Raw genomic sequence first — 253,726 nt, 5'->3', positions numbered from 1 at the left:
TAAACACATGAAAAGGTAATCAATATCATTAGCCACTAGGGAAATGCAAAGTAAAAACCACAGTAAGATATCACTACACACATATCAGAAGAACTAGAATAAAAAATGCTGACAACATGAAATGCTGCTGAGGATACAGAGATTCTGGATCACTCCTATATTCCTACATTGCCGGCAGGAAAGGACAATGGTAGAGCCACTCTGGAAAGCAGTTCACAGTAGCTTGTACTTGCCATACAACTCAGCAACTACACGCCTGGGCATTTATCACAGAAAAAAAAATATATAAATACCTATACATGAACATTCGTAATAGCTTTATTTGTAGCGGCCCCCAACTAGAAACAACCCAAATGTTCTTCCTTCAGCAGGTGAATGGTTAAATAAACTGTGGTATATCCAGGTGACAGAATCCCTAAACAGCCATAAAAAGGAAGAAACTATTGATACACACAACCACCTGGGTGGATCTCAAGGGAATGATGCAGAGTGAAAAAGAAACCAATCCCCAAAAGTTACGTATGATCTCATTTACATAACATTTACATAACATTCTTTTTTTTTTAATTTTATTTATTTGTTTGACAGAGAGAGAGAGATCACAAGTAGGCAGAGAGGCAGGCAGAGAGAGAGGAGGAAGCAGGCTCCCTGCTGAGCAGAGAGCCTGATGTGGGGCTCGATCTCAGGATCCTGAGATCATGACCTGAGCTGAAGGCAGAGGCTTAACCCACTGAGCCACCCAGGTGCCCCTACATAACATTCTTGAAATGACAGATGCCCAGGTGCCTCACAACGCCAGGGGTACAACACACATGGAAAACCTTTGATGTCGACAAACAATACAAAGACATACAGTATTATATGGCTGGCTTCCCCAAGAAGTGGATTTTCTCCTTCTGGAGGGGCAACGTGAGAAAAGTCACCATAGAGATCCCTGAGAGAGCCATTAACTTTGCCTTTAAGGTGAAGTTTAAGCAGGTGTTCTTGGGATGAGTGCACAAGCACATAGTTTTGGAGGTATTTTGCTGACAGTCTGGTGACCTGTGTTACACTTGGGCAGGGGGGGCACATCTTTCAGCTTTTTCTACTGCTTAGATTTTGCCAGAACCCACTCGGCAGCCAATACCGGGAAGTCTGTTGAGGAAAGAAAATTCATCTCTCTCCCTTTCTCCGCCGTCATGGTGCGTGTGGTTGACTCTGTTCCTCACCATATCTCCCTGGAAGACTCTCAAGGTCAAGCAATTCCTGACCAAGAAACAAAAGCAGAATCATCCCCTTCCACACTGGATTCCGATGAACACTCGTACTACACTCAGGTACGCCTTGAACAGGAGACATTGGCCAGGAACCCAGCTGGCGCTGTGATGAGGTGCACATGAGATGGAAACACTACCACTATCTGGACAGCAGCTGGTCATGTTTTATTGGGGAAGTGATCGTTCTCTTTGTTTCTATGCTTCTGCACTAGTAGGTTGTTTCAGTAATAACTAGTGAGAATTTTGTTTAAAAAAAAGAAAACTCAAAGGCCTAGAAGACTCTCTTATGAAAAGCACCAAATTGGATGGCCAGCGTGGTCTCCCCAGTCCAATACAGTGAGGTGGTCGGTGATGATGCAGTCTGGTCCCAAAGAACTGGCCTCACATATGACGGGCCTTCATGAATAATGGGTAGAAGATTTTCAGAGATGAATGTGGAAAAGCCTTTAGCAAGAGCATATGGCCCGGAGAGTCTGGCTGGCTCAGTCAGAAGAGCACCTGACTCTTGATCCCAAGGTTGAGCTTGGGCCCCACACTGAGTGTAGAGATTACTTTAAAAAAATCCCAAAACCAAAATACAAAAGAGCATATATGCTACAATCCTCCTTTTTTTATAAATACGTGCTTAGGGGCGCCTGGGTGACTCAGTGGGTTAAGCCTTTGCCTTCGGCTCAGGTCATGATCTCAGGGTCCTGGTAAGCCCTGTGTCCAGCTCTCTGCTCAGCAGGGAGTCTGCTTCCCCCCGCCCACCTGCTGCTCTGCCTGCTTGTGATCTCTGTCAAATAAATAAATAAAAATCTTTCATAAATAAATAAATGCTTAAATATGCCTAAAATTGAAGGTATAGGGGCACCGTGTGGCTCATTTGGTTAAGTGCCTGCCTTCTGCTCAGGTCAAGATCCCAGGGTCTCAGAATTAAGCCCAGCATCAGGCTCCTTGTTCTTCGGGGAGTCTGCTTCTCCCTCTCCCCCTCCCCACTTGTGTGAGTGCTGTCGCTCTCAAATAAATAAATAAAATCTTTTAAAGAAATTGAAGACTAGGGGCACCTGGGTGGCTCAGTGGGTTGGGCCTCTGCCTTCGGCTCAGGTCATGGTCTCAGGGTCCTGGGATCGAGCCCCGCATCGGGCTCTCTGCTCAGCAGGAAGCCTGCTTCCTCCCTCTCTCTCTGCCTGCCTCTCTGCCTGCTTGTGATCTCTGTCTGTCAAATAAATAAAATCTTTAAAAAAAAATTGAAGACTATATACCACAGCTACTATTGCTGAACACTCATATTTCTTCCTCTTCAGATAGTGTTCAATTAATCATACTCCTCAGTTTACCATGCATGTAATCCCACGTGGACACCCCTTATACTTTTCCTTCATTCACAAACTCCCCTCATAGACACCCACTCCAATGTGTGTGATAAATGTCATTAAATAACCATGGTCTCTTATAAAGTCTGTAATGTCCTTTACATAAATGATATCATGCCATAAATCTTGTTCTCTTTCTTATTTTTTTTTCACTTAACATAAGAGTCTTTAGCATCCGGCTTGCTTTGCTATCTTTTTTGCACCATGACAACTGCCACAGTTCTTGATAACTTCCATATCTACATGATCAGTCCAACACTGGCCTCCGACTGCCTTGACTTTCTCATTTCCAGTGATCTTGGGTTTCACTCTCCCCACCCGCTCATAAGCATATTTGAATTCATATTATTACCAAAAATGCACTGCCTCTAAAATCTCAAGTTCAAACATTCAGCACTCTAAATACAATCCTACAGCTTTCCAGATCATTTCTTCTAGTACCCCTATCCCACCTATCTTGTTATCTACTTGACTCAACACCCCTTTATGGTCCATCACTGCCCTCCTGTCTCCTTGTTTTTTTTAAAGATTTATTTATTTTGAGAGAGAGAGACACATGCCCATGCATGAGCTGGGGGAGGGGCAGGAGAGAATCTTTCAAGCAGACTCCCTGCTGAGCGATGAGCCTACCTCAGAGTTCCCTCCCACAACCCATGGGATCATTACCTAAACTGAAACCAAGAGCTGGATGCTTAACTGACTGAGCCACCCTGGTGCCCCAAATTATATCTCAATAAAGCTGTTGTATATTTTAGAAAGAAGGAAGAGGAGGTAAATTCAACCATCTCAGCCCCCCAAATAGCCGAGATTATTTTTAAAAATAAAAATAAAGAAGGGGGTGCCTGGGTGGCTCAGTGGGTTAAGACTCTGCCTTCAGCTCGGGTCGTGATCTCAGGGTCCTGGGATCGAGTCCCGAGTCAGGCCCTCTGCTCATCGGGGAGCCTGCTTCCCCCTCTCTGCCTACTTGTGATCTTTCTCTGTGTGTCAGATAAATAAATAAATTCTTTAAAAAAAAGAAAGAAAAAAAAATAAATAAATAAAAAAAAGAAAGAAAGAAGGGATTTTACCCACAAGATACGAGGACATACCATAAGGCTGCGTTAATAAATAAGTATGGTGTTGACTCAAGATGAGGTGAAAAGAAATCAGTAGAAAATAACAGAGAGCTGCCCAGAACCTAACTCGTGCCTATGTGGGAATTTGGTATATGACAGACAGTATTTTATATCAACAGGGAAAGACTGCCTCCTCAATAAATGATGCTGAGACCACTGGCTGTCTGTTTGGAAAAGAGGTTGATCACCAACTCACACCACAAACAAAAATCCATTTCAGAAGAGATGGATTCAATCCTTATGTGTATAAAACTCAACTAAGAAAAGAAGAAAATGTAAAAGGATAGGTTTTTGGCCTTGGGGTAAGGTATTCCCCCAAAGGATCTCTCCCCCACAAAAAAGAAACCCAAACCCTCAACACGGGCTTCCTTGATGCTGTGCCCCAGAATCAGGCGGACTCACCGGCGTGGCCCAGGCTGTTTGCCGGTCTCCCGGCCACCACACATGTCGTCCAGCTGCGGGCCACACTTAGGCTAACAGCTTACACCTGCGGCCTCTGCCTTAGCACCTGCTCTGGCTGTGGGGGGCGACCTTGCTTTATTACTGTTTGTTGCGGTGGGACCAAAACAGCTACAATTGTAGACTTGCTAACTTCTAGTTCTACGGGTCAGAAGTCCAACATAGATCTCACAGGGCTAAAATCAAGGTGTCAGGAGAGCTATGCTCCTTTCTAGAGACGAGTCTGGGGAGAATTCATTCCTTTGTCTTTTTGAGCCCTTGGAGGCCATCTGCTGCTATGGTCTGAGTGTCTGTGCCTGGCCCCTCCCCGAAGTTCGCCTACTGAAATCCTGACCCTCAGACAGGATGGTTGTAGGAGGCGGGGCCTTGGGATAGTGAGGAGGTCACGAGGGTGGAGCCCTCATAAATGGAATAAGTGTCTTATAAAAGAGACCCCTCCCCAGAGACGGGCACCTGGCTGGCTCAGGAGGTGGAGCATGTGAATATTATCTTGGGGTTGTAAGTTCAAGCCCCATGTTGGGTACAGACATTACTTAGAAATATAAAAATAGGGGCACCTGAGTGGCTCAGTGGGTTGGTTAAGCCTCTGCCTTCAGCTCAGGTCATGAACTCAGGGTCCTGGGATTGAGCCCCGAGTCTGGCTCTCTGCTCAGCAGGGAGACTGCTTCCCCCTCTCTCTCTGCCTGCCTCTCTGCCTACTTCTGATCTCTGTCAAATAAATAAATAAAATCTTAAAAAAAAAAAAAAAGAAAATAGGCCTCAGAGAGCTCTCTAATCCTTTTCACCAAGTGAGGACATAGTGTGAAAGCACTTAAAATCTTTAAAAAAAGGCAGTGGGCAGAAACCTGGGTGACTCAGTGGGTTAAGCATCTGCCTTGGGGTCAAGTCATGATGCCGGGGTCCTGGGATTGAGCCCCACATTGGGCTCCCTGCTTGGTGGGGAGTCTGCTTCTCCCTCTGCCTCTCCCTCTGCCTCCCATTTCTCCTGCTTGTGCACTCTCTATATATAAATAAATAAAATCTTAAAAAAAAAAAAGTAAGCACTGGCTCTGAACCAGGAGGAAAGACCTCACCCAACCATGCTGGCATCTTGATCTTGGACTTTCCAGCCTCCAGAACTGTGAGAAGTTGTTTAGAAACTACCCAATCTGGGGTATTTATTACAGCAGCCTGAATAGACTAAGACACCTGCTCTCCCCGGCTTTCCACTCCCTTTCTCCATCTTCAAAACTAGCAACAGCAGGCTGCGTCCTCATATCACAGCTCTGCCCCACTCTTCTGCCCCCCCTTCCATTTTTTTTTTTAAAGATTTTATTTATTTATTTGACAGAGAGAGATCACAAGTAGGCAGAGAGGCAGGCAGAGAGAGAGGAAGGGAAGCAGGCTCCCTGCTGAGCAGCGAGCCCGATGTGGGACTCGATCCCAGGACCCTGGGATCATGACCTGAGCCGAAGGCAGCGGCTTAACCCACTGAGTCACCCAGGCGCCCCCCCCCCCTTCCATTTTTAAGAACTCATGTGGTTAGACTGGAACCACCTGGACAATCAGGGATCATCTCCCCATCTCCCTTAATCCCATCTGCAAAATCCCTTTTGCCAATGTCAGGTAAAAATTCACAGGTCCCAGAGATTAGGACATGGACATCTTGGGGAGGGCTCATTATTTTGCTTAAGCTGGAGAAATACAATTTTTAAAAATATTTTATTTATTTGACAGAGATCACAAGTAGGCAGAGAAGCAGGCAGAGAGAGGAGGAAGCAGGCTCCCTGCTGAGCAGAGAGCCCGATGCGGGACTTGATCCAGGTCTCTGGGATCATGACCCGAGCCGAAGGCAGAGGCTTTAACCCACTGAGCCACCCAGGTGCCCCTGGAGAAATACAATTTAAAAAAATGAAATAGTCTCCAAACCCAGAAATCGTCCCCATAATGACAGTAGAGAAAGAGAAGACTTTTATTGAATAAGCATTAAACCAGAAAGTGATGTGCATCACAGGTGATCTACTAAGAGACTGCAAAGACAGAAAGAAATCTCACCCTTTGAAACATCCAGGCAGGGACGCCTGGGTAGCTCAGTGGGTTAAAGCCTCTGCCTTCGGCTCAGGTCATGATCCCAGGGATCCTGGGATCCAGCTCCACATCGGGCTTTCTGCTCAGCAGGGAGCCAGCTTCCCCTTTTCTTTCTCTGCCTGCCTCTCTGCCTGCTTGTGATCTCTGTCAAATAAATAAATAAAAATCTTAAAAGAAAAAAAAAAAAGAAACAGCCAGGCAGATACAACCTACTACATGCATATTCTGAGGATACATATATCTTAAGGAAGAGTGCCTGACAGTGCCATATGTCACACACAGCTAACCCTAACTTTACTTTGTAATCCACGTAAATATATGTTAGATAATTGGCTTTATCGAGATAAGAAATCAACTTCCCAGGCGTGCCTGGCTAGCTTATTGGGTGAGCATGTGACTCTTTATCTTGGGGTTGAGTTCAAGCCCACACTGGGTATAGAGATTATTTATAAAATAAAATCTTAAAAAAAAAAAAAACCAGGGACGCCTGAGTGGCTCAATCAGCTAAGCGTTGGGTTCTTAATTTCGGCTCAGGTCATGATCTCAGGGTTGTGGGGCAAGCCTTGTGTTGGGCTCCATGCTGGGCATGGAAACTGCTTAAGATTCTCTCTCCCCCTCTCCCTCCACCCCCCCCCAAAAAAACACAAAGAAAAACATAAAAACCAATAAACAAAAACCAAATTCTCATACCTTTATGGCAGGAAGTAGTTTTGCAACTCGGAGCAAGGTGCCCACCAAAGTTAGGCTCCTACCCTCCCACAGAAGCTGGGACATAGCCATCTCTAAATACTTTTTTTAAAGATTACTTATTTATTTATTTATTTGACAGAGACCACAAGTAGGCATAGAGGCAGGCTCCCCGCTGAGCAGAGAGCCCGATGTGGGGCTCGATCCCAGGCCCCTGAGATCATGACCTGAGCGGAAGGCAGAGGCTTAACCCACTGAGTCACCCAGGCGCCCCTCTAAATATTTTTTTAAAGATGCATTTATTTATTTGAGAGAGAGGGGAAGAGAAAGTGCGCTTGCTCACACAAGAGCAGGGGTGGGAGGGGCAGAGGGAGAGGGAGAGAAGCCAACTCCCAGCTGAGCACAGAGCCCATCCTGGGGTTTAATCTCATGACCCTGAGACCATGACTTGAGCAGAAACCAAGAGTCAGACGCTTAACTGACTAAGCCCCCCCAGGCACCCCAGGGATGCCATCACTCTAGAAGTTCACATCAAATAGATATTCCCAGGTCCTTGAGAAAGACACTCCTGAGTTCCAAAGCTGACAGAAGGTCTCCGTAGTCTTCAAAAAGATTTACATACATTTCAAAGAGATGAAGAAGTGCTTAAAATTACAAGTTTCTAAGGTAAATGCTTTGAGAAAAGAAAAGGGAGGGAGATATCATGACTTATTTTTAACAGGGAAAATTAAACCCCTTACTTTATTTTTTTAAAGATTTTATTTATTTATTTGACACAGAGATCACAAGTAGGCAGAGAGGCAGGCAGAGACAGAATGGGAACCAGGCTCCCCACTGAGCAGAGAGCCCAACGTGGGGCTCGATCCCAGGACCCTGAGATCATGACCTAAGCTGAAGGCAGACGCTTAACCCACTGAGCCACTCAGGTGCCCCTAAACCCTTTATTTTAACTGTTTATATGTCCTTATAATCTCTTCCCTGTGTTAATATAAAATAATCACGGTGAAAATGTTTTAATCATTGTCATTTTTTCCTTTCTCTGGAGAAGTTGAAACCATCTAAATCAAGCAAATGCATAGAAAAACACAAAGCAAAGCAATCCTCAAAAGTGTGACAGAAGGACACCTGGGTGGCTCAGTCGGTTAAGCGTCTACCTTCGGCTCAGATCAAGATGCCAGAGGCCTGGGATGGAGTCTGCATCAGGCTCCCTGCTTACTGAGGAGTTTGCTTTTCCCTCTCCCTCTGCCCCTCCCCCTGCTTGTGCTCCTGCTCCTGCTCTTTCAAAGAAATAAATACACTCTTTTAAAATTTTTTTTTCCTTTTAAGGCCAATAAATTTCCGCCGAGGTCCATCGATGACATAAGCAACATCATATTCACATAATTTAGGCCCTTCAGTAAATGTTCCATCTTTCCAAATAATTTTTTTCAGATTTGAAATACAAAGATTCCCATGCCCATCATCTAGTATCAAAGTCTTATTACTTTTTAAAAGATTTCTTTATTTTAGAGAGACACAGAGAGAGAGAGAAAGAGAGAGGGAGAGGTGGGGAGGGGCAGAGGGAGAGAATCTTCAAGCAGATCCCCTGCTGAGCGTGGAGTCTGATGTGGGACTGGATCCTACATCCTATAAGACCATGACCTGAGGAGAAACCACGAGTCAGATGCTTAACTGACTGAGCGCCCCTTGAGTCCTCTGATGAGGCAGCAGTTCAAGATATGGACGAAACCTCTGGTGTTTACTGTACGTGTGTTATGTCTTAAGTCTTGAGGATACACCGCTCCTACGGGTCATTTTTCACATGAGTCTTAATCAGTGCTTATATTCTTGTAACAGTCAACTGACCAGACATAGCAGGCGTTCATTTTGTTTATCCATCTATACTGGGACCAGAGAGAACTTACCTCCCAATGTTAATCTCGTGATATCAGATCTGACTTCCGCAGTTTCTATTTCTAGACACCGGTTTGTTAATTCATTGTTTTTGCTTTTTTATTTTCTACATCAACCTTCCAATCAAACCAGTCAACAAAAGATACCTGTGTTAAATTGAGAGATTGAGGACACAGAGGCACAGTAACGACTTCAAGTTCGTTATAGTCAAAAATTACTAATAAAGGGCGCCTGAGTGGCTCAGTGGGTTGAGCCGCTGCCTTTGGCTTGGGTCATGATCTCAGGGTCCTGGGGTCGGGTCCCGCATCGGGCTCTCTGCTCAGCAGGGAGCCTGCTTCCCTTCCTCTCTCTCTGCCTGCCTCTCTGCCTACTTGTGATCTGTCAAATAAATAAATAAATAAATAATCTTAAAAAAAATTACTAATAAAGATGGTCCCACCTGCACTGTGCCAATAATCAGAATGTTGGATTTGGAAACCCAGATCTTGCCCATACCAAGAGCCTGATATAGAGCTATCCAGAATACGTGGTTGTGGGAAACATTACTTGGAGTGCAGAAAGAAACAGTAGTGTAACAACGCTTGTCTTCTTAGTAATTGTGACCTTTTTTTTTTTTTTTAGTAATTGTGATTCTTTAAAGTAATGGTAATAACCACTTCTAGGAGTGGGACACCGATGTAGCCTATGAGAACAGTAATCAATTTTCTAGACTCTTTTCAGTAAAGTTCACTATCAATATCCATTATTCTAGAAAGGTCCTTTGTGGGAACCACAGTGCAGTCTTCCCTGGGTGCTGACTTCCCGTGGTGAAAGCTAAGTTTCTCCTTTACTTTGCTGACCATGTGGGTGATCAGCAGCACCTGACAGTGTACCTTTCAGCTAAGTGACAGCCTGTCTTTCTTCCGGAATACAGTTACATAGACGAAGCTTCCCAACTGTTAGAGGGGGTAGACTTCCCGAGGCAGGTCCTTCCAGGTCCTATGACCTTAAGTCTTCATGTTTCTAAGAAAGAGAGAAGCCCTTTAAAATACTGAACATGAAGGAGAGTCAAATCAAAACCACACTGAGATACCACCCTACACCAGTCGAAATGGCCAGAATTAGCAAGACAGGAAACAACATGTGTTGGAGAGGATGTGGAGAAAGGGGAACCCTCTTACACTATTGGTGGGAATGCAAGTTGGTGCAGCCACTTTGGAGAACAGTGTGGAGATTCCTCAAGAAATTAAAAATAGAGCTTCCCTATGACCCTGCAATTGTACTACTGGGTATTTACCCCAAAGATACAGATGTAGTGAAAAGAAGGGCCATCTGGACCCCAGTGTTTATAGCAGCAATGGCCACGGTCGCCAAACTGTGGAAAGAACCAAGATGCCCTTCAGCGGACGAATGGATAAGGAAGATGTGGTCCATATACACTATGGAGTATTATGCCTCCATCAGAAAGGATGAATACCCAACTTTTGTAGCAACATGGACAGGACTGGAAGAGATTATGCTGAGTGAAATAAGTCAAGCAGAGAGAGTCAATTATCATATGGTTTCACTTATTTGTGGAGCATAAGGAATAACATGGAGGACATGGGGAGATGGAGAGAAGGGAGTGGGGGGAAGTCAGTTGGGGAGACGAACCATGAGAGACTGTGGACTCTGAGAAACAAACTAAGGGTTTTGGAGGGGAGAAGGGTGGGAGGTTGGGTGATCATGGTGGTGGGTACTAAGGAGGGCACGTATTGCATGGAGCACTGGGTGTGGTGCATAAACAATGAATCTTGAAACACTGAAAGAAAAATTTTAAAAATAAAATACTGAACACGAATATGAGAAACTTCAGTTAAATCAGGCACAGGAGCTGGCCTCAGACCCAAATTCATAGAACTGCCAAACTAAGTTCAAAGGGAGAGAGTCCGTGCTTGCTTACAGTGGTCACTTTAAATTTTAATAAGCCTCTAGGTCACTTTAGCCTGGTAGACTGCTGAATCTTAGCCAAGTAGTTTGATTCATTTGCTCTGCATATCCAGAGGACCGAGGCTTACGGGAACCTGCCAACATTGGCATAATTCCTAGACCACAGAAGAAATAAAATGACTTCCTTTGTCCTAGTCAGTATGCTCCAGTATCCAAAAAGTGGGCACTGTGTGCATCGAACAAGCCTTACAGCACTGTCTGAACACCAGCTTTTGAAGTGGGAAAATTTTCAGGCCCTCTAAATGTCATATATATCATAACGAGACAAAATCTCTTACCTTCTGTAAGCATTAGCTAGTTTTATGAAATCCAACTACCTCCGGGCTCCTGGTAAAACTGGTTATAGGGAGATGCTCTGGGGCCCACCTTGGGAGTGGCCTGTAGAGAATTCTACTGATAAATAGTGCATCTCTTTAATATATTTTGAATAATTCCATCTTTTTGGTAGGCATAGTAAGAGTCAAGTGTCGGGGCACCTGGGCGGCTCAGTTGGTTAGGCGTCTGCCTTCGGCTCAGGTCATGATCCTTGGGGTGGGGAGTCCCCCCTCCCCCGCTGGGATCAAGTCCCACATCGGGCTCCCTGCTCAGTGGGGAGTCTGCTTCTCCCTCTGTCCCTCCCTCTTCTTGTGCTCTCTCTCCCTGGCTCTGTCTCTCTCAAATAAATAAATAAATAAAATCTTTTTTTAAAAAAAAGAGTCAAAAATACCTTTAAAATGTCCTATTCAGATGGTTTTGTTGATGAAACAACACTAACTGGGACATAAAAAATAGTGTCAGGTAATTCCCATAGCCCGGTCAAATTTGGCTTCTGTTTCAGTCCCTTGGCCCATTTCCTATGGTGAAGCACCTTATTTATTTATTTTCCACTTTTTTTCTTAACAACAAAAGTTTCTTTTTTTTTTTTTAAAGATTTTATTTATTTATTTGACAGAGAGATCACAAGTAGGCAGAGGCAGGCAGAGAGAGAGGAGGAAGCAGGCTCCCTGCTGAGCAGAGAGCCCGACGCGGGGCTCGATCCCAGGACCCTGAGATCATGACCTGAGCCGAAGGCAGCAGCTTAACCCACTGAGCCACCCAGGTGCCCCAACAACAAAAGTTTCTTACTGTAGGGAGAAAAGGGCATCTAAACTTGGAGTTTGCCATGTGTCCACAGCCCCACTGCAGCTGTAGTCGGCAGAACGAAGTCTAGGGGCTGAGCATTTCGCTGTAAAGCCCCTAATGAATCAGCTACCAGTTTTCCAGGAGATGTTCTGTCCATGAGCAATCTTTTTAGCTTAATAAAGGAAAAAATCCTCTAGTGTTTTCTAAGTTGTGCTGTTGCATAACCAGCACCGAAACAGAGATTAACTAGCAGTTGATTTTATTCTTTTTTTTTTTTTTTAATTTATTTGAGAGAGATCACAAGTAGGCAGAGAGGCAGGCAAAGAGAGAGGGGAGGCACCCTCCCTGCTGAGCAGAGAGCCCGATGCGGGGCTCGATCCCAGAACCCTGGGACCATGACCTGAGCCGAAGGCAGAGGCTTTAACCCACTGAGCCACCCAGGCGCCCCAGCAGTTGATTTTATATGCTGGTTTGAAGTCCAGAACTAAGAACTACAGCTGTAGGAACTAGTATTAACTCGTCTGTGTGCACGGGTTGAATTCCAGATAAAACGTGAGCCTCTGAGGTCGCACGGTAAGTTGTCATAGCACAGGAGGCCTGACGTTGGCCACGTCCAGGCAGAGCACATTAGCTATGCGTAAATATTATGACATCTGCATTTTGAACATCATATAAATGAGGTCAGAGTTTTCAATATTTGGACTCCCTAACATTGGGAGAGAGGGTATTGTCAATTTCTGTTGTCCAAAGCCTCCTCAGATTCTAGAAACCGAACCAGAAGGTGGGGAGGATTGTCATGCATTTGCTTCATCAGAGAAAACTGTCATTCCCTGTCTGCAATATTGCACTGGTCTCAAAACAAAACTGTCTTAAGCTTTTTTTTTTTTTTTTAAGATTTTATTTATTTATTTGACAGAGAGAAATCACAAGTAGGCAGAGAGGCAGGCAGAGAGAGAGGAGGAAGCAGGCTCCCCGCTGAGCAGAAAGCCCGATGTGGGGCTCGAACCCAGGACCTGGGATCATGACCTGAGCCGAAGGCAGCGGCTTAACCCACTGAGCCACCCAGGTGCCCCTGTCTTAAGCTTTTTTTAGTCGGTGGTTTCATCTCAAGTATGGGTTGACTCCCTACCTTGTCACTCTCTGTGGCCGCGACAACAGATGCCCTCAATCTTCTACCTCGGGTTAGCAATACTTGAGTTTGTCTAGTGAGGCCTTAAGCCCCTTGGAAAGCAAAAAACTATAACCAAGCCAACGCATCAATCAGTATTACACTGCTCTCCAGTTTCTGAGGCTGCCAGCAAACCATCTACATTTTGAAAATTACAGATCCCTCTAGTGGAACAAATTTCTCCAAGTTTTCCTGTAAATAATTAGAAAAAACAACAGGGGAGTCACAAAACCCTTGAGGAATTCTTTGTCATAAATACCAGATTCCCTCCTAAGCAATGGCAAAAAAGGTTTTGGATTCTTATGGTGCTGGAACAGTAAGAAGGAGGGAGGGAGGGAGGAAGGGAGGGAGGGAGGAAGGAAGGAAGGAAGGAAAGAAGGGAAGGAGGGAGGGAGGGACATGAGGGACATGAGGACGTGAGGCAGGGCTGGCGACATAAGATGCTATTATGGAACTGGGCTCCCTAGGAGCAGGTGCGGTGTTAGGACTCTGGAGTGGGGAGGCCAGGTAATAGTATGTAACTGTCAGAAGCAAGGTGGGCATAATTACCACAGAGGGCAAGAAAGTCAGATGTCACCAAGGCATGCCTGACCCACAGGTATCTAAGGAGATGACTCACAAAACATGGCGTCCTAGGGGCAAGATAGGAGCACAGACAACAAGGGTATTGCTTTATATATAATGAAGATTAGATAAGCAGACGTCTAAGGTGGCTATAGTTGGCTGTATCCCCCTCAAAATTTGTATGTTGAAACTTAATCCCCAATGAGAGGGAATTTGGAGGTGGCGTCTTAGGGAGGTGATGAGGTCATGAAGGAGGAGCCCTCATGACTGGGGTTAGTGCCCTTATAGAAGAAGCCCCAGAGAGCTCCCTCACCCCTTCTGTCATGTGAAGTTACAGTGAAGAGACGGCTTGGCTGTCTATGAACCAGGAAGCGGGTTCCCAACAGACACGGAATCTGCCATCACCTTGATCGTACACTTCCCGGCCTCCAGAACCATGAGGGATACATGTTTAGGTTATAAGCCCCCCAGTCTCTGATGTCTTCCTCCAGCAGCCCAAACAGACTAAGACAGCAGTCAACTGCCCCAATGGAAAAGTCACAACCCTTTTCCTACCGTAATAGGAAAGGCACTATGGAAGCCCCTGAAACCCTACCCCCTCGACAAAAAAATCCTCCAGTGACCAAGACAGTAAATAAAAAAGGTCACATCCCCTGGCAGGGGTGCCGGGGATGGCAAAAATTAGCGTCACCCTCAGAAAATTAGATGATGCAATAGTCACGGTCCCCCACCGTTTCCCCATTTAATTAGTCTGGCTGCTGCCCAGTAATAGTCCCAATTACATTTACTGTGCTGGATGTGGTATCTTTACTGGAGCAGATTAACACAGCCTCTGGCAGGTGGCAGGTGGCTACAGATTTTGGAAAATAAATTCTTTCATGCCCATCTGGAAGAAAAATCAAAAACACTTTCCATTCTCATGGAACAGACACCAATACAGATTCACAGTCTCACCCCAGGGCTATGTTTTTTCTCCTGTTCTCTCTCCTAATACAGCACCAAGGTACCTAAACCATCTGGCTATTTCATAGATCATCATATGGATCCATCATATTGATGGCATGTTAATCAGATCTGAGGAGTGAAAAGCAGAAGTACCCTGGGTGGTCCAGGACATATGTGCTCTAGAGAGGCCAAGATAAACCTTACGAACACACACTGATGAGCCCCACGAGTGAGGGCTTTAGTGATCTGGGGTCTGGGAAAGGCCAAGACATTTGCTCCAAAGTGATTTCGAACTTTGAAACAACTCCACCCTCGAAGGAAGGGTGTAAAAGTGGATCTCTTCAGGTCTGGAAGCAACATGTTCCCAGACTGGGAATACCGCACTGGTCCGTTTATTGGATGAACTAGAAGGCTACTAGTTCTGAATGAGGCCCAGTGCAAGAATGGGCTCTGTGGCCAGTTCAAGCTGTAGTAAATGCAAATCTGCCACTTGGGTCAGATGATCCAGAAAGTTCCATAATACTAGAGGTATCTATGGGTTTGTTTGCTTTTTTTTCATATATATAGTTTTGGTTTGGTTTGGGTTTTTATCATTTTGTTTTGTTTTTTTCTTGTAATCTCCACACCCAACATGGGACTCGAACTCCAAAGTCACATGCTCTTTCAACTGAGCCAGCCAGGCACCCCAAAATGTATCTGTGGTTAAATAAAAAAAAAAAAAGAAGTGCTGGGGCACCTGGGTAGCAGTCAGTTGGGCGACCAACTCTTGGTTTCAGCTTGGGTGGTGATCTCAGCTCAGGGTCATAGGATCCAGCCCCGGATCCGGCTCCACACTCAGCACAGAATCTGCCTGGGATTCCTTCTTCCTCTCCCTCTGCCTCTCCCTCTGCTTGCATGTGCTTGTTCACACCCTCTCCCTCTTTAAGAAATAAACAGAAAAAAAAAGTGCTGATAAGGGGTGCCTGGGTGGCTCAGCGGGTTAAGCCTCTGCCTTCAGCTCAAGTCATGATCCGGAGTCCTGGGATCGAGCCCCACACTGGGCTCTCTGCTCAGCAGGGAGCCTGCTTCCTCCTCTCTCTCTGCCTGCCTCTCTGCTTACTTGTGATCTCTGTCAAATAAATAAATATTTTTTTTAAAGTGTTAATAAGTCCAAAATGGAGCAGTACAGGGCAGACCCTTAGGGTTCTGGAGCAAGACCATGCCAGTTCTCTGGAAGCAGAGAACTATCATTTGAAAAGGAGCTCCTGACATGCTATGGGCCGTGGAAGAGATTTGAGCATTGACCTTGGGACATCAAGTGACATCACATTCCCAGAACTGGCCATCATGAGCTGGGTTCTGTCAGAGCTACCCAGTCATAAGGCTGCACAGGCCCAGCAGCAACCCATTACAAGATAAAGTGGTACCTGCAGCAGGATGAGGCCCTGGCGGGCCCAGGGGGCACAAGCAAGCTACAGGAACAGGCGTTCCAGACACACAAGCGGGTGACTTACCACCCCTGCTATGTCTCCTTCAACTCACAGCTATGGGCACACGGAAGGGTGAGCACCACTCATGACAACCTGCCATAAAAGGAAAGAGCTCCCACCTGGCTCGTGGATGGGTCGGCTGTGCTGCTGCTTCCCTCTGGCCACACTCAGGGATTTCTAGAAAAGACACGGGGAAAGCTTTTGGTGGTACACTTGGTCATCCTCTCTGTGTGGAAGAAGTGTCCTGCCGTTATGACACATACTGGTTCATGGCCACAGTGGATCTAGTTGGCTGGTCAGGGGTTTGGAACGGAAAGATGAGAAGACTGGGGTCAAGGACGTCTGAGAAAGAGGCACATGGGTGGACTTAGGGGAATGGCACAACACGAAGGGTGTTGTCTTTTCACGTTGACACCCACCAGAGAGCAGCAGCAGCTCTAAATGACCAAGAAGACAGGATGAACTGGCCGGCTGATGTGACAGAGGCTACACACGGGTCCGGCAGCATGGTCTTCCTCTTCCCAAGATGGACTGACATATTGCTGTGGTCAGATATCTGACCTTCCAGCAACAGAGACCGGAGATAAATCCCCAATATGACACCATCCCCTGAGGACAGCAACCACTGACTTGGCGTCAAAATGATTTTATCTTGACCTCTTCCCTTTGGAAAGGTCAGTGGTTCATTCTGGCAGAGGCTGACACATATGCCAAGTATGGATTTGCCTTAGCTGCCCACAAGGAAGACCTCAGCCAGCACCACTACCTACGGGTTCACAGAGTATCTGATTATCAATAGATATGAAATTCCTGGTCCCAAACTCACAATTCAGCATGCCACTCCTCCTCCCAGGGAGGAAAGTGAGTGAAGGACATAAAGAAGTGTTACTTTAGGGTGCCTGGGTGGCTCAGTGGGTTAAGCCGCTGCCTTCGGCTCAGGTCATGATCTCAGGGTCCTGGGATCGAGTCCCGCATCGGACTCTCTGCTCAGCAGGGAGCCTGCTTCCCTCTCTCTCTCTCTCTCTGCCTGCCTTTCTGTCTACTTGTGATCTCTGTCAAATAAATAAATAAAATCTTAAAAAAAAAAAAAAGAAGTGTTACTTTAATAAATGTCCCCCTACCCGAAAACTGGGGAATAAAGAATAAGTAACCCCCCTTGTCTCGGGGTGGGTTCTCCAGAAGCAAATGCTGAGATGAGAGTTCACGCACATGGGATTTTCTTGATTGATTGACTATTTCTTTTAGAGAGAAAGAGCACAGGGGAGAGGGCCAGAGAGAATCTCCAGCAGACTTCCCACTGAGCAGAACCCAACATGGGGCTCAATTTCACAACCCTGAGATCATGACCTGAGCCAAAGTGACACACTGACACAACTGAGCCACCCAGGCGCCCCCATACCCATGCAACTAACTTTTAAGAAGTGTTCCCAGGAGAACCTGACAAGAGAACGGAGGAAGCGTAACAGGAAACAGGAAGAAGCTAACCGAGTGCATAATTTCTGGCAAGATCCCTGTGGAGGATTGCTTCAGCACGATCCACGCGGGGGACTCGGAGCACAAATTTTGACTCAAGAGTTTGTCTCTACTTAAGCCAGAGGAAGCAACCTTTCATGCTCCCACATCGGTCAGTCATTGGGAAAAGACCACCCGTGGCTTGCAGGTGAGGAGGAACAGGCTTGTGTGAGGGGGAACGTCAACTTGAGCATCACCAGCTCTCTGCACGTGAGAGCAAAACAGCTCCATGAAATGCCCCCCCAGACATTCTGACAAATAATGTTAGATTATTTATCTGGGCATCCCTTCGCCCAGTCAAATGACACGTAAAATTTACCATCCCAGTACTTTGTGGTTTGGAGGAATTGGCACTTTTCTTCTAAGTTTTCAAATTTAGGAGTGCCAAGTTGTTCCTGATACTCCTCTTTAATCCTTTTGGCGTCTGCAGGATCTGTAGTCTGGTTCCTGATCCTGGTATTTACGTCTTCTCTTTTTATCTTTGTCAAACTTTCTAGAGCTTTATCAATTTTATTATTTCAGAAGAATCACTTTTTAAAAAAAGGTTTTATTTGAGAGGCAGAGAGAGAGAGAGCGTGAGAGGGGAGAAGGTCAGAGGGAGAAGCAGACTCCCCAGGAAGTTGGGAGCCCGATGCAGGACTCGATCCCGGGACTCCAGGATCATGACTTGAGCCAAAGGCAGTCATCTAACCAACTGAGCCACCCAGGCGCCCAGAAGAATCACTTATTGTTTCACTGATTTCTCTATTGTTTTCCTGTTTACAATTTCAGTGATTATTTTTTAAGAGAGAACAATGGGGGGGGGAGAATCTTTTTTTTTTTAAAGATTTTATTTATTCATTTGACAGACAGAGATCACAAGTAGGCAGAGAGGCAGGCAGAGAGAGAGAGAGAGGAGGAAGCAGGCTCCCTGCTGAGCAGAGAGCCCGATGCGGGGCTCGATCCCAGAAACCTGGGATCATGACCTGAGCCGAAGGCAGAGGCTTTAACCCACTGAGCCACCCAGGTGCCCCGGGGAGAGAGAATCTTAAGCAGGCTCCACACCCAGCACGGAACCCGCTGCAGGGCTTGATCTCACCACCAAAATCAAGAGTCAGATGCTTAATCAACTGAGCCACCCAGGCACCCCTCAATTTTGGTGATTTCTGCCCTTATTTTTATTATCTCCTTCCTTCTGCTTTGGTTTCATTTTGCTTTTTGTTTTCTAGTTGCTTAAAGAAAGAAACTTAAGTTATTAATTTGAGAACTTTCCTCTTTTCTAGTTTTAAAAATTTCTCTTTCATGGGATTGAAGAATGGTTTCATTTTGGAAAAGAATTTTGTTATTAACTCAAAATGGCAAAAATTAGTTACTATAGGACTCTGGGTGTATATACCCAGGAGAACTGGACACATATGGTTACAGAAGAACCTGCACAGGAACAGTCCCAGAACCCTTATTCATAACAACCAATAGAAATGTGAACTACTCCACTGTCCCTCAGTTGTTGAATGGGTAAACAAACAACACAGTATTCTTTGGTTAATAAAAGGAATGAAGTACTGGGACGCCTGGGTGGCTCAGACAGTTAAGCAGCTGCCCTTGGCTCAGGTCATGATCCCAGGGCCCTGGGATCAAGTCCCACATATGGCTCCTTGCTCAGTGGGGAGCCTGCTTCTCCCTCTGCCTACAGCTTCCCCCGCTTGTGTGCTCCGGCTCTCTGACAAATAAATAAGTAAAATCTTTGGTGGGGGGGTGCGGAAAAAGGAATGAAGTACTGATAGATGCCACAACATGGATGAACCTTGAAAACATGTTAAATGAAACAAGCCGGTCACAAAAAGCCACATATTGTAAGATTCCATTTACATGCGAGAAGAATAGGCAAATCCACAGAAACAGAAAGTAGATTAGTTATTTCTAGGACCGAGAGGCAGAGAGGAACATGGGGAATGGGAAGTAACTGCAAACAGTTACGGGGTTTCTTTTTGGGGTGATGAAAATAAATTCGTGGTAGTGGAGGCACAGCTCTGTGAAAGTACTAAAAACCACTGAGTTCCACACTTTAAAAGGGTAAATTACGTATCAACGAAGCTACTATACAAAAAAAAAAATTTCCCTTCCAGCACGGCCTTCAGTGAGTCCCACATTATGTTGTACTGTCATTCAATTCTATATATATATATATATATTTTTAAAGATTTTATTTATTTATTTGACAGAGAGAGATCACAAGTAGACGGAGAGGAAGGCAGAGAGAGAGAGAGAGAGAGGGAAGCAGGCTTCCCGCCGAGCAGAGAGCCCGATGTGGGACTCGATCCCAGGACCCCGAGATCATGACCCGAGCCGAAGGCAGCGGCCCAACCCACCGAGCCACCCAGGCGCCCCAATTCTATATATTTTTAAAATTTCCTTTGAGATTTTCTCTTTGATCCATGGATTACTTAACAGTGCTAAAGTTTTCTTTCCAAATGTTCATTGATTTCCCTGTTGCATTTCCATTACCGATTCCTAGTTTGGTTCCAGTTAGAGAGCACATCTGGGTGTGGTAGGCTGAATAATGGCTCCCCACAAAGATGTCCAAGTCTTGATCCTCAGAACCTGTGAATGTTATGTTACATGGAGAAGAAGAGCTAAGGCTGCAGAGGGAATTAAAGTTCCTAATCAGTTTACATAAGATAGGGAGATCATTCTGAATCACCCACATAGGCCCAGTCAAACCACACAAATCCTTAAATATAGAAGATGGGGGGGGGCGCCTGGGTGGCTCAGTGGGTTAAAGCCTCTGCCTTTGGCTCAGGTCATGATCTCAGGGTCCTGGGACCGAGCCCTGCATCGGGCTCTCTGCTCAGAGGGGAACCTACTTCCCCCTCTCTCTACCTGCCTCTCTGCCTGTGATCTCTGTCAAATAAATAAATAAAATATTAAAAAAATAGAAGACGGGAGCAGAAAAGGTCAGAGAGATAAAACATGACGAAGACTCAACCTGCCATTTCCGACTTTGAAGTTGGAGAAAAGGGGATAAAACAAAAAATCGGTAGCCTCTAGAAGCTGGGAACATCCCCCAATCTACAGCATGCAGGTGACATGGACATTAAATTCATAACCTACAAGGAAATGAAATCTACCAACAACCCAAATGAGAAAGGAAATGGATCCTCCTGGTTGTTTCATTAGTTTGTCCAGTTTTACAATTGTTTATGGTGGGAAGGCAGGTTTCATACCAATTACTCCATCACTGTCAGACGTGGAAGTTGCTTGGTTCACTCTTCTGTGCGCTATATTTTGATATTTTTCATGATTTTAAAAAGTTAAAGGAAGATTACTATCACACACGGGTAGAATCACCAAGGGCTTACCCCTCAGAAATAAAGGTTCAGGTCATACCACCAAGTAACTACCACCATTAACTGAGGTAAAAGGGAATATAAAATGGATCTTTTAGGAAGAACATTGTAAATACCAATATGGTCTTGTGACCAGTTACCAAAGCAAGTGTTGTGGATTCCACTTGAATTATGTCCCCTGCTCTATCATACTTGTTCCCTTCCAATAATATAGAGTATCTGGAGATGGGGCGCCTGGCTGGGGCAGTCACTGGAGCATAGATCTCGGGGTTGTGAGTTTGAGCTCCACGTTGGGTGTCGAGATTACTTAAAAATAAAATCTTAAAAAAAAAAAAAAAAAGATTGGGGACACCTGGGTGGCTCAGTCCGTTAAGCATCTGCCTTCAGCTCAGGTCATGGTCCCAGGGTCCTGGGATCTAGTCCCAAATTGGGCTCTCTGCTCAGAGGGAAGCCTGCTTCTCTCTCTTCCCTCTGCCCCTCCTGGCTGCTCATGCTCTCTCTCTCAAATAAATAAATAAAATCTTCAAAAAGTAATTTAAAAAAAAGAACGTTTGGAGATAAATTTAACATTTTTAGTCCATATATTGGAAAATATGAAGATAAGTTCCCAGAGACTTTGCCCTTGGGAGCTGAATTAATTATTCATGAAACTCTAGAATATCTTTCTTTGGGGAGGCCATGAAGCAATACATTTGGGGATACATAGGAAATAAAGTGTGTTAGGCAGACACATTTTTTGAAAGAATATGAGAAAAGTGTATTCATTCATTCTAAACGTATCTGTTGAACTACTGTGCCAGGCACTCACTTAGGCTTTTGGGATACAACAATAAACAAAACCGGCAAAGTTCCCTGATCTCATGGAGATTATACTCTAACAGAAGAAGACAGAAAATAAACAATGAATATGGTAAGAAGGTAAATTAGCCGGTATGTAAGAAAGTAATAAGCATTGTGGGGGTGGGGGACAAGAGCAGGGTAATGCGGCTCAGGCATGCTGGGAATGGGGTGAGATGGGATGGACAGATGCAGTATGAAAACAGGACAGTCAGGGTAGGTCTCACTGGGGCAGGCAAGCTACGAGCAAAGACTTATGAGAGGTGAGGGAGTGAGTTAAACGAGTATCTGCAGCAGGTAGTAGGTCAAGAGTCCAGTGTTCCCTGCTTTGGGGAACATGTCAGGCTAAACTCAAGCTGTTGGCCGGGCTGGACTGGGGAGATTCTCTGGACCCTCTGGGGAAGAATCGGCTTTTAAAGCTCTTTGGGGCTGATGGCGGAATTTAGTTCCCTTCTGGCCTTGGCCATCAGCCTAGGGCTGCTCTCAGCGTCTAGACGCTACCTTTATTCCTTGACAAGAAGCCCCACTTCCGTTTGCAAGCAAGCAAGCAAGAACACACGAAATCCTTCTCATGCTCTGACCTCTGACATCTCTCTTGCTACCAGTCAGCCAATCTGTACTTTCTTCCCCCACAATCACTTGTTTTTAAAGAGCTCTTGTGATTATACTGGGCCTACCTACACAATCTCCCTTTTGATTAACTCAAAGTCAACTGATTAATAACCTTAATTATATCTGCAAAATCCCTTTTACTTTTTAAGATTTTATTTGACAGAGATCACAAGTGGGGGGCGGCGCGGCGGGGAGAGCAGGCTCCCCCCGCTGAGCAGAAAGCCCAATGCGGGGGCTTGATCCCGGGATCCTGGGATCATGACCTGAGCTGGAGGCAGAGGCTTTAACCCACTGAGCCACCCAGGCAGCCCCCTTTTACTTTTTTTTACTTTAGTAATCTCTGTACCCAACTCACAACTCGAACTCACAACCCCAAGATCAAGAGTCACATGCTCTCCCGACTGAGCCAGCCAAGTACCCCTCCCTTTTACCTTGTAACATAACACAATCATGACTAGGACATATATTCGCAGCTCCAGGGACTAGAGAGAGAAATCTGGGGAGCCACTTTGGAATTCCGCTTATCAGAGACACAAAAAGAAGTAGGAAACTTGAATGGACCTATATCTACTCAAGAAATTAAACCTGAGGGGCGCCTGGGTGGCTCAGTGGGTTAAGGCCTCTGCCTTTGGCTCAGGTCATGGTCCCAGGGTCCTGGGATCGAGCCCAGTATGGGGCTCTCTGTTCAGCAGGGAGCCTGCTTTCCCCTTTCTCTCTGCCTCTCTGCCTACTTGTGATCTCCGTCTGTCAAATGAATAAATAAAATCTTTAAAAAAAAAAAAAGAAATTAAACCTGAGACAAAAAAGTTAATAAACAAAAAGCAAAGTCATACCTATAAACACAGAGAAGAAACTGATGTTTGCCAGAGGGGAGGAGGATGGGAGGCTGGGTAACATGGGTGAGTAGGCGCGGGAGAACAGGATTCCAGTCTGGAATGAATACGTCACAGGAATAAGAGGCACAGCATAAGGAATATAGTCAGTGACACTATAACAGGGCGCCTGGGTGGCTCAGTCCTTAAGCATCTGCCTTCAGCTCAGATCAGGATCCCAGAGTCCTGGGATCAGGTCCCGCATCCAGCTCCCTGCTGAGCAGGAAGACTGCTTTTCCCTCTCCCACTGCCCGTGTTACCTCTCTCGCTGTGTCTGTCAAAGAAATAGAAAAAAATCTTAAAAAAACCAAAACAGCTTCCCTTTAAAAACACCACATAGGGTAGCCTGGGTGGCTCAATGGGTTATGCCTCTGCCTTCAACTCAGGTCATGATCCCAGGGTTCTGGGATCAAGCCCCGCATCGCATCGCATCGGGCTCTCTGCTCAGCGGGGAGCCTGCTTCCCCCTCTCTCTCTGCCTGCTTCTCTGCCTACTTGTGATCTCTGTCAAATAAATAAATAAAATCTTTAAAAAACACCGCATAATGTATAAACTTGTCCAATCACTAAGTTGTACCCCTGAAACTAAAGTAACTGTGTGTCAACTATACTCAAACATAATTAAAACAAGTTAAAAAAAATTTGCAGGGGCGCCTGGGTGGCTCAGTGGGTTAAGCCTCTGTCTGCAGCTCAGGTCCTGATCCCAGGGTCCTGGAATCGAGCCCCGCATCTGGCTCTCTGCTCAGCGGGGAGCCTGCCTCCCCCTCTCTCTCTGCCTGCTTCTCGGCCTACTTGTGATCTCTGTCTGTCAAATAAATAAATAAAATCTTTTAAAAATAAATAAATAAATGAAATGAAAAAATTTTTTAAAATTTGCAATAACAAAAACAATCTTCCCATAGACAGAATTCCAGGCCCAGATTTCATTAGTGAATTCTATCAGACATTTAAAGACAATGCCAATCATAAACACATTTTGGAAAACAGAGAAGGAAACATTTTCTAATTCATTTTATAAGGCTAGCATTACCGTTCATACCAATTATCGCCCTACTGCTTCTCAGCTCCAAATTCACATCTTGCTTCTCTATGAAAATGAATCTGGGGCGCCTGGGTGGCTGTCAGTTAAGTGTCTGACTCTGGATTTCAGCTCAGGTCTGAGATCAAGCCCCAGGGCTTCAGGATTCTCTCTCCCTCTCCTGTTGTCCCTCTTCCTGCACTCTCTCTCTCTCTCTCAAACAAGGAAGTCTTTAAAAACTGAAAAGAAAGCTGAACCCTTTACACATTTTCCCTTTGCCAGCTGGTGTGTAACAGTATATAAAAGGAAAACTTGTTTCCTATCTATTACTACTTTCAATACCTCTGGCCACCAAAGGTGGGTCTTTTCCCCCCACATTGATGTATCCTCGGGCAACAGCTGGGTGGCCTGCAATTTAATTCCACCCACCTGGAGCTGACATCTACAAGGGCTCAGTCCCACAAGACCACCTCACGTAAGATGCCAATGACGAGTCTGGGCCTCCTCTACTTGTCTATAAACCAGAGATTCCAGACACCCCTTCCCTGGGCTTGATACTTTTCGAGAACAGGTCACAGAACTCAGGAAAAAAGCTGTACTCACGATTAACCATTTATCATACAGGACACAACTCAGGAACAGCCCCGTTGAAGAGATGCGTAGGGCAAGGTCTGGGGAAGGGATGGGGGTACCACCGCCCCAGCAGTGTGTTCGCCCACCAGGAGGCTCTCCAAAGCCCTTTGATAGGTGCTTTTGTGAAGGTTTTATTACGTAGACACGACTGATTCAATCACTGGCCACTGGTGCTCAGCTCACCCTTCACTCTTCTCCCTTCCCAGAGGTTGAGGAGGCGGGGCTGAAAGTTCTAATCCTCTACAGTTACAGTCACGTGGTCAGTTCCCAGGGCAACCAGCCCCCATCCTTAGGGACTTTCCCAAAGCAAATTTAATTAACATAAACCCGGGTGTGGCTGAAAGGGGCTAGTTAGGAACAAACAAAAGACATTCTTTTCACCTTTATCACTCTAGAGCTATTTCAGGAACTGAGGACAAAACCCAAACAGAACAAAAGATGCACCTTTAACCCTTATTCCTCCAGAGCTGTTTCAGGAGCTGGGGACAAAAACCGAAAGATGTATTTCCTAATCTACCACAATAGCACAGTAGGTTTTATCAATAAAGGGCATCAAAGAGACACTGCGGGGAGAAAAAGGGTTTTGCTTCCGGGTTCAGCTTCGCTGGTTTGGCAGGCTCTAACAGGATGTGCTTTTCTAGCTTGGTCAACTCCCACAGGCCTCCCTCCCGCAGTGAGGGTGGGTTCCTCCAGCCTCAGGCCCTTCCCGAGTTCTAGAGGTTGTCCAGGCCACCAGCCTCCCCAGGCCTCCCAGTCCCCTTTAAAGCCCAATACCTCTGGTGAGACCTCCCTCCCCAGAAACAACCCTCTCCGGTACCCTAGAAAATAGCCCTTGTTAAGTTCCGCGGGTAGGGGGAGGGGACCGCAACCACAGCCACAGCCACGCCTCTCCAACCATGCCTAGATTTCAGCCCTGGGCTGGTGGCAGGGCCCTTCCTTGAATCTATCAGTGCCCCAGGCAGGGGTGAGGGGGGGGCCTTCCTGAGTACATGTCGGCCTTCTTAGTGACTATTATATACATTATGTTATTTCTGTCATTCTAGTTCTCTTTACTGGGGTGCCTGGGTGGCTCAATCAGTTAAGCATCTGCCTTCAGCTCAAGTCATGACTCCTGGGGTCCTGGGATCGAGCCCTGTGTCAGGGAGCCCCGCTTCTCTCCCTCTGCCAGCTGCTCCCCCTGCTTGTGTCCTCTGTCCAATACAATCTTTGAAAAGTTTTCTTTACCTAGTAATCCCTACCTTCCCCCACGTATATTAAGTCTTTGTTATCAAACCTTCACTGTTCAAATGACTGGTTTCTTTTCCAACTGGACCCAAATACTGTATTGACCAAGAGACAGACCCTGGCGAGACAACTGGAGATGAACCCATAAAAGCAGCATCTAAGGATCGGTTTGTTCGTGCCTTTGGCCTTGAGTGCAGTGTTTCTTGTGAATGGGAGCGAGGATGGTAGTAATCCCCGGCATGTAGGAGCATCACAATGAATTAGGAAGAGCTCACAGAAGTGCATGCTTTAAGAGCCCCAAAGCTGGGATGCCTGGGTGGCTCAGTTGGTTAAGCAGCTGCCTTCGGCTCAGGTCATGATCCCAGCGTCCTGGGATCGAGTCCCACGTCGGGCTCCTTGCTTGGTGGGGAGCCTGCTTCTCCCTCTGCCTGCCATTCTGTCCGCCTGTGCTCGCTCTCTCTCCCTCTCTCTCTCTGACAAATAAATAAAATTTAAAAAAAAAGAGCCCCAAAGCTTGCTGCACTTGACCCTGTAGCAGTAAGGTGACCATAAGGACTAGTGTTAGGTGGTTTGAGTTCACCTGCTTACAAAGAAAAACACAGGCTCAAGTCCATTAACTGTGGGCTCCAATCACAGTCGAGACTCAAAGAGCTTCCATGACTTATCTCTTGCAGTCACAGGGCTGATAGTCCTGAACATCAATTATACAGGGCAACGAATAACCACCACAGTTGAATGCAGGCTCAAGGAGATTCTCCTATGAAAGGGCAGGGACTGATAAGGAATGAGACCCTGCTGGACACTTCTGGGTTTGGACCCAGATGAAACGCACAATCTTGAACCTCCAAGTCATTCTGAATCTCCCTGACCAGCTGAAGCAGATTGCCCGGCAATGCCTAGAAATAAGCCTTCCTCTGCTTAAAACCCTGAGATAGGGCACCTGGGTGGTTCAGTTGGTTGGACTGCCTTGACTCAGGTCATAATCCTGGAGTCCTGAGATCGAGTCCCACAACAGGCTCCCTGCTCATTGGGAGTCTGCTTCTCCCTCTGACCTTTCCCCTCTCCTGCTCTCTTTGAAATAAATAAACATAAAATCTTTAAAAAAAAAAACCCTCTGGAATAACCTCACGTGGGGCACACTCCTTGAAAGCGAGTGCTATTCTCCTTCGGGTCCACCAAAACCCCTCCATCTGCCACCAGAGTTCCATAACTGGGGTCAAATCTTGGCAAGCCCCAGACAGCCAGGTGTACACTACAACCCAGAAGAGCCGGCTTCCACACCAAACTGGAGCAGGAAGGCAAAGTATGGGAACGCAGCCCATTAAATACTATAATTAGAAACAATGGACTTGGAGCAACTGGGTGGCTCCGAGGGTTAAAACCTCTGCCTTTGGCTCAGGTAGTGATCTTGGGGTCCTGGGATCGAGCCCCACATCCGGCTCTCTCTCTGATCAGCAGGGAGCCTGCTTCCCTTCCTCTCTCTCTGCCTGCCTCTCTGCCTACTTGTGATCGGTCCATCAAATAAATACCTAAAATCTTTAAAAAAGAAAAAAAAAGAAACAATGGACTAGATATGTATTGGCAACATGGCTAAACCCTCAAAACACGATGAGAAGTTACAAGAAACAGGACGAGGTATTTAACACCATACAGCATTTCAGTAGCTTCAAAATACGTGCATATAAAACAATATACATTAAATGCGTTAGAATGGTTGCCACTGTGCAGGGGATGGGGGGGCCTGGGTGGCTCATTCGGTTGAGCGTCTGCCTTCTGCTGGGGTCATGATCTCGGGGTCCTGGGATTGAGTCCCATGTCAGGCTCTCTGCTCAGCAGGGAGCCTGCTTCTCCCTCTCTCCCCATCCTCCTGCTCTTTGGAAGAGAAGAAAATGGTAAATGGTAGTGAGTGAGAATTAAAAATGTGAAAATGAAATGAGAAGGGCCCTGTATGGATTCATCACCATAATGTACCAAAAAAACTGAGGACTATGACTCAAGGAAAAAAAAAGAAAAGGAAGAACCCTGGCTTATAATAGGGACTTCCAGTCCTTGACAAGATTCTAACATAAGGTGCTGGGCTCCATCCCCCAATTCCAGCCCTGAAGATGACACACGAGGAAAACAGACAGATGATGAAAATCTACTTCTGCAGCATTTACCGCGTGCCAGGCACTATTAACTCATTTAACCCTCCTGCTCTGAGACAGCCCACGCTAGGAGACAGATATTCTTCTCCCCCTTTAATACGGGAGGAAACAAGGAGAGGTTAAGTAAATCGCCTCAGGTCACACAACTGGAAATGCCGGAGGTTGAATCTGAACTCAAGATAGTCTAGATAAAACTGAGGAACACCTACAGTCTAGACAAGGCGAGTCCAGGGCAGGGATAGAGACCTTCAGGGCAGGGATGGAGGTCAGGAGAGCGCGGCCTAAAATGGAAGAGGGGTAAGCACCACAGACAGGAGAGAGGCCAGAGAAATGTCCAACTGTACCCCCTTTTTTCCCCTCCCCCAACATTACTCTGGAACAAGCCTTTTCCACCTCATCACCACGTTAGGACAAAAAACAGTGGTGCCAAGCCCGCCGGAAGGGGTTCCATTGAGGCAGCACGGAAGCCGCCGCAGTGCGGAGCACCGTGCGTGTGTGAGCGCGCAGGCCCATCAGCTCCCACCACACAGTGAAATCCCAACCTCACATCTTAAACCAGTGAGTACACCCCAGACCCTCAAAGGCAGGAATGTGGCCAAGATTTGCTTGAGGGATCTGATTAGCCCAAGAGGAGAAACAAAATCACCGGTTATCAGGGAAACAGCCTCGCAGCGGAGCTTACAAGTTCATCTATTGTAACCATGAGCACAAAACCAAAAATCTCCGCTTAAGAAAGCCTCTAAACATGGAAAATGGAATTTTAAGTAAAATAAAAACCCAGCAACAATAACTCTGAGGGAAAACAGTCCACGGGAAAAAAAAAATACCTTAAAAAAAATTAGTATTTCCTGGGGCACCTGGGAGGGTCAGTTGGTTGAGCATCTACCTTCCGCTCAGGTCGTGACCCCATGGACCCCAGGCTCCCTGCCGAGCCGTCTTGCTTCTTTCTCTTCTGCCTCTCCACCTCCCCCTACCTCAGGCTTGTGCACTGTCCCTGGCTCACTCTTTTAAATCTTTATAAATAAAAAAAAAATAGTGTCTTTAAACAGCTTACAGTATAGAGCTACAATAATCAAGATCAAACATGTTAATAAAAATGTACAGTAGCGGTTTCCACGAGGCAGTAATTCAACAAATAGCAGTGTTTTCAACACATACTAGAATGGAAATCCTTATTTAAAAAAAAAACTTCAACCCTTACCCAAAAAAATCAATTCAAAATGAATTACAGACCTAACAAAGTTAAAACTACCAGACTTGTAGTACTCATATACCAATGTTAATCTCTTAATTTTGACAAATACACCGTAATTAAGAGGTTAAAATTAGGGCAAACTGGGGGCGCCTGGGTGGCTCAGCGGGTTAAGCCGCTGCCTTCGGCTCGGGTCATGATCTCGGAGTCCTGGGATCGAGCCCCGCATGGGGCTCTCTGCTCAGCAGGGAGCCTGCTTCCTCCTCTCTCTCTGCCTGCCTCTCTGCCTGCTTGTGATCTGTCAAATAAATAAATAAAATCTTTAAAAAAAAAATTAGGGCAAACTGGGTGTAGGATATATGGGAGCTTTAAGCTATCTTTGCAACATTTCTGTAAATTTAAAACCATCCCAAAATAAAGTTCACTTTTTAAAAAAGTGCTCAGCATTAGTCATCAGGGAAATGCAAATTAAAATCTCAGTGTGATACCACCCCACCCCACCCCCCACTAAAATGGGTAAAATAAAACAGCCGCCAATGTTGGAAAGCAACCAGAACACTCAAATTGCTAGGAGGGGCATAAAATGGTACTCTTGGGACACTATTCAGCAGTTTAAAAATTAAACACATATAATCCACCCTATTACCTCATCAATTCCACTCCAAATTTTATCCAGAAGAAATGGAACTGCACGCCCAAGATTTGGACAACATTCATAGCAACGTTGTTTGTCAAGGCTGGAAGTCCAGATGTCCATCAAGACAGATGGACGATATACACTGTAAACTCTGCACTGGAATTCTCTACACCAAAAACGAACACTACATGGGTGCATCTCAAAAACATGCCAAACATAGCTAGACAGAGAAAAGTAGTGATGTAAGCTTCAACACCTATGAAATCCTAAAATAGCCACATCTACCCTGCAACAATAGAAACCAGGTCAGTGATGTTTCTCTGGGCCTGGGAGAAGGGACACTGACTGGTAAGGGGCACAAAGGAACTTTTCAGAGAGAAATAGCCTGCCTTTGATAAATGGGTATCAACTCTTTTCCAAGACTGATCAAACTGAACACAAGATCTGTGTCATTTCAGTTCAAGTAAAATTTTTTAAAAATAGAAATGCTACTCATTCATCAGAGATACACAGTTAAATGAGATACAAGGTACCCAACAGAATGGCTACATTTAAAACCACCAAATACTGGTGAGGGCACAGAATAACCTCTATTCCAAGTGGAAGGCAAGTAAAACATTACAACTTTGGAAAAACTGTGACTTCCTATGAAACTAAGTACCAACCATATGATCCAGCAATTCCAAAGTGTTTTTATCTCATTACACAGACTTCTGTATCAGAATATACACAGCAACTTTATTCAGAATAGCCAAGAGCTAGAAAAGGCCCAGGTCTCCAACAGGTAAACTGTACCATATGTTTATCCTTGACCACAAAAAGGAACTATGGATACACATGTGGCAGAATCTTAAAAAGCATTTTGCTTAAGAACAAAAAAAGCCTATGCCAGTCTCCACTTTTGATTCCATTTAGATGCTCCTGAATAGGCAGGTGTCTAAGAAGAGTCACAAAGTAACTTTTGAACATCTCAGTTTTTCATTTTCAAAATCTGTAAATACTCAGCTCACTGAGAGGGGCTTTTAGGGAAGCATACGGATGTGTGCCAATTTCATGGATAGGAAGGACTGGCTCTTCTAGAGTAACTGGTGTGGAGCTAAGAAACTTATCTACAGGGCAATACTTAGGGCTTTATTCTGCCAACCTGACGGACATCACTTTCCCATGTGATTTTTTTTCTCAACTGCCTACATAACCCAAATACACGTTTTAGGTGCAGATGAATTTCATGCATGTAATGGGGACCCTAAAATGGAGGCTGCCCCAGCAGTGCGGCCCAGGTCACAAATCTAAACCGGTCAGATGAGGAAACCTCACCACCAACCAGTCCACCTCAGCTTCACCCTCCACAGGACCGACCGCCTGGCCGAACCCTGCCTTTCCGCACCACCTCTTCTTCCAAAGCTCTGCAACGCATTCAGGCCCCAAAGTCCTCTGGAAGCAGAAGCTCCGCAAGGTGCCGCACTCCAGCGCACAGGTTATCTTCCTTTGATAAAGGACAAAGGTCACTGAACTTTTCAACAGTCCCCCAGGAGTCAGGGATAGAGAGCAGCAGACACAAGCAGAGAATGTGACCCATACAGAGGTCTGTTCATCAGACGCTGGGTTAACAGCATTGCTGAAGGCCCAAACTGGGATTCGCTACTGAACTGTGCTCTAAAATGGACCGGTTTTCCCTCAAGAGTTAAGCAGAAGCACCAAGAGTACATCTTTGGTCTTTCAACTTCTAGTTCTTTGATGTCACTGGTCCCATTCACCCATGTAGGGGTAAAGATGAAATGCAAACACCTCAATTACCTTGATACCTACACCTGAAGCTCATTCCCCTAATTAGGGGGCCCGAGTCACAGAACAGGCCATCTTGGTGACAATGTTCTGTGGCAACTGCTCAGAACTGCCAGAAGTACATGAGAAGTAGTTTGGGGGAGGAGGCATAGGGAGAGCATACTGAAAAGCCTGTAGTCCTTATTGTAAAAAATAAAAAGAACCCAGGGGCCACAAAAAATGCATGTTAAGTTTTATTAAGTTTCAAATACAAAACATTCCAAAAAGAGAAAAGTGATCTATAATATCTAAGTTCTATATTCAACTACTGTTAAACAAAACATTCTTTATCATTTTACAACCAGTATAAAGCCGGGAGAATCAAGACGGATTCTTTTTCCAATGGGGGAAAAAGTCTGCTGGGTCAGTAAACTATTTGCCAAACAGCTGAATGGTGATTTAGGTATGCTTAATTTGAATTTAGTATTCACATTTACTATGATTAATTTCTATGTTCTACCCTATTTTCAATTTACCTAAATAAAATCTCCAGAGCCAAGAAGTCATAAGAAACATAATCCCAGGTAGTTTACATTACAGGACTGAAAAGACAGCTATGTTAAGTGCAACAGCTACTTAAAATTGGTCAATCCCTCATCGCGGTCTAGGATTGGAAGAGCCTGTCCAATGAGGGTTACAATTTTTGGACTATTTCTCACAACTGCGAAGACTAAACATGACAGCACTGCTTTTACTATGCAAAGAAAAAAATCTCAAGTTTTTGTACTTAGTTCTTCTAACCCAACAACTGCAATCCAGTCCCTTTAAGAACATTAGCTTTACATACTATCGGCTTTAATCTCCAACATGACTGGTTTGTTTCCAAGACAGATGGTGGGGTAAAGCAGACTTACAAATAGTACACTTAAAAAAAGCCAAGTGGCCCAATTTGTTTCCAGTTTTTCAAGTGTGCTTTCAATGGTTTCAGCTACATTTCCAGTTACTTTAGTTTCCAGATGCTACTCCTTCGTTTTATGACTGAACTCCACTTCTGGATGAACTACACCAAATCAAATGTCCCCACTTGCTGAAAAATCAGTTTACTGGATAAAGAGTTACCACTCATGCCTTTCATTTTTCTACTTCAGCTTTCTGACAGCAATAATTAGAAGTTCTAAATTGCAGAGTTGTCCCCAGGACTTTAGCAAAATGAAAACCAAAGCTGTAAAATCCACATAAAGAATCACAAGAATTTACTACCTCCACTTACCAATTTCCTTAGCTGCTCCCCTTTATCTGGCCAATTACTTTTTTAAAGTAACTACCACTCCCTAGTTAAGTGCTAACCAACACTGATGCCTTCCTTCCTTCCTTCCTTAGATCCACAGGAACCCTCGAAGGCAAAGATCTACTGCCTGCACCAAACCAATTCTGATGAGTACTGCTTATGCAACTGTTGTGCCTTATCGACAATCAGCATTCTTCTGCTTCAACAACTCTGTAAAATGAAAAGCATGTGATCAGATCACAAGACACTCTTTTATACTGGAAATTACTCCCCGCTCTTACCCATTCTCTAAATATACTTTACTGCTTTAACTGGCACGAAACATGTGCTTTAAACTGCAAGTTCTAAAATGCAACCAAAAACACTCATTAATAATTCCTGTTATCACTTTGGTAATATTGAGTGCTATTAGGTCATCAATGCACCAGTGACACCGCCACTCTCCAAGTGGGAACTGAGAAGCAGTGGCATCTGTTCTCCCCTTAGTTGAGTTATACTGTGGCTGAGGAAGCACCAATAATAAAAAGGGTATCCTCTGGGTGCCTGGGTGGCTCAACCACTGGGCGTCTGCCTTCAGCCTGGGTCATGATCCCAGGGTACTGGGAAAGAGCCCTGAACCCTCCATCAGGTTCTCTGCTCGGCAGGAAGCCCGCTTCTCCCTCCCTGCTTGTGTTCCCTCTCTCGCTGCCAAATAAATAAATAAATAAAGTCTTTAAAAGGGGCGTATTCTCTTACAAAAATGCGTGGGAGCAAGTTTAAACCTCATGCATGTCAAGTTTGTTCATATACCGAAACACAAAGTGTACATCTCCAATCAACCACTGCTTATGGGGAACTACATTAACAAGCTTTATACATTCAAAAATAAGCTAATTATAAAGGAGCTTAAGAGGTACAAACTTCAGTTACAGGATAAGTAACTCCACTGGAAAATACAGAATATAGGAAAAAGCACTAGTGCATGACTGAGCCACTAATGGAAACACACCTGTTTAAACTCTGCCCTACATTCTAATGGGGAAATGAACGTACAAGGGGTTACACATTACAGCACTTTATCCTCCTAATCCACAAGTTAGGTTACAAGCCCCTTCATGAAGAAACTTAACAAATACCACAGGTATGCAAAGTGAAAAGCTATTACTTACACCTGTAAGGCCACGGCTTCTCAAACTTACCTTAGCATTTGATTTCTCTTGCGGCCAGCTTTATCTAGTGTGAATTAATCAGCACTCCAAGCATAATGACCAAAATCCTCAACCTGTAAAAATTAAATATATAACTAGTTATCGCTCTTAAAGGAAAATCTTCAAAACTTGCCTACAACTGCTCTTTTCCAGAAAGAAAAGGCAAGTTCAGACTTGCAGCTTAACGTTATTTCATGTTCTACTAATTCTCAAAGTGGTGGTAGGTTCACTGGCTTGGGATGGACTGGAATGGCTTAAAATGGTTAAGTCGCATGGCTTATGGATTCTCATTCTGTTCCAATGGTGCACTGCCATGTTAAATCCATAAGTTGAACGGACAAAACTTATTTGAAGGAATAAGTGCAGTGTAAGGATTTTAGTTGGAGGTCTTCAAGTTTACTATATTCAAGAGCATCTTTTTCAACTTCATGGCTGGACCTGGGTCATGCTGCCTCAGGTTTTGCTTTTTAAAGACCACTTGCAATAGATTTTCTCCATACAGTGTAGTTCCATAGAACTAAAAACAAGTCAGGCATCCAACTAAATGTCAAGTTTGCAATGGCTTACAGGGGCAGAGATCAGGACCCCAAACTTAAGCCATTTCCTATATTGACTAAAAGGCTATTTTGAAAAATGTTAAAACGTATGAAGCATGTTTAAAGGTCTTCATCAAAAAATACTTAAAAAAGAAAAAAGACACCCCCTCCCGAGCCCCGGATTGCCATTGGTATACAACAGCTGTATTATTAAGGCCTTTAACTGTCATACATGCTTTAAAAAAAAAAAAAGAAAAAGAAAAATCCATGTGTTGAATTTGGAGGACTTCTAATATGCTATCGAACACTTTGCTTTTCCAAAAGTTTTTTTTTTTTTAAATCTAGAAAGCATTTCCATTGCCATGAGGTACAGTATGTCTCACTGTACTATGAGGAAGGTAAGTGTTCAATCTCGACTTAGACGGAAAAACTAGTTTGCTTTGCTTACCATCTTTGCTGTTTCACAGGCATTTGATGCTTTAAATCTGATGTGGAATGCTGATAGATTCACTTTTTAGAAGTCATAAGCCTTTGAGAAGTTGGAGATAACTTCATTGCTTATCTATTTTCTCCTTTGCAATCAAGCTGTTCCTTAAAAGTGAGACACTACAGAGTTGCAAAAATTTGAAACAGTAAGAGCAAGCACCGTTTGCAGCTTCATGGTTGGTTTTGGCCAAACTTTTTATTTAGTATTCTGTAGTTGCTTAACACACACTTAAATGGTCTTATTGGGGGGAGGGGAAAGGGGAGGTTCTTGTAGATTCCCAAGGAAATGTCAGAAAGGCAAAATATGGCCAGCATTATCCATTTGGTTTTTTGGGTTTACTGGGTGAATAGCACTTTCCTTACATAAGCATCTGATCTCAGGTTTTTCATACTGAGAACATTGAGATTTCAGTTTGAAGACCCTCTGAAATCCTACGAGTAGCATACCCCGACCACCCTCTAACAGCTAGCTTGTTTGTATAGGCAGAAGGATTCACCTCTCCATTTTAGATGGCTAGATGTTTGTGGAAGGTCTTAGAATTGCTTTGCCTCACTTACTGGGAAAAATCGGATATAGGAAGTGGCCTTTAGGGACACTTTTAACTTGAAAAATTACAACACTAGTACACAAGTCAAGTCTTAACACATTTAACATTTGCTTATTGAAAGCAATGTCATAAAGTCAAATAAGATTAAACAGGTTTTACTTTTTTTCCCTCACAAGAACATAAAAATTATGGAAGGGGAACTTAAACAGGAAATTTAAAAAAAGGTAACAATTTTTCCTTTTAGTAGTCCTTGGGTAGTTATGACAGAAAAGGTTCCACTTTTTTGTTTCTTTGAACAGGGATTTTGGTCCAAAGTTTTGTTTGTTTTTAATATCTGCTTCTGCCTCCCCCTCTATCAGATCGGCTTCCTCCACGGCCACCACCTCTTGGTGCTCCGCGGCTTGAACTGCTGTAGGAATCACGTGGAGGAGGGTACCCCCTTTCCATAGAAGGGGGAAGCCCTCTTTCTTGTCTGCCAACCCGATCACGACCACTTGAGTAGAGATCACTTCGGCTGCTTGAGTAACTGTCTCGACTTCCACCATATCCGTCACGTGAGCTGCTGTAATCATCATAGCGACTGCTTCCACCATAAGATGGCGGGGGCCCTCGTGTAGGTGGAGCACTACGTGAGTTACCTGCAGGGTCAATGGTCAGGTAATATGGCAACACTATAAATTGTATATATACAACATTTAAATCTGAATTTACAGAATTCTTGTATTAAACGTTTACTTTCTTAAATGGGAGGTTTTAAACTCTGCCATTGCTGGCCATTAACAGGGATTTGCTCATCTGCTGAGATACGGAAATGGATGGGTTTTAATGTTTTGTTTGAAAAGACTGAAGACGGTGTGTATTTCAAGAGGATATTCCAGACAGCTTGTTATTTTATAGTAGGCACTCAGACACTTTCCAGTGATAAGTTGCAATTTTGAACTGTAGACTTTCCTTCATATTGCAATGGTAAACATTTGATCTTGTTAATAAAATTTTTAAACTGTATTTTCACTGTTGGGGGAAAACACATAAGGCTGCCAATTTAAGCAAGCAAAATCCCCTCCAAAGCAAGCAAACAGCCTCAAAAAGAAAAAAAAAAAACTTAGAAAAAACAAAAGCCCCTCACAAAACTAGGAAAAGCCCAGCTGATAAAGTTACCCCTTAAAAGCAAGCAAATATCCCTTAAAAAGCAAGCACCACACAGCCTAATAAAGTGGCTCATGAACCTAAAAACTCAAGCTGGTGATATTCAAAGACCCTCAACCAGTATCTTACCATAACTCTCATATGAATCTCTGTAGGAGCCTCCACTTGGATGATCTGAATAGTCACGATCACGACCATAGCCATCTCTATCACTGCAGTTACAAAGAAGAAAACTTGTTAGGGCACAGGGCATCCATTTCAGAGCAACTTCGTTTTTCCCAGCAAGCTGCGGCTGGCAGCAGCCGGTACCCTACCTATAGCCTCTTGACGGGTAGTCATCACGTGAACTGGAATGACCATAATCACGGTAAGTATAATCTCTCGGCGGTGGTGCATAATCTCTTGTATCACGAGAACTTGGGTAATCTCTGCTTGAATAGCTGAAAAGACAAAAATTTAAGTCGGTTCACACTTTTCCAAAGTTCTCCCTTCAACCTCAGTTATTAAAAGAAGACGAACTAACTACGCTCATCAGTTACCTGTCTTTAGTGGAGTATCCATCATCTCTCGGGGACAAATAAACATCTCTACGGGAGGGTAGGGGTTCCCTTCGAGGCGGGCCTCCATAACTATCTCTTCCGCGTGACACAGGAGCTTAAGGAAAAAAAAATTTTTTTCAATATAACCAAAATGTGCATGTACATTCAGACAATGAAAAGCAGGGACTTAAATAAGACACTGTGGAACTCAATAAAGAAGAGTCTTTAAAAATTTCCTTCGCACAAACCAATTCTTTTCAGTACTTCTAACTTTATGCACACCTAGGTTCACCTCTAGTCCATGAGACAGTTTCATTAAGCATCATTTTTAACATTTAAGGCTTTAAAAAATTTTTTTTTGAATATTTTATTTGAGCAAGTGAGCAAGCAAGAAAAAGCACAAGCAGCAGAGGGGAAGAAGCAGCACGCTCCCCCCAGGCTGAGCAGGGAGACCCATGTGGGGCAAGGAAGACACTTAACAGACGGTGCCACCCAGGCACCCCTACGTTTATTTTATAAACCATCATTTTTGAAATTCACTTATCAATCCTTTGTTATAGTGGTAGAACAGAATGTTCTAGAAATCCAGCATTTACCTCTTCCTCCCATTCCACTGCTGCTGCGAACTGGTCCTGAAGGGGCTGATCTTTTAGGAGGAGGACCACCACTTCGTGGTGGTGGTCCTCTTTTTACTGGAAGTGGTCCCCTGGAAGAACTCATGTTAAAATTCATGGAATAGCCACCATCATCTACATTGAAATAGAAAAGAAAAACATGTTAATGCCAGCATCGATAAAAGTTATTTAAGTTTTCTTTGCTGTTATCAATGACCATTTTCTGTTTAGTTGGGGAATCTTTCACTTGCCTAAGACTACCAACTGTAAGGGAGTCTACATAGACTAACAAAATAATAAAACTGAAGTGTACTCAAATTGTTTCAAAGAAAAATACAAACTGTTTCATTTTTATACACCAAAGTACAGGTCATCAAAAATTTTCTGCAAATTCTGGACAATTTTGTTGTCCATGCTTTTATTGTTTTGGTATTTAAGTAATGTCTACATCCAATGTGAGACTCACTCATTACCTGTCACCAAGAGTTATTAGCTAGGCTCCCATCTATTGCTTTTTTAAATATTAACTTAGGATGCCTTCTAGGTTTCTCTTAAGTCATGACTTTGATAAATGAGGTTTTCTCAGTATCAAAAGCTGGAGAGTTTACTACAGGACTTAACCAGTGCACAGACTGGTATGGGGTTTACAGTTCCTAATTCTACAACAAGCCTAAGGTAGAAGTCATTACCCATGTGCCCTCCACGTGAGGGAGGTCCCCTGGTTCCTCCACTTCCTCCTCTTCCGCCTCTAAGACCTCTTGGAGGGCCTCTGCTTCTTGGAGGTGGCGGTGGTCCACGTCTACCACTTTCAAATGATGGTTTAGTGGCCTGTTCTACTTTGATGGCTTTTCCATCTAAGGACTAAAAAATATCGAAACAGTTAACGGCATCAATATTTAAAAAGTCCTTGCACATCCATTCACTATGCATTCATGACACCAATGTGCCCTCCAAAATGAAGTTTTAACATAAATTTAGCTCACCAATTAATCTGAGAAAAGCGGTAAAATATAGGGTCATTTTCCATCCTAAGTTTTTTAGAATGATACTAATCAGTTCAACTCCAACATAAGGTGAATCCATCACACTGCTGGTCAGTAACATTTAAAAAGCCAGACAGTCACCTTGTTATTAAATGTGATAACAGCGGAGGAAAGCCAAGATATCAAGGCATTCTATGGATTCCAGATAACACACGGTCATATAATTTTCTCAACTGAAACAATTTAAGAGTATAATCCACAACTCTGCAAAACGTGAAATTACAAAGGGCGGAAGATTAGAGGGTTCTGGAAAGGTATGCATTCAAACACAAATCAAGAACTTTTCTAGACCAGACTTCAGTAACACTCTTTATGAATTAGGAAACATTACCATTGTGCAATCTCACCTTTCCATTCATGTCTCTGGCTGCATCCTTAGCATCTGCTGGGCTCTCAAAGGTGACAAAAGCAAATCCTCTTGATTTGTTGGTTTCACGATCTTTCATCAACAGAACTGAAAAAGCAGTTGGGGGGGGGTGTTACTCTAGTTCGAATTAAATAACAAAAGTGCACCTACAAAATGTAAGCTCAGAACTTCTTAGAGGACAAAACAATGTATCATTTCAAACGATCAACGTAATCAAATACATCACAGCTTACATTTTTTTACTTTAACAGCTCCCTATATCCTTTCAAATAACTCACCTTCCACTATTCGTCCATATTTGCCAAATACTGCTTCAAGGGCTTTTTCATTTGTTTCTGTATTGAGGCCACCAATGAAAAGCTTTCCTGGGCGATCTGCTTCAACCATTTTTTCCCCCTGGTGAGAGTCTGTTGAAAAAGAACAGTATTACCTCCCCATAAAAAGTTCAAGTTTATGGGGCACATGTATATTTACTAGTGCATATTTCTTGTTTCACTAAGATTATCATTCCTTAAAAACTGCAGACACCAAAAAGCCTACTTTCCTAAGCCTCAGCAGGAAACCAATTCAAATAGTTTAGTGATGCTGCAGTTTACCTTAAACTAGTTAGAGGACCAACTTAATACCTTCATCTTTAATCCACCTCGATAATTTTAATAAGGTAACAACTACTCAGCGTCTGAAAAAGCAATTCTAGTTTTAATCCTAGATGTGTTCCCTTTTAAAGATTCAATTATCACCTTCTAATTCCCCTAATGTTTTTTTTTAAAGCGTATCGCCTCATTCAAGGTCACAGGCCAGACGCAGGTCCTCTTCCAAGAACTTTGCCTTTCCTCATTAGGATTCTCTAGTCAATCTAAATAAAAATTGCAAGTTTGAGCCAAGTTATACCTCCTCTTCTAAACCAACCCCTAAACCCGCCGAAAAGGTTCTTTTAGAACAAGAAAAAAAAAAAGGTTTCAGTATCGTTTCATAATAACGGAAGGTGGAAGCGCGCATCGTATCACTCAACGCTCCATGACTGCAGCAGAATCCAATTAAAATCCGTCATTAAAAACCGCGTGGAAAACACAAAATGGCGACACTTGGATTCAACCCAGAAAAACCTACACTGGTCAGGGGAGTAACTTTTGCTATCAGCAGTGGCTGCGAAAAGTCAAAGGGCCTCCTCTCCAAGGCTGCCAATGAACAAGGACCCGCGTAAAAGTGCACGTGCCCATCCGTAGCGCCAGCGCCATCCCAATGCAGGTACCGCGGTGGCGCGCTCTGCCCTCGTCCCGTTCCAGCCCCGACCTCCGGCACCACCCCCGCAGGCGACAACCAAACTTTCCCGAGAGGCACCCAGCGGGACGGAGCCCCCACGTCTGTTTTCCTCGGACACGCGCCGCTTTATCGAAATAGGTCGGCACCTTTCGGTTCTTAAAATGGCGCCCGCCACCCCCATCTCCAGGGAGATAATCCCAAGTTCTAACGTGGCAAGAAGGCACGCGAAACGGCAGAAGGAAAGGCTAACACGTACCGGAGGGGTGACAACGGTTCCAAGCTCCTACGAGCTCGCCGGCAGGGGCTTCGTAGCAGCTCAGCACGAGGGAGTGCCGCCGGACCCGAGAACGGAAGAGGGAAGCCGCTAGCAATACTGCGCAACGAGGGCGAACAAAGGAGACAGCAAACTTTATACTGCCCGGGAACGAGGCTGAAGGACCCGGATGGAAACCGAGCTTAGAATTTGAAACGCAAAGGGAGGGGGAGCCGTTCCCAGTCTCCCCATTGGCTTTCTTCTCTGTCACTCACTCCTTGCCCCACCTCTTACCCCAGGCCCTCGGCGTTCTAGCCGGCGCCCGCTTGTAACCGTTTTCCCAGCCCCCACCCGTGCTCCCCAGACCCGCGTTTTTGCTTTCCGCTAAAATGCTTCAAGGGCAGCGTTTAATACCGAATTGAAATGTATTACATATTCCGGGGGCCGGACACGGTGCTAAACTTTATACCCGTTAACTCATTTAATTCTCAAAGCAATGTGATGAAGGTTGATCCTAACTGCTAATTTTGCGTCAAGGGGAAACAAAGAAGTTTAGATAATCAAATACATCTTCCCAAAATATCTTCAACGGGAACTTTTAGTGGGTGGGGAAAATTCTGACAATTGAACGTTACTTAGGGGAGGAAAGAGTACGAAACAGCAGACAGATAGTCACTTCATAGAGAACAATTACTGAACACCTACTAATCAAAGGCAGGCTCTGGGCTTGGCTGCGGGGTTACAACTCAACAGGCGGAGACAAGGGCAAGAAAGCACTTACGTCGAAGGTAGAACTACCAAATTTGGCAAATAAAAATAAAGGACGCCCAGTTAAGTTTGAATTTCAGATAAATTTTTAAAGCATGTATGTCCCCAGACCATGTACAGAAAACTTAATGGTTAACTCAAATTTAAGTGGGCATTATGTCTTTTTTTATGTCAATCCACTCGTGTTGGGGGGGATTACAAAAAGTTAAACATTTTCTAATTTATTTAAAACCCAACGGAAAAAATGGCAATACAAATAACAAAACAATTACGTGTTGTTGATTAGTGCCAGGAAGCAAACTAGGTGCTCTGGTGGGCAATATACAGGAGACCAAATTTGATTTTTAGAACCCACATCCGAACTGAATGCAGAAAAGAAACTAGCCATGGGAGTGCCTTTCAAGAAGAGAGAGCCCTAAGCAGAAAGTGGAGGGAAAGACCCTGCACGGATCAGGAGACAGAAAGAGATCCAGGGTGTCAGGAATTAAAGGGGTATCAAGAGAAGGAACCGAGGAGGTAGGCAGAATTTTGGAACCCATTAAAAGATTGCAGAGGGTTAAGTGTGAAACCAGGAGTACCTCTGGGACTGTGTGAACAGACCTGGAGAGAGCGGACCGGGCCTTGAATTAGGGGCGTGGCCGTGAGGATGGGGAGGAAGGAACAATCAATCCTTAGGTGTATGGGACAGGAAGGGTGCACTGAATTTGCTAATGAATCAGATGGGAAAGGGCTGGGGTGGAATTGAGGCAACAGAGGTCGGTGTGGATTACTAAACTGTCTGGCATAAATGGGGGCACTTAACAAAATGGTTGCAGAGAAGTAAGTTTGGGATGGAGACGTGGACAACTTGATGCTCAGAGTGGAGATCAGAGCTAAATTGTTGCTTACAAATGATAATACAAGAATGAGCCCACCAAAAAAGAGAACACGATGGGAGAAGATGGCGCGAGATCACACATTATTAACTTGAAAATCCGTGTATGGAGAGAAACGACTGGAAGGAAATATGCTGAATTGTTACCAGTTGATCTTGGTGGGGGTAGGATTTATGAACAATTGTTACTTTGCTTCTTCACAGTTACAATAACCCAGCCCAGGGACGCCTAGGTGTTTCAACTGCTGATGCGCCTGCCTTTGGCTCAGGTCTTGATCCCGAAGTCCTGGGATCAGTGGAGCTCCTTGCTCAGCAGGGAGTTGGCTTCTCCCTCTGCCTGCCTCTGCCCTGCCCCAACCCTGCGCCTGCCGGTTCCCCCCTGCTTGTGCACTCGTGTGCGTGCTCTCTCTCTCTCTCCCTCCCTCCCTGGCAAATAAATAAATAGAACCTTAAAAAAAAAAAAACACAATTACTCTGCCCATGGTGTATTAGGGTATATGCCAGGCAGGTAGTAGTAAATGATGTTCAGGTCATGGGTAAAAACCCCAAGGAGCCTTGGAACCAGCTCTGAATTATTAACATTACGGGAGGGACTAATACTCAGTAGTAATCAGTATGATGAGCATATTGGTTCCTTTATTTCCTAGCCAAATAATGACAAATAAAGCAAAAGTCCTGTCCATTTGCCTTCGGGACGAGTTATTTAAATTGCAGGCTGTGCCAATAGTTGGGAATCGGCCAGGTTGGCAAAAACCACTTAAATGTCAGGCTCAGCAAGCAGTCTGCAGCCCCAGGAGGAATCAGAAGAAATCCTTCCCCCCGATTTGGCAGGCGCTGTCTTTCTCTGTCTCAAATCCAGACAGAGCACTACCGGACCTTGGCCCAGGCTCTGAGACTCAGCCAGGCCTCCCCCAGTCTAGAGCAGAACAGGGCCAACTCTACCATAAATGTCCCTGTCCTCCTGTCAAGAGGGAAATGTGGATCTATGAGGACCAGAGAGGTCTGGTCTTTGCAATTAGTGCCCAGGAGTGTGGGGGGTGGGGTGGGGACAGGACTTCCAAGGGCAAGAAGCCAGAATGCAAGTCAGGACAGAGGGGACAAAAGAAGCTGGAGAGGGAGGGCCTACTGACTAGATCCAGGTAGCAATGAAGAGGGAAGCCTTTTGAAGGGGTGGCACGTGGTAATCAGACTCCATCTTAAAGAGACCACCGTGGCTGCTGTCTGGAGACTGTATTGGGGGAGGGAGGAGCTGGAAGCAGGGTATTGTTGACGTAATCCTGGAGAGGGGACTTGGGCCAGCCCAGTGGGAAGGGATCTGGCCAGTGGACAGTGCGAGAAGCAGGACTCACACTGCCCAAAAGTAAGCTCTGAAACCCATCCCTCCCCTTCATGGATCCTCTCCATTTTTCCCTTAGCTGCTTTCTTTCAACTTACTCCTTTGGATTATCATTAAGTATAGTTACACGTTGTTCTCTTTACTATAAATTTTCCCTCGGTCTGGTTCTTTCTCTCCAGATGCCATCTCGATGATTGACTGATAGACGGAGTCAAGCAATATTACTTCACTGCTCTCTATCCTTGGAGTATAATCAGGGCCAAATAAATGTTGGCTGAATGACTTGCAAGCTCTTTTTATTCTCCATGGTACTCCGTATGAGATGGGGGCATAGTGAGTATTTAATGAATACTGTAGCCTTGTCTTAAATCTCAATTTACCCGCAAAGAGCTCACTTTTTTTTAATACTAGAACAAACGACAACAAAAAGCACTCTATAGTTTTAAAGGCAATTAAATGATTAAGAAATACCTTTCGCTTAATTAAAAAAAAACCTTCAAAAAAAAAAGAAAGAAACTACGATCATCAAATTAGGGCTCACTGCAAGATGAGCAAATCGAAGCTCTCTGGGCAGGCTTGCGTTTTCCCACGAAGGGCGGATGTAAGGTCGCTAGCTCTGCATCTAGTTAAGCCTGTTCTCCAAACGCCAGAAAGATATCCTGCCACGCGTTCTAGAAACATCTGTTATCTGGTTTTGAGCTAGAAGGAAGGGAGGGAAGAATTTCATAAGATTAATGATTGGGAGACTTTCCAAACCACTTAGAGCGGCCACTGTCCAGAAGATAGCCAATTTTGCTACAATAGGCAAGAAATAAAAACTTTGTAAACCAAAGTGTGGCTCTGGTATCACTATGGAAACTGGTTGAAGAGATGAAGATCTAATTCTGCGGGACCTTTCGCCACAATGAAGGAGGTAGTGAGTTTTAACCGAACTTAATACTTGATTAAAAGGAACTGAAGTATGTTTTCAGAAACATTTCAAATGAAGCGGTGGCGAACGATGGATTTTGCAATAAATTGTGTCAATTAGGCATTTGAAGGGGGGAAAATCTGGATTCATACCACACTTTTGACCCCGGAATAAATTCCAGTTCAAAGACTTACATGGAAAGGGTAGAACCACTGAAGTACTAGAGGAAAAATGGGTAGGTGTTTTTATCATCCGGGCATGAAGACTTCCATCCATTCCTTTATTCACTTAGCAAATCCTTATTCAAACACAGTGTCTGTTCTGTGCTGGCACAGAAGTAAGTGCTGGCAATACCTCCATGAACGAAAAGAGAAGAGCACTTGCCGACCCGGAGCTAACATTTGGGGGTGGGGGGAGACAGTAAACAATCCAAATCAATCAATCAGTATGTTTGAAATTGAAAAGTGGTGTGCAAGAAATAAAGGAGGGGGGTGTCTGGAGTATGGAAAGGAAGGGGGCAACATTGAAAGGGTAGATAAGAATTGGCTTCACTAAGGTAACATTTTTTAAAGATTTTATCTGTTTATTTATTTGATAGAGAGACGGAGAGCGAGAACAAGCAGGGGGAGTGGCAGGCAGAGGGAGAGAGAGAGAAACAGGCTCCCCAGGGAGCGGGGAGCCCAATGCAGGACTCGATCCCAAGACCATGATTCGAGCTGAAGGCGGATGCCCAACCGCCTGAGTCACCCAGGCGGGCCACTAAGGTGACATTTGAAGCAGAGATAAGAGAGGGAGTAAACTGTGTGGATATCTGGGAGGAAAGTTCGCCAGAAAGACGAAGCCTACCCGTCTTGTTCTAAGAACAGCAAGGAGGCTAGTATTGCTGAAACCGATTCAAGGAGCATGAGAGGATTCTAAGTAGCAGAGGGGCCAGAGCCTGTGGATGTTTGTAGACAGTGGTGAAGTCTTTACCTTTGTTAGGAAAAGTAATTTTCCTTCTAGCCTTCTAAATTCTCAGCTGGGGATATACTCCCTCACCCCATAAAAAAAAAGACAGATGAACTGGAGAAAAACAAGTTTAATAGCATGTGTCCCTCCTACCTGCATGGGATAGACCCAGGAAATCTGAGTCTCTCTCTGAAATGGCCCTAGCCATCATCTTAATTAGCATCTTCAGCTAACAACAAAAGAAAAACCTTGTGGATGGGGGTGTCCCTTATGGGAGGGGAGCAGACAATGAACAAGAAACAAGGGGAAGGTTGTTATGCAAGTTTAAGTCATTACCTTCTCCATTGATAAGAGTTTCTAGAGGTTTAGAATTTAGGTTTAGTTTAGTCTCTTCCTGGTCCACAAAGGGAGACACCCTAAGGAATGGAGATTCCCTTGTAAATGTTAATGTGTCTTCTGAAAAGGCAACTTCTACTTGGGTTTTTAGGGCTTCTCCTGAGTTTGCAGTTCTTAAAAAATAATCCCCTGCAAATAACCCTTTTGCCAAAGAGGCTTATTTGCAGGTGGCAAATTCTGCCCCCTCCCCTTGTACTGGGATTGAAATCGAAAGCCACTGGCGAGCGGGGAGCAGAGGAGTGACTTACCTGTCTTACCTCCTAACAGTCTCACATTGGCTGCTCTTTCCAGGATGCACTGTAGGGAGCGAGGGTGAAAGCAGGGAGACCCATGAAAAGACTATCTTAATAGGGTCTGGGATGGAGGAAACGACAGTGGAGGTGGTGAAAAGTTATTATGTTCTGGATATATTTTGAAGGCTGAAGCCAAAGGACTTTCTGACACAAAATCCAGATGGCATGAGTGAAAAGACTGATTCATCCGACTGTAAGAGCATTCATTCATCCTCAAACGTCTTTGAAGGGCTCCTTCTTTACAAGAGGTCTTTAAATATTGGAGTTTCTTAAGACTTGTTGCTAGACCCTCTCGCCTTTTCATTCTGGTCTCACTTCTTAGGTAATCGAATACATTACCAGAGTGTCCACTGCAATAAATACCCTTATGTTTCCCCGGATTTATATTTCCACGCCAGATCTCTTCCTTGAGTTCCTCGACCTGCATATCCAACTTCCTGTCACACATTACCCCTCAGCCGCCTCAAGTTCATTAATTCATTCCCTGACTGGATATTAATCAGATACCCACTACTGGGCATTAGTCACCAAGATTGGGACCTGTACTGTTGGGGAGGAAAAATTTCCTCTGTTCTTCAAGGTTTTTCAGGCTGGTCCAAGAATTAAATTGACATGAGACAGATTAACAGGAGAAAATCGAGTTTAATTATGTACCTACAGGGAATCCACACACGCACGCGCGCGCGCACACACACACACACACACACACACACACACCCCACATGAGAGATTCCAAAGACAGTCAGGAAAAGTGAAGTAGGTATGTCATTCTAGACTAAGGAGAAAGCAGTAGTGGTCTGGGGCTCCAAAGGGAAGGCAGGCAGTTCACAGGAAGATGAGAAAAAGCAAATATTTGGTAAACAAATGTTTGCCTGGTTATTCAGAAACAGTGAGACAGAGAATTCTAACAGACTTCACTAAGTTCTTCCCGGTCTACACCTAGTTTCTATTAAACTACAGTTTCCTATGCTGATACCTCCTTGCCTGGAGCAGGTCCTTGATCTAGATTCTTTTAGGCAATTAAGAGGCAAAAAGAAAAACTTCCTGAGTCCTCTGTTTTTTTCAAAAATAATCAGCCTGGGTGGCCTAGCCGGCTCAGTTGTCAGAGCATGCAACTCTTGATCTCAGAGTCGTGAGCTCAAGCCCCACATGAGGCATATTTTTTTACTTAAAAAAAAAATTAAAATCACCAGCCTAAAGTAACCCACATGCCAGAGAGACACATTTTGGGGTGGCATGTTTTGCTCCCCTGCAGTATACAATGGTGAATAAAATGGACTTTGTCTCTGCCCTCATGAAACTTGGGTTTTAGTTGGGGTGTGTGTGTGGGAAAGAGAGAGAGAGAGAGAGAGAGAGAGAGAAAGAGCGAGCACACGAGAGAGAGAAAACAGATGAGAAAATAAAAAAGTGAAAATCGCTATGAATAACACAAGTTGCAGAGATACAGAACTTTCTTTTAAAGTATGTGTGTGCAAGGGGAGGAAACCTACTTACAATAGCCAGGGAAGATCTCTCTGAGGAAGTGACACGGAAGCTCAGAGTTCTCAATGACGGGAAGCAACCACCCATAGGAAGAGCATTCTAGATAGTAGCCACAGCACGTGCAAAGGCCCTGCTGAGGAAAAGAATTTGATGTGTTTGAAGAACTTACATGAAGCCACTTTTACTGGCACATGGGGAGTAAAGAAAACAGTGGCAAGTGGTGTCATTGGAAGATTGGGGAAGTGTCAGAGCATCCAGAACCTTCCAAGTCCTGCCTGAGATTTGGGGGGTTTCTGCTAAGAGCAATAGGAAGCTTTTATCCAGGAGAAAAACTTGAGCTGGTTTGTATTTTTGAAAGATCACTCTAGCAGCTGAGAAGAGAATGAGTGATAAAGGGGGCAGGCACAGAAGCCAGAAAACCACTTACGAGTTTAAGGCAGTATTCAGAGCAGGAGAGGATGCCCCTTACGCTAGGGTAGTGGTTGTGGAGATATAGAAACATGGGTAGATCAGAAAGCTGGTTATGAAGTTGAAACAATGCAGAATAGTGTGGAGGCCGAGAAAAATTAAGGCCATCCCACCTCAGGTTTAGCCTTAGCATAAGTACAGCCATCTTAGCTCTGGCAGCCATCTCAGACCCCTGTGCCCAAGGGCTGAACTTTCCCCTACTTTATTTTAGTTCTAAGGACCCCCACCCTGCTTTAGTAACAGAAAGCCCCACCCTGCTTTGGTTCCAGAAACCCCCACCCTGTTTTAGTAACAGGAATCCCCCACCCTGCTTTAGTAACAGGAACCCATAAATACCCCTGCCTTAACTAAGCTCGGGGTCCAAGTCCTTACTCTGCTGTGTCAGGTATACTTGGGCCCAAGCTTAAGCTTGTTGAATAAACCCTCGTGTGATTGCATTGGTGTTGGCTCCTTGGTGGTCTCTCAGACGTGAAAACTCGAGTACAACAACAGCCTGCCTAAAGACTAGACCCTGGTGCTGAGATGCCCGGTTTGAAGCCAGGCTTTGCCACTTCCCAGCTGTATGAATTAGAGCAAATTACTAATTTCTCTGCATTTTGGTGTCCTCATTTACAAAATGAAGATAATAATAATACTTATAGGAAGGGTCAGTAGTAAATGAATTTAATACATACAACACATTTATAACATTGCCTAGAGAAGAGTAAGCTCTATACCAAGTGTTAACTATTGACCTTGCGACACATTGGCTATGGGGAGGGAGGGAGGAATCCCCAGTGAGGCCAGGTTTCTGGCATGAGCTACTGGATGTCTTTTTGAGACACTAGGGTGACAAAAACCTCACTCTTGGGTGAAACCCGAAATTTAATTTCTCCATATCTACTGGAAAAATTGACACAATCGGGCAGATGAGGAATTTTACTACATATCTTTAGTCAATTAACCGTCCTACCTACTGCAATCATTTTGTAGAAATCTCTCCACTCTTTTCTAACCTTCTACCCCAGCAACACTTCCCTCCCGCCCCCCAACTTAACAATATTTGACCTCAATTCTTTTTTTCAATATTTTATTTATTTATTTGTCAGAGAGAGGGAGAGCGAGCGAGCACACAAGCAGGGGGAGTGGCAGGCCGAGGGAGAGGGAGAAGCAGACTGCTCGCTGAACAAGGAGCCCGATGCGGGACTTGATCCTAGGACCCTGGGATCATGACCTGAGCCAAAGGCAGACACTTAACCAACTGAGCCACCCAGGCGTCCCCTCAATTCTTTTTTTAAAAATTTATTTTGGGGGCACCTGGGTGGCTCAGTGGGTTAAGCCTCTGCCTTCGGCTCAGGTCATGATCCCAGGGTCCTGGGATCGAGCCCCGCATCGGGCTCTCTGCTCAGCGGGGAGCCTGCTTCCTCCTCTCTCTCTGTCTGCCTCTCTGCCTACTTGTGAACTCTGTCTGCCAAATAAATAAAAAATTTAAAATAAATAAATAAATAAATAAATAAAATAAAAATTTATTTTGAAGTTGTATTTATTTGAGAGCGAGAGAGCTCACGAGTGGGGGGAGGGGCAGAGGGAGAGAATCCCAAGGAGACTCCCTGCTCAAGCATGAAGCCTTGTGGGGCTTCACCCCACAACATGAGATCATGACTGAGAGAGGGTCGCTCAACCGACTGAGCCATCCAGGTGCCCCAATATTTTCTTTTTAAACATTTCATTTATTTTTTTTATTTGACAGAGACCACAAGTAGGCAGAGAGGCAAGTGCAGAGAGAGAGGGGGAAGCAGGCTCCCCGCTGAGCAGAGATCTGATGCGGGGCTTGATCCCAGGACCCTGAGATCATGACCTGAGCCAAAGGCAGAGGCTTTAACCCACTGAGTCACCCAGGCGCCCCCAGGCGCCCCAATATTTGACTTCAACTCTTATTTCATACACAAAATAGAAGGCCGTAGATGAGTAATCTCTCATCTTCTGGTTACCAAACATGCGTATCTCCACATCATTACCCACCCTATCTTCCTCTCCTCCTGCTGGTAGGACAGTGGCTCCCCCAGTGTAGTTAGCCTCCATCCCCAAACAGCCCCATGGACCGGGCCTGGGAACTTGTTAGAAATGCACATTTGCAGACTCTGCCTTTAGACCCCTACAGAATCCCAAACTCTGGTGGAAGTAGGGACAGCAATCTGTGTTTTGAAAAGCTCTCCAGGGAACTCTGCTGCAAAACCAAGTTAGGGAACCAGTGTAATGGAAAATTAATGGCTCTTCTCATTTAAGGCCAGTTCTTCTACCTGTGTTTTGGACAGTGTCCTCCCCTGCTTTCTTGGGAATTTTATGTCATTAATTCTTCTTTTCTTGTATATATTCATCCACTGCTCAACTGAAACTTTCTCCAGCACATCAAAACATGCACAAGCCTTCCTCATGTAGAAAACCCCCTGCAGCGGCATCTGGATGGCTCAGTTGGTTAAGCCTCTGCCTTTGGCTCAGGTCATGATCTCGGGGTCCTGGGATCAAGTCCCTCATCGGGCTCCCTGCTCAGCGGGGAATCTGCTTCTCCCTCTCCCTCTGTGATTTCTCTCACTCCCCCTCTCTCTCAATTAAGTACATAAAATCTTTAAAAAGAGAGAAAGAAAACCACCTCTGGGGTGCCTGCCTGGCTCAGTCATGGGAGAATTTGACTCCTGATCTCAGGGTTGTGAGTTCAAAGACCCACGTCGCGTGTAGAGCTTACTTACAAAAATAAATAAATAAATAAATTTTTAAAAAAAGAAAGAAAGAAAGAAAAGAAAAGAAAAAAAGAAAAAAGAAAAGAACCTCTCCCCAACTCAGTCTTTTTTTTTTAAGATTTTATTTATTTGTCAGAGAGAGAGAGAGAGAGAGAGCACAGGCAGACAGAATGGCAGGCAGAGGCAGAGGGAGAAGCAGGCCCCCCGCCGAGCAAGGAGCCCGATGTGGGACTCGATCCCAGGACGCTGGGATCATGACCTGAGCCGAAGGTAGCTGCTCAACCAACTGAGCCACCCAGGCGTCCCCCAACTCAGTCTTTTACCCCCTTCTGGCTACCGCTTTCTAGTTTTCCTCCCCTCCACAGCCAAACATCTCAAGAGTTGAGTAAAGTGTGGGACAGTGGGTCATTAGTACTTTCTGTGAGACTCCCACTGCCGGTGGGAAGAAAACTTGGAACAGCCATCTGGGAGGGCAGTTTGGTAGTATCTGTGAAAATATCAGAAGGACAAGTGGTGTCTATTAAAACTTCAGTGAGCCCTACCCTTCTTGTCGCCTTCCCCGCCTAGGCCAGCGTGTGTATAAAGCAGATTTTTTGTGTGTGTGCAGAATTGTTAGCGACTAGGGACAAAAGTGGAAACAGCTTCAATGACTATCAGTAGAGGAATGTTGAATAAATACTGATGTTCTCCTAGTATGTGACATCCGTAGCACATCTGTTAAAACACTAAAGTACATTACTTTATACATAATGTTATACTATATGGAAAATAGGTATATGTAAAATATGCCTAAGTATATGCATATGTGTGTATGTATGTACATATGTAAAATTATACTATAGACAACACTACATGTTAGTACATGGAAAAGGCCAGAAAGGGCACACCAAACAAATAATAATGGTTACCTCCAGAAAGTGAGAACACCACGATTGATGGCAGTTGTCAGAGGATTTTAGTCTTCTCTGTAATGCTCTTTTTTTTTTAATAAAGGACAATTTAAGGAAAGGAGATTTAATATTCTTTTTTTAAAAAGGGTTCGTTTATTTATTTGAGAGAGAGAGAGAGAGAGAGAGAGCAAGCTACAGAGAACACAAGCCAGGGGAGAGGGAGAAGCAAACTCCCCGCTGAGCAGGGAGCCTGATGCAGGACTGGATCCCAGGACCCTGAGATCATGACCAGAGCCAAAGGCAGACACTTAATCAACTGAGTCACCCAGGCGCCCCTGAACGTTCTAATTTTTATAAAGGAGAAACATATTTCTGTATTACTTATGCAATTAAAAGTTAATCAAATAAAATAAAGTTGTCTATACCAACTACCTTCATTTCTTTTGTTTAAAATATTTTATTTCTTTACTTGACAGAGATCACAAGTAGGCAGAGAGGCAGGCAGAGAGCAGGGGGAGCAGGCTCCCTGCGGACCATGACCCAAACTGAAGGCAGAGGCTTTAACCCACTGGGCCACCCAAGTGCCCCCAACTACCTTCATTTCATCACCTGTTACTCAATGCTCAATCTGTTCCAATCTGGTTTTTCTCCTGATAATTTTCCCTCAGATAGCTCTCTCTCATGTCACCAACGACATCTGTGTCACCAAATCAGATAGATTAGATGTTGTCTGCTATTTTACTTTTTTTTGTTTGTTTGTTTTGTTTTTTGGTTTTTGGTTCTTGAGCACTTTCTCCTTGAAGGGCTGTCTTCCTTTGGCTTCCAAGCCCTTTTAGACTGAACATCACATAGTTCTGGTTTTCCATCTACCTCTCCACCTGCTTCTTCTCTAGCAACTCCGTAGTTTATCGCTTTCTACTAGACTACAAACTGTTGACATTTTTCAAAGATTGGCCCTAGACCCTCCTCTGCTCTCTTCCTGTACTCATCTTGTATGTGATTTCTTCTATCATAAGCCATCAATTCCCAAATTTATGTCTCCATTCCAGAGCTATATATTCATGCTTGAAATCTCCATTTGTGAAATCTTGCCATTTGCAACAACAAGGGTGGAACTAGAGGGGATTATGCTGAGGGAAATAAGTCAATCAGAGAAAGACAGTTATCATATGATCTCACTGATAGGTGGAATTTAAGAAACAAAACAGACGGACATGAGGAAGGAAAGGAAAAATAAAGTAAGATAAAAACAGAGAAGGAGGCAAACCATAGGAGACTTTTAAGTCTAGAGAATAGACAGGGATGCTGGAGGGGTGGGGGTGGGGGAAGGGGTCACTGAGGGATGGGCATAAGGAGGACACGTGATGTGATGAGCTGGGTATTATAGGCAACTGACGACTCACTAAATTCTACCCCTGAAACGAGTAATACAATATATGTTGACTAAATTGAATTTAAATGAAAAAAATAAATCTCCGTCTGTAACTCTCAGGGTCTCCTCAGGTTTAACAGTTCTAAAAAACCCTCCTGATCTCTCTCTCTCTCTGTCACCCTAAACCTGGTCCTCTCCCAATGCCATGACTTCACCACCCAGCCACTTGTGCAAATCAGCAGCCTGTGAATCAGCATGACCCTTCCCTCTACCTCAGCCTGCAGTATCATCCATCAATCACCAAATCCTATCAGTTTTAACTCCTAAATATCTCATTATGTCCACGGTTAACACTATGTTAATGCTCTAGTCAAGAGGTCTCAAAGTTTGGTTCGAGAACTCTGGAAGGATCCAGAGACACATCCAGTGCGTTCACAAGATGAAAAATTGCATAATAATTCCAAATATGCGGTAGTCCTGAGGCTGTGTGACATGTGATATCACCACAAATTGAATGCAGAAGCAAGTAGGAGAATCTGGCTATCTTCTATGAAGCCAGACATTAAGGAGATTGGCAAAAATGAAAAACAATACCACCCTTCTCACTGCTCCCTTCTGTTTTAGAGAACATAGGGTTTTTTCTAGAACCATCTGACAATAGAACAAACAATCCTAATATTTGTATGAAACCATTAGAGACCCAGAATAGCAATCTTTTTTTTTTAAACATATCCTGCCTGCAGAATAATTTTTTTTAAAGATTTTATTTGTTTGAGAGAGAGCACAAGCAGGGGGAGCTGCAGAGAGAGAGGGAGACAGAGGCTCCCTGCTAAGCAGGGGCTCCATCCCAGGACCTGAGATGGTTACCTGAGCTGAAGGCAGATGCTTAATCAACTGAGCCACCCAGGTGCCCCCATAGCCAAAGCAATCTTGAGAAAGAACAAAGCTTGCGGCCTCATGCTCCCTGATTTCAAACTATACTACAGAGCTGCAGTAATCAAAACAGTATAGTAGTGGCATAAAAAACAGACACTTAGATCAACGGAATAAAATAGCCCAGAAATGAGCCCAAATATATGTGGTCAATTAATTTGTGACAAGGGAGCCAAGAACATAGAATGAGAAAAAGACAGTGTTTTCAGTAAATGGTGTTGGGAAAACTGAACAGCCACATACAAAAGAATAAAAGTGGATCACTAGTTTACATCATGCATAAAAATAAACTCAAAATGGATCTGAGTGCAAGATCTGAAACCATGAAACTCCTAGAAGAAAACACAGGTGTTAAGCTTCTTGGTGTTAGTCTTGGTAATGATTTTTTGGATCTGACATGAGAAATGTGGAGGCCCAGAAAAATTAAGGCCATCCCACCTCAGGTTTAGCCTTAGCATAAGTACAGCCATCTTAGCTCCGCCAGCCATCTCAGACCCCTGTGCCCAAGGGCTGAACTTTTCCCTACTTTACTTTAGTTCTAAGGACCCCCACCCTGCTTTAGTAACAAGAACCCCCACCCTGCTTTGGTTCCAGAGACCCCCACCCTGCTTTAGTAACAGGAAGCCCCACCCTGCTTTGGTTCCAGAAACCCCCACCCTGTTTTAGTAACAGGAATCCCCCCCTGCTTTAGTAACAGGAACCCATAAATACCCCTGCCTTAACTAAGCTCGGGGTCCAAGTCCCTACTCTGCTGTGTCAGGTATACTTGGGCCCAAGCTTAAGCTTGTTGAATAAACCCACATGTGATTGCATCGGTGTTGGCTCCTTGGTCGTCTCTCGGACACGAAAACTTGGGTATAACAAGAAACAAAGGCAACAAAAGCAAAAATAAATAAATGGGACTCAGTCAAACTAAAATGTTTCTGCACAGCAAACAAAACAAACAAACAAACAAACAAAAAACCCACCAACAAAATGAAAAGGAAACCTACTGAATGAGAGAAAATATTTGCAAATCATATATCTGATAAGGGGCTAATATTCAAAATATATAAAGAACCCAAGCAACTTAATAACAAACAAAATCACACAAAAAATAATCTGATTAAAAATGGGCAGAGGAGGGACACCTGGGTGGCTCAGTCAGCTAAGTGTCTGCCTTCAGCTCAGGTCATGACTCGAGGGTCCCCTCGGGATTGAGCCCAGCATCTGGGCTCCCTGCTCAGTGGAGAATCTTCTTTTCCTCTCCCTCTGCTTCCCCCACCCCCCTGTGTGTGCATTCTCTCCCAAATAAATAAATAAATCAGTCTTTAAAAAAATAAAAATAAAAATGGGCAGAGGACTTGAACAGATATTTTCCAAAGAAGATACACAAACAGACAGCAGACACATGAAAAGATGTTCAGTATCACTCATCATCAGGGAAATGCAAATCAAAACCAAATGAGATACCATCTTACACCTGTTAGAATGGCTACTATCAAAAAGACAAAAAATAATAAGTGTGGGCAAGAATATGGAGAAAAGGGAACCCTTCTGTACTGTTGGTGGGGTTGTAAATTGGTGCAGCCATGGAAAACAGTGCAGAGGCCCCTCAAAAAATTAAAAATAGAACGACCATATGATCTAGCAATTCCATTTCTAGGTGTTTATCCAAAGGAAACGAAAACACTAATTTGAAAAGATATAACCCCTCTCTGATGTTCACTGAAGTGTTATTTACAATAGCCAAGATACGAAAGCAACCCAAATATCCATCAATGGACGAATGGATAAAGAAAATGTAGTATAATATATAAAACAGAATATTATTTAGCCTTAATAAAGAAGGAATTCTTGCCATTTATAACATGGATAGATCTTGAGTGCATGACGCTAAGTGAAGTAAGTCAGACAGGAAAGACAACCATCTCACTTACATGTGGAATGCAAAACAAAACAAAACAAAACACACACAAAAAAAACCACCAAAAAATATGCAATGACAAAAAGCCAAGTTCATGAATACAGAGGGCATATTAACTATAGTTCATACTGTATTGTATACTTGAAAGTTGCTAAGAGAGTAAATCTTAAAAGTTTTCATCTTAAATTTTTTTTTTTTTTTTTGCGAGGGGCCTTGTGGGCTCTTGATCTCGGGTTTGTGAGTTTGAGCCCCATGTTGGATGTGGAGATTACTTAAAAATAAAATCTTTTAAAAAATAAAGAAAAAGGGGCACCTGGGTGGCTCAGTGGGTTAAGCCGCTGCCTTTGGCTCGGGTCATGATCTCAGAGTCCTGGGATCGAGCCCCGCATTGGGCTCTCTGCTCGGCAGGGGGCCTGCTTCCTCCTCTCTCTCTCTGCCTGCCTCTCTGCCTGCTTGTGATCTCTCTGTCAAATAAATAAATAAAATCTTTAAAAAAAAATAAAGAAAAAGAAAGAAGAAAGAAAAGGGAAAAAAGATAACTATGTTTGTTGATGGGTGTTAACTAGATTTACTGTGGTCATCATTTTGCAATGATTTCTGTAATACAGGGATCTACGTATCCTTTGGTAACAAGTTGATATTGGTGCAAAAATATGATTGTCAGCCAGAAACTCTATAGTACAGAGGGAAAAACTAAAACTCTTCCTGTTCATCCTATCAGAGTATATGAATTACAAGAATCATTACTCAAATGGGAAGCTTAACCTTCAAAGTGTTAAACCCGTGAGGTCAATCTACTGTAATGGCCTTTTGCTATACCAGGAAAGTGGTAGGTGTGGATAGAAGGGGAAGATTCAGAGTTCACAATCGACCCCGGGGGTGGGGGGGCAGGAGGGCGGACAGGACTGCAAAACAGTGTGAAAGTGACAAATCAGAAGTAATACATAGAGAACAGCAGAAATACATTCAAGGGACACTTGATCCAACTCTGTGTGTGGGTGTGATGTGTATGGGCGGGATATGTGTAGCGTGGGGGTTTGTCAGGGAACGTACGCTGGGAAAAGCAGCTTCCAGATTATGAGCTGAAATACAGGATCAAGATTTCAGCCAAGCCAGAGATGGGAGAGTGGGTGAGCGTCAGCAGAGCGTACTCGACCCAGGAATAGCAAGGATCCATTTGTTCAGAGGCTAGAGAGAATGGGCTCTTCACGTAACTAAAAGTCATTCTCTAGAGCAAGATCAGAGTGACTGTGGGAGCGGACCCCCATCCCCACCGGAAGGCTGATGCTGGAGAGGTGTGTGTTGAGGGCTGGGGGTTAGGTGGAGCAATCTTGCTAAGCAAAATTTGAACTTAACCCTTTGGGCGATGGAGAGCCAGTAGGAGAGTTTTTCAATTTTTTACTTTAGATAATTTTAGATTTACAGAAGTGTTGCCAAAATAGTACACAGAGGTCTCATATACCCTTCTCTGAGCTTCACTTAATGTGAATATCTTACGTAACTGTGGTACAATGATCAAAGGAAGAAATAAACATCAGTTCAATGGTATTAAGCAAACTAAGACTCTATTTGGCTTTCATCAATTTTCTCACTAGTGTCCTTTTTCTGTGCCAGGATCCAGTCTAGTCCCCACACATTACACTGATTTGTGCAGTAAAGAATTATTTTTAAAATTTATTTTAAAGATTTTATTTATTTACTTGAGAGAGAGCGAGAGAGCAAGAGAGCATGGGAGTGGGAGGGAGAAGGAGAACCAGGCTCCCTGCCAAGCAGGGAGCCCAATGCTGGGTTCCATCCCAGAACCCTGGGATCGCGACTTGAGCCAAAGGCAGACACTTCACCAAATGAGCCACCCTGGTGCCCTAGCAAAGGATTTTTAATTTTAATTTTTCTGGAGGTAATCTCTACAGTCAGTGTGGGGCTTGAACTCATGACCCTGAGACCAACAGTGGGATGCTCTACCAACTGAGCTGGCCAGTCCCCCCTGTGCAGAAAAGGATTTTAAGGGAGGGTATGAGATGATGAGATTTACACTACCAGTTTGAAAGAAACCTATTTAGGTTTGGGGGGAACTGGGAAGGAAAAGTGAGTCAAGACAGGAGGCCCCAGGGATAAGCTAGACCAGCCCTGTCAGCACACTATGAAAGGTATGATCTGGCCTCTGGAGTTGGCACCCTTGCCTACCATGGCACATTAGTTCTTTTTTTTTTTTTTTTTTTTGATGTCCCAATATGCTGATTTAGAAACATGGCTTAAATAGAGCATGATTTCACTGGACCACAGTATTCCCTTGTTCCACTCCTGAATTTGGGTATATATATGCCAGAGAGACCTGGGAAGAGGATGGGAACTGTCACATGGATATCTTTAACTCGAAATAGTTAGAATCCAGAGAAAAAAGGAACTATTAAAGAGGAACCATTAAAGACCTAGTCACTATATTCGTCCATTTTACGCGTTGTCTTTAATGCAGGCCGAAGTACCCACTTTTTTTTTTTAGATTTATTTATTTGACAGAGAGAGAGAGAGAGAGAGATATCACAAGAGAGACAGACGGGGGGGGGGGCGAGCAGGCTGCCAGCTAAGGGGAGATCCCAATGTGGGACTCGATTCCAGGACCCTGAGATCATGACCTGAGTGGAAGGCAGAGGCTTAACCCACTGAGCCACCCAGGCGCCCCCGAAGTACCCACTTCTGTGAAGTGCCATTCTTTGTGTTTCTCTCCTTTCCCAAAGTTGTCTGAGTGATGTTGTGTATCACAAATGTCATGGTTGAATCTGTCTGTGCGCCCCTGCCCAAGAGAGCTCCCAACTTCAGGTTCACATGCTTCACTCAAGCTTTTACTTGTGTGTTTCATAGCTAATGTAGCTGTCGAATTTCCAGCTCCATAAAATGAGTTTATTTCTTTTTTATTACCACTTGGCCCTTCCTTTTATTGTTTTTTATAAGATGTTGTGTATTTATTTGAGAGAGACAGAAAGACAGAGAGAGCACCAGCAGGGGTGGGGGGTAGGGGAAGAGGGAGAAGCAGACTCCCCACTGAGCAGGGGCTTGATTTCCAGACTGTGAGATCATGACCTGAGCCAAAGGCAGAAGCTTAACCATCTGAGCCACCCAGGCGCCCCTGGCACTTCCTTTTAATTCCATTATATTTCAGAACTAAATTAGATATCAGGGGATCTGCTTCCTTCCTTTGACTTGGTCCTCTATTACAGTGTGAACTTGGACAAGCAAACTAGCTACACTTGGCCTCAGTTATCTCACATAAAATGACTACCCTGTCTACCTGGGGGGATAATGTCAAAGATGGATGGGCAGGAGCTATGCAGACACGACTGCTGTAAAAAAAAAGGGGGGGGATTATCCTGGTTATCTACACTTACTCCCATTGATTGCATCCTCTTTTGACTTCTAAATGAAGTAAAATATATACAAATTCCCAGAGACAGTGTAAGTTACATGGTATTCATTCTTCCATCTTTTCATTTATTCTGAATCAATGCATTGTGCTTGTTGGTGGCAAAATTTGACACCCCCAAATGTGTCTCTTGGGCATATGGATTATTTTAGTCTGATTCTTTTTTTTCTTTTCTAAAGTTTTTCTTAAGTTTTATTTATTTTAATAATCTCTGTGCTCAACACGGGGCTTGAACTCACTGAGCCTGAGATCAAGAGTCCGAATGAGCCAGCCAGGCCTCCCTAGGCTGATTATTATTTTTTTCCCCTAGGCTGATTATTAAAAAATGGAAGACTAGGGAAATGTTTCTTTCTTTTTTTTTTTCAGTTTATTTTATTTATGTAATCTCTACACCAAATGTGGAGCTTGAACTCAGGACCCTGAGATCAAGAGTTGCAGACTCCTCCATCTGAGGCAGCCAGGAGCCCCAGGAAGTTTTTCTTCTTTTATCGTCCCCCTAAGTGCCTAAGAGAATCTTGGGGTGCCTAGATGGCTCAGTCAGTTAAGCATCTGACTCTTTTTTTTTAAGATTTTATTTATTTATTTATTTTTATTATTATTTTTTTTTAGAATCCATTTATTTATGTGACAGAGAGAGCACAAGCAGGCAGAGAGGCAGGCAGAGAGAGAGGAGGAAGCAGGCTCCCCGCTGAGCAGAGAGCCCGACGTGGGGCTCGATCCCAGGACTCCGAGATCATGACCTGAGCCGAAGGCAGCGGCCCAACCCACTGAGCCACCCAGGCACCCCTTACTTATTTATTTTAATTTAAATTTTATTTTATTTTATTTTTTATTATTATTTTTTTTAGATTTTATTTATTTATTTGACAGAGATCACAAGCAGGCAGAGAAGCAGACAGAGAGAGAGGGGGAAGCAGGCTCCCCGCTGAGCAGAGAGCCCGATGCGGGGCTCAATCCCAGGACCCTGGGACCATGACCTGAGCCGAAGGCAGAGGCTTTAACCCACTGAGCCACCCAGGTGCCCCTATTTTTTATTTTTTTATAAACATATAATGTATTTTTATCCCCAGGGGTATAGGTCTGTGAATCACCAGGTTTACACACTTCACAGCACTCACCATAGCACATACCCTCCCCAATGTCCATAACCCCACCACCCTCTTCCGACCCCCATCTCTACCTACCCCCATCTCCCCGGCCACCCTCAGTTTGTTTTGTGAGATTAAGAGTCACTTATAGTTTGTCTCCCTCCCGATCCCATCTTGTTTCATTTATTCTTTTCCTAAGATTTTATTTATTTATTTGACAGAGATCACAAGTAGGCAGAGAGGCAGGCAGAGAGGCTGAGCAGAGAGCCCGCTGTGGGGCTCAATCCCAGGACCTTGAGAGGTCTGTCTGAGCCAAAGGCAGAGGCCTAACGCACTGAGCCATCCAGGCGCCCCAAGCATCTAACTCTTGATTTTGGCTCAGGTCATGGTCTCAGGAGCCTGAGATAGAGCCCTGGGGGTTGGGCTCTGCAATTAGGCATGGAGCCTGCTTAAGATTCTTTCTCCCTCTCCCTGTGCACACCCCCCACCCCCAAAGAATCCAGACAGAGGTCCTGTTCTAGAAAGGGAGCTATAGTGACAGACAACTATAGTATAACATAATTTAGGTGTGGCAGACAGACGGGAACTTAGCAAAGTCTGTTAAAATTCTTTTCTGTGTCCCATTGTTTCTGTACAGCCTGGCAAACATATGTTTACAAAATATTTGCTCTTTTCCAATTCCTTGTGAATTGTCTGCCTTCCTTTTGAAGCCCCAGACCCCTACTCCCTCTCCTTAGTCCAGAATAACACAAACGTCATTTTCTCCTGTTTTTGAAATCTCTCATTTTTTTGTGGATTCCCCATATGTACATAATTAAATTAGATTTTTCTCCTGTTAATCTGTCTTATGTCTGTGTAATTCATAGACCAGTCAAAAGAACCTTGAAGGGTAGAGAAAAAGTTTTCTTCTTCCATGTGCTCTTACCAAGTGCCTGGGTCTGTGCTAGGAACATGAAGACAAAAAAAGGATCCTGTGCTTAAGGAGCTTACTTTCAGTAGAGCGCGAGAGAAAAGTAAGCAAATAAAATGAATATTCTTCACTTTCCACTAAAATACTCCTAATGGCACAGAAGGGAAAACCCATGTCTCCCTGGAGTTTGGCATAGCCTACATTAAGAAATTAATTTCTTTGAATTTTATCTTTTTTTAAAGTTTTAATTTTAATTCCAATTAGTTAACAGAGTGTAATATGAGTTGCAGGTGTACAATATAGTGATTCAACACTTCCATACACCACCAGGTGCTCATCACAAGTGCCCTCCTTAAACCTTAGCACCTGTTTCCCCCCAACCACGACTTACCTTCTTATAACCATCAGCTTGTTCTCTATAGTTAAGTCTCTGTCTCTTGGTTTGCCTCTCTCTCTTGAATTTTATCTTTTATCTTTTAATTTTTTAAAAAGATTTTATTTAATTATTTGACTAAGATCACAAGTAGGCAGAGGGGCAGGCAGAGAGAGAAGGAAGCAGGCTCCCTGCTGAGCAGAGAGCCTGCACAGCTCGATCCCAGGACCCTGGGATCATGACCCAACCTGAAGGCAGAGGCTTTAACCCACTGAGCCACCCAGGTGCCCCTATCTTTTAATTTTTTTTTAAAAGATTTTACTTATTTACTTGAGAGAGAGAGTGCAGGAGAGAGCACAAGCAGGGGGAGCAGCAGTGGGAGAGCAAGAAGCAGACTCCCCAGCAATCAGGGAGCCCAATGTGGGGTTCTATCTCATGACCCTCAGATCATCACTTGAGCTGAAGGCAGCTGCCCAACCAACTGAGCCATCCAGGTGCCCCTTGAATTTTATCTTTTAAAAGCCTTGCAAATTTTGCATTCTATACCAAAACATAGCCCTATTTGTTTTGTTGTTGCCTTTTTTTTTTTTTTTTTTTTTTTTTTTTACATATCATCCAACCAAGTGGGGTTTATTCTGGAAATACATTACTGATTCAACATTTAAATGTCAATGTAATGCATCATATTAATAGTCTTACTAAGAAACACTGCCAAAAAATTGAATAAAATTCAGTATTGCATCATGATAAAAACTTTCAACAAACTAGGAAGAGAAAAGAACTTCCTTAACTTGATAAAGGACAAGTATAAAACACCTATAGCTGGGAGGGGGGTACCTGTGTGGCTCAGTCCGTTAAGCATCTGTCATCTGTTCAGGTCATGATCCAAGAGTCCTGGGATTGAGCCCCTTTGCAGGCTCCTTGCTCAGTGGGGAGCCTGCTTCTCCCTCTCTCTCTGCCTGCCACTCCCCCTGCTTGTATGCTTGTGCTCTCTGTCAAATCAATAAATAAAATCTTAAAAAAAAAAGCCTATAGCTGTATCATACTGCTTTCCCCTTGGGATGGAGAACAGGTAAGGATGTCTGCTCGCACTTCTATTCAATATCCTATTGGAAATCCTATTTAGTGGACAAGGCAAGAACAAGAAATGAGAGGCATAGGAACTGGAAAGGAATAAATAAAGCTGTCCCTAGTTACAGGTGGCCGTAAGGCCTCACTCTGGAAGAGGTCTTCAAATTGGCGCATGGGGGAAGGGGAGCCTTGGAGCCGAGCACAGCCAGGCCTGCCTAGTGAATGGCTTCCTGGAGCACAGGCAGCACAGATAATCCACCAGAACGAGCCCCCCCTCCCCCCGCCCCTGCTTTCAGGTGGATGGAACTGGTGACAATCACACAGTGGGGACACCGGGAGGGCTGTGTCTTATTGCTGAGAATGGGGACGTAGCCCTCGGTGATGCTTTACTTCTTGAGTTTAACAGACACCTCACAGCAGCTTTTATGGAAGACGTCAAAGCCGCAGTTTGAACGGTAGATGAGGATAGGGACGGGGCCAAAAGGCTCACAAACAGGCTGACGGCTGCTCTTTCCAGCTTATCGGTCTCCGTAGAGGCTGGGCGACTTGGGTGACACACCAGCCCCGGGGAGCCCAGCCGAGCACATTCCCCGCACTCGCCCGGGCTCGGTCCGTAGGACGCCCTGTCCCCGCTGCAGTCCCGGCCCGCAGGGCCCTAGCTCAGCTGCTAGACGTCCTGGCCCAGGCCTCCAAGGCTGGCTGAGCATCCCGTTTATTTTAACACGTACAATTTTTCACCCAAAGACTGACCAGAGAGGGGTGGTAACAGAGTGGCAAAACGCAAGAGTTTTATTCAAGCTCTGATTCCTGACGCCTCTACTGCTCTTTCCTGTTCCTCCTCACAAAAGTGGTGCCCCTTCTGATCCCCTTATCCCCTTCTCCAAATCTTTACAAGGGCCTCTCCAGTCCGCGTGGTCAAGTTCGTTCTCCCCGCCCTTGCAACACCCGGAATTCTGATCATTGGTACATTTTCTCCTGCCACTTTTCCTGCGTCTCTGATCCAGGAGTTAAGTCACTAAATTCTACAGGCCTCTGCTAACCGCCGGTTCGCTGCCTTTGTTCGGCCTGGAATCGCAGGCTGCCAATCAACAGAGGACGCAGACCTCTCCCAGCGAGGGAACTTGGACAGAATGGCGAGGCGCACTGGTCTCAGCATACACAAGTGACCTCTTGTTCTCCAAAGCTCTTGACAGACAAGAAGGAAAAATGATCAGCTCTTCTGCTGTCTTTGTTGTATGATGCCTACACTACTGTCTAGGTCCAAATACAAGCACTTTGCATTATAGGACAGCACGAGGAGCAGAAGGGTGGGTGACAAGGATTCCTGCAGAGGTCGAAAAATAAGATCCCTAGAGCTAAGAGAGGAAAAACTTTCTTTCAAAACCTGAGAGCAATCCTTCCCTCTCCCTCCCTCTTCTTTCGTCTTTGCCCCTTCCACCCTCCTCCCCCAGACATGAGCTGTCCAACAGAAATGGAATGCCAGTGAACTTGTGGAATCACTATGTTGTATACCTGAAATTGATGTGATATTGTGTGTTGACAACACGTCAAAGAACATATTTAGGATAAGTTCACCTGACAGTATCTAGGATATGATTATTATGGTTTTCTTTTCTTTCTTTTTGTGCTTTTTTGGTGATTTTAAAGGTTTTTCAGATTACCATTGAATCACAATATAATAAACGTATTCTACTTAAGTCATCAATGTCAAATAAAAGTTGTCTCTCCTGGGTAGGAATGATGCCAGAACTTCTTACACAGTGAGCAATCCACGTATCATCACAGACAACATAAAAATATCGAGTAGCTGAACTGGTTAATTTGTACCAGTGCATGGCTTTGTTTTGCTGTATTATTTCTGCAGAATTTATTTATATTAAAAGTGCTTTAATGAATAAAAAAAGAAATATGACATGAGCCACATGTCATTTTAAATGTTTTAGCAGGGCGCCTGGGTGGCTCAGTGGGTTAAGCCGCTGCCTTCGGCTCAGGTCATGATCTCGGAGTCCTGGGATCGAGCCCCGCATCGGGCTCTCTGCTCAGCAGGGAGCCTGCTTCCTCCTCTCTCTCTGCCTGCCTCTCTGCCTGCTTGTGATCTCTCTGTCAAATAAATAAATAAAATCTTAAAAAAAATAAATGTTTTAGCAGCCACAATTTATTTTTTTAAATATTTATTTTAAAGTAGGCTCCGTGCCCAACATGGGATTTGAACTCATGACTCTGAGATCAAGAGGCCCATTCTCTATGGACTGAGCCAGCCAGGTGCCCCTAGCATCATACTTTAAAAAGAAACAGGTGGGGGATGCCTGGGTGGCTCAGTGGGTTAAGCCTTTACCTTCAGCTCAGGTCATGATCTCAGGGTCATGGGATTGAGCCCCACTTTGGGATCTCTGCTCAGCAGGCAACCTGATCCCCCCTCTCTCTGTCTGCCTGTCTCTCTACCTACTTGTGATCTTTGTCTGTCAAAAACAAAACAAAACACAGGTGAAATTAATTTTAATAATGTTTTATTCAATGCAACTGACCCAAAATATTATTGTTTCGACATGCAATCAATATAAAAACGCAGAGGTTTGCATCCCTTTTTCCAAGCAGTCCCTGATACTGGGTGTGCACTTGGCCCTATGGAACATCAATTTTGCACTGGCTGCATTTCAAGCGCCTAACACCCACCATACTGGACAGCTTGGCCCCGGAATTTCCCCTCTTCCCCACTCTTGTCCCACCACCCCGCCGGAAAAAGTGAAAATGGGGGGGGGGGTAACACTGCTACTTTGGGACTGAGGCAAACTCGGGGAGGACACAACACCCTGTTTAGTTGTGATGTTGCATGCTGAGACCTCTCAGCCAGCCTCCCTTGCCCCCCTTCCCTGCTCCCCGAGGCACCTCGAACCGCGGGAAAGTGCCGGGCTGTGGGTGGGGGATGGGGGGAGTGGGGAAGGTGGGGTGTGTGTGGAAGACTTAGCGGGGACACGCACGCATGCGTACTACGTGTGCTCATATGGGCAGCCTGGCGCCCTAGCAACGGGTTCCAAGCCACTGTTTCGTTGGAATAAGTGGCTTTCCCTGGAGTTCTAGTCCCACCAGCCGAGTTATATCCGTTTCTCCCGTTCACTGGCTAGATCTCGCCTGTAGTGCGCCCCCGAGCCCTGAGCCGGCTCCTCAAATGAGTAGTGGTTTCCGCGTGGGAACCAACCCTTGCCGCCTCAGGCTCGCCCTCCCCGGGCTGAGGTGGCTGCTGGGGCTGTGGCTGTTCCTGGGGCTTCAGGCCACCCCCAGCGCGGCCTTCTACCTCCCCGGGTTGGCTCCAGTTAACTTCTGCGAGGCGGCCCGAGAGACTGCAACCTGCAAGGTGAGGACCCATGGGAGGCAGTGAGATGAGGGGAAGGCTTCCGGCCGGGGTAGGGGGCACGCCGCGGGGAGACCACGGTCGCGAGCTCTTTCGCCTCTGACCCAGAACGCCACAGCCCTTTCTGTGGGTGTGTCTCAGCGGCTCTATCTCTCTGAGCCTCGCACGTGGAGCATCTGGACCTCTCTTTTTCCCAGATTCTCTTTCCTTCCCTTTCGGCCCCTCCCCTTACTGTCCTTTCGCCCAACTCCCGCTCAGCTCTTCCTCAGCCCTCATAGCTCCTCCCTTTCCCCCATTTCTCTTGGCTCCCTCCCTTTCATCTCAGCGTTTCCTCTTCTCCTCCCTCCCCGCCCCGCCCCGCCCCTCCCTTGCTCTTCTACCTTCGCAGTCCCTCCCCACCCCTCCCTCTAGGCCCCGCCCCGGTGCCTGGGCCCCTCCCTTCCCCACTTCCCTCGTAGCCCCTCCCTCCCCAGTAGCCCCGCCCACCCTTTCACCTAGCCCCGCCCTCCCTTCCATTTAGCCCTACCCCTTCCCTCCAATCTCCCCCCTGGGTCCCGCCCTTTTTGCCTGGCTCCACCCCTCCCTCTTTCTTTTCCCTCTGGGCCCGCCCCCTTGCTTCCTCCCCTTTTTTTTTTGAAGATTTTTTTTTTTTTTAAAGATTTTATTTATTATTTGACAGAGAGATCACAAGTAGGCAGAGGGGCAGGCGGTGGCGGGGGGAGGGGAGCAGGCTCCCCGCTGAGCAGAGAGCCCCATGCAGGGCTCGATTCCAGGACTCGGGGATCATGACCCCAGCTGCAGGCAAATGCCTAACGGCTAAGCCACCCAGGCAGCCCTTGCTTCCTCCTTTCCGCAGTGCTTCTCCACCGCCCTTCTTAGCTCCTTCTGTTCCTCCTTCCTCTGAGCTCCTCCCTCCCTATTGGCTGCTCCTCCACTTAGCTCCTCCTCTTCTGTCGCAGCTCCTTTCCTTCCGCCGCCTGGGCTCTTTCCTCCCGTCGCCTGGGCTCTTTCCTCTTGCTCTCTTCTTCCGTTTCCTGTTGTCTCCCTTGTACTCTCTGCCACACACTCACCATGGTCTTTTTTAAAAAAAATTGCTTTAAATTCCAGTGAGTTCACATGCAGTGTTATATTAGCTTCAGGTGTAGAATTTAGTGATTCAACACTTCCATACAAAGACCAGGAGCTCGTCACAAGTACAATGCTTAGTTCCCATCAGCTATTTCACCCATCCCCCCATCCGCCTCACTGTGGTCTTAGACGCAACCCCACCATGTTTCCTTTTGTGTCATTCTTCACTCCTCCAGCAGCCTTCGTGTCCTCCCTAATTCTTGTTAATGTACTTTTGTATCCCCTAGGCCCTTTGCCTGTAAACATCAAGGTATTATTTACCTCTCAGACTTGAGAGGATAAAATGAGACAATGTATGAAAAGCACTGACAACTATACCTGGCGCTTAGTAGGCTTAGTGAGCTTTCCATAAATGGTAACTATTATCATTATTTGTTTTCTTTAGGCAGAGATTTTTTAATTTAAAGTCTATTTAAGTCATCTCTACACCCAACTGGGGCTTGAACTCAAGACCTCAAAATCAAGAGTTGCATGCTCCTCCCACTGAGGCCAAGGTGTCTGTCCTCTTGAAGTTCTCCAATAATTTCCTGACTCATTTCTTCAGCAGCCTGGTTTCTGTAACTAAGCTGAGTCCAAAAAAGGTTGTGTGTTGTACTTTTTTGTGGGGGGGCAAGTAATCACTTCAAAAGATACTAATGAATAAGACTTATTTTTCTGACTCCTAGTTGCCTAATTTAGTGAATGGGGTAGTGTTCTGTCATAGGGCACCACAAAAGCACTGGGAAGTTGAGAACAGTGCTGGGTGTGGTTTAACTATAGACTTAACCAACTTGAAAGTTCCAGGGTGTTTTGTTTTGTTTTTAAAATTTTATTTATCAGAGAGGGCACAAGCAGGGGGAGCTGCAGGCAGGGGGAGAAGCAGGCTCCCTGATGAGCAAGGAGGCAGATGTGGGACTTGATCCCATGACACTGGGATCATGACCTGAGCCAAAGGCAGCTACTTAACCGACTGAGCCACCCACGTGTCCCATATTCCAGTGTTTTTTAAAGGTCAGTTTTGGGGCAGCAAGTTTACCCTTAAAACCTGGAACTTAGGGGCGCCTGGGTGGCTCAGTGGGTTAAAGCCTCTGCTTTCAGCTCAGGTCATGATCCCAGGGTCCTGGGATCGAGCCCCGCATCAGGCTCTCTGCTCAGCAGGGAGCCTGCTTCCTCTCCCTCTCCCTCCGTCTGCCTCTCTGCCTACTCGTGATCTCTGTCAAATAAATAAATAAAATCTTAAAAAAAAAAAACCTGGAACTTGCCTTTTCCTGTGTGAAGTTTTGATGGTAACGTTTTGAGCCAACATCTTGCCAAACACGTGTAATGTAGGAAATGGCATTTACAAAATATTTTTATGTCTGCCTTTTCTCTGGTAGTTCCTCATCCTGAATCTCTGTTCTTTATTTCATCAGGCTTCCTAGCAAGGAAACATGATCTTTTTTTTTTTTTAAAGATTTTATTTATTTATTTGACAGAGAGAGATCACAAGTAGACAAAGAAGCAGGCAGAGAGGGAGAGAGGGAAGCAGGCTCCCTGCCGAGCAAAGAGCCCGATGCAGGACTCGATCCCAGGATCCTGAGATCATGACCTGAGCCGAAGGCAGCGGCTTAACCCACTGAGCCACCCAGGCGCCCCGGAAACATGATCTTTAACCATAACAAGTATCTGGAATTTTTCCATAAGCTCTTTTCTTTTGGGGTTGTTACTTGCATCCCTACATGTTTGTACTTTATATTCTGAGTTTTTGCCTTCTTCTTTTGGTGAATCTCTCATTTTTAGGTTTAACACTCTAAACTTACTTCATTTGGTAGCATCCAGCCCCTTGTGTGTTTTGTTTTTTTTTTTAGTTTTGAAACTTTTGCTATTACAAAAGCAGTAGCATGCATGATAGATGACTAGAAAATGCAGATAGGCAAAAATAAGAAAAACATTTCTAATAACTAGAGAATTACTGCTATTACTATCTTACCATATGTTCTAGATTTTTTTTTACACATACTCATACCCACATGTGTATTTTTTAAAAGATTTTATTTATTTATTTGAGAGAGAGAATGAGAGAGAGAGAGAGGGTATGAGACGGGAGAGGGTCAGAGGGGGAAGTGGATTCCCAAGTGAGCAAGGAACCTGATGCGGGTCTTGATCCTGGGACTCCAGGATCATGACCTGGGCTGAAGGCATTTGCTTAACCAACTGAGCCACCCAGGTACCTCACATGTGTATTTTTAATAGAGTTTTTAAATTTTTTAGAGCAGCTTTAGGTTTACAGCAAAATCGAGCAGAAAGTGGAGTTCCCCTGCCCCCACGCATGCCTAGCCTTCATCAACAGCCCCTACCAGAGTGTTACATTCCTTATAGTTGATGAACCTGGGCTGACACATCATTGCCACCCAAAGCCCATAGTTTACATTACAGTTCACCCTTGGTGAAGTTTGGAGGAATGTGTAATGACATGTATCCATCATTATAATATCATATAGAGTAATTTCACTGCCTTATACATTCTCTATGCTCTCTGCTATTATATGTCCCTCTCTTAATCCCTGGCAACCACTGATCTATCTACTGTCTTCATAATTTTGCCTTTTCCAGAATGTCTTATAGTTGGAATCATACAGTACGTAGACTTTTCAGACTTGCTTCTTTTACTTAGTAATATGCATTTAGGGTTCCTCTGTGTCTTTTCATGACTTAATGGTTCATTGCTTTTCAGTTTTGAATATTCCGTTATCTGGATGTACCACAATTCATTCATATATTTATCTACTAAAGACATCTTGGTTGCTTCCAAGTTTTCACATTGATGAACAAAGCTGCTATCGACATTGTGCCGGTTTTTGGGTAGATTTATGTTTTCAACTCCTCTGGGCATATACCAGGGTGTATCACTGCTAGATTGTATATTAAGAGTATATTTAGGGGGCGCCTGGGTGGCTCAGTGGGTTAAAGCCTCTGCTTTCGGCTTGGGTCATGATCCCAGGGTCCTGGGATCGAGCCCCATGTCAGGCTTTCTGCTCAGCGGGGAGCCTGCTTCCCCCTCTCTCTCTCTGCCTGCCTCTCTGCCTACTTGTGATCTCTCTCTGTCAAAAAAAAAAAAGAGTATATTTAGTTTTTTTTCTTCTTTTTTTCCTTTTTTCTAAAAAAAGATTTTATTTATTTATTTGACACAGAGAGAAATCACAAGTAGGCAGAGAGGAGGCAGGCAGAGAGAGAGGGGGAAGCAGGCTCCCCACTGAGCAGAGATCTGATGCAGGGCTTGATCCCAGGACCCTGAGATCATGACCTGAGCCGAAGGCAGAGGCTTAATCCACTGAGCCACCCAGGCGCCCCTATATTTAGTTTTTTTAAAGAAATTGCCAAGCTGTCTTCTAAAGTGGCTGTACCATTTTGTATTCCCACTAGCAATGAATGGAAGTCCATATGCATTTTTTACCTACATAAAATCATGGTATCCATGTTTTTTTGTAACCTGCACTTTTCTTTCTTTCTTTTTTAATCAATGCCTTGTTTCTCTCCTTTTTTTTTTTTTTTAAGATTTTTGAAATTTATTTGTCAGAGAGAGAGTGAGCCAAAGCAGGAGGAGTGGCAGGCAGAGGGAGAAGCAGGCTCCCTGCTGAGCAAGGAGCCCCATGTGGGACTGGATCCCAGGACCCTGGAATCATGATCTGAGCCTGAGCCAAAGGCAGACGCTTAACCATCCCATAACCTGCACTTTTCTATTAACAACTCTATCTTTCCACATCGACAGATTTTTTTCCACATGAATACATTTTTATCTCATGTATTACCAAGTTGATAGATTTCCTTAGCTATCCCTGAAATAACCCAATCAGAATCCAATCTAGGACCACAAATTGCATCTCTTTATTATAGTCTATGATTCTTTTAATTAAGCACAGTCCCTGCTTTTTCTTTTCATAACATTAAGTTATAAAAGGGATCATTCTGTTTTTCCTGTACAATACCCCTCCACCTGGACTTGTCTCTTTGCTGCCTTGTGATGGCATTCAGATTGGTTTAATAGTTAGACTTGAACCCTTTGGAAAGCAATTTGAAATATGCATCAAAGTCTTTGAAACTGTTCATCCCCTTGATTGTAATGATCTCACTTAGAATAATATAGAAGGATATAGGCAGACAAGAAGTTTTTCCCTGTGAAGGTCTCATCTACCTGGGTCTTTTAGTCACATAGTATCCCTCCCTGAAGAGCACCAATATCGTCAGTTTCTCATATCCTGCTAGGGATTTCTTGATTACATGAACAAGTATGTGTTTATATAATTTTTTCCTCCTTTTTTTTTTTTTTTACACAAATGGGAGCATACTGTTCTCCCCTTCAGGTGCCTTTATCATTTAATGATATAGCTTAGAGATCACTTTATATCATTATATAAAGAACACCCTTGTTCTTTTTTTAATGGTATATCATTCTATTATAAGGATGTTATATATTGGATTTACATAGTCCCTTATGTATGTATTTAGCTTGTTTCTATACTCTTGATCTTACCAAACATTGTTGCATATGAGAATATCCATAGAATAAATTCCTAGGAATGCAATTGCTGGGTCAAAGAATAGATGCACTTAGCAATTTTGATATCCTCAAACTGCTGTCCATGGACGTTGCATTAATTTACACTTCCGCAGACAGTGTGTGAGAGTGCCTGCTTCTCTACAGCTTGACAAAGTGTTGTCAAACTTTTAGATCTTTGACAATTTTATGGGTGAAAAATTGTGTCTTATGGTTTTAATTTATATTGCTGTTATCAGGAGTCTTTTTTTAAAATTGAGCATCATTTCATATAAATAAAAACAACTTGTATTTTCTTATAGTGAACTATCTATATATTCTTTGTTCATTTTTCTATAAAGTTGGACATTTAAAAAATTGATTTGTGGGGGCGCCTGGGTGGCTCAGTGGGTTAAGCCGCTGCCTTCGGCTCAGGTCATGATCCCAGGTCCTGGGTTCGAGCCCCACATCGGGCTCTCTGCTCAGCAGGGAGCCTGCTTCCTCCTCTCTCTCTGCCTGCCTCTCTGCCTGCTTGTGATTTCTCTCTGTTAAATAAATAAATAAAATCTTAAAAAAAAAAAAAAACAAAAAAAAATTGATTTGTGGACACTTTTTTTTGGTTCTGTGGACACTCTTAAATCAGGAAACTAGTCCTTTATCTGTGACATTCTTTTCCCAAGTTTGTCAGTTGTCTTTTGGTTTTGTTTATTGTATTTTGTTTTTGGTTTTTTTTTTTTTTTTGCCATTTAGAAAAATTGGCTTTTATTCTAATATATCAAAAAATTTTTTTTGTTTGTTTTCTGACTTTTGTGCCCTGTTTTGAAAGGTCTTAACCAAGCCAGCCAAGATTATAAAATTATTCTCCCATGGCTTCTTCTATTACTTTTATGGTTTAAATTTTAATAATAATATTGATATTTCCTGGTATATGTATTAGGTAAGTATCCAGCTTAACTTCCCCCGCCCCCAGATCATTGACTTGTTACCTTAACACCATTATTGAATAATTTCTCTTTTCTTCACTTGACTTGTGAAACCATTAAGGTTCTTTTAAATATAGTAAGCTCCAGATATGCATTTTATTTTATTTTATTTTATTATTTTTTTAAGATTTTATTTATTTGACAGAGAGAGAGAGAGATCACAAGTAGGCAGAGAGGCAGGCAGAGAGAGAGAGGGAAGCAGGCTCCCGGCCGAGCAGAGAGCCCGACGTGGGGCTCGATCCCAGGACCCTGAGACCACGACCTGAGCTGAAGGCAGAGGCTTTAACCCACTGAGCCACCCAGGCGCCCCCAGATATGCATTTTAAAGACTTTATTTATTTATTTGACAGAGATCACAAGTAGGCAGAGAGGCAGGCAGAGAGAGAGAGGAGGAAGCCGGCTCCCCGCGGAGCAGAGAGCCTGATGTGGAGCTCGATCCCAGGACCCTGGGATCATGACCTGAGCTGAAAGCAGAGGCTTTAACCCACTGAGCCACCCAGGCGCCCCAGATATGCATTTTAAAATATGAATCTTATGTATGTTGTGTTTTGGGATTCTAGATGAGAACTATTATCCTTAATTATCTGTTGTCCTTCGCTTTTCCCTATTCACCTTTATAAAACTCTTTAACTGATATATGTTGCTGTTGCTGAATTTCTGACAAGGTTTCATTAAGTACAGATACAATACTCTTTTTATTTATTTATTTATTTTATTTTTATTTATTTATTTGACAGAGAGAAATCACAAGTAGGCAGAGAGGCAGGCAGAGAGAGAGGAGGAAGCAGGCTCCCTGCTGAGCAGAGAGCCCGATGTGGGGCTCGATCCCAGGACTCTGGATCATGACCTGAGCCGAAGGCAGCGGCTTAACCCACTGAGCCACCCAGGCGCCCCTGGATACAATACTCTTACAGAGTTACAGTAACGCTGTTTATATTTGTCCCAAACTTGATGATTTTCTACATCCTCTTAAAAGAAAAATCTAACCTGGGACGCCTGGGTGGCTCAGTTGGTTGGGCAGCTGCCTTCGGCTCAGGTCGTGGTCCCAGCGTCCCGGGATCGAGTCCTGCATCGGGCTCCTTGCTTGGCGGGGAGCCTGCTTCTCCCTCTGCCTCTGCCTGCCACTCTGTCTGCCTGTGCTTGCTCTCTCTCTCTCTCTCTGACAAATAAATAAACAAAATCTTTAAAAAAAAAAATCTAACCTTATGGTAAAGATGATAGCAGATGTTCAGTTAGAAAAAAAAAAGCAGTTTATGGATTTTCGAACAAGAATAATGTTCACTAAAGTTCTGCTGTTTTAGTCTTTTAAAAAATCCTATCTTGGGGCACCTGGGTGGCTCAGTGGGTTAAAGCCTCTGCCTTCGGCTCAGGTCATGATCCCAGGGTCCTTGGGATGGAGCCCCACGTCGGGATATCTGCTCCGCAGGGAGCCTGCTTCCGCCCCCCCCCCCTCTGCCTGCCTCTCTGCCTACTTGTGATCTCTCTCTCTCTGTGAAATAAATAAAATCTTAAAAAAAAAAAAATCCTATCTTGGGGGCACCTGGGAGGCTCAGTCAGGTGTCTGACCCTTGATCTCAGCTCAGGTCTTGATCTCAGGGTCATGAGTTCAAGCCCCACATAGTGCTCCATGCTGGGCATGGAGCCTACTTAAAACAAAACAAAACAAAACAAAACAAAACAAAAACCAACCCTATCATGTAGATTATCAAGAACCCAGCTGAGATCCAGGGAAGTAAATGGAAGTATTCTGTGAAAAGCCAGAATAGATACCCTAATGCTCATGCACTAACCCTCATGCTCTCAGTCTTTTTGATTTAGTTTTAACAAATCTGTGATTTATTCTACAAGTTGAGGGCTTGCTCTCTAGCAGATCGAGGGTGGGAGAAGAAGGGAGAAGAAGGGAGAAGAGGCGTCACGACAACTGACAGCTGAAAAGAAAGACGTAAAATCTATACAAAGAAGTTGAAGCTCTTTGGTAGGGGTGAGGGGTGTGGGTACCATCTATCGCAGTGTAGTTTTGGGGCAAATAGTGTTCACTTAGTTTGATCCTGAGGATGTCACAGAGTCAAAGCTGGTACAAGGATAGATGTTCAAAATGACCCTGAGCCATCAAGGAAGGTTGAATTGTGATCACCATGTTCTGTTTAAGATAGGAAAGAATGAAGGTATTTTAGGATGATTCTTATAAAAATGGTTAAAATTATACAAGGAGAGCTCTTACGCAGGTAGCTTTAATTATCTCAAGTTCTTAACCTGAATTCCGTGGACTCCAGAGGCCCTATGAAGCCTCTGAAACCTGAACAGAGACTTTGGTGAGTATGTGTGCTTTTTGGGGGAGAGGGCCCATAGCTTTCATCACATTCTCAAAGGGTTCTATAATTTAAAAAGGTTAAGAATGGCTGAGATGTCTGAAAAATTGATGTTTTCAGAGACTCCGATGATGCCACCTAAATGAAACACAGCTGTACTGTGTTAAAAATTTATAACCATATTGTTATACATGTATAACACTGTGCTAAGTTATAAATTTATAATTGCACAGTCATACACTGATGGGAGCAATAGACCCAATTACTTTTCACTTTGTTATGTATTTTGCAAGTGCTACCTTTTTTATTTTGTATTATTAATTAGTGTTTTCTTTCTTTTGTAGTCGTCAATAGCACTATTTGTAAATAGATTGGACTCAACAGAATCTGTCCTGCCTTATGAATATAATACGTAAGTTATAAGTATTGTCATTGTATCTGATATAACTGATATTACTGCAGTTACAGTGTAATTATAATATTATTGTGTTAAAGGTGTTTTAAATTTTTAAAGACAGTGAATGAAAGCCCTGGATATATTAAGCAATATGGTGGCAATTTTGTAATAAAAGTAACAGGAACAAAATTAAAACAGAGTGCTTTCAGTGTGAGGCAAATGCTTAAAAATTTAGGAAGTTGCCATACTTGATTTTTGTAAGGAAAACAAATTATAAGTCTACTATATTTTGAACTTCAAAAAAATCATTGCAGAAGTGTAGTTTATTTTTAAAACATGGGATAGGGAAGTTTCTACTAAGGCTTTTATTTATTTATTTTTAAAAGATTTTGTTTATTTATTTGACAGACAGAAATCACAAGGAGGCAGAGAGGCAGGCAGAGAGAGAGGAGGAAGCAGGCTCCCTGCTAAGCAGAGAGCCCAATACAGGGCTTGATCCCAGAACCCTGGGATCATGACCCGAGCCAAAGGCAGAGGCTTTAACCCACTGAGCCGCCCAGGTGCCCCCCTACTAAGGCTTTTAATGGATGCAAGTGCTTAGTTTAGTATTGGGCCAGTATCATATAATCAAGATTAAGATCAGTCATTTGAGAATAGCAACAAATGCTACACTTCTTAGAAAAATGATTGTAGCTCTCTCTGGTATTACTTTATTTCCACTAATTAAACAGAAATAAAACCAGGTCTAATTTTCCTTAAAATACCACATTTAGACATAGGGTGTTAGCCCGAGCATTTAAAATATTACATGTGCCTACCATTGATTTTCTCTCTTACCATTTTATATTTAATTTTATATATTCACATTTGCTTAGAGGCAGTTGTAATTCTTTCCATGTGGTAACCATTTGATTTGTGAGTCTATGGGCCTGTACTTGAAAAGGGATTTTGTTGTTTAAGTTCCCCTTTGATCAGAACTGATAACAGCAGTTTTTCTAAATGTCTTAGGTTAGAATTAGTACAGATTTTAAACTATTCTTTGCTTTTTAAAAAATGTAATTTGAAGTTTAACCCTGAAGATACTGTGAGTTTTATTAAGATTGTGATTACCTACATTATAAAAGTCAAGAGCAGTACCATAAGCATTTTAAATAATGAATTCATAGTTATAAGAGGTTAAACAGTTTAAAATACTGAGGTCTATAAATCATAATTAGACACCTTCTGGGTCATGTTTTTAGAAGTATCTACCATTAACAGTGGAGAGGCTTGACATATTACAAAGATTAATTTCTTTGCTGATTTTTTTTAACCTTCCTTGAACTTTCCCTCTAGCTTTGACTTCTGTCAAGCCTCTGGGAAGAAAAACCCTTCTGAAAATCTCGGACAAGTACTATTCGGAGAACGAATAACATCATCTCCCTATAAGGTTATTCAGTGGATCTTATATAATATTGTTGTAAATGGAATTTTTTCAGAACTGGCTACTTAAAATTGTAGCAGAGTCTGTTATATTTTTATTTTATTTTTCAATTAGCAATAATCGCGCCTCGGATAAACCTCATTGGCTACGATACTGCCACTGCGCAAAGCTTATTTTATTTTTAAAGATTTTATTTAGTTGACAGAGAGAGACACAAGAGAGGGAACACAAGCAGGGGAGTGGGGGAGGGGGAAGCAGGTTTCCTGCCAAGCAGGGAGCCTGATGCAGGACTTGATCCCAGGACCCTGGGATCATGACCCGAGCCTAACCGACTGAGCCACCCTGGCGCCCCACAAAGAGTCTGTTTTAGAAGGAGGCAGAGAAAAAGGAAAGGAGATAGGTTGTGGTATTGTCGGAAGAATGCCTGAATATGCGCTCTTTGAACTATCTGCAGTAGGGAGTGGTTCCACAAGAACATTTTGCCTTTCAAATTTTTTTTTTTTTTTTGCTTTGTAAAGAAAAACAGTTTCCTTTATTGTCCCTACATATTTTGGGTAAGGTGGTATACGCAGATGTCATTGGACTGTCATTGTGTATTGATTTTGCCTTCAGTACCTTAATAGATACGGGGATAGAGTAGGGATGTTTTCATAAGCAGTTATGATTATGAAGGCATTAACTTTTTTCTTCTTTTTTTCCAAATTCATTGAAGTCTACTTGAAGTACAATACACTGCACATATTGAAAGTGTATTGTTTGGGGGCAACTGGCTAGCTCAGTCAGAGATGCATGCAACTCTTGGTCTCAGGGCTGTGAGTTTGAGCCCTGCATGGGGTATGGAGATTACTTAAATAAAACCTTTTTAAAGAAGTATGTAGTTTGCTCAATATTAATTTATGTATACTCTTGTGAAACCATTGGACATTAGCTTCTTTTAAACTTTTTTTAAAGGATTTTTATTCACTCATTTAATTTATTTTTTTTTATTTTTAAAAGATTTTATTTATTTATTTGACAGACAGAGATCACAAGTAGGCAGAGAGGCAGGCAGAGAGAGAGGAGGAAGCAGGCTCCCCGCTGAGCAGAGAGCCTGACGCGGGGCTCGATCCCAGGACCCTGAGATCATGACCCGAGCCGAAGGCAGAGGCTTTAACCCACTGAGCCACCCAGGCGCCCCTTAATTTATTTTTTAAAAGATTTTATTTATTCATTTGGGAGAGAGAGAGAGACAGAGGGAACACAAGCAGGGGGAGAGGAAGAGGGAGAGAGACAAGCAGACTCCCCTCTGAGCAGGGAGCCTGATGTGGGGGGCTTGATCCCAGGACCCCGGAATCATGACCTGAGCTGAAGGCAGATGCTTAACCGACTGAGCCACCCAGGCCCCCTGTCTCCTCTTTGACCCATTTTATATTTGGATTGTTTGTACCTTTACTATTGAGTTTTCAGAATTCCTTATATATTCTAGGTGTGATTCCTTTGTTAGGGCAGTAGTTTACAAATAGTTTTTTCCCAGTCTGTAGCTTTTGTTTCCATCATCTTTTTTTAAGATTTTATTTCATTTTATTTATTTTTTTAAAGATTTTTATTTATTTATTTGACAGAGAGAGATCACAAGTAGACAGAGAGGCAGGCAGAGAGAGAGAGAGGGAAGCAGGCTCCCTGCTGAGCAGAGAGCCCGATGTGGGACTCGATCCCAGGACCCTGAGATCATGACCTGAGCCGAAGGCAGCGGATTAACCCACTGAGCCACCCAGGCGCCCCAAGATTTTATTTTTAAATAATCTCTATACTCAACTTAAGGCTCAAACTCATGACTCTGAGATCAAGAATAGTGTGCTCTACAAACTGGGCCAGCCAGGCACCCCTGTGTCTTCATCTTTTTTTTTTTTGTAGATTTTATTTATTTATTTGACAGAGACACAGCAAGAGAGGGAACACAGGCAGGGGGAGTGGAAGAGGGAGAAGCAGTTTTTCCGGGTCTTGATCCCAGGATCCTGGGACTGCCAAAGGTAGATACTTACTTAACCTCTGAGCCACCCAGGTGCCCTGTGTTTTCATCTTCTTAACAGAGTATTCCACAGAGCAAACATTAATTTTTATGAGGTCCAGTAATCAAATTTCCTTTTTATGGATTGTGTTTTTGGTGTCTAGTCTAAGGACACATGACATAAGCCTTTAGGTCTTGAAGATTTTCTTTTATGTTTCCTTCTGAAACTTTTATAATTTATATATTTAAGTCTGTGATCATTTTTGAATTATTTTGTATCAGGTATGAGGTTTGGATTGAAATTACAGAATTTTTTTGGTTTTGCTTTTTAGGTTTTTTTTTGGCATGTAGAAGTCAAGTTGCTTCAACACTATCTGTTCAAAAGACTGTCGTTCCTTCTCTGATTTGCTTTTGCATGTTTGTCAAAAAAATCACACAGGCATAGTTGTAGAGTTCTATTTCTGGGTTCTCTGTTGATCTGTTTCTTTGGTCTGTGTGTCAGGCATTAGCTTTTTAAAAAAAATTTTTTTTAAGATTTTATTTATTTATTTGGCAGACAGAGATCACAAGTAAGCAGGGAGGCAGGCAGAGAGAGAGAGAAGGAAGCAGGCTCCCTGCTGAGCAGAGAGCCCGATGTGGGGCTCGATTCCAGGACCCTGGGATCATGACCTGAGCTGAAGGCAGAGGCTTTAACCCACTGAGCCACCCAGGGGCCCCAGGCATTAGCTTTTTGATAATTAAAGTTGCACAAAATACCTCCGTGAGGTACCATTGTCCTAACAAAAAAGGGAACTTTTTCAAGGGGTGCTGTCCCTTGAAATGAAGAACATGACAGTACTAGAAAGAGAGAAAGAAAGAAAGATAGGAAGAAAGAAAGATGACAGTGTTCTTCTCAGCTGCCAATAGGGAACTTTTTGGTTAATATTTGTATGATTTCAGGGTATGAGGTCCTTACTATAACTCTTTTTCATAGTTTATTCTTGCTCATTATTTCCTGATTAGTAACACCGGTACTTCGTCCTGATAATCCTTGATAGCTAGACTTTGTAAAAAAGAGGTTTCATATTAAAAGTATGAAATATTTTATTATCACTTTTTTATTAACAGCTCTATTGAGAAATATTCACATACCAAAAAATTCACCCACTTGAAGTGGCCATGTTTTTTTTTTTTTTTTTTTTTTTTTTTTTTTTTAGTATATGTGCTGCTGAAGCGAGCACGAAGTGGCCATTTATTTAAAGTAAGCTCTACACCCAAGGTGGGGCTTGAATTCACAGCCTAGAGATCAAGAGTTGCATGCTGTATTGACTGAGTCAGCCAGGCACCCCTTGAAGTATCTGATTTAACGTTTATTTTTTATTTTCTGTTTGTTAAAGATTTTATTTATTTGAGAGAGGGTATAAGCCGGGGGTGGGGAGTGGGAGAGGGAGAAGCAGACTCCCCGCTGAGCAAGGAGCTTGATGCGGGACTCGATCCCAGGACCCTGGGATCATGGACTGAGCCAAAGGCAGACGCTTAACTGACTGAGCCACCCAGGTGCCTCTTTGACTTAATTTTTTTTAGTATATTCAGAGCATTGTGTGACCATCACTAAAATCAATTTTGTTACCACTTTTAAGTGAAGGGTTCCATATCAGGGTGGTCTTAGGAAGTTACAGTGGATATTATATCCCACCTTATGTGTTATTGAAGAAGGCAAATTCTTCTGCTTAGTGGTGAAAGCATATTGTGTATGTGTGTGCGCGTGTGTGCGTGTGTGTGTAGTGTAATCATTTCAGGTATGAATTGAAACTCAAAGGAGAGAGTGTTGAGGCTGATGGCATACTGAAATCTCTGAGAACAAGTTTTATCTGTAAGGTAAAGTGCTTATTTTGGGACACTTGTTTTCTAAAATGTAGTCAAATCTTTTATTATTTTAAATCTTTCTTAACAGTTTTCTTTTAACAAGACAGAAACGTGTAAAAAAGTCTGTGTAAAATCCTACGATAAAGGAAATGACGACCCCAAGAAAAAGCTGGCTTTTTTGAAGAAAGGGATACAACTAAATTATCAACATCACTGGTAGGTTTGCGATAACACTAAGATAACATGACTTAATTTTTTAAGTCCTTTCAGAAGTAGTTTTTTATAAAAAAAAGTAGTTTTAGTACTTGAAATTGTACACTATTTTTGTGACTTTGATTAAAAATTTTAAGTCCTTTCAGTAGTTTTTTTAAAAAAAAAGTAGTTTTAATTGATACTTGAAATTATAGACAATTTTTTGTGACTTTGAATACAAATTTGAACTAAATATATGCAAGATGATGTTGGTATTGCTTGGTGTGGCATGCATGCTTGTTAAATCTTTTATTTTTAAAATATTTATATTTAGGATTATTGATAATATGCCAGTAATATGGTGTCACGTTACTGAGGATGGAAAGTACTGCACAACAGGATTTCCGATAGGATGTTTTATTACCAATGATGGCGCAGCAAAAGATGCTTGCGCTAGCCGCGTAAGTGTTGAGAACTTACTATAGGATATAAGTTGCTTATCATTTGCTTTCTGTTATAGTCACTTAGCAAACATTAATGGGACACCTACCATCTTCTAGGTTTTGGGTTAGGTGTTGGGAATACAAACTCAAGTAGGTATGGTCTCTGTCCTCTCGAAGTTCCCAGTCCTGAGTAAGGAGGTGGCCCTGTAGAAAAGGGACAAGGAGGATATAATGGAGGGAATGAAAAAGTATTTGCAAAATAAATGGGTGGGTGAGCATTTCTAGGAGGGAGATCAATGTGATCTAGAGCTTGGAAGTTGGGGCACCTGGGTGGCTCAGTGGGTTAAGCCTCTGCCTTCGGCTCAGGTTGTGATCCCAGGGTCCTGGGATCGAGCCCCGCATAGGGCTCTGTGCTCTTTGAGAAGCCTGCTTCCCCCTCTCTGCTTGCCTCTCTGCCTACTTGTGATCTCTCTCTCTGTGTCAAATAAATAAATAAAAAAAAAAGAGCTTGAAAGTCTGAATCAGGATGATGTGATTGGGGGACTGTGAGGAGTCGAGCATGTCTATCAGCATAAGTTTTGGGGTTTGGAAATTACAGCTAGAGATGAAGCTAAAATGGGGGGTAGGCAGAAGCCAGGTCATGGAGGGGGGTCCTGTGTGCAATGGTAAGGAGAATCGTATTGAAAGCCTCTTACGGGCCAGGAGCGATATTATATTGCTTTAGACAGTGATTGATTTCATCCTGAGAATGGCCTTGTTGCTGGGATCCACTGCTGCCATTTTACAGAACGTGAGACTCAGTCTCCGAGAGGCTGTGGCATGACTAGAGGCGTACGGCTAGTTACATAGCAGAAGTGGCCTCCAGCTCTGATCTTTCTAGCTTGGGTGTCCCAATCACACTGTTCTGCCTTGCAGTTCTCAGGCAGTCTCCTACCAGGCCACAGACTAGCAGGAGTGTCTTGGGCTGCCATGGAGCATGACTAAGGGGCCGAACGGACGTGAAAGGGCTCCACCAGGACAGCACTGCTTTTGATCTGTTTTCTGTATGGTGACTTGATGTGGGTCAGTGACGGGGACAAAAGGGACAGGAGAAGGAAGAGTGTAGGGTGGCTGCCCAGTTTCTGCCTTAGTTGTCTAACTGATGGTGCACTTAACTGTTTCTTTCCAGAGAAAAGTGCAGTACTTCTGAAATTTCAATCATTTATGCACCATCTTGGTGATTTTGGTCAAATTTGAGGGACTTATTATTTATCTATTAAACTTTTTTAGTTTATTTAGCCTTAGTCATTTCTACACCTATCCTGGGGCTGGAACTCAGGACCCCAAGATCAAGCGTCACATGTTCTTCTGACTGAGCCAGTCAGGCACCCCTAAATGTTTTTTTGAAGATTTTTAGATTAAAAAAAAAATTAAAGATTTTATTTATTTGTTTGTTTATTTGACACAGAGAGACCACAAGCATGGGGAGCAGCAGGCAGAGAGAAAGGGAGAAGCAGGCTCCCCACTAAGCAGGGAGCCTGATGTGGGGCTCGATCCAAGGACCCTGAGATCTTGACCTGAGCTGAAGACAGATGCTTAACCCACTGAGCCACCCAGGCGCCCCTCATATATCTTTTTAAAATCTTTTATTATGAGCAATTTCAAACACATAGAAAAGCTTAATTCAATATGTAGTGGACACTCATATATGCAGTACCTAGATTCTTTTTTTTATAAGATTTTATTTATTTATTTGATGGAGATAGAGATCACAAGCGGCAGAGAGAGAGAGAGAGAGACAGGAGGAAGCAGGCTCCCCACTGAGCAGAGAGCCCAATGTAGGGCTTGATTCTAGGACCCTGAGATCATGACCTGAGCTGAAGGCAGAAGCTTAACCCACTGAGCCATGCAGGTACCCCAGTACCTATATTCTATCATGAGCGTTTTAATTTTTTTTACAGTTCTATTTAAGTAATCTGTACACCCAACAGGGGCTCGAACTCATGACTCCAAGATCAAGAGTTGCATGCTCTTCCAACTGAGCCAGCAACATGCCCCAAATTAGCATTTTAAAATATTTGATTTATCCCATGTCTATCCTTTTGTCTATCCCTGTATCATTCATCCAAACAAGGCTGCATGTTCTCTGTCTTTTAGTTCTTACAAATTGGCAGATGGATCCACTGGCTTGATCAGATTCAAGTTTGATCTCTTGATGAGATAAGATAGTGATGTGCTCTCTCAAGAGGCAAATGACGTCTCCTTTTTAACAAATGAATTTATTATTATTATTTTTAAGATTTTATTTACTTGAGAAAGAGAAAAGGGGGGAAGTTTGGGGGGGATAGAGGGAGAGGGACAAGCTGATTCTGTGCTGTGTGTGGAGCCTGACTTGGGGCTAGATCCCATGACCCTGAGACCATGACCCTGAAACCAAGAGTCAGACAGTTAACCAACTGTGCCACCCAGGCTCCCCCCCAACCCCCCCCCCCCAAAATAGATTTATTATTTAGATGTTTTAGGTTCAGAGAAAAATTGAGAGGCAGGTACAGAGATTTTCCCATGGACCCCTTGCCCTCCCCGACGTGCATAGCCTCCCTCATGATCAGTATCACTCACCAGAGTGTGGTGCATTTGTTACAACTGATAAACCTACATTGACACAGCATTATCGCCCAGAGAGCACAGTTTTCAGTAGGGTTCACTCTTGGTGTTGTACATTTTATGGGTTTGGACAAATGTATAATGACACATACCTACTGTAAGGGTATCCTACTGAGTAGTCTTACAGCCCTACAAATCCGTGTTCTTCCTTCTGCCTATTCATCCCTCCCTCCCACCCCAACCCTGATGTCTTTTTGTCTCTCTTTTTGTTGAGACACATGGATCCATTAATTCTTTAGAGGTTGTGTTCACTGGAGAAACTGGAGCAGGAGCCTGGAGCCAGAGCTCCCCTCAACCAGAAAACCAAACTCTTCTCCCTGGTAATGTCTGTCCAGCGCCCTCTACTGGCAACACTTCATTCAACGCCTTCTTGCAAAGGAAAACAATTTTTTATTTTTTTAAAAATTTTTTAAGATTTTATTTATTTATTTGACAGACAGAGACCACAAGTAGGCAAAGAGGCAGGCAGAGAGAGAGGGGGAAACAGGATCTCTGCTAAGCAGAGAGCCTGATGTGGGAATTGATTCTAGGACCCTGGGATCATGACCAGAGCCTAAGGCAGAGGCTTTAACCCACTGAGCCACCCAAGTGCCCTGGAAAACAATTTTTTAAAAAAGATTTTATTTATTTGAGAGAGGGAGCAGATGCATGCACAAACAGGGGGAGCAGCAGGCAGAGGGAGAGGGAGAAGCAAGCTCTCTGCTGAGCAGGGAGCCCGACGTGGTCCTTGATCTGAGGACCCTGGGATCACGACCTGAGCCAACTGAGCCACCCAGTCACCTGCAAAAGAAAACAAATTAAAGGGCCTGGGTAATTTTCACAGAGGCCAAAAGGAATGAATTTGGAGATGTGAGGCAAGAAGTCAATGACTGGCACACTTTATATGCATTTACCGATGAAATCTCTATGCAGCTCTCTTCTCTCTGGTATTCTGCCCCATACCATGTAGCCCCTGGGCAACCCTGGACTGTGAACCTTGTCTCCTCAATTCTGGGAGACTGCAGGGCTCTGATTGGATACCCTTTCCTTACACCAGATCCTGAAAATTCTCCCTGGAAAGTAAGCTTGAAGCAATAGGTGGGCTCACCTTATTTGTTGCCTTTCTCTTAATGATTAGTCTCTCTCTCTATTTTTTAAAGATTTATTTATTCATTTGGGGGGGAAGGGAAAAGGGAGAGAGAGAATCCCAAGTAGACTCCCCACTGACTGAGGAGCCCAATGCGGGGCTTGATCCCAGGACCCCCAAGATCATGACCTGAGCTGAAACCAAGAGTCAGTTGCTCAACCAACTGAGCCACCCAGGTGCCCCAGTGATCAGTTTCTTAATGCTCTTTGTTGTCTGAGGTCTAAAAAATGTTGTCTTTATATATTTTACCCAATTTTTTTAGTTGTTTAAAGTGAAGGGATAAATCTGGTCTTGCATTATTCCATCATGTCAGAAGAAGGGAGTCCAAGTCCCTTGCTTTCTTCTTGCCTACATTCCCTTGGTGTAACTTTGCCCATCCCTTTTTAGCTTTCCAGAACCTCTTTGTTTTATTTATTTTTTTAAAGATTTTGTTTATTTATTTGACAGAGAGAGATCACAAGTAGATGGAGAGGTAGGCAGAGAGAGAGAGAGGGAAGCAGGCTCCCTGCTGAGCAGAGAGCCTGATGCAGGACTCGATCCCAGGACCCTGAGATCATGACCTGAGCCGTAGGCAGTGGCTTAACCCACTGAGCCACCCAGGCGCCCCAGAACCTCTTTGTTTTAGATGTGTCTCTTGTAAACATGTTGTTGAGTTTTGCTTTGTGGTATCTTCCGAAAGTCCTTTTCCTCTTACTAGGTGAGTTAAGCCTATTTACATATACTGATGTGATGTTTGGTCTCACTTCTGTTATACTAGTTTATGCTTTTGTTCATTATTTTTATATTCTATATTTTATTGATTCTAAAACTCATCTTTTCCCATATTTTAACATTTATGAAATCAGAATGTGTCTCTTTTAGTTGATGGCTTGGCAAAGTTTAATTAGCAATGTTTTTTCTTAGCAGCACATAAAATAATGTCTTTCTAAAAGATTTATTTATTTAAGAAAGAAAGTGGAGGTGGGGGAAGGGAGGGACAGAGGGAGAGAGATCTCCAAGCAGACTCTACTCTGATCATGGAGCCCAACACAGGGCTCGATCCTACAACCCTGAGACCACGACTCGAGCCGAAACCAAGAGTCAGATGCTTAACTAACTGTGCCACCCAGGCACCCCTAAAATAATGTTTTATAGTTGGTGGCATTTTAGATTCCGTGAAATGGAATTATTAGTCACCTCTTTCTTTAAAGGGTCTCATGCAGTTTCATAATTAGGCATCTAGTTATAGATTTTTGTTTTGCTTTGTTTTTAATCTTCTTTGTAATTTTTTTGAGTTTCCTGGATTGGTGTGTCTTATCAGTTCTGGAATTCTCAGCATTGTCAGATACTTTCTTCTTTCCTTTTCAGACTCCAATTAAAGCTGTGTGAAATGTTTTTATTTTCTCCTCCATGCCTCTTAATCTCTCTTGTGTATTTTCCATTTTTTTCTGTGCTGTGTTCTGGCCTATCTTCTAGTCTAAATTTTCTTCTCATTTGTTTCTTCTCTTATGAACATTGGAATCGAGGGCACATGTGATGAGCACCAGGTGTTGTATGTAAATGATGAATCACTAGATTCTACTCCTGAAATCAATATTGCACTGTGTGTTAACTTACTAGAATTTAAATAAGAACTTGGAAAAAAAGAAATGTGTTATTACAATAACATTGATATCAAACATATTGAGATTTTTGTTCTCACATTTTCAAGCTCTTTGCCTTGGCATCTGATAATTTATAAGTTAATTCATACATAAACAAACCTCAAAAATCCTAAAAAAAAAACCCTCATAGGCACTGAATTTTTAATTTCAACAATTAGCTTTCTCATTTCTGCAAGTTTTGTTTTGTTCTTTTGCAAATTTGCTACATCATTATTTTGTACTTTTCTATTTCATGCACATGCTGTCATGCTTGTATTTTACTTCTTTGAAGTATAGTAAATGTAGTTAATTTTAAATCTGCTTCTGATGGGGCACCTGGGTGGCTCAGTCAGTCTGATTCTTGATTTCAGCTCAGGTCATGGTCTCAGGTCGTGAGTTCAAGCCCTGTGTCTGGCTCTGCACTGGGCATGGAGCCTGCTTGAGATTCTCCCTCTCCCTCTGCCCCCCAATGCCGCTCACTCACTCTCTCAATCTCTAAAAGAAAGTTGTTTGCGGAGTTTCTTTGAGTCCTAGGGTCAAACTGGTTTCCTCCAGAGAAGATTTTCATTTACTTCTGCAAAGCATCTTTGGAAAATACCAGCCTGGGACTGCCTTAAAACAAATTCACAACTTGAATTTCCTGGGGCCACTTAGGTAATGGGAATCCACACTGCAAAACTACGTTAGGACTGGCCTGTGGCCACAACTGCTCAAGGACAGTTCCCCCACTCCCTTTTTGTGTTTAGCATCAAGGCCATCTTCCTTATAGTCCATTGGGGGGTGTGGAGAAGGCTTACTTCTGGCTCATCTTTACCTTTGAGGGTATTGGTTTTGCAAGGGGTCAGTGGTCTCAGATTAATGGGCAGAGGGTCTCATTTTAGCCTTCTCAGCTGGGAGGGCCCTCCCTGAGTGCTCTCCTCCCTATCCCATGGCTACCCAAACTTAAGTTCAAGTTTACCCAGATCAGCAGGTGTCCTCAGGGCAATAGCCACGTCAGTGCTCCCTCACCCAGCTTAACTCTCTGGCTTCCAGCTTTCCCTTAGAATTTGGCATGGCAATTCCTCACTTTCTCCACAGCTCATGTTTTGTTTTTGTTTCAAATTTAAAAGACTTCATTTTTTTTTTCTTTTTTCTTTTTTTTTCTTTTTTTTTTTTTTAGAAAGAAAGAACAGGCAGGGGGCAGAGAGAAAGGGAGAGAGAATCTTTTTTTTTTTTAATTTGATAGACAGAGATCACAAGTAGTCAGAGAGGCAGGCAGGAGGGAGAGGAGGAAGCAGGTTCCCCGCTAAGCAGAGAGCCCGATACGGGGCTCGATCCCAGGACCCTGGGATCATGACCTGAGCCGAAGGCAGAGGCTCTAACCCACTGAGCCACTCAGGCACCCCTAAAAGACTTTATTTTTTAGAGCAGGATTAGGTTCACAGCAAAATTAAGAGGAAATGTACAGAGAGTTCTCATATACTCCCTACCCCGATATATACATAACCTCCCCCACTATTAACCTCCCCCACCTGAGTAGTATATTTCATTTTGTTTTTAAAAATTAAAAAAAATTAAGATTTTACTTATTTATTTGAGAGGGAGAAATCAAGAGCTCAGGGAGGAGCAGAGGAAGAAGGACAAGCAGACTCTGCGCTGAGCCAGAGCTCAGTCTGGGTCCTGATCTCATGACCCTGGGCTCATGATCTGAGCTGAAACTGAGTCTGACACTTAACCGGCTGACTCACCCAGGCACCCCTAAAAAGATTTTATTTTTATGTCATCTCTACAACAACGTGGGGCTTGAACTTACAACCTGGAGATTGAAGGTCGCGTGTTCTACCAATTGAGCCAGCCGCCCACCCCAGAGTGGTACATTTTACACAATTGATGAAAAATTACACCCAATGTCCGTACTTTACATTAGGGTTGACTTTTGCCGTTGTACATTCTATGTTCATGTTGCTTTTATGAAGATATTTGTTATGTTATATTTATCATTTGTAGTTTTCAGCAGGAGATTTAGCCCAAAGTGGATTGGAATTGGAAATCTAGTTGAAGATTCAAAACACAATTTTAACATCAGTAGGAAGGAAACTAACATTTAATGATCTCCTTGTTCTGTGCCAGGTGCTGGGCTAGTTCTTTCCCTATAATTTCTCACTTAATCCACTTAATGATTTTATGAAGTAAGTGATGGTGTCCCCATTTTAAGAAAACTACGGCCAGGGGCTCCTGGGTAGCTCAGTGGGTTAAAGCCTCTGCCTTCAGCTCGGGTCAGGATCCCAGGATCCTGGGATCGAGCCCTGCATCGGGCTCTCTGCTCAGCAGGGAGCCTGTTTCCCTCTCTCTCTGCCTGCCTCTCTGCCTATCTCTGTCTGTGAAATAAATAAATTTATAAAAAAAGAAAAAGAAAAAGAAAACTAAGGCCAAGAAAGACTGACGTACAAAAGAGTGTATGTGGCAAAATCTGAATTGCGTCCCAGTGTTTTTTGGTCCAAATTCCGTTCTCTCTGCAACCTAGGAAACTACCTCTTGTATTATTTGAACCCTTGTAGGATATTAGCCCTTAGGGCATAGTTAAGATGTGCCTGGCGTATAACAGATGTTCAAAAATATTTGCTGAATGAATGAATGAATGAATGAAGCAACGTTCCTAGTCTTGTGATCACACAGGCTAGTACATCTCATACCTGAGCTTTCAACCTAGGCAGTTGGACTGTGGAGACCACGTCCTTAACTGCTTCCGTTTGTATTTATTGAGGACATCCGCTACCAATACGTTGTATTCTCCATACTAGGATGTGCAAATCTGCTAGCTGCAGTTTATTTCTCTATAGGATCACACCATGTTTCATTTAACTGAGTGGATAGACAGTGGTTTCTTGGTGGTTTTTAGTCCTTTGCAATTACGGACAGCCCTGCAGGGAGCAGTACTCACTCTCCACCCTAAGCTGGCTGTGATACTCCACCACAGGATCACTCTTACCCTCTTCTCTATTATCATTGTACTAAAGGATCGCTAAAATTCCTTCAGGCCATCACCCTCAATTCTGGGATTTCCAGAGCCATAATTCTCAATCTAGGTGTCCTGCATGTTGTAGATTACTGAATGTGGTAATTGACATGGTTCATTTGGATTCATTTTCTTTCTTTTTTTTTTTTGGATTCATTTTCTGAAGATTGAAGGGCTTGGGTAATGTAAGAGCTAATATTTGTTGAAGGCTTCCTATGCCAAGCACTGTACTGAATACATACATTATTCTATTGAATCCTCAACCATTCAATGAGCAATCCTATTATAGTGCCCATTTTTTTTAGTTAAATCTATTTTTTTAAGATTTTTATTTATTTATTTGACAAACAGAGATCACAAGTAGGCAGAGAGGCAGGCAGAGAGAGAGGAGGAAGCAGTTTCCCCACCAAGCAGAGAGCCCGATGCGGGGCTCAATCCCAGGACCCTGAGATCATGACCTGAGCCAAAGGCAGAGGCTTTAACCCACTGAGCCACCCAGGTGTCCCTAGTTAAATCTATTTTTAAAATATTTTAATTTTTATTTGTCAGAGTGAGAGAGAGAGAGAGAGAGAGAGGCAGACAGAGAGGCAGGCTCCCTGCTGAGGAAGGAGCCCAGCGTGGGACTTGATCCCAGGACCCTGGGATCACAACCGGAGCTGAAGGCAGATGCTTAACCAACCGAGCCACCCAGGCATCCCAGTTAAAGATATTTTTATAAGTAATCTCGACATCCAAGGTGGAGCTCAAACTCATGACCCTGAGATCAGGAATCACATGCTGTACCAACTGGGCCAGCCAGACTCCCCGATTGTTCCCATTTTTTTTTTTTAAAGATTTTATTTATTTATTTGACAGAGAGAGATCACAAGTAGACAGAAAGGCAGGCAGAGAGAGAGAGAGAGAGAGGGAAGCAGGCTCCCTGCTGAGCAGAGAGCCCGATGCGGGACTCAATCCCAGGACCCTGAGATCATGACCTGAGCCGAAGGCAGCGGCTTAACCCACTGAGCCACCCAGGCGCCCCTGTTCCCATTTTTAAAAAGAGGAAACTGAGGCTCAAAGAGGTTAAATGACTTGTCTGTGTTCATATAGCTTGTAGGTGTTGTCTGATTTCAAAGCTCATATTACAAAGCCCTTTGTTTGCTAGGGCTTCACTAAAAATACACTGTAAAATGGGTAGCTTAGGGGCACCTGGGTGGCTCAGTGGGATAAAGCCTCTGCCTTCAGCTCGGGTCATGATCTCAGGGTCCTGGGATCGAGCCCCGCATTGGGCTCTCTGCTCAGCAAGGAGCCTGCTTCCCTTCCTCTCGGCCTGCCTCTCTGCCTACTTGTGATTTCTGTCTGTCAAATAAATAAATAAAATCTTAAAAAAAAAAACAAAATGGGTAGCTTAAAACAATAAAAGTTTGGGGTGCTTGAGTGGCTTAGTTGGTGAAGCATCTGACTTTGGCTCAGGTCATGATCTCAGGGTCCTGGGATGGAGCCCTGCGCGTCAGGCTCCCTGCTCAGTAGGAGTCTGCTTGAGATTCTCTCTCTCCCTTTGCCTCCGTGCCATGATCGTGCTCTCTCTCTCTCAAATAAATAAATAAATCTTTAAAAAAAACCAGCAAAAATTTATTGTCTCCTAGTTCTGGAGTCTAGAAGTCCAAGATCAAGGTGTAGGCAGCGTTGTTTCCTTCTGAAGGTTCTGAGGTTGCCAGAGGGGAGGGGATGGGGGATGGGCAAAATAGGTGAAGGGGATTAAGAAGTACAAACTGCCAGTTATAAAATAAGTAAGTTATGAAGATAAAAAGCATAGGGAATCTAGCCAGTAATATTTTTTTAAAGATTTTATTAATTTATTTGACAGACAAAGATTACAAGTAGGCAGAGAGACAGGCAGAGAGAGAGGAAGGGAAACAGGCTCCCTGCCGAGCAGAGAGCCCGATGTGGGACTCTATCCCAGGACCCTGGGGTCATGACCTGAGCTGAAGGCAGAGGCTTTAACCCACTGAGCCACCCAGGTGCCCCCTGGCCAGAATATTATAATGGATCTCATTTTTAATCAATGGTCAGATTATATATTTTTTAGATTCTGGGAAAAGTTCAAGCTTCTTTAAAATTTCCATGTCTTTTTGCAGCCTGAATTCAACAAAAGTAATACTTTCTATCTCTTCAACCACGTTGATATTATTATCACATATCACAAAGAAAGTGAAAGAAATTGGAGTACTGCAAGATTGGTTGCTGCTAGACTAGACCCCCAAAGGTAATTATAGATTATCTTTTTAATTAGCCTCTTTAATTTAAAAATTAATTCAGAATGTAGGAGTTCTCAATTAGAATTTTCGTTTTTAAGATACATTTGTGATGTAACCTTAGACATACGGTTTGAAAAATCAAACAGGCCATTTATTCCCTAGTGTTTGCCTATCATGTAATGTGAGGAAGAATTGACAGATCTGGAAGGGAATAGACTTATTGAGGGCATCCTAACACTCTTCTTTGCTGGCTGCCATAGGACAAAGAGCTGGGATTTAGATCTGGGTTTTTTCGGAGGACAGGTCTATTACTGGAGTCTGTCGGGCAGGTATCAGCTGAAAATAAGGAAGAATCTACTAACAATGGATGGCACAGCTGTTAGAGAGTTCATAACTAGGCATCCAGTGTAGTGTCTGGTCCCCAGTAAATGCTCAACGGATTGTAAAGGACAATCAGCACTATGTAAGAGACTAGACAGGTGACCTTGAATGTTGCAACTAGGATCCTTCAAAACTATAGGATAAATGAGAACTCTTCAATTAAGACAGAGAGGGGAGTATAGCACACAACGTGTAAAGTCATGGTCCATTATGGGCAAAATATTATAAAACCTGAAATACTAAGATGGGGGAAAGAATGTGAGTATATTAAAGGAGTATATTAAAGGAGGCCCTTGTGATAGAGTTTTCCAAGACAGAATGAGGAATTAGGAAATTTGGATTTTAGTCTCATCTCTCCTGGATCCATTTTGTAAGTCAACCCTAGTTTGTAGAAATGGATCAGACTTTATTGTTTTTAAGGTTACTGCCCTATTTGATGTCAGCCAAAGCTGTTCTGTCTGGCACAGATGATTGATTCCCAGAGGGAAAGAAGAGTTAGAAACTGTATCGTGCCAAACTTTTGACCTTTGGGTTGGTTAACTTGATCTGCCATAGGCTTAATTTCCTCATCTGTGAAAGGAGAGGACTGAATTGGGAGTTTTTAATATGGTCCCTGATATATCAAACTCTGGAAATTTTTTAAAAAGATTTTATTTATTTATTCGACAGATGAATAGGCGGAGAGGCAGGCAGAGAGAGAGGAGGAAGCAGGCTCCCTGCTGAGCAGGGAGCCCGATGTGGGGCTCGATCCCAGGACCCCGGGATCATGACCTGAGCTGAAGGCAGAGGCTTTAACCCACTGAGCCACCCAGGCGCCCCCAGACTCTGGAAATTTTTATTGATGTGTATTTTTCTGGGTAAAAAGGGCCTATAGATTTCATTAAATGGACCCCAAGTGGTGAGGAACTCTGGTACTTTCCAACTTTGGTTTATCTTAGTAAAAGGATATCCTTAAAAAAAATTTTTTTTTTGTTGTTTAGAGTTTTTTTTTTTTTTTTAAAGACTTTATTTATTTGAGAGAGAGAGAGAGAGAAAGAGAGAGTTTGAGAGGGGAGAAGGTCAGAGCGAGGAGCAGACTCCCCATGGAGCTGGTAGCCAGATGTGGGACTGGAGCCTGATGTGGGACTCAATCCCGGGACTCCGGGATCATGACCTGAGCTGAAGGCAGTTGCTCAACCAATTGAGCCACCAGACACCCAAAAGGATATTCTTTTGAAATTCTTTTTAAATTAACAGGAAATACTAATCATTGTTGGGGCAATCACCGATGCTTTTTTTGGTGTATGTCACTTCAACAGAATGTTAGGAGGATGGACTGTGAGGTCTAACTCAGGATGGCTGCTCATATTTGAAACCATTAGATAGTAAACAAAGTCATTAGGTAGTAAACATACAGTCATTAGGTAGTAAACACAAACATAGGTAGGGCTCACCCAGGAAGCTAATCACATCAGCTGTATGAAAATCAAGCTTAATGCTTTACAGTTATATCTCATATTGTCAGACTCAGAGTAAAAAAGCCAAGAAAATATTTTTTAGACATATTTATTCAACACTGCACATAGTAGCAGTTTATGTATGCATGCAATGAAACTTTTATCTAATCTTTGTAAAGGTCATTTATGTGGGCCCCTTGAGAACAAGGACTGTGCTGTAAATTATTTTTTTTATGATTAGGCAGTCTGCTCAAGGTCATACGAAGTGAGTTAGGCCTCACGGTATTCTAGGCCTACAATCTTGTGTTTTTTATTAGGGATTGTACCCAGCTAATTTCCCTGATGGTTACCATAGTTGATCATTTCTTTTTATTAAAATTACTGACTTCATTTGGCTTTTGAATGACCATACTTCACTGATTTTCTCCTGTCTCACTGGTTGTGTATCAGTCTTCTCATTTCTCCAACATCTTCATATTGGAGGGCCCCAGGACTGAGTCTTTGAACTTTTTTCTTCTTTATATATACTTCCACATTGGTAATCTTATCCTATCTCATGGTATTAAATCCAACAATGACCCTTAGATCTGTAAACTTGTATATCTAGTTGTCTACTTGACATGACCATAGATGTCTAGTAAGTATTTGAATTTTTTTTAAGAAGATTTATTTTTTTTAAAGATTTTATTTATTTATTTGACAGAGAGATATCACAAGTAGACGGAGAGGAAGGCAGAGAGAGAGAGAGAGAGGGAAGCAGGCTTCTTCCTGAGCAGAGAGCCCAATGTGGGACTCGATCCCAGGACCCTGAGATCATGACCTGAGCCGAAGGCAGCGGCTTAACCCACTGAGCCACCCAGGCGCCCAAGAAGATTTATTTATTTAAGAAAGAGAGAGAGAGAGCACAAGTGGTGGAGGGAGGGGAAGGGCGAGAGGAGAAGTGGGCTTCCCTGCCCAGGGCTAGATCCCAAGACCCTGAGATCATGACCTGAGCCAAAGTCAGATGCTGAACTCACTGAGCCACCCAGGTGCCCTGGCAAGTTTAACGTGATCAAACATGAATTTGTAATCTTGCCTCCAACCTGTTTTTCCTGTTGTCTTGTCCATCTCAGCAAATGGCAACTACATCCTTCCGGTTGCTCAGGCCCCCACACCATTGGCAGCCTCCTTGACTCCTCTTTACAATTTTTCACTCCTACCCTGTATCTATCCTTTGGTAGACCATGGCACTGTATTTTTAAAATATATTCAGGACATCCTTTCTCATCACCTCCACCTCTATCACCTGGTCCAAGACATCATTTCATCTCACCTGACTGGTGGCAACACTCTCGCCGGTCTCCCTGGTGCCATCCTTGTCGCCAAGCAGTCTGTTCCCCATACAGCGGGCAGCATTCTATACAGAGCATTCAGATCATGTCAGTCCTCCGCTCAGAATCTTCCAGTGGCTTCCCATCTCACTTAAAGGCCCAAGTTTTCAAAAGACCTAGAAGGCCTTATGCAACTCGTATGTAAGGCCAGTGGTTTAAAATAGGCCTTTTACATTGGTTGGAGATCTTAATACACTTTTTGGTGCATGATCTCTCTCACATGAAATTCAGGTATTTCCTATGCTGGGTTCAAGGCCCACACTTAAACAGTAAACCTTGATATGTGTTGTCATTCGGTGATGGAATGTTTTCCTGTAGATGTGAAGTTTTTTTCGGTAGCCTTAACAGTGATCATTTCTTTAATTCATAGCTGTTTTATTTTACTTTTAATTTTTAAATTTTTAAAAAGTAGGCTCTGGGCCGAGTGTGGAGCCCAATGCAGGGCTTGAACTCACGACTCTGAGATCAAGATCTGAGCCAAGATCAAGAGTCAGACACTTAACCGACTGAGCCACCTGGGCACCCTAATTCATAGCTTTTAAAAGTACATTTTGGCTTTATTTATTTTTTTAAAGATAATTTATTTATTTGACAGAGAGAGGCACAGTGAGAGAGGGAACATAAGCAGGCGGAGTGGGAGAGGGAGAAGCAGGCTTCCTGCTGAGCGGCAAGCCCGATGCGGAGCTCCATCCCAGAACCCTGAGATCATGACCCGAGCCGAAGGCAGCTGCTTAATTGACTAAGCCACACAGGCACCCCTACATTTTGGCTTTAAATAGAATTCAGCCTACGAACACTTAGTAAGGGCATATCATCTGCCAGACATTAGGGTTATAAAAAAGATAGGATGAGGGCCATGTCAGTAACTCCTGCAATTGTGAGTGAATGTTTTTATTGAGCATATACATGTAGAAATAACCATCCCATAAGGGTTGCATATTCTCCTTTACATGGAAGCCAAGGGATAAGTTGTATGTTGAGTAAATAATTCAAAAGGGAAGCACCACTGTTTCTTCTTTCAATTTTTCTCTCTCCCCTTTATTCCACTTTTATTTTTCAAGTAATATTACAGTCTCTTTGTTCCTGACTAGGCGCTGGTCAGCTTCGTCAGTCCTGTTCAGTGCATCAGTCCTGTTTGCATAGATTATGTCCTTCCTACCTTTCATCACTAATCGTAGCATTTTATACACAGTAGGCCCTCAGATCCCTGGCTGCTTATAAATATGATTTCTGTTTGGTTTTCTAAGCCTATAGCTAAGATTACAAGCTAGGTTGTTTAACATATTGGGAGGGATAAAGTGAGAGATGAGAAATAAAGCCATTTGCTAATAGAAGGACTTTAAAAAAAAAATCTATGTACAGCCAAAGAGAAGATTCCTTTTTTTTTTTTTTTTGAGATTTTATTTTTAAGTAATCTCTACATCCAACATGGGGCTTGAGCTTACAGTTCTGAGATCAAGAGTTGCACGCTCTACCGACTGAGCCAGCCAGGCTCATGAGAAGAACCATGAGAAGGTTCTTAGGGATATGTTTTCCCCTGCTGTCTGAAGTAGAGCATTCCTCTGAAAGTATTTGGAAGCTGAAATGCCAAAGCGAAGAAGGAATTGCCATTAATTTATATGGAAAAATTTGTGAGCATTCCCAGACTCCCCAGATCACCTCTCATAGGCTTTTCTAATGCCTTAAGACACAGCTTGCTAATGGATACACAAAGTAAAGCAAGGTCAAGCGCAGATGCTCACAGACACAGTTCAGAGCATTGACAGCTTCAGGTCAACATGCTGTGTAGTTCCCAGGGAAGGCGCTGGGCGGCGCCATTCTCGCTGTGGGACTGCTAGCTGCGTTTAGGATGGCTTCCTGCAAAAGTGATGCTGAATCCTCTTTTCGATTTCTTGTAAAAGTGAAAATCTTCTTCGCATTTCTTCCCGTTCATGAAAACAAAGTGGAATAAAGTGAGCTTCGAAAAAGCGGGGGTACCTGTATTGCATTTTGGGCAGGGTATTGACTCTCATGTGAGTGTTAGGGACATTTAGAAACAGAAGTATTTTAAGCCATAAAGAGTGTTAAATATGAAATATAATGGAAGGCGTATTTCTTCTGTCTGCTATTCTTACATGCCTGAATAACCATGACTCGGAAATTTACAGCAACAGTTTTCCCTTCTTCCCCTCCCCCTTTTCTTAGCTATAAGCATTCAGATGAAAACCACCTGACTTGCAGTGGACCCCCTATGGAAATTCCTGGAGAAGATACAGATAAGATGAATGTAACCTACACTTACTCCGTGAGATTTGAAGTAAGTGTTCCATGCCATCATCTTACTTTTGTTCCAAATCAAATATATAAATAACATATACTTCATTAATAGTAAAGCCTTAATTTGCATCATCAAAGTTTTTTATAACACAGCTAAGAGCCCAGGAAAGCAGGTAAGTTCTTTTTATTTATTTATTTATTTATTTATTTATTTATTTATTAATTTTTTATTTTTTCAGCATAACAGTATTCATTATTTTTGCACCACACCCAGTGCTCCATGCAATCCGTGCCTTCTACAATACCCACCACCTGGTGCCCCCAACCTCCCACCCCCCACCCCTTCAAAATTCTCAGATCGTTTTTCAGAGTCCATAGTCTCTCATGGTTCACCTCCCCTTCCAATTTCCCTCAACTCCCTTCTCTCCATCTCCCCTTGTCCTCCATGCTATTTGTTATGCTCCACAAATAAGTGAAACCATATGATAATTGACTCTCTCTGCTTGACTTATTTCACTCAGCATCGTCTCTTCCAGTCCCGTCCATGTTGCTACAAAACTTGGGTATTCATCCTTTCTTTTTTCTTTTTCTTTTTTTTTTTTTACAGCTTTATAAACATATATTTTTATCCCCAGGGGTACAGGTCTGCGAATCGCCAGGTTTACACACTTCACAGCACTCACCATAGCACATACCCTCCCCAATATCCATAACCCCACCCCCTCTCCCAACCCCCTCCTCCCATCAACCCTCAGTTTGTTTTGAGAGATTAAGAGTCACTTGCAGGTAAGTTCTTTATATTAAAACTAGTCAGAGGACAATCGTGAAAGGAATTCTGTATTAAATCTCCCTTTCAGGTACTGTGTCAGATAACTTACTTTCTCTTATTTTATGTGGAGGTTTGAAAGAAGTACTTGGAAAATCAGAGGAGTCTCACTTGGGGTCAGCAGGCTGTCAGGCTGCTCCAGTGGAACCTTAAAGGACAGAGTATCATGTAGTGAAAAGAGAATCCTTTAAATTTTTTTTTTTTTTATATATTTGAGAGAAAGAAAGAGGGGCCAGGGCAAAGGGAGAGAGAATGTCAAGCAGACTCCCATGCAAAGCCCAGAGCCTGGTGCAGGGCTCAGTCCCACCACCCTGAGATCATGACCGGAGCCAAAATGAGAGTCAGATGCTTAACCGACTGAGCCACCCAGACACCCTGAAAAGCACATCCTTATTGGGCTCAGACTGACCTGGGGTTCAAGTTGAGGCTTGGCCGGTTGCTAGTGGTGTGAGCTTAGGTAAGTCATTTGACTTCAGGCTCAATTTTTTTCCTCATGTTATTTCATCCTCATTTTCAGAATATATAAAGACCTTAGCATGACACAGTAGGTCCCCAACATATGGCACTCATTATTGTTTCACATCTGTCATTTGTCTTTTGTAAGTGGCTGTTTTTATGAAGTGGTCTGTATTTGGGGAGGGTGGATAGACATACAGACTGACTATTAACCTTCTAGTGAATAATTTATCAGCACCGTGATGCCCATGTTTCCCAAAGATTTTCCTGGAAACTCGTTGCTTCATATTTTATTTCTTTTTGCTTTGTATTTTCAAAAGCGTTATGTGAAAAAAGGGATTCTATGACGAGGTTACTTCAGATAATGCTGAGTTAAACGATGTTAAAACAATGGCATCGAGAGTAGTCATTATGTTAGAAAGCACTGTGATTTTTCAGAAGATGATTATGATATGTGGCATTTCATAGACAATGGCAGAACTCATGGGATTATAATGTTCTGTAACATATTCAAGGGAAAAACTGCATGTGGTACCAAAAAAATATGCGACTTTGTACATACGAGATACTACACATGCTATTTTCACTCCATGTGTTTATCATGGACATCTTTCCATGTCAATAAATATAGAGTCACAGCCTTCTTTTTATTTACTGCCTGGCACATTTATTTAAAATTTTTTAAGATTTCATTTACTTATTTGTCAGAGAAAGAGCACAAGCAGGCAGAGGCAGAGAGAGAAGCAGGCTCCCCACTGAGCAGAGAGCCTGATGCGGGGCTCAATCCCAGATCCCTGGGATCATGATCTGAGCCAAAGGCAGCTGCTCAATGGATCGAGCCACCCAGACGTCCCTATTTTTAAAATTTTTAAAAAGATTTTATTTATTTATTTGAGAGAAAGTGAGTGAGGAAGCACGAGAAGGGGCAGAGGCAGAGGGAGGAACAGACCCCCTGCTAAGCAGGGAGCCCGACTCAGGGCTCGATCCCAGGACACTGAGATCACAGCCTTAGCCAAAGGTAGACGCTTAACCAACTGAGCCACCCAGGCACTCCATTTTTTAAAAAAGATTTTATTTATTTATTTGATAGACAGAGATTACAAGCAGGCAGAGAGGCAGGCAGAGAGAGAGGAGGAAGCAGGCTTCCCGCTGAGCAGAGAGCCCAATGTGGGGCTCGATCCCAGGACCCTGGAATCATGACCTGAGCTGAAGGGAGAGGCTTTAACCCACTGAGGCACCCAGATGCCCCTGGGTACTCCATTTTTAAAAGTTTTTTAGATTTATTTTTATTTTAGAGAGGGGAGGGTGGGGAGGGGTAGAGAGAGAAGGAGAAAGAGTGTCAAGCAGACTCTATGCTGAGCACAGAGCCCCATGTGGGGCTTGGTCCCATGACCCTGAAATCGTGACCTGAGCCGAAATCAAGAGTTGAACGCTTAACTGACTGGGCTGCCAAGACACCCCCTATTACATACACATAATGTGTAGGACATCGTTGATTTCCTTAGTGTACTATTGATAAAAATGACTCAAATGTCTAATTTTTAATTACTACAAACAATACTTTAATGAACATTCTTACTTGTTTTCTTGTATAATTACCTCCTAAAGTTAAATTCCTAGCACTAGGCTTATTTAGGTAAAAGGACATACGTATTTTGATAACACATTGCCAAATTTTTGTCCAGACAAGTTGCTGGGCCTGAGGATCTGCTGTTTCCTCACATACACAGCAGTATTAGGTTTTTGTCAATTTAAAAAAATCTTTCTTCAGAATTTTAATTCTGTGAGTATGTCAAAAGAAGATTGATTCATACTAACCAAACTCCTAAGGGTCCAATGTATAAATCAGAAAACCAACTTATTAATTTACATGGAGAAATAGAAGGGCCTAGCAGACCACACCATTCATGTGAGCTGGTTAGCTCATCTGCCTGTTATAACGATATGTGAAAAAGCAAATAGAAACAGAATAGAATGAATAGAAAGTTTCATGGTGAGCATAGAACCCCAGAGCAAAGGGAAATGGGTATTGAAAGATGATATTCATGGCACTCTAGTGCTCTGCTTGCCCATGGACCAAATGTTCATATTCATGAGTTAGGGACTCAGCCCTGGGCAGTATTAGAGGTGCTTCACCAAAAGATTAACTTTGGGGCTCTCCTTTTATAGGGAAAACCTTTTATGACTATAACAGATCCATGTATTTCTGTTTTTAGTTTTGTTTTAAAGACTATATCTTATATATGTTTTTTATTATATTTTTTATTAACATGTAATGTATTAGCCACAGGGGTACAGGTCTGTGAATCGCCAGATTTACACACTTCACAGCACTCACCATAGCACACACCCTCCCCAATGTCTATAACCCAACCACCCTCTCCACCCCGCCCCCCCCCCCCCCCCCCCCCCCCCCCCCGCCAACAACCCTCACTTTGTTTTGTGAGACTGAGAGTCTCTTATGGTTTGTCTCCCTACCGAGCCCATCTTGTTTCATTTATTCCTTTCCTACCCTCCAAACCTCCATGTTGCCTCTCAACTTCCTCATATCAGGGAGATCATATGTATATCTCATATTTTTTTAAAAAGATTTTATTTATTTATTTGACAGACAGAGATCACAAGTAGGCAGAGAGGCAGTCAGAGACAGAGGAGGAAGCAGGCTCCCTGCTGAGCAGAGAGCCCGATGCAGGACTCGATCCCAGGACCCTGAGATCATGACCTGAGCCAAAGGCAGGGGCTTTAACCCTCTGAGCCACCCAGGTGCCCTATATCTCATATTTTTGATTCTGCTTTGATTGTACTTGATTTTGTATAAAAGGCTTATTTCTTAAAGCTTTTGATGTGCTTTCTTGAGACCAAACCCTAACCATATTATTTGGGATTAAGTCTCAAATTTTTTCAAATATTTACAAATTGTGCTCAGTTTGTATCATTTCCAAAGATGCCTGACAGCCATCAGAACATGATTTTTCCTAATTCCATTCTGAAAGCAATTCCAGGTTGGGGATGGCTTGCTTTTGTCCCTCTGGACCTATGTGGTTATATCCATTTTTTAAATGAGGATACTGATGCCCAGCGAGGTGAAGTAATTTTCTCAGGATCATAGCTGGCAGGAGGTGGAAGTGATATTCAAACTCAGATCTGCCTGGCCTCCAGAGTCATAACTTTTCTACTCTACCATTCTGACCTTCAACATTAAAGGTCAGTTATGTTTTCTGTCCACAGAGTTACTGCAAAGAAAATGAGAAACTTTTGCATTAGAAATGTGTGTGTGTGTGTGTGTGCACACCTGCATGTGTGTGTACTTTAAATCATCCAGCTAGAGGTCAAAATTACTTGATCCCACATCCTGCAGTTCACCCAAAGTATAATTGGTAAAAAAAAAAAACCAGGCGGGGCACCTGGGTGGCTCAGTGGTTAAGCCTCTGCCTTCAGCTCAGGTCATGATCTCAGGGTCCTGGGATCGAGTCCCGCATCGGGCTCTCTGCTCTGCAGGGAGCCTGCCAGAGAGCCTGCTTCCTCCTCTCTCTCTCTCTGCTTGCCTCTCTGCCCACTTGTGATCTCTCTCTGTCAAATAAATAAAATCTTAAAAAAAAAAAAAACCAGGCAATTTACTAGTCCGATAAGTATAGTCCAGTCAGCTGCCTGGTCTTGGGATGAAATGCAGAAGTGTAATCTGGGGGAAGGGATGAAATACACTCAAGAAGTTAAAATAAACTTTCCCCAGTGATCAAGAATATTACTAAGAGTCTAAGCTACTGTCAGAAATTGATCAAAGAACGGAAGCCCTTCTACATATTTATCTCTTATTCATCAGCTGTTAAAAATTTAAATGTAGAAGGGAGGCGTCTGGTTGGCTCACTCAGTAGAGCAGGTGACTCTTAATCTCAGGGTCATGAGTTCAAGCACCATGTTGGGCATAGAGCCTACTTTTAAAAAATAAATGTAGGAAGCTTTATGTTTACAGTAAAAGCCAAGGGAGAATGCTTCTAAATTGAAGTCCAGATTCATATCAGAAGCCTACATGGTATGGTGCTAGTGGACTGTCTGGCCGTCAGGAAGTAACCGTGGCTATCCAAAGCTGAAGTACAAGTTCAGATGTAATCAAATGGGGGGGAGTATAGGGAAATCGCCTTATTTGGGGTTAGGGTTCAACCCCTTGTTTCTTTTTTTTTTTCATTTTTAAATTTTTTTTTAAAGATTTTTTTTATTTATTATTTATTTGACAGAGAGAGATCACAAGTAGAGAGGCAGGCAGAGAGAGAGAGAGAGAGGGAAGCAGGCTCCCTGCTGAGCAGAGAGCCCGATGCGGGACTCGATCCCAGGACCCTGAGATCATGACCTGAGCCGAAGGCAGCAGCTTAACCCACTGAGCCACCCAGGCGCCCCCATTTTTAAATTTTTTAAATAAACATATAATGTATTATTAACCCCAGGGGTACAGGTCTGTGAATCGCCAGGTTTACACACTTCACAGCACTCACCATAGCACATACCCTCCCCAATGTCCATAACCCCACCACCCTCTTCCGACCCCCCTCCCCCTAGCAACTCTCAGTTTGTTTTGTGACATTAAGAGTCTCTTATGGTTTGTCTCCCTCCCGATCCCATCTTGTTTCATTTATTCTTTTCCTACCCCCCAAACCCCCCATGTTGCATCTCCACTTCCTCATATCAGGGAGATCATATGTTAGTTGTCTTTCTCTGATTGACTTATTTTGCTCAGCGTAATACCCTCTAGTTCCATCCACGTCGTTGCAAATGGCAAGATTTCATTTCTTTTGATGGCTGCATAGTATTCCATTGTGTATATATACCACATCTTCTTTATCCATTCGTCTGTTGATGGACATCTACGTTCTTTCCATAGTTTGGCTATTGTGGACATTGCTGCTATAAACATTCTCAACCCCTTGTTTCTTATTAGGCCTCCATTCTGGAAGCCCAGCCCTTCCAGGGAATTCTCTCCCTCTCTTGTTGAAGCTCATTTAGGGTGCTTAGAAGGCCCTTGGCTTCAAGAAGTGGCACAATGGAAAGAACCAGACATGTCTGAGTTTGAATTCTGGCTCTGACATTTACTAGCTGTGTGAACTTGGGCGGGGTACTTTGTGCCTATTTTTCCTAATCTGTAAAATGGGCATAAAATCATCATCTCCGGTGATTACTATCCAAGATATGTGAGCTCACATAAAACGTTTAGCATAGGGCCTAGCCGTAGTAGACATGCAATGATTCCTCTTCCTTCTTGAGGATACAGGAGCCCGTGATTCATAAGTGTCTCACACGACAATGGCTCATGCGTGCAGAGAGCACATGGAGCCACCATATTCTTGGTCGGAACACCAGAACGTTGCTGTTGTAGGTGGGGGAGGGTGTCAAGAGGAGTGGTGTTATATAGCTCTGCTGCCGTTCATTTTATTGTCTTTAGTTGAAAAATGATTTTTTTAAAAAATCCAGTGACAGTGATATACATCAGCATTTTCCAAAGTACATTCCCTGGAACACTAGTCAAACAAGTTTGGAAAACGCTGCTCTCTAGCTTCACAAAGCCCATCAGTAAAATATTTAAAAGTCTCCTAGGGTGCCTGGGTGGCTCTGTCAGCTAAGCGTCTGTCTTTGGCTCAGGTCATGATCTCAGGGTCCCGGGATGGAGTCCTGCATCGGGTTCCCTGCTCAGCGGGGAGCCTGCATCTTCCTCTCACTCTGCACCGCACCCCTAACCCCGCTTGCTCTCTCACACTCTCTCTCTCTTTTTAAAAAGATTTTATTTATTTATTTATTTATCAGATAGAGATCACAAGTAGGCAGAGAGGCAGGCAGTGAGAGAGGGGGAAGCAGGCTCCCTGCTGAGCAGAGGGCCTGATGCGGAGCTCGATCCCAGGACCCTGAGATCATGACCTGAGCCGAAGGCAGAGGCTTAACCCACTGAGCCACCCAGGCGCCCCTTCTCTTAAATAAATAAAATCTTTATTAAAAAAAAGTCTCCTAGTAAAGTGACCTTTTGACTGAGTCTAACCCAGCATTTTACATCTACACTTGGCTCTGGAGTGCTCTTCTGGAGTATGATTTTTTTTTTTTTTAAAGATTTTATTTATTTATTTGACAGACAGAGATCACAAGCAGGCAGAGAGGCAGGCAGAGAGACAGGAGGAAGCAGGCTCCCTGCTGAGCAGAGAGCCTGATGCGGGAAACGATCCCAGGACTCCGAGATCATGACCTGAGCCGAAGGCAGCGGCTTAACCCACTGAGCCACCCAGGCGCCCCTGGAGTATGATTTTTAAAAAAGATTTTATTTATTTATTTGATAGAGAGAGACACAGCGAGAGAGGAAACACAAACAGGGGGAGTGGGAGAGGGAGAAGCAGGCTCTCTGCCAAGCAGGGAGCCAGACGTGGGGCTCCATCCCAGCAGCCTGCGATCATGACCTGAGCCCTGAGCCGAAGGCAGATGCTCAATGGCTGAGCTCCCCCAGGCGCCCTCTTCTGGAACACAATTTATGTTGCATAGTGAATGTCACTTCGGTTGTCCCAAGTGTACGTGGCTGTTGCATCATGGAGTAGCTCACAAAATCTTATTGAACTCCTAACAGAGCTTGAACTTTCAGTGGACAAATAAGCAAAGCTTCCCACGCTGGTGACTGTAATATAAAAGTGCACTATGGCTTGTGCAGGATTTTGTCAACTCGCTGGGCTGACATCATCATTTTTTGAAATGCTTCGGTGGTCATGACTATTTGAAGTGGAAATTGAATTTGAATTCAAAAACCATTATTTTTCACCCTCCAGTCAAATAATCGATTCAGGTCAATGTTATCAGTGGGTGTTAAAATTGGAGGTGAATGAGTACTGGGGAACTGGTCACTCTCACAGTAGCAAAGTATGATGACCACAGATGACTTGCTAATTGCAAATGGGAAAAGAGAAAAATAAGTGAGTGGATAAGGAAATAAGCGAACATGAGCTCATACCAGTAACTCAGACTTAATCTAGTACTGTGGGGTTCTGGCTAGCCCTTTCCCCTTGCTCATTGGTCATTCTCTGACACTGAGAAACCTGGCCCCTATCGTCTACCCTGTGTTGACTTATTTGTTCAACCCTAGCATACATGTAGTGTCTGTAACCTATACCCCTGTGAGAGACACAGTTATTAACTAGAATGCCATATTTGTTTAGCACTTGTTTTGGTAAAGCAATACCTCGTGTTCTTTTATCTTGTACCAAGTCTTTGAAATCCAGTGTATATGTTACACTTAAAGCTCATCTCCCTTCGGACCAGCCAGATTTCAGGTGCTCGATAGCCACAGGTGACTAGTTGCTATCATCTTGGCAAAGATCTAACCCTCCACATTTCCTGGAAGTTTCCCCTTTGGTCTGTGCTTCTGCATGTTTTCCCTCTTTTTGCTGCTTCTCACTCCCAGTACAGAAGATCCCACCAGGTCCTGTGACATGGATTGATTCCAGGCCCTTGGTTGGGCAAACCACACCATCTCATTCTCGTACAGACTGTGGAAGCCTTCCATGTACCTCTGGCACACAGAGTCCTTCTCAGGGTCAGCGGGGGAGGGGCACACACAATCCCGACACAGAAGTGGGGCCGGGGGACATGGACAGGAAGCCAAACTTCATGCATATGTCAAGCCATGCAGCAGCTGGGGCTCCTCGGCCACCTAGCTTGTGACCTCCCTCCTCCTGGCCTCCCTCTATCGCCTTAGACCTCCTTGTACCTCCTGTACAGCACCTGCAAGCTGTTGTTTGGAAGCAGAGCCCATGGTCATTGGCTGAGACTGCGGGCCTGAGCCCCTGCTCAGGCAGCTACTGGCTACAGAAAGGTCCAGAGACAATACAATTTTTAGTTAAAAAATTCTGTGTTTTTGGTTATTTAGTTAAACATCTTGTGTACTTTATGTTTTCGGAAAATGACTCACGTTCCCAAAGGGGTATAAGGTTGGGAGTTTATATAACAAATTTGTTCAGAAGTTATTGAAGGATGGGTCATAAAGATTAACATCAGAGCGAAGACCTTTCATTCATCCATTTAGATGACAAATATTTATCAAGTGCCTGTTGTATGCCTGGCATGGGGATTTTTTGAAGTACTTAGTCTAACTTCATTTCTCACAATAGTCCTCTGAAAGCAGGTACTATTTTAAATCTCCATTTTATAGAAAATAAAACTGAGACTCATAAAGGGAAAGTCACTTGCCCAAGGTTATGGCTGTAAAGGATTATAAACCAAGATTAGTTTGACTAGAGAGTCCACGCTGTTAACACAGCCTCTCAACTACATGGTGTGACCTTAAAATGGCAAAGAATTATGGTGGGTGAATTGTCCAAGAGGACACTATAAGAGAGGGGCCTTGAGCTGGACTTCAAAGGACGCTGCATGTGATTTGGATGGAAGGGACAGAGGTGTGCGAGGCATTGTGGGAAGGCCAATGGACTGAGTTAAGAGACCCAGATTTTAGGAATTTGGAGAGGAGGTGGGGTAAGGCTTTTTGGGTAAGATTGTGCATGGTGTATGTGGAGAACAGCAAACAAACATCCAATTGAAACAAAGTGTTGCTTATCCGTTCATCAAAGGACATTAAGTGCATTTAGGTGCTGGTTTGTAAAGGCCAAAAAGATTCAGTCTAACACTCTAGACTTTAAGTGTTTATATAGTATTGGTAGAAAGGTCAGAAAGATAGACATGGGTCAGATTTTGAATGGCTTTGAGTGCCAGGCTAAGGTGTTTTTATTCCCAGTACTTTTATTTCAGAAACTTACTGGTTTTTTTTTTAAGATTTTATTTATTTATTTGACAGACAGAGATCACAAGTAGACAGAGAGGCAGGCAGAGAGAGAGAGGGAAGCAGGCTCCCTGCTGAGCAGAGAGCCCAATGTGGGACTCGATCCCAGGACCCTGAGATCATGACCTGAGCCAAAGGCAGCGGCTTAACCCACTGAGCCACCCAGGCACCCAGAAACTTACTGTTTTTATACCACCAATCAAATGTTTTTTGGTTTCATTCTAATCCCAGTACTTTTAGCTATTTATGTGAATTATATAAGCTTTATTTGTGGGCTAACCTGGGGCCCTGGCCACATTTATAGCATTTTTTTTCTTTTTCTTTCCTTTTTTTTTTGGTTTAAGTCATTCATTAATTTACTTATTAGCTTTGCTTTTTTTCCTCCAAAATATATTCCTAAGCGACACTGCCACCCAGGCATCCCCTCCAAAATATATTCCTGATTTGTAGGCAGCATGGGCCACTAACTGAATTGAGAAGTAGAATATTTTGGTATTTTGGCATTCTCTTGCCTCAAACTCATCCTGGGACTTTGAGCAAGTTTATTTGCCTGTCTGGACTCTAATTTCCCCATAATAAAAGCGAGGCTTGACAACGCATCAGTAGTTCTCAACCCTATCACATTGATGTCCTCTTTTATTTATTTAAAATATTTTATTTATTTGAGAGAGACAGCACTTGTATGCATGATGGGTTGGGAAAGGGGCAAACAGACCCTGTGCTGAGCTTGGAGATCCATGTGGGGGCTCAGTCCCTCAGCTCTGAGATCATGACCCAACCTGACACCAAGAGTCGGACATGCTCAACTGACTGAGCCACGTAGGTGCCCCTGATGTCCTCTTTTAATATCAAATGTTTTTGTGGTCTCCTTTTACTACTGTGAATTCATATTTGTAGATACTAAATGATTGAACCTGTCTATACACGTAGTTTCAATAAACATCAGTATAACAGCCTACCTATAATATCAAATAAACAAAAAGAAAATAACTTCTAATAAAATAACATGTAGTTCAGTACATATATCAGCCTGTCAGATGCATGTGCCAAAGTGTATAATCACTATAAATGTGATTGCCGTGGAGGCAGATGAAGATGAGAATACTGTGCATTGGTAGCTCATATTTCCACAAGATGACATGAGTCTCTGAAATGCTGATCAATTTCCGTGAAGTCGCAAACCAGGGATGCCTGGCCGGCTGGGTCGGTAGCGCATGCTATTCTCAGTCTTGGCCTTGTGAGCTTGAGCCCCACATCGGGCTGAGAGATTACCTAGAAAAAAAAAATACCATTAAAAAAAATGTTTTAATGGGCACCTGGGTGGCTTTGTCGGTTTCACGGCTGCTTTCGGCTCAGGTCATGATCCCGGGGTCCTGGGATCAAGCCCCTCATCCTGCTCCCTGCTCAGCGGGAAGCCTGCTTATCCCTCTCCTTCTGCCTGCTGCTCCCCCTGCTTGTGCTCTCTTTCTGTCAAATAAAAAGTTTCAAACCGAACATAATACAGTTTTCCCTCAACTACATGGTAGTTGCACTCCCCCCAAAAGTCAGTGTATATTAAAAATGCATAAAGGTACTTTATCTGTAAAATGGAACTTGATTCTAGGCACAGATCATAATCCTTTAAAAAATAATAAAAATTTTTAAAGATTTTATTTATTTGAGATAGAGCACGATCAGGAGGAGGGGTGAAGGCAGAAGGAGAAGCGGGCTCCCCACTGAGCAGAGACCCTGATGGGGAACTTGATCCCAGGACCCTGAGATCATGACCTGAGCCGAAGGCAGACACTTTTTTTTTTTAAGATTTTATTTGGGACGCCTGGGTGGCTCAGTTGGTTGGACGACTGCCTTCGGCTCAGGTCATGATCCCGGAATCCCGGGATCGAGTCCCACATCGGGCTCCCAGCTCCACAGGGAGTCTGCTTCTCTCTCTGACCTTCTCCTCACTCGTGCTCTCTCTCACTGTCTCTCAAATAAATAAATAAAAATATTTAAAAAAAAAGATTTTATTTATTTATTTGACAGACAGAGATCACTAGTAGGCAGAGAGGCAGGCAGAGAGAGAGGAGGAAGCAGGCTCCCTGCCGAGCAGAGAGCCCGATGCGGGGCTCTATCCCAGGACCTCGATCCCAGGACCCTGGGATCATGACCTGAGCCGAAGGCAGAGGCTTTAACCCACTGAGCCACCCAGGTGCCCCCAAAGGCAGACACTTAACCGACTGAACCACCTCAGCTTTCCGCAGATCATAATCATAAGCAGTCTTTCCCTCAAACCGTATTGGGTGGCGCTTTGGAAGTTTTTCTCAATTTGTTGCTGTGTTGGTCTCCCAGTGCCCTGTAGGAAGTTCTCTGCTGCAGAACACTGGATATATCCGTACACATTTTCATTTGTCCTCCTAGGGGGTGCTGCTCCCCATGTTGAAAACATCTGGACTAGAAGAAGTCCTAGTTGTCTGCCCATTTGATTCTTGGAGCCCCTGCCTGATGATTATTTATTGAGTGAGATCCATCATGGGACACTGTGTCAGGACTCTAGAAGTCCTGTGTGTGTGTTTCCAACTTGGCTTATGTGTCTCCAGTATAGACAACATTAAGGTCTTGTTTTAGGGGAATTTGCTATGTCTTAGAGAACATGAATGTTTTCTTTGAAACTCTGGCATGGAAAGAAGCAGAATAACTCATTAGTTTTCCGTGGATTAAGGAAATAGGTTTCACCACTTAGTTATCTGTCTGCTTTTGTCATTTTGTTCTCAAATGTGCTGTAGGATTTTTAAATGGTTTCTTATTCTCTTAGGAAGAGTAATATGTGTTATGGTCTGTTATTTCCAGCAGATGGCAGTGTTGGGTGCAAAACTATTAGGTTTAACAAATGCAGATTTTTCCAAGCTCTCTTTGTATTTAAAATCCAAACTTCCTGGCGCATATTTTAAATATTTGTCCGTTTTTGAAAGACTTGATATGAGTTAACATGCTCAAGGCAATAGACTGGTGAAGAAGATGACTGTAATTCAAATTTTTACAAGTTAAGTCACATTTTACTGTAGAAACAATATTTTAATAGAATGGCTAAGATACATGCTTTCATGCAATGAATATTTAACCCTTTATTTGTCTATGAATTCTGACTTCCTTATAGGTTTTTTAATTTTAATTTTTATTTTCTTAAAGATTTTATTTATTCATTTGAAAGAGAGAAAGCACAAGAGGAGCAGTAGGCAGAGGAAGAGGGAGAAGCAGGCCCCCCGCAGAACAGGGAGCCTGATGCCAGGCTCGATCCTAGGACCCTAAAAATCATGACCCGAGCCAAAGGCGGACGCTTAACTGACTGAGCCACCCAGGCACCCCTCCTTATAAGTTTTATTTATTTATTAAAAAGATTTTATTTATTTATTTGACAGAGCACGCACAAGCAGGGGGAGCAGCAGGCAGAGGGAGAAGGGGAAGCAGGATTCCCGCTGAGCAGGGAGCCTGATGCAGGACTCGATCCCAGGACCCTGAGATCATGACCTGAGCCAAAGGCAGATGTTTAACTGACTGAGCCACCCAGGCACCCCTCCTTATAGGTTTTAAATAATGATTTATCTTGAAACAGTTTCAGCCTATGAAAAGATTGTCAGAACAATGCAAAGAACTCCTGTAGTCCCTTTAATCAGATGTCCCAATCGTTACCATTTTACTCATTTTGCTGCATTCTTCACCCTTGTGTGTCCATTAGCCTTAGTCTTTCTCTGAATCTTTGGAGAGCTAGGTGTTCCAACACCCCCAAACACTCCAGAGTCTTTCTCCCAAACAAGATCACTTTCCTACTAGCATAGCATACCACTAGCATAGTGATTCCAAATCAGGAATCTGCATCGGTATCTCATTCCCATCTGGTCCACATCCATCCATTCAAATGTCACCAGTTGGCCAAAAATGTCACTTTTTCCCTTTGTGGTTTGAGATCCTATCCAGGAGTGTGTGTTGTTTAGTTTGTGATCTCCAATCCAGACTGGTTCTTTCTCTGTCTTCCACTGTCTTCCACATCCTTGAAATTTTTATAGAGTCAGGACTTGGCAACCTGCAGGATGATCATTAATCTGTCTGACGGTTCTTTATGGACAGGCTCAGGCCACATTCTGGGCAGAGATTACATGGCAGAAGTGATATCGCACATTAGGTCGCATGTGATGTTAACCTGCCTTGTCACTGGTTAATCACAATCTCCTAGTCATCAGCTTTTAACTAAAATCCACCATTGAACCAAACCCCAATTAAAATCTATCATTTGGATTTTAAAAAATTTTTATTTTTTTAAGTAGTCTCCACACCCAGTTTGGGGCTTGAACTCACAACCCTGAGATCAGGAGTTGCATGCATGTTCTACCAACTAAACCAGTTAGGTGCCCCTTGGTTTTTTTTTTTTTTTAAGCAAGGCATCTTAGGGGCACCTGGCTGTCTCAGTCAGTAGAGTATGTAGTTCTTGATCTCAAGGTTGAGTTCAAGCCCCATGTTGGGCTTGGAGCCTACTTGTGAAAAAAAAAAAAAAAAAAAAGCAATGCACATTGAGTTTCTCCATACTCCCAACTCTAAACTTCAGAAAAAAACACCTAACAAAAACCCATTTTTATTTTATTTATTTTAAAGGTTTTATTTATTTATTTGACAGAGAGAGAGACAGAGATAGAGAGCGGGAACACAAGCAGGGGGAATGGGAGAGGAAGAAGCAGGCTTCCCATCCAGCAAGGAGCCGGATGTGGGGCTTGATCCCCGGACCCTGGAATCATGACCTGAGCTGAAGGCAGCTGCTTAACAACTGAGCCACCCAGGCACCTGTATTTTATTTTTTTTTAACTTAAATTCAAGTAAATAATATATAATGTACTACTAGTTTCAGAGGTAGAGGTCAGTGATTCATCAGTCTTCTATAACCCCCAGTGCTCATTATATCGCGTGTCCTCCTTAATGCCCGTCACCCGGTTACCCCATTCCCACACCCCTCTCCCCTCCATGAACCCTCAGTTTGTTTCCTAGAGTTGAGTCTTTTTTTTTTTTAAAGATTTTTATTTATTTATTTGACAGAGAGAGATCACAAGTAGATGGAGAGGCAGGCCGAGAGAGAGAGGGAAGCAGGCTCCCTGCTGAGCAGAGAGCCAGATGCGGGACTCGATCCCAGGACCCTGAGATCATGACCTGAGCCGAAGGCAGCGGCTCAACCCACTGAGCCACCCAGGCGCCCCTGGAGTTGAATCTTTTATGGTTTCTGTCCCTCTCTGATTTTGCCTTACAAATACCCAATTTTAAATAAGTAATTTCAGACATTACTTGATCAATTTGTACCAGCATTTTCCTTTTGCTGAGAGCATGTTATTGATTTGAGGGGTGATTACTCTGTATTAATGGTGTAAGCATTTATTGGGGTTACCAGTTAAGATCTTCATCTACTGGGGATATTTTGTAAGAAAGCTACTGACTGTTTGAGTTTGATCACACATCAGCAGAAACAGCTTGATTGGTAATTGTATTTTCTTGTGGTTTATTCAGTGTTGAAAATTACAATATTTGAAAACAAAACATCTTTTTATAAACTTGTTGCCATTACATCTCAAAATACTCAATGTATAAAAATGTAGGGATGAAAAAAAAATGTAGGGATGCCTGGTTGGCTCAGTTGGAAGAGCGTGGGACTCTTGATCTCAGGGTTGTGAGTTCGAGCCCCACATTGAATGTACAGATGACCTTAAGTTAATGAATAGTCTGTTTTATTTTTGTTTAATTTTTATTTATTTGAGAGAGAGAGAACGTGCTCAAGTAGGGGGAGGGGCAGAGGGACAAGCAAGACTCCCTGCTGAGTGGGAAGCACAACTCAGGGCTCGGTCCCAGAACCCTGAGATCATGACCTGAGGTGAAGGCAGACGCATAATCTACTGAGCCATCCAGGAGCCCTTAGACAGTCTGTTTTTTTTTTTTTTAAAGTTTGCGACTTCTGGGGAATAGCAGTGAGCTAAAATTACTTTCTTCCTAGTCTCTTCCCGAAATGAAGAGGAATATCAGTTAATAAAAATAAGATAAAAATGCCAGGTTACGTCTCATTATTCCATGAACTTAGTGATAAAGAAATGGAGAAAGTACATGCAGAATAACTTTCTGCCTGTTTTAGGATTATAACCAGGAAAAAGGTCAGTGACAGTTTGGTCATGTAATTATATATTTTTGTTTTTTAGGAAAACAGAAGTATCAGGTGGGCATCTAGATGGGATTATATTTTGGAGTCCATGCCTCATACCAACATTCAGTGGTTTAGGTAAGTTCTTTATTTTTATTTTTATTTATTTTTATTTTTTTTTAAAGATTTTATTTTTATTTTTATTTTTTAATTAATTAATTTATTTTTGGTAATCTCTACTCCCAATGTGGGGCTTGAACTCATGACCCTGAGATCAAATCTCATGCTGCTCCAGCTGAGCCAGCCAGGTGCCCCTATGTAAGTAGTTTATGACACAAAGAATACATAGTTTAAGGGAGGGAGATGTAAGTATTTATTTGTATTATATATACATATAAAAGATTTTATTTTAGAGAGCATGAGCAAGGGGAGGGGCAAAGGGAGAGGGAGAGAGAGAACGTCAGGCAGACTCCCCACTGAGCATGGGGCCTGATGCAGGGCTCAGTCCCAGGACCCCAAGATCATGACCTGAGCCCAGATCAAGAGTCAGAGGCTTAACTGACTGAGCCACCCAGCGCCCCTATACATACATATATATATATATATATATATTGATACATTTTTTTTTAAGGGTGAGGGAGCAGAGGGAAAGAGAGTCCCAAAGAATCTCCATGCCCAGCGCAGAGCCCGACGCTGGGCTCGATCCCACAACCCTGAGATCATGACCTGAGTTGAAATAAGAGTCGGTTGCTTAACCAACCGAGCCACTCAGGCAGCCCTATTTTTTAAAATTATTTTGTTACCAGAGATGATCTTGAGTGACGTTTTTTCTTCTCTATGGCTAGTTTCTCCACTCCTTCCTCTCTCCCACCCCTCTGCATACACAGAGAAAAAGTAAGAAAGGAAGATGTGTCTTAAATACACGAATGTTTCTGCTGAAGGGAAAGAGCAGCTTTATTATTTATTATTTTATTATCGGCAGGGCAGATATTGGAGAGGACTGTGTGAGGAAAAGTGAGCGAAGGGCCACTCATTCCACTGGAGTTCTTCCTCGTTTATCTTAGGCGGCCGGGCACTCTGCTGGGCTCTGAGACAGTATGAGTGAGGCACGCAGGCTTCTGCTCCCATGAAGCTTACCACGTTCTAGTGGATTCTGGGGAAAGTGCTTGATTCCTCAGGAATCTTCAACAGGGCCAAGCCACAGAGTTAGAATTTCAACCTGAGACAGAGGGATAGACCAGCTGAGAACGTGATGATCGGGCATGACTGTGGCAAAGTCCTGAGGGAGGGGTAGGGTGTTAGCTCAATTTGGGGTGGAAGAAGACTATAAAGGTAAAAATGAAAGTGAGGAAAGGTGTGATTCTGAGTATGGTCTTTTGAGGTGATGATTTTCCTAATATTGACATTGCCTTTGAAGTGACAATAGCGGGGCACCTGGGTGGTGTGGTTGGTAAGTGTCTGACTCTTGGTTTTAGCTCAGGTCATGATCTCAGGGTGGTGAGATCGAGCCCCACATTGGGCTCCATATTCAGTGGGAGTCTGCTGGAGATTCTCTCTCTCCTTCTCCCTCTGCCCCTACCCCCTGCATGCATTCTCTCTCTCTCTCTTTCTAAATAAATAAATCTTAAAAAAAGTGAGAACAGCATCCCCCACTCCTATTTTTCTAGATTTGTTCCTTCTTCTCTTCCCGCTGTCCCTCCTCCTTTTCTTCTTCATTATTATGATCATATCATAGCTTTTCCACTGAGTCTTTTCTTTGGGCAACTGTCCAGGTCCCATTTTCTTATACCCCCAGAAGTCTCTTCAGATAAAATTTAGGTGAATGGTTTCTCCAAAGGGACTGTGAAAGCAAAGGGCCTCCGGATACACTGTGGGGGCTAATCTCTAGTAGTAGTGATCTTTATAGCGTAATGAGGGAATGTACTTCAGTTTCTGTCATGAGCTAATTTACTTTCGACATTTAACAGACATTTTAGAAGTCAGTCATCTTTTTAAAACTTTTTAATTGAAGTATAGCTGCCGGACGATATTATTAGTTTTCAGGTGTACAACGTGGCGATTTGACGATCATGTACATTGCGAAATGCTTACCGTGATAGGTGTACTTACCATCTGTCACCACATACAGTTATTACAATATTATTGACTATATTCCCTGTGCTGTACCTTTCATCCTCAGGGCTGGCTGGCTGGCTGGCTTATTTATTTATTTATATCCAAAAGTCTAGTTGACACACAATGTTATATGAGTTTCAGGTGTAAGACATCGTGATTGGACAAGTCTACACGTTCTGCCATGTTCCCTATACAATCTGTCCCCATACAGTGCCATTTCGATACCATTCAGGACATTCGCTAGGCTGCACCTTCTATCCCTGTGACTTACTCATTCCATGAACTGGAAACCTGCCCCACCCGCCCTCCTTCACCTGTGTTGCCCATCCCTCCACCACCCCCTCTTAGGCAGTCGTAGATATCCATCATCTTATTGGCATCTTTCTAAAACAGTGCTGGTCTTTTCATAGATTCTGGTGGAATCTGTTGATGTGTCTGGGTTTGGCTGGGTGGTGGGATGGCAGACGTACTGGTTGTGATTTGGGGATAATTTTCAAGTCTTAGTTTTAGTAACAGTAAGAGCTGGCAGGTCAGTCATCCATGGGGTCATTACCCTGAAGCTCATAGAATGACAAAAAGACTACAACCTTGGTTTATCAGCGAAGAAGTCGGTCCGCCATTAGTTCAACCTTGATTCCTGAACTTTCGTTCTCAGTTCCATGCTCAGGAACTGAGTTCCTGTTATTGATCTTATTTACTTCTCCTTGCTTCTTTTTGGGAATGTACTCTTTTTTTATTTTTTTATTTTTTTAAAAAGACTTTATTTATTTATTTGTTAGAAAGAGAGAGAGAGAGAGGGAGCGAGCATGAGCACAGGCAGACAGAGTGGTAGGCAGAGGCAGAGGGAGAAGCAGGTTCCCCGCCGAGCAAGGAGCCCGATGTGGGACTCGATCCCAGGATGCTGGGATCATGACCTGAGCCGAAGGCAGCCGCTTAACCAACTGAGCCACCCAGGCGTCCCTGTACTCTTTTTTTTAAAGATTTTATTTATTTATTTGACAGACAGGGATCACGAGTAGGCAGAGAGGCAGGCAGAGGGGGAGGGGGAAGCAGGCTCCCTGCTGAGCAGAGAGCCCGATGCGGGGCTCCATCCCAGGACCCTGGGATCATGACCTGAACTGAAGGCAGAGGCTTAACCCACTGAGCCACCCAGGTGCCCCTGGGAGTGTACTCTTAAAAAATTTCTAAAATCACCTGAAGAATAGTGTTGCTTCTATTGCTTTATTTGTAATGCCCTTTTATGCTAGAGCTTGAAGTTCATTTAATATGTTGATGCATTCAGCATTTGATCTAAGTTTAACCTTGGAAAGCTGATCACTGTAACGATAATTTGCATGTCTTTCTTTTATACGTACACACATTTTCTCTTCACTGTTTAAGGACCTTGAGACCTAACTTCTCTCTTTTTCTTCCTTAAATTTTCTAGTATTATGAATTCCTTCGTTATTGCTCTCTTCTTGTCTGGGATGGTGGCTATGATTCTATTAAGAACGCTCCATAGAGATATTATCAGATATAATCAGATGAATTCTGTGAGTAAAAATGCACATACTTGATTCAGCACATATCTAAATGCCCAGTAGTCAATGTTATATTTGTACTTAGAGTATATAATACCTTGAATACAGCACATTTTCGATGTCTAGTCATTTTGCCTATTAGACCAAATCAGAAATTATGGGGTTGTGTAGATTTTTAAAAAGCACAAGTAAGCTAATTAGAGAAATATTTGTTATCAACTCTGGTTCCATTCCTTTTTGTATGTTTCTGAACTTGCAGAATATTATTATTTAAGGTTTTCATAAATTTGGAGCAAGAGATAAATGTACCAAACATTGCAAAATGCTATCATTTAGGTTAAATTTAGTTTTCATCTCCTTTATGCTGTTTTGACTCTTATCATCTTTTGTGTATGGTGAATTTTCAATGTCTATAAAATTGGTTAAATTCCTTTTGTGTGTTAAATGATTTTGCTTTCTTCATGAAATGAAGCCAGGTGTGTGCCCTTATATGGTGAACAATGCCCCCCCCCCCCAGTGCAAACCTTAGAGTAAGGGAGCAACTTACTTGTATGGCAGGATCACTTACCTTCCAGAGACCTCACTGTATCCAAAATGAGCTACCGGTTTCCATTAATCTGTCTTTAGAGGAAAATTCATTTTCATGTAACTTTCAGATTTTCGGTAACTTTCGGTCACAGTGTGCATTTACCAAAGACTTTCTCACATGCAGGAAGGCATCCAGGAGGACTTCGGTTGGAAGCTGGTTCATGGGGATGTATTCAGACCTCCAAGGAACAGAATGCTGCTGTCAGCTTTCCTGGGGCAAGGAACACAAGTTTTGATTATGATGTTTATTACCTTATGTGAGTAGACTCAGATCAGTTGGTGTCACCTGAAACATTCTTAGTCAACTGCTGACGTATGTTAAATTTTGATCCACGTGCACAAAAGGATTTTGAAGATACCCTGAAGTTTTAAGAAAATGTGTGTTTTATGGTACTTATATTTCCATCTTTGCAAATTAAGGATAGGACTCTGAATACGTTCCTTTGTCAAGGACCTTTCGTGGCTTTCTTCAGTTCTGAATAATTTATTGTACTATCCAATACCCATATTCCTTGCTTTGAGAAATAAATGCTTTCTTGAAAATCAGCATGTATTGGAGGCCTCGGTGGCTCCGTTGGTTGGGCGACTGCCTTTGGCTCAGGTCATGATCCTGGAATCCTGGGGTTGAGTCCTGCATCGGGCTCTCTGCTCAGCGGAGAGTCTGCTTCTCCCTCTGACCCTCCCCCCTTCTCATGCTCTCTTTCCCCTTCATTCTCTCTCTCAAATTAAAGAGAAAGAAAGAAAGAAAATCGGCATGTGGGCAGAAGCATATTTAACATGGACTAAGGGAATTCATAATTAATGACTAGCATTTTTAAAAAATATTTTATTTGTTTATTTGACAGAAATCATAAGTAGGCAGAGAGGCAGGAGGAAGCAGGCTCCCTGCTGAGCAGAGAGCCTGATGTGGGGCTTGATCCCAGGACCCTGAGACCAGGACAGGAGCTGAAGGCAGAGGCTTAACCCACTGAGCCACCCAGCTGCCTCTAACGACTAGCATTTTGAAATGCTATGGGAAGCCTAGGCACTGGTCTTTAAATGTATAAAGGCAAAAAAAAAAAAAAAAAGTATAAACGCAATGGCTTCTTGAGTAGTCTTACAATAGCTGACAAACCCTGGCTGCCTTCATTTATAAAGTGAATATGGAGCTTGTCAGGTTTTGATAGCCAGAGTGGTGATTTTTGTAAACAAAGCTGCTGTTAAAAAGAAAAAAAGAGGGGCGCCTGGGTGGCTCAGCGGGTTAAAGCCTCTGCCTTCGGCTCAGGTCATGATCCCAGGGTCCTGGGATCAAGCCCTACATCGGGCTCTCTGCTCAGCGGGGAGCCTGCTTCCTCCCTCTCTCTCTCTCTCTCTCTCTCTCTGCCTGCCTCTCTGCCTACTTGTAATCTCTGTCAAGTAAATAAATAAAATCTTAAAAAAAAAAAGAAAAAAAAGGCTTATTAAGTGTTTCACATGTCAATGATAATTTCAAAATTCAGCTCCTAAGGTTATATTTTCTTTTCTTTTTTTTTTTTTAAAGATTTTATTTATTTATTTGACAGAGAGAGATCACAAGTAGACCGAGAGGCAGGCAGAGAGAGAGAGAGAGGGAAGCAGGCTTCCTGCTGAGCAGAGAGCCCGATGCGGGACTCGATCCCAGGACCCTGAGATCATGACCTGAGCCGAAGGCAGTGGCTTAACCCACTGAGCCACCCAGGTGCCCCTAAGGTTATATTTTCTTGAGACTGAGTCTCACCTTGATTTTTTTGTTTTTATCCCTCATCTTGAATAAAAGGAAGTAGAAGGAAATTTTTGTGGGGAAAAATGATTTGTCGTTAAGGTTGTGATCCTGGAGTAGGGAACGGGGCGTTAGTTTGTTTAATTTTGATTTCAACAGTGAGATTAAAGACTAGACCCCACTTGGAAGCGGACTTCATTTGCCCGGTATTGAAAAACCACACCTTTTCGTTCAGAAAAAAATTGTCATCAGCGAAGTAAATAACAGTCGTTCCCACTGTCATTTAAGTACTCACACCACAGAATTTCCTTGTGTGCTGTTACACATAATGGGTCTTAATGAGCAGATCTTAAGTTTATTACAAAATCTTGTGTGGCTCTGAGACTGTCACCGTCACTGCTTTGATATTTCTTTTTTGTACCTTTAGTTCTAGCCTGCTTTGGTTTTCTGTCCCCTGCCAATCGAGGGGCCTTAATGACCTGTGCTGTCGTGTTATGGGTCCTCCTGGGAACCCCTGCCGGATATGTGTCTGCCAGAATGTATAAAAGTAAGCATCGTAACTGTTATCATTCCGGTTAGTTGGTGTGTTAAATGTAGAAATTAAAAGGCCATAAAAGAAAACATTTAAACATTGCATGGGGCATTTTAACCGGCCTACCAAAATGTAATTGGGCACTGGGTATAAAGTAGTTGTAATTGGGCTAAATAAGTTGTCTTTTCCTTCCTCAGCACTTAAAGGTGTTAACTGGAAGACAAATTTTCTGCTGACGGCACTCTTATGTCCTGGGTTAGTATTGCTCGTTCTCTTTTCTCTACACAATTACACTCTTTCTTGGATTCCATCTTGGAAAAAAATCACTGTATGTGGTAATGAGGAGTAGACAGGAGATGAGAGACCCCTGTGTTCTCTGTAGCGCCGGCATTCTCTCTGTGGTATCTGCATTCCTTTCATCTTTTTGTACATCGTACCCTCTAGGACAGAGGGACGGCTTTGGTGCCGCTGTGTTCGAGTTTGAGATTTGGTCTGGAAGCAGAGTTCATAAATGCGCATCTCGGTATATAGCTCGCGTTACATACCACCTTTTGTTGCTCCCCTTGTCACTGGCTTCCCTGGTCCTTTCTTCCTGTCTCACCTGGTTCTTGCAGTATCAGTAGTGACTGCTGCTCTCAGGTAGGGTCCTTGTCCCAGGGGGAGTGGGCGCAGCTGCTCGGGGTGGGTGCTAGTAGCTCCCTCCGCCCCCTGATTATAGAGACGGGAGACTGGTGGCCAAGCTGGGGAGCAGGTGTTCGAGGTCACACGGGAAGTCAGTGACAGAGCCCAGGCTGTACATAACTGAGAGTCCTCCTGGCATCCTGTCCAGGGCTCTTCCCACAGAACCTCACTGATGAAGTGCTGACCCACTTTGGGTTTCTTCCTTCCTTCCTCTTTCTTTCTTTCTCCCTTCCTTCCTTCCTCCTTCCCTCTCTTTCTTTCTTTCACATTTTGTTGAATTCTTTTTAAAAAAATATCTTATTTATTTATTTGAGAGAGAGAGAGAGAATGAGTGGGAGGAGGGGGGAGAAGCAGACTACCCGATGAGCAGAGAACCCCACCCGGGACTCAATCTCAGGACCCTGGGATCATGGCCTGAGCTGAAGGCAGACACTTCATCAGCTGAGCCAGCCCCCCCCCCCCCCCCCCGGGTGACCGGCACTTTCATTTCCTTTCATTCCTTTCCTTTTATTTCCTGCGTTTCATTTCCTTAGTTAGTCTGGGCTACCATAACAAAATACCATAGACGGGGGTTGCGGGGTGCTTAGACAATAGAAATTTGATTTCTCAGTTCTGGAGGCACGGATGTCAGAGATCAGGGCACCAACAGGGTTGGGTCCTGGTGAGGGCTGTCTTCCTGGCTTGTAGATGACTGCCTTCTCAGTGTTTCCTCACATGGCAGGCAGAGACGGTGAACTCTGGTGTCTCTTCTCATAAAGGCACCGATCTCATCATGAAGACCCTACTGTCATGACCTCATCTAAGCTTCATCACCTCCCAAAGGCCTCACCTCCAAATACCATTACATTATGGATTAGGGTTTCAACAAATGAATGGGGGCGGGGAACACAATGCAGTCTATAGCACGTTTCACTTCTAATATTCTTTCCTTGATTTGTTAGGAAGGATAGCTTTTTTTAAGGAGAAAGTAGTGGATTATTATATTTTAATTGTCACGTGGTACGTTAATTTCTACTTGTTACGAAGTCTCCACATCCGCGATGCTGAGAGGATGTCGCAATAGCAGAAGACGTCCAATAGTGAAAGTTACACATAGTGGATTCGGTTACGTTATATTCTGAATAGTGACAAAGTGAGAGCAAATGCTTCAATAATGGTCTGTGACTGCGTGTCACACAATAAGGCATGCAATACAGTGATGAGTTCTGTAGCCCCGTAATCATTCATCTCCATGTGGCTGGTTTCTCTCAAAACTCCAGGGAAAAAGATTAGATCATTGAAAGGCTTGAATGTTACAAGTTTGCACATCAAATACGGGAACCTCAGAATTTTTAACTGGTTTTAAATACAGACAGTGCCCTCCCCTCCCCTCCCCCACCTTGAATAGAGCCATCTGCTTTTCCTATAACTCTTTTCAAGGGAACAAGAATGGGTGGTCTTTTCTGAGGTGAATGCTTTATTACATTTCTGTAAGAAAGTGATGTCCTTGACAATACTTCAGATATCTGTTGCTTCCAGTTTGAGCCTCAAATGAATCCAAAACTGAATAAATTTGGCAACGAAGTGCCATTGTGCAGAAGTCATTATACTGGATATTACATGCTAGAGCCAGTCAGTAAGCCATTCACTGTTCTCTGCATTATTTAGTTACTCATTCAACATACTTACTGCGGTCTTCTTTGTTTTGTTTTTGTTTTTATTATATTTAAGGCATTATGCTAGGCACTATAGAGGAAATAAATACAAATTGCCCCTAAATCTCTGGCTTCGTGGCTCAAGATGAATAATAATGGCCCATTTTTCATCACACAGATGTCCCATCTTACTGCAAAAAGAAGTTACATCATTGAAATAGATGTAAAAGAATTAGAATATACCGTATCACTAAGCTTCATTAGCCAAATTAAACAATTAATGTCTGAAAAGCATTAGCATTTGCAACGCACTATGAGCTGTTTTCATCATGTTTTCTATGGGAGCAAATTGGGATTCAAAACATTTTGAAGAATGTCTTACAGAGAAAAATTCAAAAATTTGAGCAGAAATCCATAATCATGGGGCTCAGGTTTATAGCCATAGTTTTGTAAAAGTAAAAAAAAAAATTAAAAATTGAAAAACAAATTTAAATAATGGTGGTTGTGTCCTGGGTGGGTTTTTGGGTGGCTGGGGGACAGGAGTGTAAAGGAGACTATTTGTATCAGATTTACTTTTCACTCTTTTTTAAAAAAAGTTTTGCATCGTATACCATATGCATTTGTTACCTATTTCTATTTTTATTTTGTTACTTTTATTATTTTTATTTTAAGTAGGCTCCATGCCCTAAGATCAAGACCTGAGTTGATATCAAGACTCAGATGCTTGGGGAGCCTGGGTGGCTCAGTTGTTAAGTGTCTGCCTTTGGCTCAGGTCATGATCCCAGAGTCTTGGGGTCGAGCCCCACATCGGGCTCCCGGCTCAGTGGGGAGTCTTCTTCTCCCTCTCACACTCCCCCTGCTTGTATTCCCTCTCTCGCTGTCTCTCTCTGTCAAATAAATAAAATCTTAAAATAAAAAAAAAGAGAGATGCTTAACTGACTGACACACCCAGGTGCCCCACCTTTTAGAGAAATTTTTAAATAATTTCATTATAATTTAAAAAAATCATTTCATTATTTTAAAGAAATTTTTATTTTAATTTTTAGATAATTTTAAAATAATTTCATTATAAACAACAATAACAACAACTCATAACTGTATATTAAAGGGGAGAGGTACTGATAGAAGCTACAAGCACAGGCTTTAGAGTCAGACACACAGACACAGACACAGACACACATACACGCACATACCCGAGCACGTGCATGCACACCCGCAGGCACTCTCCCATGCACACCAAGCCTACACTCTACACACACACAGCAGTTCATTTCCCAGTTCTGCCTCCTTCTAGTTACCAGGCCCTGCGCACGTTGTGAATATTGCTGAATGAACATAGGGGTTCGGGCCTTTCTTTGAGATCTTGGCCTTCTATTGCGTTAAATAGATATTTTTCTTTTTTTTTTTTTTTTTTTTTAAAGATTTTATTTATTTATTTGACAGAGAGAGATCACAAGTAGACAGAGAGGCAAGCAGAGAGAGAGAGAGGAAAGCAGGCTTCCTGCTGAGCAGAGAGCCCGATGCGGGACTTGATCCCAGGACCCTGAGATCATGACCTGAGCCGAAGGCAGCGGCTTAACCCACTGAGCCACCCAGGTGCCCAAAATAGATATTTTTCTACTGTACTATTTTTATTCTCTTGTCATTTCTTACTATTTTTTTTGAATGATTTTCTTAGTGGTTACCTTACAGATTACAATTAATGCCTCAATTTACCCAGTCTGGTTTGGATTAATTTAATTTCAATATTATACGGAAACTTTGCTCCTATGTAGCACCTTTCCCTCCTTCCTTCCTTGTGCTGTTATTGCCAGACAGATGACATCTTAATACTGTGCATGCTCGTCAACACAGATTTATAATGATCACATTATGCTGTTGTCTTTTAAATTGGACAAAAAAGAGCCTCAACTAATATTTGCTAATCATGGGTTGTTGGGCAAGTGGTTTTACCTCTCTAATCCTGGCTTTCCTCATCTGGAGTATGCAGATCATGGTGTTATCTACCTCAGGGTTGCTGTGAGGATTAAGTGGGATGATGTGTGATGGATTTGAAAGAGTGCCTAGCAGATACTGAGTACTCAACAAATGGTAGCCGTGGTTGTTAGCTACTCTTGACTTTTGCCGTCATGCCTTTGCTCATGCTGTTCCCTCTTTTTGTAATCACTTCTTTTCAATCCTCCAATGCCAGATTCCTGTTTTTTTTTTTTAAGATTTTACTTATTTATTTGACAGAGAGAGAGATCACAAGTAGGCAGAGAGGCAGGCAGAGAGAGAGGGGAGGAAGCAGGCTCCCCGCAGAGCAGAGAGCCCGATGCGGGGCTCGATCCCAGGACCCTGGGACCACGACCCGAGCCAAAGGCAGAGGCTTCAACCCACTGAGCCACCCAGGCACTCCTCTTTTTTTTTTTAAGATATTTATTTATTTATTTGACAGAGAGAGATCACAAGTAGGCAGAGAGGCAGGCAGAGAGAGGGGAGGAAGCAGGCTCCCTGCCAAGCAGAGAGCCCGATGTGGAGCTTGATCCCAGGACCCTGGGATCATGATCCGAGCCAAAGGGAGAGGCTTAACCCCCTGAGCCACCCAGGTGCCCCTCCTGTTCTTTTTTTATGTCCCCGCTGATATGCCACCACTTCCATGTTCTGGAATTATATCGCGTCTACTATCATTATTATAACACTTGTCACAGTGTTCCTTAGATTGGACTTATTTGTGATATGCCTTATCTCATTGTGCATTCTAAAACTCACCAGGGTGATTACTATGTCTTAATCATTTCTGTATCTTTCACAGCATGTAATCAAGTGCCTTATATGGAGTAAGTGTTCAGTAAATACCTACTGTATGATCGAATCAAATGAATAATTTAAAAATGCAAAACAGATTCGGTTTCCTTGTTCTGTTGGTAGAACTGAATGCAATTTTAAAACAATAAACCAGGCATGATACAAAGGACATATTTCCCTCAAGTGGTTCGAGGGCTTTCTTAAGTATGTGAGAGCGAGAGAATCGTTAAGGTGCTGGTGTTCTCATTTCGTAGACTGTAGTAGTTTGAAAGAAGTTCAGTGCCTCGCAATGGATCAGTGTGCGAGTAGCTCATATGGCACCTTAAATGGGCACCATAAAAACGGCTTTAATGTTTTTTAAAGATTTTATTTATTTATTTGACAGACAGAGATCACAAGTAGGCAGAAGGCAGGCAGAGAGAGAGAGGAAGGGAAGCAGGCTCCCTGCTGAGCAGAGAGCCCAATGCGGGGCTCGATCCCAGGACCCCGGGATCATGACCTGAGCCGAAGGCAGAGGCTTTAACCCACTGAGCCACCCAGGTGCCCCCAAAACGGCTTTAATTTAAAAGGAGAAGCATTCAGGCTAATGAACGTAGATATTCCCTAAAAGAAATTGAAGAAAGGGGGCACCTGGGTGGCTCAGTGGGTTAAAGCCTCTGCCTTCAGCTCGGGTCATGATCCCAGGGTCCTGGGTTCGAGCCCCACATCGGGCTCTCTGCTCAGCAGGGAGCCTGCTTCCCTTCCTCTCTCTCTGTGTGTGCCTCTCTGCCTACTTGTGATCTCTATCAAATAAATAAATAAAATCTTTTAAAAAAAAAGAAATTGAAGAAAGTAAGATTCTTCAACCATATAATTTTCCTTCATGTAACCCCAAAAGTGGTAGGTAGGAAAAGGAAAAGGTAGCCTACTTCGATGGTCATGTACCCAAACTTTACAATTAGAAAGAAGCAAGCCTGAATTCCAGCACTTACGATCAGGCCCTCGGTATTAGGTAAATGACTTTGGGAGAAGTCCTACAACCTTCCTGATTGTCTGTTTCCTTGCTTGGTAATGCCTGTGTCACAGAGTTGTTTAGAGAAGTAAATGAACTAATGGATTGTGAAATTGTTTTGTGAGCTATAAAGTATTTTTGGTCACTCTTTTCTTCTGTGTTCCTACTGCTCTGTCTTTGTCATTTGCTATAGTATATCCCATGTTGTATTGTAATTTATTTATCTCTCTCTCCCACCAGACTAAGCTTTTCAGAGCAAGGGTTTTTATTTACCTCTGAATGCCAGGGGCTAACACATATGTACTCAATAAATGTTCGATGAGCATGTGAATAAATGTTTCAGGTAGGAGATGACCCCAGATGACATCTTAAGTTTCCTTTTAGTTTTGCTGTTTAAGATTCCATGAAAAGGTCTAGAAATAGAGATCAACAAAGGAAGAGCTATTTAGAATATAAAAACTTGAAACTGAAGGGCAGTTACAGAATTGTTAAACACATATTAACATTCTAGAGTGTACTTTCAAAAGGGAAATTGTTGAGACGGGTTAATTGAGTTTATGTATAAGAAGGGAGGTTATGATTTGTCAAGTGAGAAGTAATTTTTCTGGCCATGGAATGATAACAGCTGAAATGAATCTCTCAAAGGCTGGGAAATTTGGCAGAGGAATATTGTGGCTGAACAAATTCATTAGAGCAGAAAGGTATTAAGAAACATTTGAAGAAGAATGGTTAAATCATAGGAAACCAGAATTCCTTATTAAGATGCCAGAAAGTGATGAGACCTAAGGTTTGTTGTCATTTGAAAGGGCTCCAAATGACATGCATCTCTGGCAGGAGCACACGTGAGCCTCTCAAAAGCACAGTAGAGTTATCTACCGATGTAGATTTAGTCGGCGGAAGAGATCATACACACAGTGGGGAGGATGAAGCAGAAATAGTGACATGAAGGAAGAAATGGCTGAAGTTGGTTTATCATGAGAGATGAGAAACATAAAAAGAACATGATCCTGATTAAGAAATTGGAGAAAGATGGCAAATAGGAAGGCAGCATTAAATCCTAGAATTGGAATGGACCTTGAGAGAATTTCCAAGTAAAGAATTAACCAGAGATTCCCTAAACAGGAGACCTCGGAGCCTTAGCTGGTGCTTTGACAAAAAGTCTGGGGGAAGATAGACCTGGTTGGCGGGGTGGGTTCCCACCATTGAGGCCTTGGCAGAACACCATGGCATGGAAATGGCTTGCTGGTAAAGAATCACACCCACCTGAGTTAGAATCCCAGCTCTCTCTCTTATCAGCGGTCTGACATTGACAAAGTACTTAATATCCCTAAAAGACATGAAGAACTCTGTCTATTCAGGTGACTCCTATTTCTCATGTGCCTGGGTTGTTCATCTAATTTTTCTTTCTTTTTGACCTATTTGGTTTTTTTCTTTTTTTCTCCCCTGTTATTGAGAAGTAATTGACATCCATCACTGTATATGTTCAAGGTGTACAGTGTGATAGTTCAACTTACATATACTGTGTAATGATGACCACAATGGGTTCGGTTCACACCCATCATCTCATAGAGCTACAAGAAAAGGCAAATAAAGAAGAAAAAAGGAAAAAAAACTCTCCTTATCTCCTTATGATAATCTTAGGATTTACACTCTTAACAACTTCCCTATCTCTCTATCTCTCTATCACACAGTGGTGTTAGTGGAAGCCATCATGTTGTACATTACGTCCCTTGAAGGTGTTTATCATTGGAAGTTTGTACCTTTTGACCACCTTCCTCCCTCCACCCTGGCCCCAGTTAGCCACAAGTCTGATTTCTTTTTCTATGAGTTTGGTTTGCTTTTTTTTTTTTTTTAATATTTATTTATTTGAGAGAGAAAGAGAGCGAGCAGGGTATGGGTAGAGGGAGAGGGAGAGAATCCCAAGCAGACCTCCTGCTGAGTGCACAGCCCGACATGGTGCTCCATCTCATGACTCTGAGATCAGGACCTCAGCTGAAACCAAGAGTTAGACGCTAAACCAACTGAGCCACCCAGGAGCCCTGAGTTTGGTTTGCCTTTGTTTTTGTTTTAGATTTTAATATAAATGAGATCATACAGTATTTATCTTTCTCTGAATTATTTCAGTTAGCATAATGTTTTCAGAGTCCATCCATGTTGTCACAAATGGTAGGATTTCCTTGAGTTTTAGGCTGAATAATGTCTCTATCTCTATCATCTATCTATACCACAACTTCTTTATCCACTCATGTTTCTTTCTTTTTTTTTTGTAAATATTTTATTTATTTGTCAGACAGAGATCACAAGTAGTCTGAGAGGTAGGCAGAGAGAGAGGAGGAAGCAGGCTCCCCGCCGAGCAGAGAGCCCGATGTGGGGCTCAATCCCAGGACCGTGGGACCATGAACCGAGCCAAAGGCAGCGGCTTAACCCACTGAGCCACCCAGGTGCCCCCCACTATAAGATTTTCTTAGTCCATGCATTGGTATCTGGATATAGAAGCATAAAAATATGTTTGGAATAATAAATTTCTACTTGCCAAGATCAGTTCTTTTGTGCAGTGGGATTTGGAGAGGGTTTTTTTGTTTTTGTTTTTGCTAGAAAATAAAAGCATATGTGCTTTTCATTCTTTTTTTTTAAGATTTTATTTATTTATTTGACAGACAGAGATCACAAGTAGGCAGAGAGGCAGGCAGAGAGAGAGGAGGAAGCAGGCTCCCCGCCGAGCAGAGAGCCCGATGTGGGGCTCGATCCCAGGACCGTGGGACCATGACCCGAGCCGAAGGCAGAGGCTTTAACCCATTGAGCCACCCAGGCGCCCCTCCACTCATGTTTCAATGGGCACTTAAGGTGTTTTCATTTCTTCTCCCCCTCCTCCTCCTCTTCCTCTTCCTTCTAATGCTGCCTTCTAAGACATTATCATTAGCTTTATGTTCTAACCCTTTGACTCAGGTTTTCATCCCCCCTGTCATATTTCTAATTCTAAAGAGCTCTTTTATTTCTCACCAGTCCTTAACGTGTCATCTTGCTTCTCAGTTGCAGTGGCCCTTCCAATCTCTTTGTGGATGTCAATCATAGGTTTTCCTTTCTAAAGTTTTCTTCTGAGCTGCAGGGTTCTCCTCTAGGAGGCTTGACCCTCCAGTCTTCTGCTGGGGTCGGGAAGAAGGTCTTCGGCTCTGAGGCACGGGGAAGGGAATCTGCAGGTCTGTGAGTATCTTAGGCTGACTTTCAACCAGTCCTGGTTTTAGCCACTCCTTCCCTCCCACTAACTCAGTTACTACTAGTCCATCTGCTGTCTGCTTTCCAAAATTTGTTGCTAATGTCTTTTCTCCTGTATCCCCCATCCTTGTGTATTCATGCTCTTTTAAAGTTCTTTTACTATCATTTATTGGAGTTTTGAGGAGGGGCAGAGCTAAATGTGTGATTTCAATCTGTCATCTTTAACCAAAAGTCTCAGTGCTTGATGACTTTTTTATAACTCATTTACATTTTAACCATCACCACGTTATACAGATTCTTACTGTTTTGTATCTGGTCTCCTTGTCTGTAGTTCTCTTCTCTTAGGTCTGACCTTCACCAGGCTGCAGACTTATCTACCTGGAAGGCTGTGCTATGTACCCCAGAGCTTTGAATGTAAAGCCCCTTCCGCTGTCTCCTGGTCCTGCCAGGAGAAAGTCTACGTTCCTTACCCCGGCGTTCAAAGCCTTCCACAATCTAGCCTCTGTCCACGTCTTCACCCTCATCTTTTAAGCTTTCAGAAACACCCACATCCATACCCAGACTCACCTGCAGCTTTGGCCAAGTTGGCTGGAACCCACAGGGAGACAATTGCTCGCCTGGTGATTTACCCAGTAGATTCACAGCTGACCCCTTGATTTTGAGTGACTGATTGAAAAGCTCTTGTGTTAAGTCAACGCTTGTTGGACTTGAGGCTCACAGCCCATTTCCTTTGGGATTCTAAAATCTGTTTCTAGTATATCCATGTTCTTTGTTTTCACTATACCACACATCGAGTTTTTCCATGGTATGGCTGGGTTTCCACAGTGAGGCATAATATTCTTCCAGGGTTTTGCCTTGTCATTTATTCTATCCTTCCCACCAAAAGAATTTCCCGACATTCACATCAAGTATAATTTATAACATTTTCCTGAAAGCATATTGTTTCCTGATTTTTTTTTCTCCCTAGTGTCATCTTCATCGACCTGTTCTTTATGAACCTGATTCTTTGGGTGGAAAGGTCATCGGCTGCCATCTCCTTTGGTACCCTGATAGGTATCCTTGCGCTGTGGTTTGGAATTTCTGTACCATTAACATTTTTGGGTGCATACTTCGGAAGCAAGATAAAGGTAAATTTGTAAAATCCTGCTTTTGGCCATTGACTAATGTCTGCAATAATACCTCAAAGCGTATATTACTATACATGGAAAGCGAAATGTACCATTGGTGAAAACTACAAGGAATAATCATTTTGGAATAAAAAATTTAAAAAAATTTAAAAAATGAAATACAGTAATGCTTCAAAAGACACTAATGTACTTTCCATTTTATAGGTTGTTTATATTTCTATCTCTGTTAGATGAAATTAAAGGGACATATTGTTGGAAGGCTGACTTTAACAAAGTCAGAAAAGTAATAAGATTATGGAGTGGGGGAAGAAAGCAAAGATACAGTCTGAAAAATGGAGCTATTCAGTTTATAGATCTGAAGTTAGCCTATTCTATGCATAGGGTAAAGGAGCAGGATATAAAAAAAACTAAATGAGGCCAGCCTGCAAAAGGATTGTACAAAGATATGGTGTGCATTTGCAGGAGAGAAATCAGATAAGACAAAACATGAGCTGGTTCCACACAGAGCAGAAAAAAGAAAGATGCCTGAAAAACACTGACACATTTTAAGAGAAATTCTCTTTTTTTTTTCCTCCAAAATTTTATTTAAATTCTGGTTACTTACCATATAGTTTAATATTGGTTTCAGAAGTAGGATTTATGGATTCATCCCTTACGAAGAACACCCAGTGCTCAACACAGCAAGTGCCCTCCTTGATCCCCATCTGGTCCATGCATCACCCGCCTCCTTCCAACAACCCTCAGTTTGCTCTCATTAAGAGCCTCACTGTCCGCTTCCCTCTCTCTTTTTCTTCCCTTCGCCTATGCTCATCTCTTTTGTTTCTTAAATTCCACATATGAGTGAGATAATATGGTATTTGTCTTTCTCTGAGTGACTTATTTTGCTTAGTGTAATACCCTTTAGCTCCAACCTCATGGTTGCATGTGACAAGATTTCATTCTTTTTGATGGCTGTGCAATAGTCCATGCTTAGTGTGTGTGTGTGTGTGTTTCTATACTACATCTCTCTATATGTGTGTATATATACATATCACATCTATCTATCTATCTACTATAGTTATATATATGTATATGTATATATACCTATGACATCTTCTTTATCCATTCATCTGTCAATGGACATCTGGGCTCTTTACATAGTTTGGCTATTGTGGACTTTGCTGCTATAAACATCAGGGTGCATGTGCCCCTTTGAATCTGTATTTTTGCATCCTTTGGGTAAATACCTAGTAGTACAATTGCTGGGGTGTAGGGTGGTTCCATTTTTAACTTTTTTGGGAACCCTCCGTACGGTTTTCCAGAGTGGCTGTATCAGCTTGCATTCCCACCAACAGTGCAAGAGGGTTCCCCTTTCTCTGCATCTTTGCCAGCATCTGTTGTTTCCTGTCTTGTTCATTTTAGTCGTTCTGACCAGTGTGAGGTGGTATCTCACTGTGGTTTTGATTTGTATTTCTCTGATGATGAGTGATGTGGAGCACTTTTTCATGTGTCTGTTGGCCATCTGGATGTCTTTGGAAAAATGTCTGTTCATGTCTTCTGCCCATTTCTTAATTGGATTTTTGTTTTTCGGATAAGTTTGATGAACTCTATAGATTTTGGATACCTGCCCTTTATTAGCTATGCCATTTGCAAATATCTTCTGCCATTCTGCAGGCTGCCTTTTAGTTTTGCTTCCTTTGCTGCACAGAAGCTTTTCATCTGGATGAGTCTTGATAGTTCATTTTTGCTTTTGTTTCCCTTGCCTCCAGCAACATGCCTGGTAAGAAGTTGCTATGGCTGAGCAAAGAGTTTGCTGCCTGTGTTCTCTTCTAGGGTCTGATGGTTGCCTGTCTCACATGTAGATCTTTCATCCATTTGGAATCTATTTTTGTGTATGGTGTCAGAAAGCAGTCCAGGTTCATTCTTCTGCAGGTTGCTGTCCAGTCTTCCCAACACCATTTGTTGAAGAGACTGTCTTTTTCTCCATTGGACATTCTTTCTTGCTTTGTCGAGGATTAGTTGACCATGGAGTTGACGGTCCATTTCTGGGTTCTCTATTCTGTTCCATTGATCTGTGTGTCTGTATGCCAGCACCATACTGTCTCAATGACTACAGCTTTGTAATGTAACTTGGAAGTCCGGAATCGTGATGCCTCCAGCTTTGCTTTTCTTTTTCAGGATTGCTTTGGTTATTTGGGTCTTTTGTGGTTCCATACAAATTTTAGGATTGTTTTTTCCAGCTCTGTGAGAAATGCTGTTGGTATTTTTAAAAAAGATTTTATTTATTTATTTGACATAGAGAGAGAGAGATCACACGTAGGCAGAGAGGCAGGCAGAGAGAGGGGAGAAGCAGGCTCCCTGCTGAGCAGAGAGCCCGATGCAGGGCTCGATCCCAGGACCCTGAGATCATGACCTGAGCCGAAGGCAGAGGCTTAACCCACTGAGCCACCCGGGCGCCCCTGCCATTGATATTTTGATAGGGATTGCATTTTTGATTCGGGATTGCATTTGATAATGTAGACTGCTTTGGGTAGTATTGACAATTAACAGTGTTCTTCTACGCCATGAGCATGGAACGTTTTTCCATTTCTTTGTGTCCTCTTCAGTTTCTTTCATAAGTATTCTGTAGTTTTCAGAGTAGAGATCTTTTACCTCTTTGGTTAAGTTTATTCCTAGGTATCTCATTGTTTTTGGTGCAATTGTAAATGGGACTGATTCCTTGATTTCTTTTTCTGCTGCTCATTATGGGTCTATAGAAATGCAACTGATTTCCGTACATTGATTTTATATCCTGCAACTTTGCCGAATTCATGTAGTAGTTCTAGCAATTTTTTGATGGAGTCTTTCAGGTTTTTCTATACATTCTGAGAGGACTTTTTGTTATCAAATACTTCATATTAGAATAATCACCACTAAATCTTGTCTAATTTCTTCCTTGAAACTGATAAGAAAGGATAAAAGTCCTTATTATCTAGCTGCGTGCTCTCTAGTATGGTGGTCACCAGCCCTACATGACTTTTTTTTTTAAAGATTTTATTTATTTATTTGACAGACAGAGATTACAAGTAGGCAGAGAGGCAGGCAGAAAGAGAGAGGGGGAAGGAGAAGAGAGCCTGATGCGGGGGTCGATCCCAGGACCCTAAGATCATGACCTGAGCCAAAGGCAGAGGCTTAACCCACTGAGCCACCCAGGCGCCCCCCACCCCATATGACTTTTGAGTGCTTGAAATATGGCAAGTTCCAAACTGGTAAGTGTTGTAAGGAAGTATAAAATACACAGCAAGGGCGCCTTGGTGGCTCAGTTGGTTAAGCAACTGCCTTTAGCTCAGGTCATAATCCCGGAGTCCTGGGATTGAGTCCCACATCGGGCTCTCAGCTCCACGGGGAGTCTGCTTCTCCCTCTGATCTTCTCCCCCTCATGCTCTCTCTCACTATCTCTCTCTCAAATAAATAAGTAAAATCTTAAAAAAAATACACAATGAATTTCAAACAGAATAGCAACAAAATAAAAAACATCAAGTTAGTACTTTTTATATTGATGACAAGTTTAACTGATAATATTTGACTATGTTAGATCATGTGAAATGTATTCATAAATTGATTCTGCCTATTTCTTTTTTTAATTTTTTAAAAATTTATTTTTTTGAGAGAGTGAGAGAGAGCACAAGGGAGGGGAAGGGCAGAGGAAGAGGGGGAAGCAGGCTCTCCACTGAGCAGGGAGCCCAATGCGCGGCTTGATCCCAGGACCCTGAGATCATGACCTGAGCCAAAGGCAGAGGCTTAACTGACTGAGCCACCTAGGCACGATGATGTTGCCTATTTCTTTCCACTTTTAAAAATGCAGCTTCTAGGGGCACCTGGGTGGTTCAGTGGGTTAAAGCCTCTGCCTTCGGCTCAGGTCATGATCTCAGGGTCCTGGGATCGAGCCCTGCGTCGGGCTCTCTGCTCGGTGGGGAGCCTGCTTCCTCCCTCTGTCTCTGCCTGCCTCTCTGCCCACTTATGATCTCTGTCTGTCAAGTAAATAAAAAAAAATAAATAAAATAAAATGCAGCTTCTAAATGCTTTAAGACTGCATATATGGCTTGCATTATGTTTCTCTCGCACAGAGTTGGTCTAGCCTCTGCCACATGACTGCTCTTGCAAGTGTTTCTTGTCCTGTTCCAATTTAGGATTCAGTATGTGATTATAAGTATATAAATTCACTTCAGTTTCATGTCATTCTGATTTTCACTTGAATTTCTTTTCGAGCAGTTTAGGTGTCCAGTTCACACAAACCAGATTCCTCGTCATATTCCTCAGCAGAATTTCTTTACTAAACCGATTTTTGGCATCATAATCGGTGGCATTTTACCTTTTGGCTGTATTTTTATTCAACTCTTTTTCATTCTAAACAGTATGTGGTGAGTATTATATCTTCATAATCTCAAAAAATCTTAATTGTTGATCAGTTAATTTTCCTGTATTTCAAGGAGGTTTAATTCTGGTATGGTAAAACTTCATTTGTCCCCCCTCCCACCTTTTTGTATCCAGGAAATGGCGATCTGACCCCAGGGGAGTTCCCTAGGGAATTAAGACTTAATTCACAAGTTTTTTTTTTAAAGATTTTATTTATTTATTTGACATACAGAGATCACAAGTAGGCAGAGAGGCAGGCAGAGAGAGAGGGAGAAGCAGGGTCCCCGCCAAGCGGAGAGCCCGATGCGGGGCTCGATCCCAGGACCCCGGGACCATGATCCGAGCCGAAGGCAGAGGCTTTAACCCACTGAGCCACCCAGGCGCCCCTTAATTCACAAGTTTTTAAAGACACTTTTTGATGGAAATTTCTATGCGGGTTTCCTTTTTTTTTAAAAAAAAGTAATAACCTCTTTTTAAGCCTTTCCAGATGACTTAGAAAGTTGGCTCCCACCATACTTCTCTGAGCCTTTGCAGGAGGTGGGGCGGGGGTGTCCCTTGGAAGGAGGCATCTGAACATGGGAAGAGGTGGCCCCCATGTGTCTCTTTTTTCCGTACTGACCTTCCATGCAAGATTTCAGAGTTCCTCCGCTAAAAATACCTTGAAGACCACTGACTCTGGGTCTTCATCTGTACTGAGCTGTATGTGAGTAATATTTTTCTGCTTTCCTGTCTGTCAGCTGTTAATTCTGATGTTGGGACGCTTGTTCCTTACAGCGTTCCCCTTTCTCTTGGCTACTTTGAATCTGTCGTGATTTAAGAATCCTGATATGTTAAGTAAGAATCCGAGCTCTCTGATGCAAGTGCGACAGCTTCAGCTTCTCCAAGTCCCTTTATTTTCCTTAATTCCTGATTTTTGACTGCATTCTGGTTTCAGGAGCTGGTCAGTGGGGTGGCACTCTGGAGGGAGTTTTAGAGATGGGGCAAACGCACGATCAAATCAAATGCAGTAGCCAGCTGTGTGTTTTAAGAATGCTTTTGTCCCAAAGCCACCTTCCAGACACAGTTTTCAAGTCCTCAAAAGTTAGGCTTAATCATGCACATTAATTGCTTACCTTTTAAGCAGCATTGTGCCAAATTTGTTTAAAAGATAAGCAATAAAGTCTGTTACCTTGTCAGCAACTAAATATTTAACCTGCTGCAAAATCGATTATAGTAACAGCATTTTCCAGATGTTTTTGATGGGAAAATAATTTTCAAGTGAAAACTAGAAGAGTCTTCAGACAAGTTTTATTTCAGTGAAACAGAGGGTGCTTGCCGTATACAACTGTGTATATGTTCATTATCGAAATGATTCTCCCAGGGTGCCTGGGTGGCTCAGTGGGTTAAAGCCTCTGCCTTCAGCTCAGGTCATGGTCCCGGGGTCCTGGGATTGAGCCCCGCATCGGGCTCTCTGCTCAGCGGGGAGCCTGCTTCTCCATCTCTCTCTGCCTGCCTCTCTGCCTACTTGTGATCTCTCTGTCAAATAAATAAATAAAATCTTAAAAAAAAAAATGATTCTCCCCAAGCCCTGTCCCTCGCCCTTGTGCCCGGGGAATGCATTCTGCAGGAGAGTGTAAAATGGGGTATCGATTGGTTCCTCAGTTTCTTTTCTTCAGGAGGCTCTTAAAAATTGCTCATCCCAATTTAGTTAGCTCAGCTCTGTCATAATGAAAGAAATGACTTTGTTCCTGCAAAGTCTAGCAGAAATGGAGTCCACACACAGAGCTTTAAGAGGATGCATGTGTGAAAGTATATTTAATAGAATTATTTGCGCTGTGCTGGCAAGACCCATCGGGAGAGGCTGCCTATCAATAGAGCTTCAAAGGCAAAGCGTATTTGATTCTGTGGTTTTCTGTTATATAACGTTGTTGGTGATCTTTATGGCACTTACAACCTTCTGTTGCTAAAAAGAAAGTGTGGTTTAACGTGTGCATAAAGAAAATGACAGAGATACTGATGGTTCTCAACTACGTGAGCAGGGAATTATGGGTTAGTAGCCAGACGGGGTCACCCTGGACAGGATCGGGGGGGAACTCAGAAGCCGCACAGGTCAGGAAGTCTCTTTTGGATACTGGATGGATAGATCAAGGTTTGGAATGAATGGCTAAGGTTCGAGAAGTGTGGCCATCTCTCGTATGGATTTGGATTGGCTTTCTGTGTACTCGAAGTTAATTTTAAAGCTGTCATTTTTATTTTCAGGTCTCATCAGATGTACTTCATGTTTGGCTTCCTTTTCTTGGTCTTTATAATTCTCCTGATTACCTGTTCAGAAGCTACAGTTTTGCTGTGTTATTTCCATTTGTGCGCTGAGGTAAAGACCTAAGAAATGAATGTATTTTCTGCTTCCTAAGCTCGTGTTATTGGAATGAGGAGCTTGTGTTGAGAAAGGAATTGAAGCAACTGTTAACCGCATGGTTTCAAGAATGTGGCATCAGTTTTATATTGTTTTCCTGATGACACATTTTGATTTTGATGTAGCTATCAAGTTAATGCAACTTTGATGGAAAATTTAAACAGAATGCAATTTCTCTCTGGCTAGTTACTGTAATTGCTATGTAATATTCAGTTAACATAGAAAAATATAGGGAACTGATTTGATATTTAGACCTATAAAAGATCTGCTTCAATAGTGTTTTTTTAATAACAATTAAAATTTTTGCCACTTAGGCCAGCATTGTGTTTTATGGGTTTGAGGTTGCTGCTAAAGGCCTTTTCTCTTATTTTCATTTCATTGCCTTTTGGTTACTATGGACATAAATAGTTCTGCTAACCCCACTCCACCCCCATTTTTTTTTCTGATGTTATTCTGGATAATTAAAGTGGTAGTGAAGATTATTTTCATAAATGCCCTACATCCTTCTTGTTTTGGTAGTTACATGTGACTTTCTAAAGGTGACAATAGAGAGTTTAGGGAATGACAATCGTGTACCTGATGTCTGAGAGCATTTTCATAGACATATGATGTGTCTATTTCTATTTCTTAGATGGGGTGCCAGGTGGCTCAGTCAGTTAAGCGTCCAGCTCTTGATCTCAGCTCCAGGGTCATGAGTTCAAACCCCGCATTGGGCTCCACGCTGAGTTTGGAGCCTACTTAAGAAAAAAAAATGTTTTGGTGGCGCCCAAGACCACCCACATATTGGACAGTTCAGTGGAAGGACTCATGGGGCTCAGGGTATAGATGTACACATGGCTATGGCCCATTGTAGCTGAAGGATACACAACAGGATCGGCAAGGGGAAAAGACACAGGTAGAGCCTGGAGAAATCCACATTCAGTCTTCCCATGCTTTCTCTTTTCCACAAGAGAATACATCAATTGTGCTTCTTTCTCCAGCAGTAAAAAATATAGTAATAGATATGCAGTGTTTGTGCTCAGGGAAGCCCATTGGAGACTCCGCATCCAAGGTCTTCATTAGGAGCTAATCACACAGGCAACCTCTGCCTGGCAAGTACAAAAATTCCAGACTCCCAAAAGGAAAGCAAGTGCTCATCATCAATCACATTGTTTGTACAGTCTCGGTATAGCAAACCAGTCTTATCAATCAGGGAATGATTAAATGCCAAATTCCCAGATGTAAGCTAAGCGCCAAATTTGCGAGTGGGCCCTTCTCAAGATAGTAACTTCAGACCTGCTATGTTAACTCTTTTCTGCACTGTAGATCCCCTTAGCCCCTGACCACAGTGACTTTCCAGTAAAATTCTTTCCTTTGTTTTTTTTTTTTTTAAAGTAGGCTCCACACCCAATGTGGGGCTTGAACTCAACCTTGAGATCAAGAGTCTGCAGGCTCTACCCACCCCTTAGAGTAAAATTAGCATCAGCAGGAACCCGCAGAATACGCAGAACCTGTGTATTGACCTCCATCATGCCTCCATGGATCCCAGCTTCAGTAGGGTAAAACAAATTGCATTCGCTGTAAAGCTCAATCTGAAGTTTCTATACTAATAGTTTCCTACCTAGCCCGAGGCAGCTCTGGCCAGTAAATTGAAGCTGACCGGAAAAGCCTTCCAAGGCTGAGGCAGCATCCTGATAGAAAAGACGTGTGCATTACGAGTGCAGACCCTGAAGGCACATGTGGTCTCCCTGGAAACAAGGAGTTTATACAAGTTAAGGCACCCCAAGCAGAACTACATTAGTCAGATAGTGTATACCACATTGAATTTCTTTTTTTAAAAAAGAATTTAAAAAATTAGTTTATTTGAGACAGAGAGCACAAGCAGAGGGAGCAGCAGGCAGAGGGAGAGGGGAAAAGCAGGCTCCCTGCTGAGCAGAGAGCCAGTTCTCCATCCCAGGACCCCAGGATCATGACCTCAGCTGAAGGCAGTCTCTTAACTGACTGAGCCACCCAGCACCCCCCACGTTGAACTTCTTATGAAAGTTTCCCTTTTATTTCTCTTACTCTGTAATCTAATGGAGCCTATTTTATGACAATAATTGCTAACTCATTTATAGTTAGATTTCACCTAAAAAGTTATTTTTTTCTATTTCTTTTTGCAGGATTATCATTGGTGGTGGAGAGCCTTTTTTACCAGCAGTTTTACAGCTGTTTACCTTTTCATATATGCAGTTCATTACTTCTTTGCCAAACTTCAAATCACAGGCTTTGCAAGCAGCATTTTATACTTTGGGTACACAATGGTCATTGTCCTGATCTTCTTCCTTTTTACAGGTAACCACAGAACTACTTCATGCATTTCAGACTCTCTGAAGAGACCTGGAGGTAGCCATAATGTAATAAGCATCAATTAACAATTAATGGAAGGAATAGGGAACAAAGTCATCATGTTTGTTTTTATGCTTTGGGGATAAAAGATTGCAAAGCCTGGGGAACTGGAGGGACCTTATGTACTCAGCTTCAAGGTTGTCCCTGGTGAATGTTTTAAGCAGTAGGGATGTGTTCCAAAGTACAGAAAGGGTTATGTGTAATCACCTTTGAATGGCCTCTGAGCATAAACATTAACTGGCTTGAATAACTTTTAAATTAGCAAAAATAGATTAAATGAATGTGTAGTCATTTGAGCAATTAGATACGAGGGACAAGATGTATACTTCTCAGGATTACTCATTTGGGGTTGTTATTTGAGTCCAAGACGTGATGGCAACTCTTGTTTAGATTAATGCTTGATGTAGGTGGCAAAATGGAGTGGTTTATAAAATGATCCATTTAGAGAAATAATGAAGTTGAGAGCTTGGAGACCCTTTCATGATGAGTGAGGCAGTGTTCCATTCCATCTGCCTCACTTTTTTTTTTTTTAAGATTTTACTTTTAAGTCATTTTCATACCTGACATGGAGCTTGAAATCACAACCCTGAGATCAAGAGTCGCAAGCTCCTCCAACTGAGCCAGGCAGGCACCCTTCTACCTGCCTCACTTTTAAGTTCTGTTTCTTCTCTCAAGTTGTATGACTTATGTAGGTCACTTGGACAAATTTCAAGTATTGTCTCTAACTGTCAGGTTCAACAGATACGTAAACTATGGAAATGTGTCAGAAATCAAAGCCTTAAGACAAGTCTGTTATCTGAGAAACCAAGGCATCTTGGTGGTGGCTCCCTGTTTAATACTGTATTACCTATGACCTGCCAGCCTCATCTCCTCAGGTCAAAGAAGACTGTGCAGGATTCCTCTCATCTCTCAGCCACCAGACATTCTAGATAAAACTGAGGGCCTGACGACATCTCACCATCCTGGTCTAACCAGGATCCTCATGTGTTTTGCAGTTTTTCTAACTTCGTATTTGAAATATGCATACAGAGAAGTGCGTGCAACATGCACGCACAGCTCAATGAGTTATTGCCAAGTAAACGCACTTTTGAAACTGGCACTGGTGTCAGTGAATGGTACACAATCAGTGCCCCAGGAGCCACTTCTCTCTACTCGCCTTCCCCAAAGGCAGCCGCTCCCCTAACTCCTAGCATCATGGATTAATTTGGCCCGTTTGTGAATTGTGCATAAATAGAATCCTACAGGATGTACTCTTTTATGTCTGCTCTCTTTTCCTCAGTATTGTTGGTGAAGTTCCCCCATGATGCTGTGTGTAGACATTGTCTCTACCCCTTGTGTCTTTTGTTTTGGATTTCTCCCTCAGTGACTGACTGGCTTTTTTTTTTTTTTAATATTTTATTTATTTATTTGACAGAGATCACAAGTAGGCAGAGAGGCAGGCAGAGAGAGAGGGGAGGAAGCAGGCTCCCTGCGGAGCAGAGAGCCCAATGCGGGGCTTAATCCCAGGACCCTGGGATCATGACCTGAGCCGAAGGCAGAGGCTTTAACCCACTGAGCCACCCAGGCGCCCCCTGACTGGCTTTTATATTTGGGTCTCACACAGTAATTTCAGGCTTCTGTTTTCTTCAATACCTAGCACTTTGACTCAGGTTGCTTTTTTTCTGGGAGTCTTGTATGACAACAGCTTCCTTCAGAAGGTAGATGGAATGCTGAATGATCACGTTGCTGACAGAAATCTCCCATTGGTTGGCTCCACCACTTGTCGTCTCTTTGGTCACACTCCACTGAATACTGACTTTTTTTTTTTTTTAAATACTAAGATTTTTTTTTTTTTTTTTTAGACAGAGAGATCACAAGTAGGCAGAGAGGCAGGCAGAGAGGTAGGCAGAGAGAGAGAGGGGAAAGCAGGCTCCCGGCTGAGCAGCGAGCCCGATGTGGGGCTCGATCCCAGGACCCTGAGATCATGACCTGAGCCGAAGGCAGAGGCTTTAACCCACTGAGCCACCCAGGCGCCCCCTGACTGGCTTTTATATTTGGGTCTCACACAGTAATTTCAGGCTTCTGTTTTCTTCAATACCTAGCACTTTGACTCAGGTTGCTTTTTTTTCTGGGAGTCTTGTATGACAACAGCTTCCTTCAGAAGGTAGATGGAATGCTGAATGATCACGTTGCTGACAGAAATCTCCCATTGGTTGGCTCCACCACTTGTCGTCTCTTTGGTCACACTCCACTGAATACTGACTTTTTTTTTTTTTTTAAATACTAAGTTTTTTTTTTTTTTTTTTTTTTTTAGACAGAGAGATCACAAGTAGGCAGAGAGGCAGGCAGAGAGGTAGGCAGAGAGAGAGAGGGGAAAGCAGGCTCCCGGCTGAGCAGCGAGCCCGATGTGGGGCTCGATCCCAGGACCCTGAGATCATGACCTGAGCCGAAGGCAGAGGCTTTAACCCACTGAGCCACCCAGGCGCCCCCTGACTGGCTTTTATATTTGGGTCTCACACAGTAATTTCAGGCTTCTGTTTTCTTCAATACCTAGCACTTTGACTCAGGTTGCTTTTTTTCTGGGAGTCTTGTATGACAACAGCTTCTTTCAGAAGGTAGATGGAATGCTGAATGATCACGTTGCTGACAGAAATCTCCCATTGGTTGGCTCCACCACTTGTCGTCTCTTTGGTCACACTCCACTGAATACTGACTCTTTTTTTTTTTTTTAATACTAAGATTTAAAAAAAAGATTTTATTTATTTATTTATTTATTTATTTGAGACGGAGTGAGAGGGCACAAGCAGTGGAGGTGCATCAGAGGGAGAGGGAGAAGCAGGCCCCCCTGAGCATGATCCCGATTCGGGGCTTAATCCTAGGACCACAGGATCATGACCTGAGCCAAAGGCAGACACTTAACCGACTGAACTGCCCGGGTGCACCTGAATACTGACTCTTGAAGGTTCCCAATGATCCCTTGCCAGATCTAATGGCCTTTCCCTAGCCTTCACCCTCATTAGTTTCTGCAGCTAACTAATCAGCACCTATTCTGTGAAACTCAGTGTGATTTGTATCATTCTCCTTGTACTGCTCTGGACCTTCTTTTGCCTTCCTCTTCCTGTCACCTACCTCTAGCCTCTATGCAGGGTTCAGTCTTCAGCATTCCAGTCCCCTCTTTGTATCCTCTTCCTTTCAGAGCTCATTCAGTCCCATGGCTTCGTCTAGGTCCCCAGTGCTGACAGCTCCTAAGTCTGTATCCCAAGCTGTAACTTCTAGGCAGTTAGATTCTGAGCATTTGCACGTCACACTGGCACTACCTACTCAACACGCCAACTCCAGTGACTATAGTGCTTCCTTTCCCCAAGACTGACTCATTTTAATTTCTTTCCATCTTGATGGATTTATTTATTTTAGAGAGACCGAGCATGGTGGGGAGGGGTGGGGGTGGGTGGGATGGAGAACTGAACTCCCCGCTGTGTGCAGAGCCCAATGGTATGGGGTGGGGGGACTCGATCCCACAACCCTGAGATCATGACCTGAGCCAAAATCAAGAGTTGGACATTCAGCTGACTGAGCTACCCAGGCGTCCCATGATGTGTGTTTTTGGCATCTATTTTCTAGAACTCTTCTTTAAGAAGCCTTGTCTGCTTATAGACCCTTAAATGGCATCTCTTTACATTTCATCATTATATATATTTTTTCTGTTGAGTTCCTTTTATTTTGTCATCATTATATTTTGAGGTTCGCCGCAGGAAGTAAGGCTTATTGCTTATGTTCATGTTATTTCACTTTTGAGGAAGACATCCTTAATTAAATCATTAGTTTTGAGAATATGGATGTACACAAAAGTACAGTTAATAATTGCTGATTACTCTTTCTTGCTGTAGACAAATGCTCCTGAGAGGGTTTTTTTTTAAATGGCAACTGGAAAATTAGCAATATCCACTCATGTTTAAAATGCCAAGGAGTTTCACACTCATTTAGAATAATTATGCATTCATCCAAAGCTCTTCCTTGTGGTCACCACATTGTCTTTGCTATTTGGATTCTTCTGTGTTGTTGCAGCAGAGAGATAAGACTTCACAGCTGTCATCTTTCAATACTGAGTATTGTGACTGTAGAGAAGATTATTTATATACTAATTATATTTCCATGTTGCTACAAATCTTTTATTTTTATTTATTTAAAAAATTTATTTAAGGAATCTCTACACCCAACATGGGGCTTGACCTTGCAACCCCAAGATCAAGAGTCCCGCACCCTTCTGACTGAGCCACCCCGGTGCCCCAACTATGGAATATGAATATGAATTCATATTCAAATATGAATCCTTTATATTTATCTTTTGTGAGGCTGCTTAAGCTAGTGAGCAGATTACCTGTTTCTTGCCCATTGAACTTGTTTTTTTCTGTTTTGACTTATTTCCTTAAGGTAGTCTGTGAAATGGGATAGCAGGGTCAAAAAGCATGAATATGTTTATGATTCTTTACACTTTTCTGTCATTAACATAGTGTATTGGTTCCTCCACAACCTTGGCTGGCATTGAGTATAAATTTTGAAAAAACAAAACAAAACTCCAGCAGTGGTTTTCCTTTTTGTTAACACGATATGTCTAAAATGGCATCCCATTGTTTTCTTCCACTCATTATTTTTTAAGATTTTATTTATTCATTTGATGGAGAGAGAGAGACATCACAAGCAGGCAGAGAGACAGGCAAAGAGAGGGGGAAGCAGGCTCCCCACTGAGCAGAGAGCCCGATGTGGGGCTCGATCCCAGGACCCTGAGATCATGACCTGAGCCGAAGTCAGAGACTTAACACACTGAGCCACCCAGATGCCCCTCCCTCACTCATTTTTTGAGGCAAAGGAAGTGATGTGCATTGTGGCTGATGTTCCTCTACCCAGTTTTCAGTTGGTGGCACACTTACAGATGTGTAAACAACATGTCGAAGTAGGATTCAAGGGACAGCGAGAGGGAAGATAAGCCACAATATATCAACAATATCATCCAAGGGTACCAGGATGGAAACCTTGTATTGTGTAGACTGAGATAATAAATTTCAGTTATGTGTGGGTGACTTGCCCCAAATCCTGTTTTTTTTTTTAAGATTTTATTTATTTATTTGACAGAGATCACAAGTAGGCAGAGAGGCAGGCAGTGGGGGGGGGGAAGCAGTCTCCCTGCTGAGCAGAGAGCCCGATGCAGGGCTCCATCCCAGGATGCTGGGATCATGACCTGAGCTGAAGGCAGAGGCTTTGACCCACTGAGCCACCCAGGCGCCCCAGCCTAACTGGTTTTTAAAGACGAGTCTATCACCTGGTTAAGCTAGTTAAAAAGGAAGCTAAGTCTGTGCATTACAGATGTGTAGACTTTGCTCTCTTCTAATTCGATTGTTTGCCTCTGATTTCTAATGGATGCTCATTGCTGGTTCACTTACGGATACTTAGTTTTGATTGAAGGATAGTTAGTGATTTTTTATTTGCATCAAGTTTTGTTTTAGATATCAAATGGGTTAAAGTCTTTTTTTTTTAAAGATTTTTATTTATTTGACACACAGAGAAATCACAGGTAGGCAGAGAGGCAGGCAGAGAGAGAGGAGGAAGCAGGCTCCCCACTGAGCAGAGAGCCCAATTCGGGGCTCCATCCCAGGACCCTGGGACTATGACCTGAGCTGAAGGCAGAGGCTTAACCCACTGAGCCACCCAGGCGCCCGAGTTAAAGTCTTTTTAAAAAATTTTTATTTTTAAATAATCTCTACTTGAACTTACTTGATCTAGAGTCACATGCTGACTGAAGTAGCCAGGTACCCCAAGTGAGTTAAAGTCTTAAGAAAATGAATTGAGGGGCGCCTGGGTGGCTCAGTGGGTTAAGCTGCTGCCTTCTGCTCGGGTCATGATCCCAGGTCCTGGGTTCGAGCCCCACATCGGGCTTTCTGCTCAGCGGGGAGCCTGCTTCCTCCTCTCTCTCTGCCTGCCTCTCTGCTTACTTGTGATTTCTCTCTGTCAAATAAATAAATAAAATCTTTAAAAAAAAAAGAAAATTGAAATAGTGTAGTTTTATTTTGAAAGGAAGGACATAAACTCACAATAACCAATTAAACTCTAACACTTAGGATTCCTTCTCTAAAAGTCTAAAGTACTATCTTCTATTATAATACTGACATTTCTAGCCTAATATAAACCTTGGCATTGCTGTTGGGTAATGAATGACATCTTTTACATGATGATGTATATTTTAGGCAAGCCATGAAAAATGTCTGTATGTAGCCAAGGTCCATTATTCAGCCACAATCTATTATTCTAGAGCAGTGTTTCTCAACCCAGGGGTGAATTTGCTCCCTAGGGAACATTTAACAGTATGTGGAACCATTTTTAATTGTCATGACTGGAAGAGTGCTAGAGACATCTAGTGGGTAGAGGCTAGGAGTTCTGCTGACCATTCTACTACACGCAGAACAGCCCTCTACAACAAAGAATTATCTGGCCCCAAACGTCAGTGGTGCCACTGTTAAGAAACCCTGGTCTAGACTGAGCTATTTTTGAACCTCACTTTTACTCCGGAGTTAGTGCTATTTTCAAAATACAGTTTTGATTGTCTCAAGAATCAAGATATTGTTTAGAATCGGAGACTCTAAATCACCAATCACTGTGCAAGGACTGAAGCCAGTTTGTTACCAGGAGTTTTTAAGACCCAGAAGAAGTATTAGGCAAGGGCATAGTGCTTTTCTGGTGGCTCTCTCACTCAGGGTCTGTGCTTTGAATATATTTTTATTCATTAAAAGAACCTAATGAAGCTCACTATGTTTTGAGAATGTCTACTATGTAATATTTTATCACTAAATTAAAGTGAAGAATCCATGTTCTCACACAGTGTAGGATGGGATACACTGAAGGAAAAGTCCAATTACCTCAACATACAAGTATTAGCCATAGTGGGCCTTTTGTGTTTTACTATACTGACTTGTCCCTGCCTTATTAAAAATTTCAGTTCTGGGGCACCTGGGTGGCTCGATGAGTTAAGCGTCTGCCTCGGCTCAGGTCATGATCCCAGGGTGCTGGGATCAAGCCCTGCCTAGGGCTCCCTACTCAGCAGGGAGCCTGCTTCTCTCTCCCGCTCTGCCCACTGCTCCCCCTGCTTGTGCATGTGCTCTCTCTGTCAAATAAATAAATTTTTAAAAATCTAAAAAAAAATTTCAGTTCTAAAGGCCAAAAGATCAAAAAGGGATAAAATGTATTAATGCTAACTTAACCAACCAACAAATAGTTATTAAGCTTCCATGGACTTGGCAATGTGTTCATGGGGAATACGGAATCCTAGATCTAATACCACTTGTTTTCTGTTGAGTTGACTTATGTGCCAACTATTTGCATGTATTTATCTCGCTTGATTTTCACCTAATTGTGTAGCTATCATGAGCTGTTAGGTCATATTACTCCCATTGTACAGATGAGGAAACTGAGGCCAGAGAGATTAAGTGACTTGCTTGAAGTCACTCTGTTAGTAAGTGTTGGCTCTCTGACTCAGTCCAACCCAGCCTGGTCTGACTCCAAAGCTCATTCTCTTAACTACAACTCTCCATGTCCTCCTCACTAGAAAGGCGCTTTCCTTGAGCTGAGGCCAAGCCAACAGCCAGAGAAGGCCTGTGGAATCTTCTCTGTGGTCCTCTGTTTGATCAGGGGGACTTCTCTAATTGGGGGAGCTAAGATTGGTGCATCTAAGATGACACAATATTGCCCTGGAGAATAAGATGATGGAAACAGAATTATCTCAAGTCTTTCCCATACCCTTTTGACCCTTCTTTCAAAAAATAGAGGCACAGTCTTCCAGTTTTTCCTGGGGAATAACTTCATACTTCTTCAAGCCCAGCTCATTTTGGTCTCGATTTACATTTATGGATCCACACACCAGGTGCTGTAGGAATGAGCGGGACGGTGTCCTCTCTGTTCTTGAGGATACGGAAAACCTGGGGCTCCTGCTGTTTTTACCAGTGCAGGTAGTTACACACCTACTCTAACTCTGGGCCCTCTGCGAGCCAGTATTCTTCTAGTCCTGAGTGTCATGCTGAAATATTGGGCAATGTAGCCTTCCTTTCCCCAGTGGTAAGCAGATTCTGCGTTCTCTGGCGTTCTTGTGTGGTGTAGCTTACATTCTCTGGCGTCTCATACCTGAGTTGATTTCTACTCCCTGCACCCCAAACTTTTCCTGTCCAACGGATGCTCATTCTCTGAGGTCTTTCTGCACAAAGCAGTTCGTGTTCACCTCTGCCCATATTGATCTCCCTATCTTAGAGCAATTGGACAGACTTGGCTTTGAGTCCCGGCTGTAATGCTCATTGGCTGGGTTTTGTAAGGCAAGTCCACAGACTCTCTGAGCCTGTGTTTCCTTGTAGAATGGGGGAAAATCCTAGTACTTACCTCAGAGACTTCGACTCAATCTGATCCCATGTGTAAGCACTTAAGCCAGAGCTAGGCATATAAGAAGTTAGTAAACAATGGGTATCAACCTCATCGTTGTTACCATCGTTGTTGTCATTGACATGAAATAGAAATTTGGTCATCTTCTTCTCTGGCTTATGTATCTTCACTGGCTCCCAGCTGCCTGCCTAATCAAATCCCAGCTTCTTAGGATTCACTCTCTGGCTCTTACCTACTTTTGCGGTCTTTTCTACTATATGCTTTCTTTGCTCTTCCCTTAATTCTAATTTTTCCTTTGAATATTATCTTTTTTTAAAAAAGATTTTATTTATTTATTTGACAGACAGAGATCACAAGTAGGCAGAGATGCAGGCAGAGCGAGATGGGGAAGCAGGCTCCCCACTGAGCAGAGAGGACCCAGGACCCTGGGATCATGACCTGAGCTGAAGGCAGAGGCTTTAACCCACTGAGCCTCCCAGGCGCCCCTTGATTTCTCAATGTTTATCATGTATCTGTTCCCTTTAGGCTTTGTACTTCTGTATTTTGTGATTATTTGAATTTTGTCAATTTTACTTTTTTAAAAGATTTTATTTATTTATTTGACAGAGATCACAAGTAGGTGGAGAGGCAGGCAGAGAGAGGGGGGGGAGCAGGCTCCCTGCTGAGCAGGGAGCCCGACACAGGGCTCCATCCCAGGATCCTGGGACCACAACCTGAGCCGAAGGCAGAGGCTTTAACCCACTGAGCCACCCAGGAGCCTCTCCTCTGAATATTTTCAAGAGTATTCTCAGTTTATTTTTTTTATTGTTAAGTCATCTCTACACCCAATGTGGGCCTTGAACCCATGACCCTGAGATCAATAGTCATGTGCTCTTCGGACAGAGCCAGCCAGACACATCCCAGTGCTCACTTCGGTCTTTGATCATACACCCTTAACGTCCCAGTCCTTCTGCTGGGGTTCTCACTGTTCCTTACAACTGTTGAGGTTTAATTGTTCCAGGCCTTTATGGATACTTCTCGCTCTGTCTGGGATACCTGTCTCTCATCCTCAGATGCCTCTGAGTCCAATTTGGACAGTGTTGTCCTCTCCAAATTCTCACCATTCATTCAAGCATGTATTGAATACCTACTGTGTGTCAGGCACCAGGCCTGGAAGTCAGGGCTTTAGCAGTGAACAAAACTTCGTGTAAAGGGGGAGAGATTTCTATCTTTGGGAGCTTACGTTGCTATGCTGTTCATCCAAACAGTTCTGTATGATTGTTAGGTGCCTATAGTGTGCCCAGCCCTGGGCTAAGCACTGGGGTTACAGCACCGAGTAAACCTCACAGCTATAGTCTGGAGAAGGAAGGCCTCTAAACAGATAGTTACCAACAGAGTAGATTTATGTCACTCTTCTGAGAAGGAGCTTTGAAGGGTGTGGTGGGCCATGATGGTATATTGGATGGGAAGTTACTCTGAGCTTGGAAACTGGCAAAGAAAAAGGAAGCAAACCCTGCCTAAAGCTTTCTGTGATTAACGTGTTTCCCTAGATGATTGAATTGTCTTCAGGGGCCCCATTAGATTGTAGGATCTGGAAAAGAAAGCTCCTATTAGAGTTTTCTTTGAGTCGTTGAACCTTAATATCGTCTGAGAATTGTTTTTAGAACATGAACCTCAATGAAATCCTATGTCAAACAACAGAACTGTATCACCCAACATATGAAGGTCTCTTCTTTGGTCCATGCTCTGCTCTGTCTAGTCCATGGGTTTAAGTGTACATAGGGTTCACGCTGGTGAGTTATGATCTGACTTACCTAACACCGTGTTATAAAGACTGCTCCATGCTCCTATATAGTCTTTAAATTTGTCATTTTTTTTAAAATTTGTCATTTTTGATGACTGTCTTGTTTCATTGAGGACTTAGTCCATCATTTAGCTAAGTCACCTATTGGGCATTTGGTTTGTTTGTAATTTTTTAATATTATAAATCAGAGTATTATGAACACCATTTTTGCATGTAATTTTTTTCTTCTATGGGGTCATTTCTTTTTTTAAGATTTTATTTATTTATTTGAGAGAAAGAGAGAGCACAAGCTGGGGGAGGGTGTACAGAGGGAGACAGAGAAGAAGGCTTCCCACTGAGCAGGAAGCCCAACGCAGGATTCTGTCCCAGGACTGAGACCATGACCTGAGCCGAAGGTAGATGCTTAACCCACTGAGCCACCCAGGCGCCGTATGGGGTCATTTCTTTTCTTTCTTTTTTTTCTTTTTTCTTTTCTTTTTTTTTGAGATTGGTTTTATTTATTTATTTATTTTTAAATTTTTATTTTTTTAAAATTTCTTTTCAGTGTTCCAGAATTGATTGTTTATGCACCATACCAAGTGCTCCATGCAATCCGTGCTCTCCATAATACCCACCACCAGGCTCACCCAACCTCCATCCCCCACCCCTCCAAAACCCTCAGATTGTTTCTCAGAGTCCACAGTCTCTCATGGTTCATCTCCCCCTCCAATTTCCCCCAACTCCCTTCTCCTCTCCATCTCCCTGGGGTCATTTCTTTAAGATAAATCCCCAGAAGTGGGATATTTCTGAAATTTAATAAGACAAAACTTTGATTTATAAAACTTATTTATGTACTGAGTATGCAGGAAAGTAAATAGATTATTGCCATTTTTATTACATCAAGTGATAACCGTTATTTACATTTTCTAAATTGATGCAAGTTATACGAAGCTTATTATATTAGAAACTAGCCTTGGACCTCTTCGTATCCTTTTTGAAATAGAGAACTTAAGCTACTCTTTTTTTTTTTTTTTTTTTTTGCTTTGACTTGAGACCTGCAGCGTTCAATCAAATGGATTCTCACACCCTGTTGCAGGTGGCTGCCTCCAGCCCTGCTGCTCATACTCTTGGCTCAGCAAGGGAGCCTGGTGATTTTTTATTTGATAATGTATGAGTCTTGAGATTTAGAGAATCAGTAGTTCACCTCCAAACTGACATGCTTTGCATTTTTGAGAAAACTGCTTTGATTTGTAGAGTGTCTGGTAAACAAGGATCTTTTTCATTTTGTTTCAGGGACAGTTGGATTTTTTTCTTGTTTCTGGTTTATTACTAAAATCTACAGTGTGGTGAAAGTGGATTAAAGAATGTCCCTCAACGTCCTTCAGGTTCATCAGCGTCGCTTTTGAATATATCCATCTGTACCCGTATGAACATCTATAGAGATGTACATGCATGCTTCCTACTACACATTTTAAATATATATCACTTAAAAATCTCATTGTCTGGCCTCATTTTATATGACACAAAATACTGATTATGTGGAAAAAACAGGTTGGTTTGGAAACAGGTTTATTCTAAGTCAGACTGTCCTGAAAAGATACCATAAAAAGGTTTAATTGAAAGCAATCAGAGCAAAGGGAGGCACATTTCTTTACAAAATGAAAGCTGAGCACACAGGCTTTTCAGATGAAAATTTTTTTTTCCTTTTCTTCATTTCGTTTATAGGATCAGAACTATTGTCAAATAAATCTTAGGTAAAATGTGAATTTTTCTAACTTAAGTGGATTGTACAGACTATTCGACCCTTGTATTTGGATAACAGTTTTATTTTATATATGTATTTATTTATTTTTATTTATTTTATTTTATTTATTTTAATTTATTTTTTATTTTATTTATTTATTTATTTATTTTTATTTTTATTTATTATATATTTATTATATATTATATATTTATTATATATTATTATTTATTTATATTTTATTTACTTATTTATTTATTTTTTATATAAATTTATATATTTATTTTATTTTTTATTTTATTTATTTTATTTATTTTATTTATTATTTATTTTATTTATATTTATATATGTATTTATTTATTTTAGAGAAAGAGAGAGAGCAGGGAAGCGGGAAAGGGAGAGGGAGAGGGAATCTTAAGCAGACTCCCCACTGGGCATGGAGCATGACGTGGGGCTTGATTCCAGGACCCTGAGCTGAAACCAAGAGTCCATGCTTAAATGAAACCAAGATTCCATGCCCCTATTTTGTTTACTTTTTAAAGGAAGCTCTAGGTCCAACATGGGGTTTGAACTCACAACTCTGAGATCAAGAGTCACTTGCTCTCCTGACTGAGCCAACCAGGTGCCCCTGGATGACCATTTTATCAAAGCACATCTGTTTTTTGTTTTGTTTTTGTTTCTTAAGCTTTTATTTATTTGAGAGAGCAAGAGAGCATGAATGGGGGTGGGAGGGAGAGGGAGAAGCAGACTCCCCGCTGAACAGGGAGCCTGAGGCTGTGCTCCATCCCAGGACCCTGGGATCACGACCTGAGCTGAAAGCAGATGCTTACCCAGCTGAGCCACGCAGGCGCTCCCTGAACATTGGTTTAATATATCGAGTTTATGAAATACCAGGTACTGCTCTCTTATTCCTAAATTAAATCTGCACATTGCTGGTTATTGGTTGTCTTTTTCTGTTTGCTGTCATTTGGAGGTTGACAATGTTCAAGTTTGACTTAACTGTGTGTAGATAAAAAATATTTGGAGCCAATTTTCTGGGATTTATTTGCTTTGAGTAGAATAGTCAGGTATCTTAACTCCCCAAATGCCAGGAATTCATATGACAAAATATTCTCTGAGTTCTCAATTTTGGGAAAGCAATCATGAAAATCGTGTATTTTCTGCAATGCGTTGTGTTGATAAGTATGGCCTTGTGGAGGAAAATGTTTGAAAACTATATATGCACAAGCTTCAATTCATGAACATGCTTAAAGCCTTCCTTAAGCTGAGGAGCACTTGTCTGTGTGTGTGTGTGGCTCAAAGAAGCCATGTTGTTCCTGAAGGGGAGATTGGGATGGGGAGGGATGGGGTTTAGAGAGTTGCATTTTGAAGGAGGGGGGAGGTGATAGAAGTTGACTAGTTGCCTCAAGGAGGAAGGTAATTCCCCAGCCAGTAGGATGCCTTTGTCTGTATTGAAAGTTGAAGGCTCAGACCCCAGGCAAATAGGCCTGGGGGGCCTGGAGCTGACTGGTGAGAGAGGGAGTGGTTATAGGAGGTCAAAGGTGTCTCTTGACTAGAATTTTCAGATCCTCTCCACCTTTGAACTCCACCATGGAGTTCAAACCCCATGTTGGACCTAGAGCTTCCTTTAAAAAGTAAACAAAATAGGGGCATGGAATCTTGTCAGAATCAGGCCGACCCCTAGGCCCTGCCTGAGGGGAGTAACTGCTGTTCTGAGATTCGTTGGAACCAATTCCATTCTCCCCTGAATGCTTTGAACTAAGCAGTGTTATAGTGAGCTTCGGGGACTCTTCCCATTGGGTTGGCTGCTGGGGAATTTTATCCAAGCTCACAAGCCCTCCTACTTGCATTGATGGTAGTAGTTTGCTTGAAAGGCAACTTTGTTAAAAGAATGAGCTCTTGGAGCACCTGGGTGGCTCAGTGGGTTAAGCCTCTGCCTTGGGCTCAGGTCATGATCTCAGGGTCCTGGGATCGAGCCCCGCATAGGGCTCTCTGCTCAGGCTCTCTGCTCAGCAGGGAGTCTACTTCCTCCCACCCTCTCTACCTCCCTCTCTGCCTCCTTGTGCTCTCTGTCAAATAAATAAATAAAATCTTAAAAAAAAAGAATGAACTCTTGCCATTTGTGACACATGGCTGGACCTTGAGGGTTTTATGCTAAGTGAACTAGACAGAGAAAGACACGTATCATATGATTTCACTCATGTAGAATTTAAAAAAAACCAAAAGGAACAAATGGAAACGGATTCATAGGTACAGAAGACAGACGGGCTGTGGCCAGTTGGGAGGGGGTGGGGGTGGATGGGCGAAATAGGTGAAGGGGATTAAGAAGTACAAAGTGCCAGTGATAAAATAAGTAAGTGATGGAGAGGAAAGTGCAGCATAGAGAATGCGGTCATATTGTAATAATGTATGGTGACCGGTGGTGACCGTACCCATCGCGGTGAGCAGTGAGTTAACCTACAGAATTGTTGAATCGCTGTGTCGTCCACCTGAAACTCATGTATCGTTGTAGTGATCTATACTTCAATAATAAGTATTAAAAAGAAATAGAAGGGCAAATTTATTTCTGCAGCTGCATGCAGGTCTCATGGCAGCCATCTTTGAACATCTTGAAATACAATGTGTAAGTCAGAATTTAGCTTGATTTTGGAGTGAAAACTGGGGAAGAGCCCTTGACTTTGATTGAAACGGAGATGAACAGCTCCCCGAACCTCTGAGTGTGGGCCGTAAATGCCACTCGGGAAGCACAAGGTGTGCAGTTCCTTGAACTGCTGGTGATGAGAGGACAGGGGAGCTACGAGTAGGTCAAGCATGTCAGCCGCAGAGGAACTGTTGGGCTTTTAAGTTTTAGACATATTGGACTATCTTGTCTGTGTCCTGTGTGTTCATATGTCACAGTAGGTGTTCAAGGTATAACTTTTTCACTCCGGGGCTTGAGGGAACGTGCATCCGCCCCACTGTTCCGTAAACCCTGGTGAGTTGGGGCTGAGGTGAGGTGGCTGGGACGGGATTGTGCCAAGGGAGGTGTCCTGGTCCTCAGTAGTGGGACAGCAAGGGCAGGAGCCCAGTGGGGGGTGACCTGGGTGCTGGGCAGTATTGTTTCCTAAAAATGAAGGCTATTCCTTACCCTCTCCCCTGGTCAAACCTCCCTGCCTTGGGAATGAAGGCTGGCATTTGGGAACCCCACAAACCACCTGGCCCTTTTTCTGCTCTGCCCACCCTACTGTCGTTTTGAAATCCCTTTTATTCATAGACAACTGAGGCCTAAGCCCCTATTCCAGCAAGCCCATCAGGATGGCTCCCCCAACCTGTTGCATGTTTCTTGTATTGGGCCAGCACAATGTGAAATCTGGGGCCCATATGTCCCATCCTACCATGTAATACAGTTAGCTTATCCTGTCTCTTCTCTTCCAGCAAGAGGGAAGGCATGGAGACCTCATGGTGTGTCCTTCTTGCTGTTTTCCCACCAATCTCAGCATAATAACCAGATACGCACATTAAAATTAGACTTTATTTAGCATATTTAAGAAGAATACCAAGGACAGATTCACAGCACCTATTTAAGAAACACAAACACTACTTAATAATATTTAATTAAGCCACAGACATCAATCTCTCTGCCTTCCCCAAGCAGGAGTCCATTATTCCTTTTCAGCAAAAAATGCATTGTAACCATTTTAGAAAGGATCCAATTAACGCCAACCAATATGTGAAACCTTGTCCTTGGGCAGAATGTCTGAGACTACTGGCCCCTTATAATAGTATTGGTTTATGAATTTGATTGGGGTGTGAAGGGGTTTCTCTTCTTCCTGGGGCAGGAGGATAAAGCCCACCCCTCTTGTGCACCGGGAGGTAAGTTGTGCCAATGGGAACTTGGCCTCAGGATCATAATGTGGCAGTCCTTTGAAAAGGCACTTTTAAATTACAAATGCTTTTTTTTTTTCAAAGGAAAAGGAAAATCTTAAATTCACAATTGAATATATTAAAGAGAACTCTTCTCTATGAATGCATCTTTCTATGGTTTTCAGTCTCAAAGCAGCACATAAAATTTGGTTTAGGCAGGTTTAGAAATTACTCAATGAGGATATACATATATACATGGTCTTCTGTTTTCATATTTTTATTCTTAAAATATAATAAACTCATACTTCTCTCTTTTTTGTCTGATGCATATGCTGTTGATACGTGATTGTAATATTCTCAAACACCTTAGCTGCGACCCCCCCGGAGGAGTCCCACTCCTTGATTTGCCCATCCGGTTCTAGCTCATCTCTCAGGTAGCTAGCTGATCAAAGGAAAAATCCAGAATAGCATTTTTCTGTGTTTGGGTGATGTTCTAAGAGGGGAGGGATGGGCACAATATAGATCTGCTAAATGCATGTCCTGTCAGCTACTGGTTGGGTCTTGAGAGCATGGTATTTTTTTTTAAATCCTGCCAACAGGACTCCAATAGCCTCTCCTGGGGTCTGCGCTCTTTGTACATTCGCCTAATGGACAACAGGTAAACCAGTGCCAAGCATGTGGTGGAGAACTGCCAGCGAGGGCTTCAGCCAAGATGATTAATTCACACTAATGATCAGTTGTCCCAGAATAAGTTCTTCCCTGTCAGAGATCACCAAGGATTTACGGAATGAAAGGCACCTGTACCTGCCACCCCCACCTTGGAGCCATCTTTTACAGCCTGTAGTATACACTTTAAAAATGAAATTTGAAAAACGAATGTACTATGTTCTACTTCAGAAGCTGACCAAGATGTGGGTCACACATAAAATTCGGCATGCATTTTATTAACTACATGTACGAACTACCCATTGTTGAGGATGACACTATCTACAAACACATACACTCTAATATCTAGCACCGTATCTCCAAGAACACTGGTGTTTTATATACAGGTACAGCTTACATTTAGAACTACCACAGAAAGGAATACACCACTGAAATAGACCAAAATATCAATTTTTTTTAACATTAAAGTTGGAACAGATGAAGCGGGGGTGTGGGGGGAATCCACTCAACCTTAAAGCACCAAACTAAAACCAATCTTGTTTTCGTCTGCTGGTTGGAACAAGGGAGATCCAGTAATGAGTCCTCAAACATCGTAAGCCTCTCATGAGTGTAGAAATTACGTGGTTTCCTCTTGTTATGTGTACTTTGAGATCTAAGAGCAATGATGGGAAAATTTGACTCCTACTGGCAACCTTCATTTACCTTGAGGATTCTCATTCTACTTACCAAAGAGCCGTGAACTTGCCAGTGAAGTGGCAATCAGTGGTCAAGTTCTGTGGATTGTAGCTTTCCTACTTCTTCCTCCAGCCTATCTTGTTGCTTTTAGCAGAAGACTGCTGTGAGCAAGCTGGGCATTTGCCACAGAGGAAGAGACCGTTTGTAAGTAACTGGAAAGAATTTATGGGCTACTTTTCTTTTTGAGTTTTAGGCTATGGTCTGTGGTCTGCAGCTCGCTGCTTCCGTCTCCTCCTGCCTGAGCTGGGAGGGGCTCCGAGGGGGGGTGTCAAGAGCACCTGTCCAGCTGGTAGAAGACAAGAAGGACAGAACTAAAGAGGGAGAGGGTTAAAAGCCATGACTGACCAGATTTTCTCTCCTTATCTTGGTAACTGGCTGGCAGCCAACTGTTCGTTTAATCTTTTGTCTGCTCTAGAAGGAAAAGACATTTTGCTTAGAGAAGCCTCTCCTGACAGCATGGGGTTTGTCTTAAAGAGAAACACAGCAAAAAAACATTATCAGGGGCAAACACTTTTTTTTTTTCTTTTCCTCAGAACATGGGGGAGGGCAGTTGTGAGAGAAAGAAGTCCAGTAGGTTAAATTGTTATTCTCTGTGTTTCATCCCAACAACCTCTGAGGGTTTTATTTTGGAAAGTTCCAATTACCAGATGATGCATAATTCTTCCCTTCCAAATGGTGTATTTCAGACATTTTTAAGAGCATTTTGGCAAAGTCTGAGAAAGAACGCCTAATTTAATTTTGTAAATTATTCTTCAAGATAGTATGAAAAAAATCTTGTGAAGTAACTATCTAGCTTAATTGGCTAATTACGTATAAAATAAGGGGGGCGCCTGGGTGGCTCAGAGGGTTAAAGCCTCTGCCTTCGGCTCAGGTCATGATCCCAGGGTCCTGGAATCGAGCCCCACATCGGGCTCTTTCCTTGGTGGGGAGCCTGCTTCCTCCTCTCTCTCTCTGCCTGCCAATCTGCCTACTTGTGATCTCTCTCTGTCCAATAAATAAATAAAATCTTTAAAAAAAATAAGGCAATGTTAGGCACCTTATAATTTTATAGGTAAAAGATTTTTTTAGTGTTTTTTTTTTTTTTGCTGCAATCAGTGGACAGTATCGATAAGATTGAATATGTCCCCAAAGATGGGTTGTATTGGGTGCTTTTTGGATAAGAAATTTGAAGTTGATATCCCGTCATCTCTAAATTGAATTGGAATTGGGGAGGAGACAGAAAAATACCTTTCTGTCACTCCTACCTTTCACTTCTCTCCTTCCCTGCTTCCATGGGCCCCCAGGTTCCTTCGGATCTGTCAGCTCTGGGTGTGGGAGGGGGCGGGGAGGGGACAGGGGAAGGACCAGTGGGACAAGGGGAGGGGTTTTGAGACAGGTGGAGGCAGGGGCCTGATGGCAAGAGGTAGGCAGGGAGCTGCTGTTTGTGGTGTCTTCGAGAAGATGGACCCTCAAATCACAGAAGCCATAGAAGCCCAAGGCTTGCTCCTTATTACTGACTTCCAAGCTTTTTGAAATTGTGTGTCAGTGAAAGCACCTGCGACTCCTTGGCAAACTAGATGCTTTATTATTTTTAAATAAGGAAATCATTAAATTGGAAATCACATCATTTCAAAGTCTGGTTTGTCTGGCCCCTGGATTTTAATGGGATTTTTACTGCACATATGAAGTGGCCTTGGCAAAAAACATTTAGGGAAAGCTATTGCACATGAGGCTCCATGCGGCTAATGATGACTTTTTTGTGTGCTTTCAGATTTTTAAATGACAAAACAGTATGTGCAGTAAAACCTCATTAAGTTGATAGTGTTTTATTCAAAATAGCACAAAATTTGAAGCACTTGCTATCTCGAGCTAACTAGAGGCCCTATTGTTCATTAAGCAGAAAATGTCAGCAAAGCAGACTGCTCTTAATTCAAAGGTCCTCTTTCCCAGTCTCCTATTTTCAAAAGGTTTTCACCTTTGAAAAATCCAATTTGCTGTAAGAACAGACAATGACTAAAACGGGGAAAAGAGGAAATTTTTATAAAGGAAATTGGTGAGTCGTGGTACCCCGGAGAATGTTGTGTGCTGTTAGGTGAACTTACCACACTCAGGTTCTGGTTCCATTTTGATTTGGGATTTTGGCAAACAATTTTCTCTGATACACTCTGAAGGGGTTGAGCTTTAAAAAATAAAACAAGAAGTTCAGTTTCAACAAAATATTTGGAGACATGTGTTTGAAATCCTGTTTCCTACCCAGGTAAGCATTTCTACTCAAAGTACAGGATCTTGCCACTTTGAACTGTTATGACCATGACAGACCTTCAAGGTGATACCCCTTCCCCCATAAGAGGCCTGGACACATGGGCCATTTCTCCACCCAGGTGTCCTTTGAGGACAGGTCACTACAAGAGTTTGGCAATAAATTGGTATAATAAATTTATGACTATTAATTCGCTTTATACACTTTAGTAGAAAAATAAATGACAGTGCAAGGGGAAACTGCAGCCCACATGTCTTGTCTGAATTACCACACATTGTAGGGAGGGGGGAATTGACACGACTTTCACGGACATACTGAGTCAACAGGCCAGCTCAGTACCGTCTGCATCTATACCCATCTCCTTCCCTAAATTCTGAACGTGGCGATCCCAAGTTTCCACGCAGACTCATTCATAGCCCCCACACACTGCTGTTTACCTCTCCCCCTTGAGAAGCTCATGACCCAAAATGATTTCAGGGTTTGAGATGTGAAAGAACCTTCCTCTGTGTTAACCCTGGGGATAATTTAGGCTTCGTAAAGTCTTTCCCAAAGCAATGTATTTCGGTAGCAATACTTAGGATATGTGTGACCTGAACACTTTCGTTTAGGATTGTTTGAAATAGGTCAGATGCTTGCCCGGCATTGTGAAACCACCGTCTCTATTTCTGACTCTCCTGTATTTCTCTTCCACATCTGTAGGGAGCTTAAAGGCTTTAGGGAGAGCCACAGGTGGAAAAGACACATGGGTGAGCCTGCAGGAAGGAAAATGTTTAGCCTGCCTTACTCGCTCCCCGCGTGGAGGTCATGGGTCTTGTCTATGATCCTGTGGACACAAAAGAGATTTCTAATGGGCACATCACTCTTGATTGGCAGTGTGAGTTTTGTAAACTTTTGGCCACTCCCGCTCACCTTTCTTTTTTTTTTCTGGAAATACTGTTTGACCAAAAAGACCTATTTGGAGGATTCTTATGAGCATCCCAATTCAATCACAAAGGGAAAATTGTAAAATGGTGGCATGCTTTCTGTCTCACTATTATTCGAATAGGAGACAGAAAATAGTTTTAGTGTCAACTGACAATTTTCCATTTGCATGGAATGACCTGGTCCCAGCCCCAGCCTCATGGATGTGTGTTATTTCTCGAACTTTTCCCTTGGACTACCTTCCCATTCCAAACATGCCCTAATATCCTCTTCTGCTTTTCTGGATCCCTTTCAAGGATCTAGAAACCCTCTTGGTATTTTAACTACATGATGCCCTTTGCCTTAGTTTCCATAATAGTCTCTTTTTTTTTTTTTTTCCATAATAGTCTTTACACCAGACTGTGGTCTCTTCAGTTTAGAACTTGACTCATTGGTCAGTCAGTCGGGTTCTGCTTCTTGGGCTCCGTGAATGATTTGGTCCGCTGCTTTTCTTTCGGTTGAACACTGGCTGTAGCCCTTACCCATAATCTCTTGACCTGAGGGCCTAAAAGTCCTTAAGTTCACAGGCATCATCTTCCTTTTTCCTCAGAGCAAAAGCCAACAACGCTGTAGCTCTGGGGAGACAGACACAGGTCCAAAGTGGATAGCCCTTGTTGCTTTAAGAAATTTAGAGCCTAATAATTTCAGGGGGGGGGGCAATTTCAGTCAGAATCCTCGAGTCCATGCGTTGCGGGCACATTTCTAAGGGAAAACTCCAGTTCCTACCTCTTCCATCAGTTTATCTTGTGGTGAGAAGGAGGTGTGCAAGGCCTTTGCCTGAAATGGCGTGGGTTGGCATTACCGGGATGGGGGGGGGCGGTCCACGAAAAACAAAGCTGCTCCTGTCTCTGCACAGCGCAGGGTTCAGGCTTTGCCTTCGAGCTAGCTTCAAGGTAAAATGGCAGAATCACGAGAAGGGACAGTCTTGCCTTCGGTTCCACCCTCTGTGCCGGCTTCTGTTCCCGGCAGGTCTGGGTGGCTGTCTTCCTTTGGGGGCTTTTCCTTGCGGAAGACCTTCTTCAGCATATCCTGGATCTCCTTCTTGATGGTCTTGTGCATGTAGCCATAGATGTAGGGGTGGATGCAGCACTGCAGGAAGAAAAGCCAGATTATTATGGTGATCACCCACTGGGGCACCTTGGTTTGGACATCCACCCACACGGCCAGGACTGCTAGGAAGCAGTAGGGCCCCAGAGACAGCACGTAGGAGAAAATGATGAGGAAGATCACTTTCGCTGCTTTGCACTGGTAGCACCTGGGCAGAGGAGGGTCGTTGGCGCTGTTTCGACGACTGGGTGGGAGACTCTCTGGGATGTTCACAGCCTCGATGTCATCCTCGCTGAAATTGATGTCCTCCTCGCCAAACTCCATGTCATCTTCACCCAGGTCAATGTTGCACTGGCCTTCTTCGATGTGGCCCTTGTCTGCCATCACGCCGCCGGCGGCTGTGCCATCTTCCTCGCCCTCCATGCTGCCTTCCCCCGCCACCCAGCTGCTTTCTCCGACCTCCTTGCTGCCCTTGGCCGCCGCACCACCTGCGCTGCTCTCCACGCTCCCTTCCTTGGCTTCCGCGCCGCCCTCCTGGACATTGACCTCACCTCCGTGCTGGCCCGAGGACGCATCCTTCCTCTCTCCCTCTTCATCCTCATTCTCCACACGGTCCTTGGCTCGCACCTCCAGGCTGCGGCTCTTGGCGTTGTACAGCAGAGCGTGCTGCCGCCGGGCCGCGCCGAACACCACGGAGTAGCAGGCGATCATGACAGCCAGTGGGATGATGATGAAGGACACCACGCTGAGAATGGTGTAGCTGGGGCTGGCCCCCCAGATCATGGAGCAGAGGGCGTTGCGCTGGTCAAAGGCAGCCTGGCCCCAACCGTAGAGAGGGGGTGTGCTCTGCAGGATGGCCACGATCCAGGTGCCATAGAGGAGCATGTAACCCCGGCGTGGGGTCATCTTGGAGGGGTAGGAGAGAGGGTGGATGATGGACAGGTAGCGATCCACTGACACCACCACGATGGTGTTGACACTGGCAAAGGCGAACAGGTGAGTGAGGCTCACGAGGGCGGTGCAGAAGTGGCTGTTGAGGGGCCAGAAGAGGGGCACGGAGGTGGCCACCACCCAGGGGGCCACGAGCGAAATCTGCAGCAGGTCAGTGACGAGGAGGTTAAAGATGAAGCGGTTGGTGACCTGCAGCAGCTGCGGCTTGCGCTGCAGCACCAGCGCCAGGACGATGTTGCCCACGAAGGAGGCGGTGAGGAAGATGAGCAGCACGCTCGAGCGGATGATGCCGTGAGCCAGGCTGATGGGCATTTTGGAAAGGGGCACGCACGTGTGGCTGCTGTTGCTCTCGCGTGTGCTGTTGGGGCAGGTGGACGTCATAGTGACGGAGGGTGGGCGGCCGCAGGGGCGCTCCTCGGACCACGCACCGCACCGCAGTCAGTGCCTGTGCTGGGGACGAAAGAAACACCGGGGCCGGGTCAGTCACCCCGCCGTGGCGGGGGAGAGGGCCGCTTTGGGGAGGGGGGGCGGGGGACCTCCTCCCCTGGACACCGGCCCCCACCGCGCCCTCCACAGCCACTTCTGCCCACGGGAAGGGCAGTTTCTCTGCAGCTCCTCTTCCTTTCCCGGTCCCTCCGCCCCGCTCTTTCAGGGTCTCCGGGTCCCCCCACCCGCCGTTCCCGCGGGCTTGCGCGCGCCGCGTCTCTCCCACAAGGTCTCTGCGTCTCTCCAGCGATCTCTGGCGCCGGCGCATGCGCGCGCGCGGTCTCTACCTGTTTACGTGTCGCGCGCGCTCTCCTCAGTGTCCCGCACTAACGCACTTGTCCTGTGTCTCTTGGGGGTCTGTGGCGGCGTCTCACCGGTTTTCTCCGACTCTCCGCGTCTCTCACTCTGGCTTCTGTCTCTCCTTCCCAGCGTCTCGCTAGCACGTGCGCGCAGTCGTTCTCCGTCACTCTGTCGTTCTCGTTCCAGCCTGTCTCTGTGTCACTCCCGTCTGTCCCTCCAGGTCTCAGCCAATTTCTCGGACTCAGTACCCCCTCACACGACCCCCGCCCCGTTACTCTTTCGCCGGCTCACTTTCTCTGCAGCTGTGTGCGCACGTCTCTCTCCGTCTCTCTCCGCCTGTCTCCCCGTCTCTCCCTCCGTCTCTTGCTGATGCGCTCCCGTCTCCGTGTCTCTGCCTGTCACGGTCTGTGTCGCTCGCTAGTGCGTGCGCTCCCCCGTCTTCTCCCCACGCGGCGTCGTCTCTCCCGGTCTCTCTCAGCCTAGCTCCCTGACAATCTCTGGGGTCCCCAGTGCACCTGTCCAGTATCCCAAGCCGCCTGAGTGTCCCTGTCGGTCCCCGTGTCCCCCGAGGCTCTCGCTGCCGCGTCTCCCTGTGTCCCCCGCGCGTCTCCCCGCGGGTTCTGTCTCTCCGCGCTAAGTTCCCTCTTGACCGCGGTCTGCCTGTCTCTCGCCATTGCCTCGGAAGGCCTACAGCTGTCTCTCCTGGTTGTCCCTGTCTCTCGTGGCTCAGGCTATCTCGCCGGCGCGTGCACTTTGACAGTTGGGTTCTCTGTCTCTCCCTCTGTCCCTGGGACTCTCGCGGAACACTTCCTTCGTATGTTTTTAGTGCGTATGCATCTCAGTGTCCCCCGGTTTGTCCCCGACGAGCCCTCACCTCGGTTTTTCTCTGCCCGGATCTCGATCTCCGATCTCTGTCTCTGGGCTGCATATTTCGCCAGGCAAACCGGCTGCCGCCCCGGCTCCCTCGGGCTCCGGCGGATCAATCCCCTAGTTTCTCAGGGGCGCAGCCGCCGCTGGGTGCAGGGAGGATGCCTCCTGCGACCCCCTCCCCGTAGCCTCCAGCCCGCCCGCTATCTCTCTATCTCTCTCGGCCGCGCGGCTGGGGAGGGAGAGCTCGGGGAGAGCAGGACACGAGGCAGAGGTGCCGGGCTGGTGGGAGAGTCTGAGAGAGGCAGAGCGGGAGACACCGGGAGGCAGACAGAGAAAGAGAATGAGAGAGACAGAGAGAAGAAAAAAAGAGTCCCGGAGAGACAGAAAGAGAAGGAGAGACAGAGACAGGATGAGAGCCGCCCGGAGGGGCAGAGAAAATGATAGGGAGACGAGTGGAGACCACGAATGAGAGACAGCAAGCGAACGAGAGGCAGGGAGAGACGGAGACAGGAGAATCGAAGAGAGACTAAGACAGAGAGGATGGGGAGCAGAGGGGAGAGCGGGGGACCGCGCGGGATAAGCGCGAGGCCACCGGCGAGGGCTGCAGCCAGGCGAGCGGGGCGCACTGGGGCTCGGCGCCGGCCGGAGCCGCTGCCGTCGGGCCGCGGCGGACCGGGCGTCCGGGGCGCTCGAGCGCGGGGCCAGGTGGGCGCCGGGGCCGCGGCGCCGGGAGCCGAGCCGGGCCGCTTACCTGTTGCTGGCGGAGGTGTCGCGCCGCGGGAGCTGCGTGCCGCTCCTTCGGGGACTCGCCGCGCTCGTCCGGGCTGCCTCCCGAGGCGCCGGCGGCGGGGAGCTCGCGGGGCGCGGGGCGCGGTGGGAGCGGGGCGCCTGAGCCCGCACGTCCGGCCCGCGCGCCGCGCTGCAAGCTCTGAGCCGCGGCGGGGGCGCGCGGCGTCTTAAGGCGGCGCGGGGCCCTCACCTTGCAGCGTCCCCCTCCCCTCGGCCCCCGCCCGCGCCGGTGACGCACGAGGCCGCGGGTGCCGGGAAGAGCGGGGCCCGCGGGTGCGGGGTGCGGGGTGCGGTGGCGGGGGGGGGCGCTGCCGCGGACCCCGCTCTGGTCTTCTCAGCCCGGGGCCCCGACTGGGGCGGCCTGAACTCGCCCGCACCTCACAGAATGGGGGATTGTCACCAGGACAGATTTTCCTGCAAACCTGTGCCTTCCTGGCCCCTGGATTTCGGCCAGGCCCCGGCCACATACCTGCACAGTTCTTCCAAAGAGGAGCAGAAACCTGGGTCCGAGCGTCGGGCCACGACCTTTGAAGAACCCTCGCCCCCTCACGTCCACTCCCCTAAAGTAAGAACCACCCCGGGCCCCAGAGAGGAATCGTGACTTTGAGGTCCCCAATTTTGCAGTTTTCTCTAGCTCCCAGCAAGGGCTAAACAGTAGTTCCTTTCCTGTGGGTTTTGGGATCATTTGGTCAAAGAGAAGCTGCTTAATTGTCCACTATATTATTTGACGGAAGTCTGTCTATAAGTCCGCCCCCCCCACCCCACCAGGTACTGTGGTACTGGGTTAAGCTGTTAAGTCTCGTTTTATAGAGACAGAAGCCAAAGCTAAGAGAGTACCCAACTTGCCCAAGTTCAAGTAAATGCTGCACCAGCTTTATTAACCAAGACTTTCTGGTGTATCCCAAACATACCGAGTGTTTGCTCTGTATCATTGCCTGGGCAGCACCAGGACATAGGCTGTCCCCTCCTCCCCCCAAATAAAAAAGGAGGGCCAGGCTTGGGAAGGTATCCCATATCAGTAGTCATTTGCATCTGGTTTCCAAGGGCTGAGGAAATGTTTTTAGGTAGGAACGAAGGGAAAACATGTTCTGCAAGAAGGAGGCACTGGCAGAGATCTGACTGCGGGAGAGAGCCAGGTGCCAAGAGAGGCTGCTGCATGGTGTCAGGAGGTGAGCTGGAAAAATGGGGCAGGGGCAGGGGCAGGTCCTGAGGGACCTTGAATGCCAGCCTGGGGACTTTGGAATGTAGCCTGAGATCCTTGGAGGCATGGTGAGGATTTGTGTTATTATGAACAATTTCAAACTTACACAAGTGTCATGAGAATCATAAGATAAACCCCATGTTCCCACCATTCAGCCTTAGCAATGATAAATATTTTGCCATTATTGTTCATTGATGGTTTCTGTGCAGGGCGATGTGATGAGATTTCTGTTTTTCCAGGGTCTTCTAAGAAACAGGGCAGAGGTGGGGGAGAATGAGACATTGAATGGACAAAGAGCAGAAAGGAGGCTGTGGCAGGGGCCAAGTTGGGTCTTGATAGGTCACACAGAGGGAGCTGAACAGAGAAACCCATAGAAAGGCAAAGTTGGCAGAGCTGAGGGATAAGGGCAGGAGATGTTGGAGAGGGTCTAGAATGAGCACAAGATTATGAGTCCATTGATGGGCTAGAGAGAGATCCCCCTACTATTGTATCCCATGCCTCCCGGACAAGGAGATGAGGCAGGTGTCTGATCAGGCTCCAGGACGCTCTTTGGATTTTAAGTCCTACATTTGCTGTAGATCATTTGTCTTTTTTTTTTTTTTCCTGCTAGGCCTGATTTTATCTTCCCAAGGTTGGATGGTGTAAACCTGGTCGTTTTTCCTGGAGACAGTTTCCATGATAATCGCTCACAGTTATTAATTTCTAGCTTCATGCTGGCCATGGTGCAGAATCCGGGGTGGAACGCACTGTCAAGTGACAGTTCTCCCAGACTCCGGTCTTTTAGAATTACTTGGGAGGCAGTCAAGCTGTGACAAGTGGCTGGAGACCAAGGCCAGTTCAGTTCATCCTGCCCTTTCCTCCTTTCCACTGTGGTCCCAAGAGTTCCCTGGACTATCAGAACTCATCAGGGACAGGGCACAGACCTCAAGGTACATATTAAAGGTGGGTGCCTCGGAATGGCAGGCACGTGGAGCCTGCGGCTGCACCCTGGGTGGTAAGCAGGATGAGGGGCGAGGAGGAGCCCTAGTGGAGGCCAGTCTGCCTGCAGGGGACAGCAAGAAAGCCAAGGAAGCTCTGGGAAAGAAATGAAAGTCACTTTTGTGTGTGTGTGTGCAGGGAGATATTGAAGGGTTATAAATCCTCAGGTGCCGGTTTCTCTTATTTCTTCCAGGCATGAACAGAGTTGGTGTCCTTGAATTTCAAAGGCATTCGAGTATCAGCATCCCAACTGGAGGTATGTGGGGGGCCTTGGAGAATGTGGATTTGGCTTCAGGCCCTGTAGGCTCTGATTCTGATGGCCTTGGAAGAGCCCTTCAACTAACAAGCTTCCTAGATTCTGGAGAGGTTCTTTGGGATGAGACAGGGAGAGTTTGGGGGTGATGGCGTAAGAAGTCACCTAGTCCTTTTCCCTACCTTCATGCTTCTGTGGCAGCAGAAGTAAGCTTGGGATAATGCTATTAATGAGGCAGGGCTAGGGAGCAAGAAGCTACTAGAAGAAAGGGCTCTAGGGCCTGGTGACAGTGATGCACAGCAACAGTGGCCAGCAGCATGCCAGCCTGGTCTTCCCAGACTTGGTCACCTCATTGGACTGCCCTGATGGATGTACCAGCTGCTGCATGAGGGAAATCACAAGCCCACGACCCAACCCAGGTATTGGTTCTGCTAACCAGGGAGGTGCAAGGGTCCTTGAGGGCCTATCATGCACCAAGCCCATGTTTGTTTCATCCTCTTTAATCCTTGAGGAAACTCTGCAAGTTAGAGGTTAATACAGTATTTTTAGAATCCAAGTTATCATATATCATTAAGGGGGAGAATAGTTGCAAATGTAATTGTCACATCCCTCGTAGCAATAAACCTCTTGATTTTGAAGATGCTAAAATGTGAAAAAAAAAAAATTAAAAAAAGTACTTTAGAGTCAATGTATGATAGTACCATCCCTGTCCTTACAGAGAGGTTAAATAACTTACCCAAGGCCACACAGCAAGTACGTGTTGGTACTGGGAGGTAAAATCCTCTTCTACCTAACTCCCACATAGGGACATTTCCTAGATTGCTTCTTGGAAGGCTCAAGAGGCAAAACAGAATGACTCCCAGGGATCCAGCTCAGAAAAACATCTGGAATCCAGGTGAATTGCCAGAATTGCGGGAAGACCAATGCAGGTGCGGTGATAATGGCTTCTCTTAGTGGGATACATGGCTCCCATAGGTGGTGAAATGACTAAATTAGTTAATCTAAATTCTAAGACACACTCCTTCTTGCTTTGCGAGTTCATAACAAGTCAGTGGGGAATAATATATGGTTTTGTTCTGGAGTGCCTTGGGGGCACCCCATGGGGGTGTTTTAAGTTTTCCCGTATTAGGAGCTGCTTCGGGATTCACTTTAGGCCAACCCTAGGGGTTGTGTTTGCAAAATCCAAAGGAAATTAAGTACCATCTGGGTGTGAGCTAATATTGTCCACTCTGCAGGCTTGGGCAGGACAGAAGGTCTGGATTTTAAAGCTATGTCTATCCAAATCAAATGGTTTGAAAGAGAATATTGGCAGAAAATAATTGGATGGGTTAGAAATGAAGAGCAGGAGACCTGATTTCTAGTCCTAGTTCTGTAGCTAACTTGCTGTGTGACTATGAGAAGATCCCCTCTTCTCTCTGTTCTCAGTTTTATTAATCCACCAAATGAGGGGAGGGGAGTGTTAGATAATCTCTAAGGATCTTGTCAGTTTCTGACTTTTGATTCCAGCTACTTTCTATCAGGGTGTTATTAAAAAATCCCTCAAACCAGTCCAACTTAAATATTTAAAAACTGAAATCTGGACTTTTGCTTCTGGCCATGAAGGAATAACAAGGACTAGATTTACCCTTCCAACTCAAACAACTAAAAAAGTGGACAAAATCTATGAAATAATGATTGTCATACACTGGGAAACAGGAGGTACAGACGGTAATCCTCAGGAAAAGAAAAATGAATGAGGTGAGCCCAGTTCACTACATAGAAGGGGTTTCCAGACAGGGAACCCAGGCTGAACCTGAAAATCTGCCTATAGTTTAGAATTCAGGGAAGTGAGGGTGGCTAGATTTTACCAGGTGATATACTAGAGAGGACCTTCTGAGAGAGAGAGAGAACGAGAGAGAGAGAGAGAGAGAGAGAGCAAGCATGTACTCCAGGGATCTGTAAAAGGCACCTCTCAAATTTTTGACCAAATACTGATCAGCACATGTGAGAAAACTACCTGTGGCTGGGGAAAGAATGACTCAAAAGGAATAAGTGGAGTGATTTCTAGAGCTCACACATGCACATGTCTGGGTATAGTCCAGTTTCCCAGAAGAGAGAGGACACTTCATAATGTACAAAGGCATCAGACTGAGTACTCAGAAGATTTCCTTAGTGGTGCAGCTAAATTAACCTTAGTCCAAAGTTGGTTCTGATCCACACAGCAAAGCTTAAAATCAAGCTTTGAAAGGATTGAACACTTCCCAACTATCTTTACCACAACTCAGAGCAAGGTCCAAAAATATTTAAAGGAGTACAAAAATTATCTAACACCCAACAAGATATTTGCAAAGTCTAAAATCCAATAAAACATTATGAGGTAGGTAAAACAGGAAGCTATGACCCCTAATGAGAAGAAAACTCCTTAAATAGAAACAGACACAGAACATAGGATTGGTAGACAAAGACATTAAAATGATTAAAAAAATATATTTCATATGTTCAAGAAGGTAGAGGAGAGCATAGACATGTTAAGGAGAGACACAGAAGAGAGAAAACAGACTCAAATCTTACTTCTAAAGATAAAGAATGTTAATGTTTGGGATAAGAAATACACTGGGTGACATTATTCATGTGTAAGATGCTGCAGAAGAAAACTTTAGTGAACTTGAAGACATAGCAATAGAAACTGTCCAAAATGAAACTGAGAGAAAAAAGAGAGAAATGAGCAAAGCAGCAGTGAGCTGTGGGACAACTTGGGGTATAACTGAAGTCCCCAAAGGAGTTAGGGAGACAGAAATATTATTTGAAGACATAATGGCCAAAACTGCAAAAGGTAATAAAATGATAAACCCTCAGATCCAAGAACCTCAACAAAATTCAAGCAGAAGGGACATGAAGGAAACCGTATCACAGCAAATTATAATGCTTGCTTCTCCATATAGTTGGTGAGGATTTGGAGAAACTGTAACTTTCATGCACTGCTTTTGGAATGTAAAAGTGGTTTGGTTAAAAAAAATGCTAAACATACACCTACCATATGACCCAGCATTTCCACTCCTAAAAGAAATTAGAACATTTGCCTAGCAATGATGTACATGAATGTTTATAGCTCCTTTATTTGCAATAGACTAAAAACTGGAAACAGTTCTAATGTCTACCAACAGGCAAACGGTATCTTCACACATTGGAATACCATTCAGTGAAAAGAGAACAAATTGTTGAAATAGATACGAGAACATGGATGAATGTCAAAATAATTATGCTGAGTGAAAGAAACCACACATAGAAAAGTACATCCTGCATGATTCCATTGACATCATGTTTCAGAAATGCAAACTAATAGAAAGTGACATAAAGCCAGTCAGGGATTGCTTTGGGATGGGGGAAGGAAGGAAAAGGGAATGAATTACAAAAGGGGTAGGAAGAGTATTTTGGAGGTGAGGCAAATATTCATTATCCTCATGGTGGCGATGGTTGATGGTTTTATGGGTACATATCTATGTCAGAACTCATCAGGTGGTACTCTTTGGATATGTGTGGTTTAAGCTACTTCTATTACACCTGAATAAAACTGTAAATACAAAAGAGCTCCTGGGAAAGAAAACCCCAAGGCCAGTGGTTTGTGTCCCCAGGATCCCACCTCCAGCATTAGTGAGGGCTTCCAATGTGTACCTAGCACTTCCCCTTTCCGAGCTCATCTAATGAGCTCTGGGACACAGGTGCTGCCATCAGCTCCATTTAATACGTGGGGAACCAAAGCCTTAGAAAGGAGCCATGACTTCCTCAGAGTCGCTCAGGAACAGGCAAGGCTAAAATTTGATTTAGGACAGAGTCTGACTTTACAGTGTGGATGCTTGGCCACTACAAGATTTTGCTTCCTTATTCTTTTTTTAATAAAATATTTATTTATTTGAGAGAGAGAATGAGAGAGAGAGAGCATGAGATGGGGGAGGGTCAGTGGGAGAAGCAGACTCCCTGCTGAGCAGGGAGCCTGATGCAGGACTCGATCCCTGGACTCTAGGATCATGACCTGAGCCGAAGACAGTGGCCTAACCAACTGAGCCACCCAGACGCCCCTTGCTTCCTTATTCCAAGCAATTTTTAAAACATATCACTGATGTGCAAGGAACTTTATACACCTTATCTCATCTAATTTCCTAATAGTCTTATAAGATGGGTGTTGCCAATATTCCTTATCTTATAGATGAGAAGACTGAGGTTCAGAGAAGCTAAATAATTTGCTGAAAGTCATGCCAGTAGCATGTGGAAAAGGTCAGAGCTCACTCCCTAGTGGCTGCTTTGCTCACTGTCCCTCCCAGAGCAGGAAACCCTCTGGTCTTTGGAACCACGCTAAGTCAACTTGTCCAAAGGCTCAGGAAGTTTCACAATGTGACCTTGGTCCAGTTTCCAGGGCCAGGATCCCTGGGCAGTCCTATCCCATTCAACAACATGTATTCCTTAAGTGGGAGGCTTGGGTGTTAGAACTGACCCATTGCTAATTAGTAGTGAATATTCAGAGCACCAAATACTTCAAGCCTCCTGACTCTGCATTCAATGTCAGGGTTTGCGGAGTTTTCAGAGGTTGGTTTAGAGTTTGTTTCTCACTGAGTTAAGACATTTGGAAGTTTGACTTCATCAAACAGTACAAACACGGAGCTCAATGACAGTTAAGAATCAGAGGAGAGCTCGGGAGTCAGTGGGTTGACCGGAGAAAGTCAGTCCTCGTGTTCTCAGATGCCTTCCTTGAACAGTTCATGTTGCCTGTGGGTTGTAGCGATGTGGCCAAAATGCCTCAAAATGGAGGCTACAGAAACTAGGATTATGTTTCCGCATTTGTGAAAATATAGCTGCCATGCTCAGGTATCAGCCTTGGAGGGGGAAAAAATCAACCTCTTCAAGCCAAATTGTAATGGCCATATATGTTTTTGAGTTTTTGCCCATATGAAGGAAAAAGGTGACACTTTTCTAGAAGATGCTTCTGTGAAATTCTTCATAAGGAGTCTCTAGTGGTTACAGTGAAGTACCTGGAGACAGTCCGTACCAGTGTGTAAGAGCTGACTGTTAAGTTTTCAGGAATTTTGCAAGTGCTCATGAAAAGTGAAATTAAATAAACCTCCCGTTAAATGAACTACATTCAAACGCAAGTAATAAATACTCAAAACACATCACTTCCTAATTATTTTATCACCTTTTACTATGACCTGTGATCCCAAGGTTATTTACGTACACTATATGTGTATGGCGCCAATTTGTTATCATGGTGTGCTTTCTACACATCTCATCCCAGCCCTGCACCCACTGATACCACATTGGTCACTCAAAACGGGCCAAGGGAATATTTTCCCCATGGAAATCATCAAACACTGCAAACTAGGACATTTTTCTCTGAGATCCAGAATTTTTTTTTAAAGATTTTATTTATTTATTTATTTGACAGAGATGACAAGTAGGCAGAGAGGCAGGCAGAGAGAGAGAGGAAGAAGCAGGCTCCCTGCTGAGCAGAGAGCCCAACACGGGGCTCGATCCCAGAACTCTGGGACCATGACCTGAGCCGAAGGCAGAGGCTTTAACCCACTGAGCCACCCAGGTGCCCCTCTGAGATCCAGATTTAACATTAAGCCTTGACCAACACATCACTGTGTGTAGAAAGCATTCAATTTTTTAATATAGCTTTATTGAGTTATAATCCCCATGACATACAGCCATTTAAAGTGTACAATTCAACGGATTTTAGTATGCTCACAGATACGTGCAGCCATCACCACAGTCCATTTCTGAATATTTTTATGACCTCAGAAAGAAACCGCACACCCTTCAGCTAATAGCCCCTGATCTCCCCACTCACACCTCTCACCCTTAACCAAACACTCATCTCCTTTTTGTCTCTATAGGTGTATCTATTTTGGACATTTCATGTAAATGGGATTATATAGTATGTAGTCTTTTGTGACTGGCTTCTTTCACTCAACATAGTGTTTTCAAGACTCATCCATGTCGCGATATGTATCAGCCCTTCATTCCTTTTTTATGACCAAATAATATTTCATGTTGTGGATAGATCACCATTGCTCATCTGTTCATTAGTTGATGGACACTCGCACTGTTTCAACCTTTGGGCTCTTGTGAATAGTGCTTCTGTGAACATTCACCTACAAGTTTTTGTCTGAACACTGTCCTGTTCTCTTGGGTATATGCCATGGAGTGGAATCGGTGGGTCACATGGTGATGCTGTCTAGCCCTGGATCTGCCAGATTGTTTTCCATGAGAGCCGCACCATTTTCCATGCCCACCTGCAGTGTATTGGGGCTGTGATTTCTGCATGTCCTCACCAACACTTGTTAATTCCCATTTTTTGATTCAAGCCATCCTAGTGGATGGGAAGTGGTATCTCATCACGGTTTTGATTTGCATTTCCCTAATGATCTTTTCATGTGCGTGCTGCCATTGATATATCTTTCCTAGAGAAATGCCTATTCAGATCCTTTTGGAGAGCACTTTTAAAATGTCTCTGATCCTCATAATAACCTTGCATGATTCCCATCTTCCAGCCGAGGTAACCGAGACTCCGAAAGATTGAGGGACTTGTTTAATTTGTCTTGACTTGTTTAATTTGCCCACCTAGAAATGGAGCTGGGATCTGATTCCATGTGGCTCAGAAACCCATGTTCTTCCATTACGCCACATTGTTTCCATGATCTGGATCTGTTACCTGATGCTTAAAGACTAAATACTCTTGTCCAGTGGATGTGCTTCTGGTTTTTGTCCTGGCTGTGTTACTGGGCCTCCACATTCTCATTCCTCAAAGGAAGAGTTTAAGTAGATGACCTCTATGTCACTCCATTGGTCTAATAGCAAAATTGGACCTTTCATTTTGTATGCAGATGTCCCCAGGATTTGTACAAAGGAGGCTTGATTGCTCCGTGTGTTATTTTGAGTGGTTAATGGGATTCTTTTTCTCAGTGCATTATGTCGCACTTGCCTACACTGACGCTCACCTGCTACTTTCCAGCCCACTCACACAGCCTCTCAGCATCTTCCTGCAGTTTAATCTAAAGAGCTTAACATGTTACTACCCAGAAGGGTTGGGTGTTGCCTGGAAACCTGAAGTTTTTACTAGGCTGACTTTCTTCCACATGATTTTTGAGTAAATCAAATAAGTCACATCTTCCCCAGTCTTTGGGGGAAGGCCATAGTGCCCTCCCTAGAGAAAGTCGGGTTTATCCCTGTTTCCTGTCCCTGTGCCCATTGCTTACCCATGATGCAAACATGTTCTCAGTCCCTGGGAGATTTGGCACTGTATCTAAAAGCTTCGGTTTTCACATGCCCTTTTTAGTCATGCTTTTTACTGCTTAAAAATTTCTGATCGACGGGTCAGGCATGACTTTCTCTTGTGTAAACTGTTGTCCACCTGGCCATTGAGCTCATTCTTTGTTATAAAAATTATGTATTTCCCAGCCCGTGCCCTGGGATCTCTTTAGGACCCTACCTTAGCAATGGAACTCATGTTGTCAACGTGCCAGCCTTTGTCATGGGGGCCCTCGGGGAGGCCAAGTTGTCCCTTCTGGCCTAGTTTCATGGGGACACTTTCCCACTGACTTCTAGTGAAGGCTGCACTTCTAGCCCACTCTGTAGGCCTTGGACACCCACAGCATTTGCCACTATCTAGTCTAGGAACTTGGACACTTCCAGTGAGAGCTAGGGAGCGGACGTCCCAGTGATATCCTTATGGTATTATCTGTTTACTTCTTGGCTTCTCAAGCATGGCTCTTATCTTACCTGTCAGTTGTCCTCACTGATGATCTTGCTGGCTTTCTTCCTAGCCCATGCCTCAAGGGGCTCTTGGCTTTGGTTTTCAGGTACTTTGCCGGGTTTCTGTCCAGTTCCCTTGGTCCCTCCTGATTTTTAGTTTGCCTCTATCCTGCCACTCTTAGAGAGTGTCTTTGTTCCCTTTGCTTGAGCCACCTTCGGAGAAGGTGCTCTTTTCACACTGCCCATCTCTCTAGTACATGGCTACTTATTGCTAGAAAATAACTCTTTCCAAGTTTCTGGTATCTTATTTCATTTATTTTTTTTAAAAAGATTTTATTTATTTGTGTGTGAGAGAGAGAGAGAGAGAGAGAGAGAGAGATTGAATGCACAAGCAGGGGGAGCAGCAGGCAGAGGGAGAAGCAGGCTCCCTGCTGAGCAAGAAGCCCGATAACAGACCCCATCCCAGGAACCTGGGATCATGACCTGAGCTGAAGGCAGATGCTTAACTGAATGAGGTTTGTTTTTTTGTTTGTTTGTTTTTGCCACATATTACCCTGGTGTTTCAGTTAGATGTTTTCTAATTCATCTATAGCCTTTTGAGGTTCTTGACTTACTTAACTTCTTCAAATCCTGTCCTAACTAATGCTCACATTTGGTGAGGGATCCCTTTGCTAGAATGAAGTAAAGAAGTGTGTGGATTTCTTTGGCTCTCCATGTCCCACCAGGATGCTGGCCTTGGTTTTTCTGGGATCAGCATTTCCAAAGGTTTCACTCGCAATGACCTGATCAGTACCTGTTACTAATTATAGGCCTCCATCTTCCATAGTGGCCCAGGGTGCAAGAGGAGGACAGATGAAACCAATGGGTGCTCCATGCCAATCTGTGGTGTCAGAGAATCTGGCTTCTGGCCTGTCTCAGCCACAGTTTCCCTGTATGATAGTTAGAAGGCCATTTCCCTTCTCTGGGCTCACTTTCCTCCTTTTCCTGAGGGGACAACCCACAGGAAGGACAGGAATCTATAACAGTTTGCATTACCACCTTTTTAATGTGCACCCTTGTCTGTGAGTAAGCAGTTAGACTGAGCCTTGGGCAAGAGTTTTGGATCCTTCCAGTATCTGAACCTTGGAGTCAGCATTTCCATCTGGATTGCTGGCTATGGTTGGGCTGTCTGGCTCTGGAGGAAAAAGGGTCCTAAAATACCATTCTCAGTTCTACCAGGCCCTGCCCTAGACTCTGGCCTTCCAGTCTTTTCCACAACGGTCTGAGGAACACTGCTGACCAAGCCTACTATTTCTCTGAGAACAGTGGTTCTTAACTTTTTTTGTTGGATCAGGGGCCCCTTTGAAAAGCTGATAAGAGCAGGGCCCTATCCACCAAAAAATGCATGTACCCAAATCTATACCCACACATTACACACACCAGTCTGAACCCAACTGTAGAGGGTTCATGATCTTTGAAGGCATTCCACTGAGTCTGGAGTCTAGGGAGCCTTGGTTAACCCCTGCTCTAGAAAATGGCTCCTGAACTTGGGATCCTCCCTTGCAGCTTACTTGTGCTCAGACTTTATGACCAGTGTGGGTGATCAGCAAACCACCAGAATTGATCCAGAGCCTTGTCTGTATCTGGAAGGAGCCATTTCCCCTCAGACAGTAATTCTGAGGCTGAGAAGTTGTGCTAAGCTCTGCCAATAATAATGAGAGGAAATGAGGGCCAAGTGGGCCCATTCTCACAGCACCTCAGGTCAAGGGGCTTCTCTTGTGGGAGGCTTGCTGGCGGGTGTGAAATGGCTGGGAAGTGCTTCTGTGGTTGGCAAATGAGGAGAAGAATCCATGCTTTCTATTATACCTGTCAAAATCTGTGAAAAAAATGGCCAAGTAAAGAGTAAGGTGAAGAGGGAAGTATGTTCAGATGCAACGTGGTTGTTCCAAGGAGGGTGAAGGACTAATGGGTGAAATGAGGAGACTTAGAAAGCCAGTGACCTAAAAAAGAAGTGAGCCTAAGGACAAGGAAATGGAGGAGGAGAGGGAAAGTTTTTCCGTAGAACCTCTCTCACACGGATATTTTATTTCTTGATGGAGAGGGCATGATTTCTTTTTTTTTTTTTTTTAAAGATTTTTTTTTTTTTATTTATTTGACAGACAGATCACAAGTAGGCAGAGAGGCAGGCAGAGAGAGACAGGAGGAGGAGGCAGGCTTCCTGCTGAGCAGAGAGCCCGATGCAGGACTCAATCCCAGGACCCTGAGATCATGACCTGAGCTGAAGGCAGAGGCTTTAACCACTGAGCCACCCAGGCGCCCCGAGAGGGCATGATTTCTTTTGGGAGCGCGCGCTCATCTGTGCCATGGTGCTGTGGAGAAAGTTCGGGGGGATGCCGGGATCCAGAGAAGGTGCTGGGCAAAGGGCACTCGTGGTGTCAGGTGTATGCACATCCAGCCTTAACGTACCAGCGTTCGGTCCATTGCGAAGCACACTGTCCATGCTGGAGGCCAGGCCGTCCGCACTTTCCGTGGTGAACGTTTATGGAGAAGAACTACCCGAGATAGGGAGCCTGAGAGAGAGCTTGGGCTAGACTAGCACCATCAGAGAAAAGCTCCTTTGGAACCAACAGGCCAAAGAAAAAGGGGCCAGCTAATTGGAATTAATTGTGTCAGTCTTGGGTATCTGCTTGGCATCCGGAATTTACCCTTGGCATTGGCCCAGCCGAAGAGCTGGAGTGGCGGCTGGAGTGTAACTGTGGCAGGACGAGAGTCCTACTTTTCCTGTGGTGTATTCAAGTGGGACAAGCCAATGGGCCTTGGAGGCTCAATAGCTTTTTTTTTTTTCCCCCTGCTCATGGGGTAATAACCGCTTCAGAGGTGGCAGGGGCAAACCGCTGCTAATGAACCACACACCATCCCTTCCTTGCCCCACCGCAAGTGGGCAGAGAGAGTTTTAGCTGCCCAGAAGTTTTTTTTTTTTTTTCCTCTTTCTTCTTGGACCTCTCTTATCATCTTTATGGTCAAGGACTTTCAGGACAGAACCTGGAGAGCTGGGCAGCGGAGTGAAGGAGCGGAGGACGGGTGCCAGGCCTGCACAGCTGGAGAACCGGCCAGGTTGTTGGGAGTTCTTCGAGTGTATTCGGTCTGCATTTAGGTCCACAGGCCCTTCAGAAGACTTTGACTTGTCCTGTAGCTTTGCTCTCCGGTGCCAGACCGGGTACCTGCCATCGCTTTTGCTCAGTCTTGTTGCAGGCCATGCTCTGAGTCTCAGACTCGACTGCCAGAGCCACATCCAGAAAGGCAACAGCTCGCGTTCTGTTCTATATGCAGTAGGAATGGGAGCCATACGGAGCATGCTAGTGTCTGCTGTGCTGAATTTCTGCTTCTAGCCCAAACAGCCTATTCCATGGCCCCCCCTTCTCTGGGAACCAGGCTCATATCATTGCGTGTTTTGTTTTAGTTTAGTTTGTTTGTTTTGGTATGGGCTGTTTGGACCAGGAAGGGACACCTGACTCAAGAGTGGTCCCCATCTAGGCGGGCACCAAGGGCTTGGGCTCAGAGTGGCCTTGGCAGTCAGCCAGGCCATGCAAAAAAATGCCTTCTGGGATTTGGACTAGAGAATGTCAAGAGGCTTGGTCGGCTGGTTGTTAGAGGGGCGTGGGCAGGAGAGCAGAGACACCAGGAGAGAGAACGTGAAATGGTGGGGATAGCAGGTCCCCAGAGAAGCTTTAGCTCCTGATGACTTTCAACTTCCAAGTTTCTCCTCTCACTTTTTAATTATTTTTATTGTGGGAATTCTCAAACATATGCAAAATTAAAGACAATAGCTTAATAAGCCCCATAGACCCATCACCCAGCTTAAGCAATTATCATAGCCAGTCTCGTTTCATTTAATTCCCACCCGCTCCCTTCTCCCATCCCCTGGAGCACTGAAAGCAAAACAGCTTTATTGAGGCGTAATTTACAAACTATAAAATTTACCCATTTTAAGCGTAAAATACACTCAATGGCTTTTAGCACATTTGCAGAGTCGTACTGTTATCACCGCATGCAGCTGGAGAACATTTTTATCATCCCAAAGAGGTTCCTTGTGCTCGTTTCCCTGCACTCTCCTTCCCACCCTGAGCCCCTGCAACCGCTCATCTGCTTTCTGTATGAATCTGCCTTTTCTGGACATTTTATATCAATGGAGTCATACGATATGCAGATTTGGCAGCTAGTTTCTTCGTATGTATCAGTAGTTTGTACACTTTTTTGTGTGGGATAATAGTCCATTCTACATGCATAGACCACAGTTTGTTTATCCTTTTACGAGCTGATGGACATCTGGGTTCTTTCCACTTTTCGGCTATTATCAATAACACTATTATATGTATATTCACTCCCAGAACATTTTGAAGCAAACCTCTGATATCATTTCATCTGTGAATAGATCAGTATGTATCTCTGAAGTAAGCCCAGGAACCTCTCAAAAACAACCAACCAACCAAACAACAACAAACCAACCATAGACACAGTGCCATTACCACTTGTGAAATAATCAACAATAATTCTTTAATATCACAGGCGATCCACTGAGTACTAACATTTCCAGTTATCTCTTAGATGCCATAGGATTTTTCAAGTTACCCAGTTTGTTGGAATCAGGAGCGAAATAAGGTCTTCAACTGTGACCGCTTGATATGGATGTGTATTTAAGCCTTTTTTTTTTTAAGATTTTATTTGTTTATTTGAGAGAGAGACAGTGAGAGAGAGCATGAGCGAGGAGAAGGTCAGAGAGAGAGAAGCAGACTCCCTGTGGAGCTGGGAGCCCGATGAGGGACTCGATCCCTGGACTCCAGGATCATGACCTGAGCTGAGGGCAGTCGTCCAACCAACTGAGCCACCCAGGCGTCCCTAAGCCTTTTTTATCTATAGGTTTCCCCATAGCCTCTCTGTCCAGTGGGTCTGTTAAAGAAATGAGATCATTTGTTCTGTAGAGTTTCGCAGAGTCTGGATCTTACCTTTGCATCACTGTGATGTCTTTTAATATGTTCCTCTGTCCTTTGTGTTTTCCTGTAAATTGCTAGTGGGATTGACACTTCATGGTGTTGTTTCCATCAGGAGATGCATGGTGTCTGCTCGTCTCTCTATTTGTGATGTTAACAGCCATTGGGGATCATTAACTGGATTCAGTTATTCATGAAGTGGACCATTTTCTGAATGGATCATGAGTGGGACTCTGTCCTTTTCAGCCAAAGCACCTTAGCTAGCTTGAGGAGCTCATGTTCAGACTGAGGCAGCAGCTCAGCGCAGTGGGGTGGGTCTGGAAACTCTGGAGTTTCCGTAGGTGTGTGTCCTTTGGATGGAGCCACTTGGGTGGCATACTGTGGTCTAGCAAGTCTCAACTCTTTAGGCCTTCCTCTGTGTCTCAGTTTGGGCTGCTAGAACAGAAGAGACATTAAACAGTAGACATGCATTTCTCATAGTTCTGATGGCAGGGAAATCCAAGATCAAGGCAGATTTGGTGGCTGGAGAGAACCCATTTCGTGGTTCATAAACCACTGTCTTCTCATTGTGTCCCCACAGGGCAAGAAGGGCGAGGGAGCTCTCCGGAGTCTCTTTTATAAGGGCATTTACCTCATTTGAGAGGGCATCACCCTCATGACCTAATCCCCTCCCAAAGGCCCTGCTTCCCAATAGCATCACATTGGGGGTTAGGATTGCAACATATGGATTTGGGGGAGACACAAGCATTACGACCACAGTACTCCTTCTCTTCAGTTATCAGGCTTTGTAATATCCATAGTGCCTTGATGCTTTTCCAATTTCCAATATCCCCTCTAGTGTTCTGCCTTTTTCATCATGTTCCTTCATCAATCCTTGCTTCCTCCCCCTCACTGCTCATCTTTCCATTTCTTACCAGTAACAGCCAGTTTGGGTTCCACATTATGGGGAAAAGGGAGAGATATCCAGCCCAGCACATCTGATTGCTACAGGACACTCTAAACACATTCTAGCCAATGGTGGAGAAGATGGGAATTTGCTGGACAGCAGTGTTTCCTATTAATATTAATTTGTATTTGGCTTTCTATAGAATAGATGTCTACCTGTTATCAATTTCAGGTTCAAAAGAGGGTGGGGGGCAAACCAAGAAACAGACTCTTTACTATGGAGAACCAAGTGATGGCTCCCAGAAGGCAGGTGTGGGGGGGCTGGGGACTCAGGTGATAGGGATTAAGGAAGGCACTTGTGATGAGCACAGCTGATGTGTTGAATCACTACACCGCACACCTGAAACGATTACATTGTATGCTAACTAACTGGAATTTAAACAAAAACTTGAAGAGGAGAGAACAGGGGCTCAAAGGAGATGGCGCCGTGAATGTCGTATGGTGCAAAGGAGATGATTCACATTTTCACAATTACGGTTTTCTTTTTATAAACTATACCTGTCAGCGGCCTCACTGTTTCCAATAAACAAATGTAAAACCAGAAGAAAAAGCAAACAGGGCCACCTTGTTTAATTGGTGGGAAGTGATAGATGTTGTGAGCAGAGATGCAGTCGTAATTCGGTTTCACAACTCTCCGAGAGCTGTGATGTGCCCGGTGCGAACACGGCCTCTGCTCTCGTGGCTGTCACCAGCTCACCAGGGAGATGTGCACATCTGGGAGAATCAGAGGCCAGGAAGTGGACAATAAGCAAGGTGCTACAGGAGGACTCCTACAGTAAGTGCTTCGGGGAGGTCAGAGGCAGGCGGAGCTAACGGAGGTGAAGGAGCGGGCACAGGCTTCTGGAAGGAGGTAAGACCCGGGCATCAGCAGCTCATACCAGCTGGATGCTTTCTTGCAAATGCTGCCAAGAGCCCATGCCCGAGAGTCTGCAAGAAAAGCCTCGAGGTGTCTGGGGACCACTGTGGCCCCTGCTGGGTGTGATTACTTCCTAACTCAAGTTGGGAAGTTTCCTTCCACCTGTCTGAGATACAGCATTGAAAGGGCACCAGAGGAAGGTCTGGATCTTTTTCTTTCTAAGTGAAAAGAGCCCGAGTTATTTTTTTAGGAATTCATATGCATACTTTTAGCTCTGATATTTCCTGCTGGCTTGAAGAAGTGTGGAAGCAGCCATTTGGACAGCTGTGTTCCCCATCAGGGAGGCCTCGACTGCAGCGAAAAGAACCTGGTTTCTGTGTGAACTTGGACAGGTTCCTACCACCCTGTGAGCGGCAGTTTCCCCATCCGTGAAGTGGGGCTAAGAATGCCTTGTGGGATTCTTTTGGGGATCGAGTAAGAGGATCGATGTGAGAGCACTCAGCAGCCAAGGCAAGTGGCAGGTGTCATTTCGATGACTGTGCGGCCGTTCTGTGGCGTCCCACACAGGGAGGCCTCTTGGCGTGGGGGTGCCGTTGCACCTCTGAGGCGGGGCGTCCTTCAGGACAAAGCCAGGCCCGAGGGGTTGTGCGGTGCGGCGGGATGGGGTCTGACGGCAAGGACTCCTGCTTAGCACTTTAAAATGACATTTGGTTGAGCTCCCGTAGGTGGTATGGATGCTTCCCCCTCCTTCATTTGCGTTTTGCTGGGTTGTCAGCAGAGAGTATCTCATCTGCGGTTCCGGAGAAGCGCAGGACTGCACGGGGCGGTGCAGGCGACGAGCGGCGGGTTTGGGCGGGCCAGGGAAGTCGCGCTCCCGTCCCCACCCTCCCGCGGGCCCCCGACTCCCCGACCTTGCCCGGCTCGCGGCGCAGGCCCGCCGTGCGCTCGGCGCCCTCTGGTGCCCGGCGCTGCTAGTGCGCCGGTGCTCGCGCCCCGAGCCCGCCAGACCCACAGAGGGTGATCGCCAAGACCTCGGCACCGCCCGGTGCCGCCTCCACTGACCCCTCCATTCCCGGGTATCCTGGGATCCCCAGGGCGCCCAGAACGCGGATCCGGGGGGCGCTTCAAGGCTTTGATTTCTTTAACAAAACTGTGCCTTTGACGGGGCGCTCCCCGGGCGCGGGGCTCGGCCGCGGCTGCCCCCGAGGGCGCCGTCTCCTGCCACTGGCAGGGGCTGCAACACAGCACGGCCGACGTGACCGCCGCGCCCTGACCCCAGCGGCGCCGCGGGTCCCTTCAGGCGGCGTCCCTGCCAGCCCCCCATCTGGTGGCAACCCCAGCGGCTGTCATCTGCCACCCCCACCGCCATATGCGTTTGGAGAAAGGGGGGCTTATTTCTCCGCAGCCTGTTCAGAACTCAAACGTCATCTGCAGCCCCAGGCACAGCCCCATCTCTTCGGAAGCCCGGAAGATACCCGCGTGTCCGTAGAGCGTGGGCGCTGCTGGTTAGAAAGGCCGGTATTTGATCAGAAGTAGAAATTGATTTCCACCCCCACGCAGCTTCTGCCGATTGCATAGCAAACTATTAAAGTAAACTGGATTTAACAAAGGAAAAATAAATTTGCAAGGGCCTACTGTGCCGAAATGCGCGTTGCTATCGGCACTGGCGCTTAATGAGGATTGAATTATTGTTAATACGTGGACGAAATTTATAGTGCATCATTAATACTTTTGAAAGGCAACATTCCAGGCGTTGTTACTTCTTCCTTCTGCAAATGTGGATGAGATTCAAAACGTGTGCCTGCATCGCCTGTGCGTTGTGATCGGCAATCTAATCATCATTCACTTCTGAATTTGGCCACGGGGCTTGTAACACTGCCGTCATTTCCCCCCTTGCTCCGTGTTCTTAATGCCACTGAGATCTCTCTTTGCTCCCTCCTAAGAAGTTATGTTACTGAATAGCAGAGAGTGAGAGGATGTGTATTCATCCCTTCAAATGTGAAAATGTTTTTAACAGCAAAAGTAAGAAGAAGAATTATTATTGTCTCAATTATGGCATTATCTTCTCTTACATTTTTTCCCACCCTCCCCATCCTTTTATATAAACTCAGCAGGACAGGTTTATCACAAGTAGAGTGTTCCAGTTTAGTACCCATCGCCAAAGGTGTTTTCTGTGAAAGGCAGATCTGTTAGACATTGGAGAGAGAAAATGGTAAGAGAAATACAGTTGCAAGAAACAATTGCATATCACATTTAAGAAGATGCAAAGCTTACAGAAGCACTTGCATGGTGTGGATCTTCTTAAATGTGTTTCTTCTTTTTCTTTTTTCCTTACATGGCCCCTATATTTTTAATTTTATTGTTGCACATGTGCAAAGTTCAGAGTTCAAACTTAATTTCTTCTGCGGGTGCTCAAATATTTGCTTCCCTTTGTAACTGTGTAACCTCCTTGTAATGGGGGGCAACTAGGAGGGAATACCAGCCTATATATAGTGAAGAAGATTCCCACTGCTCAGGCATACAGACCTCATACAGCAGAGGTCTGTATGCCTTCAGATTAGAGGGAAGTGGGCAGGACCCCTGACAGAAGTAGGAAGAGAGCCCTGGGCTAGAACTCTGCTTTGTTTGTTCTGATTACTTGGTCATTTGGAAGATTGGGTGGGTCGGTAAACCTCAGGCAGGACTCTCTCGGAAAAGGCCGCTGACTCTTTTCATGGTGTTATTAGGACTTTTCAAGGTGGAAGGGATGAAGGGAGTGGCCTGGCTGCCTTGTGTTCCTGTTCTTGATCTCCAGGCCTGATGGTGGGGAGCTGGGCCAGCATGAGGTCACTGGGATACTCTGGGCACCTAGGAATTAAAGCTTGGAATCTCAGTTCTGCCAAGTACTGGTACTGCACGTACTTCTCTGATTCTTTTTTTTTTTAAAGATTTTATTTATTTATTTGACAGAGAGAGAAATCACAAGTAGGTAGAGAGGAGGCAGGCAGAGAGAGGGGAGAAGCAGGCTCCCCGCTGAGCAGAGAGCCTGATGTGGGGCTTGATCCCAGGACCCTGAGATCATGATCTGAGCCGAAGGCAGAGGCTTAACCCACTGAGCCACCCAGGTGCCCCTTCTTCTCTGATTCTGAGCTTAAGTTTCCTCACGCAGAAAAGGAGTACAACAACCTGTAGAGCTGAGTGGGGATCAGAGGGCTTCATCAAATTAACAGCTCGTAGGGAGAGTTCAAGTTATTTTTGTTCTTTCTGCTTTGTTCAGATTGTGAATCCTGAGAAGTTGTGCATGTGTGCATGTGTGTATGTGTGTGTGTGTGTGTGTGTGCAGGAGGGGAGGGGAAAGAGGGAAAAAGATGTCTTCCATTAGAGGGAAGACATACCATGCTCATGGATTGGAAGAACTAATATTGTTAAAATATCCATACTACTCAAAGCAGCCTACAGATTCAATGCAATCCCTATCAAAATACCAATAACATTTTCCACAGAATCAGAACAAAGAATCCCCAAACTTGTATGAAACCACAAAAAACCCTGAAAGGCCAAAGCAATCTTAAGAAAGAACAAAGCTGGAGACATCACAATCCCAGATAGCAAACTACACTACAAAGTTATAGTAATCAAAACAGTATGGTACTGGTACCAAAACAGATGCATTGATCAATAGAACAGAATAGGGAGTACAGAGATAAACCCACAACTGTATGGTAAATTAATCTAAAACAAAGGAGACAGGAATTTACAACAGAGAAAAGACAGTCTCTTCAACAAATGGTGCTGGGAAAACTGGATGTTTTCCATCAAACTAAAAAAAGTTTTGCACAGCAAAGGACACTATCAACAGAATGACAAGGCAACGTATTGAATGGGAGAAGATATTTGCAAATGGCATATCTTATAAGGGGTTAATATCCAAAATATATGAAGAACTCCTACAACTCAACACCAAAACACAATCCAATGAATAAATGGGTGGAGAACCTGAATAGGCATTTTTCTAAAGAAGACATCCAGATGGCCAACGGACCCATGAAAAGATGCTCAACATCACTCATCATCAGGGAAATGCAAATCAAAAGCACAATGAGATACTGCCTCACATCAGTCAGAATGGCCAGTATCAAAAAGACAAGAAATAACACGTGTTATTGAGGATGTAGAGAAAAGGGAACTCTTGTGCACTGCTGGTGGGACAGTAAATTTGTGCAGCCACTGTGGAAGACAGTATGGTGTTTCCTCAAACAGTTAAAAAGAGAACTACCCTATGATCCAGCAATCCCACTTCTGGATATTTATCTGAAGAAAACAAAAGAAAACAAAAACATTAATTTGAAAAGATAAGTGCACCTCCTGTGCTCTTTGCAGCATTATTTACAAGAGCCATTATACAGAAGCAACCTAAGTGTCCCTCCACGGATGAATGGATAAAGAAGGTGTAGTACACACACACACACACACCACACGCACATGCACACGCATGCACGCGCACAGTGAAATACAACTCAGCCATAAAAAAGAATGAAACTTTGCCATTTGCGACAACACGGATAGACCAAGAGGGTATTACATGAAATAGGTCAGTCAGAGAAAGACACATACCATGTGATTTCACTCACATGTGGAATCTGAGAAGCGAAACAAATGAACAAACCAACCAGCAAAAACAGGTTCATCGATACAGAGAACAAACTGGTGGTTGCCAGAGGGGAGGGAGGTTAGGGGATGGCAAAATGGTGAAGAGGATTAAGAGGTACAAACTTTTAGTTATAAAATAAATAGAGGATGAAAAGTGTAGCTTAGGGAATAGAGTCAATAATATTGCAATAACTTTTTATTTATTTATATGAGAGAGAAAGAGTGAGAGAGAGAGAGTACGAGAGAGGAGAGGGTCAGAGGGAGAAGCAGACTCCCCACTGAGCAGAGAGCCTGACGTGGGACTTGATCCCGGGACTCCAGGATCATGACCCGAGCCAAATGCAGTTGCCCAACCAAGTGAGCCACCCAGGCGCCCACAATAACTTTTTAGGGTGACAGATGGTAAACTGGACTTATTGTGGTGAGCATTTTGTAATGTATATAAATGTTGAACCACTATGCTGTGCACCTGAAACTAATATGATATTATACATCAAGTGTACCTCAACAACAAAAAAAGGAATCTTCCGTTAGAATTCCTTTCAGGTAGGAAGAATGAAGTGCAGTTATTCCTAAGAGAGAGAGAAGAGCATTTGTGTCCAGTGGGGACTAATGCCAGGGTGAGCACTGTCATAGAATGGAGGAAATATTTCTGACTTTATCAACCCATGGACAGGGCTGGATTAGATTACTGAGGACTTTTCCTGAAGCTGACAGGATGCTGAACCATCATTAAGTCTACCAGTAAGGCATAAGGAAAACAATCTCCAAAACAAGGAGAAGCACTGAAACCAGGGCAGGAAGAATAGAAGTTAGACCCAGGAATAATTCTGTGAGTAAGGGCTGTGATCGGCACTTGGCAAAGGAAGAAAACGAAATACTATTCTGTGGAAATACAGTATTTCTGAAGAGCCCCACCTAGGAGCACAACCCTGTTGATGGGTAGGTGATGCAGCAGATGTCTCTGGAAGAGCCTTTTCACTTCATGTTCTCACATAGGTACAGAATCCTCCTTTCTGTTGTCACTGAAAGCTGAAATTGTTATCTTTCATGTAGGATTCGACGGAAAAAGAGAGACTTCCAGAATCAAAGTTCCCTCTTTCTTGAACATTAGCAGCCGTGGAACGGATTTTATTCTGAGGGAAGCTTTTTTTAAAAAAGATTTTATTCATTTATTTGAGAGAGAGAGAGAGAGAGAGAGCGCGCGAGCACAAGCTGGGGGAGGGGCAAAGGGAGAGGGAGAACCAGGCTTCCTGCTCATCAGGGAGCCTGAGGCAGGGCTCGATCCTAGGACCCTGGGATCACTGAACCGGAGGCAGACTCTTCACTGACAGAGCCACCCAGGCGCCCCTGAGGGAAGCTTTTTAATCATATGTTCACTTACAGACACATGCCAAATGCCTGATCATCAGGAAGATTTTAATCTTCACAAGGTGACAAGCAGTTTTGGTTGCTATGGCATTTGTCAATACCATTTCCAGTCTCCAAGTTTCTTACAGAACCTTAATTTCTATAAAACCTACTCAGAGTTTCAATCCTATTGCTGCTACTTTTTTGTTATTGGTGGTCAGATATGTGACGATTATGGTATTAACAGAGCTTTCCTGGGCAACACCAACTCCCTTTCTCTAGGATTAACAATACCAGGGTAGCTGTGACATTGCAGCTCTTTAAAACTCTTTATCAGGATTTCTGTACATATGATGGCTTTGAAGGTTGCATTCTTCTCTGCCAGACTAGAAAAGTAAGCTTTTGAAAATATATTTAAGGGGAAATTGATTTGTAACTAAGTGGGAGTGGGGGTGGTATGTGATATGTTATATAAGCTTCTGAAATGTCTTATTCCTTCATGGATACAATTGTGAAAAATCCCTTTTTGTGACTAAAGATTGATTTCTTCCAGAGGCAGGGTTAGTCTTCATTAGAAATGTGATGGTGTGTCTTATATTAGTTATTAATTGATAGAATCTCTGTTTTGTGGTTGCCTCAAGGAGCTGGGATCCACTCTTTGTCACAAATTGGTTTTGAAGTTGAGGCTGAGATACCACACATGCACCAAGGTTGTGTGAAAAAGCTATTATTTACATCATGAGGCTTTCTGGGGAGAGCAGGACAGGCTCCCAAACTGGTCCACTTAACTTGAACAAAGGAAAGGGCTAGTGGCTTTGGTTTTATCATGGTTAGGGTATGAGGTAGAGGTGAGGGTTCCCATGCATGGGCTAAGATTTTGATGGTTTGATCTTCCCTGTCAGCACAAAGAGAGGCATCATCTAGGCTCCTTACGGGCTTGCTCAAATGTGGGACAAAAGGCAAAGGGAGAGTGGGGCTTGAGAGGTGTCAGCAATCAAACATACAAAATGGAGTTAGACTATTACAATTCACCTCTGATGTTTCAAAGATGACTGAATTGTGCCCTATTTTGTTTCTTTGCATTTGAACTTGTTTAAGTAAGCCATTATGGTGCTCTATGAGGATTGCAGCCTGCAACCAGTAAGGGAAGTGAATGTTCCATTGGATACCTTGTTCAAGAGCCCAGCATTCTATAGTCTAAGAAGTGACATGAATGCCTCGCTCACTATCAGTGATGTCTGGAACTCTGAAGAAGATAAGGAATGCCTTGCTGAGACCTTGTATGGTGTTATTAAATACATGCAGAGATACGTGTGACCTTGATTTATATTTTGGGTATCTGCGAGGCAATAAATTCCCAGCATTCCTTATCCCAAAGGGGGCAACCTTGGATAAGGAATTATTGTCACTGGTCAGACCAGATGGCCAGACCTTTGGAAATAGCCCAGGAATATGTAAAAATGTGCATATGGGACCGATGGTTGGCCAGGTATCGTCTACTGCTAGGACGATTGCCTGAAGTTTGGCTAATTTTTCTGACAGTGGAGTCCTGTCTTTGATTACGGACATCTAGGTTAGATGATGGATGGCAGCTCTCCAGCAGCATTGTTGAATGTAAAGGGTACGAACTCCCTTGTCTGATTGCTCAATTGATCCCAAGGAGTATAAGACAGGGATAATCTTTTTCAACACCAAAACAGGTATTTTTTTGCACAGACAACTTTTGGACATCATGGGTGGTCCAGAGACTCCAGAAGGCATGAGAGGAGGTTGCTAAAACCTCTACAGTGAAGAGATCTCTGGAGGACGCTAATGGGAGTACCTGTTGTTTTGTAGAGCCTTTTGTTGGATGGAGCCCCATTCAAGATGAGCTGATTTGTAAGCAACAGCATCAAGTGGGCTTAAATGAAATTTTTAAATAAGGAATGTATTGCCTCCAGAATCCCAACATGTCCGAAAGATGTTTGGCTTGTTTTCATGGTGTGGGAGCTGAGAAGGTCAATGGTTGTTTCCTGACAGTGTCAGTGATAGAGTGGTCTTTGGCTGACCAAATGATTCCCAGTAATTTGACTGATGGGCAGATTCTTGTACTCTGTGTGGGGCAATGGCTTATCTTTTGTGAGCTCCTTTGTGATTATTTGAGTGTCCCGAATGAGTGTGGCAAATGAATTTCTTTGGAGAAGATGTCATCAGTGTGATATCATACCTCTGCTCTGAGGGAAAGTTGGATGCCTGCAAAGATGGTGTACAATGTCATGGCTGTTGAGATGCTGCCTGTGTAGCTGGGTAAAGGTTTACCATGTCTCTTTGAAGCTGAGGGCAAACTTCAGCTGAAAGGCTATTGAAAAGGGCACTGAATAGAACATATCCACCAAATCTACAATAGCAAATGATTTTCCCGTTATTGATTGGATGTAGTCAATAATTTTAATAATATTGGGTACGTATGTAGAACGTGTATAAGAAAGAATCCAACCTTGTCCAAAGACAGGTCCAGCCTTTGCCCTTGCCTTCTTGGAAGTAATATCCAAGCCCTTGAAATGACATGCCTGATGGGAATATCTTTGTTTGCCTTGGGGCCTTGGGCTATGCCAACAATGTGATTTAGGGTGGGGGTTTTGTATCATAGGCTATCAGTTGGCCTCTGGAAGGGCTGGATATTGAGGTCAGCCACATGGATGGCCAAGCAACCTTATGTGATCAAGCCCCAACAAGGACTTTGGACACAAGCCTCAAGTGAGCTTCCTTGATTAGCAATACCCCATGTGTATTGTCACAGTATCGATGCCAGGAAAATAATGCTGTCCATGACTTTGTGGAGAGAGGACAACTGGAAGCTCCACATTTGGAACTTTCCTGGACTTTGCCTCATGCATCTCTTCCCTTGGCTAATTTTAGTCTGTATTCTTTCACTGTAATAAACTATAACTGTGAGTATAACAGCTTTCAGTTATCTCTAGGAGTTCCTTTTTAAAAGTTTGTTTGTTTGTTTGTTTGTTTGTTTGTTTATTTATTTACGTACTCTCTACACACAATGTGGGGCCTGAACTCAGGACCCCAAGATCAAGAGTCACATGTTCTACCCACTGAGCCAGTGAGGCGCTGCTCTATGAGTTCCTCTAGTGAGTTACTGAAGCTGAGTGTGGTGTCAAGGACCCTTAAACTTGTAATTGGTGTCAAAAGTGAGGGCAGTCTTGAGGACTGTGCTCCTTTTGACTTTGGAGGGGTTTCAGTCAGTGGTACCATATAGTAAAGGTTGAAGTAATCTACTGCTAGGCACTATTCATTTTAATTAGGCTTGAGCATTAGCCCATTTGGGCTATTGGCTATCACCAATGATTTTTAAATAACAGGGAAGACGTTCATGCGATTCCATTTTTATCAAGCCAATTGTACATGCCAAATATCTTATTTTATTTCAGTTTATTACTTATTGGGCCAGAGAGTCTCTGTCTACTATGGGCATGGATGACCATGGGGAATTTAGCCAAGGCAGTAAGTCAGATGGTTAAGGCGAGGCATACCTGTTTGTCCTTTGTTTTATGTCTGATAACTCCCCTAAGCATGTTAGAGGACACCCTGTTTAACTTCAATGAGATCCCCAGGTATAACTGTAATTTGAGCCCCATGCTATCAATTAGGGCACGGAAGTTTGCTGATTGGTGCATTTCTGCAGAGGTTAATTTAGAATGTATGTTTTAGGAGTGCAAAAGCCATTCAGAACCTTATTATTTTTCTGTTGCATAAGTTATTTTAGTAAAATTTGGACCTATAATTGAGTCAAATCTCAGGCCTCTGTTTCAGCTCTTTCCTCCCTATGTATGAAAAGTTTTTTTAATTTCATTTTTTGTTTTGGGTTATTGGATATACTTCATGTTGGTGGAATCCTCTCTACCCTGGTTATGTTTATAAGTTTATGGCTCTGGAGAGTCTCAAGTCAATATCATCGAATTTAGGGACTTTTTGGGGGCAATTATTGTTTTATTTGGTCTACAGATTTTGGGCTTAAATTGAGTTTGAATCAACCTCTTGGCATGTTGACCAGCTATGGTACTAAATAGAACCAAGAGTCTTCATTGGTCCAATGAGTGATGGTGCTCTCTGGCCCGTGTAGAGGGGTAGAAGTGAAGCATTCAGGGTGCTCCTCATGAAGCTGTATGCCATGGGGGTACCATGGGCTTCTCCTCGTGTAATTCTGAGAATCAGAATCTTTGTTTCACCAGAGGCATTTACTACTGAGTAATGAACCACCTGCTTTTAGGAGTGTGATCTCAGTACTCCATATGGTGACAGGATTTCCTCACACCAGTGACTGTCCGTGACCATGAGGCTGTACATGGTATCAGTCTTTTTTCTGAACACTTTATACAACAGGACCAATGTCTACTTGAAACACAACCAGTGGTCACAGAATAAGAGTCATTCCCCCAAGTCTAGCATGAGTCATAGCTTGTGCAGGTCTTGAAACACATGATTCAATCTGAGACAGAGGTGTTAATCCAGGGCTACATTAAGAAGGGCCACAATCCCACACTCTTGCCCCTACATGCAACACTCCCGAATTGGGTTGGTCATACCAACCAAGGCTGGCTAGGACTTATTAAATGCAGAGACAACTCTAATACAAGCTCACCAGCAGGCATCAGGGAGCAGCTCGCAGTGCCTACTTGCCAGCAGGATGTGGAGCCAGTGAGCAAGCGGAAAGCAATAGAAGAAAAACTTCCAGGAGCTCATGGTCATTCCTGAGGTCACCCAGCGGTCAACACCGATTGTCTTGAGGTTCCCCCACAGAGGGCGGGATCAAGCCCCTTACACGCACCCAAAGTTGATTCAGATCTTAAGGCTGATGATGTCACACATGCACCAAGAGGGTATGGCAAAGTTTATTATTCACATCATGAGGCTTTCTGGGGAGAGTAGGGCAGGCATTGAAGCCCATCCATTTGGCTTAAATGAAGAAGGGGTGAGTGGCTTGGGTTTTAATTGTGATTAGAGGATGCGGCTGGGGTGAAGATGGTGGCATGTGGCTTTGGGTGTTCTCGGTTTGAACTTTCTCACCAGCATCCAGTGGCCGAGTGCCCAGACTTTCTTACTGCCTCGATAGACGTGGGACCAAAGGGGAAAAGAAAAAAGAAACTTGAAAGCTGTCGTTAGTCAAATATGAAAAATGGAGGGAGACTTTTTGTTACAATCTTCCTGTCACTTCATATGATAGAGTGTATGCGTGAATACAGTCGATGGGGAATGGACAGTCAATACAACGATGACATCGCCAAATTACTCCAAGGGAAAATATCCCATCTTGAGTTCATGAGAAGTCAGTTGGGAGACAAAAATGATCACACACTGGAGGAGCAAAAACAGAGCTCTGGGATGAAATGATTGGGGCCAAAGCTAAAGAAAATGGGGCATTCCTTGGCTGTGCCGTGATCAGTTCCTGAGGGCCCCCAAACAGTTGAGACAAAGTAAATGCCTAGAACCATCCCATTTAATACATTTTCAAGGAAGATCGAAGTTTTCAAAAAGGCCTTTGTTTACACTTAATCTTCAAGTTCTCTGTGTCTCTGACTCCTTACTGTCTCTAAGCTAATCAATTTGAGGCAGCCAAATTGCTCTCTCTCAAGCTGTGCTGTCCAATATGGTGGCCACTAGCCATGGCTGGCTGGCTATGAAGCACCTGGCATGAGGTTAGTATGAATCGAATTGTGCTGAAAATACAAAATACAAATATGTAGATTTTATATTTCTTGTTTAGGGCTGCCCTAACAGTATAACACAAACATGGTGGCTTAAACAACAGAAATATATTGTCTCACAGGGTTGGAGGCTAAGAAGTCTGAGATCCAGGTATGGGCAGGTTTGGTTCCTTCTGAGGGCTGTGAGGGAGAATCCTCTCCAGGCCTATCCTCTAGCTTCTGGTGGTTTGGTGTCAGTCTTTGGCATTCCTTTGCTTCTGCTGAATTGCCCCAGTCTCTGCCTTCTTTCTTTACGTGGCCTTCTGTCTTTGTGTCTGTCTCTGCATCCAAATTTCCCCTTTTAATGAGGACAACAGTCATATTGGCTTGGAGTCCGCCCTCATGATTTCATCTTAACGTGATCATTGGCAAAAACCCTGTTTCCAAATAAGATTGCATTCACAGATATTCGGGATTAGGACTTCAACCTCGTTTTGGGAGTCCACAACTCAACCCATGACAGGTTTCAAGATGTGGTATGATAAAAAAAGAATGTAAAAGATCTTGTTAGTAATTGTTTTGTTCATGCCATGTTGAGATGATAATATGTTAGATATATTTGGGGCTGAATAAAATATACATTAAAATGAATAATACTGGGGCGCCTGGGTGGCTCAGCGGGTTAAAGCCTCTGCCTTCGGCTCGGGTCATGATCTCAGGGTCCTGGGATCGAGCCCCACATTGGGCTCTCTGCTCAGCAGGGAGCCTGCTTCCCTTCCTCTCTCTGCCTGCCTCTCTGCCTGCCTGTGATCTCTGTCTGTCAAATAAATAAATAAAATCTTTAAAAAAAAATAAAATGAATAATACAATTTTCTTTTGATTTTTAAAAATGTGGCTGCTAGAAAAATTTGAAATTACCTATGTGATTTGCATTTGTGGCACAAATTCTATTAGATAAGACTTTTTAAAAAATATTTTATTTATTTATTTGACAGAGAGAGAGATCACAAGTAGGCAGAGCAGCAGGCAGAGAGAGAGGGGGACACAGACTCCCCGCCGGGCAGAGAGCCTGATGTGGGGCTCGATACCAGGACCCTGAGATCATGACCCGAGCCGAAGGCAGTGGCTTAACCCACTGAGCCACCCAGGCGCCCCAGATAAGACTTTTCCAAAGCAGAGATTGGCAAACGGTGGCCTCAGTCTTGCTCACTGCCTGTTTTATAAATAAAGTTTTACCGGAAGACAGCCATGTCCATTCATGTATGTATCATTTATGGCTGCTTTCATGCTACTGTAGCAGATTCGATTTGCTGTAACAGAGATCCTATGCCCTGCAAAGCCCCCAAAGTTACTATTGGTCTTTAACAGAAAAAGGCTGCTGACATCTGCTCTAAACGATGACTCTGATCTGCTCTAAATGATGACTCTGATCCTGTCACTTATTTCCCTGCTTCCGAACCAACAGTGTCTCATTGCTCACTGACCCTCCAGCCAGCCCGCCCCCCCACTTCCCCTTATACCGTACCCTCTCACTGATCAGAGAGAGAGGAAGCAATTTCAGACCAAGAGCTGGGCCCCTGGCTCCTCCTGAAGATCCTGTCCTGTTTAGCCACAATCTGGCACTCTAGGATCATAAGAGACGTTCAGAGAATTAATTGCAAAAAGCTTCTTGGTAGGGTGTGGGAAGAGTTGACTGGGAACAGAGCTGAGCTTTCCTGGGCTTCCACTGCCTCCCCTCAGATGTGCGCTGGAACACCCACATCAGGGCACTTCTGGGTTCCATCTGCAGGCACTGTAGGGTCCGTAGGTTTGAGCTATTAGTGCTACTTTTGCTAACTGTAGCTATCTTTTACTGGGAGCAGACCACGTGCCAGACCTTTTGCTAAAAGTCTTTTTTCATGCAATCTTCCCAAGCCGAGGAGGTCAGTACAGGCAGTTCCACCAGAACTCTTGTGTGGAAAAATGTGAATATGTTCTAATGCGACTGCTGTGTTAGGGGACAAGTCGACATGACCCACACACGAGTACACAAAGCATGTGCGTGCATGCGCGCGTGTGCACATACGACCCCTGACCATCTGGCAGTTCCCCACGTGTGATGGGAGGCACACCCGTCCACGGCTGCCGTTACAACGTCCGTCACATTTCAGACCACTTTCCTTCCACCGCCTGGCAAGAATTCACAGGCTGTAGCTCTGCCGACTTGTTTGGCACCAGCAAACTCCAGATCTTTTTAAAGTGCCACCTTTATCGTAGTACTGATGTGTTCCTTGACCATTGAACATGTGTGAAACTGTGATACTCTTTTTTTTTTTTCCTTTCTTCTCCTAGTCTTTTATTTGTTAAACAGTAATCTTTAACAATAAATGCAAAGGAAAGCAACAAACAAAAGCAGGGATTTGCATAATAGATGGGAAATGACTGTGAGCCATGGCAGACCAGAAGTTTCTGTTTTCTTCTGTGGGGCCAGGAGTCCACAATGTGGTGTGCTCATCTTTCTTTTCCCCCACAAAGGTCAGAAACAGCTTAGATGGGAGGCTGAACGTGATGACTGGTCCTAATTTTTGCTATTCAACCATTTTTCTTGATCTTGCTCTCTGACTCCATACATTCCAGACTGTTCAATGGATTTGTAATAAACTTCCAAGATGAAGGGAAATTTCTTGCTCATCATTTGCCTGAAATCTTGGCTTGTGTTCATCTTATTAAATAAAAAATATGCTCCAAAAACGCCCAAGAGTTCAGCTACTAAAACTCCTTTAAAGATCTTCTTTGCCACTGGTTCCATAGTGCGGGCCATCATATAATCAACAGGCAGGTGAGTGGGTGGGGAGAACTGTTTTGCTGTTTACGATGCTGTACCTGAGGAGCTGGCACACAGGACTTGTGATACTCTTTTTATTCGGTTCCCATCATTGGAAATATGTTGGTGATGAAGGGTTCGAGTGTTGTGCCTCTAAGCTTATTTTTCCCCATAAGTCTTGTGACTTTAAATGCACAATTTGACACAGCATGTGATTTTTAGGGACACAAATATCATATTATAGCAGAACTGACTGGACTATGATTACTCCCATTTTGCAGGTAGTAAAACTGAGGTCTGAAGAGGCAAAGTGATTTGTTCAAACTCACATGGCTTGAGACTGCATTTCGAACCCAGATTTCTCTGATACCGTAGCTTAAGCTCTTGACGACCCTACTGTATTGCTTTACGGCCCATAAAATAAACCACTTTCAGCCATTCAAGTTCTTCCAAACAAAAATCGGAGACTTCTGGTGAAAGGCAGGTGAGAGCCTTTAGTTTACTTCTTGTGATTGTTTTGTCTTGTTTTGCAGTTGTTCACGGGTTTAACAAATAGACCTCAGGGTTTTGCGGCTTTCTACACTTTTCACTTGCCATACCGAGGGAGGGTGGAGATTGGGAGCAACGAGTGAACAGGAACCTCTTAGAAAGGGCTGGAGAGGAAATCAATTCTCTCCTTGCCTGGAGATGCAAACATAATGGAAAGATCTGGGCGTCATTGAAGACCATAGAGTGAGTCAGCAAATCGATGCTGGTTTTTTTTTTTTTAGAGCTAGCGTGATGCTGTGATGTGTAATACCAACAGGAATACACCTGCAGGAACCATAAAGTATAACTCCTTAGCATTGATCAGGGCCTTATTCAGGTGGTGTGATCAGCTTAGGGTCTGTAATTGAAGAGGAAAGGGCAGAAGTTACGGAGGAAAGAGAACTGCTGTGGCTCATCCCTGATGCCCGTGTGTGGCAAGGACTCTGCACATAGACTTTCCCCCCACAGCTGCCGCAGTGGGTGCTGCAGTGATGTTATACTGAGCTTCTAGGCTCTGGGAGGGGAAGGTGAGGGCAGCGATAGGATGGGGATGGTTTGCCAGGAGTCAGAGAGCCTGGGTGGCAAAGGCAGAAAAAGGGGTTAGAGCAAGGGAACCCAAAAAGTTAGACACTAGGTAGGCAGATGCAAGGGGACACAGAGTTAGTTCCAAACTCAGTCAGGAAGCGCTGTTTACACTTACAGGGGGGAGTCTGAGTGGGTTTGGCAGGGGAGAATCGGAGCCTATGGCTAGGTTAGGACTGGAGTGTGGGGTCAGGACCAAGGGCTGGACTTGATCACTAAAAACGCCAAAGTTCTTGGTTGGTTAAAAATGAAATTATTGTTTCAAAATAAATCTCAGTGCAAATGCAATATATAATTATTGTAGGGACTTGGGAGAATAAAAGAAAGCAAAAGAAGAAAATACCGATTCCTTCTTATCCTGTCACCCAGCGATGAGGTACCAGGGACATGCTGATTTTTCTTTTCCTCCCAGTCTTTTTTCCAATTGTGTGCAAAGGTATACAGGAACTATTACTGTATTGTTCAAAAGCTTAGCCTCTGAGATCAGACTTCCTGGTTTCAAATCCTAGCTCTGCCATTTAGTAACTCTGTGTCCTTGAGCAAAATTGCTTAACCTCTCAAGCTTTCAACTTTCTCATCTGTAGAAATTGGGATAGTATCAGTAACTGTCTGATGAGGATTGTGGTAAAGGTTAACGGGTTATGTATGCCACATGAAGCTTTAGGGTCGATCTTGACACATTGTGAGAACACTCCATTATTTTAGTCATTCAATGACTGTATTATGTATGTTACATTATAAATTATGTGTATGGTATACATTAATTTAGTGATTATTTATTGAGCCAGGCACAGTTCTAGGCACTGTGTATACAGCAATAAACAATCACGTAAACATGCCCATACTGCCTATGTAGTTTTGTGTTTTGCTTTATCCACTAAATTATATCAGGAGCATTTCCCCATGTCATTAAACATTCCTTGAAAATACCACTTTCATTGCATTGTATTCTATTAGTTACTTACATTGTAACTTACATTGTAAGTTACAACCTCCCATTGTTGGACATTTTGGCTGTCCATTTTGTTCATCATTATAGGCAGTTATCATTATATCTAATTATTTTGCTTAGTTTTGTCCCCTCCCACACAGGATCAGTTGCCAGAGGGGGCATTTCGGAGTCAAAGTCTTATGACACAGAGAGCCAAGTGGCTTCTCAGAAAGGTTTTACCAATTTCCATCATCTTGTTTAGATTGTTCCCTCCTATTTTTTTTTTAAATTTTTATAGGGACATTCTTTTTTTAAGGTCTTGAGAAACTTTATTTTATGTTTTCTGGTGTGAGTAGCATCTGTAGAGAAGAGGAAGAGTGTAGGGCACTCTGAGGATGAGGCATTTTTTAGTTTAGCCAGTCGAGGACTGCTCTGCCACAGTGGGGTGTTGGTAATGTACAAGTACAGGGCAAGGGCAAGGTGAAGGTGTTCTGTGGGCTTTTCTTTCCATCATCGTTCTCTTTTGCTGGTGTTCGTGTTCTTCCACATGGACCTAATGCATTTACATGAAGGAAGCAGATGTGATTAGCCATGAATACTTCAGTGGGAATGAATTGAATGTATCACACATGCTGGCATTTAAAGTGGACTCAAGAGCCCAGAGGAAGGAGTTTCTAATGTTGGTGTTGGAGGCATTTGGGCATCGTGATGGGAGAGAGGCAGTCTCTGGTACGTCACACTGCAGCATGGAAGCAACTGCCTTCTCTGCATGAAAGTGAATGAGGTGTTGTCTCTGCCTCAAGGAGCTTGCTCTCTAGAAGAGAATATTAGAAAAGCATTCTTATCTGTGCTAGCTAGACTGTGCTACATGTCTGGAGAGAATGGTGATATGGTTTCTTGATGGAAGGGACACAGGGTGTAGGAGCACAAAGACAGTTAAGGGTGCGGCAAAGATGGGGAGAACCCTTTTGCAGGTGTTGAAACCTTTCATCCAGAAAGAACTGTATTCCCAGGGGCATCATATACCATTGTATATCTCTTGTCATACACAAAGACCCCTGGCTTAAGAGCAAGGGGGCGGGGACTCAATATAGGCCATGCTTCATTACCCATGCTCCTGTATACTGGAACAGGGTGCTGTCTATGTTGGGGGGCCAGGAGTACCTTTTACATTGGCACACAGATGCTGTGTGAGCAAGTGTTGGCCCTGGGTGTGCTTGGTGGAAGGGCGCTCGGGAATAAGGGTAAGCGGGTTGGATGAGCTCATGACTTCTAGGGAACACAAACTCCTAGAAGACTGAACTGCTCCTCAGGTGATCCTGAGCCATCATCTAGAGGGCATATCCCCACTGCCAAGGCAATTGGAAGCCATCATCAGGAATGTCTTGATCTGCTTTGTGGTTCAGAATAGGCACTGTGGTTGCGGAAAATCCTTGGACACAGCTCCCCTTGGGAGGTCGTGTTTATATCCGCTCCTGATGAAACTGGTTGTGGTGACAGCTTTGTAAGTTACAAGGGAAGGGAGGCAATGTGACTTCCAAGGCTGGACAGAAGGGCATTCAGTTTCTGCTATGTTCATTTGCACCTTCATTTTTGGAAAGCAAATAAACATGTCAGAAATCTGGCTTCCCTGAGGCTACCAAGCTGTGAGGAAGCCCAAGGCACATGGAGGGGCCACATCGAGGTGCTGTTTGAGTCCCTGCTGAACCCAGCTTTGAAGTCACCGAGGCCAGGGCCAGTTGGATGAGTGCAGAAGCCTCCAGATGATTCCAGTTCACAAATGTTCAAGTCTCTTCTCAGCTGAGACCCCAGACATCGAAGGGTGCAGAAGATCCCTCCCCTAAATCCTGAGCCCAGGAGTCTATAGACACAACAAAGCAGTTGTTTTACCCACCAATTTTCTGTTTGGGGAGGCTTTTGAATGTAGCAATAGAGAGTTGGAAGAGTCACTTTGGCTCTCTGTGGAGAAGGGAATGGAGGGAACAAGAGTAGACCTGGAGAGAGCAGTTAGGAGCAGCTGCTGTAGTTTGTGTAGCCTGAGCTAAGGTTGTGGAGGAAGAGATAGAGAAGAGTGTATGCACTTGGGAAATAGGTAGGAGGTAAAATCAAGCACGCGTACGATGGGATGGATGTAAAGGAAGCAAGTCCTGGATGACTTCTAGGTTTTTGCTTGACTAGTTATATGGTAGTACTGTTAAGAGATGTGGAAGACCAAGGGAGGGAGGGCATGGGCGGAGAAGAGTTGGGAATTGTGAATCCTATTTTGGGCCTCTAAGAAACTCTTGTAGTGGTTTTGACAAAAGCTGATGGCGGCTTGGAGTTGGTCATTCGCAAAAGGGAAAGAAAGAAAGGAGAAGGGCACCTGGATGGCTCAGTTGGTTAAGTGTCTGCCTTTGTCTCGGGTCATGATCCTGGAGTCATGGGATTGAGGCCAACATTGGGCTCCCTGCTCAGTGGGGAGTCTGTGTCTCCTGCTGCCCCTCCTCTTCCCACTTGTGCTCTCTCTTACTTGCTTTCTCTCTCAAATAAATAAATAAAATCTTAAAAAAAAGAAAGAAAGGAGAAGAGTGGCCAGATTCAGGACCAATTAAAGAGGCAGAGTCAAGGGACGCCTGGGTGGCTCAGTTGGTTGAGCGGCTGTCTTCGGCTCAGGTCATGATCCCAGGGTCCTGGGATCGAGTCCCGCATCGGGCTCCTTGCTCCGCAGGGAGCCTGCTTCTCCCTCTACCACTCTGTCTGCCTGTGCTCTCTCTCTCTCTGACAAACAAATAAATAAAATCTTAAAAAAAAAAAAGAGGCAGAGTCAATATAACTTAAAAATTGATTACATTCTTATGACACCGGAAGCAAAAATCATAAAAGAAAGAAAAAATTGTAGACTAGACTTCATCAAACTTTGTGATTTCCTCTCATCAAATCACACCATTTGGAAAATGAACAGTTAAGTCAAGACTGGGAAAAAATATTCACAACAATAAGACAAGGGACTGGTATCCAGAATAAATTAAGAACTCTTATGACTCAATAATAAGACACATAATCCAATAAAAAAATGGGCAAATGATTCAAACAGATATCTCCCAAGGGGAGGGTAATACAAATACCTGGTTATCACATGAGAAGGTTCTCAGCACCATTAGTCATTAAGGAAATGCAAATCAAGACCATGGAACAGCACTGTATTGTCACTGGAACAACTAAAATTGTAACAACTGACAAGGCCATGTGTGGGCAAAGATGTGGAGCAGTTGGCATATTCATATACTGCCAATGGGAATGTAAAAAGGGACAACTACTTTGGAAAAACGATCTGGCAGAGTTCGTATTTAACCAGGTGTACGCGTACTCGCTGACCCAGCAATCCCCCTTCTAGGCATTTTCCCAAGAGAAACGACATGGGAGCATATTTCCACACAAACACTTGTAAAAGAATGCTCATGCTAGCTGTGTTCATAATCACCTCCAAATGGAAACAAACCAAATGTCTAATATCTGGTGATATAGACTAGACTGTGGTCTAGTCACATACGGGAGTTCTACTCAGCAATAAAAAAGAACAAACAAATGCACAGTTGAGTCTCTATGAAAGTGAAAGAAGTCTTATCCAAAAGAGTACAATGCTCTATGTTTACAGTTACGTGAAGGACTAGAAGAGGCCATGGTGAAAACAGTCACGCCAGTGGTTGCCTCTGAGGGTGTGTGTATGTGTGTGTGTACACGTGTGTGCACACGTGCGCACATGTGCGCACACTCAGGCACATGCACGATGGACCTTCCTGAGTGATTGAAATTTTCTATACTTTCATAGGGCTGTGAATTATCCTGGTGTGTGCATTTGTCAAGACTCACTGGAGGGCCGTCTGGGTGGCTCAGGGGGTTAAGCCTCTGCCTTCAGCTCAGGTCATGATCCCAGGGTCCTGGGATCGAGCTCTGCATCCGGGTTTCTGTTCAGCAGGGAGTCTGCTTCCCTCTCTCTCTGCCTGCCTCTCTGCCTACTTGTGCTCTCTCTCTCTGTCAAATACATAAAATCTTTTAAAAAACCTCACTGGATAGTACACTTAAAATTTATGCATTTACTTGTAAAAATTTTAAGTATGCAAACAGGTGATGGGCTGTGGGTGTCAGAGATGAGACCTCCCATGAGCCATTGCAGTGAGTTGGGTACTGTAAAGGCTAGGTAAGCCTCTCCCTTTGGGCAGCAGCTTGGATTCAGTGGCTGCAACCGATGACGTCTGGGATCCCTTACTGGGAATTAGTGCAGGAGCAAGTGGTCTTTCTCGGGCATGAAAATCACCTTCATGGATCCGAGTTCATGGTTCAACAGTGATGCTCAAGAGCTATTATTCTTGCTTTGCTCTTAAAACATGGGAAGAGCCACTCAGAAAATGACTTTCTTTCTGAGATGAGAAACTCCCCGAGTGAACTTAAATCATTCCGGTTCTCCTTGGTTCTGCTCCTGTGCTCTCCTCCTCCCAGTTTACTGTTCTCTCCCACTCTGAACAAAGCGGTTGTTAGCCTTCTAAGTTGCCTGAGGACTTTCTATTATGATCAGTGCAAACACAATGAGGGGGAAAGCTCTTACTGTTGCATAATTATTTTCAGTAATTAGTAGGGCTGGGGAGTATGAAATGCCTTCAATGTCTGTGGCTTACTAGCATGACTCTGCTTTATCCGCAGCTTCTCACCAGTGCAAAAGTTCATAGTCCTATGGGCACACTCACATAAAAACAACAAAAATAGCGTTCTGAGAAATGGGTGGGCTCATGAGAGATTCAGCCCTGGGGAAACTGGGGAAGGTGCGACCCATTTATAGGCAGCCCTCGTTATGTTTGAGGTTTTATTTTTATTTTTATTTTTTTTTCAATGACTGCTAATGAATGACCCAAGATGTTCCCTTGCTCTGGCAGAGAAGCCACAGGACTGAGGGATTGGGTGATTCACAGTAATGTGATAGGGGTTGCACATGGTGATTCCAGATGTCAGACTGGTGAGTTTCAGATTGGAGTCAGCAGAAGCTGTATTTCTGGAGAGTCAGGGATGCTGGGTTAACCCCAGTCTTTTTTGATGGATGCAGAGGAATGTGCCCGTGAACATGGAGTACTACGGTGCAGGGAGTGCTAATATGGAATTTCTTGTGGTGAGGCAGCCAGTAAATGCACTGGGAAGGTCAAAGAGCTTGCCTAGGAGGTCTGCATGTTAATGTGCCAGTGAAGATGTCGGCCCTGGTGCAGCTCTTCTGACAGCTCCCCACTGCCCCCCACATCACCTACACTGACCACAACGTCCTTTCTTATTTAGCTAGATGACAACAAATGCTGGTGTATCAGCATCTAGAGGGAGCCTGGGGTCAGGAAGCTGGATTCTATGCCTGGGCCTCTCACTATCTGAATTACTTGGAGCAGTAACGTTCTTTTTTTTTTTTTTTTAAGTTTTTATTAATTTACTTGAGAGAGAGTGTGTGAGAGAGAAGAGAGCGCGAGAGCTGAGTGGGGGAGAGGCAGAGGCAGAGGGAGAAGCAGGCTCCCCACTGAGCAGGGAGCCCAATGTGGGGCTCAATCCCAGGACCCTGGGATCATAACACAAGCCAAGGACATATGCTCAAACCGAGACACCCAGGCACCGCCTCCTTAAAAATTTTTTATAAAAATTTATTTGAGAGAGAGAATGAGAGAGAGCAGTAGCATTCTACATTTTAGCCTCATCATTTAGAAAAGGAAAGAGTAGCGCCTCTCTTGGCTATTTCGTCTTAGGTTATCATGAGCAGAAATGCTGAATAACATGTGGCCAAGTACTTCATGAGAATATAAGCTCAATGGAAGCTGATATCATCCCTGTGAATCACCGGTCTCCTCTACAGCATGTACATGAACAACAAATGACTGGGTTATTCATGGGCTATTTGTGCTGGAACAGGGCATAACTATTTTTGTGGAAAATAGCTGAAATGAAATGGTTGAGCCACGGCTCAAGCTAATTGCCCTCCAGTATACATCCGTGAGCCCCTGGGGGGTAAATGCAATCCAATTGCCAGATGGGCTCTCGGATTTGAATGGCCACCAGCCAAGGAGCTGCCAGTTGGTGGTTCGCATGTAGTACATGCATACATATTCCACTCCAGCTCTCGTTCACCACTCCAAGTTGGCAAAACTGTGCTTTCTTCCTGGGAAGCAGGAACTACATGCAGGAGTCTGCCTGTGAACTGGAGGAAGCCGATGGTGGGGCAGGTACCCCTAGCTCTGAGTCACAGGGGTTGGTAAACTACTCAGCCTCATTGGGAGGTGGGGTTGCTGGTTAACCAACTGCTTCGCCCAGTAGATGGGTCCTACACGCACAGAAGGATGCCTGCTTCAAGGGACGAGAACATAAGAGAAATATCCTTACTGCTAAATTGTACTCCATGCCATTCGAAATATCTTTGTTGATCAAGAAGCATTTTGGGATCTTGAAGCTTCTCTCAGCAACCACATGACCTTAGGTTATCACTGCATTGGAGACGATGTCCCCTTACATTTATAAACTACTTTCTAGTCTGCCTGCATCTCAGAGCACTGGGTAGCGTTATGTTGTCTCATCTTGATTTGGAGTCTTGTAACAGCTCCATGCAGCGGATACTGTGATTTTCTATGTTCTACTGAGAGGAGACAGTTCAGAGAGGTGAAGCGAGTTGCCTCAGAGTCACACAGCTAGAAAAGAGAAGAGCCAGGACTTGAACCCAGGTGACATGGCAGTGACGAGAGCCCTGGGGGCTAGTGTGCAGAACAAGTAAATTTCAGCTATATTACAGGCTGTGGGAAAGATATATTGGTACATTAAAAGAACACACATTTTCCTAAAAGAACAGGGAAAATGATTCCTCTTGGTTACGACATTGGGCCAGTATTAGGGGTTAAATAAGCACTATTACCATATTATAAGGGATTTAATATTTGTGACTCCATTCCTTCATCTCCTTCTCTCCTTCTGCCTCCCTGCTAAGCCCCCTGTCCTCTAAGAGTGAACGCCATTGTCGCTAGAGAAAAACTGATCAGCTGCCTATGCTGGTCCATTCAGGCATCTGGGACTGTCCCAGAAATGGGAGAGGAAAAGAAGGCAAATAGAGTGCTTCCTTTGGCTAGCAGGTCTCATCACGGAATGAATGCCTTCCGTGCGACTCAAGGGAGAAATAGTTACAGAGTACATTCCTGAATCAACAGTGGAAGACGGGCTAGGCTAACCAAGAAGTCTCTTAGCAATGACGAAAGAGCAGGACCACACACAGCTCCTATCGACTTCCCTGAAGACATATACGGACTTGCTCAATAGTCCTAATTAAGTTACAGGCTTAGGAATGGATTTCTGATGTGTCTCGTAATCACAAAAACTCCATTAAATCAAAGGTTATAATCAGCAGCTCTCCCAGGGCTGTCCCCATAGCCATTGCTGACAAAGTCTTTCATCAATGCGTGTTTTACATGATTGCCAATTGGTATGTAGAAATCTTGGACTCCCCCGTGAGCTGGGCACACAGGGAATCTGCAGCAATATCCGTGTAAGATATTGACTTGACGAAGCATTTCACCTGAAGGGGAAGTAGGTGTCGGCTGTAGTACGAAGGTGACCTTGAAACTCAGGTGTGACATTTTGAAGAGAGGCGCAAGGGGGAAGAAAAAGAACGTGGGCTCATGTGAAATTACTTATTGTCCAACTTGGTGTTTCCGCAAACTCGCAGCAGCAGCAGCAGCAGCAAAGGCAGCCTTAGAGAGAGATCGTGTTCATCACGCTCTGTGATTCGCTCGTGGTAGGCAACATGCCCCTGCTGAAAAAGTTGGCACATTGGAAATGTTCTGTCTGTGGCTGGCGGTCCCCCGAGAGCTGGGGAAAATGCAAATTCCTCATTATCAATTGGAGGTTTCACGGGACCCATCGAAAAGCAAATTCACCCAGAAACAGGAGTCTCTATGGCAGGAAAAGAATACAGCAGAGGCAAAAGGATGTTTTCGCAGCCAGCCTTTCCGCCTTCTAACCTGGGGCTCTCCGCTTCCCGTTTCTATTTACTGGTGGGAAAAGCTGAATGCAGCTTGAGTTATGCTGCTGCATGAGTACTGCTACAGCATTTCTCGAAGCTGCTGGATCCTGTCGAAGAGGCAAATGTATAGCAGCAAGTACAGTCATGTTTACGGACGTTGCTAACTTTCTAGCAGAGCTTATTATAACATTTCACTGGCATATAAAATGATTTGGACATTGTCGAGAGCTCAGGTTACAGGTAAAACAAATTTTTCTCCCTTGAGGAATGTTAGAAGCCAGACTGAGGAGGAGAATGGATAAAGAGCTCTTAGAGGCTCTCATACTCACCAGCACAAATAAAGGATATTTGACTGTGCCTTAACTGTGATAAAGGCAGCCTAGTGAGAGGCGAACCCCTGGGGAAGAAATTGAGCATTTCCAGTTCATGCAAGAATGTGAAATCTGCTCACTAATGAGAATATTATAGGCACATTTTGTGTAGAATGTGCTTTTCACACCAGATCCTCAGTTGGGTATCTCAGCTGGGTTTCACTGAAACTTGTTACCTTATAAAGTTAAACACCCGTCTAAGGCAATCGTGGCGACCCTAGGTTAACCCACAGCAACGTCGTAGACCATCCACTGGAGGTCCGTGAGGGGTCCTGGAGATGGCAGTCAGAGGACTGAGAGAGACTGGGAGCCTGGGGATGGAAGGTGAGGAGAGGAGCCGGTGATGTTAAGGGCCAGTGGTGTTAGACCTCACTAGCACCTCTGATAAATGGATCAATCCACTGTTTGCTTTACTTGAAAAGAAGATCGTGAAACCCTTCTTTCCCATTGCTTGTTGATTATAGTTCTCCCAGGCATTTCAGAGGCAACATACAATCCAAGGGATATAATATGACCTTTGATTATGGCATCAGTCCCATTCAGAATGGCTTCGCATTTTCTTTCACATTTGCCCAAGGACTAGCCACAGGTTGGCCATTCCTCGCTCTGGCTGTTCTGAAGTAGCCCTTACTTTGCAACTCCCACGTCCAGAAAGTCTCATTGATGTTAGGTTGGTATAATATCCGCAGCACCAAAATAACAATTCCTCTTTGTGTCCTTCGTGGCACTCAAATGCAAAAAGCTTGACACTTCATGAGTGTGTTAAATTAAAGTGCTGTGCTATTTGCATGAAGGTAATTGATCCATGAAACATACATCTTACTTAGCAATGTGGTTTGGTACATCAAGCTTATGTTTGAGACGATTACTTCCTGAGCAATAAATATGCTAGAATATTTTATCAGTCGGAGCAGGAGAGACAGCTTGAAATATGAATTTAAAGGTGGTAGCAAGGACGACCCACTGGCGGCTGGTTTGCCATTGCCCACTTATCTCTAAGCGGCCACCTGGCAAAGGGCTTCGCTTTCTCCTCTCACACACATACATCGGACAGAGTAGGAATATACTACCAGCCTTTAATTTATTCCCGGAGTAAACAGTTCCAACCAGAGGAGGGTTGCAATGAGAAGGAGTTTGTTTCCTGGCTCACTGTGAGTAAACCCCAGGGAGTCAGTTGGATTCTGGTCACTCCAAATCAAAGGCAAACCAAGAAACTGGTTTCCACTGATACCCCCCACCCCCACCTGCCCCCAGGATCTATGAATATCTGTTGCAGGAGGTAAACTTTCTGGAATTTAGCATTATATTTAGAGGGAAAAGTCTGTTTGTTTCCGAATTCAGAAGAGAACTCCTTGATTCCTTGTTGCCTGTTTGCCATCAAATTTTGAAAAGGCAAACCAGATGCTAGATGTTGGGGAGGAGGAAGCAACCCAGTTGTCAAATTGTATTCAGAGCCTGTCGCACATTGCTTCGAATCTCCTCAGTGGTGACAAATGTCTGTCCTCTGAGAACAGGCTATATTTGAACAAATAGCTAAAAGTCATTAGAGCCCACACTGGTGAATAAGGTGAATTCAATTGCCAATTGCTTGGCAATGAATGTTTTGGATTTAGAAATGAGCTGTATCTCTCCGCTAAGGAGACACATTTTCGTGTGTGGCTTCAAAGTGAGCTTTGGAGGCAGTTCTGATAAAGAAAGCCACCCCAATGTTGCAACATTAGGGCAGTGTTTCTGTCCTTGGGCTCAGTGCTTGTCCTTCCATGGGTGCAACTCAAGAGTGTCTTCTTTCACTTGGATACGAAAGTTCTGCTGGTTGGTCGAAAAATTGAAACCGCATTTTTACGTTGTTGTCATACATTGTATGGATGTAAAATTTTAAGATTTTAACACCTGGAGCTCTTTTTTAACATTTTGCCAAGTCTGAAAACACCCCAAGTGGCGGCACGTGGGAGCAGAAAGATAATGGCCTTTGGAATTGGAACAGACCTAGTTCTATTTACGAACTGTGTCAGCTTTTGATGTACCTTTCCTCACCTGTAAAGTGGGGTGGCACAGTATCTATTTCACAGAACTTTTTTAAAAGAAGACTTTATTTATTTATTTAACACACACACACACACACACACACACAGAGAGAGAGAGAGAGAGAGAGAGAGAGAGATCACAAACAGGCAGAGAGAAAGGAGGAAGCAGCTCCCCGCTGAGCAGAAAGCGCAACCCGGGGCTTGATCCCAGGATCCTGAGATCATGACACGAGCTGGAGGCAGAGACCCAAGCCACCAAGCCACCCAGGTGCCCCTCACAACACTTTTTATGCATATTTAAAGAAAGCCACATACATCAAAGATTTAGTACTGTGCCTGGAGCATATTAGGATTTCAATCAGTTGTTGCTATTATTACCACCATCACCATTACTGCTGCTATTACACTGTTATCATTATTACCACCATGGTGATCACTGTTACTGTCATTGCTATGAAGAAGCAGAGATGCAGTGTGGAGAGACGATTGGGATGCTATTATGGAAGAATCCATGGATAAGATGGCACCACTCTTGGCAGAGGATATGGGAGCAGAGACGGTATGGGGGAAGGAGAGGCAATGGAAGATGGTGACTCTAGGGACATTTTGAGGGCACAATGAAAGTGATTTGGGCTCACTCAACTCCATCTGTTTCTGAGCTTTCCATTTTTAGAAGGATATGTTTGTTTCCCAGTGAAGCTGGTAATGAGAGATTTGTTTAGAGTTTATTATGCAAATGGTGAGAGGTCAAAACCCTTATTGATGTTCTCTTCAATTAGGCTGGAAATATTTACGACATTTAGACAATTAACTGCCTTGTTTACACAAACACTGTGATAAATTAAAACATCTCAGACTGGCCAGAAACCACTACCACCACCACCACCATCACACACACACACACACACACACACACACACACACACGATCAACAAGGTGAGATTTTTTAACCAGAGTTTCCTTTTCTCTCCCAGCCATTTTCTGCTCATCAATTTCATGCTGTTTGGTCACTTTGCCTTGGAGTCCCTCTTTTTTGCTGATGAGTTTCACAGTTATGAGGATATATAAAGGTAGGCTCTGGGGTTTTAAATATGTATTATGAGCATGTTTCATATGCATACGGTGACTCAGTTGATCCACGAGTTTAGTCAAAAGCTGACATGGAGTGATTTTGACAGAGTGCCTGGTAATAAGGGGAGATGGGTGAAATGAGCAACTGCAAATTCCCGTGTGCTGTTCCTTGGAGGAAGTTGAACATTGCTAAGTATCAGTTGGGAAGCAGTTGGCGGGAAAATGGTTGTCTCCTACCCTTCTGTTTCCTTAGTCTCCTGCCCTGAAGGAAAGCTCAGTAGCAGGATCATAAATAAGAAGCTGCAGAAATCATGTATGTGGAAGAGAGATATGTGTGTTGAAAGGTGGGGCCTTCCTTGGAAGTGAAAGGCATTGTGGGAAATGCCCGGGGTTCCTTGGAAGTGAAAGGCATTGTGGGAAATGCCCGGGGTTCCTTGGAAGTGAAAGGCATTGTGGGAAATGCCCGGGACTGTTGGATTCTCACCGCTCCACTGAGGCCCTCTCATCACTACGGAGTCTGCACCTTCTTCTTCTTCTTCTTCTTCTTCTTCTTTTTTTATTGTGGGAGAAACCACGTAACATAAAACTTACTGTCCTATTTTTCACTGTACAGTTCAGTGGTGTTAAGTACATTACACTGTTGTGCAATAGATCTCTAGAATTTTTTCACCTTGCAACTGAAACTTTAATGTCCCCATTAAATGGGTCCCCATTCCTCCCTCTCCTTAGCCCCTGGCAAGCACTGTTCTACTTCCTGTTTCTATGAATTTGACCACATTGGATACCTCATGTGAGTGGAATCATGCAGTATTTGTCTTACTCTGTCTGGCTTATTTCACTTAGCAGAATGTCCTCAAGGTCCATCCATGTTGTAGTGTGTGTCAGATTTCACTCTTCTTTAAGACTGAATAATAGTCCGTTGTATGATCATACCACCTTTTCTTTATCCGTTCATCATAAATGGTCATTTGGGTGTATCTTCTAATTTTAAGGGGACCTTTCATCCACTGCCCGTACCTTACATTCACACACAGGGTAAAATGCCAAAAGAAAAGACCCTGAAGGTACTTAGGGAAAGTACATTACAAGGATTGGCAAAACAAGAGAAGAGAGAACATTATTTAATTCACTAATGTTCCTGCATGCTAAAGGAGACCAGTTATACTATTTTAAGGTGTAAGTTTAAAAACTATAAACAATAAATACGTTGGGCACAGGACCTCTGAATCTTAATTTTTGAAGATACCAGAGCCCTTCTTTAATATTGACAAAACTTCTAGAAAATAATGAAAGGGTTTGAATCCTTGCAAGGTTAAGTTGATGAATAATGTGATAAGAAGAGAGAATGTGGGTGAAAATATCTAGCACAGGGGCCAGTGACGGAGAAGGCTCAATAAATATTGATTTAAAATAATAGTTAACATACTGTTGACTATTTCATGAATATGGATTTTGTGCCTTCTGTGTGCAAGGTCCTGTGGAGCCTTCAACAGAAAACAGTTGGCAAGTGGAATGAGGCAGAGAACTATGAATTAATGTAGCTACTATTTCTTGAGCACACCAAAGACAAAACTAACTCAGAAACAAAATTAGCAAAGGCTGTTTACTCATAAACTTGCTGCAGTACCTTTTGTATTGTTGGGGGTACAAAAGTGCTAGAAATGACAGTTTTGTAGAGTAGAGCAGAGGAAGTGCTGTGACATTTTATGCCTGGCAAGTCTTTGATTAGTGTGTGAACTTTGGAGGCAAGAAAAAATTTCTAATGAGTCTTCAGGTATAGCTGACAGTTCTTGGTTGGCTGCAAGGAGGTAAGCAAGCGTTTTAGGGACATTTCAAAAGAGAATTACTCAGTGTTAAGGGTAGAAGATTGTCTGTGCCTGGCCATTTCCTGAAGTAGAGTGTTGAGAACACCTCCCTTGTGCCCGGCTCCTTGCAGACGTTCAATCACTCTACTCGGTAGAACCCAACTGGAAAAGAGAGTTACCATTTTTGTCCTCATTTTAAGATGAGAAACCTGAAATGCAGAGAGGTTAAGGAACCTGTCTGACGACACACAGCTAGTAAGTAGTGGAGCAAGGACGTGAGTTCCCTTTTGTGATATTCTCTAGAAAAGGCAATCTATGGGGAAGGCAGGAAAGAAAGGACATTGGTTTCTGTTACAGAAGAGAAGGCTAAGATATCGGTGTGGTGGGGCGGTATTTGCTCTTGTTAAAATCATCATCTTCATCATCACCCCCTTAAACAATATTTATTAAATGTCTTGGCTGCACCATATGCTGAAGGAGACCTTTGGGATCTCAAGAGAGAAGAAGTAATAGGTTTGTTTTGCTCAAAAAAAGAGGAGCACTTTGTGATTTTTTTTTTTTTTTGGTTTGGTTATGCATTTCTTCCCCTATCTGAAGATAATTTAACTTTAGTTTTCTTCAATTGCTATTGTTTCTAAAGGGGAAAATGAAAACAATTGCAGATCAAAATGCTTCTCGGCATCAGTAATCTGCACTGTCATTTCTCAGAAGTCCCAATAAGAGATAGGAATGAAAAGCTTCTCGGGCCAGTGAAAAAAGAGAGGGGGCATCTTTCTCTCTCTCTCTTTTTTAAAGATTATTTATTTGATATATTATAAAGAGTATGTGAGAGAGTATGTGAGAGAGTCCTCATGCAAGCAAGCATGAATGGGAAGGGGAGAGGGAGAGAGAATCTCAAGCAGACTCCACACTGAGCACAGAGCCCACCTCGGGGCTCGATGCTGTGACTGCGAGATCACGACCTAAGCCAAAACCAAGAGTTGGATGTTCAACTGACTGTGCCACTCAGGTTCCCCCAGAGAGGGGGCATCTCTTATCGCAGGCATCTGAGCCTAGCTCAGATGACCTTGATTTTGAATTTGATGAGTGAGAAGACAAAATGGCATGCTTCAAAGTTAATGCATTCTGTTAAGTTCAGTCCATAGCCCTGATGTCTAGGAAGCAGCTGGTGGGACTTGCTCAGGAAGTTTCTGCCTTCCATTTTCCTTGGACTTAATAGTGTGAACTCTAACAGATGCAGAGGAGGAATGAAGCCAAGTCCTTCTTTCCCAACTGTAGGGCATTTCTCAGATTTTTACTGGGGGGTGAGGAAGGAAATTCCATTTTGGAAGCAACCACAGCTATAGTATTTTTTTTTAAAGATTTTATTTTATTTATTTATTTGACAGAGAGAGATCACAAGTAGACAGAGAGGCAGGCAGAGAGAGAGAGAGAGAGAGAGGGAAGCAGGCTCCCTGCTGAGCAGAGAGCCTGATGTGGGACTCGATCCCAGGACCCTGAGATCATGACCTGAGCCGAAGGCAGCGGCTTAACCCACTGAGCCACCCAGGCGCCCCTATAGTATTTTTAAAAAAGATTTTATTTATTTATTTGACAGAGAGAGATCACAAGTAGGCAGAGAGGCAGGCGGAGAGAGAGGGGGAAGCAGGCTCCCCGCTGAGCAGGGAGCCCGATGCGGGGCTCTATCCCAGGACCCTGAGATCATGACCTGAGCTGAAGTCAGACGCTTAACCCACTGAACCACCCAGGCGCCCCAACCATAGCTATAGTCTTGACCACAGCCTCAGAACAAGGAGTTCAAAGCTGTAGGTAGTCTATTTTTTTTTGTCTACATAAGGGCCTGTCTGATGCCTTTTCCCCTCTCTATGTACCAGCATTACCACCCTGTCTGCCTGAGGACCTATAACAGATAATGTGAATGGCCGGAACTTTAGGCAGACAGGGTTCTCAAGGATTCTGGATGGTCACCGTGCCCTGGGAAGGGCATGTGTCTTGTTTTCATCCTCAGAAGAACTGAGTGGGGTAGGTCCTATTATTAGCATTGCCATTTTTACAGATGAGGAAATTGGGCCTCATTTAGAAATTATGTGGTATGCTTAAGGTCACACAGCATGGGGTGGGGTTGGACTCAAACCCAGGTCTGTCTACTCTGTTGAACCTGACATTTTGGGACTTCTCTCTGACCCAAACTCCTAATTGTCTTGTTAAATACTAAAACCTGCTCCTTAGAAGACACATAAATTCTGCCTTAAAGGCCTGCTTACAACAGAAATTCCAGAGACCTTGGGGGAGTTGGTTTGACAAGGCTGAAACGAATCCACATCTGATTACTGGCCTCCTTCCTCCAACTTGGGAGGCTTGGGCCTTTAGTGGAAAGCAGGGGTCTGAGCACACATACATGAAGCACAGTTACTTCCATGGATATGCAAGAACAGTTGAGAGGAAGAAAACAGATCTCAAAGAGACCCTAGCAAGTAGCATCAGGAAGTAATCTTCGAACTGACTTTTTACTGGTAGGGAAACTGAGGCCAAGAGCGTCCCAGGTAAGTTAATGGCAGATCTTGGACTTGACTCTGGGTCTCCTGGCCCAGAACTCTGTTCGAGCATGCTGCCTGACTTTGCCCTGAGCTATTTCTTCTTCCTTGAACAACATCGCTGGTGAGAAGAACTGGGGGCTGCAGACCTGGGAGACTCCCAGGGAGCTGGGAGAGGGTCATTCTGTACTTGGTGAAGATGGAGGGCAGACAGAAGGGATGACTGTTTCTCTGAGCAAAACTTTGAGGAGTTGGAGCCCAAAGCAGCGGTGCTAATTACATTTTGCTGCGTTGATATGGCATTGCCAGTTTGACTCGGTTGAAAAACTTAAGGGGTAGAACGTTGTCTGTCATGAAGTGGTCATTCGATGCTGGTGCCTGATAGTTAAATGTAGTCTTCAGTACAAATAGGGGTGCCTGTGGGCAAGTTCCAAGGGACTCTTGTCTCTGTTACAGAACCTGAGAACTGTTGGACACAATTATCAACATTTTTCTTCTAATGAGTCTGATCGAGCCATACATACAGTTGAGCATACTTCTTATTAGCATCCCCTACATGAACACTGCACAGAGAGGCGCTTTGATTCCCACTGTCGAATGTCCTATGGTTTTCCGAGAAAGTTCAATACAGCTCAGTGAACAGAATCAGAAAAGATCAGCTCACTAAGGTTTTTCCTGGCCATCGTTGGTTCCGTTTGTGCACATATGTTCCTCGCACAGCATCTTATGAAAAAATCCCCCCTCTACCTTGCAGAAATATAAAGAGTAGGTCTGGGGAGGTGGAGGGAGCAGTTTGTAAAGGTCTCTTTTCCCCGAGTTTTGCATTTACACCTCATTTCTTTTCAGGCTCTGGATGGTTGGGCCAGTGCTAATTGGTACAGCTGCTTTGACATTTCGATGATTGAGTAGCAGGTGGAGCAGCTGATGGGGCACAAGACCTCTGGGAAAGCCAGGGATGTGGCTGCTGGGGAGGGGGATGAATTTTGTGGAGCCCAGAGTCTTCTAGACGTTAACAAGGAACAGTGAAGCTTCCCTTCCCTACCCCCATTAGTCCTGGGTGCTCACAAAGCCACCTAGATTTTTTCAGCAACCCTTACCACCTAGAGCCACTGATACCATTGGCACTGCCCATTTCAAGTAAGCCTGAGCTATGAAAGCCAAGATTTTTCACTTAAGTTATTAGAAGGCATTTTTTTTCCTTTCCCAAAGGTGGTTTGCTTTAAAAGAGGAGTCAATTGGAAAGAATTGTTATTAAAAACCGGGTCCTTCTATGATGGTAGTATTCTTGGGGCTGATGTGTACCACGAGCCTGACAGAGAGAACGGAGGTGGCCATGCTTTTTGCACTGGATCCGAGTTTCACAGAATTCTAACCAAAGTTCAAGCATAGTTGGAGTTAACACTCCGTGGGTGTCATCCTCATTCATTTGCACTTGGACACACTTCCTGAAATGGCAGAGAGTGTCGGAGGTGCAGCTAGAGATGTGGGAGTAGCAAGGACTCCGGGGTTGCCTTTGTCTTTGCCATGTGTAGAATGTCCCACATGTCGGGGGTCTCGCTATTGGTAGACATCAGGATGCATTTTGTGTTTGCTGGGAGATAGTAGTGAAGAGGAAGGCAGGAAAAAGGACAGTAGAGAGTTAAAAGTCAGAACCTTAAGTCAGCCCTGCAACTTACTAGCTTTGTGAACTTGAGCAAGTCATTAACCTCAATAAGAAATTGGATTAGATTCTGGTGACAACGCGTGGTCCACAGACCAGCAGAATCTGCATCACCTGATCCCTTGTTAAAAATGCAACCTATGCCCCAAACCTACCAAATCAAAATTTGCATTTTAACAAGACCTGAAGGTGAGGCCTATGCATGTTAAAGTTTAAGAAACACTGGACTGGGGCGCCTGGGTGGCTCAGATAGTTAGGCATCTGCCTTCGGCTCAGGTCATGATCCCGTGGTCTTGGGATTGAGCCCCGCATCTGGCTCCCTGCTCGGGTGGGGAGTCTGCTTCTCCCTCTCTCTCCCCATTGTCCCCCCTGCTAATGCTCTCTTGATCTCTGTCAGATAAATAAATAAAATCTTTAAAAAAATAAGAAGCATTGGACTCATTAGCCAGGTCTTCATCCTGGCTCCATGTTAGAAAAATCTAGGGAGTTTTTAATACATGCTGATACCTGGCTGAGAGCTCATACCAATTATCCCAGACTCTCCCCAACTGATTCTATTGTAGCTTATTTTAATTAGCATTTGTATAGAGGGACCTGGTTTTTAAGAAAAATCTTCCCAATTGACTCCTCTTTTAAAGAAAAATCTTCCCAATTGACTCCTCTTTTAAAGCAAATCATCTTTGGGAAAGGAAAAAAAATGCTATACAAGTGTTTTACAAATATTAACTTGCTTAATCCTCATTAGAGCCTTATGAAGAGTGTACGGTTCCCATTTTACAGATAAGTAAACTGAAGGACAAGTTTCCTGCCCAAGGTCAAATAAGTACTTTAGTTTTAGTGTCTGTGTCCTACACTTGAGCTATGGATTAGATAATTGCGAAGGTCTGATCCACTTTTACAACTCTCCAGACTCTGTAGCTGAGGGTTTAAAGATGGGGAAGAACCCAGAAACTGAAGGAGCTGAAATGCTGCTGTGTTTCTGGTATTTGGATGTGGGGTCTTGTATGGTGGTGGCATGGAGGGGCTTTCCTTGGGTTTCTCTCACTCTTCTGAAGATTCCTCAGTGGGCATCCTTTTCTCCCTCAGTCCTTAAGCGTTAATGTTCCCTAGGTTTTTTTTTTTTTTCTCAGCTTCCGTCTTTTTCTTTTTTTTTTTCTTTTGGAGTTCCCAAACTTCATAGACAATGGTTTGTTTTGCACTTCCTTCTGGAAGTGTCTTAGGTGTCTTATGGACACCTCAAATCCAATGTCTCTAAGACTGACTCCATCACCGTTCCAGAAAACGGTTCCTTCTCTTGTGTTCTGGATCACAGTGAATGATGTCACCATCCACTCAATCACCAAATTAAAGATCTGGGACTTGAGACTCTTCCTTGCCACTTCTCTTTCACTTCTTTGAATTGGAGATGACCCCCAAATCCCCAGCGCAAACCTCATTTCTCAACTACAAATCCTCAAATCTAGCTGGCTACTTGGCATTTCCACCTGGGTGACCAAAATGTGTTCCAGATTCAATAAGTCTAAAACAGAGCTCACCATCTTCCCCCTCATAAAATTTGCATCTCTTATTCAGTGTTTGGGTGTATGAGGTGTGGGAAAGGGGGACACAAGGATAAGATCTGGGTTTCTGTTTAGGACTTTTGGGCTTACAGTTGCCATTCACCGAGATGGGGAAGATTGAGGGAAAGGCAGGTTTATTGGTATTGTGAGATGCAAGGGTGGAATGGGGCAGATTGAGAGCTTGGTTTAATTTGAGATCCAAGTGGAGATGTCAAACAGGCAGGTGGATACATGACCCTGTACTTAGGACAGAGGTTTGGGCTTGGGCTAGAAATATAAATTTGAGAATCATTTTTGTAAGGATGTTTTTGCTAGATGAGATCACCTATGGAGAAAATGTCAAAAAGAGAAGAGAGTCCAAAACTCAGTCCTGGGTTATTACAACATTTCTAAGTTGGGAAGAGGAGGGAAAGGAGTCTGCTAAAAGGAGAAAGAGAGGCCAGAGGGGTGGGAGAAAATATCAAAAAGAGAAGAGAGTCCAAAACTCAGTCCTGGGTTATTACAACATTTCTAAGTTGGGAAGAGGAGGGAAAGGAGTCTGCTAAAAGGAGAAAGAGAGGCCAGAGGGGTGGGAGAAAATTCTGGGGAGTGAAGAGTCCCAGAAGCCAAGGGAGGGAGAGAATTTCAAGAAGGAGGGAACAGTTGCTGGGTCAATGCCACTGAGACAGGGAACAGTTGCTGGGTCAATGCCACTGAGACATTAAAGTGTTGAAGACTGGGACGCCTGGGTGGCTTAGTTGGTTAAAGCAGCTGACTCTTGATTTCAGCTCAGGTCATGATCTCAGGGTTGTGAGATGGACCCCCATGCTGGACTCTGTGCACTGGCCATGGAGCCTCCTTAAGATTCTCTGTCTCTCTGCCTCTGCCCCTCCCCACTTGCACATGCTTTCTTTCTCTCTCTCTAAAAATGTTGAGGACTGAAAATTGAATATTGGATTAAAAATGTTTTTGTTTACCTTTTAATTTAATTTTTTGAGTATACTTGACATACAGTGTTACATTCGTTTCAGGTGTACAGCACAGTGATTTGACAAGTTTATGTGTTATGCTATGCTCACCAAAAACGTAGCTGCCATCTGTCCCCATACAATGCTGTTACAGTACCATTGACTATATCCCTTATGCTATCCTTTTATTCCCATGACTTATTCATCCTATGACTGGAAACCTGTATCCCCAATCCCCATATCCCCCCACTCACTCTGGCAACAATTGGTTTTCTGTATCTTTGTATTTATAGGTCTCATTCAGCTCTTTCTTTTTCTTTCTTTCTTTTTTTGGATTCCACATATGAGTGAAATCATACAGTAGTTCTTTCTCAATCTGACCTATTTCACTTAGCATAATACCTTCTAAATCCATCCATGTTGTCACAAATGGCATGACCGTGTCCTTTTTATGGTTGCATAGTATTCCTCTGTGTGTGTGTGTGTGTGTGTGTGTGTGTGTGTACCACATCTTTCTTATCCATTCATCTATTGATGGATACATAGGTTGCCTCTATTATTTGACTATTTTTTATACTTAAAAAAATTTTTATTTATTTATTTGACAGATCACAAGTAGGCAGAGAGGCAGGCAGAGAGAGAGAGAGGAGGAAGTAGGCTCCCCGCAGAGCAGAGAGCCTGATGCGGGGCTTGATCCCATGACCCTGGGATCATGACCCGAGCTGAAGGCAGAGGCTTTAACCCACTGAGTCACCCAGGCACCCCTGACTATATTTTTATACTTTTTAAAAAATTTCTTTTCAGTGTTCCAGAACTCATTGTTTATGCACCACACCCAGTGCTCCATGCAGTACGTGCCCTCCTTAATACCCACCACCAGGCTCACCCAACCTCCCACCCTCCTCCCCTCCAAACCCCTCAGTTTGTTTCTCAGAGTCCATAGTCTCTCATGGTTCGTCTCCCCCTCCAATTTCCCCCAACTCACTTCTTTCCATCTCTCAATGTCCTCTGTGTTATTCCTTCATTATTTGACTATTGTAAATAATGCTGCAATAAACACAGGGGTACATATATCTTTTCAAATTGGTGTTTTCATTTTCTTTGGGTAAATACCTAATAGTGGAATAATTCTATCATATGATAGTTCTTTTTTTCATTTTTTGTGGAACCTCCATACTATTTTTCACAGTGGCTGCATCAATTTACATTCCCACCAACAGTGTATGAGGGTTCTTTTTTCTCTACATCCTCATCAACACTTGCTATTTCTTATGTTTTTGATTTTAGCCATTCTGACAGGTGTGAGGTCATATCTCATTGTGGTTTTGATTTGTATTTCCCTGGTGATGAGTGATGTTGAGCATCTTTTCATGTGTCTACTAGCTACCTGGGTATCTTCTTTCGAAAAAATGTCTATTCATATCTTCTGCCCATTTTTAAATTTAATTGGTGTGTGTGTGTTTTGAGTGTTTATAAGTTCTTTATATATTTTGGATATTAACCCCTTATTGGATACATGATTTGCAAATATATTCTCCCATTCAGTAGGTTACCCTTTAGTTTTGTTGATGGTTTCCTTTGCTGTGCAAAAGCTTTTTATTTTGCTATAGTCTCAATAGTTCATTTTTGCTTTCGTTTCCTTTGCCAGAGGAGACCTTTCTAGAAAAATGCTTCCATGGTCAATGTCAAAGAAATGACTGCCTGTGTTCTTTTCTAGGAATTTTATGGTTTCAGCTCTCAAAGTTAGGTCTTTCACTACTTTGAATTTATTTTTTTGGTATGATTTTAGAGAGTGGTTGAATTTCTGGATCACTATATCATACATCTGAATCTAATATTACCATATATGTTAACTGACTGGAATTTGAATTTTTTATTCGAAAAAAAAAAGAAAGTGGTCCAATTTCATTCTTTTACATGTAGCTGTCCAGTTTTCCCAGAACCATTTATTGTTGAGAAATTTCCTGAGTGTGTATTCTCCCCTGTTTTAGGTTAATTTACCCTACAAATGTGGGTTTATTTTGGGCTCTCTTTTATATTCAATTGATTTATGTGTCTATTTTTGTGCTAATATTATGCTGTTTTGATTATTACAGCTTTGTAGTGTATCTTGAAATCTGGAATGGTGGCACCTTCAGCTTTTTCTTTCTCAAGATTGCTTTGGCTATTTGTTTTTTCTTGGTGGTTCCATACAAGTTTAGTATTATTTGTTCTAGTTTTGTGAAAAATGCTGTTGGGATTTTGATAGAGATTGCACCAAATCTGTAGATTGCTTTGGGTAGTATGGATATTTTAACAATATTCTTCCATGAGCATTTTTTGTGTCATCCTCAATTTCTTTTATCAGAATTTTTTATTTTTTAGAGTATAGGTCTTTCACTTCTTTGGTTAAGTTTATTCCTGGGTATTTTATTCTTTTTGATGAAATTGCAAATGGAGTTGTTGAAAATGAACCATGGATTTAAGAGAAGTGAACTGGGCTGGGGAGAAGAGTACTAATACAGAGAATGAGGCAGGAATGTTCAGGGTCTTAAGAGGAATAAGAATTATTTAAATTTTCCTTGAATGTAGAATATGTGTAGGGGGAAATAAGGTTGGAAATGTTAACTGGGAGCCAGACAGTAGAAGGCTATGGATGTCAGGAGAAGGCATTTTATTTTGCAGGCCATGTGGGGCACCAAGAGGCATTTGAGTGGGGGTAGGGCATGGTGTGGTGTTGGGGGTGTGGAGGCTGGCATGATCAGACATGTATTTTGGAAGGTGTATCTGGAGGCAGACCATGAGAGCTTATCTTTTCCTCTGAGGAGGGAAAGGGAGTAAAAATTTCCCCTCCATTTGGACAGGTAATAAAACGTAGCAATAAAAAAATCTATGCAGATAACTCAGCAAAACAGATGGGGTCTTATTCTTTCACTCTTCTACAGAGCTTCAGTTGGCATAGCCATGGTCTTAGGTGAGTGCCAAGCAGTGTCCTGGCTCTTAGTCATTTCCAAGCAGTGGTCGAGAAGGTCCAGCAGATAAGTGTCTTTCCTTTCTAGGCCCAGGTCTGATGGAGAGCACCCAGACACTAAGACCCTGGGGAAAGTTAAGTATTTTAGCACCGAAGTCCTGATTTTAAATTTCCGGAGTTATAATAGCAATTTCCCCCAAGATACTGACTTTATTCTGCAAATGACACATTCATAATTACATTATTTTTATGTATCATCGTAAAATACTAAGAGTCATCTAATTTATTACTGACAAGATCTAAGTTTTAGAGAATTCAAAATAAATTGGTGAAAGAGTTAAATGACTTTTTATATTATTGTTCTTTTAGAACCAAAATAGCTGTCACCTGTGAAAATCACATCTGGTTAGCTGATATCAGCATTAGGGTTTGGAGTCAAAGAATTGGAAAAAAAACCCCTAGCACATGTTTTGTAATAATTTTTTTCCGATCACTTTTCTGCATTATCCTTTGATCATGGAATAGGCTGTGCTCATCTGTGCTAGAAATGATTTGGTCTTCTGTTTTCCCAACAGAGGCCTCTCTCCTGTTTCTGATTCATGTACTTCGTAACATTTCCAGATATTACCACTGAACATTAATGCCATTTGGGGACCACACTTAAAATCTAGACCTTTGGATGGGATGGGATGGATGAATTCCCTATTAGTGTTCAGAATTGAGGGTTTTCCTATGATATATACGGAATGGCAGTAAGGTCATGAGATCGATTTTGCCTTTAAACTTGGGAGGTTTTATAGGCTGCATTGGAGGATGCTTCCTTTCCTCAAAAGCTGGAAGGAAGCAGGCTTTCTTTGGGGTCTGCTTTCAGAGCCAGTTTATGAACCAAATAAGAGAACCAGGTCTTACTGCTTTAGAGTCACAGGTGGTGGTTGTTTTAACCAAAATAGTATCATTTAGCTTTCCACCCCTGACCCCCTCACCACCCCACTCCCACAGGTCCTAACAGATACGGTTCCAAATCACTTATGACTGTTTGCAAAAAATTAAATGCATCCTCAAAGGATGAAGATGTGCAGCCATTGAGGAGATTGGGCTGAAGGTCTTGAAGGCAATTTCCCAGGAGGTATTCACAGGCTTAGGTATTCTCTGGTGAGTGGAAGTCCTCCCAAGGCAGTCAGCATAGCAATAAGCACATTCATATCAATGGATCAATGGTTAAGTTCTGATATCACCTTCCTTTAGGATTTAGAAAATGTAATAACTTGATTGCTTTTTTTCCTATTATAGAAGTAGTTAATGTTCATTGTGGAAATTTTATTTATTTTTAAAATTTACTATCCATTTGAGTGGGGGAGAGAAGGGAATGGGGGAAGGGGCAGAGGGAGAGACTCTCAAATAGACTCCCCACTCAGTGTGGACCCTGATGTTGGGCGTGATCCCAAAACCCTGAGATCACGACCTGAGCCAAAACCAAGACTCGATTGCTCAACTACCCAGATTTCCCTCATTATGGAAATTTTAAAACACAACCACAATGAAGAAAACAATCTGTTTACAGTCCTTCCCATCCAGTGATAGTCCTAGCTAACATTTTAGTGGTTATTTTCCCATGAATTTTTTTTTAAAGATTTTATTTATTTATTTGACAGAGAGATCATAAGCAGGCAGAGAGGCAGGCAGAGAGAGGAGGAAGCAGGCTCCCTGCTGAGCAGAGAGCCCAATGTGGGGCTGGATCCCAGGACCTGAGCCGAAGGCAGTGGCTTAACCCACTGAGCCACCCAGGCGCCCCTTCCCATGAATTTTTATAGATACAAGGCACATTCACAGATATCCATGCATTGCAAAGCACTGTCAGTTTTACCTCTTATATTTACATTTGTTTCTTTATAAAAAATTTTTAATTTATTTATTTTTATTAACATATAATGTATTATTTGCTTCAGGGGTACAGGTCCATGAATCCTCAGTCTTACACAATTCACAGCACTCACCATAGCACATACCCTCCCCAATGCCCATAACCCAGCCTCACTATCCCTCCCTCCCACCCCCCAGCAACCCTCAGTTTGTTTCCTGAGATTAAGACTCTCTCATGGTTTGTCTCCCTCCCCAGTCCCATCTTGTTTCATTTTTTCCCCTCTCTACCCCCCATGATCTCCCACTCTGCCTCTCAAATTCCTCATATCAGAGAGACCATATGATAATTTTCTTTCTCTGATTGACCTATTTCGCTCAGCATAATACCCTCTAGTTCCATCCACGTCATTACAAATGACAAGATTTCATTTCTTTTGATGGCTGTATATATACACCACCTCTTCTTTATCCATTCAACTGTTGATGGACATCTAGGTTCTTTCCATAGTTTGGCTATTATAGACATTGCTTCTATAAAACTTCGGGTGCACGTTCCCCTTCTGATCACTACATTTGTATCTTTAGGGTAAATACCCAGTAGTGTGATTGCTGGGTCATAGGGTAGTTCTGTTTTCAACTTTTAGAGGAACCTCCGTGCTGTTTTCCAGAGTGGCTGCACCAGCTTGCATTCCCACCAACAGTGTAGGAGGGTTCCCCTTTCTCCGCATCCTCGCCAGCATCTGTCATTTCCTGATTTGTTAATTTTAGCTGTTCTGACTGGTGTGAAGTGGTATCTCATTGTGGTTCTGATTTGTATTTCCCTGATGCCGAGTGATGTGGAGCACTTTTTCATGTGTCTGTTGGCCATCTGGATGTCTTCTTTGCAGAAATGGCTGTTCCTGTCTTCTGCCCATTTCTTGATTGGATTATTTGTTCTTTGGGTGTTGAGTTTAATAAGTTCTTTATAGATTTTGGACACTAGCCCTTTATCTGATATGTTGTTTGCAAATATCTTCTCCCACTCTGTCAGTTGTCTTTTGGTTTTGTTGACTGTTTCCTTTGCTGTGCAAAAGTTTTTGATCTTGATGAAGTCCCAATAGTTCATTTTGCCCTTGCTTCCTTTGCCTTTAGTGATGTTTCTAGGAAGAAGTTGCTGTGGCTGAGGTCGAAGAGGTTGCTGCCTCTATTCTCAAGGATTTTGATGGATTCCTGTCTCACATTGAGACCTCATCCATTTTGAGTCTATTTTTGTGTGTGTTATAAGGAAATGGTCCAGTTTCATTCTTCTTCATGTGGCTGTCCAATTTTCCCAACACCATTTGTTGAAGGGACTTTTTTTTTTTTCCATTGGACATTCTTTCTTGCTTTGTCAAAGATTAGTTGACCATAGAGTTGAGGGTCCATTTCTGGGCTCTCTATTCTGTTCCATTGATCTATGTGTCTGTTTTTGTGCCAGTACCATACTGTCTTGATGATGACAGCTTTGTAATAGAGCTTGAAGTCTGGAATTGTGATGTCACCAACTTTGGTTTTCTTTTTCATTGTTCCTCTTGCTATTTGGGGTCTTTTCTGGTTCCATATAAATTTTAGGATTATTTGTTCCATTTCTTTGAAAAAAATTGATGGGATTTTGATAGGGATTGCATTAAATGTGTAGATTGCTTTAGGTAGCATAGACATTTTCACAATATTTGTTCTCCCAATCCATGAACATGGAACATTTTTCCATTTCTTTGTGTCTTCCTCAATTTCTATCATGAGTACTTTATAGTTTTCTGAGTACAGATTTTTGGCCTCTTTGGTTAGGTTTATTCCTAGGTATCTTGTGGTTTTCGGTGCAATTATAAATAGGATCAACTCCTTAATTTCTCTTTCTTGTGTCTTGCTCTTGGTGTATAGAAATGTAACTGCTTTCTGTTTATTGATTTTATATCTGACACTTTACTGAACTCCTGTATGAGTTCTAGGAGTTTTGGAGTGGAGTCTTTTGGGTTTTACACAAAGTATCGTATCATCTGCAGAGTGAGATTTTGATTTCTTTGCTGATTTGGATGCCTTTTACTTCTTGTTTTCTGATTGCTGAGGCTAGGACTTCTGGTACTATGGTGAATAGCAGTGGTGATGGTGGACAGCCCTGCCATGTTCCTGACCTTAGGGGAAAAGCTCTCAGTTTTTCCCCATTGAGAATGATATTTGCTGTGGGTTTTTCATAGATGGTTTTTATGATATTGAGGTATGTACCCTCTATCCCTACACTGTAGGAGTTTTGATTCAGAAAGAATGCTGTATTTTGTCAAATGCTTTTTCAGCATCTATTGAGAGTATCATATGGTTCTTGTTCTTTCTTTTATTAATGTATTGTATCACACTGATTGATTTGCAGATGTTGAACCAACCTTACAGCCCAGGAATAAATCCTACTTCGTTGTGGTGAATAATCCTTTTAATGTATTGTTGGATCCTATTGGCTAGTATTTTGGTGAGAATTTTTGCCTCCGTGTTCATCAAGGATATTGGTCTGTAATTCTCCTTTTAGATGGGGTCTTTGGTTTTGGGATCAAGGTAATGCTGACCTCATAAAATGAGTTTGGAAGTTTTCCTTTCCTTTCTATTTTTTGGAATAGTTTCAGGAGAATAGGTATTAATTCTTTAAATGTTTGGTAGAGTTCCCCTGGGAAGCCATCTGGCCCTGGGCTCTTGTTTGTTGGGAGATTTTTGATGACTTCAATCTCCTTACTGGTTATGGGTCTGTTCAGGTTTTCTATTTCTTCCTGGTTCAGTTTTGGTAGTTTATATGTCTCTAGAAATGCATCAATTTCTTCTGGATTGTCCAATTTGCTGGCATATAGTTGCTTATATGTTCTTATAATTGTTTGTATTTCTTTGTTGGTTATGAATTTTCCTCTATCATTCATGAGTTTGTTAATTTGAGTCCTTTCTCTTTTCTTTTTGATAAATCTGGCCAGGGGTTGATTAATCTTATTCTTTCAAAGAACCAGCTCCTAGTTTCATTGATCTGTTCTACTGTTCTTTTGGTTTCTTTTCAATGGTCTCTCCTCTTATCTTTAGTTCTCTTCTCCTGCTGTGTTTAAGCTTTCTTTGCTGTTCTTTCTCCAGCTCCTTTAAGTATAAGGTTAGGTTGTGTACTTGAGACTTTTCTTATTTGTTTCTTTCTTTTTTAAAAAGATTTTATTTATTTATTTGACACAGAGAGAGATCACAAGTAGGCAGAGTGGCAGGCAGAGAGAGAGGGAAGCAGGCTCCCCGCTGAGCAGAGAGCCCGATGCAGGGCCTGATCACAGGACCCTGAGATCATGACCTGAGCCAAAGGCAGAGGCTTAACCCACTGAGCCACCCAGGTGTGCCAAAAACCTTTCTTGTTTCTTGAGAAAGCCTTGTATTACTATATACTCTCCTCTCAGGACCATCTTTGTTGTGTCCCAAAGATTTTGAACAGTTGTGTTTTCATTTGTTTCCATGAATTTTTAAAAAATTCTTTAACTTCCTGGTTGACCCATTCATTCTTTAGTAGGATGTTTTTTAGCCTCCATGTATTTGAGTTCTTTCCACCTTTCCTCTTGTGGTTGAGTTCTAGTTCCAGGGCATTGTGGTCTGAAAATATGCAGTGAATGATCCCAGTCTTTTGGTACTGGTTGAGACATGATTTGTGACCCAGGGTGTGATCTAATCTGGAGAATACTCCGTGTGCACTAGAGAAGAACATGTATTGTTGCTTTGGGATGAAATGTTCTGAATATATCTGTGATGTCCATCTGGTCTAGTGTGTCATTTAAAGCCTTTATTTCCTTGTTGATCTTTTGCTTAGATGATCTGTCCATTTCAGTGAGGGGGGGTGTTAACGTCCCCTACTATTACTGTATTATTTTTAATGTGTTTATTTGATTTTGTTATTAATCGGTTTATATAATTGGCTATGCTGTTATGCCATGTTAGGGGCATAGAAATTTAAAATTGTTAGATCTTCTTGTTGGACAGACCCTTTAAGTATGATATAGTGTCCTTCCTCATCTCTTATTATAGTCTTTGGCTTAAAATCTAATTTATCTGATATAAGGATTGCCACCCCAGCTTTCTTTTGATGTCTATTAGCATTGCAAATGGCTTTCCACTCCCTCACTTTAAATCTGAAGGTGTCTTTGGGTCTAAAATGAGTTTCTTGTAGACAGCATAATGATGGGTCTTGTTTTTTTTTTTTTTAAATCCATTCTGATACCCTATGTCTTTCGACTGGGGCATTTAGCCCATTTACATTCAGGGTAACTATTGAAAGATATGAATTTAGTATCATTGTATTGCCTGTAAGGTGACTGTTACTGTATATTGTCTCTGTTCTTTTCTGGTCTGTTACTTTTAGGCACTCTCTTTGCTTTGAGGGCCCCTTTCAATATTTCCTGTAGGGCTGGTTGGGTGTTTGCAAATTCTTTTAGTTTTTTTATGTCCTGGAAGTTTTTATCTCTCCTTCTATTTTCAGTGACAGCCTAGCTACATATAGTGTTCTTGGCTGCATATTTTCCTCATTTAGTGCTCTGAATATATCATGCCAGTCCTTTCTGGCCTGCCAGGTCTCTGTGGATAGGTCTGCTGCCAATCTTTCTACCATTGTATGTTGCAGACCTCTTGTCCCAACCTGCTTTCAGGATTTTCTCTTTGTCACTGAGACCTTTAGTTTTACTATGAGATGATGGGGTGTTGACCAATTTTAATTGATTTTGAAGGGGATTCTCTGTGCCTCCTGGATTTTGATACTTGTTCTCTTTGCCAAATTAGGGAAATTCTCTGCCATAATTTGCTCCAATATATCTTCTGTTCCCTCTCTCTTTATTCTTCTGAGATCCCAATTATTCTAATATTGTTTCATCTTATGGTATCATATATCTCTTGAATTTTCCCCTCGTGGTCCAGTAGTTGTTTATCTCTCTTTTTCTCAGCTGCTTTATTCTCTATCAGTTGGTCTTCTATATCACTAATTCTCTCTTCTGCCTCATTTATCCTAGCCATAAGACCTTACATTTTTGATTGGACCTCATTAATAGCTTTTTTGACTTTTCAACTCAGTTAGATTTTAGTTCTTTTATTTCGCCAGAATGGGGTTCTCTGGTATCTTTCATGCTTTCTTTGAGCCCAGCTAGCACCTTGATAATTGTCATTCTGAACTCTAGTTCTGACATATTACTTATATACTTATTGATTAGGTCCGTAGCCATCATTACTGCCTATTGTTCTTTTTTCTGAGGTGAGCTTTGCTGCTTTGTCATTTTATCGAGAGAATAATAGATGAATGAGAGAACAAAATACTAAAAGGCTAGCAACGACCCTAGAAATACATACTAACTGAAGAGACCCAAAACTGGATGGGTAGAGAAGAAAGGAGGGGGAAAATATACATATTATACATATTATATATTATATATATTATATAATATATACTGTATATATATATAATGTATATTATGTATATAATATGTATATTATATTATATAATATATTATATAATATATATTATATATAAATTATTATTTATTATGTAACATATAACATATAATATTTCATCACTTCATCATGTTTACAATTTTTTCTGTATATATATTTCTCTTTCTTGTTATACAATATAAAATGTTACACAATATATACAATTATATAACATAGTACTATATGATATATAACATATCTAATAAATTATATCATATAACATATAACCTATTATAGAATATATAATATTAAATTATGTCTTCTATATAATGCATATTATAATACATATTATATTACAATAATTATAAAATACACATAAATAGCAAACAATATATAATATTAAATTATATCAGATATAATAACACCACATATAATAGGTTATATATTCTAAATATTATATATTATAGAATATATAATAAATGTAATATCACACCCCAGACCAAGACCATATATGTATACACCACATATATGTCATATATCATCTATCAAATATGAATCATATGTATCATATATGACATATATGATATAAAAAATTTGCATAAAAATGTTTATAAGTATAAATGCACAATATTATAACCTATATAATTATATATCATATATTGTAAATAACAACATGCTGTATATTAAATATCACATAGTATATATTATACAGTATATTATAAATGTCATATAGCATATATATAATATATCATAAAGTATATAACATATATACAATATAATAAAATATAATATACACAAATATAAATATATAATATATAACAGTATCCTATTTTATTTATAATATATAATAGCAGTATAATACATTAACATTATATAACAATATGTAATATATTATACATATGAACATATATTATATAATATGTATTATGTGCGAGATATATGACAAGTATTCATACATATGTTATATATAATATGTTGTAATAATATATATTATATTTATATACAGAACATATATATAATTATAGGATATATTGCATATAATAACATATATTATCTTCATATTATCTTATATATCAATACAGTATTATATATATTATATACTGTACATAATGAATAAAACATCAGGATATGCACATATACATATTATATATAAATGTAACATTCCATATAATATATCATATATAAAAATAATATATTATATATCATATACTATATATAACATATCAAATATACAACATTGTATTATATAATGAATAAATATATCATATGTAATATATATTACTTTATATAACATATGATATATAATATATCACAAATGTAATATCAACATATAATATATAAACTATAGTATATAGACTATGTGATATGCTATATATCACATATGCAAAAATGACATATTACATATGATATACATAACATATATCACATGTAATATGTTACATATTACATGTGACACACTATATCATATCGACATATTACATATGTGATATATATAGTATATGGTATACAATATGTATTATATATGTAATACATTATATATCATATATAATATGCTGTAATTGTATATTTATATTATAAACACATATTTCATAAAAATACATCATATATTATTGAGTAATATGAATTATTCATCATTATTAATATGTTATGTATTATACAATATATAATGCATATATTATATTATAGAATTATATATTATATATATATTACAGAGTGTATTATACTATTATATTATTATATAACCGTTTATATTATTCAATTACATATAATATATAAAAATAAACATATTTAATATATTATTTTATATATAAAATATAAATAACATATAATATGTATCATATCATATTACATATAATTTATACTATATACTATACATATACTATAATATATATTATATATATTATGTAATATATATTACATAATGCATATTATATGTATTATATATGATGTATAATATATATTGTATGTTATACATATCATATAAGGTGATATACAACACGTAATATTCAATTTATGTTGTGAATATAATATATAATATATTAATATCTCATGTATAATACATATTACATCAGAATATTTCAAAATGTATACTATAAAGTATAATGTAGACAGATCATTATGCATAATGTAATCATATATATTGTATCCTAGTATATACAATATATATAACGTGTAAATATACAATATATGATATGATATTCAATACATATTTTTATATGTAATGTATAATACATTAGTATATATTATATATTTATGATATATAATGTTATATCACATTATATATTGTTACATTATATAATGTATTACTTATTAAATATCACATATTATATATTATATATCACATAGTATATATTATATATAAATATCACATATATGTAATATATTATTTGTAATATATAATATATATATTATAGTATCACATATATGATAATATATACCATGCAATACATTATATGTTATTCATATAATATATAGCATGTAATGTTATGTGTTATATATGACATGTATTAAAATATATATTATATATTATATATCACATATTACATGTATATAATGGATATATTACATGTTATATATAACATGTAAATATTATATGTAATATATTACATTTTATATGTTATATGATATATATTATATGCAATGTATTACATATACAATACAATAAATCTATAATCTCATATATATTACAAAATCATATATATGTTCTATATAAGGTATATTACAAAAAATATAATATATAATACAATGTGGTTTCCTTGGCATAATGGGTATATAGATCAATATATTATATACCATGTTCCAATAATATATACTATAATATATTATATATTATAGTATATAGATAATATATTAATATATATTTTAATTATTACCTATTATACAATAGATATATTTATTAATATATTTATTTTAAAATATATTTATATTTTATATATTTTATATTTATATATATTTTAATATATTTATATTTTTTAAAATATTTAATATATTTATATAATAAACTTAATATATTTATTAATGTATATATATTTATATATAATATGTATCATGTAGATGTATATCATATATATGATATATACATACACACACATGTATACATGTATACATATGTGTATGTATGTATATATCATATATATATTGGATTGTTGAATAGAAGAGAGCCACACACTCGATTTTGGGTGAATTTTGGTTTGTTAGAAACTGCCTCCCAAAATTTTAAAGAATGAAAAACATATATATATACAAAAATAAGGGTAAACACAATGAAGGGAAGGAATATGACTGTAAGGATGAAAATTTAAAAAAATTCTAAAAAAGGGATTGATAGGAATTTGGCTAAAAAAGAAAAAAAAAAGAGGAAAGAATGTGATCCAGCTGGAGACTAGAACAAAGTCATGTGTTGGATTTAGGGTATATTTTGATCCGTTACCTGAAAATGTATATATATATATATATATATATATATATATATATATATATTTAAATATTTATATTTTTATTTATTTGACAGACAGAGATCACAAGTAGGCAGACACACAGGCAGAGAGAGGGGAGGGGGAGAAGCAGGCTCCCTGCCGAGCAGAGATCCCGATGCGGGGCTCAATCCCAGGACCCTGGGATCATGACCTGAGCCGAAGGCAGAGGCTTTAACCCACTGAGCCACCCAGGTGCCCCATATTCCAATATTTTAAAGAAGGAAAAACCTATATGTATACAAAAAATAAGGTTAAATACAATGAAGGGATAGAATGTGACTATAATGTAATATTGACTATAATAGACTATAATGGACTATATATGCACTATATATGGAGTATAATAGAATATGACTATAATGAAAATTGAAAAAGATTTTTAAAAAGGTATTGTTAAGATAAAATGGTTAAAAATCATTAGAAGAGGAGAGAGGAAAAGTTAAAAAAAAGAATAAGAAAAAAATAAAATTAAAAAATTTAACTTCGAAAGACTACAGGATCATGGGAAAGAGCCATAAATTCTATGTGTTGCTTTCCCCTAGCTCTGGAGTTCTGCAGTACTAATTGATTTGTAAACTTGGTCTTTGCTGGATGTTCTTGCTGATCTTCTGGGGGAGGAGGGTCCTGTTGCAGTGATTCTAAAATGTCTTTCCTGAGGTGGAATTGCACTGCCCTTGCCAGGGGCCAGGCTAAGTAATCTCCTTGGGTTCGTTCTCGGGAGCTTTTGTTCCTTGAACGCTTTCTGTAGAGCTCTGGAGGATGGGAATGAAGATGGCAGCCTCCTAGTCTCTGTCCTGGAGGAGCTGAGAGCTCAGGGGCCCCAATCCTCAGTGCGCCCTCAGAAAAAAGCGCTCAATCACTCCAATCACTCCAGTCTCCCTGGTTTCTGGGTGGTGCTCCGAGCTCACACCACCTGTGACTGAGTGTCTCTGTCTCTGGCGCACAGCCCCGTTTGGAGTCTCCAAACCCAGCAGATTCCTGCTGCACCTTTCCACACACCTCCTCCTAGAGGAGGAAGGTGAGTCTCCCTGGATCTGCCATTTGTGGGGTCCCTGCTCGAAAAGCAGTGGTCCACTGTGCCTCATATCACGGTTTGAGGTAATCCCAAGCTGAGAGCCCACTGCTCGGCTCTGGCTCTGTAGCCGGCTTTCCTGCTCTGATGCCTGGGAGCTCTGCCACACTCGGGAACCCCTGGTCTTTCTGTGACCCCGTGGGTCCTGAGACCACATTGTCCCAGAGAGGGCTCCACCCTCTACTTAGCCTCTGGAGCAGTGTCCCTCAGTGGAGCAGATTTCTCAAAGTTCCAATTTTGTGCTCTGCTGCTCTACCGCTTGCCGGGAGCCAACCCCTCCCCCTGCTATCTCTTGTCCTGAATGTTGCCTCAGATTCACTTCTCCACATGTCCTACCTTCCAGAAAGTGGTCACTTTCCTGTTCCTAGAACTGCTGCTCTTCTTTCCTTCGATCTCCTGTTGAGTTTGTAGGTGTTCAGAATCGTTTGATAACCATTTAGCTGAACTCCTGGTACCTGATGTCATTTCAGTCTACTCCTCCTCCTTCATCTTGCTCCTCCCCCTTATTTTTGTTTCTTATTTCTACTTCCACTGTTAGTACCATGATCCAAATATTTCCTCCTCTCACTTGGATGAGGGCAATAGCTTCCTAACTGGGATCCCTGCCTCCACTTTTGCCCTTATTCAAACCATTTTCCCTCCTGTAACCACTGTGGCTTTTTTGAAACACAATGAAATCATCCCTCCCCCACCCCCAGACCTCCCCTTAAATATTCCTACTGTTTTGAGGATAAAGGCCAAATGTCTATAGTCAACAGCAGCCATTTCCTAGAACAGTCTTTAATGCTGCTTCCTCAGAGAGGTCCTCCTTGACTACTTCATCTCATTTAGGCCTCCTCATTTTCCCCGTGACTGAGTCTGACTAGTACATGCCCTACTTGCCTTGGTCTGGCAGGAGTTTCCCATGTTGGGAATAAAGGGAGAACACTGTTGGAATTGAACAACCCCCAGATTTGCTCTCGATGTCCTGCCTTGCTCTCTCACCTTTTCCAGTATCTGACTCCTCTGAGCCATCACTGGTCTTCTACTTTTCTCTTACTGGTTTCTAGGCTACAGTAGCCCATTTCCTGACATGATCTCAGGGTTGTGTACTTTTTTGGCCTCTGGCATCTAAATTCTGTTCTTTTCTTTGCCTGTTGGCACTTGCCTCTCCTTTCCTGGGAATACATAGAAATCTCAGGAAGACAATGGGGTTTCCAAAATTTATAGAATGGTAGTTGTATATTCTTATGGTGGTAAGCTGCTCAGCATTAAAAATCAATGAACTGAGCGACACCTGGGTGGTGCAGTTGGTTGGGCGTCTGACTCTTGGTTTTGGCTCAAGTTGGGATCTCAGGGTTGTGAGATTGAGCCGGGCATTGGGCCCTGTGCTCAACATGGAGTCTGCTTGAGATTCTCTTTCCCTCTCCCTCTGCCCCTCCCACTCATGCACACACACACACACACACACACTCTCTCTCTCTCTCTCAAATAAATAAATAAATCTTAAAAAAATGAACTGATATGCAATAGCATGGATGACTCTAAAAAATATGTTGAGTGAAAGGAAAAAGACACAAAAGATTACAGACTATGATTCCATTTAAGAAGTTCTAGAATAAAAAATCTCATCTATGGTTAAAAAAAATCATAGTAATGGTTGTCTCTGGTGAATGAGCAGGGATTGACTATGAGGGGAGGCATGAAGAAACTTACTATGGTGATAGAAATGTTCTATACCTTGTTAGAAGTTTGGGTTTTACAGGTTTATGCATTTATCAAAATTCATTGAATGACACACCTAAGATGTGCTTTGGACCTTTTATAAATTTTCGCTAAAGAAAAGAACAAGAAGTAAATGTTAATTTCTACTTATAAATGCATGCTGTGGTGTTTTGGGGGTAAATATACCGATATTTGCCATTAACTTTGAAATGTATCCAAAAGCAAGATAGGTTGATTGATGGATAGACATGTGATAAAGTAAATATATCAAGATATTCACTGCATGATATAGGTGATAGATATATATGTGTGTGTGTTCATTGTACAGTTCTTTCAAAGATTTTCTGTATTTTTGTAATACAAATCTTGGAGAAAATGCTTTAGACCAACAACCTCTCTGTACTATGAAGTTTTTTGTAAAGTAAATGCACTGGAAGTGATTTAGTACTAGAAATAGTTTGCACAAATTTGTCTATGTTAGAATATAGAAGGCATTTTGAATGTAAGGCCCATTTGAATGATGTAATGGGTATATAGATCAAGAAACAAGGTCTTAGCAGAATTCTAACACTAGCCTCGGAATGCTGGGTGCCAGGGAGATATTTTGCAAGCAAGTAAGGAACAGAATCTAATATGTGTGTGTCTGTGTGGAGGGGGGTTAGTGCTTCCTGACTTCGAGTCCAATATAAAATAGTTTTCCTCTATAAACAGCAGGCTCAGAAGGAGATGAGTGAATTTATCACAGGCATTGGACTCACCACCTCAGAACGGGATTGTTTCAGAAGCTAGGGGATGGGTTGCTTTGAATTTTGGGGTAGCTTTAGCCAGGTATAGGAAGGAATACAAAATGCTCAGAGTCTCTGAAAACTCTTCCTGATCTTCAGCACTGTGGGAGTTCTGCTAGACTGTTCAGTGCAGTTTCCTTGGCATTCAACACAGAGCTTGGCACCCAACACATTACCACTAAATATGCCAGGGTTGGACTGAACCGATAGAATTTGTGGATTCTTATGTAGCTCGTATTTGTCTTTCAGGTCTCAGGTTAGCTGCCACTTCCTCCAGAAGTCCATCCTTGAGGGTCCCCCTTCCCATCCTGGACCACACTAAGCCCTTCTTTTGCATACTTGTTATTGTCCTAACCTTTAGTGCACTTAAAAATGACAGGTTTTTTTTTTTTTAGATTTTATTTATTTATTTGACAGAGAGAGATCACAAGTAGGCAGAGAGGCAGGCAGAGAGAGAGGGGGAAAGAGGCTCCCTGTGAGCAGAGAGCCTGATGCGGGACTCGATCCCAGAACCCTGAGATCATGACCTGAGCTGAAGGCAGAGGCTTAACCCACTGAGCCACCCAGGCGCCCCAAAAATGACAGTTTTAATGTCTGTCTCCCCAACTTGCTTGTAAGTGCCATGAGAGCACGGGTGGTCCTCGTCTCTGCTACCACTGTGCCCCCAGTGCCCAGTATAAGTGAGTCATAGAGTTCAGCCAATGGGACTCAGTCCTTCCCTGATTCAAGTAAGTTATCCTATGTGTTTGACCTCTGCCTTTCCCAGCAGGAATTTGCAATCCGGGGAGCAAGAGCCATGGCTTCTAACTCTTTGTTTCCTTCACTTTGCCGGGCACAGAATGGGCATAAATCAAACACAGTTCATGGTGATTGAGATCATCATGCACAATGATGTTCCTGGGAAGGAACTGGGAAGAGCTGACACTGTGATTTTGCGTATAGCACACAATGACCACATAGATTTAATAGGGACCAAACCAGCAGATGTGAATATCTGTGGCCCTGGGTGACTGACAGAATGCTTTTTAATGGACCATATCAAACCATTGCCAAAGCCAGGTCCAGTCAGCCTAAGAGGAGGTTCAGTAGAGATAGTTAAGTCATCCAGCATGGTTTACAGCCCTTGGTTCTGTCTTGTCCCTGCCCCTGAAAGCCCCAGGAATTGCTAGGAGTGGTTGGAGATGTCTCTGAAAGCTCCTAGGTAACTGGGGGCAGAGGCTGTCAAATCAAGTTGCCTCCTTAAAACTGTAGTCCAGGAGAGACCTGAGGATTGGTGACCATCTGCCCAGGCTGTGGCTGCAGGCACTGCCCTGCCATGTGGCCCGTGGCCAAAAAGAGTGCAGGTGGTAGAGCTCCGAAGAGAATGCCCTCTGGGTCAGGGAGGACATCCTGCTTATGCTGTCTCAGGAGCAGATGCTGGGCTGGGCTGGATCCTAACGTAAATGAGCCCAGGGGCCATGATGCAAGGCTGTTTGTAGCACCCGTAATTTCCCTAATGGTCTGCTTCCATGTACCATGTGGGGCCAGAATTTTTTTTAACTGTTGAAAAGATGCTAGTAAGGCTTTCACTTAGGATCTTTTCTTCTCCTCACCGAGAACAAATACCTTGAGTAGTAAGTGTATCTTTCACTAGGGTGATCATAATATAATTTATCGAACTACAATTCCTTTGAAAGTGAAAGAAGACACTGTTAGTGATTATGCTGGACAACAAACATACCTTGGGACTCTCTAGGCAATCTGGGATGTGTACGGTTCCTCCCCTTGACCATCATCTTGGGTAAGCTTTAAAGCTCTCTTGAACCCCAGCATCCAGCAACGCGGAATGTTTTAGATGGATGATAAGCTGCAGGTCTAACAGCGTGCTAGCAGGGGTCATCTAGTCATGGAACCAACTGACAAAGAGCCCCTGCTATGCAGGTAGGGCTGTTTGGTCACCATCAATCACTTCTCACATGCATGCACACACACATGTGCACCCACAAGTAGGGTGACTGACAGCAGCCTCATCTTCTAATGTACCAAGGGTAGCTTATAATCATTGAGCACTTGCTCTATGCTAGGTGTTGTGCCAAGTACTTCTCATGCCTTAGGTCATACTGGATATTTGTTTATATTTATGTCTCACTTGTGGAAAGCTTCCATATTTAGCGATTGCGTGTGTATTTACTATCTTACTTGAGTCTTGCAGCAATATGGGGATGTAGGCATTACTATTCTAGTTGCCAGATGAGAACCCAAGCGCAGAGAGGTCAGAGAGCTTGCAGATAGCTGCTACAACTGGACTTACATCAGAATCTGTTTGACTCCTAATTCTGTATGTCATGATACCACATCTGATTAATGGATAATTTGGCAAATATTTGCAGGTTAGTCCTGTGTACCAAATACCATGCTAGGTGCTAGGAGTCCAAATGTCTATTGGGCAGTGGGCTCAGCTGTGAAACAGACAGAAACAGAAATATTCTTTTTTTAAAAAAAGATTTTATGTATTATTTGACAGAGAGATCACAAGTAGGTAGAGAGGCAGGCAGAGAGAGGGGGAAGCAGGCTCCCTGCCAAGGAGAGAGCCCGACGCAGGGCTCAATCCCAGGACCCGGGACTATGACCTGAGCCAAAGGCAGAGGCCTCAAGCCACTGAGCCACCCAGGCGCCCCGAAACAGAAATATTCTTAAAGTGCGTGCCCTTTAGTGGGAGAGACAGGCGTACAAACATATAATTTGAATACTGAAGTCTAGATACCATATTCTATTTGAATAAGAATTTATGAAATATACAATAGCATTATGTGGAATAACATGAACTACATTTATGCATTGTTTTATATTTCTATTTATAAATACATATGCAGGGGATTACAAAGTACTGTGGGAACAGAATAGAGGGGCAGTAGGGAGGGTTTCACAGAGAAGACAAAAGTCCTTAAGTACCAGACTAAGGAGTTGGGCTTTAATCGAGTAGGTAATAGGGAGCCATCAAAGGATTTTCATCACAAGATTGACAAACTTTTTGTGTGTTTTGCAAAGACCGTTGACTCCGCATAGAGAATGAATTAGATAGGAGGTGGGTAAGTGGGAAAAGCAGGCTTAGGTGAGAGATGACAGGGGTCTGGTTAGTTGAGGTTAGAGAAGTCTGAGTTTATGACTTTCGATTTTATTCTAAGTACAGTGGGAAGCCATTTGGAAGGTTTTAGGTAGGGCTGTAATATCTGATTTGCATGTAAAGTGTTCTAGTATTCTTTTTTTTAAATTTAAAGTTTATTTATTTATTTGACAGACAGAGATCACAAGTAGGCAGAGAGGCAGGCAGAGAGAAAGGAAGGGAAGCAGGCTCCCCGCCGAGCAGAAAGCCCAATGTGGGGCTCGATCCCAGGACCTTGGGATCATGACCTGAGCTGAAGGCAGAGGCTTTAACCCACTGAGCCACCCAGGCACCCTGTGTTCTAGTATTCTTAACACCACATACACGCACCCCCCCCACACTAATAGACACAAGGAGACTTTTGGAGGTGATGGATATGCTTTTTGCCTTGATTGTGGTGATGGTTTCATCCGTCTCATTCAATTGTATACATTATATATATGCAGGGTTTTTTTTTTTTTTTTTTTTTAGTTTATCAGTTATATATCCACAAAGCTTTTTTTTTTTTTTAAAGAAAATTTACAAAACAAAGAAGAGGGGTGCCTGGCAGGCTCAGTTGGTGGAACAATGTGGGTCTGGAGCCAACTTAAAAGAAAAAAGAAGGTACCAAACAAGAGTTACAGAGTAAACTTGATGTAACTCAAAACCTCACCTCACTGAATAAACAATCCTTAATATTTTAGTATGTTTATATAATATGAATACATTCAGATATGCAAAGCTAAATATTTATAAAAGTTGGAATAATATGCTTGCAATTTTGTTAATATTCTGTATTAAAATTGAACTCAATTTAATTTGTTTTAACTTAATGTATTTTAAAATTTAATTTATTTTTTCATTGAAGTATAGTTACCATACAGTGTTGTGTTAGATTCAGGTGTACAATATAATGATTCAACAATTCTATACATTTCTCAGTACTCATCACCATAGGTGTACTCTTAAGCCCTTCTGTATATTTCATCTATCTTACCCCGCTTTGGCAACCACCAGTATGTTCTTTGTATTTAAGAGTCTGGGTTTTTTGTTGTTGATCTCTTTTTACTTTGTCTTGTTTCTTAAATTCTACATATGAATGGAGTCCTATGGTTTTTGTCTTTCTCTGACTTATTTCACTTACCTTTATATCCTCTAGGTCCATCCATATTGTTGCACATGGCAAGATCTTCGGCACCCCAAAGTTTATATAACAATAGTAATAATAATATATAATAAGCAGCATTATTTACAATAGCCAAGATATGGAAGCAACCCAAGTGCCCATTCATAGATGAATGGATAAAGAAGGGGTGCCCCCCACAACACAGTGGAATATGACTCAGTCATAAAAAGAATGAGATCTTGCCATTTGCAACAATATGGGCCTAGAGGCTATTATGCTAAGTTAACTTAATATTTTTAAGTGCCAGCTAAGAGTAGAAAAATGTATAAGACCAAGCTCCTTAACTCCAAGATTTTGCATTCTAGTGGAAGAGATGGATATGATTACAACAAAGTGTATTGCAATATTTGAAGTGCCTCCCCCCCCCCCAGAATAAAACCAGTGCTATGAAAACTTAGGGGAAAAGGACCCCTTGGGTTGTTATGTGGAAGATGGACTGGAAAGGGTAGGCATACGTAGAAGTGGGGAGATTAATGAAGATTTTTGTCGTATCCAGATAGTATGTTTGGGACTAAGTTAGCAACTTGGACTAGGTTAGAGGCAGTGGAGCTGGTTGAAGTGGATGGATCTGAGAAATAGGAAGTAGAATTGATGAGAATTGGTAGTTGACTGGTTGTAGGGTTTAAATAGAGGGAGGAGTAAATGATATCACCCAGATTTCTGGCATGAAGAATTGAGTGGGCGATGGTACCATTTACTAAGGTGGGATACCTGGGAAAAGAATGGGACATCTGCCATGTGAAAGATAATGGCTGTTGCCAAAGGTTTTCAAGGAGTACCTTCTCAAATTTTAAATACATGTCAGTGATTTTGGTAGTACAGAGAGGTCATGGAAAAATATAATTATACTGGGAAGTCTGCAGTTTCCAAAATCACTACCAATAGTTTGGAATCTATTATTTATTACTCTCTTGTATAAAAGAGTTATCAACCCAAACATGGCAGTGTAGCAATCATCCAGGCCAAGCCCTTCATTTCACTAAGGCCCAGAGAGAAGTGATCTATACATGTTTACATAGCTAGTTAGTAGCAGGTCACTGTCTAGAAGGCAATTCTCTTTACTCCTCGGTTTATTTTCTTTCTGCTACACAATTTCTTTATTTCTTTCTCAACCATAGAACAAGAATTGACTCTGTTCCTGGTTCTTTTTTTACTCTACTTTCTTAGAACTATTTTCTCAGCCTAAAGCATACGTGTATAAAGAAATGTCTGATAAATTCCATCTAATTTCTTTCTGATTAGGCCATATGTCTTTTGTTAATGAATATACATTTTTAAAAAGATTTTGTGTTAAGTAATCTATACACCTATTATGGGGCTTGAACTCTCAACCCCAAGATCAAGAGACACGTGCTCCACCCACTGAGACAGCCATGGGCCCCTTTAAAAGAGTAAGTTGATAGACCTGTCATTGCAGAGCCAGTTGTTCCTCTGGTGGTGGGGAGCGTTTCAAATTGTACTTGAACTCCAGTCTTCTCAAAGATAGTCCATAGGCCTAAGGGCTCTAGCCCTGTCATTCTGGGGTTTTGATTAGTCCAGTGTTAGACCGTTTGTCTTTTTCTAAACTGAAGTTGCCTTCAAAGTATCTTACCCTATGTCAAGGTTGCTCTATGAACTGACCATTAATTTTGTAGTCTCTTTGTCAGATGAGGAATTTTTACCATTTCCTACCACCTAAGTGCGAGTCTACTTTCATGGTGGCTCATTGCTCTAGTTCGGCCTCCTTTGCTACTTATTTGCAGTGGTTGAGCTTTTTTCACCTTGACCATCTTTACTGTTGAGGGAAATGGACTTCAGAGATAGTGTATGGACTGACTTATCAGATTATCCAATTTCATCTATACCCCAAATCATTTAAGCCCATGAAATCAACAAGTACGGACATTCACAGTGCCTGGTATAAGCTACTTTTATTGAGTGCTTATATGAGCCAGAAACTATGCTAAGTACCTACACATCTTTACAGCATCTACTTCAAGAGTGTTACTGCTTGAATTGTAGCCCCCTGAAGTTCACATGTTGCAGTCCTAACTCCCACTACCTCCTATTGTGACTCTTTGGAGATAGGATCTTTATAGAGGTAATGAAGTTAAAATGAGGTCAACAGATTGTGCCATACATCATATGACTAGTGTCCTTATAAAAGAAAATTTGGAGATAGACATGCATAAAGGGAAGGTGATGTGAAGACACAAGAAGACCACCATCTACCAGGCAAGGAGAGGTCTGGAATAGACAGAACCAAAGCTGCCTTGATCTGAGAACTTCTGTCCTCTAGGAATATGAGACAATAGATTTCTGTTGTTTAAGCCACTCAGTTTGTGGTTCTTTGTTATGGTCCTAAACTTAGTTGATGCAGATACAGAAGTTTCTCTGTGAAACATATTGAGCACTAATACAAGGGAGTACTATTATTATCCTTACTCTACAGATAAGTAAACTGATGTGCAGAAATGTAAGTGACATGTACAAGGTCACAAAGTAAGGGCAGAGCTGGGATTTGAACCCAATTCAGTCTAACCTCCAAGCCTGCTTTCCCCCTAGGGTCTCAGGGTAGCCTACAAAAGAATGCCTTATTGTTGCATTACCCTAAAGAATTAAATCACCACCGAAATGTACCCCCTCCATTTAAGACTGTAGAGCAATACAATGGTCATTGAAAACCGTATGAAAATTCTTTTTTGCTCTTAAGAACATTTTTGGAAAAGGAATTGCTAGTAGATGGATGTATTTATTACTAAGAAATTGTTCCTGGGGCACCCAGAGCAATATTTCTTAGTCTAAAGCTGTCAAGTCAATATTGCCCCCCAGACTGGCTTCTTCAGTCATTGTCCCTCCCTGCAATGTGGAGCCCTGGGACCCAGTCATTCACTAGGATACTTCCTGAGACTGGTTAGGCCCGCACAATCTGATTTCCTTCCTTTGGTTCATGTTAGAAAGTGATAGAAAGGCACAACAAGCACTAAATCACTTCTGTTCCATATGCTTAAGGGCTGGTTTTAAGTTACTTTCTGTGTAACAGTGAAGCTGAAGCTAACTTGATGTGGATACAAAAGTTTCTCTGTGGAAACATATTGAGCTTATTAGAGACTCTCCCAGGGTAGGACAACAGTTTGGATTATGTAGCAAAATATTTCAAACCAAATGCTATGTGTTAATGGTTTACACAAACGTGATGATTAGATAAAAGGGGTTTTTGGAGTTATGCTTGAAGACACTAATTAAATCCACATCAACAAGTCAACGTTTGGTCTCCTATGGATTTGAGCACTTTGGAAATGCTTCTTTTGTTTCAATACCATTAATTAAATTCACACATTTTGCTGATATTGAATGGTTACCTTGAAACACAGAAGGCAAGCGCTGATGCTTTGAACTGTTCTTCTGAGTGCATTTCCGTGAAGCTGAGTAAATTAGAACAGTTTTTCTTTTCAAGGAGCTAATTGCCCAGAATTTCCAAAATTTCATGGCAGATAGTGAACAGTTGATTCTTTCTCAACAAATTCAATCCAAATGATGCATGCTTTTACTTAACTGCTACAGGCTTAACTGCAGTTTTAAATTATTCTCAATGCAGAGGCAATAAAGTATTTCAGGAAATGGGTCTCAGAGGAGAAGTTAGGAGGAGAAAGCACAAGTATTCCCAGTAGCCACCGTTCAGGTCACTGTTTGAAACCACGAGGCACATGTCAAAGAATTATGACCTGCCATGGGCAGTATTTTTCAGAGTTGGGAGTTTATCAATATCTCAAGGGTGTGAAGAAATGACTCCAAACAGAAAGCAAGTAAACCCTACGGGGATACTTCATTTGAAAACTAAATATCTGTGGCCTTGTATTGTCAACGAAATTGGATTTCTCTCTGTTATTACGTTGTTTCCACTTATAACTGATTTAGAATGGAAATCTAGGGAGAAAAACCATCCGTGTAGAGTCGCCAAGATGGCGGCGCCTTAACAACAGAAGCTGCAGGCTGAAATGAAGGAATTCATTTCCTCAGTCCTTCTCCTTGCCTTTGGCTCCCCAAATTGAGAGTTGCAAATGGTCATATGGATTCACTCATTTTGCTCAGCTTGAAAAAGTAATCCTAGCCTTAGAATACTAAGATGGAGAATTAAATTCACTTTAGTAGATATTGATCTAGTGACGACTGTATGCAAAGCCCTGCGGTTGGTGATGGTGAGGTGGTAGGGAGAAGAGGCAGAGGAGGCAGAGTGGTGGAGGTGGCAAGGGTAACAAGATGACCTTTCTTGAATGCATCCAATGCAGCAGGCACTGTTCTAAGCACTTAAAAAGCCATTATTTAATTAGTGACTCGTAGGTGGGTACTATTTGCACCCCCATTAAATAGATGAGGAAACTGAGGCTCAGACCTCCTAACTCTGGAGTGCCCTGGGGCTTAGTCTTTGGACCTCTTCTTGGTCTACACTCATTCCCATGATGTTCTCATTTAGTTTCTTGGCTTTAGACACCTCCTAGCAGTTTGATAGGCATCTCAGGCTTATGTCTTAAATGGAATGCCTGATCTTCCCCCTTTCCTGAAAGTACTCCTTTCCTTATCTTACTAGTCTGAATTGATGGGAACTCCATTCTTCTTGTTCTCAGGCCAAAAACATTTTTTTTCTCGCATCTTCAAAATATATCTAGAATCTAACTACATCTATTCATCTCCATGGTTACTATTTTTGGCCTGAGCCACTGTCCTCTCTTGCTTGCTCTCCATGCTTCCTCTCCTGTCCACTATTGCTGCATAATAAATTACTATGAACAAGGCTTAAAACAACCCTCATGCATTTTCTCACAGCTCTGTATGTCAGAAATCCTTGAGGGCTTGGCTGAGTTGGCTGCTCAGAGTCTCTTAAGGCCAAAGTGAAGTTGTCAGCCAGACTGGATTCTTGTACAGAAGGTTTGGGGAAGAATCCACTTCTAATCTCATTCAGGTTGTTGGCAGAATTCAGATAATTTTGGCTGTAGATCCAAGGTCCCCATTTTCTTGCTGGCTGCTGGATGGGGGGGGTCACACCTAAAGGTGACCCACATTTCTTCTCATGTAGCTTCCTATATCTTCAAAGCCAGCAGGGGTATTCCAAATTCCCCCTTGTGTTTCAAATCTCTGAATTCTCTCCTGCTATCAGCCAGAGGAAACCCTCTGCTTTGAGAGGTTTCACTTGACTGAGTCAGGCCTACCCAGATGATCCCCATATTTCAAGTTCAGTTGATTTGGGACTTCAATTCCATCAGAAAAATCTCTTTGCAATTGTACCCAGATTAGCATTTGATCGAATAAGCATTCTGCAGGGCCCCTTCCACCCAGCAGCCAGTGTCCTCCTGTTCCAAGGTAAACCAGATCCTGTCATTCCTCTACTCAAAATCCTCCAGTGATTCCTGAACTCATCCTGAAGAAAAGCCGAAGTCCTTACCATGTCCCCCAAGGCCCTTCATGACCTGAACTCTGCCCCTTACCACCCTGACCTTCATGTCCTAATTTCTTCCTCCCATTTACCCATTACTCCCATTTACTGTTCACTTATTCTCCCTCTAGCCATTCTGAAATGTTTCAAGCATGGTCCTACTCCAGGGCCTTTCTTTATGTTCTTTCTTCAGCTTGGGATGACTTTCCCCTTGATAAGTACATGACTAGTGGCTTCATTACGTCCTTAAGATTTCTCTTCAACTGGCACTTTGTCAACAAGGCCTTTCTTGACAAGTCTATTTGAAATTGCATCCCACCCCATGCTTTCTAACCCCCTTCTCTGCTTCATTTTCCTCCAGTTCCCTTATTATTTCGTAACACAAGGAATGCAAATATATAAAATACATCTCACTCTTGTTTACTGTTTGTCATTATCCTTAGCATGTTAAGTCCCACAGGGGGCTTAACATGGTATTGCACACCTGGTACTGCAACTGGAAAATAACAGGCACTCAAGAGATATGTATCAGATGAATGACTTAAAGGAGATTTCCCAAGATCACACACTAGTAAGTGAGAGTTGGAACTTGAATATGAAACATATGCTGCCTCCCTGGAGCTCAGGATCTATTACTGGTAAGGGCGAGGGTGTACAAGATTAGGACTATAATACAGAATGTTCTAAGGAAAATGCCATAGAGGAGGTGCCAACCAAGGATTCTGGAATTTCCAAGGATAGAGAATGTGAGGCAAGAAATTCAGGCTGGGGCCAGTATAGGAAGTCATATCTGGCTGGGGGGGGGGAATCAAGTATCATTATTGGGGGCACCCACAATAGGGGGCTCAGCTGGTTAAGCATCTGACTCCTGGTTTCAGCTCCGGTCATGATCTCAAGGTTGTGAGATCAAGCCCCACATTGGGCTCCACATTGGGCATGGAGCCTGCTTAAGATTTTCTCTCTTCTTCTCCCTCTGCCCTTCTCTCCATCCCTCCCTCTCAAAAAAATGTGTCATTATGAAACAGAAGAGGAGAAGATATACAAAGACAGAGAAAATGTGATGTGAAGATAGAAACAAACTGGAGTAATGAAGCCACAAGCCAAGGAAAGATAAGGAGTGCCAGGCAGCCTCCTAGAAGCTGGAAGAGATTCTTCTCTAGAGCTTCTAGCAGGATTGCAGCTCTGCCAGCACCTTGGTTTCAGTCTTCTGGCCTCGAGAGCTATGAGAGAATAAATTTCAGTTGTTTTAAGCCATGGGGTGTATGGTCATTTGTTATGGCAGCCACAGGAAACTGCTCAATGAGATCTGAAGGATGGGTAAGATTGCGGTGGATTTTGTGCTGCATTCCCTCAATCCCCTTTGAGGTAAAGGACTCGGTCACCCAGGTTTGGGAGTCTGCTGAATACCAGTATTCAGCTGCCAGCACTTTATAAGAATTGCCTCTGTTGAAGAGAAGACCATGTTCAAGGTCAAGCCCCTTTCCTGGGGACAGCTTGCATCCAGTGACTGGTCAATATAGGGGTTTTGTTAGGTATCAATTGATGTGTAACAAATTACTACACACTTAGTGGCTTCAAACAACATATTTATTATCTTTAGTTTCTTTGGGTCAGGAGTCTGGGGATGGACTAACTGGGTTTTTCACTTAAGGTCTCACAAAGCTACATTCAGGGCATCAGCCGGACTGCATTCTCATCTGGGGGCTTGACTAGGGAAGAATCTACTTCCAATTGCTTATTGATGGCAGGGCTTTAGGTTAGCTCCTCAGGATCACTTTGCTCCAGTTTTAGGACTTGCGATGTTCTGGGCCACTCAGATGATCCTAAGCAGGGCTCTAATCCATATGAGGTTTGGTTTATTTCTAGTTCATGCTTATGTCATGTAGTATTTAGTCTTTTAAGGTCCCAACCCTAGATGAGGTTTGGTTTACAGAGCCCCAGTTGTTGTGGGTCCTGGACTCCAACTTTTGTTCCTCTAGCATGGTCAACAGTGTTGCTTACCTCATAGCCACTTCTTCTATATTGGCAAAAGCCCCATGGGCAAAAGTGGAACAAATACCTCTCTAGGTTTTCTGATCCAAGCCTGGATCTAGGCTGGGTAATTCCTTTTTAAAAGATTTTATTTATTTATTTGAGAGAGAGAGAGAGGCATGATGTGGCGGGGGGAGGGAGAAGTGAGCCTCATGTGGGGCTCAATCCCAGGACCCTGGGATCACAACCTGAGCTGAAGGCAGACACTTAACTGATTGAGCCACCCAGATGCCTCTCAGCTTGGTAATTTCATACTCTTTTATTATTTCCTTGACAACTTTGGGAATGTGTTCTTTTTAAAAAAATTTTTTTTTATTTACTTATTTGACAGAGATCACAAGTAGGCAGAGAGGCAGGCAGAGAGAGAGGGGAAGGCAGGCTCCCTGCTAAGCAGAAGCCTGATGCAGGCCTCTATCCCAGGACCCTGCGACCATGACCTGAGCCAAAGGCAGAGGCTTAACCCAATGAGCCACCCAGGCACCCTAGGAATGTATTCTTTTTTTTTTTTTTTTAAAGATTTTATTCATTTATCGGACAGAGATCACAAGTAGGCAGAGAAGCAGGCAGAGAGAGAGAGGAGGAAGCAGGCTCCCCGCTGAGCAGAGAGCCTGAGGCGGGACTCGATCCCAGGACCCTGAGATCATGACCTGAGCCGAAGGTAGAGGCTTTAACCACTGAGCCACCCAGGAGCCCCTCAACTTTATTTTTTCTGTCCAATATGGTGTTTTGAGATTTATTCATTTTGTTAACATGTAGTGTTTGTGCATTAATTTTAATTGCTGTATAGTATTCTATTATGTGGCTACACACAATTTTCTCATTCATTCTCCTGTTGATGGACATTAAGGTTATTTGTATGTGTGTTTATGTTTTATTTGTGTTTTAGATGTGCAATCTATTCCAAAAAGATTGATGTAGGCAATACTAGTTATCTCCAGGCTCTTTGCTTAACCAAGTATTTGTATCTGTCTTAACAAAGATGAGAAAGTGCTTCTTGGGCAAAATATCCTAAGGGAAGTTTAAATTTTTCAGTTGACAAATGAAGATTAGAACCTGATCTCTTTGTAAAACTCTGGGTAAAAACTGATCAAAATTGATGAAGAAAATTGGGGCCCCCATCCTTATATAAGGGTGCTATCTACTGTGCATGGTGGTGACAGAGTACAGAGGACACTGGTCATGTGGCTGTGATACTAGGCATCAGGGGGCTTTCTGTTGAGAAGGTTTTGCATGGTACGGGGTGGACAGACCTATGTCCCAGACCTTTTTCAGCTACTTTCAAGCCGGACCATCACGTGTAAGTCTCTTTAACTCTGATTTCCATACCCATATCAGTGTTTTGCAGTCTTTTAAAGGACCTGCTATTTTCTGATAAATTTTAAAATCTGATACCTCCTTTCACAGTTCTTTCTCATCCTTTGCTTTCCCCCCAACGTTTTCTTATGAAAAATTTCAAGCATACAGAAAACTTGAAGGAAATTTATAGTGAAAAACCACATACCCACCACTGGATTTTGTAATGAAAGTTTTGCTATTTTTCATTTATTATATATCTGTCCTATCTATGTCTCTTTTCATCCATCAATCCATTTTATGCTTTTTTATGCATTGGAAAGTAAGTTGTAGACATCAGTATACATCACCTCTAAACAGTTCAGCATGAATATCATCAAGTTCTGTATTTGTTTTTAGTCAAAGTAAAATTTACATACAGCAAAATGTAGAAATCTCAAGAGTACTATTTTATGAGGTTTGACGTATGCACACACTATATACCTAAACTCCTATCAAGATGTAGAACATTACCAGCATTCCAGAAATGTCCTTAATGCTCCTTCACAGTCAATCCCTACTTTCATTCTGCCGAGCAACAATTTTTCTGACTTTTCTACCATAAATTAGTCATTTTTAGAAAACTTTATTTGGAAATAATTCCAAACTGACAGGAAAGTTGCAAGGAAAATAATACCATGAAGAACACTCATATACCCTTTACTCAGATTCACCTGTCAGTAACATTTTACTTCAGTTGTTCTTTTTATATGTATATAGATAATATTTTTCTGAAACATTTGAGATTAAGTGACATGTAACCATATATTAGTTTTTGAGGTTTTAGAACTTCACAGAAATGGAATCACAGAGTGTGTGTTTGCTTTCTAAATTTTTAAAAAAGATTTTATTTATTTATTTGACAGAGAGATCACAGGTAGGCAGAGAGGGGGAAGCAGGTTCCCTGCTGAGCTGAGAGCCCGATGCAGGGCTCGATTCCAGGACCGGAACTGAAGGCAGACACTTAATCGACTGAGACACCCAGGTGCCCCTCAACAATTTTTTTTTCTTTAGTGAACATAAGTTTTCATTTTACCTGGGTAAATACATATGAATGGGCCTGCTGGGCCATATAGTCCATTTGTGTTCAGTTTTGTAAGAAACTGACAAATTGATTTGCGAAGTGTCTGTACCATTTTGCATTCTTAACAGCAATGTGTGAAGAGTCCCAGTTGCTCTGCATCCTCACCAGTATTTAGTATTGGTTTTATCTGTTCTAACAGGTGTGTTAAAGTATCTCATTGTGGTTTTAATTTCCATTTCCCTAATGACTTTAAGCATGTTTTTATGTGCTTATAGCCATTTGTATAAATAATCTTTGGCAAAATGTCTATGCGAATATTTTGCCCAATTTTCTTCATGATAGGGAACAAACTGAGGGTTGTTGGAGGGGAATGGAGTAAATGGGTGATGAGCGTTAAGGTGGACACTTGTGATGAGCGCTGGGTGTTATATGCAAGTGATGAATCACTAAATTCTACCCCTGAAACTAACACTACACTGTATGTTAACTAACTAGAATTTAAACAAAACCTTGAGAGAAAAAAGTAAAAAATATAGTTTATTATTTTTTTTTTGTTAAGAGTTCTTTTTATATTCTAGAAGCAAGTTCTTTGTTGGATATGTGGTGTGCAGATATTTTCTCCCAGTCTGTGACTTGTCTTTTCATTGTCTTAACAGTATCTTTAGCAGAAGAGAAGCTTATAATTTTGATGAAATCCAAATGATCAGTTCTTTTCTTGTATGGATTATGCTTTGGGTCCAGTATCTAAAAACTAATTACAAAATCCAAGGTCACAAAGTTTCTTATTGTCTTCTAAAACGTTTATAGCTTTATATTTCATATGTAGGCTTATGATCTATCTTCAGTTAATTTTTGTATAAGGTATGAGGTTTAGGTCTATGCTAATTTTTTTGGCACCTGCATATTGTTCTAGCCCCACTTATTGAAAGGACTGTCTTTTCCCCCATTGAAATTTCTTTGCCCAAAATATTTGTGTGAGTCTATTTCTGAACTTCAGCTTCTGAAGAAACTGATGGTTACCAGTAAGAAGGGAGGTGGCTGGGTAGATGGGTAAAATCGGTGATGGAGATTAAGGAATGCTTTTGTGATGAGCACTGAGTGTTGGATGGATGTGTTAAGTCACTATATTGTACACCTGAAACTAATATTACACTGTATGTTAACTAATTAGAATTTAAATAAAAACTTTAAAAAACCCCAATGTATTAGAATGTCCATTTTTCCCATACATTAGGCATTTTTGTCTTTGTTAATCTGATGGGTAAAGTTATATTTTATTGTGGTTTAAAGTTTTGTTTTTCTTATTATGAATGAGGTTGAGGTTTTTTTTTCCAGATATTTAAGAGTCTCTTCTTGATATTCCTATTTGTAGGATTTTTCTTCTTTTTTTTTTTTAAAAGATTTTATTTATTTATTTGACAGGTAGAGATCACAAGTAGGCAGAGAGACAGGCAGAGAGAGAGAGAGAGGAGGAAGCAGGCTCCCCGCTGAGCAGAGAGCCCCATGCGGGGCTTGATCCCAGGACCCTGAGACCATGACCTGAGCTGAAGGCAGAGGCTTTAACCCACTGAGCCACCCAGGCGCCCCAGGATTTTTCTTCTTTATTTGATTTTATACACACACACACACACACACACACACACACATAGATTCCTTTACCCATGATATGTTGTAGTAATTAGGAATATTTTTGGTGACAGGTTGTGGGAAACCTGATTATAGTGGCTATATTAGTTTGCTAGGGCTGCAGTAACAAAGTATGACAGAGTGGGTGTTTTAAATAACAAATTTATTTTCTCATAGTTCTGAAAAATGCAAATTCAAGATCACGGTGCCACCAGGGTTGGTTTCCCCTGCAACCTCTTTTCCTTGGCTTGCAGATGGTCATCTTCCCATTGTGTCCACACATGATCTTTCCTCTGTGAGTGTGTATCCCTGCTTTTTCTCTTTTTTTCTTAAAAGGACACTGGTACTATTGGATTAGGGCCCTGCCCTTTTGACTTGATTAACTTTAATTCCCTCTTTAAAGGCCCTATGTCCAAATACAGTCACAAATAGAGGCAAATTCCTTTAGGTCTTAAGGCTCAAGAATAATCTTTGTCCAAATGCTCTGCCCTCCAGACCCACTGGGATAGCACTGTTATCTTCCCAGCCTTGGACAGTGGCCCTGTGCTGGAGGAACTGGGCAGCAGCAACAGGGACTGCAGGAACTGAGAAGACAGCTTTATCCCCTTGGTCTATGATGGCAGTGTAGGCTTATTGATTTGTGAATCACTTTCAGGGCCATTCTTCCCTTTTCTTGAACGAAGACACATGTTCACTGCTGGATAACTCTCTTGTCCTGTCCTGTAGAATCCCAGAAGTCTGACAGCATTTTTTCATTTCAACCTGTCTCTGTCCCCTTTACCCTAAGCTGATAGTATTTCTGCTGTTATAATCCCTATGTTAGCTATCACTATTCTTAGCTTCTGCTGAGATGGCTGAGTAAATCTCCCATGTGCTCTTTATCAAAGGATTTTTCAGCCACACTCTTATGTTCTCTTCAGAACTTGCCTCCTCATCTTTTGTAATATGAATAGGTTCTGAGCATTTTCTAAATCTTCAAATTCTAGCTCCTTTTTGCTTAACAATTATTTTAATTTATCTCTCTCATCTCTTATTTCACTAAAACAGTAAGGAGAAACCAGGCTGTACCTTCAATACTTCGCTCAGAAATCTCAGTTAAATACATAAATTTATCACTTTTAAAATTTATTTTCCACAAAACACTGGATTACATACAGTTCAGCCATGTTCTTTGCCACTTTATAACAAGGACCACCTTTCCCTAGTTTCCAATAACATAATTCCTCATTTTGTATGAGATCTCCTCAGAGTCACCTTTAATGACCATATCCCTACCAACAATCTTCAAGGCAATGTAGACATTTCTTTTGTTAAATTTACTCCTAAGTACTAAGTATTCTTCTTTTTTTTTTCAAAGATTTATTTATTTGACAGAGAGAGATCACAAGTAGGCAGAGAGGCAGGCAGAGAGAGAGGAGGAAGCAGGCTCCCCGCGGAGCAGAGAGCCCCATATGGGGCTCGATCCCAGGACCCTGGGATCATGACCCGAGCTGAAGGCAGAGGCTTAACCCACTGAGCCACCCAGGCGCCCCCTAAGTATTCTTCTTGATGGTATTGTTGTTGGAATTATTTTCCTAATTTCTTTTTTGAATTGTTCATTGCTAGTGTAAAGAAATGCAATTGATTATTGTATATTCTTTTATACTACAATCTTGCTGAACTCATTTATTCGCAGCTATAACACTTGTTTGTGTGTGTGTGTCTTTGGATTTTGTGTATACAAAATTTTGTTATTTGCAAATAGGGATAGACTCACTTCTTTTTTTCCTGTTATGGATGCCTTTTTGTTGCTTAATTACCTTAACTAGAACTTCCAGTACAATATTGAATAGAAGTGGCAAGAGTGAGTATCCCTTTTTTGTTCTTGATCTCAGAGAAGGGAAGCTTTCATTCCCTCACGTTACATATGATGTTAGCTGCGGTTTTTCATAGATGCCCTTTATCAGACTGAGGGATTTTACTTCTATTCCTAATTTGTTGAGTTTCTTTTTTGTTTATCATGAAAGGTTTTGGTTTCTTCAAATTACTTTGTACCCGCTGAGATGATTGCGTATTTTTTGTCCTTTATTCATTTTTTTAAAAAGATTTTATTTGTTTTTGAAAGAGAGAGAGAGAGTGTGTGCACACACACGGGCAGGGGAGGGGCGGGGGCAGGAGGGGCAGAGGGAGAAGCAGACTCCCCACTGAGCTGGGAGCCTGATGTGAGACTTGATCCCAGGACCTTGAGATCATGACCTGAGCTGAAGGCAGACACTTAACCAACTGAGCTACCCTGGTGTGCCTGTCCTTTATTCTTTTATTTTTTTTTATTTTTTTAAAAGATTTTACTTATTTGTTTGACACACAGAGAGAGATCACATGTAGGCAGAGAGACAGGCAGAGAGAGAGGGGGAAGCAAGCTCCCCACTGAGCAGAGCCCGATGC

General features: G+C 43.0%; 4 protein-coding genes, 1 non-coding gene and 1 pseudogene across 10 annotated transcripts; 1 reads left to right on the top strand and 5 right to left on the bottom strand.

The window, feature by feature from the left end:
- Positions 1-32,061: 32,061 nt before the first annotated feature.
- Positions 32,062-41,253, bottom strand: RBMX (RNA binding motif protein X-linked). Of its 2 annotated transcripts, XR_007124770.1 has the most exons (10): positions 41,094-41,252; positions 39,853-39,981; positions 39,555-39,661; positions 38,854-39,025; positions 38,147-38,299; positions 37,551-37,665; positions 37,326-37,451; positions 37,141-37,223; positions 34,287-34,369; positions 32,062-33,318 (listed from the first exon to the last, which is right to left on the bottom strand). XR_007124770.1 is itself a non-coding variant. In XM_047715947.1 (9 exons), the coding sequence occupies exons 2-9, from the start codon at positions 39,959-39,961 to the stop codon at positions 36,193-36,195; spliced, it is 1,176 nt and encodes a 391-aa protein (XP_047571903.1). In that variant the 5' UTR covers positions 39,962-39,981; positions 41,094-41,253; the 3' UTR covers positions 35,952-36,192. The 2 variants fall into 2 exon arrangements, 1 of the variants encoding a protein (XP_047571903.1); XM_047715947.1 differs by lacking the exons at positions 32,062-33,318; positions 34,287-34,369 and adding an exon at positions 35,952-36,503 and having other exon boundaries at positions 41,094-41,253.
- LOC125092544 (small nucleolar RNA SNORD61) lies at positions 39,732-39,803 on the bottom strand. The gene has a single exon (XR_007124998.1). It is a non-coding gene; the product is annotated as a small nucleolar RNA SNORD61 (small nucleolar RNA).
- Positions 41,254-66,033: 24,780 nt separating the features above from the next.
- LOC125091782 (transmembrane 9 superfamily member 2-like) lies at positions 66,034-151,747 on the top strand. Of its 5 annotated transcripts, XM_047715760.1 has the most exons (17): positions 66,034-66,595; positions 75,849-75,916; positions 77,237-77,330; positions 81,245-81,372; positions 81,683-81,809; positions 92,295-92,422; positions 97,786-97,897; positions 114,131-114,210; positions 117,614-117,719; positions 118,420-118,552; positions 120,440-120,559; positions 120,742-120,799; positions 130,818-130,977; positions 135,208-135,356; positions 137,590-137,701; positions 139,885-140,056; positions 151,560-151,747. In XM_047715760.1, exons 1-17 carry the CDS (start codon positions 66,410-66,412, stop codon positions 151,625-151,627), a joined length of 2,001 nt encoding a protein of 666 aa, XP_047571716.1. In that variant the 5' UTR covers positions 66,034-66,409; the 3' UTR covers positions 151,628-151,747. The 5 variants fall into 5 exon arrangements, with proteins under 5 accessions (XP_047571716.1, XP_047571717.1, XP_047571718.1 ...); XM_047715761.1 differs by lacking the exon at positions 137,590-137,701; XM_047715762.1 differs by lacking the exons at positions 81,683-81,809; positions 92,295-92,422.
- On the bottom strand, positions 77,363-77,495 carry LOC125092577 (uncharacterized; annotated as a pseudogene).
- Positions 151,748-161,338: 9,591 nt separating the features above from the next.
- Positions 161,339-162,829, bottom strand: GPR101 (G protein-coupled receptor 101). Its single transcript, XM_047715161.1, has one exon. It carries the CDS (start codon positions 162,827-162,829, stop codon positions 161,339-161,341), a length of 1,491 nt encoding a protein of 496 aa, XP_047571117.1.
- Positions 162,830-195,779: 32,950 nt separating this feature from the next.
- Positions 195,780-196,354, bottom strand: LOC125091891 (protein CEBPZOS-like). Its single transcript, XM_047716003.1, has one exon. It carries the CDS (start codon positions 196,276-196,278, stop codon positions 196,033-196,035), a length of 246 nt encoding a protein of 81 aa, XP_047571959.1. The 5' UTR covers positions 196,279-196,354; the 3' UTR covers positions 195,780-196,032.
- Positions 196,355-253,726: the final 57,372 nt, after the last annotated feature.

The sequence above is a fragment of the Lutra lutra genome, chromosome X (genome assembly GCF_902655055.1).
Source record: "Lutra lutra chromosome X, mLutLut1.2, whole genome shotgun sequence".
NCBI classification, from domain to species: Eukaryota; Metazoa; Chordata; class Mammalia; order Carnivora; family Mustelidae; genus Lutra; species Lutra lutra.
The sequence above is the reverse complement of the archived record's forward strand: the minus strand, read 5'-3'. Positions and strand labels throughout refer to the sequence as shown.

What these genes read in the sequence shown, in the direction of transcription:
- RBMX (XM_047715947.1), bottom strand. Translation starts at nt 39,961, where the DNA reads ATGGTTGAAGCAGATCGCCCAGGAAAGCTTTTCATTGGTGGCCTCAAT. An exon ending in GGATACTCCACTAAAGACAG is followed by an intron (nt 37,452 to 37,550) that starts GTAACTGATGAG and finishes TTGTCTTTTCAG; the next exon opens with CTATTCAAGCAGAGATTACC. An exon ending in TACCCGTCAAGAGGCTATAG is followed by an intron (nt 37,224 to 37,325) that starts GTAGGGTACCGG and finishes TTGTAACTGCAG; the next exon opens with TGATAGAGATGGCTATGGTC.
- LOC125091782 (XM_047715760.1), top strand. Translation starts at nt 66,410, where the DNA reads ATGAGTAGTGGTTTCCGCGTGGGAACCAACCCTTGCCGCCTCAGGCTC. An exon ending in AAGATGCTTGCGCTAGCCGC is followed by an intron (nt 81,810 to 92,294) that starts GTAAGTGTTGAG and finishes GTCTTTTTGCAG; the next exon opens with CCTGAATTCAACAAAAGTAA. An exon ending in GATATAATCAGATGAATTCT is followed by an intron (nt 117,720 to 118,419) that starts GTGAGTAAAAAT and finishes TCTCACATGCAG; the next exon opens with GAAGGCATCCAGGAGGACTT.
- GPR101 (XM_047715161.1), bottom strand. Translation starts at nt 162,829, where the DNA reads ATGACGTCCACCTGCCCCAACAGCACACGCGAGAGCAACAGCAGCCAC.
- LOC125091891 (XM_047716003.1), bottom strand. Translation starts at nt 196,278, where the DNA reads ATGATGGCCCGCACTATGGAACCAGTGGCAAAGAAGATCTTTAAAGGA.